The following is a 227926-nucleotide window of genomic DNA, read 5'->3' as shown; positions in this document are numbered from 1 at the left end:
CCACCACACAGTCCACCACCACCACCACTATTACCACCACCACACAGTCCACCACCACACAGTCCACCACCACCACCACCACACAGCCCACCACCACCACCACCACACAGTCCACCACCACCACCACCACCACCACACAGTCCATCACCACCACCACCACACAGTCCACCGCCACAACCACCACCACCACCACCACAACCACCACCACCACCACCACTCAGTCCACCACCACCACCACCACACAGTCCACCACCACAACCACCACCACCACCACCACCACCACACAGTCCACCACCACCACCACCACACAGTCCAGCACCACAACCACCACCACCACCACCACCACCACACAGTCCACCACCACAACCACCACCACCACCACCACCACCACACAGTCCACCACCACCACACAGTCCACCACCACCACCACAACACAGTCCACCACCACCACACAGTCCATCACCACCACAACCACCACCACCACCACCACAACCACCACCACCACCACACAGTCCACCACCACAACCACCACACAGTTCACCACCACCACACAGTCCACCACCACCACCACCACCACCACAACCACCACCACAACACAGTCCACTACCACCACCACCACCACCACCACCACTACCACCACCACCACCACCACCACAACCACCACCACCACCACAACCACCACCACAACACAGTCCACCACCACCACCACACAGTCCACCACCACCACCACACAGTCCACCACCACCACCTCCACCACCACCATACAGTCCATCACCACCACAACCACCACCACCACCACCACAACCACCACCACCACCACCACCACCACACAGTCCACCACCACCACCACCACACAGTCCACCACCACCACAACCACCACAACCACCACCACCACCACACAGTCCACCACCACCACCACCACACAGTCCACCACCACCACCACCACTACAACCACCACCACCACCACAACCACCACCACCACAACCACCACAACACAGTCCACCACCACCACCACCACCACACAGTCCATCACCACCACAACCACCACCACCACCACACAGTCCACCACACAGTCCACCACCACCACCACCACCACCACAACCACCACCACAACACAGTCTACCACCACCACCACCACCACACAGTCCACCACACAGTCCACCACCACCACCACCACAACCACCACCACAACACAGTCCACCACCACCATCACCACCACAACCACCACCACAACACAGTCCACCACCACCACCACCACAATTACCACCACCACACAGTCCACCACACAGTCCACCACCACCACCACCACCACACAGTCCACCACCACCACCACCACCACACAGTCCACCACCACCACCACACAGTCCACCACCACCACCACAACCACCACCACCACCACCACCACAACCACCACCACCACCACCACCATCACACAGTCCACCACCAACACCACACAGTCCACCACCACCACCACCACACAGTCCACCACCACCACCACCACACAGTCCACCACACAGTCCACCACCACCACCACCACCACCACCAACACCACCACCACCACACAGTCCACCACCACCACAACCACCACCACCACAACCACCACCACCACAACCACCACCACACAGTCCACCACCACCACCACCACAACCACCACCACCACTACCACCACCACACAGTCCACCACCACACAGTCTACCACACAGTCCACCACCACCACCACCAGCAACACCACCACCACCACACAGTCCACCACCACCACCACACAGTCCACCACCACCACCACCACAACCACCACCACACAGTCCACCACCACCACCACACAGTCCACCACCACCACCACCACCACCACCACCACCACCACCACCACCACAACCACCACCACACAGTCCACCACCACCACCATACTAAGACAAGACCTACCTTATACCCTGGGTCTCGTCTATCAACACGATCCTTCAGATAAACAAGACCAACGTATAAACTTCACCAGCCCACGTTAATCAGCTGGTCCGGACTAGGGTGTGGGAGGGGGGAGGGGATGCTGTCGCCCCCACCATCTATAGTGTCTCAAAGCTTCCACACCCCACAGTAGATTGTTTTTACCCAGCAGCAACCGTCAAGTACGTCAGACGGATGTGGCCACCGTACTACCAGTGCCGGCCCACCAAGTACGTCAGACGGATGTGGCCACCGTACCACCAGTGCCGGCCCACCAAGTACGTCAGACGGATGTGGCCACCGTACTAGCAGTGCCGGCCCACCAAGTACGTCAGACGGATGTGGCCACCGTACCACCAGTGCCGGCCCACCAAGTACGTCAGACGGATGTGGCCACCGTACTAGCAGTGCCGGCCCACCTACTCTTTGAGTCTGACGATTGTGTTATCAAATGGTCTGAGTCGGCTCACTCAACATCTTCTGGGGTTTAACGACAACCTCGTCCAACATGCGGCAGCTAACCCTGGCTCGACCATGGCTCGACTATAGCTCGACCATGGCTCGACTATAGCTCGACCATGGCTCGACTATAGCTCGACCATGGCTCGACTATAGCTCGACCATGGCTCGACCATGGCTCGACTATAGCTCGACCATGGCTAGACCATGGCTCGACCACTCGCATCTAACCCTGGCTCGACCATGGCTCGACCGCTCGCATCTAACTAACTCCGTCATGTGGGGCGTCTATCATATAGCCTTTAGCCTGTGCTGGTGGCTAGGTAAGGGAGATAACAGTGTCAAAATATTTAAAATCAACTCGGGTGTCGGATAGCATGTGGTTAACGGGAGATGAATCAACCATTTCTGTTAGATCGTCTTACAAGTTGTCTGCCCTGATAATAGCCTGTGCTGGACGATGAGGGCGGGGGGGGGGGGGGGGAGGGTGATGAAAGTTCACCAAGTGCAGGGAAGATAAAACCTAAACAGACGGAGGGTCACTTCGGGTCATTGAGGCGTGAAAAGAAACGCGGAACGTTTTTTTTTCTACTGTATGTCTGTAGGTCGCATCCAGATTTTAACGACCTGTCCTGGTACACACTACACTACAGCTATATATATATATATATATATATATATATATATATATATATATATATATATATATATATATATATATATATATATATATATATATATATATATTCAGAGAGAGAGAGAGAGAAATTTCGATAAATAGATTGTGTGTCTACATTTAAGGACCAGGCACATACCCAGATACTTAGATACCCAAATACTTAGATACTCAGATAGTTAGATACCCAGGCTTACCCCGGGGATAAAACTTGATGTCCCAAATAACGAGCTAGCCGGTCACGTGGTAATAATTATTCCAGTCGACGCCTGGCAGAACTATCAAAGGATCTGCGGGAGTCATCAGATCGCACTTCGCCGGTTTCGGCCGGTTAGCCGGTTAGCCGGTTCTAGAGTAGGTGTGATAGTGATGCCTCGTGAAATTAGGTCACACCTAGAAATTTCAAGATAGCCTAGAAATTGTGGAGATGGCCTAGAAATTGTGGAGATGGCCTAGAAATTGTGGAGATGGCCTAGAAATTGTGGAGATGGCCTAGAAATTGTGGAGATGGCCTAGAAATTGTGGAGATGGCCTAGAAATTGTGGAGATGGCCTAGAAATTGTGGAGATGGCCTAGAAATTGTGGAGGGCCTAGATAATTGGTGGATCATGGTGGAGTAGATAAAGATTTAGTGGATCATCTAGCTTATATTTAGTTGGGGTATCTTATATTTTGTTGGGGTATCTTATATTTTGTTGGGGTATCTTATATTTTGTTGGGGTATCTTATATTTTGTTGGGGTATCTTATATTTTGTTGGGGTATCTTATATTTTGTTGGGGTATCTTATATTTTGTTGGGTATCTTATATTTGGTTGGGGTATCTTATATTTTGTTGGGGTATCTTATATTTGGTTGGGGTATCTTATATTTTGTTGGGGTATCTTATATTTGGTTGGGGTATCTTATATTTTGTTGGGGTATCTTATATTTGGTTGGGGTATCTTATATTTTGGTGGGGTATGTTATATTTTGTTGGGGTATCTTATATTTGGTTGGGGTATCTTATATTTTGGTGGGGTATCTTATATTTTGGTGGGGTATGTTATATTTTGTTGGGGTATCTTATATGTTGGTGGGGTATCTTATATTTGTTTGGGGTATCTTATATGTTGGTGGGGTATCTTATATTTTGGTGGGGTATCTTATATGTTGGTGGGGTATCTTATATTTTGGTGGGGTATCTTATATTTTGTTGGGGTATGTTATATTTTGGTGGGACACGTTTACCCGGGATTTATATAGAGATACGACGGATATTTAAAATCTTAATTAGACAAATTAGCTTTAATAGCTCTCCCCTTATGAGTCCTGATAGCAGTATGACGTCACGTAGCTGCTACCGAATCCTCCCCCCCCACACCCCTCATTGAGTTACACAAGGCGGGGCGGGCAGGGTCTGCGCCAGGGGACGCTACCTTTATCTCAGTCCCTGGGACGTGAGTCCTTATCACGTGGTCCTGATGCGGTAACCAGATGGGGAGTTATCTATCAGCAGCGCCACCATCAGGCAGGCCACAACTGACCGCAGCACAAAGTAGGGCTAACATACCCTGCACGTGCAGTAGGGGGGGGGATATGTGAAATGTGACGTCAATGTTGACGTCGTGTTTTGAAAATACTCCGGCAGTGGAAGCTGTTTAGATAATTTCAAGAAGATGAAAGCGGAAGTGACGTAGGACGTCAGAGCAATGTAAAAAACAACTAGTTCTGGTGTAGGTACATATAGACATATAGGGTATAAGTTTAAAAGTACATGGTTGGTATACCTGCACACTGGGATGATACAAGTATTGACCTACATGACCCCAGTCAAAAATTTGATAGTTACGATACTTGCATTTAACTTTGCCCTACATTTTGTCTTTAATTTCAACAGAACTGGTTATCATCGGATGTCTTCAGTACGTCATTATCGCCTAACGTCTTCAGTACGTCATTATCGCCTAACGTCTTCAGTACGTCATTATCCGTCGTTTGGAAAACTTAGTAGTTTAATCTCGTACCAAGGGTGTGGTACTCGGCTATCTTATCGGTAGGTTCGTACTTGAAATAAATCTCGCTCAAGTCCCGCTCAAATCTCGCTCAAATCTCGCTCAAGTCTCGCTCAAATCTCGCTCAAATCTCGCTCAAGTCCCGCTCAAATCTCGCTCAAGTCTCGCTCAAATCTCGCTCAAGTCTCGCTCAAATCTCGCTCAAGTCCCACTCAAATCTCGCTCAAGTCCCACTTAAATCTCGCTCAAGTCCCGCTCAAATCTCGCTCAAGTCCCGCTCAAATCTCGCTCAAGTCTCGCTCAAATCTCGCTCAAGTCCCACTCAAATCTCGCTCAAGTCCCACTCAAATCTCGCTCAAGTCCCGCTCAAATCTCGCTTAAGTCCCGCTCACATCTCGCTCAAATCTCGCTCAAGTCCCGCTCAAATCTCGCTCAAGTCCCGCTCAAATCTCGCTTAAGTCCCGCTCACATCTCGCTCAAATCTCGCTCAAGTCTCGCTCAAATCTTGCTCAAGTCTCGCTCAAATCTCGCTCAAGTCCCACTCAAATCTCGCTCCAGTCCCGCTCAAATCTCGCTCAAGTCCCGCTCAAATCTCGCTCAAGTCCCGCTCAAATCTCGCTTAAGTCCCGCTCACATCTCGCTCAAATCTCGCTCAAGTCCCACTCAAATCTCGCTCAAGTCCCACGCAAATCTCGCTCAAGTCCCGCTCAAATCTCGCTCAAGTCTCGCTCAAATCTCGCTTAAGTCCCGCTCACATCTCGCTCAAATCTCGCTCAAGTCCCGCTCAAATCTCGCTCAAGTCCCGCTCAAATCTCGCTTAAGTCCCGCTCACATCTCGCTCAAATCTCGCTCAAGTCTCGCTCAAATCTTGCTCAAGTCTCGCTCAAATCTCGCTCAAGTCCCACTCAAATCACGCTCCAGTCCCGCTCAAATCTCGCTCAAGTCCCGCTCAAATCTCGCTCAAGTCCCGCTCAAATCTCGCTTAAGTCCCGCTCACATCTCGCTCAAATCTCGCTCAAGTCCCACTCAAATCTCGCTCAAGTCCCACTCAAATCTCGCTCAAGTCCCGCTCAAATCTCGCTCAAGTCCCGCTCAAATCTCGCTTAAGTCCCGCTCACATCTCGCTCAAATCTCGCTCAAGTCCCGCTCAAATCTCGCTCAAGTCCCGCTCAAATCTCGCTTAAGTCCCGCTCACATCTCGCTCAAATCTCGCTCAAGTCTCGCTCAAACCTTGCTCAAGTCTCGCTCAAATCTCGCTCAAGTCCCACTCAAATCTCGCTCCAGTCCCGCTCAAATCTCGCTCGAATCTCGCTCGACGTGTTAAAACGTTCTGCACGATTGCAGCCTTAGGAACAGCCCAAGACAACCATCTTTTATAAACTTGCTCTAAACATGTAGTCTTGTAGTGTATACCGTAGACAAGACAACCATCTTTTATAAACTTGCTCTAAACATAGTCTTGTAGTGTATACCGTAGACAAGACAACCATCTTTTATAAACTTGCTCTAAACATAGTCTTGTAGTGTATACCGTAGACAAGACAACCATCTTTTATAAACTTGCTCTAAACATAGTCTTGTAGTGTATACCGTAGACAAGACAACCATCTTTTATAAACTTGCTCTAAACATAGTCTTGTAGTGTATACCGTAGACAAGACAACCATCTTTTATAAACTTGCTCTAAACATAGTCTTGTAGTGTATACCGTAGACAAGACAACCATCTTTTATAAACTTGCTCTAAACATAGTCTTGTAGTGTATACCGTAGACAAGACAACCATCTTTTATAAACTTGCTCTAAACATAGTCTTGTAGTGTATACCGTAGACAAGACAACCATCTTTTATAAACTTGCTCTAAACATAGTCTTGTAGTGTATACCGTAGACAAGACAACCATCTTTTATAAACTTGCTCTAAACATAGTCTTGTAGTGTATACCGTAGACAAGACAACCATCTTTTATAAACTTGCTCTAAACATAGTCTTGTAGTGTATACCGTAGACAAGACAACCATCTTTTATAAACTTGCTCTAAACATAGTCTTGTAGTGTATACCGTAGACAAGACAACCATCTTTTATAAACTTGCTCTAAACATAGTCTTGTAGTGTATACCGTAGACAAGACAACCATCTTTTATAAACTTGCTCTAAACATAGTCTTGTAGTGTATACCGTAGACAAGACAACCATCTTTTATAAACTTGCTCTAAACATAGTCTTGTAGTGTATACCGTAGACAAGACAACCATCTTTTATAAACTTGCTCTAAACATAGTCTTGTAGTGTATACCGTAGACAAGACAACCATCTTTTATAAACTTGCTCTAAACATAGTCTTGTAGTGTATACCGTAGACAAGACAACCATCTTTTATAAACTTGCTCTAAACATAGTCTTGTAGTGTATACCGTAGACAAGACAACCATCTTTTATAAACTTGCTCTAAACATAGTCTTGTAGTGTATACCGTAGACAAGACAACCATCTTTTATAAACTTGCTCTAAACATAGTCTTGTAGTGTATACCGTAGACAAGACAACCATCTTTTATAAACTTGCTCTAAACATAGTCTTGTAGTGTATACCGTAGACAAGACAACCATCTTTTATAAACTTGCTCTAAACATAGTCTTGTAGTGTATACCGTAGACAAGACAACCATCTTTTATAAACTTGCTCTAAACATAGTCTTGTAGTGTATACCGTAGACAAGACAACCATCTTTTATAAACTTGCTCTAAACATAGTCTTGTAGTGTATACCGTAGACAAGACAACCATCTTTTATAAACTTGCTCTAAACATAGTCTTGTAGTGTATACCGTAGACAAGACAACCATCTTTTATAAACTTGCTCTAAACATAGTCTTGTAGTGTATACCGTAGACAAGACAACCATCTTTTATAAACTTGCTCTAAACATAGTCTTGTAGTGTATACCGTAGACAAGACAACCATCTTTTATAAACTTGCTCTAAACATAGTCTTGTAGTGTATACCGTAGACAAGACAACCATCTTTTATAAACTTGCTCTAAACATAGTCTTGTAGTGTATACCGTAGACAAGACAACCATCTTTTATAAACTTGCTCTAAACATAGTCTTGTAGTGTATACCGTAGACAAGACAACCATCTTTTATAAACTTGCTCTAAACATAGTCTTGTAGTGTATACCGTAGACAAGACAACCATCTTTTATAAACTTGCTCTAAACATAGTCTTGTAGTGTATACCGTAGACAAGACAACCATCTTTTATAAACTTGCTCTAAACATAGTCTTGTAGTGTATACCGTAGACAAGACAACCATCTTTTATAAACTTGCTCTAAACATAGTCTTGTAGTGTATACCGTAGACAAGACAACCATCTTTTGTAAACTTGCTCTAAACATAGTCTTGTAGTGTATACCGTAGACAAGACAACCATCTTTTATAAACTTGCTCTAAACATAGTCTTGTAGTGTATACCGTAGACAAGACAACCATCTTTTATAAACTTGCTCTAAACATAGTCTTGTAGTGTATACCGTAGACAAGACAACCATCTTTTATAAACTTGCTCTAAACATAGTCTTGTAGTGTATACCGTAGACAAGACAACCATCTTTTATAAACTTGCTCTAAACATAGTCTTGTAGTGTATACCGTAGACAAGACAACCATCTTTTAATAACTTGCTCTAAACATAGTCTTGTAGTGTATACCGTAGACAAGACAACCATCTTTTATAAACTTGCTCTAAACATAGTCTTGTAGTGTATACCGTAGACAAGACAACCATCTTTTATAAACTTGCTCTAAACATAGTCTTGTAGTGTATACCGTAGACAAGACAACCATCTTTTATAAACTTGCTCTAAACATAGTCTTGTAGTGTATACCGTAGACAAGACAACCATCTTTTATAAACTTGCTCTAAACATAGTCTTGTAGTGTATACCGTAGACAAGACAACCATCTTTTATAAACTTGCTCTAAACATAGTCTTGTAGTGTATACCGTAGACAAGACAACCATCTTTTATAAACTTGCTCTAAACATAGTCTTGTAGTGTATACCGTAGACAAGACAACCATCTTTTATAAACTTGCTCTAAACATAGTCTTGTAGTGTATACCGTAGACAAGACAACCATCTTTTATAAACTTGCTCTAAACATAGTCTTGTAGTGTATACCGTAGACAAGACAACCATCTTTTATAAACTTGCTCTAAACATAGTCTTGTAGTGTATACCGTAGACAAGACAACCATCTTTTATAAACTTGCTCTAAACATAGTCTTGTAGTGTATACCGTAGACAAGACAACCATCTTTTATAAACTTGCTCTAAACATAGTCTTGTAGTGTATACCGTAGACAAGACAACCATCTTTTATAAACTTGCTCTAAACATAGTCTTGTAGTGTATACCGTAGACAAGACAACCATCTTTTATAAACTTGCTCTAAACATAGTCTTGTAGTGTATAGGAAATGTAGCATACCCCAGCGGTAATAGGGTCCCATTTGGTCCATCAGTTGACGCCAATGTGTACCACTGTATCCACTGTATCCACTGTATCCACTGTATCCACTGTATCCACTGTATCCACTGTATCCACTGTATCCACTGTATCCACTGTATCCACTGTATCCACTGTATCCACTGTATCCACTGTATCCACTGTATCCACTGTATCCACTGTATCCACTGTATCAACTGTATCCACTGTATCAACTGTATCAATTGTATCCACTGTATCCACTGTATCCACTGTATCCACTGTATCCACTGTATCCACTGTATCCACTGTTGATATCATGTCGGCGTTGTTTACCTTGTACGTCGCGATAGCCAGGTTTAAATACTGGCAAACATACATGAGATGGTGACCCTTTAACCTTGACATGTGTGACCTGCTGACCTTTACATGCGTGAGATGACATGCGCGATGATATCCACGGACGTTAATACCGGCGGCCATCTTGTGACGTGGATAAAATGTTAAAGACGGTGATTGTGACGTCATGAATTTTTTAAAGAGGTGTGTCCTGATCACGTGATGCCCGTGTTTGTTCATAGTCAGCACAACAGTATACATTTTTCTCGATGTTTGGTGACCTTGACTTTGGTGACCGTGAGTTTGGTGACCTTGACTTTGGTGACCTTGAGTTGAGTCTGTTGAACCAATCTCACCGTGCGGTAGGTAGGGCCGATCCTGGGATAGCGGTAGGATCGAGCACAGATGTTTGTATGTGTGGGGTGAGGTGGGTTGTCTGGGTTGTCGTCGGTTGTCGTGGGTTGTCCTGGCGTGTTCTGGGTTGTCGTGAGTCGTGAGGCTAGATGTGTGTGAGCGAGGGTTATCGTGGGTTGTCTAGCTAAATATAACATCTTAAAAGTTCTAGTATAGAAAAAGTTATCGGCAAAAAAAAAAGTCCGCAAAAAGAGATGTACCCCCTTTATTACCAAATTGAAAACAATTATTTATTGTTTACCCCCTTTATTACCAAATTGAAAACAATTATTTATTGTTTACCCCCTTTATTACCAAATTGAAAACAATTATTTATTGTTTACCCCCTTTATTACCAAATTGAAAACAATTATTTATTGTTTACCCCCTTTATTACCAAATTGACAACAATTATTTATTGTTTACCCCCTTTATTACCAAATTGAAAACAATTATTTATTGTTTACCCCCTTTATTACCAAATTGAAAACAATTATTTATTGTTTACCCCCTTTATTACCAAATTGAAAACAATTATTTATTGTTTACCCCCTTTATTACCAAATTGAAAACAATTATTTATTGTTTACCCCCTTTATTACCAAATTGAAAACAATTATTTATTGTTTACCCCCTTTATTACCAAATTGAAAACAATTATTTATTGTTTACCCCCTTTATTACCAAATTGAAAACAATTATTTATTGTTTACCCCCTTTATTACCAAATTGACAACAATTATTTATTGTTTACCCCCTATATTACCAAATTGACAACAATTATTTATTGTTTACCCCCTTTATTACCAAATTGAAAACAATTATTTATTGTTTACCCCCTTTATTACCAAATTGAAAACAATTATTTATTGTTTACCCCCTTTATTACCAAATACCAACCTGTTACCTCGAGTGTTACTAAAAGCCCCCATAATCCACGTGAGACCCCCATGTGAACAGGGACCCCAATGTTACCGAAGACGTGACCCCACTACTCGGTGCCCTTCAATGGACTCCAACACTCCACGAGAGCTTAACGATACAGCCCTAATGACTCCACGCACGTGTACATTTCTCCCCGCACCCCAGGCCATTAAAATTTAATCGGGTACAAATGTTGTCCCCCACACCCCACCCTCACACACCCCACACCGAGTAACCATTAGCACCGATATCCAACCAGTGCGCACTCTCGCCCTGACATCTGGTACTTCAGTACACGGCAACAGGAGCCGAGCTAAGTGTAGTACACGGCAACAGGAGCTGAGCTAAGCTCAATGAGCTGAACCCATCACCAGAGCTATGGACGTGTGTTTACGTTCAATATGAAGGTGTAAACTTGTGGGCGGGGGGTGCGTGGGAGCAGGTGTTCAAACTGGCTTCCCCCCCCCTCACTCGGCCGTGAAAGTGTGAATGATAACGGTGGTTGAAATAGTTTATTTACAATCCCAGAGTAAATGGGTACAGGTTATACGGTTGGGAGTTAAGCGCACTTTACCAAAGTGTAGGGTTTCTTTCAGGCATCTCCCCGGGATGGGGTACTCCTCCCCACCCGCACCCCCGCAAAGTGCAAACATAGTCCGCCTCAACGTAAATAGAAAAAGTATTACATTTATGAAGCATAGATTATATATACTTAAGCTAGATCCACCCCAGGAAGTTTCAAGTACCCCCTCCCCTCCCCTCGGAAAAAAATGTCTGAAATAAACCCTACTTGGGTGCAACACTATGACTCCCCCCCCCCCCCCCTTCCGTAAATAAAAAAATCAATGGCCGTCTACCAGAAATAGCTGCCGTCCGTCCACTGCCTTCGTGCGCTATGTCGACGGCACGTGTTTGTGTGAGCGGTTGGTGTTGGGTTTAAAATGGTCGGAGCCTCATTACGATCTTCAATTAGTTGAAGTGGCCTGAAATTTTGACTGAGTATTTTTTAGAGTTTTCCAATTTCTCTTGCCAAAATTCATTACAAATTTCTTATGCTATACTTTCCAAGAATGTCCACTTATTGAAAATTCGATTTTAAACTTTTCCCCAGGGGTCGTTCACTCTTTGGCTGTCGGCAGTGGGACGTTGCCAGGGCCAGCCTGATACAGGTAGGATATAGCTCACCTTTACCAGGTGACGTCTGCTTCATCTGATGGCCTTAGGGGGGGGGGGAGGGAGGGGGTGATGTCAGTCGGTCAGACTTGATGGCCATACTAGGTAGGGCGTTAGTCAGACGGCCATCTTTATTGGGGCTCAGTAAGTTAGTCGAAAATTAAAAAGTTAAGTTTGTCCCCGGGAAGGGTCGCTACACCTCTGGGGGGGGGGGGGGGTGGCACCATTAAGTGCAGCACCGGGTGACACCCGACCTCGCTACGCCACTGCAATAGGTCAAAAGTCAAAGTTTAAAGATGGGATGACAGTCAGACAATGTATAGGAGGGGTAGGGTGGGGTACAACTGCGATAAACTTAACACAATTGTGACTAGAATATTCCATCCATCGTTTCAGAGTTGTCCAGCTTGGTAGTGGCGGACTTCATGTCTCCTTCATCACACTGGGTTGTCTACCCCGCCCACCTAGCGGCGTCAGATGACGCTGGCAGTGCGTCGGCGTCACGTCCCCTCGCAAGTCACACTCTAGCTGACTCAAGTCACACTTCGGCTGATTCCACACACGATTTATCTGACTCTGACGCACGACGCCACCAAGCGTCACTGACTCCCGGATTAACCGCAGAAGAAAGTCCAGAAGTCAAGATTGACGGACTGTCGTTAGCTGACTCATTAACAGACGCTGACTCATTAACAAAGCAATCAACTTTAGTGAGGAACAAGGTCCCTAACCATTCTAAACAAACGACACCCCGGAAGTCAAGTTTTCCAAGGAAGACGCGACAAGATGCGTGGTCAAGACACAGGCCAATGACGTCACACAGACGGCCGCGGAGACAGCAAGAAGAGTTTGTGACGTCATCCGATGCTGTGACCAGAAGTGCGGGGGCGGCGATGGTGGTGGCAGTTCGAGTCGTCTGCAGCAAGCACTACTACGGCAGAGAGTGAGTCGGTGTGGTGGATTCTATAGTCACATTTCACCCCCCCCCTCACATTTCACCCCCCTCACATTTCACCCCCTCACATTTCAACCCCTCACATTTCACCCCCTCACATTTCACCCCCTCACATTTCACCCCTTCACACTTCACCCCCTCACATTTCACCCCCTCACATTTCACCCTCTCACATTTCACCCCCTCACATTTCACCCCTTCACACTTCACCCCTTCACACTTCACCCCCTCACATTTCACCCCCTCACATTTCACCCCCTCACATTTCACCCCCTCACATTTCACCCCCTCACACTTCACCCCCTCACATTTCCTACACATAGGCAAAGATCTCACTTATACAGGTTAAAGATCCTACAAAGATCTCACTCGTATAAAGATCCAGCATTAACTCGTCAGATACAACACAAAGATCCTGCACAAGCTTGTCACAAATCTAACAAAAATCTAACAAAAATCTAACAAAAATCTAACAAAATATCTTTACCAACATCGTTTGTACACAAAGATCTCGACCAACAGCCACACCCCAACAATCAGCTTACAATCATTCTACAATTGTGTCCTTGACATTGACAATTATTGCCCACCCCCCCTCCATGTGCAGGTGCTCCAGACTGTGTCGAGACAGGGACGACCTCCACGGGCACTACAGGTGTGGCGCTCTGGGGGAGAGGCTGTGTTTACCTGGGTGGACGGGGGACGGCTGTACGGAAGGTGAGTACTTAATCTTCACACGTGCACACCGTGTGGCTGACCACACGTACACACTGTGTGGCTGACCACACGTGCACACCGTGTGGCTGACCACACGTTGACCACACGTACACAATGTGTGGCTGACCACACGTACACACGGTGTGGCTGACCTCACGTGCATACCGTGTGGCTGACCACACTGTGTACCAGCACCACGATGTAACACTCACGCCATGATATCACTTGCATACAACCAAACGGTTCTCCTGTTACACGTGGCTGGTGAGTACAATGTGGCCAGATTTTATTGTGTTTGTTTTTGTTTCCTCAGCTGTTTGTTCCCCGGGATGTCTTGAGCACGGGGGCACGTGCATCCGGCCCCACACATGCACGTGCAAACAGGGATGGTACGGTGAGCAGTGCAGCCAGTGTAGGACTCACCCCGGCTGTGTGCACGGCTCCTGTCGTCTGCCTGGGCAATGTCTATGTCACCCCGGCTGGACGGGGGCGCTGTGTGATGAGGGTGAGTACAGCTAGGGCGGGGACGTGATGGGGTGGGGTGGGGCGGAGGACGTGATGGGGGGGGACTGGGACGGGATGGGGTGGGGCTGGGACGGGATGGGGTGTGGTAGGGACGGGATGGGGTGGGGCGTGGGCTGGTTTAGTGGGGGAGGTGGCTTGTCGTTTATGATTTGGTTTAACATCATTTCTATACTTTATACGTCTTTACTTGGGGCATCTCTAATTGGTACGTCTATACTTTATACGTCTTTACTTGGGGCATCTCTAATTGGTACGTCTATACTTTATACGTCTTTACTTGGGGCATCTCTAATTGGTACGTCTATACTTTATACGTCTTTACTTGGGGCATCTCTAATTGGTACGTCTATACTTTATACGTCTTTACTTGGGGCATCTCTAATTGGTACGTCTAGACTTGGGGCATCTCTAATTGGTACGTCTAGACTTGGGGCATCTCTAATTGGTACGTCTAGACTTGGGGCATCTCTAATTGGTACGTCTATACTTTATACGTCTTTACTTGGGGCATCTCTAATTGGTACGTCTATACTTTATACGTCTTTACTTGGGGCATCTCTAATTGGTACGTCTAGACTTGGGGCATCTCTAATTGGTACGTCTAGACTTGGGGCATCTCTAATTGGTACGTCTAGACTTTGTACGTCTAGACTTGATACATCTCTAATTGACACAATAAGACACCAAGACTGATACAAAATGATGAAATCTTTTGTTTGTTATTGCTTGTCTAGACCGGAACTAGCCGGAAGTCTCCGGACGTGCCTCACTGCCAGTTCCCCATAGGATGTTTACTCAGTGAAAGTCTAAATGCACGTGCATTTACATTTAGACATTCGTTAAATGCACGCGCGCAATATAAGAGAGAATCTCGTCAAATAAACAATGAGAAGCCGCGGTCTGTTGAGGGGGAGGGGTGGGATGGGTGGGGCAGGGGTTTGAGGTGGGTGGATGGTGGGAAGGGGTGGGGGGGGGGATTCCAGTCTGGCTTCACATTCAAGTTGTAATCCCCCCCCCCCGCTCAAATTTCGGTCTGTGTCAAAATGTTGTAGCCTTGAGTGCATGTGCAGGTGATGTGTGAGTAAAAACCTGCGCGTGTGAGCATGTTTAAGTTGTAGTTGCCTGTCCTTGATAAGAGTCTGATGTTGTTACCACATTTGTCGTCCCTATCTCAGACAAATGGAATCTATTTTTGTCTCCTGAGAATCTATTTTAGTCTGTAAAAAAATTAAAGTTTCCCCTTCAAACCTGACGGTCTATGGGGCAAGTGAAGTAGAGTTCACTTGTTTCTGTGACCTCGGCATATGAAGAGATAGTGTGGTCAGCACTATGTCCAGCCGCCTTTACTTTCCCTAACGTGCGTTAGGTACCCATCAGAGTTGGGTGGACTCAGGGACGGTCTACTGGACGGTCCAGCTCTCTACCACTAGACTACTCCGCCCCTATTTTAGTCTGTAATAGAACAATTTCTCTCATCTATTTTTGTCACCAGAAGAACAATTTTGCCAGCACCACAACCCGTGCCAGAACGGAGGGACGTGTTACCATGACAACGACAACAACAACTACACGTGCGGCTGTCCCCTGGGTTACACCGGCTCACACTGCCAGTTCCAGCAATGTCAAGGTTACTTCTGTTCCAACCGTGGGACATGCCAGGTAATAGAACACAACACAGGACACATCACGAGAGGACCTAATTATGACCATCGTGTTCATATAATGACCAACTTTAAAGTGACTGTCTGAAACAGTTGGAGGTAGTGACTGTCTGAAACAGTTGGAGGTAGTGACTGTCTGAAACAGTTGGAGGTAGTGACTGAAACAGTTGGAGGTAGTGACTGTCTGAAACAGTTGGAGGTAGTGACTGTCTGAAACAGTTGGAGGTAGTGACTGTCTGAAACAGTTGGAGGTAGTGACTGTCTGAAACAGTTGGAGGTAGTGACTGTCTGAAACAGTTGGAGGTAGTGACTGTCTGAAACAGTTGGAGGTAGTGACTGTCTGAAACAGTTGGAGGTAGTGACTGTCTGAAACAGTTGGAGGTAGTGACTGTCTGAAACAGTTGGAGGTAGTGACTGACTGAAACAGTTGGAGGTAGTGACTGAAACAGTTGGAGGTAGTGACTGAAACAGTTGGAGGTAGTGACTGTCTGAAGCAGTTGGAGGTAGTGACTGTCTGAAACAGTTGGAGGTAGTGACTGTCTGAACTTAACCCAGTCTCTAACTCCAGCTGTTTCAGACAGTCACTAACCGGAGCTGTTTCTTAAAGGTTCAAACCTGATTTTTGTGCCTACTGTAAACTATCTAAAAACCGTCTAAACCGACCTTACTGTAAACTATCTAAAAACCATCTAAACTGACGTTACTGTAAACTATCTAAAAACCATCTTAGCCGACGTTACTGTAAACTATCTAAAAACCATCTAAACCGACGTTACTGTAAACTATCTAAAAAGGATATAAACTGACGTTACTGTAAACCATCCAAAGCGGTTGTTTACTTCCCCTTCCAGTTTTAGATTTCTCATTTTTTGGCCTGTGTTTGGATGAATTAGGGGTCAACATCTGTAACATTCTACAAGGTGAAGGTTATTCTTACGTTCAGTTGGTTGGTCGGCAAGCTTGAATCACCGACTTGGTTGACTTGATGACTTAGCGATACCATCGGGACATACATCTGTCTCCATATATTGGTAATCTCGTTAGCACTTACATCTGACTGCACACATTGGTAGTGACGTAATCACTCACGCGACAAGTTACGTCGTCTGTGTTGACCACGTGACCTGCTGCCTCAGTGACCCATCACGTATCCCCCCCCCCCTGACCTTGAGACCAATCCTCCTCTGGTTCTGTCCCCAGATATCTGCTGGTACCAGACGCTGCGTCTGCAGATATCCGTACACAGGAGCCAGGTGCCGGGAGCAGACGAGAGTTCCTGGGGTCACCGCCACTCAAGGTCAAGTACACAGCCAGTGCGCAGGTCCGGCGTGCGGACAACCGGAGGACCAATGTCAAGGTCATGAGTGCTACAACAGCGGGAAGTGCGTTGTGTCGCCCGAGACTAACAGACCTACATGCCAATGTCCTTCACCTTTCACAGGAGACCACTGTATCCAAGTCAAGGACAACCCATGTTCTAGTCAGCCGTGTCTCAACAACGGAAGCTGTCAGACCAACTCAACTTCCGGTCAGTTCGCCTGTAGCTGTGTCGCCGGGTTCTCTGGGAGGCTGTGTGAGCAGAAGGTGGCCAAGAGCACAGTGTGTCGCACAGCGGGGGTCAAGGTCAAGGCCCCTGTCGTGTGCCACAACGGCGGCACGTGCGAGCGCACCCAGAGGGGCGACACGTTCCGGTGCAGGTGCGGGGAAAAATTTACCGGGGAATTCTGCGAGGTCAGCCAGTCCGGCGCGTGTGACAATCACAGGTGCCTGAACGGTGGCACGTGTCACGTGGGCAGGGACAACTCACCCACATGCACGTGCGCCCCTGGGTTCGCTGGACTGCTGTGCCACAGACTACTGGCTGACCCCTGCGCACGTGTGTCGTGTCAGCATGGTGGCACGTGCGTGGCTCACGAAGAGAGGTTTGTGTGTGAGTGCAGAAGACCGTTCCACGGAGAGTTCTGCGAGCAGCTGACCATCAGCAGTTCCTCGCACGTGCACATCAAGATCACAGCCTCCGTGCGGTCGGCTGGACATCGGTGCTCACCCAGTGACCTCATTGTCTTGTACCTCCTGTTGTTGTTGCTGTGGTGTGTGAGATGATGTCGTCCTCTGGCTGAATCTCTCTTGAGAACATCGATACCAGATAATCCCAGCTCTAATTTATTGCAAATTCCTGTGACGATGGATACCGACTTGTGATTCAGTATCTTGAAATATTATCAGGTACTCTCAGGTACCCTACGCAACACCATACCACCGTTATTGTTAGACGACCTTCAGGACGGTTTACTTACGTACTGGCCAATGAGAATATGCCGAGGTCAAGGTCATTGGTCAACTCTACTTTACCTACCCTCTGAACTTTGTGACGGCACTCTAGCAGACGACCCGGCGGTTGTGAATTTAAAAAAAAAACATTTTTCGACAAAAGATTTCTTCGTTCTAATGGGTTTCTACACCAAGACACCAACTACAACATCCCCAACACCATCAATACCATCTACTACACCATCGTACCATCCACCCACCACACCTTCCACAACAACATCCACCACAACATCCACCACATTATCCACCACACCATCCACCACACCATCCAGTGTTGTGAAGCCATCCTGTCTTACGCACAACATATTTCATTTATTTTATGTTAACTTTGACTGACACATTTGATGTAGACATAATATGACATATAAATGTTAATGTTGATCGAATGAATGTCAACTTGACCTGGTAAATGTTGATTGAAGCATCAGATGTTGCCATGACATGACATGACATTTTTATTGTAGACTTGCATGACATACTTAATGTGATATGACATGATGTACCTAATGTCAACTGTAACATGATATAAACTATTTTCTATTTTGATTTTAATAATAAATGAAAAAGAAGCAGAGCTACTCTACTTGCTCTACTCAACTAAAGAATGTGAGAAGATACCTGCTGTATAATCTTGATTGTTGATAAGTTGATATGTCATTAAATGTATGCTAAGGGCTTGGTTTGTTTTATTTTCTTACAACGTAGTCCTAATTTGTCAGACTGGGACTTTCTTTGTGTAGACGGTACAGTTAAAGATGGCTAGTTGATTGTTTGTGTGAGCGTCAAAAGCCTTCAACCACACCACCACCACACCAACCCCACACCTTCCACCAGACCAACCCCACACCTTCTACCACACCAACCCCACACCTTCCACCACACAAACCCCACACCTTCCACCACACCAACCCCACACCTTCAATCACACCACCACCCACCACACCTTCCACCACACCAACCCCACACCATCCACCACACCAACCCCACGCCATCCACCACACCAACCGCACACATTCCACCACACCAACCCCACACATTCCACCACACCAACCCACACCTTCCACACACCAACCCCACGCCATCCACTACACCAACCCCACACCATCCACCACACCAAACCCACACAATCCACCACACCAACCCCACACCTTCCACCACACCAACCCCACACAATCCACCACACTAACCCCTCAACTTCCACCACAGCTCATTAAAGTTAGCTTACGCTAAGTTGACTGAGTGGAATCTGGGTCAAGGCCACAGAGAGTGCAGCACTCATCTAGTGCAGACAAGTTCTAGGAGACCTGCATTTCAGAGCCTTGACAGACAGACAGACAGACAGACAGACAGACAGACAGACAGACAGACAGACAGACAGACAGACAGACAGACAGACAGACAGACAGACAGACAGACAGACAGACAGACAGACAGACAGACAGACAGACAGACAGACAGACAGACAGACAGACAGACAGACAGACAGACAGACAGACAGACAGACAGACAGACAGACAGACAGACAGACAGACAGACAGACAGACAGACAGACAGACAGACAGACAGACAGACAGACAGACAGACAGACAGACAGACAGACAGACAGACAGACAGACAGACAGACAGACAGACAGACAGACAGACAGACAGACAGACAGACAGACAGACAGACAGACAGACAGACAGACAGACAGACAGACAGACAGACAGACAGACAGACAGACAGGCAGGCAGACAGACAGGCAGGCAGGCAGGCAGGCAGGCAGGCAGACAGACAGACAGGCAGGCAGACAGGCAGGCAGGCAGGCAGGCAGGCAGGCAGGAGGGCAGGCAGGCAGGCAGGCAGGAAGGCAGGCAGGCAGGCAGGAAGGCAGGCAGGCAGGCAGACAGACAGACAGACAGACAGACAGACAGACAGACAGACAGACAGACAGGCAGGCAGGCAGGCAGGCAGGCAGGCAGACAGACAGACAGGCAGGCAGGCAGGCAGGCAGGCAGGAAGGCAGGAAGGCAGGCAGGCAGGCAGGCAGGAAGGCAGGCAGGCAGAAAACCACATATAGATACACAATAGGTTGATACAGGGATTGTTTTCTAAGACGAGTAACCACCCCACCCCTACCCTACCCTCCCCTATACCCCACCCTCTAATTATCGCAGAATTTATCAGCAGCTTTCATAAGTTTTTCTTCAAACAAAGGAGAAATTCACGCGATAATTCTCACAATAGTTCACGCGATAATTCACGTAGACACCTTGTCTGTGGTGTGTCTCACATAGACACCTTGTCTGTGGTGTGTCTCACGAAGACACTTTGTCTGTGGTGTGTCTCACATAGACACCTTGTCTGTGGTGTGTCTCACATAGACACCTTGTCTGTGGTGTGTCTCACATAGACACCTTGTCTGTGGTGTGTCTCACGTAGACACCTTGTCTGTGGTGTGTCTCACGTAGACACCTTGTCTGTGGTGTGTCTCAAGTAGACACCTTGTCTGTGGTGTGTCTCACGTAGACACCTTGTCTGTGGTGTGTCTCACGTAGACACCTTGTCTGTGGTGTCTCACGTAGACACCTTGTCTGTGATGTGTCTCACGTAGACACCTTGTCTCTGGTGTGTCTTAGTCAGGTAGACACATTGTCTGTGATGTGTCTCACGTAGACACCTTGTCTGTGGTGTGTCTCAAGTAGACACCTTGTCTGTGGTGTGTCTCAAGTAGACACCTTGTCTGTGGTGTGTCTCACGTAGACACCTTGTCTGCGGTGTGTCTCAAGTAGACACCTTGTCTGTGATGTGTCTCACGTAGACACCTTGTCTCTGGTGTGTCTTAGTCAGGTAGACACATTGTCTGTGATGTGTCTCACGTAGACACCTTGTCTGTGGTGTGTCTCAAGTAGACACCTTGTCTGTGGTGTGTCTCACGTAGACACCTTGTCTGTGGTGTGTCTCAAGTAGACACCTTGTCTGTGGTGTGTCTCAAGTAGACACCTTGTCTGTGGTGTGTCTCAAGTAGACACCTTGTCTGTGGTGTGTCTCAATCACGTAGACACCTTGTCTGTGGTGTGTCTCAAGTAGACACCTTGTCTGTGGTGTCTCACGTAGACACCTTGTCTGTGGTGTGTCTCACATAGACACCTTGTCTGTGGTGTGTCTCACGTAGACAACTTTTCTGTGGTGTGTCTCACGTAGACACTTTGTGGTGTGTCTCGCGTAGACACCTTGTCTGTGGTGTGTCTCACGTAGACACCTTGTCTGTGGTGTGTCCTACTAAATCAAGTAGGTGCACCTCGTCACGTGTTACCCGATCAGGTGTTTGGATTACCTCCCCATTGTTTGATCTAATCTCCCATGTAAATAAATGTTTACGTATCTTGTTAACGAATAAACGAGGGTGCATCGGGTGAATTGGGTGGATTGGGTTTTAATTTATGAACTCGCGTTGGTGGATGGGGTCAAGACATCAATTAGGTCATGCACCGAAATTCCAGTATATACCTCAAGAGAAGACCAGACATCCCAGTATAGACCTCAAGAGATGACCAGACATCCCAGTATAGACCTCAAGAGATGACCAAACATCCCAGTATAGACCTCAAGAGATGACCAGACATCCCAGTAAAGACCTCAAGAGATGACCAGACATCCCAGTATAGACCTCAAGAGATGACCAGACATCCCAGTATAGACCTTAAGAGATGACCAGACAGACATCCCAGTATAGACCTCAAGAGATGACCAGACATCCCAGTATAGACCTCAAGAGATGACCAGACATCCCAGTATAGACCTCAAGAGATGACCAGACATCCCAGTATAGACCTCAAGAGATGACCAGACATCCCAGTATAGACCTCAAGAGATGACCAGACATCCCAGTATAGACCTCAAGAAAAGACCAGACAGACATCCCAGTATAGACCTCAAGAGATGGCCAGACATCCCAGTATAGACCTCAAGAGATGACCTGACAGAAATCCCAGTATAGACCTCAAGAGATGACCAGACATCCCAGTATAGACCTCAAGAGATGACCAGACATCCCAGTATAGACCTCAAGAGATGATCAGACAGACATCACAGTATAGACCTCAAGAGATGACCAGACATCCCAGTATAGACCTCAAGAGATGATCAGACAGACATCCCAGTATAGACCTCAAGAGATGACCAGACATCCCAGTATAGACCTCAAGAGATGACCAGACATCCCAGTATAGACCTCAAGAGATGACCAGACAGACATCCCAGTATAGACCTCAAGAGATGACCAGACATCCCAGTATAGACCTCAAGAGATGACCAGACATCCCAGTATAGACCTCAAGAGATGACCAGACAGACATCCCAGTATAGACCTCAAGAGATGACAAGACATCCCAGTATAGACCTCAAGAGATGACCAGACAGACATCCCAGTATAGACCTCAAGAGATGACCAGACATCCCAGTATAGACCTCAAGAGAAGACCAGACAGACATCCCAGTATAGACCTCAAGAAATGACCAGACAGACATCCCAGTATAGACCTTAAGAGATGACCAGACAGACATCACAGTATAGACCTCAAGAGATGACCAGACATCCCAGTATAGACCTCAAGAGATGACCAGACATCCCAGTATAGACCTCAAGAGATGACCAGACATCCCAGTATAGACCTCAAGAGATGACCAGACATCCCAGTATAGACCTCAAGAGATGACCAGACAGACATCCCAGTATAGACCTCAAGAGATGACCAGACAGACATCCCATTATAGACCTCAAGAGATGACCAGACATCACAGTATAGACCACAAGAGATGACCAGACATCCCAGTATAGACCTCAAGAGATGATCAGACAGACATCACAGTATAGACCTCAAGAGATGACCAGACATCCCAGTATAGACCTCAAGAGATGATCAGACAGACATCCCAGTATAGACCTCAAGAGATGATCAGAGAGACATCCCAGTATAGACCTCAAGAGATGACCAGACATCCCAGTATAGACCTCAAGAGATGACCAGACATCCCAGTATAGACCTCAAGAGATGATCAGACAGACATCCCAGTATAGACCTCAAGAGATGACCAGACATCCCAGTATAGACCTCAAGAGATGACCAGACATCCCAGTATAGACCTCAAGAGATGACCAGACATCCCAGTATAGACCTCAAGAGATGAGCAGACATCCCAGTATAGACCTTAAGAAATTACCAGACATCCCAGTATAGACCTCAAGAGATGACCAGACATCCCAGTATAGACCTCAAGAGATGACCAGACATCCCAGTATAGACCTCAAGAGATGACCAGACAGACATCCCAGTATAGACCTCAAGAGATGACCAGACATCCCAGTATAGACCTCAAGAGATGACCAGACAGACATCCCAGTATAGACCTCAAGAGATGACCAGACAGACATCCCAGTATAGACCTCAAGAGATGACCAGACATCACAGTATAGACCTCAAGAGATGACCAGACATCCCAGTATAGACCTCAAGAGATGACCAGACATCCCAGTATAGACCTCAAGAGATGACCAGACAGACATCCCAGTATAGACCTCAAGAGATGATCAGACAGACATCACAGTATAGACCTCAAGAGATGATCAGACATCCCAGTATAGACCTCAAGAGATGACCACACATCCCAGTATAGACCTCAAGAGATGACCAGACAGACATCCCAGTATAGACCTCGAGATGACCAGACATCCCAGTATAGACCTCAAGAGAAGACCAGACAGACATCCCAGTATAGACCTCAAGACATGACCAGACAGACATCCCAGTATAGACCTTAAGAGATGACCAGACAGACATCACAGTATAGACCTCAAGAGATGACCAGACATCCCAGTATAGACCTCAAGAGATGACCAGACATCCCAGTATAGACCTCAAGAGATGACCAGACATCCCAGTATAGACCTCAAGAGATGACCAGACATCCCAGTATAGACCTCAAGAGATGACCAGACAGACATCCCAGTATAGACCTCAAGAGATGACCAGACAGACATCCCAGTATAGACCTCAAGAGATGACCAGACATCACAGTATAGACCTGAAGAGATGACCAGACATCCCAGTATAGACCTCAAGAGATGACCAGACAGACATCCCAGTATAGACCTCAAGAGATGACCAGACATCTCAGTATAGACCTCAAGAGATGACCAGACAGACATCCCAGTATAGACCTCAAGAGATGACCAGACATCCCAGTATAGACCTCAAGAGATGACCAGACAGACATCCCAGTATAGACCTCAAGAGATGACCAGACATCCCAGTATAGACCTCAAGAGATGACCAGACATCCCAGTATAGACCTCAAGAGATGACCAGACATCCCAGTATAGACCTCAAGAGATGACCAGACATCCCAGTATAGACCTCAAGAGATGACCAGACATCCCAGTATAGACCTCAAGAGATGACCAGACAGACATCCCAGTATAGACCTCAAGAGATGATCAGACAGACATCCCAGTATAGACCTCAAGAGATGACCAGACATCCCAGTATAGACCTCAAGAGATGATCAGACAGACATCCCAGTATAGACCTCAAGAGATGACCAGACATCCCAGTATAGACCTCAAGAGATGACCAGACATCCCAGTATAGACCTCAAGAGATGACCAGACAAACATCCCAGTATAGACCTCAAGAGATGACCAGACATCCCAGTATAGACCTCAAGAGATGAATAGACAGAAATCCCAGTATAGACCTCAAGAGATGACCAGACATCCCAGTATAGACCTCAAGAGAAGACCAGACAGACATCCCAGTATAGACCTCAAGAAATGACCAGACAGACATCCCAGTATAGACCTTAAGAGATGACCAGACAGACATCACAGTATAGACCTCAAGAGATGACCAGACATCCCAGTATAGACCTCAAGAGATGACCAGACATCCCAGTATAGACCTCAAGAGATGACCAGACATCCCAGTATAGACCTCAAGAGATGACCAGACATCCCAGTATAGACCTCAAGAGATGATCAGACATCCCAGTATAGACCTCAAGAGATGATCAGACATCCCAGTATAGACCTCAAGAGATGATCAGACATCCCAGTATAGACCTCAAGAGATGACCAGACATCCCAGTATAGACCTCAAGAGATGACCAGACATCCCAGTATAGACCTCAAGAGATGACCAGACATCACAGTATAGACCTCAAGAGATGACCAGACATCCCAGTATAGACCTCAAGAGATGATCAGACAGACATCACAGTATAGACCTCAAGAGATGACCAGACATCCCAGTATAGACCTCAAGAGATGACCAGACATCCCAGTATAGACCTCAAGAGATAACCAGACATCCCAGTATAGACCTCAAGAGATGATCAGACATCCCAGTATAGACCTCAAGAGATGACCAGACAGACATCCCAGTATAGACCTCAAGAGATGATCAGACATCCCAGTATAGACCTCAAGAGATGATCAGACATCCCAGTATAGACCTCAAGAGATGATCAGACATCCCAGTATAGACCTCAAGAGATGATCAGACAGATATCCCAGTATAGACCTCAAGAGATGACCAGACATCCCAGTATAGACCTCAAGAGATGACCAGACAGACATCCCAGTATAGACCTCAAGAGATGACCAGACATCACAGTATAGACCTCAAGAGATGACCAGACATCCCAGTATAGACCTCAAGAGATGATCAGACAGACATCCCAGTATAGACCTCAAGAGATGATCAGACAGACATCCCAGTATAGACCTCAAGAGATGACCAGACATCCCAGTATAGACCTCAAGAGATGACCAGACATCCCAGTATAGACCTCAAGAGATGATCAGACAGACATCCCAGTATAGACCTCAAGAGATGACCAGACATCCCAGTATAGACCTCAAGAGATGACCAGACATCCCAGTATAGACCTCAAGAGATGACCAGACATCCCAGTATAGACCTCAAGAAATGACCAGACATCCCAGTATAGACCTCAAGAGATGACCAGACATCCCAGTATAGACCTCAAGAGATGAGCAGACATCCCAGTATAGACCTCAAGAGATGATCAGACAGACATCCCAGTATAGACCTCAAGAGATGACCAGACATCCCAGTATAGACCTCAAGAGATGACAGACATCCCAGTATAGACCTCAAGAGATGACCAGACATCCCAGTATAGACATCAAGAGATGACCAGACATCCCAGTATAGACCTCAAGAGATGACCAGACAGACATCCCAGTATAGACCTCAAGAGATGACCAGACATCCCAGTATAGACCTCAAGAGATGACCAGACAGACATCCTAGTATAGACCTCAAGAGATGACCAGACATCACAGTATAGACCTCAAGAGATGACCAGACATCACAGTATAGACCTCAAGAGATGACCAGACAGACATCCCAGTATAGACCTTAAGAGATGACCAGACATCCCAGTATAGACCTCAAGAGATGACCAGACAGACATCCCAGTATAGACCTCAAGAGATGACCAGACAGACATCCCAGTATAGACCTCAAGAGATGATCAGACAGACATCCCAGTATAGACCTCAAAAGATGACCAGACAGACATCCCAGTATAGACCTAAAGAGATGACCAGACATCCCAGTATAGACCTAAAGAGATGACCAGACATCCCAGTATTGACCTCAAGAGATGACCAGACATCCCAGTATAGACCTCAAGAGATGATCAGACAGACATCCCAGTATAGACCTCAAGAGATAACCAGACATCCCAGTATAGACCTAAAGAGATGACCAGACATCCCAGTATAGACCTCAAGAGATGACCAGACATCCCAGTATAAACCTTTAGAGATGACCAGACATCCCAGTATAGATCTAAATAGATAACCAGCATGTTTTGAAGGTTTGTTGCTGGCTTGTTCTCCCAAAATTTATTGCTTTTCATCTTTTAGCTTAACTCGGCAAATTCGAAAATATGTTTTCAAATGGCTTGAACACAACATATGATGGAAACTTGTAATCAAATTATCCGGCTCATGAGAAAAATATTTTGCTTCAGTAATTAGATTCAATACACGGAGCTGCTAGCTTTTAACATGACACATTTTTTTAAACATTTTTTTAAACAAAGCCAAACTGTTGGAGAATTGGTTGCTGTATACAGACGTTCGCTAACATTCTCAAAATACGTTGCTAGATCAATTACATCGACACTCCACCGTTCGTCCACCGCCTCACCCAACCACTCCACCGTTTCTCCACGAAATCACCCAACCACTCCACTAATATTTCTTCTTACCACGAAATCACACCATCAACTTCCCACCCCAACCACACCCACAAACTGAATCAAACCTGATTCTCTTCCACACAATAAACCGAAATATGCACCACCCACCACCCACCACGCACCATCCACGATCCACCACCACACATCACCACTTCAAGCCCACAACACCTCACCTCCCTCACCCACCTCACTAAGCTTACCTCATTATCACACCTCACTACCCTACCCCACCTCACTACCAGCTTACATCATTACCACACCTCACCACCCTACCCCACCTCACTACACTACCCCACCTCGCCACCCTCACAACACCCCCATTCCACAACATCATCACACCACCTCACCACCTCACCCACTCCTCTACCCCACCCTCAGCCAGCTGACAGGTGGTAAATCAGCGAGTAAATGAAATCCCTGCCCCCCATCTGTGATGGTTAGGTTTGCTTATCTGTGATACTTGAGCTAAATAAAGAGCTCTTGTGTTGATTAGGTCTGCGCCAGTGTTTGAATCAAATCAGAAATTAAATTATCACCTTTTTAGTTTTTACACGCACTTTTCTCGACGCTTAAGATAAGCCACCTGGCGTAAACTACGTGCTTGTAACAACCCTGTAACACCCCTGATACACCCCTGTAACACCCCTGATACACCCCCGATACACCCTGATACATCCTTGTAACACCCCTGATAGACCACTAAAACACCCCTGATACACGTATGGCAGCTACACCTCAGATGAGACTGATACATTAATACATGTCGACTGTAACAAACTTGATACAAGTAACAAGCTTGTAACAAATATGATACAAGTAACAAACTTGATACAAACTTGATACAAGTAACTCACAATCACCAACCAATGCAAGTCCCCCCCATCCCACCCCTCAAGTCAGTTGGTTGCCCCCCCCCCCCATCCCACTCCTCAAGTCAGATGGTTCATACATTTTTTAAAACAATACCATCTTCCATTACATGTGTTTAAGAAATGAACTTTTTTTTTTTAATTTCTTTTTTTTGTTGTGTTTTTCCTGTGATTTTTTTGTGACCTTATTTTTGTTTCCTTTTCCTAGCAAAAACCGACCTAATTTTAAAGTGATTTTTCCGCTTTTCTACGTCATGGTTTGTAGTTTCATAGATTTTCCACCCCCCCCCCCCCACACACTTGAAAGCGCTTGTACCCCCTCCCCTCCCCACATCTCTAACAAGATAAAAACTCCAAACCACAGGCTTACATCAGCTGACGTCATGTGGGTGATGGCTATCTCTGGCGTGTGGACCTGATGCAAGGTCACCTGACCTTCAACAAACAGCTGCTTGTTACCTCGTCAACCACTAACCTACATCTTCCAGAACATTCGCTAATCTACCCCCCCCCCCCCCCCCACTCACACCGATCAAATCAAACCGGATGTTTATTCCAAAGAACAGACTATATCACCTTGGTAAGGTCTTCGGCGTCTTCTGTTAGGTCTTCTGCAAGGTCTTACAGACCTATGGAGCTCACCTTGTCACGTTGTGTGTACAAACTAGGTCACGACGTTGGGAACAACAAGGTCACGTGATGCCCATGTTTTTGTCTGGCAGAGTCTGGAACCCAGGCCGAGAACACAACGAGTCTAAGAGCTAGCCGACCCGACCACACCCCACTTGTATTTGTTTTGGCCGGGGCCGTGTGTACGGCCGGGGACAACGGGCCATTTGTTCCCGGCCCTCGTGTTCCCGGCCCTCGTGTTTGCTGGTGTCGACCAATCAGATCCCGTCTAGCTGTGCGTGCTTGCGTCAGTGCATGTTGCCCCGCCAGCAATGCCAGATACTACACGATGATAGCGCCACAGGGGCCGCTCCATGAGCAGAGAATGGCCCACTCTAAGACGCTGGGTTGGGGGAAATCAAAACTTGCAAGCTTTAGGTCGGACAATGCTGGCATTTGTAACTCCTTTACAGGTTTGGTCCTTCATGGGGCCACTACGTTAAATCTTTTTTAAATGTACCAACTTGGGAACAGAACAGAACAAAACTAAACACAAAACGAACACAAACACAAAAGAAAACACAAACACAACACAAACACAAACACAAAAGAAAACACAAACACAATTTAAAAAAAACAACACAAACGCAGCACACAAACATAAACACAAAAGAAGTGAACAACTATAAAACCCCCAGCTTGTCCGCAAACGGAAAGATAGAATAATAATTTGTAAACAGTACGTTCAGTGTATAAAATAAAGAAGAGGCAGTATTTAAAATAGCCGTGTTGCCTACCATATTGCACTTTATCAATTCATGCTTTTTTCAGTACTTTAAATTTTTAAAATTTACAATAAGACTTTCATGACTAAAACGATTGCGCACCTAATGAGGTGAGCGGAAAAAAAGTCACAGGAAAAAAAAACACAGAAAAAAAGTCACAGTTTTTGCTAGGAAAAAAAGTCACAGAAAAAAAATCACAAAAATCTTTTTAGAAATATTTTTATTAATTTGTTAAGAATTGTAAAATTTTGTATGTTTATTGTTGTGGGTTGTATTTTTTTATAGCATAAGTTATTTATAGACGTTAAAAGAATTATGATTTATAACAATTGTAAGTAAAAATACTCTAATACGCGATAGAAAAGTTAACTATAAAAGAAATTTAGGCACATTTTGCCCTAAGGCTATTCTCTGGTCGGCCTCTCCTCCATAGGCATTGTCCGAACATATTTTGTGTTGTTGATGTTATGCGTCAATGACAGCCTTTGAACCTTGTCGGCTTTCTGTTTTGATCCTAAGTTTTGTTATGTAATGAGCGTGATAAATGTGGGCAGTAAAGGTGGTTGAACTAAACATAACTATTGTTGCCATGAGTTGAGGGCAGCAAGTCAGATGAACTTACCATTTCACGGTAATTTAATATTGGTATTTAAAAAAAAAACACAATGAAAAACGTGGACTTTGGAGCGTTCTATTTAATGCTACTAATCTTAAGTTTAAAATAATTACAATCTACATACTTCATAATAAATATTTTTAGATGAAATATAAAAATTCCTATGCGTATACAGCCTACACACATTACATTACATTTAATTAATCCTAAGTTAATTTGCACTCTCTAAATATTTAATACATAGAAGTATTAACAAATATCATGCAAATATATATTTGTGACTTTTTTCCTTTGACTTTTTTCCTGTGACTTTTTTTTCCTGTGACTTTTTTTCTGTGTTTTTTTTCCTGTGTTTTTTTTTCCTGTGACTTTTTCTGTGTTTTTTTTTTCCTGTGTTTTTTTTTTCCTGTGACTTTTTTTTCCTACAATCCCTAATGAACGTGATGACGCGTATATATCAGTGTGGAATAGTTGATTAAAAATTATAATTAGTAACCAGTACGTTTAGTGAATAAAATAAATAAAAGATAGCCTTTTATCAATCCATGCCAATTATAATATTCCAACAATAATGTCATCTTACAATAATGCCCTCTGCAGATTTGCATTCACATTTTACTAATTATATTATTCCAACAATAATTCCCTCTTAAAGATTTTGCATTAACATTTTCTTTTATTAGCTTTAGTTGAATTTAGTTTTAAATTTCCTCTCTTGGCAAAATTACAAAACAGTTTAATTAATTAGCTTTTTCGACCCTATTATTATTAAAATGTATCCACATTTTCTAGAAATCTAGACGAAAATAATATTTGACATTGATCCGTTTAAAATGTTTTAGCAATTTGCGTGTATTTAATATAGTCTTCACGTTATGCGAAAGAGTAAAAACTGTAGCAACTATAAGATAAATTTAAGTCGTTATATAAACAAACCTTACACGTGAAGTGTTTACTTTTTATGGCTCCAAAATCTATAGCGACGACTGACGGACTGACACACTACCAGCAGCGTTATATATATATATATATATATATATATATATATATATATATATATATATATATATATATATATATATACGGTAGATAGGAGCAGCTGTATGTGGGAGCAGTTGATGGGAGCAAAAGATAAGAACAGACTGACCAGGGCACTAGACAGAACAGACTCACCAGGACACTAGACAGAACAGACTGACCAGGGCACTAGACAGAACAGACTGACCAGGGCATTAGACAGAACAGACTGACCAGGGCACTAGACAGAACAGACTGACCAGGGCACTAGACAGAACAGACTGACAAAGTCACTAGACTGCCAACTATTTGAACTATTCCAGCAATGTCTGACGTACGAACCACAATATCGGTCTGTTGAACACGAACAAGCTGAACAAGTGTACACGCTGTAGGCCAGAGATTGAATCAAACAAATAATTCTCTGACGGCTAGAGCTCAGACTCTCATTTACCTGTTTCGCCGTGAAAACATTTCCCCTAAAAAAAACAAAACCAGAGCAGCATCAACAGACGTAATGAGTTTCAAGTGGAACAAGCAGTGACCTGTGACCTGTGACCTGTGGAACAAGCGGTGACCTATGACCTGTGGAACAAGCGGTGACCTGTGACCTGTGGAACAAGCGGTGACCTGTGACCTGTGAACGCGAAGATAGGCTGGAAGTTTCAGGGAAATTATAGGTGGCGCAACGCTCAATCTAAAGTCGGCATACAATAACCCTAGCAGCTAAACTCAGTTTTCTGTTTCCAAGAGCAAACATTATAGGTAAACGACAGAACAAGGATTTAACTCAGCTTGCTTACAACTAATCACAAATCAAATATAGTCCAATGGAAAGTTAATAGCAACAACAAAAACAAAGAAACAAAAAAAAATTATATATATATATATATATATATATATATATATATATATATATATATATACATACATACATATATATATATATATATATATATATATATATATATATATATATATATATATTTATTTATTTATTTATTTATACAAGAGTTAGAGTAAAAAAATTGGTGGCATACAGGGTTTTCTTTTCCTAAATGGAGAAATTCTAAGGGAACTAACTCATAAAATATTGGCTATTTAATTTTTTGGATTTACTTCCCCTTTATCTTGTACATGTTAGTAAAGTAACTACCAAATACCACGTAAAGTTCTTTTAGTTTTTTCATGTATGACATAGATCGTACGACCTCTAGCATGACATAGATCGTACGACCTCTAGCATGACATGTGTTATGTGATTTTATGCATTACTGAGCTGGATAGGCCTACATATTCCAGATAAGCTTCGAGGCGGACATTACCTGATATATAACAGGACAACAAATGTCTCTGACCACTTTCTAAATGTGACTGTAGACATGCGACTGAAGACAGGTGACTGCAGACATTGACTTGAGACAGATGACTTTAGACGGTTGACTATAGACAGGTAGCCGAGTAGACATGTATGCCCCTACTCCCACATTGAAATTCCGCCCCTGCGAACACCTACAAGTTAAACCAGCTGACAATTTAAAATCGCTGCATGCAAAAAATTAGCATCTGGCGAATTATTTGTAGTTTACGAAATGATATTTAAATGAACAAATTTATCCGATCTATGGAAAATGCAAACACTTTACAAGTGTTATAATCCCATTTCATAAGCAACTTGCTATTTTAACTTTTAAAATTAATAAATCATAATTACTTGAAGCAAAAATTTAAACAAGTATATAAAAACTTCACTGGCTACCCCCCCCCCCCCCCTAGAGTCTAACCAGTGCCAATGGACATTACGGAGTGGCGATGGTCGCTAGGATACAACGTGGACAGACCAATCAGGAATTGGATTTTGTTTGAGAGTTTCCAAGGGAGGTAAGAAAACTATTTAGTTTAGGAGTAAATAAATCAGAGTGTTGCCTCCCCTAATAGTTATAAATAGCATCAATGGCCGACTACATCCACACCACAGTCCAACACTCACTCCCACACTTACACACACACACACACACACACATCAACACGACCTACACAATCATAACACACCAGATAGTCCTACAAGACTGACACAATAACAACACAATCACATAGTCCTACACCGCCTACACGCTAATCAGATAATCACATAGTCCTACACCGCCTACACACTAATCTGATAATCACAGTCCTACACAGCCTACACGCTAATCATATAATCACATACTGCTGTACACGTTCTCAGAACTGCATTACATAAAGACGTCCTTACGACGTCCTAACGTCTTTTCACCACAACGTCTTTACTTGAAGTCCTAACGTCCATATTTCATGACCTTTAATCTTGACCCATCACAATACAAATAGACACCCCCCCCTCACATTACGAACTAGTCGACAACCCCCCCCCCCACTCACATTACTAACTAGTCGACAACCCCCCCCCCCCTCACATTACGAACTGGTAACAACCCCCCCCCCCCCCTCCTCACATTACGAACTGGTAGACAATCACCCCCCCCCCTACATTACGAACTAGTAGACAACCCCCCCTCACATTACGAACTAGTAGACAATCACCCCCCCCTACATTACGAACTAGTAGACAACCCCCCCCCTCACATTACGAACTAGTCGACAACCCCCCCCCCCTCCTCACATTAAGAACTAGTAGACAACCCCCCCCCCCCCTCACATTACGAACTAGTCGACAACCCCCCCCCCCCCCTCACATTACGAACTAGTAGACAACCCCCCCCCACCTCACATTACGAACTAGTAGACAACCCCCCCACCTCACATTACGAACTAGTAGACAACCCCCCCTCACATTACGAACTAGTAGACAATCACCCCCCCCTCCTCACATTACGAACTAGTAGACAACCCCCCCCCCCAACCTCACATTACGAACTAGTAGACAACCCCCCACCTCACATTACGAACTAGTAGACAACCCCCCCTCACATTACGAACTAGTAGACAATCACCCCCCCCCCCTCCTCACATTACGAACTGGTAGACAACCCCCCCCCCCTCACATTATGAACTAGTAGACAATTCCCCCCCTCACATTACGAACTAGTAGACAACCCCCCCCCTCCTCACATTACGAACTGGTAGACAACCACCCCCCCCCCCCCCATTACGAACTAGTAGACACCCCCACCCCACTCATATTACGAAATGTTTTTCCCTGCGCCGCTGTAAATGCCATTCTATTCGCTTTCTTTTCCACCGGTAAACACATGAATTATTGACATCCCTACCAAGGGAAGCAAGTCACATAATCAGGGGGGAGCACTGCACGTGAATATTTCAGCTTCCTTTCAAATGTCGACAGAAAAATATCTTCATTAATGTTAGGTTCAAGCTAACAGGCAGTCACACGAAATCTACACACGTAAGCTGACATATAACAGCCTATACCAACCATATCTAGCAACCAGCTAACAACTACCAGCAACCAGCAACCATCTACTTAATGACATGTAGTACACACTTGATGACATGTAGTAAACACTTGATGACATGTAGTACACACTTGATGACATGTAGTACACACTTGATGACATGTAGTACACACTTGATGACATGTAGTACACACTTGATGACATGTAGTACACACTTGATGACATGTAGTACACACTTGATGACATGTAGTACACACTTGATGACATGTAGTACACACTTGATGACATGTAGTACGTGCTAACTATTGGACTGTATGTCACAAACGACTGAAGCAGAAAATGACATATCACCAGCGTCACAGCCTTGTAATCGTGTAACTAAAATAATATTGTTTGATATCAAACAAGAGGTTTTAAAATCACCCAGATACACTTTAGGGTAGGCGTTGTGCGTTAGGGGAGTGTGGTCTGCTGAATCTCTCCCCTCACATATACACCCCAAATGATATCTTGCCCAAAGGCTGATGTGTCACATAATGTGATCTTGTCACTTACTTAATGTTATCCAATTAGAAATACATTTTCAGATTATATATATATATATATATATATATATATATATATATATATATATATATATATATATATATATATATATATATATACTCTTGTATAATTGTTAGAAAACTGCACTAGTTTATCCCATTCAAATGTTCCGCTTGAGTTTACCCCGGGCATCTATATAGGTCTGCAGGCCACTGTTTGAGTTTGATGTTTGTTTTTACGTGCACCAACCAAGGGGGATCACCCTCACCGTTAGTGTCACGTGGTGTTTGTCACGCGGTGTTTGTCACGTGGTGTGTCGTGCTGCAAACCAATCAACTCACGGAAGTGAAATTTGAAAAACCTTTTAGAACCGGAAATGAAAATAACGTGTGACACCAACACCCCCCACCCTCCTCTCTCTAAACAAACACCGAACTATCACGTGAGCGTGACTACCATAGCTACCATCATCCTCTACACCTAGAACCATCCCCCAACCCCGCTCCCCCCCTCTCCAGTTTTGTTTGAGCCTTGAGGTTTGCGGAAATTAGAAATGGTTAGAACCAGCTCACAGTGCGGAACTCTGTACGGTGGTCGATGATTGGGGCGAATGTTGATTCAATTAGTACAAAGGGAGGGGCGACATAGGAGGGGATAAATGATGGACACAACAATTCAAAGAATAAATGTTTGTTTTTGGGTGTGTTCATGGTATAATTGACAACTGACTTTCTGTACAACTGATCTTTTGTACAACTGACCTTCTGTACAACTGACCTCTACAACTGACCTCTACAACTGACCTCTACAACTGACCTTCTGTACAACTGACCTCTACAACTGACCTCTACAACTGACCTTCTGTACAACTGACCTCTACAACTGACCTTCTGTACAACTGACCTCTACAACTGACCTCTACAACTGACCTTCTGTACAACTGACCTCTACAACTGACCTTCTGTACAACTGACCTTCTGTACAACTGACCTTCTGTACAACTGACCTCTACAACTGACCTCTACAACTGACCTTCTGTACAACCGACCTCTACAACTGACCTCTACAACTGACCTTCTGTACAACTGACCTCTACAACTGACCTCCTGTACAACTGACCTCCTGTACAACTGACCTCTACAACTGACCTCCTGTACAACTGACCTTCTCTACAACTGCCCTTCTGTACAACTGACCTCTACAACTGACCTCCTGTACAACTGACCTTCTCTACAACTGCCCTTCTGTACAACTGACCTCTACAACTGACCTCTATAACTGACCTCCTGTACAACTGCCCTTCTGTACAACTGACCTCCTGTACAACTGACCTCTACAACTGACCTCTACAACTGACCTTCTGTACAACTGACCTCTACAACTGACCTCCTGTACAACTGACCTCTACACCTGACCTTCTGTACAACTGACCTCTACAACTGACCTCTACAACTGGCCTCTACAACTGACCTTCTGTACAACTGACCTCTACAACTGACCTCCTGTACAACTGACCTCTACAACTGCCCTTCTGTACAACTGACCTCTACAACTGACCTCTACAACTGGCCTCTACAACTGACCTTCTGTACAACTGACCTCTACAACTGACCTCTACAACTGGCCTCTACAACTGACCTTCTGTACAACTGACCTCTACAACTGACCTCCTGTACAACTGACCTTCTGTACAACTGACCTTCTGTACAACTGACCTCTACAACTGACCTTCTGTACAACTGACCTCTACAACTGACGTCCTGTACAACTGACCTCCTGTACAACTGACCTCTACAACTGACCTTCTGTACAACTGACCTCTACAACTGACCTTCTGTACAACTGACCTTTTGTAAAACTGACCTTCTGTACAACTGACCATGTGCAATTACTTCAGCGACCTCTCTCCGCCCATAAATGTTTTGCACGTCTAACTTGCTAATTTCCTACAACCTAACTAAAACAAATTGTGAGGCAATTCTCTTGCTCCTGCCCCCCCCCCCTCCCACCCTCACAGCTGAACATTGGTGTCTTCAAACTTGCCGGCTATTCTGATGAAAGACAAGCCAAATCAAATAAAAGCCAAATGAAAAAGATGAACAAAGCACGCAGGCCCTCGCGCGGGTGTTTGCGGACATGGGATGGTAAATCTAGAACTTGATTGTGGGGAGGACGTGTGGTTGTGTGGCTGTGTGGGTTGGTACCTGAGTGTGTGGGTGTAAACAACTCACACACAACTTCAGACGGGACTGCTCACGCGCGGCATCAGGTGCGCCGTGCACGTGCCGGCACGTGTTCAACTGATCACGTGAGCTGGACATACGAGAAGTTGAAACATGGCCAGTGGCCAGTGGCCAAAGTGAGGCCATGACAAGTGTGGACGGTTGTGTGGTGGCCAAAGTGTGGCCATGACAAGTGTAGACGGTTGTGTGGTGGCCAAAGTGTGACCATGACAAGTGTAGACGGTTGTGTGGTGGCCAAAGTGTGGCCATGACAAGTGTGGACGGTTGTGTGGTGGCCAAAGTGTGGAAATGACAAGTGTAGACGGTTGTGTGGTGGCCAAAGTGTGGCCATGACAAGTGTGGACGGTTGTGTGGTGGCCAAAGTGTGGCCATGACAAGTGTGGACGGTTGTGTGGTGGCCAAAGTGTGGCCATAACAAGTGTGGACGGTTGTGTGGTGGCCAAAGTGTGGCCATAACAAGTGTGGACGGTTGTGTGGTGGCCAAAGTGTGGCCATAACAAGTGTGGACGGTTGTGTGGTGGCCAAAGAACCAGCCAGCCACTTGCGGCATTCGATGGTACGTCACGATCAAGTCACGTGACGTGACAAACACACCTGACCCATACACGTAAAAGCAAGATGTGTCACATGTACAGGATGTCATACATTGTGTTGCTGTTGCACATACAACACCACGTGACACATACAACACCACGTGACACATACAACACCACGTGACATACAACACCACGTGATACAACACAATATAACAAACATGTTTGACCCCCCCCCCCCTCGACACCCAACTCCCGAAAAATCTCGTTGCGAGTCACGTGAACACAGTTGTATCCTCTGTCACAGTACAGCAAGTTCAATCTCCGGCCCTTCGCCATGCCGGCTCTTTCCTCTGCCGGCTTTTTCATCTGCCGGCTACCCCACGACGCGGGTTAAACACTAGGTACGCCCGGCTGAGCCCCGGTCGGACTAAGAATCCTACACTAAACAAATGCCCCGAAAGTTTCCGACTTGCGGAAACGATAACCGGATCTAGTTCCGGTTCAGCTGCTAGCTTTTAAAATAAATAGAAACTTGATTGCCATCCGGTCTCAGCCGGTATGGAGAAGACTAGCAGACATTAGAAGACTAGCCGACATAGCCTCAGTCAAATCAGGCTCCTATTAGAGCTGGCAGGCACCAATAACGTTCTACAGCCTTGTCAGCTAGCACACAACACACCTCAACACAATAGCACACCACATCACCACACCACATCGCCACACCACACCACTACACCACATCACCACACCACAACACCACACCACTACACCACATCTGCACATACCACCACATACCAACACATACCACCACATCACCACATCACACCACACCACTACACCACATCATCACACCACTACACCACATCACCACATCACCACACCACAACACCTCACCACTACACCACATCTGCACATACCACCACATACCACCACATACCACCACATACCACCACACCCACCACATACCACCACATACCACCACATACCACCACACCCACCACACCCACCACACCCACCACACCCACCACACCCACCACATACTACCACATACCACCACATACTACCACACCCACCACACCCACCACACCCACCACACCCACCACACCCACCACATACCACCACATACCACCACATACCACCACATACCACCACATACCACCACATACCACCACACTCACCACACCCACAAATACCACCACATACCACCACATACCACCACACCCACCACATACCACCACATACCACCACACCCACCACACCCACCACACCCACCACACCCACCACATACCACCACATACCACCACAACCACCACACTCACCACACCCACCACACCCACCACATACCACCACACTCACCACACCCACCACATACCACCACATACCACCACATACCACCACACCCACCACTAGCTGCAGCAACCACCACGTGACCCGTGGAGCGAGTGAAACAGATACTCTCAATGGTCTGCCTCCTGCTCATGCGCACTAAACCTCATTTTCAGCATCACGTGATGGGCGTGGCACGTGAAATATTAGAGGTCAAAGTTCATTACATCATTTTTAAAGCGATTTTCTGCAGTTTGAAATCATCCCCCCCCCCCCTCTCTCGCACACGAGCCGACTGGTTGTTTGACTCCATTATATCCACGATACAGAGCGGATATTGATCACAGAAACTTGATCAAATGTCTGCACTATTGATGAATAACATTTGGAACTTCCGGTTTCCTATATTCCTCGGCGAGAGTTGCTTCCCTTCTTTCTAAATTTGTCCGACGTTTCTTGTTTGTGTCATTGAAGTTTTTAGTTTTGTTTTGTATATAGATAATGGTGACGATGGTGACGATGATGATCGTGATGATGATGATGATTATGATTATGATTATGATTATGATTATGATTATGATTATGATTATGATTATGATTATGATTATGATTATGATTGTGATTATGATTGTGATTGTGATTGTGATCGTGATCGTGATCGTGATCGTGATCGTGATCGTGATCGTGATCGTGATCGTGATCGTGATCGTGATCGTGATCGTGATCGTGATCGTGATCGTGATCGTGATCGTGATCATGATGATGATCATGATTATGATTATGATTATGATTATGATTATGATTATGATTATGATTATGATTATGATTATGATTTTGATTAGGATTAGGATTAGGATTAGGATTAGGATTAGGATTAGGATTAGGATTAGGATTAGGATTAGGATGAGGATTAGAAATTGGAATATTAGAATTTTTAGGATTATTAAGATTATTAGGATTGTTAGGATTATTGGTGTTATTAGGATTATTATTAGGATTATTATTAGGATTATTATTAGGATTATTATTAGGATTATTAGGATTATTATTAGGATTATTATTAGGATTATTATCAGGATTATTATTAGGATTATTAGGATTATTATTAGGATTATTATTAGGATTATTATTAGGATTATTATTAGTATTATTATCAGGATTATTATTAGGATTATTATTAGGATTATTATTATTATTATTGTTATCATTAGGGTTATGGTTGTGATTATGATAATAATATAATTTTTAAACAAACAAATAAACAGCTGTTGTGTTTCTCCTATATGTTGTATTGTATACAGAGAGGCGATTCCATTTTTCCTGATACCGTTTGTTTGTTTCAATGAGTTGAGTTTTCCGTTTCCAGTTTCTTATGACGTAATGTTTGCCAGCTCCAACATACTGGACGTTACTTCAACTTTTTCAAATGTCCACGGACGTCCGACAGGATTGTCTTGTATATAGTTGTGTTCCTGGTTGTGGGGTTGTGTTGTGTTCCTGATTGTGGGGTTGTGTTGTGTTCCTGATTGTGGGGTTGTGTTGTGTTCCTGGTTATGGGGTTGTGTTGTGTTCCTGATTGTGGGGTTGTGTTGTGTTCCTGATTGTGGGGTTGTGTTGTGTTCCTGATTGTGGGGTTGTGTTGTGTTCCTGATTGTGGGGTTGTGTTGTGTTCCTGGTTATGGGGTTGTGTTGTGTTCCTGATTGTGGGGTTGTGTTGTGTTCCTGATTGTGGGGTTGTGTTGTGTTCCTGATTGTGGGGTTGTGTTGTGTTCCTGATTGTGGGGTTGTGTTGTGTTCCCGATCGTGGGGTTGTGTTGTGTTCCCGATCGTGGGGTTGTGTTGTGTTGCGAATTGTGGGGACAGGCAGCCTTTTCACTGCTTGGCTCTCAGTAGCTCACAGGGCTACCCCAAACGGGAAGGCCCACAGAGGCACACAAACAGACGAAAGCCCACACAGAAAGCCCACACAGGTTAGCCCACAGAGGTAAGCCCACACAGACCAGCCCACACAGGTAAGCCCACACAGAAAGCCCACACAGGTTAGCCCACACACTCAAGCCCACACAGAAAGCCCACACAGGTAAGCCCAAAAAGATAAGCACACACAGGTTAGCCCACACAGATAAGCCCACAGAGGTAAGCCCACACAGGCAAGCCCACAAGCCCTATCACCTCTAAATCTATATTTAGGGCGTCATGTGACACAGCGATACGTCATTAAATTACTTGCTGCTCTAATTTACCTGAACTTTGACCTGTCTAAAGGAACAGCCCGTTAGCTCCAACCACACGATTATAAGCTCCAACCACACCAACCACACCAACCACACCAACCACACCAACCACACCAACCACACCAACCACATAATCGTTAGCTCCCCAGAAACCTCATCCCCACCCACACCGCTCCTGGAGTCCCCTCCCACAATCTCACATCCCATAATTCCATTGAGAAGTTCCCCTCAGCTTTGCACATATTTCCTCAAGGAAAGAATAATGTTGTAAATCCAATCTTTCCTGCTCAGCGGAGTAATACAATATTTGCCTCAAATCCCAATAACACAATATTCGCTTTTACATCCAAATCAAATATTTTCTTTAACCAAAATAATAAAAAAAAATTTTTTTTGGCTCGTATTGAAACACAATCAGCGTAAAGAATGCTCTCTATCGTATCATGTTGCTGAGTTTTGGATATAACCAATAGGTTAAACCAAACATGACCTACACCAAACATGACCTACAGCAAACATGACCTACAGCAAACATGACCTACACCAAACATGACCTACAGCAAACATGACCTACAGCAAACATGACCTACAGCAAACATGACCTACACCAAACATGACCTACAGCAAACATGACCTACAGCAAACATGACCTACACCAAACATGACCTACACCAAAACATGACCTACACCAAACATGACCTACAGCAAACATGACCTACAGCAAACATGACCTACACCAAACATGACATACAGCAAACATGACCTACACCAAACATGATCTACACCAAACATGACCTACACCAAACATGACCTACACCAAACATGACCTACACCAAACATGACCTACACCAAACATGACCTACACCATGACCTACACCAAATATGACCTACAGCAAACAAGACCTACAGCAAACATGACCTACAGCAAACATGACCTACACCATGACCTACACCAAACATGACCTACACCAAACATGACCTACACCAAACATGACCTACACCAAACATGACCTACACCAAACATGACCTACAGCAAACATGACCTACAGCAAACATGACCTACAGCAAACATGACCTACAGCAAACATGACCTACACCAAACATGACCTACACCAAACATGACCTACACCAAACATGACCTACACCAAACATGACCTACACCAAACATGACCTACACCAAACATGACCTACACTAAACATGACCTACACTAAACATGACCTACACCAAACATGACCTACATTAACCATGACCTACATTAACCATGACCTACACTCAACATGTGCAACACCAAACATGACCTATCGTGTACACTAACCTGACCTATCACGTAAACTAACATGACCTATTGTGTACACCATATTTGCCCTATTTGTCATCAGCTTGTAACCCCTTGTGTACAAGACCAGCTGACGTACACACTAAAACAATTCCAACCAAACAGGAGCTTGTCACGTTCACAATTCCAATCAAAGAGGCGCTTGTCACGTTCACGTTTCTCCAATAAAACCCAAAGAGAACCCAATATATGACACAGCCAGAAGACAGTGTGCTGTGGTTACAATAGTAGATCTATTTCCCCGAGAACTTGATATGACCAGCTTGATTGTGTCTGATTCAATTTACCGTCGCCCCCTCACGCGGCCAGCAAGTGCCGCAGCTGATGATTTGTTTCGTTGTCATCTCATGTGCACACAATGTGTCAGGTTATTGCAAAAATAGGAATCAAATCTGATTGGTGACAAATGTTTTCGTGCGAACAGTAAACACGCATTTCTCTTGCTACATCTTGAACATGGCACTAGTGGTCAGATCACATAAAACATGGCACTAGTGGTCAGATCACATAAAATATGGCACAAGTGGTCAGATCACATGACACTAATGGTCAGGTCACACAAAACATGGCACTAGTGGTCAGATCACATAAAACATGGCACTAGTTTGTCTTGCTCAAGCACTTTGGAGTTTTGAGATTAGCCGGGTTCAGTCAAGTTAGGCTGTAAAGGGTCAATGCTGTCAGTGCTGTCAATGCTGTCAGTGCTGTCAGTGAACAGCAATCAGAAACAATTGCTGTGTTTCTGACCTGTCCTAATGACGTAAATAGCCTGAGGCTTGTCCGGCATCCAACAGATGTCAGATGACATTATCTCTGACTGACGAGTTGTGTCTGACAGATGTCATTTGACCAGTCGTCCAGCATGGTGTGCTTCAGTTCAAAACAAAAAAAATCTGGCCAGCCAGGGATAAACTGGCCAGTTTGTCCCCCACCCCCCTCCACCGATAGCTCATGTTTCAGTTGGACAAGTGTTCCTCTAATCGCTTTAGATGGCATCGTGACGCCTACATCGTGACGCCTACATCGTGACGCCCACACAAACATAGGTCGCTCGAGATGTGTCCTAAACAAACACACACTTGCAACTAATTATATCGTACACACCACTAGATCACCACACACGCCACACATGACAGTAAACTTACGCAACAACACATTACACACCGATATAATACACATCAACACGTTACACACGAATCAAGTACACACTTACCAATTACGTACCAACTTATCTGACCTCATGCATATAAACATAGACCAAGTTGGACTAAGGTAGACACACTACACACATGCTTTCACAATCATTTACACATCACACACTCACACACACCCTCACACAACACACACAGTTAGATATAACTTACTCTCAAACACCAACACACACACACACACTCACACACACACACACACCACACCCCCTCACACAACATACATCTTACTTATAACTCACACACCACACACACACACACACCCTCACACAACACACACCCTTAGATATAACTTACTCTCAAACACCAACACACACACACACCACACCCCCTCACACAACAGACATCTTACTTATAACTCTCACACCACACACCACACACCAAAAATCCCCACAAACCTCCCGTCTTGCCTAAAGCTCAAGAAACGAGATGTTGTTAGGGTTAGTATTTGTCTGCTGTCCTCACGTCTGTATGATGATGTTCTATTTGTCTGCCTTTCTCCTGTCCTCATGTTGGTATGATGATGTTCTATTTGTCTGCCTTTCTCCTGTCCTCACTTTGGTATGATGAAAATAAAAAGCCCACCCTCTTGTAAACGTTGGCATAAATAATGTGCTCAGCCGGGTCCGGCAAATATAATCTGTATGTATATTTGGATCATAGAGTGGAGCGGTGGCCCCACACACGCGCGGGAGGGGGAGGCTGGAAATGTACCAGCAGTGAAGCCGGCATGTGATTGGATAGCCGGTTCAGCAACGGGTGATAACTCTAGTCGAACTTCCGTTCACTCAAGCACTGGTTTGTTTACGTTCAGTTTGTTGTTTCTTGTTCATTTTTAAACTACAATTAAAAATAAACAAGTAAGTTTAGTGGATGTGATTTCTGTTGGATGATTTCTGTGGCAGGTAAATCTGGGTCACGCCTGATGTGTCGAGTCAGTGAAAAGTAAATTCTTGTTTCTGCTAGCCGTCTGGAAGTTATCGGATATTGCCGGGATATTAAAGGTAAACACAGCGAGGTTCCAGAGCAGATCTTTCAATCCATGTGGATTAGCAGCAGGACAGACAGACGAGAGAACAGACGACCTAACAGACGAGTGAACACACCTGAACTGACTCAGCTTGTGACGCAGGGCAGGGACATGCGCAATGTGGTCTTTCATCTGCTTCTCCACGCGGCACTGGCCTTAGCGTACACACACAACATCCCCATAGGTAAGTCGTTAGCTTACACACACAACATCCCCATAGGTAAGTCGTTAGCTTACACACACAACATTCCCATAGGTAAGTCGTTAGCTTACACACACAACATTCCCATAGGTAAGTCGTTAGCTTACACACACAACATCCCCATAGGTAAGTCGTTAGCTTACACACACAACATCACCATAGGTACGTTGTTGGCGTTAGCTTACACACACACATCCCCATAGGTAAGTCGTTAGCTTACACACACACATCCCCATAGGTAAGTCGCTCACCTGGCCATCTGGTCTGCCACCTGTACTGCCACCTACCTTGTCACTTGTCCTGCCACCTGATCTAGCACACCTGAGCACACCTGAGCACACCTGACACTTGAGATGTCATCTGTCATATTTTCAATTATTTTGATTACCAGATTCTCTTGTCTGATCTATTTATAACCATCCAAGTTTAGTTTTTAAAGATGTCGGATTAGTTTGAATCAGCTGTGTCGTATCGTACACAAGAGTGTTATTTACTTGCTGCAGTCGGAATACTAAAATTACATTTTAAATTGCAATATAAAACTCAAATGTATTGTACGAATATAAAATATAAATTTAGAATGCGAATGCAAACTTTGAAAAAATCGAATGCAGAATTGTTATATAACATTCAAATTAAAAATTTGAATTCAGAATTGAAATTTAAAACTCCGATGTAAACTGTAAAATTTGCATGCACAAGTAAAGATGTAAAGTTTTACTGTAAACTACAAATATAAAGGGTGAAATTTGAATATTTTTACATTGTTTTTGTCGCTTCCTGTCAGATGTTAAAGTTTTTAGATGTTTGAATTTGATCGCTCACAGTCCTACTGACTCAATTCCTACTGACTCAATTCCTACTGACTCAATTCCTACTGACTCAATTCCTACTGACTCAATTCCTACTGACTCAATTCCTACTGACTCAAGTCCTACTGACTCAAGTCCTACTGACTCACGTTCGAGTGACTTCTAACGCCGACTCAAACTGGTGCTGCGACTGACTCTGCTCTAGCTGGTCGGGGAACCCCTCCAGGTGCCCCACCACCCTGATGGTGCCCGGGGGCTTCCCCTGCAGGGCGCCCCGTGGCTGTAGCTTCAGCGACCCCTGCACCGTGACGTAGCCCTCGACCGTGGCCGACCCCTCGGGCTGGATGACGAGCCTGCCCTGGACCGTCATGCCCCCACTCACGAGCAGGGTGCCGTGCACCAGTAGCGGCCCCTGCACGGTCAGGGCGCCGTCGACCACGAGGAAGCCGTGCAGCGTCAGGGCGCCCTGGACTGTGGCCGTGCCGCCCTCCCGCACCACCAGGGAGCCGTCTGTTTTGATCAGGACGCCGCCCTGGACGGTCAAGTCGCCCTGGACCGTGACGGAGCCGTGTGGCTCCACCGTCAGGTGTTCTTGGATCAGACGGGTACCGTGGGGCCGCACGTCCAGTGAGTCTTGTGCGTAGACCTTCATCTTCTTCTGTGTAGGTGGAGTAGAGGAGATGTAAGTTAAGCTTGTCTCACGAGTTGAGTACTCCCTCCATAGGCCCAGAACATCTGAAATGTGAACATCAATCACAGGTTAACTGGGTTTTTTCTTGGTGGGTTTTTTTCTTGCTGGGTTTTTTTCTAGATGGGATTTTTTCTTGGTGGGTTTTTTCTTGGTGGGTTTTTTCTTGGTGGGTTTTTTCTTGGTTTTTTTCTAGATGGATTTTCTCTAGATGGGTTTTCTCTAGGTGGGTTTTCTCTAGGTGGGTTTTTTCTAGGTGGGTTTTTTCTTGGTGGGTTTTTTCTAGATGGGGGTTTTTAAGGTGGATTTTTAAAGGTGAGTTTATTCTAGGTGGGTTTTTTAAGAAGGATTCACTAAAGTTGAATTCACAAAATGAGTTTTTTCTAAAAGTTGGCGAAAATACACTGTGTCTCAGAAATATGACATTAAATATGCAAATGAAGAACTGCATTAAAGATGTCACAAAGTACTACATTAAAGATGTCACAAAGTACTACATTAAAGATGTCACAAAGTACTACATTAAAGATGTCACAAAGTACTATATTAAAGATGTCACAAAGTACTACATTAAAGATTTCACAGTAGTACTACATTAAAGATGTCACAAAGTACTACATTAAAGATGTCACAAAGTACTACATTAAAGATTTCACAGTAGTACTACATTAAAGATGTCACAAAGTACTACATTAAAGATGTCACAAAGTACTACATTAAAGATGTCACAAAGTACTACATTAAAGATGTCACAAAGTACTACATTAAAGATGTCACAAAGTACTACATTAAAGATGTCACAAAGTACTACATTAAAGATGTCACAAAGTACTACATTAAAGATGTCACAAAAGTACTACATTAAAGATGTCACAAAGTACTACATTAAAGATGTCACAAAGTACTACATTAAAGATGTCACAAAGTACTACATTAAAGATGTCACAAAGTACTACATTAAAGATGTCACAAAGTACTACATTAAAGATGTCACAAAGTACTACATTAAAGATGTCACAAAGTACTACATTAAAGATGTCACAAAGTACTACATTAAAGATGTCACAAAGTACTACATTAAAGATGTCACAAAGTACTACATTAAAGATGTCACAAAAGTACTACATTAAAGATGTCACAAAGTACTACATTAAAGATGTCACAACGTACTACATTAAAGATGTCACAAAGTACTACATTAAAGATGTCACAAAGTACTACATTAAAGATGTCACAAAGTACTACATTAAAGATGTCACAAAGTACTACATTAAAGATGTCACAAAGTACTACATTAAAGATTTCACAAAGTACTACATTAAAGATGTCGCAAAGTACTACATTAGAGATGTCACAAAAGTACTACATTAAAGATGTCACAAAGTACTACATTAAAGATGTCACAAAGTACTACATTAAAGATGTCACAAAGTACTACATTAAAGATGTCACAAAGTACTACATTAAAGATATCACAAAGTACTACATTAAAGATGTCACAAAGTACTACATTAAAGATGTCACAAAGTACTACATTAAAGATGTCACAAAGTACTACATTAAAGATGTCACAAAGTACTACATTAAAGATGTCACAAAGTACTACATTAAAGATGTCACAAAGTACTACATTAAAGATGTCACAAAGTACTACATTAAAGATGTCACAAAGTACTACATTAAAGATGTCACAAAAGTACTACATTAAAGATGTCACAAAGTACTACATTAAAGATGTCACAAAGTACTACATTAAAGATGTCACAAAGTACTACATTAAAGATGTCAATAACGCCTGAAGAACGTGGTTGACTTATCAGTGGCTTCGTTAGCTCAGTCTCCCGTCACGTGTGAAATATTTGGTTAATTTAGCCGGGGCCCGCAGCCTTAGTCTGGCCGTCAAATAATTGCTCCATGTAGCCGGGGGTGCTACAATTAGCTGGAGCCCTGGGACGGAAATGGGTGGACAGTGGGCAGTAAATGACCAACTGTGGTCAGGCATGTCGAAACATTCGGTACAGACAAGTTTAGTCAGGTCTTTAATGTGGGGGGGGGGGTATGTGTGGTGGGTGGTGCGGTGAGTGATGTGTGGTGTGTGGTGTGTGGTGGGTTATGTGTTGTGTGTGATGTGTGCTGTGTGCTGTCTGAGCTCTATGATGTGTGAATAGTGTGGTCTGTGTGATGAGTGAAACAGCATATGTGGCCAGTCAACCATTCATAAGTCGACACGTTCTTAAAACCGCACATTCTCCTAAAGTCTTGGAAAAAGATAAACGCTGATAAACCATTCGTTGATTACATGTCCTCATTAGTATTTGAATGATTTGTCATCAAGTTGCAGAAACCCTTTCGTCTGTTCAATGACTCAAAGAATTGACCCCTGTAACAACGACACAAAGAATTGACCCCTGTAACAACGACACAAAGAATTGACCCCTGTAACAATGACCCCAGGCAGTAATTAGGTCGACTCTGTGTTGCTCTTGTGTGATTACAACATTCTAAAGCAATCTTCAATTTCTACTGGATCAGCCGAGCCGTTTTTAGATTTCATTTGCAATATGAGCGAGACAAATGTAAGCTAAAACGGTGTAGAAGAAAACCTAACCTGTGTTGGAATAGAACGTATAAAAACTAGGCTAGTGTAGAACAAAACATGAGTCTTATCGCTGGGCTGAGTTTGTCGATTTTCTCGTTTGACTTTAAAAACGTTCTTGTCTCCTCTAGGTTTGAGAATAATCTTCCGGTCATAATGGAGATTAGTTTTCAATGCAAACCTTTTATGGTGCATCCTTTCACCTATTTTTAGACTGGGAATCTCCGTTGTTGTGTTGAGTGAATGATGAGGAATTGAACTAATCTTTCGCTGAGCCGTATTAGAAGGATCATGCAATAAATGGAGACATTTCTTAACATCTCTGGAACCCAAGGACGCCCCATCCGGAAAATGGCGCCTAGACTGGCAATATTCGATCATAGATCGATTGTTTTGCCGTGTAAAATTAATCACACGTAGATTAACATGGTGCTTTCGAGTACTTAGTCAGACGACCATGACGTCAAAGCCAGTCGAACCAGACGTCGAAGATAGAAGACATTGACGTCACACCCGGGTGACAATGACGTCCAACTAACAAAAGTCGCGGGTTTTGTAGCGCCAGAATCCAAACAAACGTCAATTTGATGCGGCAAATTGTTGTATTGTCTGACGGTATTTTCTTGATGATCAGCTGTCTATCAAATATCTCTCTGTCCAGATAATTGATAGAAGAATACCTTACTGTCATCACTTTTATACAGATGCCTTAACAATTTTGTATTATCCAAGACCCTTGAGATGAGCTTATGGCAAAACTTCTCGTCGACGTGTTCTTACAGCGGTTGTTGTCGGTTTCGTTGTTACAGTTGTTGATGTGGCAGTAAATGACCTGTTGTTGATGTGGCAGTAAATGACCTGTTGTTGATGTGGCAGTAAATGACCTGTTGTTGATGTGACAGTAAATGACCTGTTGTTGATGTGGTAGTGAGGCAGTCACGATTGTGTACTCTATGAGTCGAAACAATAGTCGTCTGCTTTATCAAGGGGAATACAGCAAATGTAAACACATTCGGTAATTCGTGTCACTTTCATTTAGGCTGGTAAATTGTCACATTTATTTAGGCTGGTAAATTGTCACATTTATTTAGGCTGGTAAATTGGGGTGATCACTTTTGGTCTACAAGCAGAGGTGGCTTAAGAGTGGGGAGCTGAGTGGGCAACAGCCAGGGCCCCCATAATTTTCTTTTACAAAGCTTATTCGCTTTCACTTAACTATGCAATGGTTTCATTTTACTATCAAAACAAATGTTTGAATGTTTGAATCACACGCCTATTTTTTAAGCATCAAACACGTGCACTCTCTAGTATAAATACCTGTTGTCTCATCAAACACGTGCACTCTCTAGTATAAATACCTGTTGTCAGCACCAGACCAGTGCTATCATTAAAGCCGATGGTTTCTAAAAATAGCAGAGTGTGTACCAGCGTTGGCTTATAAAATAGGTTGATTTCAGAGTTAAAGAAAACACAAAGAGCATACTAACTCTGACAAATGAGGTTAGGCTTATGACGATAAAATAGGTTGATGTCAGAGTTAAAGAAAACACAAAGAGCAAACTAATTCTGACGAATGAGGTTAGGCTTTCGATAAACCCCGCTTTGAAAATCAGACAGCGATTGAAAGATATAGGCATATTCATTACTTCGTCGGATCGTTTAGAGATGTGGTAAGCTAGGCCTTAGCAACATAAAAAATCACAATTGTTAGTCATAGGGTCTACACTCTCAATGGACGCCGGCGAGAAAGTATTCGAGAGGCCCATTAATTAATTTAAAAATCATGCACTGCACAATTACAATTAATATGGTTATAAAATCCTGTCTGGTTTTTTTTTCGGACTATACTAAAGATTGGATGTATTTGATGTTTTTAATATTTTCGGTAACTAAATAAAAATTAAAAAGAAAGCAAAAACATTTTTTATAGCGACATAAACAATGGCATCCTACTATTCGATAAGCTACCTAAATTTTATTGTACATGTTGTAAGCGAAAAAAAAAGAAAACTAGGTCATGGGGTTTAAATTTGCATTGTTATTTAAAAACTTTATCTGCAAAATTTTGTAAACAAATAGTTATCGACCACGTACTTCCATTACAGCCAATCAATATCTGTGTTACGAAAGTGAAACATCCGGTTATAATTTAGGTCTGATAAAAATAAATAGAAACGTAGCCTTAAACTCAACAAATTATTTTCAAGTTCTCTGGATTTCCAAATTTTATAGCATTGATTATAAAATATAAAATTTCTGAATTAATTTTTGGCTTAAGTTTTTATTTTTTTATTATTTTTACGGTCGCTTTGTTTGCTAAATCCAAAAAAGCACGTTTTTATTCCATGTCAACAACATGATGGAAGGATCCTCGTCAACTCGCTCGCCTCCATTACTTCTCGCTCACAAGCGTACGAGGCAGTACGCACCATATGGACTAGCAATCAATGACAAAATGCTTGACTGTCTTGCTCACTAGCTACCCTGCTCATAAGATATTTTACATTCTTTTATTTGCAGTGAGGTTTCGTATAGTCATATATTTAGATATCGGATAACTAGATTTAGTTATTTTGGATTAAATCTCCCTAAATCCATTTGGATGCCTGATTATTTTTTTTAGAATTTACCAAAATTCGATGTATTCTGCGCTATTTTGTTTGTGTTCATTTGGTGCGCAATCGTTTTCAGACATGCGATTCTATTGCATTAAAATGTTAAACCATTGAAATTAATAAAGATAATTTAATACAAGCTTTTATATATTAATTCACTAAAACGTAGAAAATACATAATTTCCCTAAATTATATAATTATGTCCTACAATAACTATAAGAAAAGGGTGGGTCATTATTATGTATTTAAAACCCATATTATAAAAGGTTTGTTTTTTTCAGTTTTATTTATAGCTTGTACAACCTACTTCATCAAACAAAAATAAAACTTGTTAAAATGAATCTCTTACAAACTTGTTGAAATGAATCTCTTACAAACTTGTTGAAATGAATCTCTTACAAACTTGTTGAAATGAATCTCTTACAAACTTGTTTAAATGAATCTCTTACAAACTTGTGGAAATGAATCTCTTACAAACTTGTTGAAATGAATCTCTTACAATCTTGTTGAAATGAATCTATTACAAACTTGTTGAAATGAATCTCTTACAAACTTGTTGAAATGAATCTCTTACAATCTTGTTGAAATGAATCTCTTACAATCTTGTTGAAATGAATCTATTACAAACTTGTTGAAATGAATCTCTTACAATCTTGTTGAAATGAATCTATTACAAACTTGTTGAAATGAATCTCTTACAATCTTGTTGAAACAAATCGCTTACAAACTTGTTGAAATGAATTTTTACAAAATTGTTGAAATGAAACTATTACAATCTCGTTGAGATGAATCTATTACAATCTTGTTGAGATGAATCTATTACAATCTTGTTGAAATAAATCGCTTACAATCTTGTTGAAATGAATCTATTACAATCTTGTTGAAATAAATCGCTTACAATCTTGTTGAAATGAATCTATTACAATCTTGTTGAAATAAATCGCTTACAATCTTGTTGAAATTAATCGCTTACAATCTTGTTGAAATGAATCTATTACAATCTTGTTGAAATAAATGGCTTACAATCTTGTTGAAATAAATCGCTTACAATCTTGTTGAAATGAATCTATTACAATCTTGTTGAAACAAATCGCTTACAATCTGGATGAAATAAATCTATTACCATCTTGTTGAAATAAATCTCTTACAATCTTTTTGAAATAAATCGCTTACAATTTTGTTGAAATAAATCTCTTACAATCTTGTTGAAATGAATCTATTACCATCTTGTTGAAATAAATCTCTTACAATCTTGTTGAAATAAATCGCTTACAATCTTGTTGAAATAAATCGCTTACACATCGCTTACACATCGCTTACAAATCGCTTACACAACTATCGAGCAAAAGATTATCCCGGCTCTGGACGCTAAGCTATTTTTATCTCTTATAGTCTGCTGCAGAATGTCCATGCGTCTGTTTATTGTTAGGGAAAGATGGGCCGTGCTGAATGACGCAGGCTAAACATGACGCAGGGTGAGCATGACGCTGGCTAAACATGACGCAGCGTGAGCGCGACGCAGGTTGAGCCTGACGCAGGGTGGACATGACGCGGCAATGATGACGAAAGATTTCTGTTGACTAGAGCCACGTCAAACACATAACTGGACAAACATCTTGGGACAAACATCTTGGGACAAACATCTTGGGACAAACATCTTGGGACAAACATCTTGGGACAAACATCTTGGGACAAACATCTTGGGACAAACATCTTGGGACAAACATCTTTGGGACAAACATCTTGGGACAAACATCTTGGGACAAACATCTTAAGACAAACAGCTTGGGACAAACAGCTTGGGACAAACATCTTGGGACAGCTTGGGACAAACATCTTTGGGACAAACAGCTTGGGACAAACATCTTGGGACAAACAGCTTGGGACAAACATCTTGGGACAAACATCTTGGGACAAACATCTTGGGACAAACATCTTAAGACAAACAGCTTGGGACAAACATCTTGGGACAAACAGATTGGGACAGCTTGGGACAAACATCTTTGGGACAAACAGCTTGGGACAAACATCTTGGGACAAACATCTTAGGACAAACAGCTTGGGACAAACATCTTGGGACAAACATCTTGGGACAAACATCTTGGGACAAACACCTTGGGACAAACACCTTGGGACAAACATCTTGGGACAAACATCTTGGGGCAAACATCTTGGGACAAACATCTTGGGACAAACATCTTGGGACAAACATCTTGGGACAAACATCTTGGGACAAACATCTTGGGACAAACATCTTGGGACAAACATCTTGGGACAAACATCTTGGGACAAACATCTTGGGACAAACATCTTGGGACAAACATCTTGGGACAAACATCTTGGGACAAACATCTTGGGACAAACATCTTGGGACAAACATCTTGGGACAAACATCTTGGGACAAACATCTTGGGACAAACATCTTGGGACAAACATCTTGGGACAAACAGCTTGGGACAGCTTGGGACAAACATCTTTGGGACAAACAGCTTGGGACAAACATCTTGGGACAAACATCTTGGGACAAACATCTTGGGACAAACATCTTGGGACAAACATCTTGGGACAAACATCTTGGGACAAACATCTTGGGACAAACATCTTGGGACAAACATCTTGGGACAAACAGCTTGGGACAGCTTGGGACAAACATCTTTGGGACAAACAGCTTGGGACAAACATCTTGGGACAAACATCTTGGGACAAACATCTTGGGACAAACAGCTTGGGACAAACATCTTGGGACAAACATCTTGGGACAAACATCTTGGGACAAACACCTTGGGACAAACATCTTGGGACAAACACCTTGGGACAAACATCTTGGGACAAACATCTTGGGACAAACAGCTTGGGACAAACATCTTGGGACAGCTGGGGACAAACATCTTGGGACAAACATCTTGGGACAAACATCTTGGGACAAACATCTTGGGACAAACATCTTGGGACAAACACCTTGGGACAAACATCTTGGGACAAACACCTTGGGACAAACATCTTGGGACAAAAATCTTGGGACAAACAGCTTGGGACAAACATCTTTGGGACAAACAGCTTGGGACAAACATCTTGGGACAAACATCTTGGGACAAACAGCTTGGGACAAACATCTTGGGACAAACAGCTGGGGACAAACATCTTGGGACAAACAACTTGGGACAAACATCTTGGGACAAACAACTTGGGAAAAACAGCTTGGGACAAACATCTTGGGACAAACAGCTTGGGACAAACATCTTGGGACAAACAACTTGGGACAGCTGGGGACAAACATCTTGGGACAAACATCTTGGGACAAACATCTTGGGACAAACATCTTGGGACAAACATCTTGGGACAAACAGCTTGGGACAAACAGCTTGGGACAAACATCTTGGGACAAACATCTTGGGACAAACAACTTGGGACAGCTTGGGACAAACAGCTTGGGACAAACAGCTTGGGACAAACAGCTTGGGACAAACATCTTGGGACAAACATCTTGGGACAGCTGGGGACAAACATCTTGGGACAAACATTTTGGGACAAACAACTTGGGACAAACAGCTTGGGACAAACAGCTTAAGACAAACAGCTTGGGACAAACATCTTGGGACAAACATCTTGGGACAAACATCTTGGGACAAACAGCTTGGGACAAACATCTTGGGACAAACATCTTGGGACAAACACCTTGGGACAAACATCTTGGGACAAACATCTTGGGACAAACATCTTGGGACAAACAGCTTGGGACAAACATCTTGGGACAGCTGGGGACAAACATCTTGGGACAAACATCTTGGGACAAACATCTTGGGACAAACATCTTGGGACAAACAGCTTGGGACAAACATCTTGGGACAAACATCTTGGGACAAACATCTTGGGACAAACATCTTGGGACAAACATCTTGGGACAAACATCTTGGGACAAACATCTTGGGACAAACATCTTGGGACAAACATCTTGGGACAAACATCTTGGGACAAACATCTTGGGACAAACATCTTGGGACAGCTGGGGACAAAGATCTTGGGACAAACATTTTGGGACAAACAACTTGGGACAAACAGCTTGGGACAAACATCTTTGGACAAACAGCTTGGGACAAACATCTTGGGGCAAACATCTTGGGACAAACATCTTGGGACAAACATCTTGGGACAAACATCTTGGGACAAACATCTTGGGACAAACATCTTGGGACAAACATCTTGGGACAAACATTTTTGGACAAACAACTTGGGACAAACAGCTTGGGACAAACATCTTGTGACAAACAGCTTGGGACAAACAGCTTGGGACAAACATCTTGGGACAAACATCTTGGGACAAACAGCTTGGGACAAACATCTTGGGACAAACATCTTGGGACAAACATCTTGGGACAAACATCCAACATTTACAGATTACTTACAAACGTATTGAATATCAAATTTTAAAATGCGAAATTTTGAATGGTATCTAAAATGCAAAGTTAAAACATGAACATTAATTTAGAAATTTGTATGTAAAAACTGTAGGTGAAGCTTGGAATACTATAGGTAAATGTAAAATTTTATTTAAACTGAGTATAAAATATAAGTAAACAAATAATAAAAGTAAAAACGTTGTTTAAGTCGTTTTCTGTCACTGTCATCGATTTGTCGTTGGTGTCGTTAGTGTCAGTCGGTGTAAACAGTCGTACTGAACCCGCCCCTGTTGAACCCGTCCCTGTTGAACCCGCCCCTGTCGGCCCCACCCCTACACATCCCTGCGAGACCTAACTTAGAATGGCTGCTTGGTAAACTCTGCTCCTGTTGGCCCGGAAATTCCATGAAATGACCTTGAACATTTAAGGTGGCTGGCGGTCGTCCATTAAGCTGACCTCGCGGCCTGACATTGAGTCGACCTTGAACTGTTAATGTGCCATCCACTATGACGGAGCCTTCTGCCTCTATGGTCATGTGACCTTGTACCGTGAGGGCGCCTCCAATGATCAGGATACCGCACACAGTGAGGGGCCCCATTACGCTCACCGTGCCGTCCACCATCAGGTAGCTGTGTAGCATCAGGCTACCCCGCACTGTCAGGCTACCCTCTACCGACAGGGTACCGAGGAGCGAGAGGGACCCTTGGATGGTCAGCTGGCCGTCTCGGCTGACCAGCATGGAGCCTTTTGGTTGGATCCAAATGTTGCCCCGAGCTAGGATTGGACCCAGAACCCGCACTGATCCATGCGACTCGACCGTCATTGTGTCTTGGATCACTTGGTAACTATGCTGAGGTAGGATCAGCGAATCTTGTGCGTAGACTTTCATTATCGAGTCTACGTGTCTGTAGGTGAAGCAGAGGATAGGTGCGCTTCTTTACGCTTGTCTCAACCGCTGAATAGTCGCCGTCTGAAGAATGTCTGGAATGTATACATTAGTGGCTCGTTAGCTGGGTGGGTTTATTTCAGGTGGGTTAATCATAGGTGGGTTTATTTAGGTGGGTTAATCTTAGGTGGGTTTATTTAGGTGGGTTAATCATAGGTTGGTTTACTGGGGGTGGATTAACTAGAGGTGGGTTTAATAAAGATAGATAAAATAAAATGCGCTTGCTAAATTGGATTTAGTGATTCTGAATTCACTCGCAATTGTTTTCTTTTAAGATGGCCAATGAACGTGTACAAAGTTGATTTGAGCAAGATTAGAACTTAAACGTCAAGGCGTCCATATAAGCAAACGATTTCACGTTACTGCTGTAGTGTGCTAGGAAAGTATTGTAGACTGTGATATTATAGACGCCAGATTTTCTACTGGGCTTAGCGATTTGAGACAAATGTAAGCTAAAATGTTGTAGAAGAAAACCTAACCTGTGTTGGAATAGAACGTATAAAAACTAGGCTAGTGTAGAACAAAACAAGAGTTTTTTATTGAGCTGAGTTTGTCGATTTTCTCGTTTGACTTTAAAAACGTTCTTGTCTCCTCTAGGTTTGAGAATAATCTTCCGGTCATAATGGAGATTAGTTTTCAATGCAAACCTTTTATGGTGCATCCTTTCACCTATTTTTAGACTGGGAATCTCCGTTGTTGTGTTGAGTGAATGATGAGGAATTGAACTAATCTTTCGCTGAGCCGTATTAGAAGGATCATGCAATAAATGGAGACATTTCTTAACATCTCTGGAACCCAAGGACGCCCCATCCGGAAAATGGCGCCTAGACTGGCAATATTCGATCATAGATCGATTGTTTTGCCGTGTAAAATTAATCACACGTAGATTAACATGGTTCTTGAGAGTACTTAATCAGGCGACCTTGACGTCAAAGCCAGTCGACCTTGACATCATAGCCAGACGACCTTGACGTCAAAGCTTAACGACCTTGACATCACAGCCAGACGACCTTGACATCACACCCAGAAGAGTGACAACAAAGATCTTGTAACGAGGAAATCCAAGCAAATGTCACTTTGGTACCTGCACATTGTTTTCTTGTCTGACCGTGTATAACATCTCTCTCTCTCTCTCTCTCTCTCTCTCTCTCTAGATAGATAGATCAATGTTAATCTCTCCTCACTTTTATACCTGTGTCTCAGCAATGTTTGCAGTCAGCAGAAAACAATGGACAAGTTTTTGTCTGATCTAAAGGTTGACTGGTTGCTGGTTTAGGTTGACTGGTTGCTGGTTTAGGTTGACTGGTTGCTGGTTTAGGTTTAAGTGGTGGTATTTGGGTGGGGAGTGATTATGTTGGTGGTGTAATGGGGCGGGGGAAAGTTACCTTGGTGTTTTCCTGTGGTAATCGTCACTGGGTACCTTCAGCTGGATGTCTGAATACGTCATAACAGATTTATCAACATTAGATCTATTGAGCATCCAAATGTTGGAACATTAAATCTATGGAGCATCCAAATTTTGGAACATTAAATCTATGGAGCATCCAAATTTTGGGACATTAAATCTATGGAGCATCCAAACCTTGCGACATTAGATCTATGGAGCATCCAAATTTTGGGACATTAAATCTATGGAGCATCCAAACCTTGCGACATTAGATCTATTGAGCATCCAAATGTTGGGACATTAGATCTTTGGAGCATTCAAACCTTGGGTCATTAGATCTATTGGATTATCTAACATCTCTACGTTAGAGCTATGTCGCCACCAAATATTGATAGATTTGAGCTATATAATAAGCACAATTGCTACATTCGAACTAAATATCCACCAAATGTAGCCATTTTTGTAGTTGATAATACTTCAGCGAACCCGAAAAATTTGTTGAAATGAATCTCTTACACAAATATCCAGAAAAGATTTACTGCGGCTCTGGGTGCTAAGCTATTTTATCTCCCATAGTCTGCTTAAGAATTTCCATGCGTCTGTTTATTGTTGTAGCGAAGCTGTTTGGAGCTGAATGACGCAGAGTCCGAATGACGCAGGATTTCTGGGGACTTAAAATGAAAAGCCACCACAACAAGCAGCTATCGTTCCCTAGAGAATGTGAACAAACAGATCAGAACATGATTCCAGAGTTCCAGTGGAGATGGCCAAGTACGAGTTCCAAGTGTTGCGACTTGCTTTTTTCCTCGTTAAAAACGGAAATAATTTTTAAAAACGGCGGACGAGTTGTTTTTTTTGTCGCGTCTCTGGCGATTCTGGTGTGTTATAAACTCTCATGTTGTTTATTGCTTAAGGTGTAGGGGAGATGAGGCCCGTCCCCGGGGAGGGGAGAGAAAATGAAAAGTTTGGACGAGATTTCAAAAGTGTCGCTAAAACAAGCACTCGACATGTTCTGGGCGGCTTAACGCTTGATGAAACACAGGACCACAAGTCTGTAGGACCACAAGTCTGTAGGACCACAGGACCACAAGTCTGTAGGACCACTAGTCTGTAGGACCACAAGTGTGTAGGACCACAGGAACACAAGTCTGTAGGACCACAAGTGTGTAGGACCACAGGACCACAAGTCTGTAGGACCACAAGTCTGTAGGACCACAAGTGTGTAGGACCACAAGTGTGTAGGACCACAAGTCTGTAGGACCACAAGTCTGTAGGTCCACAAGTCTGAAGGACCACAAGTCTGTAGGACCACCGGACCACAAGTCTGTAGAACCACAAGTCTGTAGGACCACAGGACCACAAGTCTGTAGGACCACAGGACCACAAGTCTGTAGGACCACAAGTGTGTAGGACCACAAGTCTGTAGGACAACAGGACCACAAATCTGTAGGACCACAAGTGTGTAGGACCACAGAACCACAAGTGTGTATGACCACAGGACCACAAGTCTGTAGGACCACAGGACCACAAGTCTGTAGGACCACAGGACCACAAGTCTGTAGGACCACAAGTCTGTAGGACCACAAGTCTGTAGGACCACAAGTCTGTAGGACCACAGGACCACAAGTCTGTAGGACCACAAGTCTGTAGGACCACAAGTCTGTAGGACCACAAGTCTGTAGGACCACAGGACCACAAGTCTGTAGGACCACAAGTCTGTAGGACCACAAGTCTGTAGGACCACAGGACCACAAGTCTGTAACACCAGAGAACCCGTACATCACATGACCATTAGACCACGTGACGTGTTCAACAGCTCATTGAAAGACCTGTCTGACCTTTGACCTCACAGAGATAAACTCGCCTACTGTAGCCATGAAATGACGTCATTTATACTCGTCTGTCTTTTTGTCGGCCGGTATGTCTGGCTGTATGTCTGTGATAGTATGACGCTTTATACATCACTCGGCGTGATACAAAATTTATCTGTGTCTATATCACGTGATACATATGTGTATCTGTGTCTACATCACATGGTACAAAAGTGGATCTGTGTCTACATCTCATGTTTGTATGGCCGTGAGTATGGCTGGTCAACTGATCAATCATCTACTCTAGATATGAAGTCAGCCGATAGCGAGTTGCCATAACACCACACCCCCACCCCTACCCACACCAATCCCCCACCCCTACCCACACACACACCCCTACCCAGTCCCCTACCCAGTCCCCTACCCACACCCCTACCCACACCCCTACCCACACCCCTACCCACACCCCTACCCACACCCCTACCCACACCCCTACCCACACCCCTACCCAGTCCCCTACCCACACCCCTACCCACACCCCTACCCACACCCCTACCCACACCCCTACCCACACCCCTACCCACACCCCTACCCACACCCCTACCCAGTCCCCTACCCACACCCCTACCCACACCCCTACCCACACCCCTACCCAGTCCCCTACCCACACCCCTACCCACACCCCTACCCACACCCCTACCCAGTCCCCTACCCACACCCCTACCCAGTCCCCTACCCACACCCCTACCCACACCCCTACCCACACCCCTACCCAGTCCCCTACCCACACCCCTACCCACACCCCTACCCAGTCCCCTACCCACACCCCTACCCCCACCCCTACCCACACCCCTACCCACACCCCTATCCACATCCTTACCCATACCCCTACCCACACCCCTACCCACGCCCCTACCCACGCCCCTACCCACAAACCTACCCACACCCCTACACATACCCCTACCCACACCCCTACCCTGTCCCCTACCCACACCCCTACCCACATTCTACCCACACCCCTACCCACACTTTCCTACCCACACCCCTACCCACACCCCTACCCACACCCCTACCCACACCTCTACCCACACCCCTACCCACACCCCTACCCACACCCACCCACTGATCGCTGCTGATAGAATGAGGCGAGATGTCCAGGATGTATTCCATCGTCTCTCATGGGGGTCGGTACATCATAGGAGTTGGTGCATCTGGGGGGTTGGTGCATCAGGGGGGTTGGTGCATCAGGGGATTGGTACATCAGGGGGGTCGGTGCATCATAGGGGTTGGTACATCAGGGGGGTTGGTGCATCAGGGGAGTTGGTACATCAGGGGGGTCGGTGCATTATCGGGGTTGGTGCATCATAGGGGTTGGTACATCAGGGGGGTTGGTACATCAGGGATTTGGTACATCATAGGGGTTGGTGCATCAGGGGGGTTGGTGCATCAGGGGGGTTGGTGCATTAGGGGGGTTGGTGCATTAGGGGGGTTGGTGCATCAGGGGGGTTGGTGTATCATAGGAGGCTGGTTCATCAGGGGGTTGGTGCATTAGGGGGGTTGGTACATTAGGGGGGTTGGTACATCATAGGGTTTGGTGCATCAGGTGGGTTGGTGCATCAGGGGGGTTGGCGCATTAGGGGGGTTGGTGCATCATCGGGGTCAGTGCATCAGCGGGTTGGTGCATCAGTGGGTCGGTGCATCAATGGGGTTGGTGCATCAGTGGGTCGGTGCATCAGTGGGGTTGGTGTATCATAAGGTCGGCGCATCAGGGGGTCGGTGCATCAGGGGGGGGGGTTGGTGCATCAGGGGGGTTGGTGCATCAGGGGGCTGGTACACTACAAATATGGGTAGCCTCTAGCAGTATAAAAGTGGGTAGCCTGTAGCAGTACAAATGTGGGTAGCCATTTATCTGAATATGTCATCAGATGGAAAACTTCTCGTGGTTTAACCAACCAATCACACGTCATGTAGCAAACAGACATTTTTGTTGCATCAGTTTTGTCATCAGTTTTTATCTGAAATATTTCAGACCTAATTGTCGGAAAATAATTAACAAGCTATTTCAAGAAACATTGCAGGGGAATGAAAATGAAATTTGATATGTTGACATTTCACTCGGGTCGATAATGTGTTCAACAAAACAGCTGGGTTGATTCATTCGCTGGTGGCTACTGTAGGTCTTCTGATGGTCCTATGGTCAAACTGTTAGGTCATCTGATGGTTCTATGGTCAAACTGTTAGGTCTTACCAATTATCTAAGACAATCAATTTTCCAATCATGTAACACAATCAACTTTACAATCATCTAACACAATCAACTTTACAATCATCCAACACAATCAACTTTACAATCATCAAACACAATCAACTTTACAATCATCAAACACAATCAACTTTACAATCATCAAACACAATCAACTTTACAATCATCAAACACAATCAACTTTACAATCCGTTTAATATTGATGACGTCGACAAACATTGAGAGGGAAAAAGGCCGTCGCATACTTCCCCGGATGTAGGCCATCACGTGGTTTGTGACACGTGATCAATCGTCTTGATATCGGCCATTAGAGATCGAGCGCTAAACAGCCATCAAATGTGGACGCGGCGTCAGACGGCTATCATCAAATGTGGACGCGGCGTCGGAGAGTCATCAGTGACGGATCTCGCACGGCCGCAGCCACCTAGGATCAGCCAATCAGAGCATCAGCTAACCCGTCACGTGTCACACTGTATCGGGTAGAGCCCATAAAGCACGAGCAGCTAATAATAGACGACCAATCGTTGCCCTAATGCCAGTAGAGCCTGATCTGCCATGCATATTGAGGAACCCAGCGATTAGTTTTTTCTGACGGTCCAGTTGTGCTGGTAGACACGCTGACCCACACTCAAGGTCGCTGCTGGCGCTGGGTAGGTTTAACCATCTCTAAAGAGTAGGTTTAATCCACTACCATCCCTAAAGAGTAGGTTTAATCCACTACCATCCCTAAAGAGTAGGTTTAATCCACTACCATCTCTAAAGAGTAGGTTTAATCCACTACCATCTCTAATGAGTAGGTTTAATCCACTACCATCTCTAAAGAGTAGGTTTAATCCACTACCATCTCTAATGAGTAGGTTTAATCCACTACCATCTCTAAAGAGTAGGTTTAATCCACTACAATCTCTAATGAGTAGGTTTAATCCACTACCATCTCTAAAGAGTAGGTTTAATCCACTACAATCTCTAAACAGTAGGTTTAATCCACTATCATCTCTAAAGAGTAGGTTTAATCCACTACCATCTCTAATGAGTAGGTTTAATCCACTACAATCTTTAAAGAGTAGGTTTAATCCACTACCATCTCTAATGAGTAGGTTTAATACACTACCATCTCTAAAGAGTAGGTTTAATCCACTACCATCTTTAAAGAGTAGGTTTAATCCACTACAATCTTTAAAGAGTAGGTTTAATCCACTACCATCTCTAATGAGTAGGTTTAATCCACTACAATCTCTAATGAGTAGGTTTAATCCACTACCATCTCTAAAGAGTAGGTTTAATCCACTACCATCTCTAAAGAGTAGGTTTAATCCACTACAATCTTTAAAGAGTAGGTTTAATCCACTACAATCTCTAATGAGTAGGTTTAATCCACTACCATCTCTAAAGAGTAGGTTTAATCCACTACCATCTCTAAAGAGTAGGTTTAATCCACTACCATCCCTAAAGAGTAGGTTTAATCCACTACCATCTCTAAAGATTAGGATTAAAACATCCTCTGTAAAACGTAGTTTTTAAAAATAAATCATTTGACAACTTGCTAAGCCTCTGTACAAGCACATTGCTTTAGTCGCCATCTTCATCACACACATTACCACACACCCTCACAACCACACACCCTCACATTTACACCACACCCTCACATTTACATTTCACCCCCCCCCCTTCCCAATTGAACACATGTCAATTAGTCCCACAGCAAATCATCTGACCAAATCAACGAGAATTGACATCAGATAATTCTCACAACTCGTGTCTAGCAAACCTCGATTTAGCTACATATTTTTTGTCGACTCTTTGACTAAAATGTTTTCTTGAGTGAAGATGTTGTGTTTTGTTTTCGTCTATAATAATGATAGGCGATTGTGATAGATGGACGATTATCTTAAGATACATCTCAAGTCAGTGTGACGGATGTAGCGTGTGTTGGATACAGAGACTGGCGCGTCTGGACACTTGACTGGGTTGGTTTTCAATGACATATGGTTACACGGACAGTATATGAGGCGGGGTAATAGATGTATGACGTATGTCACGTCTAGATGGCTGTATGACGTATGACACGTCTAGATGGCTGGCTGTAGATGCTTGCAGAAGTGAAGTAGGAAGGCCATAAAATACGAGAGTCTCACAAGAAGGGCTGCAATAAACCTCTCGAATCACGGGCACATAATCGGGATATAATCATGGCCTAATCATGGTATAATCATGCCCTAATCATGGAATAATCATGACCTCATCATGAAATAATCTTGGTCTAATTATAGTCTAGTCTCGTGACTGTAATGATTCCAGCTTGAAGTAACAATAAAGTAGTGCCTTACAGCCAACCGACTCATGAGATGCGATATTTGATGCGATAAAGCACGCACGTACATAGAAATATCTATCGATAGAAATGTGTTTATTACTTAAATTAACAGTAAGTATTGACCAGCAAATGTACAACATTTAGTGTGGGGGTTGGCTGGTCACCACTTGGTGTGGGGAGTTGGCTGGTCACTACTTGATGTGGGGGTTCACCACTTGGTGTGGGGGAGTTGGCTGGTCACCACTTGATGTGGGGGGTTGGCTGGTCACCAGTTGATGTGGGGGGTTGGCTGGTCACCACGTAGTGTGGGGGGTTGGCTGGTCACCACGTAGTGTGGGGGGTTGGCTGGTCACCACTTGGTGTGAGGAGTTGGCTGGTCACCACTTGGTCATGTGCGTGAGTCGCGTGCATGCACGTGCTTACAAACTCTCACTCAATGTGTTTATTGCTCTACGCGTGCATACATTAATGGAGGCTAGACAGGGGTCTAACTCTCTATCCCGGGGGTCTAACTCTCTATCCCGGGGGTCTAGCTCTGTAACCCCACCCGTAAGCTGTATCCCAGGCGCCAGTCACGAGGGTCCGACCGAGCAGAGTTAGAACCGCTGGACGGGTATCAGCGCCAACAACTTGTGAAATTAGCACCGTGCATGAACAAGTGGTGTATGATCAACCCTAACAGTAAACCTCCATCTAACCCTAACAGTAAACCTCCATCTAAACCTAACAGTAAACCTCCATCTAAAGCAAACCGTCTCTCTTCTCGCATAACTCGGCGAAATAAAGCGTCAAATGACGCCTCCACCCCACGCCCCCTCCTCTCAGAGCATTATGCCTCATAATTGTTCGCTGCTCCCTTCTTCCCCCCCCCCCCCCCCCCCCGACACCCAAGAGATAAAAAAATCTTGCCCAATAAATCCGATTCTTCTTGGCTAACCTTGGTAATGGCGGTCACAATCAGACAAACATCGGTTTAATTGAGTTGGTTGGTGTGAGGGACGTTGTGTTTAGGTTAATCATCTAGCTGGGATAATCATGACATCTAGCTGAGATAATCATGGCATCTAGCTAGGATATTCATGGCATCTAGGTGGGATAATCATGGCATCTAGCTGGGATAATCATGACATCTAGCTGAGATAATCATGGCATCTAGCTAGGATATTCATGGCATCTAGGTGGGATAATCATGGCATCTAGCTAGGATAATCATGGCATCTAGCTGGGATAATCATGGCATCTAGCTAGGATAATCATGGCATCTAGCTGGGATAATCATGACATCTAGCTGGGATAATCATGGCATCTAGCTGGGATAATCATGGCATCTAGCTGGGATAATCATGGCATCTAGTTTGGATAACCACTTCCGCCTAACAAACGTCACGTGGTACACTGGCTGACAAAGTCACGTGATGTGTAGCAGGGAATAAAGATCGATTATCGCCGTGTTGTTGCCAGTTATTTTTAGATCGATGTTTATTGATTTTAGATCGATCTTTATTGAGTTTACAACGATCTAAGCTGCAGATCTAGAGAGTGATGCCCCATTAAGCTGATGAGTCGATTAAAAACTTGACGTCAGATTTTAATCTGTAATGTTCAGCTGATTCAAGAATTCAGCCAAGAGAAAATCTTGTCATCTTGTCATAAATATTGATGTCATATTGTCATTCTATAAGTATTGATGTCATCTTGTCATTCTATAAGTATTGATGTTATATTGTCATTCTCTAAATATTGATGTCATATTGTCATTCTATAAGTATTGATGTCATCTTGTCATTCTATAAGTATTGATGTTATATTGTCATTCTCTAAATATTGATGTCATATTGTAATTCTATAAGTATTGATGTCATGTTATCATTCTTTAAGTATTGATGTCACATTATGTTATGAATGTCATGTTGTTAGATCTTGTCGTCCACGTGGTAAATGCGATTGAAAACATTTGGTTTTTGAAGTATTGAACTGTATCTATAGGTTTCAAGTTTTCAAATTCCTGGAATGTCCACGAGTGTAGCAGAAACTCTCTTTATATTGATTTACACTTCATGTCGCCCCTCCCCCCTTCATGTCGCCCCTCCCCCCTTCATGTCGCCCCTCCCCTACTATTTACCCTCCATTTATCTTGGTCTCCTGACCCAAGATTTTCCCACCATTTTTTTTCTTGATCTCTATTGGGACTGCCAACAAGACAGCTGACGATTGTTTTAGAAGGGGAACTTGTATAACCTTGACCCTTGACCTCGTACACAACCAGCAGAAGTCACATGGCCCCCACCGGTCTGTCACATGGCCCCCAGTGGTCTGTCACATGGCCCCCAGTGGTCTGTCACATGGCCCCCAGTGGTCTGTCACATGGCCCCCAGTGGTCTGTCACATGGCCCCCACCGGTCTGTCACATGGCCCCCACCGGTCTGTCACATGGCCCCCAGTTGTCTGTCACATGGCCCCCAGTGGTCTGTCACATGGCCCCCAGTGGTCTGTCACATGGCCCCCAGTGGTCTGTCACATGGCCCCCAGTGGTCTGTCACATGGCCCCCAGTGGTCTGTCACATGGCCCCCAGTGGTCTGTCACATGGCCCCCAGTGGTCTGTCACATGGCCCCCAGTGGTCTGTCACATGGCCCCCAGTGGTCTGTCACATGGCCCCCACCGGTCTGTCACATGGCCCCCAGTGGTCTGTCAATCGGCTATCTGTCACAATTTAACATTTCGTCACTTTTGTGAGTACCAGAAGATGGTCAAATAGTACCACGTGACTTTGACAAGTCTTGGCCTGGGTGAGTTCTTGAGCTCCAAAAACTTTTGTCCTCGTCTTTAGCTGACTTGGTGTGTGTCCTACATTCTCATGGGCAACTTGAACTGTTTGGCGTCTTCTTGTCTTCTTGTCTTAAAACAACCGGAGAAACCCCCACAATTACCCCACACGTTCTAACCCCCACAACTACCCCCACACATTCTAACCCTCACAACTACTCCCACAACTACCTCCCACATTCTAACCCTCACAACTACCCCCAAACATTCTAACCCCCACAAGTACCCCACAAATTCTAACCTCCACACGTACCCCACACATTCTAACCCCCACACGTTCTGATTTAAATACAGTGAAAAGCTTGAGAAAAATCGAATCATTAGCCAGATCAAAGTGAGTGAAGCATCGTCAAATCTTTCAAGGGACTTAATCCCGGCCAAGAAACGCCCCACCCTCAGTCGGCATGTTAAGGGGAGATCACTCCTTGTTGTCGTTTTTCCTGGCTATGATCCAGTTTAGGCCTGTAACGAATAATTTGAGTGGTGTGTTGAATAATTTATTCCTGCTAAAGGTCACTAGCTGCAAAAGTTGAAGCAGACTAGAAACTTCTGGGGGGGGGGGGGGGGGGGAAGAGTGGTCAACGTGTATTTTGTTAAGTAGATTGTACAGGGGTGGGGTTGGTCAAGATGTCCAGCTAATTTTTGCTGGTCATTTAGATTATGAACGTTGGTGATTAAAGAACTGCACACGAGTGAAGATTTGAAATCTGGTAATAACTGGGTCACGTCAATGTGGACACACGTGTAGACAAGTGGACACATCTGTAGACAAGTGGACACACCTGTAGACAAGTGGACACACATGTAGACAAGTGGACACACCTGTAGACAAGTGGACCCACCTGTAGACAAGTGGACACACCTGTAGACAAGTGGACACACCCGTAGACAAGTGGACACACCCGTAGACAAGTGGACACACCTGTAGACAAGTGGACACACCTGTAGACAAGTGGACACACCTGTAGACAAGTGGACACACCTGTAGACAAGTGGACGATGGAAAGACATTGACAGTCGACACTCTGAGCGTGGACACATGTAGACAGTGGACACAAGTAGACGGTGTACCATCCAGATTTTTTTGTATTCTACCGACGTCTCCAGCTGTTCTACAGTATTTTTAGCCGGCTGTTTTATGGAGCTTTCAAATATTCAATGTCCGACTGGATTATCCTAAAACTCTCGTGAGGGCAAGGCTTTAATGGCAATCAATAATTAAACGTTTATTATCAAAGGACGTGTTTTTATGGCCAAAGTTTTGTCTAAGATTATCTGCGGTACTGGTAGTTGGAGTAACGGTCCCACTCACGTGATCCAACATACCAGACGACATTTAGGAATCAGATTCTTTAGTATCGTCAACAAGTAAAATGGTAACACAGCGTCAAGTTCATTCTCCTATAACACAGCTGAGGTCTCAGAGTATGTGGGTCATTAAATGTCATGTGGGTCATTAAATGTCATGTGGGTCATTAAATGTCATGTGGGTCATTAAATGTCATGTGGGACATTAAATGTCATGTGGACCATTGAATGTCATGTGGGCCATTAAATGTCATGTGGGCCATTGAATGTCATGTGGGCCATTGAATGTCATGTGCGTCATTAAATGTCATGTGGACCATTGAATGTCATGTGGGCCATTAAATGTCATGTGGGCCATTGAATGTCATGTGGGCCATTGAATGTCATGTGCGTCATTAAATGTGATGTGCGTCATTAAATGTCATGTGGGCAATTGAATGTCATGTGTGCCATTAAATGTCATGGGGGCCATTAAATGTCATGGTATAAATGGAAGTCTGCGAGCCGAAGAGCAGCTTCTGAATGATTGGATGTCTGAGCCATTGAATACATCGTCGCCTGAAATGTCTGAGCCATTACAAAATGGAGCCAAGAAAGGTCTACGAGTCACTAGAATAAGGAGCTGCTGAGCCGATAATCCATGTTGTTGTTGTGGTTGTTGTCGTGGTTGTGGTCGTGGTTGTTGTCTTGGTTGTTGTCGTGGTTGTTGTCGTGGTTGTTGTGGTGGTTGTTGTGGTGGTTGTTGTCCTGGTTGTTGTCGTGTTTGTTGTGGTGGTTGTTGTGGTGGTTGTTGTGGTGGTTGTTGTGGTTGTTGTGGTCGTGGTTGTGGTCGTGGTTGTGGTCGTGGTTGTGGTCGTGGTTGTGGTCGTGGTTGTGGTCGTGGTTGTGGTTGTTGTCGTGGTTGTTGTCGTGGTTGTGGTCGTGGTTGCTGTGGCTGTAGACTGCTGCTGTAGTTCGATTCTCTTGTTATCTAGGCTGGCGATGTGACCCTAAGGTTGTCTCGTCCTTACATGTTGTTTGAGATGTCTACGTCCTCCCCCACCCCCACCCTGCAACTTTGTGAAGAGGAGTTCCATTTATTGCTCACACTAGCTTTTCATCGAACACATGCAACATTGTCTATGATTGTTAATGGTTGTGTGTCATTGTGAGAGGTTGTGAGGGGTTGTGAGGGGTTGTGAGGGGTTGTGAGTGGTTGTGAGGGGTTGTGAGGGGTTGTGAGGGGTTGTGAGTGTTACTAATTGTATCATCTGAGTTGTATTTTCCTTATGTTTTAAACTTAGTTGTCTCGAATTCAATCGTCTTTAGGCTTGTCGGAGGTACACGTCACATCAACGCGACACACCAACACGACACACCAACACGACACATCAACACGACACATCAATACGACACATCAACACGACACATCAACACGACACATCAACACGACACATCAACACGACACACCAACACGACATATCAACACGACACATCAACACGTCACAGCAACAAGACACATCAACACGAAACATCAACACGACACATCAACAAGACACATCAACACGAAACATCAACACGACACATCAACAAGACACATCAACACGAAACATCAACACGACACATCAACACGACACATCAACACGACACATCAACACGACACATCAACTTGAGGTTTTTAGAAAATCCTACCCCTACACATGACAAATCAACAAAAATTTTGTAACGCATGCGCAGACATGGGGCAGGCATGCAAGTGCTAGATACAGAGGGCGCCATCTTGGCAGTCTTACACAACGGCGTACAAGGCCCATTCAAGAGCCCATACTATTTATAGCTCTTCGGTAAAGCCCGATAACTTGTTAACATCTCGTGGATCAGCGTCTGGACGGGACGAGAATAAATAATGCAGATAAGTCACGTGCATCTTTCTCAATGGAAAAAGGGGTGGGTGGGGGGAATAAATGTAACTAGTTAAATGGCAGGAAGTTTTCCCACCATGTACAGAAAGTTGCCCCCCCCCATGTACAGAAAGTTGCCCCCCCCCATGTACATGAAGTTACCCCCCCTACCATGTACATGGTTACCCCCCCCCCCCCCCCAGTTATCCCCCCCCCATGCCTCCCAATCATTCCTCCCTGATACCCAGTTTCGTATCGTCCGTTTTCCCGTCCCTGAAGGTCCCATGTCTGTCGCCCCCACCCCCCTGCCTAACAGGCCAACCCCCCCCCCCCCCCCCCCGCCTCCCCACCCCCCACCCCCTCCCGGGACAGACCGACTGCTAGCCACATCAAAGCGAGAATTAGGACACAACAAGCCGGGAAACTGATCCATTTTAAACTCTCCTGGCACTCGGGGAAACTTTACGGTTCCAGAGAATGGGGAGGGGGAGGGCAGGGTATTAGGGGGTCGGGGGAATCGCGGTGTATCGGGAGCTTCAATTGTCCAAGTGAGCTGTTGTGGGTGGGGGAAACTTCTCAATGGACGGGAGCTAAGTTATAGGACAACACTCGAACTACTGAGCTAAGTTATAGGACAACACTCGAACTACTGAGCTAAGTTATAGGACAACACTCACTCGAACTACTGAGCTAAGTTATAGGACAACACTCGAACTACTGAGCTAAGTTATAGGACAACACTCACTGGAACTACTGAGCTAAGTTATAGGACAACACTCACTCGAACTACTGAGCTAAGTTATAGGACAACACTCGAACTACTGAGCTAAGTTATAGGACAATACTCGAACTACTGAGCTAAGTTATAGGACAACACTCACTCGAACTACTGAGCTAAGTTAAAGGACAACACTCACTGGAACTACTGAGCTAAGTTATAGGACAACACTCGAACTACTGAGCTAAGTTATAGGACAACACTCACTCGAACTACTGAGCTAAGTTATAGGACAACACTCGAACTACTGAGCTAAGTTAAAGGACAACACTCACTGGAACTACTGAGCTAAGTTATAGGACAACACTCACTCGAACTACTGAGCTAAGTTATAGGACAACACTCGAACTACTAAGCTAAGTTATAGGACAACACGCACTCGAACTACTGAGCTAAGTTATAGGACAACACTCACTCGAACTACTGAGCTAATGTATAGGACAACACTCACTCGAACTACTGCTCGAACTTAATTCACAGACACACTACTCACCATCACTCCCCCACACACTACTCACCATCACTCCCCACACACTACTCACCATCACTCCCCCACAATTTACCATCACACCACACACTCTGTTCACCATCACACCTCACCTACGAACCTATCTTGGTCCAACATGTACACAATGAAGGTCGCGCTAGAGAACCATCTCCACTTTTCTTGTCGCCCTTCATCATCTCGTTCGTGCCCAAGAGGGACAGAGGAGTTCATCTTGTTGCCCTTTAATCTGTGAACTCGACCTTGCTGTAAAGTCCGCAGTATATTTTTAGACCTTGCTGTAAAGCCCATCCAGGGTCCACTGAGCCCATCCTTACAAATACACGTTTATGATCTTGCTTTAAAGCCCATCTTCTTACAAATTCCCTGTATAATCTTGCTGTAAAGCCCATCTTCTTACGAATACACTGTATGATCTGGCTGGAAGAATTCCTTGGATCCTCATTCCCCATATGACCTTGATGTGAAGTTACCAGAATGTGAAACCGGAAACCGTTCTATTTTTAGCAGCACGAGAACCCCACCAGGACTAGATGGGCCACCAAGAACAGATCCCGCCATGGAAGTGTGACGCTAATGGAAGCAGACGTGTAATCTTCCTTTATTTCTGGAGGCTGTGACGTATGCAGAATCGGTGATCGTGCTTGTGACGTCATTTTATCCCGCCCCCACGTGACTTTGTGACGTAGTAATGAATTTATTTTATCCGGACACAGATCTCTCTAACGTTGAGATTGTTTCATTCATGATTGATGATGATTGCATTCCAGCAGGCTGACTTCATTTCTTCGGGTCGTTGCCCAGCGGTCATAACTGATCAATAGAGCAAATATCAGCAGACATCTGGATCTGTGGGGGGGGGGGGGGAAGGGGGGGTAGTCTGGATCTGTGTGGGGAGGGGGGTAGTCTGGTTCTGTGTGGGGAGGGGGGTAGTCTGGATCTGTGGGGTGGGGGGGGGGTGGGGGTAGTCTGGATCTGTGTGGGGGGTGGGGGTAGTCTGGATCTGTGTGGGGGGTGGGGGTAGTCTGGATCTGTGGGGGGTGGGTGTAGTTTGGATCTGTGGGGGGGGGGTTTAGTCTGGGCAGATATCTAGATCTGTGTGGGGGGAGGGGGGTAGTCTGGATCTGTGTGGGGGGTAGTCTGGATCTGTGGGGGGGTGCTCTGGATCTGTGTGGGGAGGATATCAGTAGTCTAGTTAGTCAGACAACATAAGCTGTGCTAGTCAGACAACATAAGATGTGCTAGTCAGACATTAGACAACATAAGGTGTGCTAGTCAGACATTAGACAACATAAGGTGTGCTAGTCAGACATTAGACAACATAAGGTGTGCTAGTCAGACATTAGACAACATAAGCTGTGCTAGTCAGACAACATAAGATGTGCTAGTCAGACAACATAAGATGTGCTAGTCAGACATTAGACAACATAAGATGTGCTAGTCAGACAACATAAGATGTGCTAGTCAGACAACATAAGATGTGCTAGTCAGACAGCAGACAACATAAGATGTGCTAGTCAGACATTAGACAACATAAGATGTGCTAGTCAGACAACATAAGATGTGCTAGTCAGACAACATAAGATGTGCTAGTCAGACAACATAAGATGTGCTAGTCAGACAGCAGACAACATAAGATGTGCTAGTCAGACAACATAAGATGTGCTAGTCAGACAACATAAGATGTGCTAGTCAGACAACATAAGCTGTGCTAGTCAGACAACATAAGATGTGCTAGTCAGACATTAGACAACATAAGATGTGCTAGTCAGACAACATAAGATGTGCTAGTCAGACAACATAAGATGTGCTAGTCAGACAGCAGACAACATAAGATGTGCTAGTCAGACAACATAAGATGTGCTAGTCAGACAGCAGACAACATAAGCTGTGCTAGTCAGACAACATAAGCTGTGCTAGTCAGACAGCAGACAACATAAGATGTGCTAGTCAGACAACATAAGCTGTGCTAGTCAGACAACATAAGATGTGCTAGTCAGACATTAGACAACATAAGATGTGCTAGTCAGACAACATAAGATGTGCTAGTCAGACAACATAAGATGTGCTAGTCAGACAGCAGACAACATAAGATGTGCTAGTCAGACAACATAAGATGTGCTAGTCAGACAGCAGACAACATAAGCTGTGCTAGTCAGACAACATAAGCTGTGCTAGTCAGACAGCAGACAACATAAGATGTGCTAGTCAGACAACATAAGATGTGCTAGTCAGACAACATAAGGTGTGCTAGTCAGACAACATAAGATGTGCTAGTCAGACAACATAAGATGTGCTAGTCAGACATTAGACAACATAAGATGTGCTAGTCAGACAACATAAGCTGTGCTAGTCAGACAGCAGACAACATAAGATGTGCTAGTCAGACAACATAAGATGTGCTAGTCAGACAACATAAGATGTGCTAGTCAGACAACATAAGCTGTGCTAGTCAGACAACATAAGATGTGCTAGTCAGACATTAGACAACATAAGATGTGCTAGTCAGACAACATAAGATGTGCTAGTCAGACAACATAAGATGTGCTAGTCAGACAGCAGACAACATAAGATGTGCTAGTCAGACAACATAAGATGTGCTAGTCAGACAGCAGACAACATAAGCTGTGCTAGTCAGACAACATAAGCTGTGCTAGTCAGACAGCAGACAACATAAGATGTGCTAGTCAGACAACATAAGATGTGCTAGTCAGACAACATAAGGTGTGCTAGTCAGACAACATAAGATGTGCTAGTCAGACAACATAAGATGTGCTAGTCAGACATTAGACAACATAAGATGTGCTAGTCAGACAACATAAGATGTGCTAGTCAGACAGCAGACAACATAAGCTGTGCTAGTCAGACAACATAAGCTGTGCTAGTCAGACAGCAGACAACATAAGATGTGCTAGTCAGACAACATAAGATGTGCTAGTCAGACAACATAAGGTGTGCTAGTCAGACAACATAAGATGTGCTAGTCAGACAACATAAGATGTGCTAGTCAGACATTAGACAACATAAGATGTGCTAGTCAGACAACATAAGCTGTGCTAGTCAGACAGCAGACAACATAAGATGTGCTAGTCAGACAACATAAGATGTGCTAGTCAGACAACATAAGATGTGCTAGTCAGACAACATAAGCTGTGCTAGTCAGACAACATAAGATGTGCTAGTCAGACATTAGACAACATAAGATGTGCTAGTCAGACAACATAAGATGTGCTAGTCAGACAACATAAGATGTGCTAGTCAGACAGCAGACAACATAAGATGTGCTAGTCAGACAACATAAGATGTGCTAGTCAGACAGCAGACAACATAAGCTGTGCTAGTCAGACAACATAAGCTGTGCTAGTCAGACAGCAGACAACATAAGATGTGCTAGTCAGACAACATAAGATGTGCTAGTCAGACAACATAAGGTGTGCTAGTCAGACAACATAAGATGTGCTAGTCAGACAACATAAGATGTGCTAGTCAGACATTAGACAACATAAGATGTGCTAGTCAGACAACATAAGATGTGCTAGTCAGACAACATAAGCTGTGCTAGTCAGACAACATAAGATGTGCTAGTCAGACATTAGACAACATAAGATGTGCTAGTCAGACAACATAAGATGTGCTAGTCAGACATTAGACAACATAAGATGTGCTAGTCAGACATTAGACAACATAAGATGTGCTAGTTAGACAACATAAGATGTGCTAGTTAGACAGCAGAGTAAAAACCTGGTTTTGAACTAATTTTCACGTGCATTGTCTCACACTTTGCTGAAATACACCAAAAACTTGGGCAATACAAAAACATGAAAGCTTGATTAACACACGTTCAAAGCGATATTATTCAATTAATTGATAAAAAAGATGAACACATTAATAAAAGAGATATAAAAATTACTAAAATGATGATGACAATATTTGAAAAAGAGCTAATAGGAAATTTATTTCCCTAGTGAGTCGCCGGCTTGTTGTAGACATATCCTTTCCAAGTTTTTCAAATCGATTCCAACGGCAACCAAATCCCAGTCACGACGTGTGTCCTTCAACAACCTTCATCTTCATCTCTCCTGCAACTGTCCTGCTGGTAACAAGGTTAACCACTGCACTAGGTTTAGGTAGGTTTGGGTAGGTTTAGGGTAGGTGTATGGTAGGTTTAGCGTAGGTTTAGCGTAGGTTTAGCGTAGGTTTAGCGCAAGTGGAACACGTTTATCAAATATTCATGCCACAGCAAACAGGTTTAAAAAAATCAATGGCAGAGATCTAATTCAATTTGACTCGCGTCGGTAATTATCGTGTTTTTAGACCGGTCGGGCCGGCACGCAAGTGCAGCAACTCTGTTCATGTATAGTTATCTAACGTGGGTTTCCTCCCCATTGATCTGATAATCAAGTTGATTGATGCTGAGACACAACACAAGAATCCGTCAAAACTTGGATCAAATCAAACTTTCAACCGGCAATTTTAACGGAGCAATCCTCCTATGTTATATGTGTGTTGTACTTACGTGTGTCTGTGTGCGTATGTTTGTGTGAGTGTGTGTGTGTGTAGATATAAGTCGTCTATGGTTGAGTTAGAGTTGTGTGTGTGTTGTCTGACGTACCAGCATTTGGTTTGTTTGTGTGTTGTCCATATGGTTAGGTGGTTACATTAGTTTGGGTCTGTATACTTGCGCTGTATTCCATACACACCAATGTCACACTAGAGACACTTGTCGTGTTCAATGGAGAAGACTGTGCCTAGATAGATGGTCCATGCCCAGATAGGTCGCCCATTGCCCCGATAGATAGTACATATGCCCAGATAAGTCGTCTATATGCCTAGATAGATGGTCCATATGCCCATATTGGTCGTCCATATGCCCATATTGGTCGTCCATATGCCCAGAAAGGTCGTCCTTGTGCCCATATAGGTGGTGCATATGCGCAGATTTCAATTTTTTTCACCTCTCGTACACCCCCACCCCCACTTACACACATTACTCCCGTTGACATGTGTTATTTCACATGTTTTACTTACTACCTCACCTCTTTCACACCCCATTTACATGATTTTTCTCCTTTAATTTACACTTTCTTTTCTGCATCCACTGCGCATGTCTAGACGTCATCTCCATCACGTCACATCTCGTCAAGTGCCCCGACAGATGTGTGGGTCCCTTTTTACCCTCGCTATGTAGGCTCGATGGCGAAATCACGGGGGGGGGGGGGGCAGGAGATCAGGGTCGCCAAGCTTACAGTTGTGTTGTGTGGGAGTGGGTGGGTGGGGGAGTATGTGGTGTGAAATGTGCGGTAGCTTCAGCCACAACCGCTGTTGGGGTGAGAGAAAATACCTAAGCTTGTGAGGGGTAGTTGGGTTGGATACGGAGGGGGGTGGGGCAGGGAGGAAACTAGTTTAACATCCAGTCACAAAGGTCACAAAGGTCACGATCGTTTTTAAAGTCATTTTTTCAACGCAACAGTGATGAACTGTGATGAGAAAAAACTAAGGGCAAATTCTGCTCATTAGACAAGTCTGGCTCTCAATAGATCATCTTAACATCGGGTGGTAGGTCACAGCTGGGTGGTAGGTCACAGCTGGGTGGTAGGTCACAGCTGGGTGGTAGGTCACAGCTGGGTGGTAGGTCACAGCTGGGTGGTAGGTCACAGCTGGGTGGTAGGTCACAGCTGGGTGGTAGGTCACAGCTGGGTGGTAGGTCACATCTGGGTGGTAGGTCACAGCTGGGTGGTAGGTCACAGCTGGGTGGTAGGTCACAGCTGGGTGGTAGGTCACAGCTGGGTGGTAGGTCCATATAGGTTACAGCTGGGTGGTAGGTCACAGCTGAGTGGTAGGTCACAGCTGGGTGGTAGGTCACAGCTGGGTGGTAGGTCACAGCTGGGTGGTAGGTCACAGCTGGGTGGTAGGTCCATATAGGTTACAGCTGGGTGGTAGGTCACAGCTGAGTGGTAGGTCACAGCTGGGTGGTAGGTCCATGTAGGTCACAGCTGGGTGGTAGGTCACAGCTGGGTGGTAGGTCCATGTAGGTCACAGCTGGGTGGTAGGTCACAGCTGGGTGGTAGGTCACAGCTGGGTGGTAGGTCACAGCTGGGTGGTAGGTCACAGCTGGGTGGTAGGTCACAGCTGGGTGGTAGGTCACAGCTGGGTGGTAGGTCACAGCTGGTGTTAGGTCACAGCTGGGTGGAAGGTCACAGCTGGGTGGAAGGTCACAGCTGGGTGGTAGGTCACAGCTGGGTGGTAGGTCACAGCTGGTGTTAGGTCACAGCTGGGTGGAAGGTCACAGCTGGGTGGTAGGTCACAGCTGGGTGGTAGGTCACAGCTGGGTGGTAGGTCCATATAGGTCACAGCTGGGTGGTAGGTCACAGCTGGGTAGTAGGTCACAGCTTGGTGGTAGGTCACAGCTGGGTGGTAGGTCACAGCTGGGTGGTAGGTCACAGCTGGGTGGTAGGGTCATGTAGGTCACAGCTGGGTGGTAGGTCACAGCTGGGTGGTAGGTCACAGCTGGTTGGTAGGTCACAGCTGGGTGGTAGGTCACAGCTGGGTGGTAGGTCACATCTGGGTGGTAGGTCACAGCTGGGTGGTAGGTCACAGCTGGGTGGTAGGTCACAGCTGGGTGGTAGGTCACAGCTGGGTGGTAGGTCACAGCTGGGTGGTAGGTCACAGCTGGGTGGTAGGTCACAGCTGGGTGGTAGGTCACAGCTGGGTGGTAGGTCACAGCTGGGTGGTAGGTCACAGCTGGGTGGTAGGTCCATATAGGTTACAGCTGGGTGGTAGGTCACAGCTGAGTGGTAGGTCACAGCTGGGTGGTAGGTCACAGCTGGGTGGTAGGTCACAGCTGGGTGGTAGGTCACAGCTGGGTGGTAGGTCACAGCTGGGTGGTAGGTCACAGCTGGGTGGTAGGTCACAGCTGGGTGGTAGGTCACAGCTGGGTGGTAGGTCACAGCTGGGTGGTAGGTCACAGCTGGGTGGTAGGTCACAGCTGGGTGGTAGGTCCATATAGGTCACAGCTGGGTGGTAGGTCACAGCTGGGTGGTAGGTCCATGTAGGTCACAGCTGGGTGGTAGGTCACAGCTGGGTGGTAGGTCACAGCTGGGTGGTAGGTCCATATAGGTCACAGCTGGGTGGTAGGTCACAGCTGGGTGGTAGGTCACAGCTGGGTGGTAGGTCACAGCTGGGTGGTAGGTCACAGCTGGGTGGTAGGTCACAGCTGGGTGGTAGGTCACAGCTGGGTGGTAGGTCACAGCTGGGTGGTAGGTCACAGCTGGGTGGTAGGTCACAGCTGGGTGGTAGGTCACAGCTGGGTGGTAGGTCACAGCTGGGTGGTAGGTCACAGCTGGGTTGTAGGTCCATGTCAATGTAGGTCACCTCCCCTTCCGATGTGCACCCATGTACTATACACCCTCTCCACAATGAACGCCCATGAAATATACACCCCACCCCATGCACACCCTTGACATATACACCACACCCTACATGCACTCCCGTGATATTTTACACCTTCACTCCCCCCGATTTAAGCCGATGATTTTTCCAGCATCAGATGCCCCCCGTCTCACCCCCCCCCCCCCCCCCCCCCCACCACCGTCTCCAGCGAGTTGTCCTAATTCTATTGTTGAGTCGCCAGACTGGCGTGCCCAGTGGACGGGCGAGAATCTCAGATCAAATGTTTCAAACGATTTACTCACAACTGGCCAGAGAATCTCAGGTAAAATGTTTCAAACGATTTACTCACAACTGGCCAGTGAAGTTTTGATTAGCTTTAAGTTACATTTCAACGTTCCACCGGAATCTTCCATTTCTCGACACTGAAAGGAAAGTTTTATGGTTGTGATGAAAGTTACATCATCCCAATGTTGTCACGTGTTTTCACTTGTAAGGGTTTAAAAAAAGGGTTGTGACCGGATCTATAGATATTTTGAGGGGCTAACAGGTTTCATAATGTTGAAACTTTAGTAAAGCATTGGTGGGTTGAATTATCTCCCATGCAAAGCCGTGTAGTACCTCGCTTACATCATTAAACGAATTCTAATGTACTGTAAAACATTCGAAATATTTGAAAGTCACTTTGTCTGGGTCTCCTATACATCATTTCACAGACTATTCATCCCCCCCCCCCCAGCAGTATACAATCGTATACTGAACCAACATAGTTCTTTTATTTATGTTTTGATTAAAATTCAACAAATATTTAATTGGATGTAGACAATTTGTTGATGTGTGCCGTCAATTTGTGATTTGTAATCATTTTTTCGCCGTTTTACATATCTCCATTATATCATATACGAAATATACGAGATATATTGTAATCGCGCTAAAATGTAAATCGAAATTAGGATAAGTTTTGACGTGTCTGTAAGCACGATACTTGAGTACCGTTTCAGTTGTTTACAAATTTCATATATAAGTACTGCAATATTTAATAATGCAAGTATTAGATCATGCTTGCAGTTTTCTATCAACTTTTGAGCGATATCCGGTATCCGGAACTGACACGTATCTACTTTCGGTCTCTCAAAAACTGATATAGCAAGATAGAAAATTTTTGGAGGAGATAACTTTCGCTTTATTTAGTTTGAAACTTGAAGAAAATATTTCAGTAAAACTGTAAAGCGCACTTTTAATCTGCTTTCTTAACTTAGCCTTACCCCCCTCCCCCTCCTATGTAGGCTAACTATAAGAATAACGTTGTGACAGTAGCTCGGGCTAACGGCAAAAAAAAGTTGTGCGAGTAGCACTGACAAGCTAGCCATGGGGATTTGATCTTCGTCGGGAAATCTATTTTTAAAATGTAAAGACCAGTTTAATTTGATTATGTCAGAAATCTTTTTAGCTAACTTGGTTTAGCTCGCTATTCAAAACGTCTTCTATTTAGTCTGTCTTTCATTGGAAATTCTCGATGAATAGTGTGTAATGTTGGCCAGCATTTTTCCCCCCATCTAATTGAAGAAAATTAGGTTTTTAAAATCTAATTCCCTATCTCGTCCAAACATTCTCCGCGATTCTCGCCAAGTTTTCCTTCAACTGACACAAAAACGTCCCTGCTTACATCAGAAACATCTTACATAAAAATGTAATTATCACAAAGTTTTTCTCATCAAAAATGGAATCCATTTTTTTTGGTGCCGTCTTTGTTTGCGTTGATTCGAAATGACAGTAGTTTGAAGACGTCGTTTCACTCACAGCAGGCCGTCAGAACCTGGCCGTCCAAACATGGCCGTCCAAACATGGCCGTCAAATAATTGTAGTGCCGGCTAGAAGCTGTGAAGCCTTGTAAAACAATGTCTCTACAATGTCCATACAATCTCCATACAATGTCCATACAATGTCTATGCAATGTCCATACAATGTCCATACAATGTCCAAGCGATGGTCTCCACGTTTATCACTCCCTTCCTCCCTAACTATAGCAGAGGTTAACAAAGCATGAAGTGTTTCCGTCTATTGAGCAGCTAGCCCCCCCCCCTCACCCTCCCACCCCCGCATGTTGGACTTGACGTCTGCAAGCCTAAGACTCCTTAACCTCGCCATTACCCCCCCCCCCCCCCCGCCACCCTCCCACCCCCGCATGTTGGACTTGACTTTTGCAAGCCTAAGACTCCTTAACCTCGCCATTACCCCCCCCCCTCACCCTCCCACCTTCGCATGTTGGGGGGGTCAGATTTGAGGGGGTCAAGTCTCATCCAGTGCCTAGTGGAGGGGGGTCAGATTTGAGGGGGTCAAGTCTCATCCAGTGCCTAGTGGAGGGGGGGTCAGATTTGAGGGGGTCAAGTCTCATCCAGTGCCTAGTGGAGGGGGGGGTCAGATTTGAGGGGGTCAAGTCTCATCCAGTGCCTAGTGGAGGGGGGGGGGTCAGATTTGAGGGGGTCAAGTCTCATCCAGTGCCTAGTGGATGGGGAGGGGGTCAGATGTGAGGGGTCAAGTCTCCTTCGGTGCTTAGGGGAAGGGGGTTTGTTCTAGCCGTGCTCCCCTCACAATTTCTGGCCGTCCTTTTTTTGTATTGAAAAGTTGAAACATCTGGGTGACATTAAAGCTGGACTCGTTGGACGGCCAGTTAAACTAGCCACGATGGACGGCCAGTTAAACTAGCCACGATGGATGGCCAGTTAAACTAGCCACGATGGACGGCCAGTTAAACTAGCCACGATGGACGGCCAGTTAAACTAGCCACGATGGACGGTCAGTTAAACTAGTCACGATGGACGGCCAGTTAAACTAGCCACGATGGACGGTCAGTTAAACTAGTCACGATGGACGGCCAGTTAAACTAGTCACGATGGACGGTCAGTTAAACTAGCCACGATGGACGGTCAGTTAAACTAGTCACGATGGACGGCCATTTTGGAACTTTCCCAAGCGTGAGTTATCCCGGGGGCTAAACTATCGGTAGATTTGTTGGGACAATTTCCGTGTTACACGGGGTACCTTTGTTGGTGATACACGCGATGGGTTAGTGTGATACAGGCGATGGGTTAGTGCATGATACAGGCAGTGGGTTAGTGTGATACAGGCAGTGGGTTAGTGTGATACAGGCTTTACGTTAGTTGCATGATACATGCAATACGTTAGTTGTATGATACATGCAATACGTTAGTTGTATGATACATGCAATACGTTAGTTGCATGATACATGCAATACGTTAGTTGTATGATACATGCAATACGTTAGTTGTATGATACATGCAATATCTTTGTTCTGTGATGCCATTTATGATGTGCTGACTAAAACAGGCGACAGTTTAGCAGGATGATATAGCGAACAATTTTTTGAACGTGATGTGTGTGTGTGTGTGTAAACTAGGCTAAGTGGATGGCATGATTGTCCCCTCTTTAAAGCGGATAATTTGATCATCTCCCCTTTTTCTGATCAAATCGTTCATCAAGTGTTTGTTTAGACATGGAACTGGCTAGTTTTATTTCGTGTTGTTAGGTCAAAACATGTGAATTATCTTATCAATGTTTCATTTGCCTGCACCTATTGCGTAAATAATTAACAAAGATTTCCATGCTGATTATTCTGCTAAATAAGTCAATGTATGCCATGTGACTACCTGAATTTGCGAGAAATGATGATTTGATTATGTGATTAAAGATTGTGTGGTCTGATCATCTAGCTTCTAGGTATGACACGATTAAAAATTATATATAGAAATTCTGACCTAATTTTTAGCCTGACCCATTCTATACAAAAGTCTAATCTCATTAAAGTCTAATCTCATTAAAGTCTAATTTCATTAAAGTCTAATCTAATTAAATTCTGAACTAATTTGTTCTCTGGTTGAGGCTTACTCAAATAACAGGTACAGTACCACAGAAAATGCACTCAAATATCACTTGCAGTGTTAATGGTCTACACCATGCTATAAACTCCACCAACAGTTCAATAATACAGTGGTCTGGTTGGTCATGAGTTAAAGAGCGCCAACCTGCACGGGAAGATTTGAATCATTTAGTTCGAGACACACTGTCTTGTTGACTCATTTAGTTCGAGACACACTGTCTTGTTGACTCATTTAGTTTGAGACACACTGTCTTGTTGACTCATTTAGTTTGAGACACACTGTCTTGTTGACTCATTTAGTTTGAGACACACTGTCTTGTTGACTCATTTAGTTTGAGACACACTGTCTTGTTGACTCATTTAGTTCGATACACACTGTCCTGTTGAATCAAAGTTGACCCATCAATAATAAATGCTGGCTCCAAAGTATCTCGTCATTGATCTCAGGTTAAATCTGGAAAGCTCGAGTCAACTCGGCTCGGTGCCATTTGTCAAACTTAGACAGCTCGGGCTCCAATACATCTGGATTGGGGGATAAACATTTTGGTTGGGTGGGGGAGCGAGTGGAGGGTCGCGTGTCTCTTCATCAGGTTCCCTCAAGACGGCAAGGTCATGAGGTCAAGGCAAGGTCAAATGTGTAAATGGGAAATGTCACTGTATCCAGCAAAAAAAAATCTCTAGAGTCTCACAACTAAAAAAAAACTTGATTGCCGACTGAACGCACTCAATGTTTTTGTATAAAACCCCAACTTAAATAGCACAAATTAATCATGTTGTTGTGACTAGATGTTGACATAGTTTTCACATTTTCAACAAATCCATTCGGAACAAGTGGTTCAAAATAGAACCCTATCTTTCAACCCAAGACTTATTCTTTAAGCTTTATTTTCCCTACTCAATGTTAGCGTCGGTTTTATTGTGTGTTATATGTCTTTTACAAAATAGTAAGGATTATCATCAACTGTAAAAATATCACATGCGTACGATGATGTAAATATACACTCACACTGTCTCACAAAGAAAGACTCACTATACCAGGGCCCACAACTCTGTCTCACTATACCAGGGCCCACAACTCTGTGTCACTATACCAGGGCCTACTGTCTCACTATACCAGGGCCCACAACTCTGTTTTACTATACCACGGCCCACAACTCTGTCTCACTATACCAGGGCCCACAACTCTGTCTCACTATACCAGGGCCCACAACTCTGTCACACTATACCAGGGCCCACAACTCTGTCTCACTATACCAGGGCCCACAACTCTGTCTTACTATACCAGGGCCAACAACTCTGTCTCACTATACCAGGGCCCACAACTCTGTCTTACCATATCAGGGCCCACAACTCTGTCTTACTATACCAGGGCCCACAACTCTGTCTTACTATACCAGGGCCAACAACTCTGTCTCACTATACCAGGGCCCACAACTCTGTCTTACCATATCAGGGCCCACAACTCTGTCTCACTATACCAGGGCCCACTGTCTCACTATACCAGGGCCCACAACTCTGTCTTACCATATCAGGGCCCACAACTCTGTCTTACTATACCAGGGCCCACTGTCTCACTATACCAGGGCCCACTGTCTCACTATACCAGGGCCCACTGTCTCACTATACCAGGGCCCACAACTCTGTCTTACTATACCAGGGCCCACTGTCTCACTATACCAGGGCCCACAACTCTGCCTTACTATACCAGGGCCAACAACTCTGTCTCACTATACCAGGACCCACAACTCTGTCTCACTATACCAGGGCCCACAACTCTGTCTCACTATACCAGGGCCCACAACTCTGTTTTACTATACCAGGGCCCACAACTCTGTCTTACCATATCAGGGCCCACAACTCTGTCTCACTATACCAGGGCCCACTGTCTACTATACCAGGGCCCACAACTCTGTCTTACTATACCAGGGCCCACAACTCTGTCTCACTATACCAGGGCCCACAACTCTGTCTCACTATACCATGGCCCACAACTCTGTCTCACTATACCAGGGCCCACAACTCTGTCTCACTATACCAGGGCCAACAACTCTGTCTCACTATACCAGGGCCCACAACTCTGTCTCACTATACCAGGGCCCACAACTCTGTCTCACTATACCAGGGCCCACAACTCTGTTTTACTATACCAGGGCCCACAACTCTGTCTTACCATATCAGGGCCCACAACTCTGTCTCACTATACCAGGGCCCACTGTCTACTATACCAGGGCCCACAACTCTGTCTTACTATACCAGGGCCCACAACTCTGTCTCACTATACCAGGGCCCACAACTCTGTCTCACTATACCAGGACCCACAACTCTGTCTCACTATACCAGGGCCCACAAATCTGTCTCACTATACCAGGGCCCACAACTCTGTCTCACTATACCAGGGCCCACAACTCTGTCTCACTATACCAGGGCCCACAACTCTGTCTCACTATACCAGGGCCCACTGTCTTACCATACCAGGTCCCACTGTCTCACTATACCAGGGACCACTGTCTCACTATACCAGGGCCCACTGTCTCACTATACCAGGGCCCACTGTCTCACTATACCAGGGCCCACTGTCTCACTATACCAGGGCCCACTGTCTCACTATACCAGGGCCCACAACTCTGTCTCACTATACCAGGGCCCACAACTCTGTCTCACTATACCAGGGCCCACTGTCTCACTATACCAGGGCCCACTGTCTCACTATACCAGGTCCCACTGTCTCACTATACCAGGGACCACTGTCTCACTATACCAGGGCCCACTATCTCACTATACCAGGGCCCACTACTCTGTCTCAATATACCAGGGCCCACTGTCTCACTATACCAGGGCCCACAACTCTGTCTCACTATACCAGGGCCCACTGTCTCACTATACCAGGGCCCACTACTCTGTCTCAATATACCAGGGCCCACTGTCTCACTATACCAGGGCCCACTGTCTCACTATACCAGGGCCCACTGTCTCACTATACCAGGGCCCACAACTCTGTCTCACTATACCAGGGCCCACTGTCTCACTATACCAGGGCCCACAACTCTGTCTCACTATACCAGGGCCCACTGTCTCACTATACCAGGGCCCACTACTCTGTCTCAATATACCAGGGCCCACTGTCTCACTATACCAGGGCCCACTGTCTCACTATACCAGGTCCCACAACTCTGTCTCACTATACCAGGGCCCACTGTCTCACTATACCAGGGCCCACAACTCTGTCTCGTTATACCAGGGCCCACAACTCTGTCTCACTATACCAGGGCCTACTGTCTCACTATACCAGGGCCCACAACTCTGTCTCACTATACCAGGGCCCACAACTCTGTCTCACTATACCAGGGCCCACTGTCTCACTATACCAGGGCCCACTGTCTCACTATACCAGGTCCCACTGTCTCACTATACCAGGGACCACTGTCTCACTATACCAGGGCCCACTGTCTCACTATACCAGGGCCCACTGTCTCACTATACCAGGGCCCACAACTCTGTCTCACTATACCAGGGCCCACTGTCTCACTATACCAGGGCCCACAACTCTGTCTCACTATACCAGGGCCCACTGTCTCACTATACCAGGGCCCACTGTCTCACTATACCAGGTCCCACAACTCTGTCTCACTATACCAGGGCCCACTGTCTCACTATACCAGGGCCCACAACTCTGTCTCGTTATACCAGGGCCCATTACTTAACTTCTGGATGTAGACGCTGGGTGGAGCATCGCGTCCGTCTATCTGTTGACCGTGGTCAGTTTTCCCGTCTGATGAGCAGTGTCGATCCGGAAATGGTTGGTTTAATGGTTGCTATGGGAGATCGAATGAAACAAAACAAAGCGATATAAATAAACGAGAAACTTGTGCATTGGATGGTGGCCAACAGAGTTACTGTTAGGCCAAGTGGCCTAGGACACTGATTTATTTCTTCCTTGAATGTTATATTTTTATATATATATATATATATATATATATATATATATATATATATATATATATATATATATATATATATATATATATATATATATATATATATATATATATATACATATATATTGTTACGACCCCCTTCTCTAATCCTTTCGAACTAGTCAGGGAATCGTAAACAAGAAGAAGAAAATAAAAATAGATAAAAGCCAACTTCAGTGATCTCTATTTATTTCCACCAATTACAACACTTAAAGTTAACCCGCCACCACATGGAACACAATAAGAAAAATACACAACTATCTACACCAACTAAAGTCCTTAATTCGACTGCCCTACTTGTCCCTAACTGTCAAGCCTAGGCTAGGTCTAATACATGTCGTGGCTTTCGACTAGCCCACAGAGACGACCCATGTCTGTCTCCTCTAAACCTAGCTATCCGAGTCCCGTCTCCGTGTCCGAGTGTGTGCCCCGAGTGTCTGCCTATCCTCCTAGTCTCCGATTTACCCTCCTAAAGTACTCGTCCCCCGTTCTTCACCGTGGGAACGATTTTAATTAGGGCCTGACCCTAGGTCAGATCCGTCCATGACGGTCCCTTCTGTTGGGGTGCCTGAGGACGCCCTAGATTTGATTTATTAAGGACTTAAGTAACCCTCTTTTCCATTGCCTATTGCAGTGTTTAAAACGAACATAGGCGCCATAACAATCTTGGCAAGGCCGCGGGACACCAAGTAGCACACTATCGGGGCGCCGGAGAACCAGAGGCGTAGCGACCCTTCCCGGCGCCCGGGGCGAACTTTCAATTTGGCGCCCCCCCCCCACCCGCTTATATATATATATATATATATATATATATATATATATATATATATATATATATATATATATATATATATATATATATATATATATATATATATATATATATATATATATATATATATGTGTGTGTGTGTGTATAATTATGTGTGTGTGATAGTGTGTTTATATATAAGCTTGTGTGTGGGTAAGAGTGTATTTGTGTGTGTAAGCGTGTGTGTAAGCGTGTTTGCTACAGTCCGGACAAGGTTTAATAATTACATTGTATGATTTTCATTCCTTAAAACTTTACGACAATTTAATTCCCATTAAGATGCGTTTAAGTTTTTTTGCGAAAGATTAGTAATGTCAGTAAAAAAAAATAAGCCTGATCTGTGTTAGAGGGTAGTTTGTAGCTAACGCTAATATGTTTAGACCAGCCTTTTATGTTCTAGTTTTGAACGATCTCTGTTGTGATATGGTACATAGTTGGATTCGAAGTTTGTTAGAGTAAGGACACACAAGTGACATACAAGAAGAAGTTATCAGAAATATTTATTGTTCACATTGGAATACGACATGGGTATTTCGTTGATTGGTTGATAGTATGACAAAACAAGCTAGAGAAAACAAACTGGAATCCAACGGATGTTAACAGCTCGTAGTCTTGGATTTCGCAGATTTGCCCTGCCTTCTCGCACACAGTTTCTTCCAGGCATCTTTTCGGGGGGGCGAAGCCCCCCGGAAAAATTTTTACGCCCCCCCGAACGAAATGAAATTTATATAATTTATATATAGAAAATATATACTTTTAACAGTGTCCGCCCCCCCCGAAGAAAGTTTACCGCCTCCCCCTCCCCCCGAAGATTTCAAGTGCCCCCCCCCCGGAGAAAAAAGTCTGGAAGAAACACTGATCAAAAGTATCTGATCTCTCACGTTGAAGTTGAGAGAATCGTAAGAATCTTACAAAGAACTAGTCGCGTTTTTTTTAACAAAACTGGCTATTGAAATTGTACATTACGCGTTAATACACTTGGTTTCTTTACTAAGTGTTAAGAGAGTTATCTACTCACCAATCCAGTACAAATACTTGCGATTTTTGTTAGCGAAAAAAGCGCCCCCCCCCCCCACCCCCACACACACTCATCACAACCATCTTGGACAAAGTTTGTAGAGCGGTTTTTAACGTAACTAACTTTTTTTTAAAAAATGTTACACAATTATACAATGCACAGTACAATTCGTTTCTTTCTGAGAGCTAAAGGTTGTTTACTCAGAATCCTGTGTAATTTTGCTATTTTATTTAGCCTAAAAGCGCCCCCCTGCACCATCTTGATAAAAGTCACTAACGTATTTTACAATTCAACAATCGTACAATACGTTTTAATACAATTGGTTTCTTTTAATAGTGGTAACGTTTATCGACTCAACAATCTAGTGTAACTTCTTCCGTTTTAAGTCTCGAAAAAGCGCCCCCCCCCCCCCCATCTAGGAAAAGCTTCAAAGCGGTTTTGCCGGTCACTGTTTCTTAAGAGCATATGTTTTACATTAAGAAATCAAGATAGAAAACAGTTAAATCAGTATGTAAATGCGTGTAGCCATTACATTTCTTAACTTAGACAGTTTATAATTCAAAACTGCAGCATAAAATCAGCTTTAAAAAAAATTTTCCACCCCTTTTGGCGCCCCCATAGGGTCGGCGCCCGGGGCGGCCGCCCCCCCCCCCCCCCCGCCCCCCCCCCTAGCTACGCCTCTGCGGAGAACGCGCCTGATTCAAAGTTAGTGACCAACTATAAAACCCTCAGCTTGTCCGCAAACCTAAAGATAGAAGTAAACATAGAGTTCATTGAGGAGCGGCTTATTGATTAAAAATAATAATTAATAATAAAACATATTTAGTAAACAGTACGTTCAGTGTTTAAAAAAATAAAAGGCAGTATTTTAAATATCTTTGTTATACTTACCACATTGCACTTTATCAATGCACGCTAATTATGTAATTATTTTTTCCCACCACCAAAAGACAGTAATAACAAATATTTTATCCCCAGTGTAATGTTTTTTAAAGGGAATTAATTGTGTTTTTCTAATTTAGTAATTAAGTAATAACAGACACAATAAAAAGTTTTGTAAAGAATTATATATTTTCTTTAATTTTGTTTAATGTACATATGGTCAATTAACAAAAATGTAATTTTTTAAAACACCTACAATATTTATTTTTTTGAGTCATTAATTTAGATAATGAGCACTTTAGATACATTACACTATGCCGATTAAGTCGAGTGGTTTCACTGTATTCCTTTGTTACTCCACGGGTCAGTCGCCCGTCCGTCCGCCCCCCCCCCCCCCCCCCCCCCCCCCCCAAATACAGAATAGAACTTTAATAAATTCTCTTGAAAAATGGTTGGATTATCCAACAAAGTATTACTGGGGCGTATAAAGAGGTCATGTTGTACAAAACGCTATAGGTACCGGGTTTGACGGCTTGGTTACATCATACGTAATGTAATACGTATGTCATGCATGTAAAGCATATCATCAACTATATCTAAAATAATTTTTTAAAAATATTATTTTAAAATCGATTTGTAGCGATTCAAACCTATTTTTACTAAACATCTTGATTTTTTTAATATCTAAGTATTATAAATTTGAAAATATAATATCTAAACATATACACGTAGTCTATTTATATCGACCAATAACGGAAATGAACAAAACTCTAGAGGCGGTGACAGGACAAATGATCTCAAGGACAAATGATCTCATGGACAAATGATCTCATGGACAAATGATCTCAAGGACAAATGATCTCACGGACAAAAGATACCAGGACAAACAATACCATGGACAAATGATCTCAGACAAAATATCTCAGACAGAGATCATTTGTCATGGAACTCCAGAGACCTCGCGAATAAAAATTAATTTTTATATGGAGTAAACTAATGTAATATTTGTCAGCATCTCTTGTGCTTGTGTTTTAGAAGTGATGAAATTTGAGAGGAGTTTTAATTCACAGTAGAAAGTAAACGTTAGTGAGGTCCATCTTGATATCTGTATATACTCGGCAAATGTTGTTTCAACGGACAAAAATTAAAAGTTGAAGTGAACGTATCCACCTTACTCTCGTATACCAGAAAATGGTGTAATTAGAGCACATATCCACCCTACACAGGAACGTCTAACTACGCGGGAATTTATTTCTCTGTGAGCGTGAAACTTTGAGCAGGCGAGAAAACTTAGGACTGTGGATGACGTAGACGATGAAGTTGACGGACGCGTTCAGCTGATAACAGAAATAAGTAAGTACCTTATAGACGGGCTCTATACGCCATCCCACCAATTGGTACATCTGTAAACACGTGACCGGAAGTATGAAAATTATGTAGAGCAAACTGACGCTGACCATCAACTTGACCGCTCGCATCTCCTTTCTGGTCTTCTTGCCCGCCGAGCAGTTGGTCATGTCTCTCTTGAAGACCAGCCGGACAATGGTCATGGAGGTGCATAGCACCACCACACACAGTGGTAGTGGCGTTACCAGGGTGAAACGGTAAATATAAAACAGAATCTTAAACCGGAATATTCCATCGGTGTTGACGCGGTCCATTTTGTCCTTGATAAAGACCAGGGCTACCAAAAATGTGTTGGCGTTGATCAGTGGCAGAGAGACGAGAGTCACCACATAGAGGAAGATCACAAACACCAAAAACTTGACACGAAGTGGCGTCACCAAATAGGACACTGTCAGGGGCAGACACACGGCGATGAACCTCTCTAACGACACCAACGCCACGATATGAAAACTTGTCAAAATCGAAAAATGGCTAACTATTTTGACGATAGGCCAGAACTGGATGAGGATAAAGTTGGCGACGGAGACAGTGACACTGATCTTGACGTGGTCGATGACTAGAAAGGCAAGAGAGCAAGCCGAGTAGAGGCCGTCAAAGAAACAGAGAGAAAACAACAAGATGTTGGTGGTGGTCCTCAGCCCATTACGAGAGACCACCACCATGGTGATGACGTTGCCTAGAGCACCCTGCACCGTCAGCACGTAGGTGACCAAGATTCGTATGGAGTTGGTGTGGATTCTCACTTGGGGTGAGTACTCCCACACGTTAAACACATCGCTGAATGTTTTGGCTACAGGTGTTGGTTGAACTGACCCAAGAACTTCTGTATTTAAATACTTGTCTTCAGGCATTGGTGCAGGCTTTTGATCTGGAATAACATGAGTATTTGAGTAATGAACGGCGTCACACTAGACTACCCGTTATCCTTGGATAACTGTGGGTTTAGGGGGTCATCCATGAACAAAAGCACGTTTGTTTGACAAATTATCTCTCCCCCCCCCCCCTACTCTTCCCACTGTCACTTTTCGTCACAAAATGCAAGACCCAACATTTAAAAAAACATCCACTTCAGCCTTTTGTCTTTTAAAAATACCGCCTCTGGGAGATCATGGGTCTAACAACACTATCCTTTCATATGCTGAGGTCACAGAAACAGGTGAACTCTACTTCGCCTGCCCCGTGTCCCGCCAAGTTCAGAAAGGCAATTTTATCATTCACATCTAAAAATAAGTCACACCTCAGCTATAGTCGACAGATAATTTAGCTTTATAATGCGTTAAACTTTTGAATGGAAGCCATGTTTGATGTGAAAATAAGTAAATAAAGTATTTAGAAAGAAACTGTGCATGCATGCCACATTTAAGATTAGACAAATAAATTAGACGGTAAAGTTAGTGTCTTTATTACCAAGTAACGATGACATAATTATTGTGTATTGTTTAAGGCATTAGATTTTAAATTCTATATTTTTACTCTAGAATCAAGGGCTTCTTTTTTTTACAAGCTTTTATTTAACTCACTTCCTCTGTCTGTCGCCAGTCGTCAGTCGTAAGTCGTCAGTCTAGATCGAAACGCTGGAGTGAAAATTCGGAAACTTCTACTTGACCGATACGGTTTACACTTGGCACGTGGGTCAAGACATTAAGACAATGCAATCTGAAACTAAATTTGACTTAATTGGATGCCTAATTAATTTTTTATTAATTAATTAAAATTTGGACCGAATCAATAGGCATGTCTATCCAACCACACCACACGCGTCATCACGTTCCATAGCTGCGCCATCAGGTTGAATAGCTGCGCCATCACGTTCAATAGACGCGCAATGGTTTTTAGTCATGTAACACTATTGTAAATAAAACATGTAAAGTACTGAAAAAAAATTCATAAAAAACGTTTTAATAACAAGCTGTTATGTACTAATGCACTAAAAAGTAGAAAATAAATTATAGACTACTATTTAAATAACTATAAAGAAAAGCGTGAGTCTCTTCTCAAATATTAGTAAATGTATAAAATAGGTACTAAAGTACTAAAGTGACCCACGCTTTTCTTTATAGTTATTTAAATAGTAGTCTATAATTTATTTTTATTTTTAGTGCATTAGTACATAAAAGCTTGTTATTAAAACGTTTTTTTATGAATTTTTTTTTATTGTGTATACGTATCCTGCGTCAAAACTTTGTTTCGTTTTATTTTTAAACATTCCTATTCATTCAAAGTTACGTCACTATAGTTCCATGTGAAAGGTTTTAATCTTTGTGAAAATTTATTATTTTTGAACATTTTTAATTAAAGGGGTTTTTCTACCAATGAATATATAATAAAAAATTACTTATCGTCTCACAGCTTTGCACAAAGTGCAGATGCTCTCATCTAGCAGAACAGAAAAATAAACAAAATAAAAAAAAATTAATCAAAAATAAATAAATATACAAACATTTTCACTTTTATTTGTATACTAGACTACCCGTTATCTAGTTAGATAACTGTGGGTTTCGGGGGTCATCCATAAGTGACATCACGTCTGCCAGCACTTTTTATCCCAAAATAACCAAAACCCACATTCAAAAAGAGTTTTTTTTTATATTTTAAAAACTCTATTAAACTCTACTTCGCCTGCCCAGTGCCCCGCCAAGTCTCAGACATGTTTGTATATAAAAAAAACGATTCCGGCCGAGCATGGCTCTGACCACATTATTACTTCATATGCTGAGAACATAGAAACAGGTGAACACTACTTCACCTGCCCTGTGCCCCGCGAGGTCCTGATAGTCAACCTTATCATTCACATATAGGCCTTAAGAAAAAATAATTGAAAACATTGTTGTAAAAATAAAATAAATCTCCTTACTATTACTAAAGTCATTGTTCTAAGCTTTTATAATTAATGTGGTTAATCTACCAATGAATATATCAATAAATTAATTAACGGCTTTAAATTAGTTTGTAATTAACAGTGTGTTTAAGAAAGAACAATATTTTCCAACCCAAAATCCTATTTTACAGCTCTACATATAATGCAGATTCTCCCCAATAACAAATCAGAAAAACTAAAAAAAAAATGATTTATCAAACGTCACTATTCAAAGTTAAGCCATTGTTCTAAAACTTTAAAATTAATGTGGTTAATCTACCTATGAATAAATCAATAAATTAATTAACGTCTTTAAATAAATTTGTGATTAACAGTCTGTCTGAAAACAAAAATTGTTTTCTACCTACATACTATTTTACAGCTCTCCACATAGAGTAGAACCATTTACAATAGTCAATCAGACAAATAAATATTCAAACATGCAAAAAAACTTGAGTTTTAGTAGTAAATAGATTGATTACATAAAAGCTTGCTATTAAACCCTTTTAATGCATTTTTATACGTCTTGTTTCGTGAGGGTTTTTTAAATTGTTGATACTAATTAATAATTAGGCTTCTAATAGAACATTTTCGAATGATGGTCTGTTAAATTTTTTAAATTAGTATTGACGTAAGGACAAGGTTATGTCTTGATAGGATGCAGAGTGTTTGTCTATCTGTGTTAAATGTAACGGATCCATCAAAGTCGACATTTTAGGCGAAGTTCTGATTAGTTTTAAGGTAGCGTCTCATTTTACCTGCCTTTTGTTCAATAATTACCCTTCACTTTCCAGAGCAGAAATGTAGGATAAGAAACTCAGAATTACCCTAGTTAGCTGAGAACTGACCAACACCTACTGTTTAAACTACTAGAAAGCCTAGCTGAATAAGAGTTTGTCTACACATAAATTTCACATAGGAAGCTTTTGGTTACACATACCACATGTCAAGTAGTATTAGCCTACACATATGCTACCTCCTGATAAACACAGCTCAAACCAAAGCTACATGCTGGAGCCTACATCAAAGCTACTTTTTAAATCTACGTCTAGCATTAAGGAACCGAGAAAATTTGGGGCTATGTGTAACGTAAGCAACAAAGTTGACGGATGCGTTTAACTGATAGCAGAAGACAATGACCATCTGGTGAAAGGGGTCAACTTTCATACGCAGTGTCCGGTACACCTGCAGGCACGTGACCGGAAGTACGAAAATTATGTATAGAATACAGACGTTAAGCATGAGATTGGCTGCTCGCTTCTCCTTGGCGTTCTTCTTGCCCGCCGAGCAGTTGGTCATGTTTCTCTTGAAGACCAGCCGGACAATGGTCATGGAGGTGCATAGAATAACCACACACAGTGGCAAGCTGGAAACGACTGAAAACATGTACATTGAGTAGAGAACTCTGAACCTGAAGACGCTCTCGAGGCGGGCTCGGTTCCTGGTTTCTTTAATAAAGACGAGAGCTGGCAAATAACTGCATAGGTGTGAGAAGGCCAGCTGAGCCAGGCAGTAGAGCACGATGACAGCCAGCACACACTTGACACGAAGAGGCGTCACCAGGCTGGAGGCCGTCAGGGGCAGACACACGGCGATGAACCTCTCAAACGACACCACTGCCACGACGTGAAAGCTGATGGAGACTGCCAGCTGGTTGACTGTGTTGACCACCGGCCAGAGCTCAAACAAGATGAGGCGACCTACGGACATGGCGACTCTGGTCCTCACGTGATCGATGACCAACGACACCAAGTTCGTCGCCGAGTAGAGGCCGTCAAAGAAACAGAGAGAAAACAACAAGATGTTGGTGGTGGTCCTCAGCCCATTACGAGAGACCACCACCATGGTGATGACGTTGCCTAGAGCACCCTGCACCGTCAGCACGTAGGTGACGAAGATCCGTATGGAGTTGGTGTGGATTCTCACTTGGGGTGAATACTCCCACACGTTAAACACATAGCTGAGTGTGTTGACCACAAACGTTGGTTCAACTGATCCCAATGCGGTATTAAAACTTTGATTTTCAGACATTTTTCAATATAGTTGATCTGGGAAAATAAGGAAAACCCAAGAATTAGGCGCCAGACATTCAAGAATTGTTATTGTAGATAACGGTAGTTTTAGCGAATATATTCGATCATAAAAATGTTTACTACCATTTGAGTACACAGCTAGCTCTAATATTTAAAAACCCAACTTATGTCAGGTTAGTTTTCTGGGCATTCGTTGCATTTTCTTTTAATGTTAACAGTTTCCAGTACTCGCCTTAATTTCTACAGACTCCAGCACATCTAAGCCGAGTTTTGTTGATGTATTTTCTCCAGTCCCTTTTAACGGTCATGTAGATGACACAGTTTATGGTGGCAGCGACTTGGTGTAAAGAGGTCACGAACAAGGACATGGTTGGCTCGATAAAGGGCACCGTCTTGTCATAGAAGAAATAATGAAACCTTAGACAGAAGTAGGGCAGGGTCAAGGTGACGAAAGTTAAACAGGCAGTGACCAGAACTTTGATGACCTTTAAGTTGTTGACAGTTTTAGAGACATGCGCACTGGACAGCGAGCTCTGCTGTTTTCTCCTTGAGGTGATGACAAGCTTGAGGCAGGTCATGAAGGTAAACAGACACACGATGCTAAACGGTATCAGTTGGAGCTGGATGAATTCGCCCAGCTCGTGGAAGCCGTAAGGGCTGCTGCTTCTGTTGTCCATGGTTGGCAGAATGAACTGGCCGTTGTTTAACATCCTTTCAGTCAAGTTAAAGTCAAACATGGACATCAGGATGACGTAGAACAAGGTCATCACGGCCAGGATGGTGAACATGGATGACGTCAGCAGACGTGAGATGTTCAGCGGCAGACAAATGACGACAAACCTGTCCACGGCTATGAGTGACGTCAGATGGAAACTGGCCGAGATGGTCACACGGTTCAAAAAGACGATGGTCTTCAGAATGGTCAAGCTGTCCGTCATCGTTAAATGACGACAGAGTTGAGCGAGGATCATTGTCGTGGTGTTGAGGATGTATGTACATGAGATGAAGAGGTCGATAAAAGACGAAAACAGAATCATGATATCCGCCTTGTCCTGGAGCCCCTGACAGGACACGACCACTATAGTCAGGACATTACCCAGAGTTCCCAGCACGCTAAAGAAAACCATGCAGCTGACAGCCATGTAGAAGTACACAACTTCACTCTCGTCCCTGGTGTCATCACACGTTAGTAAGAGAGAACCGGCTGCCGGTTCAAGTGTGGCTACTAGACCGGCTGTTGGTTTCATGTTGTCAAAGTCTGTAGCTAATCGATGTGTGGTTAGATCAGCTGCTGATCCAATGTTTGTCATATTGAGATTTTGACGTTGGCGCCCACCTAGTCTGAAAAACCATTTGCCATGACGTAAGCGATTTATAGATATTTCGGGCTGTTGAAAAAATAAAAGTCCCAATTTTTTTTACCTGTGAGTTCAGATCAACTGCCAGAGTTTTCGCCAGACCTAGACAGTGCTTTAACGGGTTTTACTAGATTTAATTGTTAACAACTAATTGAAAGGTAATTTCATGTTCTGTCGTAGCCCCGGGGAGGTAAATGGAAAGGGCAGAGTTATGTAATCTCTAGATGTGTTATAATAAGAAGAGGAAAGTGACAGGGCTAAATTATATATCAATATCTTCGATTTTCTGATTCAGGTTAGTTCGTCCATTTTAGCTAAATCGGTCTACATTTCTCTTTTTACTTGCAGTTATTGCTAATATTTTGATTATTTCAATTTGGATTTTTTCCTTCCGCATTGGTGTTGTTTAAGATTAATCATAAATGTGTCCACTTCCATTGTTAACTTCAGCTGTCATCGCTTTCTTCTCGGACCTTGTTAACTTAAATAGACTTCTGCTTACAATAACACGGAGGATGTTTGTCAAAATCATTATTTTATTATTTTCTGTCTCTTCAATTCATTCTGAACAACATGTTTTTTTATACTGATATAGCTAACAAATAAAAAAAATTAGTAGCAATTGACATAAAAACGCGAGATTGAATAGAGGGCTCACTATAGTTGTGTGCGCCATTTTTTTTTACTTATCAACGTAAGGTTATTTAGATGTCCTTTCAACTTCGGCTTTTACTCCTTAAATGAATAGTTAAATAATTTAAGTACATGGGTTTACTTTTTAGTAATGGGTTTATTTATTTTCTTTTCTTACCTGCAAACTGCAATAAAATATGTTTATTCCCATACAAATACCCCGGACAACAGACGAAACAGCCGGAGTGTTTTAACAGCAGCTGTCATCGTATCATATCAAAACTTGTATATTTAAAATGCTACTTCATTCAAACAAAAACAAACTACGCTAAATTCAAACGAGAAGATATTTTAGGACGTATGCCTCCCTAAACAAACCGTAGGATTTTCCTTTCACAATGTTAAAGTCTAGATGTGATTTGTATTGGTCTATCTTTCAAACACGACCAGTAAGTGATTTCTTTATCAGGCGTTTAAGGGGATATGCGCGAAAAAAAATCACAAAATTTCTTGTTTTTCGTCATGATGGGTTTCTTGCACTTTTGGGTACTTTGTCCATTTTTGTATAAAGAAAATAATAACTTTAAAGAGAAAAAAATATTTTATGTGTTTAAATTACGATTTTTATGACCCTATTAATTAAAAAATAATCAATTTTTCCCAATCTTACAAGCTCTCTATGAAAAGTTTTATATCCGTCATTATATTGTATTTGACATCATTGGAAAGCTGGATTTCTCATGTATCTAATAAACTTAATTTCCTACATCTCGGAAACACTCAAAGCTTACAATCGGCTTTGCAGTTTACACAGATATGGTACTTTCCTGACCTAGTTTTCGTTACTTTTGGCTGTTTTTCTCAGTTCGCATGTTTTTAACACTAAAAAGCCTACTACTTTTTTATTTATTAACCAATGCCAATCATTTTTTCAGAAGTTGTTCTTCGTGCAAAAATACAACTTTTGTCACGAGGGAATTGTGATTGCTTTCATAGAAAAAAAGTATTTGGTAATTAATATGCACATTTTGAAACTTTTGAATACTAAATAGAGTACGATTTTTTACACCTTGTAAAATTCTTACTAGTAATTATTTTAAAAAGTTATCGTGACAAAAGTTTTAATATATACTGAAATATAAGCAGTTTAAATTTGATTGCTATAGGTGCATAAATAAAAAAGCCTTAGTATTTTTAAAAGTACCGAAAAATTCAAAATGGCGGAGGTTTTTTGGGTTTCCATGACAACCAAAATTGTTTTCGACCTTTTTTTTTGCTGTTTAAAACTTACTTTTATGTGCCAAATATGATAAAAGTATTCAAAAGGCTTTAGATCTTAAACTGTAAAAAATAGAAAAAAACATAGCATATGTGTTGTTGTATTAAAGAGCAACACCTCAACTTTTTCTTAGATACTAACCCTAACCCTTATAGTACTGGGTAGGCCAAGACAGTATTTCTGCTGCTAACCCAAACCCTTATCGTAGTCCTGAGTAGCCAAGACAGTAATTCTGCTGCTAACCCGAACCCTTATCGTAGTCCTGAGTAGCCAAGACAGTAATTCTGCTGCTAACCCGAACCCTTATCGTAGTCCTGAGTAGCCAAGACAGTAATTCTGCTGCTAATCCTAACCCTTATAGTCCTGAGTAGCCAAGACAGTAATTCTGCTGCTAACCCGAACCCTTATCGTAGTCCTGAGTAGCCAAGACAGTAATTCTGCTGCTAATCCTAACCCTTATAATCCTGAGTAGCCAAGACAGTGTTTCTGCTGCTAATCCAAACCCTTATAGTCCTGGGTAGGTCAAGACAGTATTTCTGCTGCTAACCCATACCCTTATAGTCCTGGGTAGGTCAAGACAGTATTTCTGCTGCTAACCCAAACCCTTACCTTAGTCCTTATCAACCCAGACAAGGCCTTGTGCGTGAGCTGTCACAGCCCGCAGTGGTGCGACAATTGACTGAAATCAACCGTGATGACAGGAATGTGCAGCTAGCTAGCTGTGGTGTAGTGCATCATTCAGTTTTCATGTCTCAAATCAGAGGTAAATTAAAGAAACGATTAATATTTGCCCCAACGACACAGATCAAACGTGTCCATAATTTTCTCAGTAATTTCAACGGCCAGACAACAAGCGCGGTCGTTAAAACTGTTTTGACTCACCAAAGGAACATTTTTATAAGAGAAGAAAATGTTCCCTTTAACTGTTTTTTATTTTATTTTATTACATCTAAAGTACCAGTGTAACATTGAATGTAGTAATGGTGTTGGTACGGCAGTATCGGCTGTCGTTATTGCTGCGTCGTTTTTAATGTCTCACTTTGTTCATAAACTTCAAAGTAAATTTCTGTTGTCTAACAATTAACATAACTCTAAATTAGCTGCGTCATACTTCAGAGATTTCAATATTACTTTTATGACACCTCGAGCTGCCATTTATCTGTCTGACGTCACCAACTAGCTCGGTTGTCTACCCTGCCTTTGTTCTCGCCGGTTAAGGCCCCTTCTCCTGACAGGTCAACTACAGTCGGACTTTATGTGGACAGGTCAACTACAGTCGGCTTCCACGTAGGCCCCTACACAGGTCAACTACAGTCGGACTTTATGTGGACAGGTCAACTACAGTCGGCTTCCACGTAGGCCCCTACACAGGTCAACTACAGTCGGACTTTATGTGGACAGGTCAACTACAGTCGGCTTCCACGTAGGCCCCTACACAGGTCAACTACAGTCGGCCTTTATGTGGACAGGTCAACTACAGTCGGCCTTTATGTGGACAGGTCAACTACAGTCGGCCTTCACGTGGTTTGAAGTAGTTAACCGCTTTATAGAGTTCAGGGTAATGTGGTTGTTGTGTACTAATATGTCAGGTAATTCGTATATCTGGTTACAAAAAGATAGAACGTTAAGACGATGACAGACTAGTATAGACTGATGCAGTCTAATTGAATCTTGTCACTACCTTTCATAGCTTTAGATGGTTGCTGACCAGATCACGATAAAGGCCCGGATTCAGGAAATGTGTATACAATCATACTTAAAATAGTAAACAGATAAACAAATATATATGGTGACCATATCATTACATAAATGCACTTAAATAACCACTTTATACTAACGCTTAATACATAGACCATCTTTCATATTTAAACAATAATTAAACTCAAGCGACTGCGATTAAGTTACAGAATGGAACGTGGTGCGTTCAGATATGCATTAAGGAAAGTTCTGGACCTGAACGAAGGACATCGACAAAATATCCCACCAAACATTTGACCATCAATTTCTCCACGACCTACCATGATTTGTGGGTGAGCGGAAAAAAAAGTCACACACGAAAAACGTTAAAAAAATATTTTACAGAAATAAAGTCACAGAAAAAATGTCACACAAAAGTCACAAAGAAAAAACAATGTATCGAGAAAAAAATAATAACAGAAATAGTCATAGAATAAAGTCACCAAATTGTTCTAAAAATATTTAAATACTTGTAGAAAACTGTAAAAATTGTCGATGTTTATAAATATGGCTTTTGTTTTCAGTAACACATTTTTAATTTTAAAAGAATTATGGTTTTGATAATAATCTGAAATGTATCTTCTTAAACACAATAGTCTAAATATTTTGTTACATATTTATTTGAATAGCCGGTAGAAAAATGTATAACAAAATAAATGTAGGTACATTGTGTGTTTATCTCAGGGCCTTCTTCTATCGGCCTTGTCCATCCACGTTGTGTATTGTTCACGATTCGGTTAATTACAGCCTAGTAGCTTTGATCCTATGCTTTGATATGTAACGAGCGTGGTATATGTAAGCAGTAAATTAGTTAAACTGTTGTTGCCATGAGTTGGGGCAGCAAATCTCATAAACTAAGTCTTTGCCCAATTTAACGCTAATTCAACGTTTGTAATTGAAAAAAGCTCGGTGGAAAATATTCTATTCAGTTCTACTCAATTGTGTAACATATAAAAAATTTAAAATCCACATACATCAGACTAAATACTTTTTACGTATGTTAAAAATAAAACCATACGAAAACAGCCTACGCACATATATCAAAATGTTCACGTTGCATTTAATAAATCACAACACATATAAAAGTATTAACGAATCCCATTTGTGACTTTTTTCCTGTGACATATTTCCTGCTACATATTTTGCAATCAATATTTTTCTTCCATCGTACAAAACGTATAAGCAAATGTTTTCGCCCCCCCCCCCCCCCCAATCGACTGTACACTGTTATTTTTCTTCTCCCAATGTACACCTATGGAATTTTTACACCCTCTTCACGATGGACGCCTATCATAATCCCCCCCCCCTTTCCCGATTTTCCAGCATCAGATGACCCCCCTATTCGCTAGCATCAGATGAACCCCCCCACCGTCTCCAGCGAGTTGTCCTAATTCTATTGTTGAGTCGCCAGACTGGCGTGCCCAGTGGACGGGCGAGAATCTCATGTCACATGTTTCAAACGATTTACTCACAACTGACCAGAGAATCTCAGGTCAAACGTTTCAAACGATTTACTCACAACTGGCCAGAGAATCTCGGGTCACATGTTTCAAACGATTTACTCACAACTGGCCAGAGAATCTCTGGTCACATGTTTCAAACGATTTACTCACAACTGGCCAGAGAATCTCTGGTCACATGTTTCAAACGATTTACTCACAACTGGCCAGAGAATCTCTGGTCACATGTTTCAAACGATTTACTCACAACTGGCCAGAGAATCTCAGGTCACATGTTTCAAACGATTTACTCACAACTGGCCAGAGAATCTCTGATCACATGTTTCAAACGATTTACTCACAACTGGCCAGAGAATCTCAGGTCACATGTTTCAAACGATTTACTCACAACTGGCCAGAGAATCTCTGGTCACATGTTTCAAACGATTTACTCACAACTGGCCAGAGAATATCAGGTCTAATGTTTCAAACGATTTACTCACAACTGGCCAGAGAATCTCTGGTCACATGTTTCAAACGATTTACTCACAACTGGCCAGAGAATCTCTGGTCACATGTTTCAAACGATTTACTCACAACTGGCCAGAGAATCTCAGGTCTAATGTTTCAAACGATTTACTCACAACTGGCCAGAGAATCTCATTTCAAATGTTTTAAACGATTTACTCACAACTGGCCAGAGAATCTCAGGTCAAATGTTTCAATCGATTTACTCACAACTGGCCAGAGAATCTCATGTCAAATGTTTCAAACGATTTACTCACAACTGGCCAGAGAATCTCAGATCAAATGTTTCAAACGATTTACTCACAACTGGCCAGAGAATCTCAGGTCACATGTTTCAAACGATTTACTCACAACTGGCCAGAGAATCTCAGGTCAAATGTTTCAAACGATTTACTCACAACTGGCCAGAGAATCTCAGGTCACATGTTTCAAACGATTTACTCACAACTGGCCAGAGAATCTCAGGTCACATGTTTCAAACGATTTACTCACAACTGGCCAGAGAATCTCAGGTCACATGTTTCAAACGATTTACTCACAACTGGCCAGAGAATCTCAGGTCACATGTTTCAAACGATTTACTCACAACTGGCCAGAGAATCTCAGGTCACATGTTTCAAACGATTTACTCACAACTGGCCAGAGAATCTCAGGTCACATGTTTCAAACGATTTACTCACAACTGGCCAGAGAATCTCAGGTCACATGTTTCAAACGATTTACTCACAACTGGCCAGAGAATCTCAGGTCACATGTTTCAAACGATTTACTCACAACTAGCCAGAGAATCTCGGGTCAAATGTTTCAAACGATTTACTCACAACTGGCCAGTGAAGTTTTGATTAGCTTTAAGTTACATTTCAACGTTCCACCGGAATCTTCCATTTCTCGACACTGAAAGGAAAGTTTTATGGTTGTGATGGAAGTTACATCATCCCAATGTGGTCACGTGTTTTCAGTTGTAAGGGTTTAAAAATGGGTTGTGACCGGATCTATAGATATTTTGAGGGGCTAACAGGTTTCATAATGTGGAAACTTTAGTAAAACATTGATGGGTTGAATTCTCTCCCATGCAAAGCCGTGTAGTACCTCGCTTACATCATTAAACGAATTCTAATGTACTGTAATACATTTGAAATATGTGAATATCACTGTGAAGCAACACAATACTTAATTTAACTAATACTGAGATTTATTTAAATGAAATGCACAACTAAGCCACATCAGTATAAGAAACTATACTTCTAAATCACCTTCTTTCTGACAAAGTTTAGGTCAATATATGTAACTTAAACTTTCTCTAATTGACCATTGTTTCAGGACAAAGTATTTTTGTCCAAAACCATTTTACTGTGGTTACTGAGAAAGGTGGTCGTGATTCTGGGAACTTAACCGTGATACCAGTACATTTCAACGTGATATTGTTATATTTTGACGTGAAAGTGGTAGGCCTGTATGTTGACGTGGTATTGGTAAATGTTCACGTGGTACTGGTAATTTTGATGTGATATTGGTAACTTTCGATATAATACTGGTATATTTTGACGTGACACAGGTAAAAATTGATGTGGTTCTGGAAAATGTTGATGTGATTCTAGAATATGTTGATGTGGTAATTGAAACTTTGAAGAGAAATGGGTAGTGATGTATGGTAATTGTGTCAAGCTGGTCCGTGTGTTATTCAAATACAAAGTTTAAGTTTTTTGTCGTCAATACCTCATATCAATTTACCTGGTATTAGCTGGCCTAAATATTCGGTATCTAATAGACACCTCGGCAACTGATAATTAGCCGAAGGACAGCTTATAATTATCCAGCTACTAGGTGACTTACCGCTACATTTGTATCGATATAACCATTCAAACTCACGCAAACTCACACGCAAACTTAAAGCAACACACACTCACACACTAGTACACGCACCCCTGAATATACCCTCGAACTGTCTCACTATACCAGGGCCCACAACTCTGTCTCACTATACCAGGGCCCACAACTCTGTCTCTTTATACCAGGGCCCACAACTCTGTCTCACTATACCAGGGCCCACAACTCTGTCTCTTTATACCAGGGCCCACAACTCTGTCTCACTATACCAGGGCCCACAACGCTGTCTTACTATACCAGGGCCCACTGTCTCACTATACCAGGGCCCACAACTCTGTCTCACTATACCAGGGCCCACAACTCTGTCTCTTTATACCAGGGCCCACAACTCTGTCTCACTATACCAGGGCCCACAACGCTGTCTTACTATACCAGGGCCCACTGTCTCACTATACCAGGGCCCACAACTCTGTCTCACTATACCAGGGCCCACAACTCTGTCTCACTATACCAGGGCCCACAACTCTGTCTCACTATACCAGGGCCCACAACTCTGTCTTACTATACCAGGGCCCATTACTCAACTTCTGGATGTTGACGCTGGGTGGAGCATCGCGTCCGCCTCGCTGCTATCTGTTGACCGTTTTCAGTTTTCCCGTCTGACGAGCAGTGTCGATCCGGAAATGGTTGGTTTAATGGTTGCTATGGGAGAGCGAATGAAACAAAACAAAGCGACATAAATAAAGGAGAAACTTGTGCATTGGATGGTGGCCAACAGAGTTATTGTTAGGCCAAGTGGCCAAGGACACGGGTTTACTTCTAGCTTTGATGTTACATTTTATTCATCCAACAAATTATTGCATGTGAATTAGATTTGCCATTTTTAAGAGATTACAATGGCCATATTATTGTAGTCCTGGTACACCACACACCGCATGTGTGGCATTAGACTGTAACACATCTCAAGTATGGCATTAGACTGTAACACATCTCAAGTATGGCATTAGACTGTTACACACCGCAGGTATGGCATTAGACTGTTACACATCTCAAGTATGGCATTAGACTGTTACACACCGTAGGTATGGCATTAGACTATTACACATCTCAAGTATGGCATTAGACTATTACACACCGTAGGTATGGCATTAGACTATTACACATCTCAAGTATGGCATTAGACTATTACACATCTCAAGTATGGCATTAGACTGTTACACACCGCATGTGTGGCATTAGACTATTACACACCGTAGGTATGGCATTAGACTATTACACACCGTAGGTATGGCATTAGACTATTACACATCTCAAGTATGGCATTAGACTATTACACACCGCATGTGTGGCATTAGACTATTAGCGGTTTCTGTGCCGATCCCATTGATTTGACAACAAATTTATCAAAAACTCTTGATGTTACTTCAGTTGTCATTTTTACCTTGAACTTTTGTTTATATTTGTAAATTCTTGTGAAAGAGTTATTTGCTACTTCTTTAACAAGAACTGTTTCGTTGCTATAGTGAAAGTTTTATATCTTCGTCGGAATTTTATTTAACTTTTTTTCCAGCAACTTTTGAGGCAAATAGTTATAAAATACACATACCATTACATTAGTCAGTGGCGCTTTACCACTGATTATTTCTTGAAACTTTTCCTAGATTTCTTTATTAACCTAAAATATATGTATAAAAACAACTTACCCAATTGTCACCATCTGAAGTAACCCTGTTAAATCCTAATAAAATTTTACCCTAACCTAAACCTAAAAGCAATATTATCCTATTTTTATCTTGTCATTTGTTAATATTTATTATTGTTTTTATTATTGATCACTTCCAAACTAATGTTATTATATGTTAATCTGTGACCTGGTGTAATAATATGTTTATTCATCGTATACAAATACAAGTGAAATAGGTTGCTACATGAAAAAATACACCGTGCTGTTCATACATTATGGTCAAACACAGTACTGATACGTTACCATACACGTGATCGTCATTTATTTAGTGACCAAACATTAGAATTAAATGTTTTAATTTTAGTTTTAGCCTTTTGACCAATAACTATTTTATTCCATGCTAATTATAATATTCCAACAATAATGTCCTCTTACACGTCTACAGAATTTGCATTCACATTTTGCTAATTATATTATTCCAACAATAATTCCCTCTTGGAGAGTTGCATTCACATTTTTTTAGCGTGAGTTGAATTTATTTTTAAATTAACTCCCTTGGCAAAATTACAAAACAGTTTAATTAATAAGTTGTTTCTTTTACCCTATTATTATTAAAATGTATCAACTTTTTCTATGATTTTAAACGAAAATGATATTTGACATTGATCCGTTTAATTTGTTTTTAGCAATGTGCGTGTATTTAATATTTTCTTTACGTTATGCAAAAGAGTAAAAACAGTGGCAACTATAAAATGAATTTAAGTGGTTATATAAACAAACCCTACTCTATTATTTATAATAAGACTCTGCGATGCAAGTAAAAATCACGACATGTGATGTGATTACTTTTATGGTTCCAAAATCTATAGCGATGACGGAATGACGGAATGACTGACACACTACCACCAGCGTTATATTATAGATAACAAAATAAGCCAGAATTGCACATTATAGTTATATAATATCTACACTATCTACCAATATCTTTGTCTAAAGTATTTTATAAAAATATAACACACCTAAAATATGTACATCTGGCTAATTATTGGCATGCACCTACGAAAAGGGCTTGGCCGTATTGAAAAACTGTTAGCTTTACTAAAACCCCTCGCGAGGGCTAAAAAATGACCGAGAGTGAAATTCTCATTATATTAGCTATATAACGAAAAGAACTTTTGCCGAACGACCCTGAACAGTAGTATTTCCTTTTAAAATCATTGTAATTGATATGTAAAAACATAGGGTAATTTCAACACAGATTATAGTATACTTAACCTCTGTACCTTTGGCTAATTTTTTTGCATGGAACAACTGTTGGTCAGACTCTAAGCCCTCAGTGAGAGCTAAAAATCGACCGCGAGTAAAATTCTCCTTATATGGGCTACATTTTTAAAATTGCCCAACGATCCACCTAATATTTTGTGAGGTCATAGACTAACCCTGGAAGATAACAAGAAAACAACTTTATTCTCGTCGGAAAACAGCCCTCAGGGCCGTTTGTTATTTCCAGGTGCCGTATTTTCTTATATAAACAATTGTTTGCGAAAAAGTAAACAAAGACTACGCCATTTGGTCTATGTACAAGGAAGGTAGCTTTTTAAAGTAATACTTTTAAAATTAGTTTAATACTTTTTTCAACAAAATCAGAAAACCATAAAGTAAAGCATTTATTTACATAAGAATTAAATTAAGTTATGTATCGTAATTAAATTGTAAAAACTAAATGCAAAAGTTAATTTAATACAAATTGGAGTTATACTTTTAAGGAAGCTTTTGCAGTTCTAATCACCTTGCAAGTAATACGTTCGAGAATGTATCACATACGTTTTTCTTTCATGAAATTACTGTTTTAACTTATGCACTCTACATAAAAACCAGCACCAATTAATTCATCATTCATTTTCTCATTTTTTTTTAAAAACCTAAGCGTCTAGAACATTAGCTCCTAGATTAATGAACCCGTTTAGAACAATTTCTTTTTAAAACACATATCTTTTGTTTTGTCCACATCCAAATAGTAACCAACAGGAGATAATTATTCCCGGGGGTTATGGCGCTAGGGAAAGCACCTGGGGTAGTGTAATTGACGGGAGGGGGTAGTGTTCAACTCTGCTACATTTAACATTATATCCTCAAATGTTTATAAAGTTATTAAGTGTAGCAGTCACAATCCACGAATATTATACTTCAAAATGTGGAGTTTAAAAATATGCAGCTAAAAATGTAGTGGGAATAACGCATCGCTTTCTATAATCCGATACACTTCAATTACATGTTGGCTGTTTTTTTAATTTGATGAAACAACTAGTTGAAAATTTAAATGTTTTTAACCATAATGTTTAAACGAAACAGGCCTTTAGTCGTTGCTTCTTACTTTCGTCCACCGCTTTGTACTTTTAAACCTTTTTAGCTATTCAACGCCTTTTGTTTTGTTTTTTTGTTTTTTTTTATCGAAATGTTTTTTTCAGTTTATATGTGTGTGTCGTTAAAGAACGGGAAACTTAGAGGTTTAAAATTATGAGGCAATTAGTACCTTTAATGTGTAAAATACCGTGGTCACGCAGCTTATTTTCAACCCCATAATAAAACATTCTGAGTTTGTGTCACAAATACAAGTGCTCAGCCTGGGTTCGTTTTTGGTCACTTGAAATACAGTTAATGAGATGGCCATAGTTTTCCTGTTTGACTGAGGTCTAATTTCGCTATTGGGCCAAAACGTTTTCTATGAAATTACTTGCAAGAACCCGATCTAGTTGAGGTTTGATTAGCAGACAAGAAAACAATCCACACTATGCTTTCAATACAGTACATTGATACCTGTAGAGAAAATAAACAAAGCGATTCCGAAAACGTAAGCTACGTTTATTCTGCTTCTCCTTAATGTTTTCCCATGAAACCAATCTTAAAAACTGCCAATTCTTTCACAACTTTTTCTGTTGCGTTCATTTGACATGTTTTGCAACAAGTCTAATTAGCAAATTGTATTGCTTTTTAATTTTAAGTTTACTTTTCTATGGGATTAAGATTACAACAAAATATCTGCTCGATTTCTGGAGTGGGGAAACTTTAGGCTAGGGACATTTGTACCGGGATGTTTTGTGTAGGATAGGTATGACTCGCTTGGATAATACATGGGTTGTGTGATTAGCGTGTGAATACAAAATACAAGCAATATTTTATACAGGAATCATCACGGAAAAAATTAAATCATCTATTCCAACATACATTGTACGAAAAAAACTAAATAGTTTATCTATATTTAACAAATAACTGTATATATAGCGAGTGCACTCTACTCACCTACACAACATAATGGTGTAATTAGAGCACACATCCACCCTACACAGGAACGTCTAAGTACGCGGGAATTTATTTCTCTGTGAGCGTGAAACTTTGAGCAGTCGAGAAAACTTTGGGCTGTGGATGACGTAGACGATGAAGTTGACGGACGCATTCAGCTGATAACAGAAGACAATGACCACCTTATAGAAGGGTTCAACGCACCAGCCCAGCACTTGGTATATCTGCAGGCAAGTGACCGGAAGTAAGAAAATGACGTAGAGCACACTGACGCTGACCATCAACTTGACCGCTCGCATCTCCTTTCTGGTCTTCTTGCCCGCCGAACAGTTGGTCATGTCTCTCTTGAAGACCAGCCGGACAATGGTCATGGAGGTGCATAGCACCACCACACACAGCGGTAGTGGTGTTACCACGGCGAAACGGTAAATTACGAACAGCATCTTAAACTGGTATATGCCAACAGGGTTGCCGCGGTCCATTTTGTCCTTGATAAAGACCAGGGCTACCAAAAATGTGTTGGCGTTGATCAGTGGCAGAGAGACGAGAGTCACCACATAGAGCAGGAGCACAATCACTACACACTTGACACGAAGTGGCGTCACCAAATGGGACACTGTCAGGGGCAGACACACGGCGATGAACCTCTCTAACGACACCAACGCCACGATATGAAAACTTGTCAAAATAGCAAAATAGCTAACTATTTTGACGATAGGCACGAACTGAAAGAGGATAAAGTTGGCAACGTAAACAGCGATCCTGCTCCTGACGTGGTCGATGACTAAAATGGTAAGAGAGCAAGCCGAGTAGACGCCGTCAAAGAAACAGAGAGAAAACAACAAGATGTTGGTGGTGGTCCTCAGTCCATTACGAGAGACCACCACCATGGTGATGACGTTGCCTAGAGCACCCTGCACCGTCAGCACGTAGGTGACAAAGATCCGTATGGAGTTGGTGTGGATTCTCACTTGGGGTGAGTACTCCCACACGTTAAACATATCGTCAAATGCGTTTGTCAATGATGTCGGGTGAAATGACCCAAGCACAGTCGTATTGGTGTCCATGTTTCCAAGGGTAATTAAAAATCTCTTGATCTGTAATATAAGGAGTAGAGTAACATTAGGATTCAATATTGGTTACATTATTGCTGGTATAGTTTGAAATCGAGAAAATTCGGCCCTAGAATAAATTTAACAAACAAATTTATAAAATTCTAATATTCAAAATCACTGTGTGTTAAGTTAGTTTCCATAATTTCGTTGTATTTTCTTTTATTGTTGACGGTTGCAATACTCGCCTTAATTTCTACAGACTCCAGCACATCTAAGCCGAGTTTTGTTGATGTATTTTCTCCAGTCCCTCTTAACGGTCATGTAGATGACACAGTTTATGGTGGCGGCCACTTGGTGTAAAGAGGTCACGAACAAGGACATTATTGGCTCGATAAAGTTCACCGACCGGCTATAGAATATATAGTATAACCGTATGCATAAGAAGGGCAGGGCTAGAGTGACGAAAGTTAAACAGGCAGTGACCAGAACTTTGATGACCTTTAAGTTGTTGACAGTTTTAGAGACATGCGCACTGGACAGCGAGCTCTGCTGTTTTCTCCTGGAGGTGATCACAAGCTTGAGGCAGGTCATGAAGGTAAACAGACACACGATGCTAAACGGTATCAGTTGCAGCTGGATGAATTCGCTGAGATCGTGGAAGCCGTAAGGGCTGCTGCTTCTGTTGTCCATGGCTCGCAGAATGAACTGATCGTTGTTTAACATTCTTTCAGTCAAGTTAAAGTCAAACATGGACATCAGGATGACGTAGAACAAGGTCATCACGGCCAGGATGGTGAACCTGGATGACGTCAGCAGACGTGAGATGTTCAGCGGCAGACAAATGACGACAAACCTGTCCACGGCTATGAGTGACGTCAGATGGAAACTGGCCGAGATGGTCACACGGTTCAAAAAGACGATGGTCTTCAGAATGGTCAAGCTGTCCGTCATCGTTAAATGACGACAGAGTTGAGCGAGGATCATTGTCGTGGTGTTGAGGATGTATGTACATGAGATGAAGAGGTCGATAAAAGACGAAAACAGAATCATGATATCCGCCTTGTCCTGGAGCCCCTGACAGGACACGCCCACTATAGTCAGGACATTACCCAGAGTTCCCAGCACGCTAAAGAAAACCATGCAGCTGACACCTAGGTAAAAGGACACAGCTTCACTCCTGTCCCTGGTGTCATCACACGTGAGCAAAGGAGAACCGGCTGCCGGTTCAAGAGTGTCTATTAGACCGGCAGGCATGTCAAGTTTAGCTCTATTAGTGTTGCGGCTATTATTTGTGAAGTTTTGAGATATTAAAGCTGAGAACATCTTGTCTGAAAAATGTTCTGCCATGGCGTCACGCTGTCAAGGAAAGAAAAAAATCCAGGTGTAGTTGGTGCTACACGATCAGTACACGGTTTACTTTTAATGAACTAATTAACTTTGATTGCCAAATGTAACTTCACAAATATATATTTTCTTTTACTTGTACCTTTTTCTCATTTCAAAATGTAAAAATTTGCTTGGTTCGCCTTCCTGAAGAGTCAGACGAGATTGAGACGAGACGTTGTTATTTGTACTTTGTTGTTCACATAGTGTGCATTGACCGCTCTGTTTACAAATTGGCACATAGTGTCATCTTGTGACCAGCGTCCGCTACCTGTACGGCCTAATATATGTGTATGGCGCCTTCTTAGAGCTCACAAAATACGCATTTGAAAGTCTTATCGAATCATTTGACATTTGTTATAATTTGTTTTAAAACATGACTAGTTACAACATTTTCTGTTCGAGTCGCCAAGTTGCCAAACATTACTTAACTTGTTTACTGTGTGATGATTCACACTTCAATAAATTGTGTCACAAACAAAGGATATATCTTGCTGGTTTTCTTACTAGGCGAGTTGTTGAATTTTAATACTCTGTCATGCAAACCGTTTGTAACATTGGTGGCAGAAATAAAATTTTAAGAAATCAAAACTAAGCAAACAATGTGTGGTCTGTAAGCGATGACAATTAAAGAAATCGCTTAACTAACTGATGTTAAAACTGAGTGTATGTTTCTGAAGAACGCTTTTGTTGCTTGTTCCAAAAAAGAAAAACATGTTTATGATCCACGTTTAATAATGTATTTAAATAAGAATACAGTTAAGCTTATGTTCTATGTAATCAATTTTAAAACAAGACGTAGAAAATACTTTTTGTTTAGAAGTTGTGGGTTTCCTAAAGTTGGAGGCCTTGGTCTGCTGCCCGCTTTGCCTCACTGCCCCCCCCCCCCCACACACACATAGCCCCATTTTTCTTTCTAATTTGCCACTGGTTATAAGAGACATGATGGAGACACAATCATTGTATGTGCACATAATTTTTAGTGATTTTTTTAACATGAACGCTTTAATACTGACCTTAGTATTCTGCAATAGAAACAGGGCTCGACAAGTTTACAGATAACTTTAAAAAGTTTGGGGCCAGCTTTTGTTAAATCGGGTATGTAGTGGAGGACTTATAAGTAGTGATGTTTCCTAGCAGCGGCAACCACGGATATTCTTAATGGTGGTGGATACATGTAGCTCATTATAAGCTACATTGTGTGGGGAACATCAAACGTATGGCCAACGATTGGCCTTGCCCTAACTATCAAGATGATCAATATTTATTTCTGGTATCTGATGTTTAATAGCTCACACGACAGACTACCAGTAAACATAAATTGAATATGAACTTTTTCGAAGAAAAGAAGTTACAATCAGTTGAAACTGTTTGTGATAATTTTATCGTCGTGTAATCTTCAGAAGTGGAGCAGTTAACTACATTAATGTGTTTTTTAATAGAGCAATATCTGAGGATGAGTCGTCCACACCATTAAAAAAGGTTTTAAAATAGACGGTCGTTATTGTCAGGTTATTTTCAATTGTTTCCCACCGCTATACGCATCAGTCGCAATCTTCTGTCCCGCTGTTATCGTAACACTAAACTAGATACGTCTAACTTACTAGATTAGAATTTAACGTTTTACATCATCTTAAATTAAACTAATTGCTCCCCCGCAGGCTGACGTCACCTAACAGTTGGTGGTGCCGTCAACATCAGTCTCTCTTTTTGCCATTAACGGCCCATTTTAATGGACAAACTACTAAAGGGTTATCTGGCCATTGTTTGCTACAATTAGCAAGGATGAATATTTTAAAATATTTCATCCAGTTGTTTTAGAGCTACGGTTTATGCTAACAGTTGGGCTACAGAGTAGTTGAGGTGATTCGCATCTGAGTCCTGGGACAGGCAAGTCTTGACACAAAGACACACCTAGGTTTATACAGACACGCCTATACCTCCCTGGACACACAGACTTACCTAGACACACGGACCTACCTAGACACACAGACTTACCTAGACACACGGACCTACCTAGACACACAGACTTACCTAGACACACAGACTTACCTAGACACACAGACTTACCTAGACACACAGACTTACCTAGACACACAGACTTACCTAGACACACGGACCTACCTAGACACACAGACTTACCTAGACACACGGACCTACCTAGACACACAGACTTACCTAGACACACGGACCTACCTAGACACACAGACTTACCTAGACACACGGACCTACCTAGACACACAGACTTACCTAGACACACGGACCTACCTAGACACACAGACTTACCTAGACACACAGACTTACCTAGACACACAGACTTACCTAGACACACAGACTTACCTAGACACACAGACCTACCTAGACAACTAGAGTTACCTTGACGCACATTTAATGCATTTTTGCATTAATAAGTTAATCATCTTATCAAGAGTTAAGAATTTCAATCACTTAATTACCTGTGTGTTTGTATTTTTTAAAAAGTATAATCTAATGACTTATCGTTCTCGCTAGAATGTGATACAATAAAGAACATCAGCACAATATACAATAATAAAATGTCAGTGGTTTTATCATTTGATGCTGTGGTCTGGTGTGGGATGTTTCTTTATAGTTATTCTAATAGTTGACTATTATAGTATATTTGAAGAAAAGCATTTATTTTATTTTTTAGTGCATTATTACATACAACCTTGTAATTAAAACGTTTTATGCATTTTTATTGTCTTTCTATCTGTCGTTCTCATTCTCCATGGGTTGAAATGGGCGAGTAAAATTTCAACCACTTCTAACCTACCAACTTCTCTTAAACTGAGGCACGTGGGTCAAGACCCGATGACATTGCAATCTGACATAAAAATCATTCGAATTCTTTAAATGCTTAAATTAATTTTTAAATCATTAATTAAAGTTCCCAATTTGAGGACAATTTACTGCGCTGTTTTACACTTATTGTTGTGTTCAGTCAGTGGGTAAAGTTTTTAGTCGTGCGACTCTATTGTTCTAAAAATTATAAAGTAGTAAAACAATGCATGTAAAACTGTTCAATAACAAGTTTTTATGTAAAAATATATAAAGTTCAATTCTGTATGTTTGTTTGTAAAATGTTTGTAAAATGTTTGTAATCGAGGATTTCAAAGGAATATAAGAAAAACGATACTTTGATACTTCCACGGAGTCAAGTGTTAGATTATTATAGTGTTCATGGTCTAAATTTATGAGTTAAAAATTACTATTGAAAGTGTTTCAAAACAATTTTCATTTAATATACTTAGAATAATAATTTTCAATTATGAACATTACATACAATTTTTTAAAAAGTGTATCACCGTCTATAAAATTTCTAAAATTGTGTCTGAAATGTATTTGCATTTTGTCCTTTAGTTCTCAGAACGTCCCTTGATTTGGAAAACACAGTTAATCAGGGGGGGGGGGAGGAAAAGTATTTACTTTTTATTACTTTGTTTTGGTGTTAGGAAAAAACATTACATAATTAGCGGGGATTCATTAAGTGCAATGTTGTAGGTATTTTTAATACTGCCTTTTATTTATTCAATACACTGAACTTACTGTTTGCTAATTATTTTTTTTTAAATCAATAACAGTTAATAAGCCAGGTCCTACATGTCCTATGTGTTTATTTCTTTCCGTTTACGGATAAGCTTGGAGTATTATAATTGTTCCTTAAATTGAAACAGGCGCGTCCGCCGGCGCCCCACCAGGGTTCAATTTGGCGCCCTGGGCTATCCTGTGAGCGCTATGGTGCATAATTTCGCTTTAAACAGTGCGATAGAGTATGGATAAGAAAGGTTACTATAGTCTTTAAGTGAATCGAATCCGGGAGTCCTCAGGCGCCCAGACCGGGTGCTATTTGGGGCCCTGGACATTCCCGTGTTCGATTTGGCGCCTATGTTCATTTAAGTGAGTGCAAAAGACTATAAATAAGTTGGGGTGTTATAGTCGTTTATTAAGCTAAAACAGGCGATTCCGCAGGCGCCCCAGCATGGTACGATTTGGGTTTGCGTTAGTGGTTGGGTTTGCGTTTTGATTTGGTTCGTTTTCGTTCTTTCTTTTTCGTTTTCGTTTTCGTTTGTGTTTTTTCTTTGTGTTTGTGTTTGTATTTGTGTTAGTTGGTTTTGTGTTTTCGTTTGTGTTTGTGGTTGGGTTTGGGTTTGTGTTATCGTTTGTATTAGTGTTTGCGTTTATGTTATGTTTCCTTTCTTTAGTTTTGTTTTGGTTTTGGTTGGTTGTGGTAAGGGTGGGCAATGCCTGGTATATTCCGATTATTAAACACACATGTCATGTTTCTTTACAGATAGGTTTCAGAAAGCTCTTTTATAGACACTTGCACCAAACAAAAAAAGAATATATACAATTTTAATATAGCCGTTCCGGGTTGTGTTGTGTTTGTGTTTGTGTTGTGTTTGTGTTCGTGTTGTGTTGTGTTTTTGTTTGTGTTGTGTTTTGTTTGTGTGATGTTTGTGTTGTGTTTGTTTGTGTTATGTTCGCGGTTCTTTTTTTTTGTGTTTTGGTTTTGGTTAGTTGTGGTTAGGGTGGGCAATGCCGGGTATATGCTGATTACAACAACACACATGTCAAGGTCTTAACTGATAGGTTTTTCACAGAGGCCAGAGCAGGGCCTGACCGGGACGGCTAGTACACTCTAAAGGAGAAAGTAAAAGTGTTCTTAAAATATGTCTTAATGCACCACCATTTAAATAACTATAAAGAAGAGTGTAGGTAGCCTCAGATTTTAGTAAAGGTATTCAATACATAACAAAGTGACCCATGCTTTTCTTTATAATTATTTAAATAGTCGTGCATTATTATAATGATATATACATAATATATTTAATAAAGAATTTTTTTTTCTTCTCCTTTTTAGCGCATTATTATTGTTGTGTGCTTTTATCTGTTGTGTTAGTCCATCTTAACTGAAATCGGCGAGCAAAATTTTAACCTCTATGTCGACCACTTCTTGCCGACCGATTTCTTTCAAACTTGACAAGTGTTTATTATCAACTCTGAATGGATGATTTTTGTACTCACGCGGCTTTGACGTTTGGCTAAACCACTGTCGTTTTGGCCAGATAGTTACGTACACTTGAGCAAAACTATAGAATAACAGCAAAAGTTATTTCTTTATTAAATTGTATCCTAACCTAATCTAATATATTGCTAAGAAACAAAGATTTATATGAAATATTTAAAGCTTAAAATCCCTCAGTAAACAAAACACATTTTTGTTGTGTTTTTGTTCTTGTTTTAACTAAATAAATTTAGATCTTATTTTTATTCAATCTACTTTTCAGCAACATAGAGGAGTTTCAAAGTAATCTTAGTTCTAGATTCTAGTTTCTCTGAAATGAAATAATTATATTCCCGAATTAGAAGATCTTTCAAGCGTATCCTGTTAAAAATAGATAGTGTTGGAACCTAATAAAAATTTTGAAGAGAAAATTCGTGAAAGCTTTTGTCGAAAGAAAATTTAGCTTTATATTCCAAACTTTTCGGTAGACTTCTTCTTCTTCATTCTTAAATTTTAGTGTTGGGAGGGATCGAGCCTTATCTGCCAGAGGGTTTGAACTCTAGACTTTTTTCGAATTTATCAGCCATGAGCTTTGCCGACTCGACCATGCTTCCATCACAATTAAGGATTACGTGTCAACTGGTTATGCGCCATTAAGGCCATTGACTCCGATTTCAGCCTGCTTTTCTTGTCCAACCAAGAACAAACTACAAGGCAGCAGTTGTTTGATTTTGGAGTTGTCTCTCCTAGAAGAGTGGCTGTCCACAGCTAACGAGTCTCATCTGCCCGAGGGTTCGAACTCGAGACTTTTCGGTTTAGCAACCATGAGCTTTACCGACTCGACCACGCTGGTAGACAACACGGTTTACATACCGTTGAAGCCATGTTATTAAAATATAGTATCCATCCTCAAGTTGTATAATTAAAAGTGTGTTTCTACAAATGAATATATCATTAATTTAAATGTATAAATAAATTTGTGTATAACAAATTTTGATTAAAAGAACATTTTTTTCGTAAATAAGAATTTCAAATTCTACACATAGTGCAGATGTCTGGTCAAGAGGAACCGACAACAAATAAATATGCAAACATGTAAACAATAGTGCGTTTATCAGAACACAGATTGATTGTTCAGAAACATACGTCGGCCACAGGTATTAATTAAAATGTATCTTTTAAATTTTAGTTTTATATAATACAAATTCTATTTTACATTTAAAAAATTAAACTGTTTATCAGGCTGTACTGTTAAGAAATTATCTTTTACTGATATTGTAATGTATGAAGTGAATTTTTTGATGACATGTGACGATCGTCAAATAAACGGGGATACGGATATGGATAAAGATAGGGATATGGTTAAGGTTACAGATAAACATACGAGTACGTATTGGAGTACGGTTAGGATTAGTCTTAGCGTTTGGGTTAGGACTAAGTGTTATAGCGGGTTACCCCCCCCCCTGAATTGGGACTGGCCGTAATTTGAAATGGAGGCATCCCCGCCCCACCTAGCAATGTGCAGGCTAGGGGTAGTACCGGTCGCCTGGTCTTTGACCTTAGCCTGACCCAACTAACCTGGGATCCAAATTTGGGGAAACATGTAATGAGATACACTATTGTATTTGAGGTTTACTAAGGGCATGGACCCCAGGCTAAGTGGTGAGGGCCAGAGACATAGGAGAGTTAAACGTTAGCCTTGCTAGGATGTAGTCGTATTTTGTGTTGTAAGGTGTGGTAGGGCTGGCCGCTACAGCTAGCCGATTTCTACTTTAGACGAGAGCAAAAGTATTAATCATCCATTATATTAAAATTAATGAGCTGAGATTATCTTTTTGTTTATTTTAAATGATCAAGTAAGCTACTGTAAGTGTGTTTAGTTCACCATACTACTGTATAATCTCCTATTGCAGTCATCAACGACATCAAACCATAGTACCAACTATACGGATGACTTCATAACACTAGGCATAAATCCAAGGCTAGACCAGGGTTAAGGGATAGAGATAAGGTTATGGATAGGAATAGAGTGAAGTTTAGGTAAAAGGCCGTGACTTAAAATAGGGATAGGATTTAGGGAAAGAGTTGTACTTAAAGTTGTTCGAAATGGCACAACCTGATTTCTCAAGTGTTTTGTTTCTCTTAATTGTATTCGCTGAAATGCCAGGAAAGTAACAAAGTACGATTAATCCTAATATATATAAGCCCATGTGCGTTCTTTTCTCTCTATCTGTCTCTCTATCTGTCCGAAACATATTTTCAGATCCTATGATATCAGTATCTTCAGCGATATATACAGAACTTGATACGGACTTTTGTTGAAAATATGTTGAATATATTAAATGTTGAACCTAAAACTTGTTTACAGACGGAAAATAAAAATAAAGGCATATTCGAATGTAGAAACAGATTTTTAATTATGCAGCCGAAAAGTGTTTATTGTTGTAACCAGAACGCAAAAAAAAACAATGACGTCACATGTCACCATGTTTATACTACGGAAAGTACACAAAACTAATGGCGTCGTCTTCCAATTTTAGAATATACTAGACTACCCGTTATCTAGTTAGATAACTGTGGGTTTCGGGGGTCATCCATAAATGACATCACGTCTGTCAGCACTTATCATCCCAAAATAACCAGACCCCACATTCAAAAAGACGTTTTTTATATTTTAAAAACTTTACTAAACTCTACTTCACCTGCCCAGTGTCCCGACAAGTCTCAGAAATGTTTGATTTTAAAAAAAAACGCTTCCCGGCCGAGCATGGCTCTGACACTCTATCCCTTCATATGCTGAGAACATAGAAACAGGTGAACTCTACTTCACCTGCCCAGTGCCCCGCGAAGTCCTGATAGTCAACCTTATCATTCACATGTAGGCCTTAGGAAAAATAATTGAAAACATTGTTGTAAAAATAAAAAATAAATCGTTTTACTATTATTAAAGTCATTGTTCTAAACTTTTATAATTAATGTGGTTAATCTACCTATAAATATATCAATAAATTAAGTAATGGCTTTAAATTAGTTTGTAATTAACAGTGTGTTTAAGAAGGAACAATATTTACCACCCAAAATCATATTTTACAGCTCTACACATAATGCAGATTCTCCCAAATAACAAATTAGAAAAACAAACAAACAAATGAGTTATCAAACATCACTATTCAGTCAAAGTTAAGCCATTGTTCTAAAACTATTGTGGTTAATCTACCTATGAATAAATCATTAAATTAATTAACGTCTTTAAATAAATTTGTGATTAACAGGAACAATATTTACCACCCAAAATCCTGTTGTATATAGATAGATAGATAGAAATAAACTATTTCATTCAAATTTGATTTAGATCTATAGACCTGTCAAGCTGTACGCCATGAAATGTATAGGCCTACAATTTCCTCAGCCAAAAGTAATACAAATTTCTTTACAAAATCAACGTAAATATCACTGAACAGCCGGGATTTAAACAGTGTGTGAATTTAATATGGTGTTGTGTTGACTAATATTGTATATAATTTGGTTTTTCTAATAGGTATTGGTAGCCTATGTTATTTTAAATGTGTCGGATTTTTAGTTATTTAGTTATTTCTTTGCTTTGTCACTAATGCCGTTCAACGTGTAGTAAAGTACATTGCGTTTTGACCAATAAGTATTTTATGAATTATTTTTTTCCAAATAACAGTAAAAATATATGCCTATAATTCACGTGTTACGGATATCGACGGCTAGTGTGAGAAAAAAAGCTCGTTATTAATTGCTCACCTCCTTATTATACTGAATAATAGGTTATATAGAAATTCAATTTTGGTTTATTTAAGTTCATTTCAGTTTAGGATAGTTGAATTTATGTTTGTTTCCTTTTCATCGATGGTTTGTTTTGTATAGTTTCTTAGTTAAGTTTAAGTAAGATTTTAATACACTTAAATCAGTTGTAATGATCAATGCTAGATTAGAGGTGAGATAGATTTGTGTGAAGCTATTTCTGACCTGCTATTAAGGATAAAAGATACTGATGTTTAAGAAAAAGAAAATCAGTGTTTCAAGTTATTGTTGTTTTCTAAAAAAGTAAATTTTGATATCGAGCATCATCTGTGGGCATAAACTAAAAAAAGATACTTTATCATTGTATGGTGAACCAAAACAATCCACGATAGGCCTGGCCACATAGCTTTGATTTATAGTAAAAAATACCTTTAAATAAAATTGTTATATGGTCGCTACACCCCGGAAAAGGCCGGCAACGTACAGCTATCTTCAAATAAAAGCTAAATAACATTTTTTTTTAACTGATTTAATTTACAACTAGAATACCCGTCATCCGTTGGATAACTGTGGGTTTCGGGGGTCATCCATCAAAAAACATCACGTCTGTCACTCAGAGGCATAGCGACCCTTCCCGGCGCCCCGGGGACAAACTTTTCGATTTTAACCCCCCCCCCCCCCCAAGATTTCGATTTTCAACCCCCCCCCCCTCAAACTTTTGATGTGCACCCCCCCCCACTCAAACTTTCGATTTGAACCCCCCTCAACCTTTCAATTTATTTTTCCAAACCATTTTGGCACCCCAACATATGTCCCCCCCGCCCCCCTTCCCCTCCCCCCGCCTCCCCTTCCCCCCCCCGCCCCCCGCCTCCCCTCCCGCCTCCCCCCCCCCCTCCTTGCTACGCTACTGCAGTGTCACTTATCGTCACAAAAAACAGACCCCACATTCAAAAATATGTTTCTTATCTTTTAAAAACACCGAAAACACCGATTTCGGACTATCCCTTCATATACTGACGTCACATGTGACCTACTCAACTCTACTTCACCTGCCCAGTGTCCCGCCAAGTCTCAGACAACATGTTTTTATCGTTTAAAAAACGATTCCAGCCGAGCATGTCTCTGACCACACTATCCTTTCATATGCTTAGGACAAAGAAACAGATGAACTCTACTTCACCTGCCCTGTATCCTGCCAAGTTCAGATAGGCAACTTTATCATTCACATCTAGAAAAAAAAATTGAAAAAAAAATATCATTGACATAGTGGTCTAGAACCTGTGCCACCCGCATGAGAGCGGATTACGCTACCAACTTAGCTATTTACTTATGACGTCACAAGTGAATTTTTATACTATATTTAAGTCTCCTTTTGCAACTTGATTTACGCGCATAGATCTAGATCTAAGCCTAGTAGTAGTAACTTTCAAATTAAATTTTATCTTAAATTAGCCAAACAAAGATTTATATAAAATAAAGAAGGTCTGAAATTATCTAGATCTAGATAGAATTATCTAGATCTAGATTAGATTCTACGACTCGTTTGCTTAAGTCTTAAGTTTAGTTTTTCTTGCTAGATCTAGAATCTAGATCTAGATCTAATCATTAGGCCCGGTTCGAGCATTTCAAAATTTACATATTCCAAACAAAGATTTATATAAAATAATAAAGGTCCAAAATAGTTTAGTATATAGAAAAACATTATTATCTAAAACTAGAAAGAAAAGTATCTATATTTTAGATCTACGACTGAGCTATATTTAGAATTTACGTTTATAATTTAGCAAAATTACCGGCATCTAAGCCGCGTATGAATCTTAAGCTACACCAATAGGCCCGGGAGCGAGCATTTCAAAATTACCATATTCCAAACAAAGATTTATACAAAATAATAAAGGTCTAAAATAGTTTAGTATATAGAAACTCATCTATCTATCTATATACTACTAAAAGTCAAGTTTGTTTACATGTTTGAATATTTATTTGTTTTTTTGTTTGTTTTTTTGTTTGTTTGTTTATTTGGCTGATTGACTATCTCGCATGGTTGCACTCATCGTGGAGAGCTGTAAAATAGTATGTAGGTAGAGAATAATTTTTTAATGCTGACAGACTGTTAATCACAAATTTATTTAAAGACGTTAATTAATTTATTGATTTATTCATACGTAGAGTAACCCATTTTTTTTTAAATGTTAAAACTTTGACTAAACTTTGTGGGAATAGTGACGTCACAGGTTTTTGTTTACTCTTTAGTACAATAAAATGGCGGCGTCTATCGAAGAAAATTGTGTTCCCATTCAAAAGTTTAACGCGTTCTAAATCTAATTTTCTGTCGGTCATAACTTTAACAATACGTCCGTTTGCTGTATTTAATACGTTCCAACACTTATATCAATTTTCAACTGTCTTTTTTCATTTAGTTTTACAATACATTTCTCTAGATCTAAAGATCAGCTGTCGAAGGAAAGTTATGAATCTAGCCTAGATCTAGATCTAGCCTAGATCTAGGTCACTAGACTCAATGTAAATTCTAGATCTAGACTTAATGTAAATTCTACATCTAGAATCTATTTCGGGCCTTAATTATTTTATATAAATCTTTGTTTAGCTTCAATGATCATCTAATTCGAGAATACATGGGATTTTTTTGTTATCTAGGTTCTATATCTAGATATAGTAGGATTACTCACTAACTTGGAGGCGTGGTCGGCTGCTAACAACAATATGGCGTACGGACCGGACGCATGTCTTCCGACCATTTTTAGGCCATGTTTACCACGAGCAAAATGGCGGGTGTTCACATTATTTAAACATGGTATATGTGGCCAGGGCTAGATATGCCAGAAAAGCATTTTAAAACTTGCTTTGGAGAATGAAGGCTAAATTCGTGATTAACAGTCTGTCTGCATTAAAAAATTATTCTCTACCTACATACTATTTTACAGCTCTCCAGATAGAGTCGAACATATCACAATTCTCGATCGGACAAACAAACAAAAAAATAAATATTCAAACATGTAAACAAACTTGACTTTTAGTAGTATTAGATAGATAGATTAAAACAATACTAACAGCAATAAGTTAACTTACAGATAAGTAAGAATCTATTCGCAATTACAAGACCGGAGTCACAATTTAATCAACAAAAAGACACAGACTAACCCTCCTTTAAACAGTAAGACATTATTTTAATCGAATTACGTGTATGCAAAAAAAAAACAAAAGCAAGTATAGTGGTAGAATGTTCAAAAACACTTTACAATGTAGGGAAGGCTAGGGATCTAATTGTATGACTGGGCCAGTAAATTAATTTGCTCTCAATTGTACTCAATAAACTTGCTTGAACTCGATTAGTCTCTTTCTATATGAATAAGTCTAGCGCTAAATAAATTAGTCTAATTGTGTAGGGTTGTTTTCTTTTGGAATGGTTTAGTTTTAAAAAGCCTGGAAAACTTTGGACTGTGGATGACGTAGACGATGAAGTTGACGGACGCGTTCAGCTGATAACAGAACACAGTGACCAACTTATAGAAGGGCTGAGTACAACTGCACAGCACTTGGTATACCTGGAGAAAAGTGACAGGAAGTAAGAAAATGACATACAGCACACAGACGTTAAGCATGAGCTTCACCGCTCGCATCTCCTTGCTGGTTTTCTTGTCCATCGAGCAGTTGGTCATGTCTCTCTTGAAGACCAGCCGGACAATGGTCATGGAGGTGCAGAGCACCACCACACACAGTGGTAGTGGCGTTACCAGGGTGAAACGGTAAATCAGGAATAAAAACCTAAAATGGAAAAACTCATCAATTTTATTGCGAGTTATTTTCTGGTTGATAAAGACGAGAGCAACCAAGTAGTCTTTCTCGCTGGTGCGATTGATTGAGACGAGAGTCATCACATTAAGCAGGAGCACAATCACTACACACTTGACACGAAGTGGCGTCACCAAATGGGACACTGTCAGGGGCAGACACACGGCGATGAACCTCTCGAAAGAGACAAACGCCACAATGTGGCAGCCCGTTAAAATGGCAAACTGGCTTATTACGTTTAAGATGGGTGAAAATTGTAAGAGTAGAAACCAATAGACAGAGACAGCGATCCTGCTCTTGACGTGTTCGATGACTAGAAAGGCAAGAGAGCAAGCCGAGTAGAGGCCGTCAAAGAAACAGAGAGAAAACAACAAGATGTTGGTGGTGGTCCTCAGCCCATTACGAGAGACCACCACCATGGTGATGACGTTGCCTAGAGCACCCTGCACCGTCAGCACGTAGGTGACGAAGATCCGTATGGAGTTGGTGTGGATTCTCACTTGGGGTGAGTACTCCCACACGTTAAACACATCGCTGAATGTATTGGCTACAGATGTTGCATGAAATAACCTAAGGACTGTCGTGTTGAAGTCCATGTTTCCTGGTGTTATTAAAACTCTCTTGATCTGGAATATAAAGATTATCCTATAATCATGGATCAGTATTAGGTAAAGTAGAATGTTCACATTTCAGAAAAACTATAACATATAAATTATCTTAGAATATTAACAAAGAAAATATTATCAAAACAGAAAACATCTGTTATATTTAAAAGCACAAATTTTGTTAAACTACTTCAGTTCCCCTTTTACGCAATTAACCTCTCTCAATACTAGCATTACATTCAAGCACATCTAAGCCGTGTTTTGTTGATGTATTTTCTCCAGTCCCTTTTAACGGTCATGTAGATGACACAGTTTATGGTGGCGGCCACTTGGTGTAAAGAGGTCACGAACAAGGACATTATTGGCTCGATAAAGTTCACCGACCGGCTATAGAATATATAGTATAACCGTATGCATAAGAAGGGCAGGGCTAGAGTGACGAAAGTTAAACAGGCAGTGACCAGAACTTTGATGACCTTTAAGTTGTTGACAGTTTTAGAGACATGCGCACTGGACAGCGAGCTCTGCTGTTTTCTCCTGGAGGTGATCACAAGCTTGAGGCAGGTCATGAAGGTAAACAGACACACGATGCTAAACGGTATCAGTTGCAGCTGGATGAATTCGCTGAGATCGTGGAAGCCGTAAGGGCTGCTGCTTCTGTTGTCCATGGCTCGCAGAATGAACTGATCGTTGTTTAACATTCTTTCAGTCAAGTTAAAGTCAAACATGGACATCAGGATGACGTAGAACAAGGTCATCACGGCCAGGATGGTGAACCTGGATGACGTCAGCAGACGTGAGATGTTCAGCGGCAGACAAATGACGACAAACCTGTCCACGGCTATGAGTGACGTCAGATGGAAACTGGCCGAGATGGTCACACGGTTCAAAAAGACGATGGTCTTCAGAATGGTCAAGCTGTCCGTCATCGTTAAATGACGACAGAGTTGAGCGAGGATCATTGTCGTGGTGTTGAGGATGTATGTACATGAGATGAAGAGGTCGATAAAAGACGAAAACAGAATCATGATATCCGCCTTGTCCTGGAGCCCCTGACAGGACACGCCCACTATAGTCAGGACATTACCCAGAGTTCCCAGCACGCTAAAGAAAACCATGCAGCTGACAGCCATGTAGAAGTACACAACTTCACTCTCGTCCCTGGTGTCATCACACGTTAGTAAGAGAGAACCGGCTGCCGGTTCAAGTGTGGCTACTAGACCGGCTGTTGGTTTAATGTTGTCAAAGTCTGTGGCTAGATCGGTTTCCATTTTATGTGTGCCTAGACCGGTAGTCAGTTCAAGATGTGGAAGACCAACACCAGTGTGACATTTTGTCTAGATTTCATGCTGGAAGTGTTATTAAAAATCCACCTTTCCTTTTGAACGATCTGATTTCACTCACTGGTACAGCAGTAATAAGATCTGTTATGAGGGTTCTCGCCACTGTAATGTCCCTGCTGTTAACGAAAGAGAAACATCCCACTTGTAATTTCATGTTTCTGTTACAAAGTCTCAAAACATTTTTCTCTGAATGGTCAACAATTTTTGGTCAACTCATATCTCATGATTTGAGGACACTTTTCATTTTTAGCTTAAAGTTACTTACTGTATACCTTTTTCTTGTCATTTTTCATCCGTTAAACCATAGTCTGCATCTATGTTCATGACCGTTCAATTCCATATAGAAAAGGTCACAATGTAACAACCTCTAAACTTCTGTAACAGTGTAAATGAAAAGTAAACGATGATAGATTATGTTCTTCAATGTCTAAGCCACAAGCGATACCAACTGATGTTCAACAGTGTCTGATGAAGAAGCAATAATAACTGATGTTATTCTTTGTGAGAGGAAAATTGAGGACAGCTGTTGTTAGAGCATGTTTGAGCAGAAACTGATAAAAACTGACGCTGGTATTAATGGTATTTTGACTAAAATGTGCAGGTAACCAAATTGTGAGGGCTCGAGCTGTTTGTTAGCACCTGTCCTTTTTAGGGTTCATCCATTTATGACGGAGGGTGGAGTAGGGAGGTCCGAAGCGTGTTGACTTGTGAGGGTGCGGAGTCAGGCCTATGTGGACGTCCAGACGTCGAAGTGCTTATATTTTAAAACAAACATAACATTCGTATCATGTGTGTAACATGCAAATTTAAGACGACAGTGTTCGTGTTCTAAAAATAACCGATCCTAACGTGTAATTAAAGCACAGGATTTATACCTACACTGGGGTCATCCATATCATAAACGACGTCATGATTTTTATTAACTTAGAAATTAATGATTATATTTAAAAAATCACAAATCAATTCAAAGACGTTAATTTATTAATTGATCTATTCATTGATAGATACACCACTTAATTTGTGATTAGCAGTCTGTTCATAAAAGAAAATTGTTCTCTACCTAAATACTATTTTACAGCTATACACATAGTGCAGATTCTCTCCTGTAACCAAACAGACAAACAAAAAAACAAACAAAAAATTAAATATTCAAACATCTAAAAAAACTTGAGTTTTAGTAGTACACTAGACTACCCGTTATCTAGTTAAATAACTGTGGGTTTTGGGGGGGGGGTCATCCATAAATGACATAACGTCTCTCACTTATCATCACAAAATAACCAGACCCCACATTTAAAAAGACGTAAATTGAAAAAAAATTGACTTTGCCATGATGTGTCTAGAACCCGTGTCACCCGTATGGAAGCCAATTACACTATCACCTTACCTATCTAGGCTCGCGAGGTTATGACTATTTTTGTGCATCATATTAAAAGCTTTGAGACTGTTTAAGAAACTTGATTTACGCGAATGGGCCCTAGATTTAGTATCTTTCAAAATAAATGTTTATCTTAAATTAACCAATTCCATAGCTAAACAAACAAAGATGTATATAAAATAATGAAGGTCTCAAATAGTTTAGTATAGAAACTCATTATTATGTAGATATAGATAGAGTTATCTAGATTCTACGACTGGTTTGGTTATCCCGAGTTTTTGCCTTAACTTTAGACTCTAGAACCGAGATAGATAAATCACTTGTATTCTTGAATTATATGATACGTGAAGCTAAAAAGCAAAGATTTATATAAAATATTTAAGGACTAAAATAGTTTAATAAAAAAACGCAATAATTTATTCTGATTTTAAATGGATTTTATTATTTACCAATTAATTTTTGTTTGACCTAGATTCTATATCTATAAATAACTTCCTTCGACATCTTATCTTTAGTTTAGATTCTAGATCCAGAGAAACTTAATGTATACTTAAATGAAAAGGACTGTTAAAAATTGATATTAGTGTTGGAAAGTAATACAAATAGCAAACGGACGTATCGTTAAAGCTATACCGACAGAAAATTAGCTTTAGAAGGCGTTAAACTTTGGAATAGGCATTAAAATCTTCGATGGAAGCCGCCATTATTGTTGTAAAAAGTAAATAAATCATGTGACGTCACTTTTCATTATAAGTTAAGTCATTGTTCTGAACTTTTATAATTAATGTGGTTAATCTACCAATGAATAAATCAATACAATTAACTAACGTCTTTAAATTAATTTGTGATTAACAGTATGTCTAAAAACAAAAATTGTTCTCTACCTTACTTCGTATTGTGCAGCTCTACATATTATTATAGATCTAGTGCAGATTCCCTCCTGTAACCAAACGGAGGAAAAAAAACGAAAAAAAACAACAAATAAATATTCACTCGTACTTTTTAGCTTGAACTAAAACTATTGCTATATAATAAAAGTTGAAAATTTTAGAATTTTTTGAAATATGACCACGATAGGTAATATGCATTTATTTTTATAAATATCTACAAAATTAAAACTTAACAAGAATGTTATGGTTGTAGTTCCAGCTATAGATAATACTATTTAGATAGAGATATATTTAAATTTCAAATACCTTGGTTATTGCGTTGATAAATTGTGAATAAAAGAAAAACAAATATATATAATTTTAAAATATGTTGCATATTTTAGTTTTAGGTATACAGTTTTTCAAATTACAAACAGATTTTTCTAACAATTTTAACAGTGCTGACAAGTTAAAAATATTTTTAAATTTCGTTTTACATTAAAATGGTATTGTTGTATTTCCGGCTCTACGTATAGATGTTATGATCCTAAATTCTTCGTTTGAAGTAGCCTACATAGGCTAATGCTTGAAAAAAATTGTTTACAAAAAAAGAAACAAATATTTTATAAAATATGTGTAAAAAAATTTTTCGAAATATTTTGCTTTATACTTACGCCTACAATTATATTCTACATTACATCTAAGCAATAGTAATTACTACGGTAAAAGTTTGACACCTGTAGGCTAGGTAGTTTTATTTTTTTAAAAGCGATTTTGTTTTTGTTTTTCTCTCCTATTCTGATACCGCCCCCTTAAATGTTGTTTGTATCTAGGGTCTCCACCTCTATTTTAAATGAGTTATACATAACGGTGACCATATCCCTCTTCAACGTGGTTCTATCTAGAAATCTCCATCTGAAAATGGTATTCTATCTAAAGAGCTCTCCCTCTGTCGTCAACGTGGTTTGTACTAAGTGTCTTTATCTTTGTCGTCAATGTGGTTTCCCCCTTGGTAAAAAGACAGGGCAGATTCCTAGGTCTCTACTATAAAACACATTGACTTCATACTTAAACGTAAGCACCTGCCAGTCCATAAGATTTACTGAGTTTATCAGCTTAGATACTGACTAAATACTGGCCAATCGCTTGACTACATAGTCCCCAGCTCACCTTAGTCCCCAGTTTACCTTAGTTCCCAGTTTACATTAGTCCCCAGTTTACCTTAGTCCCCAGTTTACCTTAGTCCCCAGTTTACCTTAGTCCCCTGTTTACCTTTATTCACTGTTGACCTGAGCCACCTGTGGTGTACTGTAGGTTGTCTGTAAAACGTGGGCTACTGTAGATGTGAATGAAGCATCAATGTGACCCTAAGATAACTATTGATTGTATTTATCTGAAACAGTCTTGTCCCCCAGTAGGGGAGATAAAAATGGTTTCAGATAAATTAAACTCATTAAATCTTATGTGATCGTATAAAACGGTGTTCCTGAACAGCCAACACCATTGAGCCCCCACCCTTCCCATAAAATTATAAAACTATGAGAAGATAAGAATTACCATAACACTAAAAAATGCACATTAAATGTCTTTGTGAATTATTCTCGTAGTGACGCTATTTTCATTCTGACCAAGACATGTTTCTTTGTCTAAACAATGAGAAGGCTCTAAGCTCGCTCAAAGCTAATGTCTGTTGTAGACAAACTCTGAGCGTCACCGGCCAGCAGTTTGTGGTGCTGGCAGCCTTTGTTTCACTCTTAACGGCCCAATCAAATGGACAAGTAACTACAGCCATAGTCAGCCATAATGGCTTGGATTACAAGCAACGAAATATTTGAAATGTTTTTCACGCGATTATGGAGGTTAGGGTTAGATTTTATGGGATAGGGTTAGGGTTAGATTTTATGGAATTTGCTTCATGTGACAAAAATATCACGTGATACAATTTCCTGTGGTCTTTTCTACACACTAACTCAAACTGTCGCATACACTAATACATCCTCACACACATATGTCTCACACACTTCCATCCTCACACACATCTATCCTCACACACATCCATCCTCACACACATCCATCCTCATACACATCAATCCTCACACAAATTCATTGTCACATAGCCACTTGTTTAACTCCTTATTTAACCATATGTGGGTTGTTTAAGAAACACAAAACTAGCCAGCGACTACCATTTAACATGGTGTTGTGTTGACTAATAATGTATACAATTTGGTTTCAATTTTTCTAATAGTTATTGATAGCCTATATTATTTTAAATGTGTCGGGTTTTAGCTATTTAGTTATTTCTTTGCTTTGTCACTAATAACGTGCAACGTGTAGTAATGTTTCCAAATAAGTATAACAGTAAAAATATATGCATTTAAATTTACGTGCTAGTCCTAATATATTATAAAAGCCCATGTCCGCACTTCTCTCTCTCTCTCTCTCTCTCTCTCTATCTATCTATCGATCTCTATCTATCTATCGATCTCTATCTATCTATCTATCTATCTATCTATCTATCCCTCTGTCCGCATGTTCCAAATCTAAGAGATCAGTATCTTCAGCGATATATGGAGAACTTAAAGATACGGACTTTTTTTGAAAATAATATGGTGGCTGTTTTAAATTTATAAACTACATTTTATTTTAAGAAAGAAAATAAAAATATAGCAATATTCGAATGCAGAAACACATTTTTAATTATGCTACCAGAAAAGTGCTTATGGTTTTGACAAGAACGCAATAAACAATGACGTCACATGCAACATTTTTTAACTACAGAAAGAACACAACACTAATGGCGTCATCATCCAATTTTATAATATGAATAAATCAACTATTTCACTCAAATTTTATTTAGATATAGATTCTATAATCTACTTATCGAGACGTACGCTATAAAATGCATACAATTCTCTAGATCAAACTAAAACAAATTACTTTAAAAAACATCATATTGGCCATTGAACAGCCGGGTTTTTAACGGAAACATTTAAGTCTCTTAATCAGTGTGTGCATTTAATATGGTGGTTTGTTGAATAATAATGTATATAATTTGGTTTTAATTTTTCTAATAGATATTGGTACCCTATTTTATTTTAAATGGGTCGGATGTTTAGATATTTAGTTATTTATTAGCTTTGTCACTAATATTATTCAACGTGTAGTAAAACACATTACGTTTTGAGCAATAACTATTTTATAAAATATTTTTCTCAAACATGTAGGCCTATAGCATTAAAAATATATGGGCCTATAATTCACGTGCAACAGGTACCGACGACTAGTACTGAAAAGAGAAACTTAAAAACTTAGCTAGCCGTTTCGGCTAGGCTTTGTTCCAGCTCTGAGTAGCCTTGTCAAGTTTGAAATGTAAACGTAAACTTTGACGATAGTTTTCAGATAAACAACTAATTAGTACAACCAGTTTTTAAAAAGCAACATAAATGACACTAAAATAAAATTTAAAGCGATAACTATGTTTTACCCTGGTCCTAAACATGATCGAACAAAAAATAAATCAGCCGTATTCTAAATTTCAAAAGATATTCTCTAATCAAAGTTGAAACAAACTAAAATACTTTCATGCGTATACCCTTTATAACACCTAAGCTTAAAATATTTGTTTTTGTCATTGAAACATAATATTGAACGATATAAGAGCTAACTCTTGAAATAAAATGTCATCCCTTAATATAATCCAAAGTTGAAATTAAAGCCTATTGCTAAACATATTTATTTTAAAGCTGTGAGCACAAGTATTCTCATTTGCTACACACCTGCTACATTATAGCTATTGTCCAGCTGGTCAAGTTAGATTTTTTTGGTATTGTCAAGCTAGTCTATTTAGATGGTTGCTATTGTCTTGCTGGTTTTGTTAGATGGTTGGTATTGGCCTGCAGAGTTCTGCCACAGGTAGATAGACGGTACAATGTACACAAGTGTGCAACGCCTTGAAATACCTTATTTAGTTTCTAGAAATTAATGTCAGGCGGATGTTATTCTTGAATAGTTTAAAGCCCTCGATAAACAAGTGGAGGCTAATGTGTTGGGTGAGGTCCTTTTTCTAGTTGGGTGGCAAAGTTAAATCTCATGTCGCATTAGGAAGACGACCTCACACCTACATGGCTGTGTTCAGGTCATGTCGGTATGTGCCTATATATTATGATGTGCAAATGCAAGGATGTGTAAATTTGATGTGCAGCTGTCGTTATATGCAAATGTCGTGATGTGATATAGTTTAATCAAAAGCTATGTAAGATGTTTCTTCTTCTGGCATTTGAGGCCGCGTGAAAATCTAGGGCTGTGGATGACATAGACGAAGAAGTTGACGGAGGCGTTCAGTTGATAACAGAACACAATGATCATCTGGTTGATGGGGCGTGCCCGCCTGAGCAACGCGTTATACACCTGCATACACGTGACCGGAAACAACAAAATGACGTGCAACACACAGACGATGAGCATGAGCTTGACCGCTCGCATCTCCTTGCTGGTTTTCTTGCCCGCCGAGCAGTTGGTCATGTCTCTCTTGAAGACCAGCCGGACAATGGTCATGGAGGTGCAAAGCACCACCACACACAGCGGTAGTGGCGTTACCAGGGTGAAACGGTAAATATAAAACAGCATCTGAAACCGGAATACTCCATCCATGTTAATGTGAGATATTTTGTTTTTGATAAAGACTAGAGCAACCAAGTAGTTTTTGGTGCTGGTGCCATAGAAGGAGACGATAGTCACCACATAGAGCAGGAGCACAATTAATACACACTTGACACGAAGTGGCGTCACCAAATGGGACACTGTCAGGGGCAGACACACGGCGATGAACCTCTCTAACGACACCAACGCCACGATATGAAAACTAGTCAAAATGGCGAACTGGCTAACTTTGTTGATGGCAGGCCAGAACTCGATCAGGATGGGTCGAACAAGGGAGAAAACGACAGTCTCGCTGTAATGGTCAATGACCTGAGAGATGAGGCAGCAAGCCGAGTAGAGGCCGTCAAAGAAACAGAGAGAAAACAACAAGATGTTGGTGGTGGTCCTCAGCCCATTACGAGAGACCACCACCATGGTGATGACGTTGCCTAGAGCACCCTGCACCGTCAGCACGTAGGTGACGAAGATCCGTATGGAGTTGGTGTGGATTCTCACTTGGGGTGAGCGCTCCCAAGCTGTGAGCATAACTTCGAGAAAGTTCGCTACAGCTCTTGACTCTATCGCTGTGGTGTTAAAGTTCGTATCCCCAGACATTCTAGAGCCTCTTGATCTGGAATGGAAGAAGTAGCCAGTGATTAGACGAAAATATTGTTCAAGTTAAAAGCACATTTTTTTAAGTCCTCGAAAATTTTTAACAATAACTTGAATGGAGCTGTAATATTTAAAATGTCACAATTTGTTACACTGCAAGGCTGGACCATCATATAACTCTCTACTACTGTTGACCTTTACCTATACGTTTGTTAATTTCTACAGACTCCAGCACATCTAAGCCGAGTTTTGTTGATGTATTTTCTCCAGTCCCTTTTAACGGTCATGTAGATGACACAGTTTATGGTGGCGGCCACTTGGTGTAAAGAGGTCACGAACAAGGACATGGTTGGCTCGATAAAGGGCACCGTCTTGTCATAGAAGAAATAATGAAACTTGAGACAGAAGTAGGGTAGGGTCAAGGTGACGAAAGTTAAACAGGCAGCGATCAGGACTTTGATAATCTTCAAGTTTTTGACAGTTTTAGAGACATGCGCACTGGACAGCGAGCTCTGCTGTTTTCTCCTGGAGGTGATGACAAGCTTGAGGCAGGTCATGAAGGTAAACAGACACACGATGCTAAACGGTATCAGTTGCAGCTGGATGAATTCGCTGAGATCGTGGAAGCCGTAAGGGGTGCTGCTTCTGTTGTCCATGGCTCGCAGAATAAACTGATCGTTGTTTAACATTCTTTCAGTCAAGTTAAAGTCAAACATGGACATCAGGATGACGTAGAACAAGGTCATCACGGCCAGGATGGTGAACCTGGATGACGTCAGCAGACTTGAGATGTTCAGCGGCAGACAAATGACGACAAACCTGTCCACGGCTATGAGTGACGTCAGATGGAAACTGGCCGAGATGGTCACACGGTTCAAAAAGACGATGGTCTTCAGAATGGTCAAGCTGTCCGTCATCGTTAAATGACGACAGAGTTGAGCGAGGATCATTGTCGTGGTGTTGAGGATGTATGTACATGAGATGAAGAGGTCGATAAAAGACGAAAACAGAATCATGATATCCGCCTTGTCCTGGAGCCCCTGACAGGACACGCCCACTATAGTCAGGACATTACCCAGAGTTCCCAGCACGCTAAAGAAAACCATGCAGCTGACAGCCATGTAGAAGTACACATCTTCACTCCTGTCCCTGGTGTTATCACACGTTAGTAAAGGAGAACCGGCTGCCGGTTCAAGTGTGGCTACTAGACCCGCTGTTGGTTTAATGTTGTCAAAGTCTGTAGCTAGTCGATGTGTGGTTAGATCAGCTGCTGATCCAATGTTTGTCATATTGAGAATGTGACTCTGGCGCCCACCTAGTCTGAAAAACCACTAGCCCTGACGTCACTGTTTCAGCGACGCTTTCAGCTGTTGAAGAAATAAAAACCGCGATTTGTTTACCTGTAAGTTTAGATCACTTATCAGAGCTGCGGTTATTTCGTCTCTCACTCGAAGAGAGAGAGAGAGAGAGAGAGAGAGAGAGAGAGAGAGAGAGAGAGAGAGAGAGAGAGAGAGAGACAGAGAGAGAGAGAGAGAGAAGGTTATCAGTTGTGTGTGTTTGTGTAAACACGATAACTTGAGTACCGTTACAGCTAGGTTGATGAAATTTCATATATAAGTATTATATCAAAATCGTAGATCCGTATTAACTGTTGAGCGATTTCCGATAACCGAAAGTGGAACTTTTTCTACTTTGATTTTTCAAAAGCCTATAACTTGAGTACTGTTTAATATAGATATATGACATTTCACATGTAAGTAAAAGATCTAATTCTCTGTCTTGTGTCAAATTTTGAGTAATTTCCGTTCACCGGAAGTAGTAATTTTCGCTATTTCCGATTTCTCATTAAACGCATGTGAATTTATAAAGTACTAATATTCCGCACACTTATACAGATATTGTTTGGCGTTCATTTGGTGCGCAATTCTTTTTTCTACTAGATTTTATTCTATTTTAAAAGTTTAAGTAATTAAAAACTGATTAAAAATCGTGTCTATAGCCCGAGTTGCCATCCCCCTTAGTGTTATACAAGAATACTCGAGAAAGTTTAGGGGAGATACTACTGCTTTATTTTTTCACGGTCATTGTAAGGCATAAAAAAGCCTAACACTGACGTCAGCGGGAAAAAAACGTATAAGTGTTACATACAGAGGCGCAGCTGGGGGGGGGGTGGCCGCCTTGGGCGTCAACCCTAGGGTGGCGCCAAAAGGGGTAGATAAAAAATTAAAGCTCATTTTAAGCTGCAGTTTTGAATTATAAACTATCAAAGTAAAGAAATTTAACGGCTACAAGCTTTTGCATACTGCTTTAACTGTTTACTACCTTGATTGTGTACATGTAAAACATATACCTTTAAAAAATGGCACCGCCAAAAAATGCTTTCACAGCTATTCCTAGAAGGGAGGCGGTTAGGGGGAGGGGCATTTTCTCCAGTTAAATCGGAAAAAATGGCAATGAATTATTGTTTTCGCATATCAAAATTGCAAGAATTTACACTAGATTTGTGAGTACATATCGCTTAGAAAAAAAAAACAATTGTACTATAACGTATTTTGAGATTGATTAGCATAAAAAAACAGTGTTAGTGACGTTTAAAACGCGCTCTACCACCTTTGTCGAAGATGGTGGGAAGGGACTGGGGGGGGGGGCACTTTTTCGCCAATAAAAATCACAACGATTTGTACTGGATCGGTGAGTAGATAACCCTTTTAACAGTGAGAAAAGAAACCATTGGCATTAAAACGCATGGTGTAACAGTAAAATAAAAAAGGGCGGGGGGGGGGGGGGCTTTTTCGCCAAGGTAAAATGGAAGAATTTACACTGGAACGGTGAGTAGATAAAATTTTAACACTTAAAATATAAACCAATTTTATAAACGCGTAATGTACGATTTCACTACCTAGTTTTGTTAAGAAATGACGCGACTAGTTATTTGGACGATTCTTACGATTCTCTCAACTTCAACGTGAGAGATCAGGTACTTTTACTTGATTGCGTTACATCTAGCTTGGTTCTCTGTATTAAAGAGAAATAAATATCACGGATTCTTGTATCAGTAAAAATAGCATACGGTCTCATACGGTCTCATACGGTCTCATACTAACGGAGCGGATGGCTGGAAGGCGATACCTTTTACCCAAATGTTAAGAGAGAAAAAAGTTGGTATCTTGTACCGAATAGATCATTTTTCGATTGCTTGTTTCTCTAACAAGTCCTAATTTGCATACAGTTAAGGCCACTAGACCTAATAAACGATGACAACACGACGACTGATACTGTATTGTTACTTTGCTCAACCTGATAATTTAAAACTTTAATCAAGAATAAGCGAAATCTTTCTACCGATACGACCGAAAGTAGACCAAACGCTCCTTATACAAACTACAATCTATAGCAGTGTTTCTATCCTTTTTGTAGGTACCGAACCCTACCAGTTTTATATGCGCCTTCACCGAACCCTACCAGTTTTATATGCGCCTTCACCGAACCCTACCAGTATTATATGTGCCTTCACCGAACCCTACCAGTTTTATATGCGCATTCACCGAACCCTACCAGTTTTATATGCGCCTTCAACGAAACCTTCTTAAAAGTTTTATCGTCCAGACTGACGATATCCGACCGTGAATCATAAGAGTCGGGTGTGTGTCTTGAACTCCACCAAAAGAGTGGGGTGTGTGTCTTGACCTCCATCGAAAGAGTGGGGTGTGTGTCTTGAACTCCACCAAAAGAGTGGGGTGTGTGTCTTGACCTCCATCGAAAGAGTGGGGTGTGTGTCTTGACCTGCATCGAAAGAGTGGGGTGTGTGTCTTGACCTCCATCGAAAGAGTGGGGTGTGTGTCTTGACCTCCATCGAAAGAGTGGGGACTTAACACCAGCACCTGCTTAATGATGTTATTTACTGTCTTTCTGATATTGTGCCCTAACCACCACTTTTCCATGCTCTTATTTCATTCTCCACTGTCAGTAACCTAGCTCCGAGTAAAAGAGACTTCATATTTAGCTATAGATCCTGAATGAATTTTTTTGACAATGCATTTGAATTACACATTGGCTTAGAATATTAAAACGCATTTTATCGGCGCTGATTCTAATATGAAGGGCATGGCGGTGCCACTATCATTATACTGGTTATTACTGCTTCTTCAACCAATACAAATTGTTCTGCATTTGTTATTGACTATGTGCGAAAGGGCAGCGTACATCTGCGAAATCCAAGACTTCGAGCTGATATGTCCATGGGAATCCAGTTTGTTTCCTCTAGCTTGTTTCATTATACAATCAACCACTCAACAAAATACCCATGTCGTATTTCAATGTATACAATAAATGTTTCTGATAAGTTGCTAATGTATGTCTATTGTATGACCTCATTCTAACAAACTTATAATCCATCTATGTACCTTATCATAACAGAGACTGTTCCACAGATAAAAAATAAAATAAAAATGCCCTAAACGAATCAGCTCCTGCAATAAGATTCCCTCTAAACTTAGATGAGGTTCAATTTTTTCTGACATTACTAATCAATTCTAAAAGGATAACGCATCTTAAAGGGAATTTAATTCACGTGAAGTAAAGTTTTAGGGAACGAAAATCATACATCCTAATTATTAAATCTTTTCCGGACTGTCGCATACACACATCCATATATATATATACTAGCCGTCCCGGCCAGGCTCTGCTCTGGCTTATGTTTAAAACCTGTCTGTTAAAGACCATTACCTGTGTGTTTAGTAATCATCATAAATCCGGCATTTCTCATCCAAACCACAACCAACCAAAACCAAAACAACAAAACGCAAACATAACGCTAACACAATTACAAATACAAACGAAAACAAAAACCTAACAACAAACCCAACCACAACCACAAACAACAATACAAACACAAAGAAAAAACAAACAAGAAAGCAAACGAAAACAAATACCTAACAACAAACCCAACCACAACCACAAACACCAATACCAACACAAAGAAAAACACAAACGAAAAAGCAAACGAAAACAAACCAAATCCAAACGCAAACCAACCACAAACACAAATACAAACCCAAAGAAAAAAACACAAACAAAAACGAAAAAAGAAAGAACAAAAACGAAACAAATCAAAACGCAACCACTAACGCAAACCCAACCTAAACACAAAGAAAACACTAACGCGAACATAAACGCAAAGTGCTCACAGTCTAGCCCGGGGCGGAATCGCCTGTTTCAGCTTAATGAACGACTATAGTACCCCAACTTATTCATAGTCTTCTGCACTCACTTAAACGAACCCGCCCGTTTCAATTTAATGAACAATTATAATTTTCCAAGCTTATCCGTAAAATACCTACAACATTTGCGCTTGATCAATCCCCGCTTATTATGTAATTATTTTTTTCCCAACACCAAAACAAAGTAATAAAAAGTAAATTCTTTTCCACTAATGCAATGTTTTTTATAAAGGGAAGTAATAGTGTTTTTTTTTAATTTATCAAAGGGAAGTAAGTGCTAAAGGACTAAATAAAGACATAATTAGAATTTTTGTAAAAGATGATATTTTTTAAAACTTGTGTTTAATGAACTTGTTGACAATTATCACTTTCAGTTTGAAAAATGAAAATTATTTCCCAACACTTTCAATATTAATTTTTTAACTCATAAATTTAGACCATAAGGACTTTAATAACCTAACACTTAAATCCATGGAAGTATCCGCGACAAACATTTTACACTTTACATATTACAAGTTACATACAGAATTGAGCTTTATATATATATTTTATATATATATATATATATATATATATATATAAATGGGGGGGGGGGGCGCCAAGCTAAAACTTCGCCCCGGGCGCCGGGTAGGAACGCCGCTACTCTTTAACTTTCGTTAAAAAAATGAATAAAAATAAATAGTTATTATTCTCGAATTGGAAGATTTGTCAAAAATATCCTATATTTGGTAAGAAAACAAATAACAAATAAGTGAATGGTGTTTAGAAAAAGAAAGGGGAAATTAAGTTTATATTTAGACACAGTCTAAATAGGTGAGATTGAGCGATCAATCTTAAATATTTTCAACCCCGTAAGGTTATATTTCCGGCAAATTAGTATTCTTTCCTTGTGCCTTTAGGGCACAATAAACTTGCAGAAATACCGAGACCTACATTTACAAATAAAGACAACACACCCTTCAAACTTGGACCAAATCATGGAGCGTATGACAGGACTGGGTTGTGTTCATGTATGATGTTAAATGCTGACACGTCACTAGCTGATGTCATGTGTTGTGTATCGATGTCATGTGTTGTGTATCGATGTCATGTGTTGTGTATCCATGTCATGTGTTGTGTATCGATGTCATGTGTTGTGTATCGATGGCATGTGTTGGCACGTGTACACGTATGGTGAGTCATATTTTGGTTGTCGTGGTGTTAGGTACACAGCTACATCTGAACATTTCTCTTGATACTAACCCGACATTTGCCTTCGTCATCAGCAAGTTCAGACGGATGTCTAGTACTGACCCGACATTTGCCTTCGTCATCAGCAAGTTCAGACGGATGTCTAGTACTGACCCGACATTTGCCTTCGTCATCAGCAAGTTCAGACGGATGTCTAGTACTGACCCGACATTTGCCTTCGTCATCAGCAAGTTCAGACGGATGTCTAGTACTGACCCGACATTTGCCTTCGTCATCAGCAAGTTCAGACGGATGTCTAGTACTGACCCGACATTTGCCTTCGTCATCAGCAAGTTCAGACGGATGTCTAGTACTGACCCAAACACTGACTTTAGTTCTCATCCACTCCAGACAGGGGTTTTATTAACCCAAACCCCTACCTTAATCTTGATCACTTCTAGACAAAAACTGCTGGTACTAACCCAAACCCCTACCTTAATCTTGATCACTTCTAGACAAAAACTGCTGGTACTAACCCAAACCCTTACCTTAATCTTGATCACTTCTAGACAAAAACTGCTGGTACTAACCCAAACCCTTACCTTAATCTTGATCACCTGTAGACATATAAACTGCTGGTACTAACCCAAACCCTTACCTTAATCTTGATCACCTGTAGACAAAAACGGCTGGTACCAACCCAAACCCTTACCTTGGTCAGGCTCGGACAGGGACCCATCAGATGCAGGGCGACATCAAATGGAAATCAACCGTGATGGGATAGTGCGCTGTTAGCAATGATGTCACACATTAGTTGGGTTTGATGTGGCACATCTCATGTGGTTTTTTAAAGATATGATCGGTCGTTGCCCCAACCACAGATAAAACGTGTCAATAATTTTCTCGGGTATTTCAACTTTAACGACTTGACATCTGTTTTGACTCACCAAAGGAACATTATTATAAGAGAAGAAAATGTTCCCCTGAACTGTTTTTGTATTTTGTTTTATCAGATCTAAAGTACCGGTGTAACATAAAATGTAGTAATGGTGTTGGTACGGTAGTATCGGCTGTCGTTATTGCTGCGTCGTTTTTAATGTCTCACTTTGTTCATAAACTTCAAAGTAAATTTCTGTTGTCTAACAATTAACATAGCTCTAAATTAGCTGCGTCATACTTCAGAGATTTCAATATTACTTTTACGACACCTCGAGCTGCCATTTATCTGTCTGACGTCACCAACTAGCTCGGTTGTCTACCCTGCCTTTGTTCTCGCCGGTTAAGGCCCCTTCTCCTGAGAGGTCAACTACAGTCGGCCTTCACGACCTAGGCCCTCAGGATGTGTGTTGATGTTGTTAAATGCTAGAGTTTAGATTAACGTCGTCTGTGTCAAAGATCAGCCAATGTGTTCAATTTTCGCCACTTGAAACGAATGTAAAACACCATAACAATAGTGTGCTTTGAAATGCATAAAAAAAAAGAATAAAGCAAACTTGCGTTCTTTAATAAAATGTGTGGTCTTTCATGAGCCTTTGCATATTTTAGTCACAAGAACTTTTATTAAGAAAGGAAGATTTCTTTTTTTTTGTATTTTGAGTTCATTTTAAAGTTTATTATTACAGTTTTAAAATTTTATTTCGCCAAAATTGAATTTCTTTTGACTTCCGATTTTATTAAGGCTATAGATAGTCAAACAAATAAATACTCTCTGCCTGACCATTCCAGTTGACTTCATGAGAAGTTGAGGTCAGTTTTTAAAAACATTTGAATTGATAAAACAATTCTAAACGTCTTTTCAACGGCTTATATTCGATACAAAAAAAATATAAAAATTAGTATAATCGACGAGTTCCAAAGCGGCTATAATTTTTATAATGTAACTATCATTAATCGCTTGCCATATTTTTAAAAAGATTTGTTCACAAATTGACCATGATTGCATAGACTTTTAGACTTTTCTAGACTATTGGTCTTGATAGGGACTGAAGCTACAAGACTGTAAACCTCTTCTTTAAGGTCTAGACGAAATACTGAAAACTTGACGAAACAGAGCACCATAAGCGGACGTAATGAAATCATCAGACCGTCTTTAGCTAATGTAGAAATGTCGTTGGGTTCAAACAAAATTAGGCGCTGAAAATTGGACTAGTGCTGTGCTCTGTTAGGCCAGAGCGTCGGCAATTAGTCAAAAATATTCTTAGTGGTCTCCATATAGCTGTCATCTTCTATAGCGTCGCTACCATTATCTTATTTCTATGTCGTGGCTACCATCATCTGATTTGTATGTCGTCGCTACCATCATCTAATTCCTAATTCTAATCATACCATCATCAAATCTCTAATTCGTCTCTAACATTATCAAATTTGATTTCCTAAGAAAAAAAAATAATAACCAATTAATTTCTTAAAATCGTATAATTTTCTCATCAGTTTCAATTAATTAACAACAGTTTATTCTTTACACATAATAAGAATGTTTCTTTTAGACTTCAAATAAATATGTATGAGTTTTTAATGTTTACTAGACGACACAGTTTCCCTTTGGAAAATGGTCTCTCGGCTGTAAAAACAATACAAATAAATACCTTAATACGCCCATCCCAGCCCTTTAGTTCTCTTTGCCCCCCCCCCCCCCCAACACACCCCTCTAGTTCACTTTGCCCCTTCTGCCTTTCTTCACACACCCCAAACATCTGCCCTTTTTCCTCGGGTCATTCATAAAAATGTAGGACGTCCCCGGGTGAGTGTGTGTGTGTGGGGGGGGGGGGGGGGTAGATAATAAAGCAATCACGTTTAGTGTTAATTCAAGACATGAAATCAAAAATGTTCATATCAAAATTAAAAAACCAATTAAATTCAATTCAACAAAACATCATGCCAAAACTGTTTTATTGCCATTTTTATATTTGAATATGTCGCTTAGTTGTATTATTATCTTTGAACTAAATTTTGGCTTATACATGTTTGGTAAAAAATATTTGTTTTACATCTAAGTACACTTTTTAAAGTTGTACCCATATTTTCTGATCTGGCGTTACCAACAAATAAATAAATTTTCAAACTCGTAAGCATTGGTCAATTTTAGTAATATAATCATGGTGTTGATGCTCGCCTCTATATAGGTTTATCACGTGATGCGGCAAAATGCTAAGTCACCAAATCAAGTCAGCGACCTGACGGGACATGTGTGGCTAATCAAGTGGACACTCTCATAATTTATTCATGTTGTCCCGCCCCCCCCCCCCCCGGGGAGGCGCTCACGTGACTTGAAACAATAGACAGTATTTTCACTGGCCGCTCATGCAAGTCTAAGACCTAAGGGGGGGGGGGGGCGCTTAATTAATTAGTTCTAGAAATAATAGTTCTACCCTAATGTATAACCAGTGACTAGATGTAACCGTTTGGAACAATTACTTGTGAAAAGTTTTTTGTTGACAACATCTGTTCGAGGCTAATTTTTAACTCAATTTTGACCCACTTTCTAGATACACGTGTCTCCACACAAAAAAACAACAACGCTATGTTATTAACTTTTAACCTAATCCGATAATTAATCAATCATTTAAATCAACGGAAAAGGATTTCTATTAAACCACCAGATGGGACTAAGTGAGTTGGATTCTTTTCAACAAGGGGCAGACAACTGTTTGCTACAGATCGTGTTTTTAGGCAAGTGTTTTTAATGATTGTGGTCTCGGCTTAATTAAATTTTAACTAATTAAAATATTAAAACGTTGTACTCATTGTTTTTAAAACTTACCGTATCGGCCTACTCTTGTTTCTTTACATTATCTAAATAGTAGAGAATAAAACAAGAATAAAACGTTTGTAATAACAAACTTTTGAAAGCACCGGGGAAACAAAATTATAGATTTTTATATTCTCGTATAGTGAGTATAGAGGAAGTATTGTAAGCGTGCACAAAAATCACATGAAATTTTGACAATTTTCATCGTTTTACACCTCAGCGCTTCATCATATACGGAGTATCGGGGACTTATTTTAATCGGGCAAAAATTAAAAAAACTGGACTTTGCAATTCTGTCCGTGTGGATGTCAGTGTGTACCGTTACAGCTAGGTTGATGAAATCTAATATATAAGTATTACATCAAATCTTTACTTTTATGTCAGCTGTTCAGCGATTTCCTGTTACCGGAAGTGGAAATTATTCTACTTTTAATTTTTCAAAAGCCTATAACTCAGTTTGTTAGAATAAATAAATTCCATACTTTTGAAAAAGAACTAATTCTCTGTTTTCTGACAAATTTTTAGTCATTTCCGGTGATGGGAAGTATAACTTTACAACATTTCTGATTTTTCAAGAAAAGCATATGAATTCATTTTTAACTTGATTCCTCTGTCTTTCTTTTTTTAAAATACTAATCTTCCTAACTATTATGTACGAAATTCTATTCTGTTTTAAATAATCAAGCATTTGAAATTTGAATTTTTTTTTGAACTCCTATATAGGCCTACCAATTACACTGGGGTTGCCATACCCATTAGTGTTTTCTAAAAAATATTCGAGAAAGTTAAGGGGAGATCACTCCCACTTTATTTAAAATAGTGGTCGTTCATGGAAATATGTGCACATTATAACGAAGAATAGGTTTACTATAGAAAGAAAGTCTGTTTTATTTCATTGTCTACAGTGTGTTTTAAAAACTTATTAGAATCTATTATAATATGTGTGCTCTTGTTGTTCCAAAAACTTAAAGCGACAACAGAAAAGATTTATTTTCAAAGCATAAACTGAAATGATTAAAGCAACAATTTCTTTAAACTAAGCCTACTGAAACAACTATTGAAACAATTTTCATGTTTTGGTGTGAATGATGCCCCTAACGCCCGGGGCGTCTTTTAAATATTTATCTGGCCAATCTCATCACTCCCCACTTTCAAGCGCCCATACAGACATAAATATTAAACAAAAGGCTCATATCCCCAGGCTTTTGTTTTCAACTACAAGAACATCCGAATATTTTCCTCAGTCGCTACATGAGAGCTACCGGGTGTAGCCGTAAAAAATGCGAGAAGTAGCCAGTAAATCCCATCACCATTCTAGCGAAAAATGAGATTTTAGCACCGCTAGCTGGAGATCATATCTCAGTCACCTCCACAAGACTAAACAAACAGCGGTGGCTATCGGGGGTGGTCGGCCATAGCAGGGTGACAATACCGCACTTCTGTCCCTTGACACCGGTTACGTCCCCTGCGACTTCCGGCTCGCTTAGTGAACCCAGATCTACTCGAGTTACTTGTGGTGCTTCGTCTGCACTACTGTCTTTCATTCGCTCGATCCCCTCTCCTTTCTGTCCGTCCGTCCGTCCGTCCGTCCGTCCGTCCGTCCGTCGGTCTGTCTGTCTGTCTGTCTGTCTGTCTGTCTGTCTGTCTGTCTGTCTGTCTGTCTGTCTGTCTGTCTGTCTGTCTGTCTGTCTGTCTGTCTGTCTGTCTGTCTGTCTGTCTGTCTGTCTGTCTGTCTGTCTGTCTGTCTGTCTGTCTGTCTGTCTGTCTGTCTGTCTGTCTGTCTGTCTGTCTGTCTGTCTGTCTGTCTGTCTGTCTGTCTGTCTGTCTGTCTGTCTGTCTGTCTGTCTGTCTGTCTGTCTGTCTGTCTGTCTGTCTGTCTGTCTGTCTGTCTGTCTGTCTGTCTGTCTGTCTGTCTGTCTGTCTGTCTGTCTGTCTGTCTGTCTGTCTGTCTGTCTGTCTGTCTGTCTGTCTGTCTGCCTGCCTGTGAATCTGTCTGTGTGTCTGTGTGTCTGTGTGTCTGTGTGTCTGTCTGTCTATCTGTTTGTCTGTCTGTTTGTCTGTTTGTCTGTCTGTCTGTCTGCGCTGAGATTAACTGAAATCATCATCAACCGTCCTTGACGCCTCTGAAAAGACAAGAAATAAATCCAGGCTACTGTGTCTAGGTCTCAGCCGCCATTGAGGAGTGCCTGACACTTTGACCTGCATGACGTGTAGACTGACACGTCCAACAGAAGAGCTGATAGAGAAAATAATCAATGGAGTTATCTGTGTCTTGGGTGGTAAGGTTCTCTCTCTCTCTCTCTCTCTCTCTCTATCTCTCTCTCTCTCTCCCTCTCCCTCTCTGTATAAATGAAATTATATCTGTATGTATCTGTCCTTTCTGCATACACTTCCATTGCGGCACGGTGGCAGACGACGTTCGATGATTGAACCTAACTAGGACAGGGCGCCCCTGCTATGGTGTTACCAGTGGCGCCCCTGCTATGGTGTTACCAGTGGCGCCCCTGCTATGGTGTTACCAGTGGCGCCCCTGCTATGGTGTTACCAGTGGCGCCCCCCCCTATGGTGTTACCAGTGGCGCCCCCCCTATGGTGTTACCAGTGGCGCCCCCGCTATGGTGTTACCAGTGGCGCCCCCCCCTATGGTGTAACCAGTGGCGCCCCTGCTATGGTGTTACTAGTGGCTCCCGACAGCGCACCAAGAAGAAGCTGACACATCGGGCGGCTGTCGAGGTGTGTTCTACCTCACTATTACGATATGATGCGTCATGGCGGTAGTATGGACAAAAAACTATGATTCATTAAAGAAATGTCTAAAAATATTACTTCAGCCTTTCTCCCGATATTGCAGCAACGCGCGGGATGGGTACGCAAGTTATCGTTTATTTAGGCTCCACACACCTCCAGAAAACATGTTTTAATTAATAAACTTCACGAAAACTAAGTTTCATCACACTGTGCACAACAGTATCCACCAAACACCACAACATCCACCATACACCACACTGTGCACAACAGTATCCACCAAACACCACAACATCCACCCATACACCACACTGTAAACAACAGTATCCACCAAAACACCACAACATCCACCATACACCACACTGTACACAACAGCATCCACCAAACACCACAACATCCACCATACACCACACTGTACACAACAGCATCCACCAAACACCACAACATCCACCATACACCACACTGTACACAACAGCATCCACCAAACACCACAACATCCACCCATACACCACACTGTAAGTTACAAATACCACCACCTCCACCACACCACACTGATTCTGTACACGATCTTATTGTACACTGATATTAAATAAACCAAACTAACTACACCATGATCTGTACACCTTATTTTGTAGACCAAGATTTGTACACCAAGATTTGTACACCAAGATTTGTACACCTTATTTTGTACACCAAGATTTGTACACCAAGATTTGTACACCAAGACCAAGTACAGCCAACTAAGACTGGAATTTGTTCTATCCTTACCTAACTGTTTTGAAGGGTTGACCACCTCTATTTGTAGCGTTGCATAATATAGTAGCCTGTTGGTTAATTGATTGACTAATTGCTTATTGATTTTAATAAGGTTCATCCCCCCCTCCCCCGGCTAGGGGCCATGCCTATAGGGTACACTCATAAACGGAACACATCAAATTTTCATCAGATCGCTCAACCGGGTAGGAAAATTCTAGAAATTTCATCTCCGCTGCTAAATGTGCTGGGGAAATATCTGGGTGGTGGGGAGAGTATCTGGGTGGTGGGGGAGGAGTATCTGGGTGGTGGGGGAATATCTGGGTGGTTGGGGAATATCTGGGTGGTGGGGGAATATCTGGGTGGTGGGGGAATATCTGGGTGGTGGGGGAATATCTGGGTGGTGGGGGAATATCTGGGTGGTGGGGGAATATCTGGGTGGTGGGGGAATATCTGGGTGGTGGGGGAATATCTGGGTGGTGGGGGAATATCTGGGTGGTGGGGGAATATCTGGGTGGTGGGGGAATATCTGGGTGGTGGGGGAATATCTGGGTGGTGGGGGAATATCTGGGTGGTGGGGGAATATCTGGGTGGTGGGGGAATATCTGGGTGGTGGGGGATAATCTGGGTGGTGGGGAGGGGGAATATCTGGGTGGTGGGGGAGGAGTATCTGGGTGGTGGGGGAATATCTGGGTGGTTGGGGAATATCTGGGTGGTGGGGAGGGGGAATATCTGGGTGGTGGTGGAGGGGGAATAGGTCCTGGCGAGACTGTAATTATCCTGTCATATAGTGACCTATAGACCGAAACAGATACAGTGTGACATATATATATATAATGTGACGTCTAGAGGTGTTTAGTGTGACGTCTAGAGGTGTTTAGTGTGACGTCTAGAGGTGTTTAGCGTGACGTCTAGAGGTGTTATGTGTGACGTCTAGACATACATAATGACACACAGACAGTTACAGACTGACAACCTGCACTATATCCAGCTACAAACAAAGAGATTCAGTGACATCCCGCCAACGGGTTGCCGGGCTGCACGGGTTGATAAAAAACTGCTTGTGTGGAGCTCTGATTTACAGCTTCTTTCACTGGTTTTATTTTCCTGCAATGCGAAATTTTTTGGCGCTTTTTTCATAATTAAATTGTATTGATCCTATCTTCATCCCTAGTAGAGTTTAATCATTACCTACGTTAACATCCATCCCCTCCCCCAACACACACACTTTTCAAATCTTCCTCTAATCAAGGAATACCCCAAGCATTTTCAGTTCATTTTCTAATTAATTAATTCCTACCTGTCTTTTATCGTGCCCTTCTCGTCCCTGCATCTACCTCCCTCGCCCCTGCCCGTCCCTTCCCCCACCCCCTCCCCATGGGTTTCCACCATACCACCATGTTGAGAGTTTCTATGGATCTCTCTAAAAATCTAGTAACACGAAATGTCATTTATTACACGAAATTTGTTACACATAGCTCCTTATTTCCCAGGTATTATCGTAGACTCATCAGAGAGTGACGTCATCAAAATGCTGGAGCAGGTGATCCACCTGTACAACACCAGAGACCCGCTCAGTGCCAGACTACACCTGCAGGCGTCTTGGTTCAAGACAAGCATGGACAACAACTGTGATCTAATTAAAGCAAGTAGGTGCACACAGTTAGACCACTTGTACACATTACCGTTTAACCTAGTACCGGTACAATCAACGATTGTGATTGTATCAATCAACCTAGTACAAGCAAAGATTGTGATTGTATTAGACTGGTACAAGCAAAGATTGTGATTGTATCAATCAACCTGGTTCTAGTGCCCACATCCACCAGGTGTGCTGATGTATATGGTGCTCGACTCTACCAACATCAGAGTTCTGTTGAGTTCAATGTACCGTGACCATGTATTGGCAGAACTAATCAATGATCACAAGACCGAATCAATAGAAACAGAAAAGACAATTGCGTTCTTTCATTTATTTCTTACCATTGTTCGATTTACAATACATTTATAAAATAAATAGTAAAAAGTATATGAAAATAGGAACTTTATTATTTTAAATATGTTTGCAATAAATATGCGCCAATGCAGGCATCTTCAAAATGGTTTAACGTACACGCTTCTCTTTATAGTTTAACTTATGTGCTTTTCCCGTCCAGCCTTTGGTTTCTAACCCTGTGTTTTGTGTGGGTCAGTGTTTCTTTCAGACATTTTTCTCCGGGGATGCACTTGAAATTTTCGGGGAGGGGGTGAGGGGCGGACAACAATTTCCGAGGGGGGGGGGGGAACTGTCAAAAGTATATATTTTCTATATAAATTCCATTTCGTCCTTGGGGGGGGGGGATGCCTGGAAGAAACTCTGGTGAGGGTTTCTTTCAGTGTTTGTTGTGCTTTATGGCGCCATTTGTTTTAGATTATGTCCATGTCATGGATCAATTCGCGCATGAGCTGACTCAGCCCTTTTATTTCCCAACAGTATGCAAACGTCTAGACCAGGGCGTGGTCCTGCTGCTGGGGTCGTCGACGTCCCGCACCTACAACATCATCCAGTCGTACAGCCACGCCCTGCAGGTCCCCTACATCGTGTACTCACAGACCATCAACAACGAGAACGATGGCTACGATTACGACATCAGCCTCAGTCCAGGCTACGTCAACGCCGTAGCTGACGTCATCAAGTTTTTCAACTGGCATAAAGTCTACTACGTCTTTGATTCAGATGACGGTATGTGGCATGGGCTTGACATCATGACTTATCTGCATGACATCATGACTTATCTGCATAACATCACGACTTATCTGCATGACATATCTACATGACATCTACATGACAGACACACTTCAGTGCAGGTAGCCGAATAATTTAAATTGTGGGTAGCTCCATATCTTGTGGTGTGGGTAGGGCAAGCTTGAGGTGTGGGTAGGGCAAGCGTATGGTGTGTGTAGGCGACTAATAAAGAACTCCAATTGGCGTTGATTTTCACACGATATTCTGAACTGGAAAAAAACTAAAGCCATTCATCCATTCATCCAATCATCCAATTATCCATTCATCCACCCGATCCAGTATGGGAACGAGGTCACCGACTGTTGGATAATCTCCCCACTTTTGTCACTACTTGTTGGATTACCCCGGGAAAACAGAGCCACATTTTTAGACGCTGACGATCAGGCTGACACGGAGACCTTTTTTTTTATCGATCCCAGGTTCGATAATTGAATTCCGATGACACGAAACAGATGTAAATAAAAACTAGCATCCTAAAATCTATAAATAAATAAAAACGAAATAACAAATTATCGGTCCCTGCTCTTGAAAACATTACTCCGAAACATTTTTGAACAGATTGAAAACCCGAAATAGCTATTTTTATGCAGTGAATTTAAACAGTAGAATTCGCCTAAAGTGTTGAACGTGGCAAAGATTGAAAAAAATGTTGGAAGTCTTAAGTCAGTTTGCTGTTAAAATAGTTGTTTTTAATCAGTTTACAAATAATTTCAATCTTCATAGATTCACTTGGCAACAAGTGTTAAAGTTTTTACATCATGCATGTCTCCGTGTTAGCCAAATATATATGTTGTCCCAGGTATATTATCTTGTCTCTCTTGTTACCCTAACGTCATGTTATCTCATGTCACCCTGTTGTCATGTTCTCCCATGTTGCCCTAATGTCATCCCATGTTACACTAATGTCATGTCATCCCATGTTACACTAATGTCATTTTGTCCCATGTTACCCTAATGTCATGTTGTCCCATGTTACCCTAATGTCATGTTGTCCCATTTTACCCTAATGTCATCCCATGTTACCCTAATGTCATGTTGTCCCATGTTACCCTAATGTCATGTTGTCCCATGTTACCCTTATGTCATGTTGTATGATGTTAACCTAATGTCATCCCATGTTACCCTAATGTCATCCCATGTTACCCTAATGTCATGTTGTCCCATGTTAGCCTAATGTCATGTTGTCTGATGTTACCCTAATGTCATGTTGTCCCAAGTTACCCTAATGTCATGTTGTCCCATGTTACCCTAATGTCATGTTGTCCCATGTTACCCTAATGTCATGTTGTCCCAAGTTACCTTAATGTCATGTTGCCCCATGTTACCCTAATGTCATGTTGCCCCCAGCCCTATGGGAGCTACAACGCCTCCACGACTCCTTCAGACGACCAGAGAAGGGAATCGTGATCGACGCCAGACGTGTACGGAACCTGACGTCTGCCCACGACTTCCTCCGGCAACTGGACCGGTTCTCCAGCCCGGCTAGCACCAAGAGGATCGTGCTCAACCTCTCGACCCGGGAGGCGTTTCAGGCCATCCTCAACCAGGTAAACTGGGCCATCTTAAACCAGGTAAACTGGGCCATCCTTAAACAGGTAAACTGGGCCATCCTAAACCAGGTAAACTGGGCCATCCTTATCAGGTAAACTGGGCCACCATTAACAAGGTAAACTGGGCCACCCTTAACCAGGTAAACTGGGCCATCCTTAACCAGGTAAACTGGGCCATCCTTATCAGGTAAACTGGGCCATCCTTAACCAGGTAAACTGGGCCATCCTAAACCAGGTAAACTGGGCCATCCTTAACCAGGTAAACTGGGCCATCCTTATCAGGTAAACTGGGCCATCCTTAACCAGGTAAACTGGGCCATCCTAAACCAGGTAAACTGGGCCATTCCCAACCAGGTAAATTGGGCCATTCCCAACCAGGTAAACTGGGCCATCCTTATCAGGTAAACTGGGCCACCATTAACAAGGTAAACTGGGCCATCCTTAACCAGGTAAACTGGGCCAATCTGAACCTATTTATTTAATGTCTGAGTCTTGACGTGAAGCCAGCTGGTGTTAGGGGTAAGATTGAACAAAGGTCAATTAAACGAAAGTATTTTCCAATAAGCACTGCTTTGCCACATATAAGTGCCGGCACACTATGTCCTCTATTGACCACATTTCGACCTCTGACCCTAACTTATCAGCGGACTAAAGCTAGACCCGTCCATGGACTCCTGGCAGACGACTATAAACTTGACGTGCAGACTATTGGAATCTGGGCGAGACTACGAGCCCAAATTAGCGGGAGAATGGAGGTTTTGGATTCAACAAAATTTGTGGCGGCTCATGTCCAAAGTCAACTCCCTCGCAAGCTGGGGTTATGGGCTGTCGTTAGATGGGAGGTGACTGACATGGTCTGATTGGTCTGGCTGGAGACATAACCAGGGCAAAGTAGATGACCACACGACTGTACTGACTGACCACACGACTGTACTGACCACACGACTGTACTGACTGACCACACGACTGTACTGACTGACCACACGACTGTACTGACCACACGACTGTACTGACTGACCACACGACTGTACTGACTGACCACACGACTGTACTGACCACACGACTGTACTGACTGACCACACGACTGTACTGACTGACCACACGACTGTACTGACTGACCACACGACTGTACTGACTGACCACACGACTGTACTGACCACACGACTGTACTGACTGACCACACGACTGTACTGACTGACCACACGACTGTACTGACTGACCACACGACTGTACTGACTGACCACACGACTGTACTGACTGACCACACGACTGTACTGACTGACCACACGACTGTACTGACTGACCACACGACTGTACTGACTGACCACACGACTTTACTGACCACACCACTGTACTGACCACACGACTGTACTGACTGACCACACGACTGTACTGACCACACAACTGTACTGACCACACGACTGTACTGACTGACCACACGACTGTACTGACCACACGACTGTACTGACCACACGACTGTACTGACTGACCACACGACTGTACTGACCACACAACTGTACTGACTGACCACACGACTGTACTGACTGACCACACGACTGTACTGACCACACGACTGTACTGACCACACGACTGTACTGACTGACCACACGACTGTACTGACTGACCACACGACTGTACTGACTGACCACACGACTGTACTGACTGACCACACGACTGTACTGACTGACCACACGACTGTACTGACCACACGACTGTACTGACTGACCACACGACTGTACTGACCACACGACTGTACTGACTGACCACACGACTGTACTGACTGACCACACGACTGTACTGACTGACCACACGACTGTACTGACTGACCACACGACTGTACTGACTGACCACACGACTGTACTGACCACACGACTGTACTGACCACACGACTGTACTGGCTGACCACATGACTGTACTGACTGACCACACAACTGTACTGACTGACCACACGACTGTACTGACTGACCACACAACTGTACTGACCACACGACTGTACTGACCACACGACTGTACTGACCACACGACTGTACTGACTGACCACACGACTGTACTGACTGACCACACGACTGTACTGACCACACGACTGTACTGACCACACGACTGTACTGGCTGACCACATGACTGTACTGACTGACCACACAACTGTACTGACTGACCACACGACTGTACTGACTGACCACACGACTGTACTGACCACACGACTGTACTGACTGACCACACGACTCTAATGACTACACGACTGTACTGACTGACCACACGACTGTACTGACTGACCACACGACTGTACTGACCACACAACTGTACTGACCACACGACTGTACTGACCACACGACTGTACTGACTGACCACACGACTGTACTGACTGACCACACAACTGTACTGACTGACCACACGACTGTACTGACCACACGACTGCACTGACTGACCACACAACTGTACTGACTGACCACACAACTGTACTGACTGACCACACGACTGTACTGACTGACCACACGACTGTACTGACCACACGACTGTACTGACCACACGACTGTACTGACCACACGACTGTACTGACCACACGACTGTACTGACAAAACGACTGTAGTGACCACACGACTGTACTGACTGACCACACGACTGTACTGACTGACCACACGACTGTACTGACTGACCACACGACTGTACTGACCACACGACTGTACTGACTGACCACACGACTGTACTGACTGACCACACGACTGTACTGACTGACCACACGACTGTACTGACCACACGACTGTACTGACTGACCACACGACTGTACTGACCACACGACTGTACTGACTGACCACACGACTGTACTGACCACACGACTGTACTGATTGACCACACGACTGTACTGACTGACCACACGACTGTACTGACCACACGACTGTACTGACTGACCACACGACTGTACTGACTGACCACACGACTGTACTGACCACACGACTGTAGTGACCACACGACTGTACTGACCACTCGACTGTACTGACCACACGACTGTACTGACTGACCACACGACTGTACTGACTGACCACACAACTGTACTGACTGACCACACGACTGTACTGACCACACGACTGTAGTGACCACACGACTGTACTGACCACTCGACTGTACTGACCACTCGACTGTACTGACCACACGACTGTACTGACTGACCACACGACTGTACTGACTGACCACACGACTGTACTGACTGACCACACGACTGTACTGACCACACGACTGTACTGACCACACGACTGTACTGACTGACCACACGACTGTACTGACTGACCACACGACTGTACTGACTGACCACACGACTGTACTGACCACACGACTGTACTGACCACACGACTGTACTGACTGACCACACGACTGTACTGACTGACCACACGACTGTACTGACTGACCACACGACTGTACTGACCACTCGACTGTACTGACCACACGACTGTACTGACTGACCACACAACTGTACTGACTGACCACAAGACTGTACTGACTGACCACACGACTGTACTGACCACACGACTGTACTGACCACACGACTGTACTGACCACACGACTGTACTGACTGACCACACGACTGTACTGACTGACCACACAACTGTACTGACTGACCACACGACTGTACTGACCACACGACTGTACTGACTGACCACACGACTGTACTGCCTGACCACACGACTGTACTGACCACACGACTGTACTGACTGACCAAACAACTGTACTGACTGATCACACGACTGTACTGACTGACCACACGACTGTACTGACTGACCAAACAACTGTACTGACTGATCACACGACTGTACTGACTGACCACACGACTGTACTGACTGACCACACGACTGTACTGACTGACCACACGACTGTACTGACTGATCACACAACTGTACTGACTGACCACACGACTGTACTGACTGACCACACGACTGTACTGACTGACCACACGACTGTACTGACTGACCACACGACTGTAGTGACTGACCACACGACTGTACTGACTGACCACACGACTGTACTTACCACACGACTGTACTGACCACACGACTGTACTGACCACACGACTGTACTGACCACACGACTGTACCGACCACACGACTGTACTGACTGACCACACGACTGTACTGACCACACAACTGTACTGACCACACGACTGTACTGACTGACCACACGACTGTACTGCCTGATCACACAACTGTACTGACTGACCACACGACTGTACTGACCACACGACTGTACTGACTAACCACACGACTGTACTGACTGACCACACGACTGTACTGACCACACGACTTTACTGACTGACCACACGACTGTACTGACTGACCACACGACTGTACTGACCACACGACTGTACTGCCTGATCACACAACTGTACTGACTGACCACACGACTGTACTGACTGACCACACGACTGTACTGACTGACCACACGACTGTACTGACTGACCACACGACTGTACTGACCACACGACTGTACTGACCACACGACTGTACTGCCTGATCACACAACTGTACTGACTGACCACACGACTGTACTGACTGACCACACAACTGTACTGACTGACCACAAGACTGTAGTGACCACACGACTGTACTGACCACACGACTGTACTGACTGACCACACGACTGTACTGACTGACCACACGACTGTACTGACTGACCACACGACTGTACTGACTGACCACACGACTGTACTGACTGACCACAAGCAATTGCCTGCTGAAATAGAGATGGGAGACATTAAGTTGTCTGACCGCAGCCAAGTTAAATCCTAGTACAAGACTGACCGCTCTGATCCATCATGTCTTGTGGGGAGCTATGGGGTGTATGGGAGGGGTGGGGAGGATGGGTTGTGGGGTAATCGATGCACAAAACAAGTCAAACTTTTATTTTTAAAACTTCGTTTCTTTTTGTTTTATCTAATGTTACACACCAACCCTCATTTGACCAACCCTCCCATGTTATCCATCAACCGTCTTCTCCACCAACCCTTTCATATTATCAACCAACTCTCCCATATTATCCACCAACACTCTCATATTATCCACCAATCCTCTCATGTTATCCACCAACCCTCCCATCTTATATTTTGTATATTTTTGCCCCCCAGATCGTGGACGTCGGGATGAACCGTGAGAACTACCACTACCTGTTGTCTGGGCCAGTAAGTAGACACACCTCCACACCACACCACACCACACCTCCACACCACACCTCCACATCTCCACACCACACCACACCTCCACACCTCCACACCACACAACACCACACCTCCACACCAACCACAACTCCACATCATACCTCCACACCATACCACACCACACCTTCACACCATACCACACCCCCACACCACACCCCACCGCAACACCATACCACACCTCCACACCACACCTCCGCACCACGCCTTCACACCACACCACACCTCCACACCACACCACACCCCCACACCACACCCCACCGCAACACCATACCACACCTCCACACCACACCTCCGCACCACGCCTTCACACCACACCACACCTCCACACCACACCACACCTCCACATCTCCACACCACACATCCACACCCCACCACACGACACCTCCACGTCACACACCACCACACCTCCACACAACACCACATCTCATCACACCTCCACACCACCATACCACACCTCCACATCACTTCTTCACGCCATACCACACCTCCACACCATACCTCCACACTGCACACTATCCCACCTCCACACCACACTTCCACACCACACCAGTACTCCACACCACAGCTCCACATCACACCACACCACACCACACCTCCACACCACACCTCCACATCATACCTTCACACCACACCTCCACACCACACCTAACCTCCACACCACACCTAACCTCCACACCACACCTCCAAACCTCCACACCTCCACACCACATCACACTTAACCTCCACACCACACTTGTACTCCACACCACACCACACCACACTTGTACTCCACACCACACCTCCACATCATACCTTCACACCACACCTCCAAACCACACCTAACCTCCACACCACACCTAACCTCCACACCTCCATACCTCCACACCACACCTCCATACCTCCACACCACACCTCCATACCTCCACACCACACATGTACTCCACACCACACCTCCACACCACACCTCCATACCTCCACACCACACCTCCACACCACACATGTACTCCACACCACACCTCCACATCCTATCACACCTCCACACCACACCACACCCCCACACCACCCCACAACACCTACACACCACACCACACCTCCACACCACATCCTCACGCACGACATTCCCACACAACATACCCCTACCAATCACCCCACATACCCCAACATCACACCTACAGCCAAAGCAACACTAAACACACAAATAAAACACAATTTAATGTGAACTTGGCTCATCTCATTCGATGATCGCGTCTAGCTTGTTATCTCCCCTTCTGGTTTTGAATATAGTAATCTATTGATTTGATTGGTAGCATTTCATCGTATTATCCCCCCTTAGTGTCTAACACACTAGGCCTCTGTGCCTAACACACTAGACCTCTGTGTCTAACACACTAGACCTCTGTGTCTAACACACTAGACCTCTGTGTCTAACACACTAGACCTCTGTGTCTAACACACTAGACCTCTGTGTCTAACACACTAGACCTCTGTGTCTAACACTCTAGACCTCTGTGTCTAACACACCAGACTTTTGTGTCCGGATCCTCCGTCCCACGAGCAGTCACTGATGTGACGTGTGACGTCACACAAAACCGATGCGTCTTGCTGCGGTGAATGTAAGAACGTTGGATAAAGTTGGCTTGCTCTCGTCTGCCCATTGTAAATGTGCAGCCGACAGTTTGGAGTTGAACGATTGGACGCTCTCGTTCAAATCTTTTGATGTTGCCTCAAACGTCAGAAGGACCCTCAGTCGATGACAAAGACGATGCGCACAAGAACGAAGCGCACAAAGACGGTATTGATTTGTTGGCCATCAGTAGCACAATGGATTGGTTGTGATGTTTTCAGACACTGAAAGATCACACGGTGAAGCGTTTTGTGGGTGGCTAGGCAATGACCTATTCCAGACCTGACGTTACAATAAATTAATTAACAATTTTCTTAATTAAGCTCAGCAACTTAACGACGGCTTTTAGAATCTTCGATAAAATATGCGACCTGACCCCAGAAGTATCCGACTTATCCTACTTATCCGACTTTTCCGAGACAAGATATTTTGACCTCTGAACTAATAAGTCATTCAGCGGGTCAAGGTCGTGTGTCATTGTGAAACACAACACGCTAGACATACACAGGCATGCACATGGTGTAAACTCAGTGTGTACCTCCCTATAACCCCCCCCCCCCCACCCCCCTCTCCCCAAGAATCCTCTAACCGTGATCTCCTGACAGATGAGAAAATCTCGTTCTGTGGAGCTAAACACGAAAACGCGAGAAAATGAAATCATTGTATGGACATAAAAACAAACGGCGTTTAATTTCTGCTAATTTGATGACGTAACAGTGTGTATGCAATCAAACAAAAAGCAGAATAAATGTTCTAACCCCACATTTTAAAAAGTTCCAATTTATAACGTGACATCACGACAATCTTATGAATGTACCAAGTTTTTAAACCCGTGTGTTCGTGTAGAATGTTGCCCTCCATTCCTCCCTGTAAAATCTCCTGTAAGTGGTTTATAAAGATAGTTTTGTTAAAACAATCTAATTGCTGTTCTACAAAATGTTGAATAATCAAACCGCTTGCGGGCATAGGGGAAACTAGTCATGATAGAGTTTGGCGTGACATTTAATACAAGATCAAAACATCAAAACTGCTGGCGAGTTTGTTCTTGTAAATGGTTACTGACTGGTTACTGACTGGTTACTAACTGGTTACTGACTGGTTACTAACTGGTTACTGACTGGTTACTGACTGGTTACTAACTGGTTACTGACTGGTTACTGACTGGTTACTAACTGGTTACTGACTGGTTACTGACTGGTTACATAAATTCCCGTTTGTAAGTTACCGTGTACAAGGTTATCACAATTAAAAAAAACTGAAAGTAACGATTCAAGGCAGATAATACAAACAGCATAATGTTACGATTCAAGGGAGATAATACAAACAGCTGAATGCAAAAATGTATGGGAGAGAATCCGAATAGCTAAATTTAAGAGAGATTATCCAAATATCAAAATGTAACAATTTAAGAGGGATAATCCAAATAGCTGATAGAAACAATTTAAAGAGGGCATTGAAATAATTGGAGAAAAACAATCCAAAAAGTTGAATGAGAAAATTAATTGATTTTGTTCAAGCTAAAAGCTTTACTTGAAATCATTTTTTTATATTAAACAAAGACACTCACTGAAGACACGTCCCTGTCTAAGGTCCTTGTGTCTTGAAGATGTCTCGTCATTTGTAAACACATGTCTCGTGTGTCTTGTGTGTCTTGAGCCTAGATTTTCCCTCATGTGGTTTGAAGACATGTCTTATACCTGTCATTAAAGACAGAATGACATTTTCCGTCGGTCGGCTGACCTGTCTTAGATGTTTCTGGAACCGTGTGTAGGGGCGGTGGGGGGAGGGGGGGGGGGATAGAGCCGACTCAGCTCTCGCTTTAAGCTCAGGTTTAGCTTCGATATTTCAACCTGCGTGCTCCACCCACAGCCCACCCCTACCCCACCTCCTCATAATACGGATCTGTCAGGGAGTAATCTCGATTTAATGAGGTTTTCATTTTGTTGTGACGTGTGACGTCAGAGATTTGACTCTTTATTCCCATTTCTCTAATTCTAAAATAATTATCTCAAATGTATGTTTCATAACTCGTGCTTTGAAAATGCCAGATTGGTTCGAAAAGATTTAAAAATACAATCGTTGGATAAGCACTAGAAGCCGTCAAACCATCAAATCATCACCTCGTTTAAAAAGATATTCATTCTAAATAAGTAACTCACCTCCACCCACTTCATCCCTACATCCACATACTTCACTCACACCATCACCCACACCAACATCCACAACACCATCTACATCAGCACCAACGCCAAACCCAACACCATCACTCACACCATCACCCACAACACCATCCACAACACCATCCACATCAGCACCAACACCAAACCCAACACCATCACTCACACTATCACCCACACCATCACCCACACCACCATCCACAACACCATCCACATCAGTACCAACACCAAACCCTACATAATCACACAAGTCACTATAAACCCCACACACCCAGACTAGTGCAACTATTAACCCTTACCTTCCCGATCCTAGTGTCACTATTAACCCCCACTAGTGCAAGTATTAACCCCCTAATTCCTGATCCTAGTGCGTCTATTAACCACCAAATTCCTGATTCTTTATTAACCCTTACATACCCTGGCTAGTGCCACTATTAACCCCCCACCCCACCGATAAAGTAACTTTCACGATAACCAAATCAATAACTAGTCCTTCAGTGACTGACCTCGACGGTCAGTAAAGAGTTAAAGTGGGACACCGGAAGTCTAACCGAGCCCACCCCCCGCCACAAGGATGATAAATGTGTAAAGATCATCTGTCAACGAGCTCCCGAGATGGATCCGATGGCGCTCAGGAAAATCGAAGCGGTGGATGGCACCAAATCTTTGTTGATCCAGCTGGGAGCTAACCACTTGACCACCCCGCGTCCCTCATCACCGCCCTCTCCCGGCAACAAGGGGACGTTACCCAATACTCGGGCAGGATAACTCGGCGTGGCTCAGAGTTTTATAACAGACATTTTATTCTGATTGCCTCGATAAGACGGCCTTATAACCAACATCCGACTAGATCGATAATTTGTCTTTAACTAGAGATATCATACCTCAAGGTCAGTTGATCTATACTGAAGGTCAGCTGATATACACTCAAGGTCAGCCGAGCTACACTCAAGGTCAGCCGATCTACACTCAAGGTCAGCCGATCTACACTCAAGGTCAGCTGATCTACACTCAAGGTCAGCTAATCTATACTCAAGGTCAGTTGATCTATACTGAAGGTCAGTTGATCTACACTCAAGGACAGCTGATCTACACTCAAGATCGCTAGGATAGCAAGTTTTATCGACTGATTCGCAAGTTTAAAAAATGCTGTTATACATCTGACCATTAGCAAGGCAATAATAACATATCTACCCATTACGAAGGCAATATCAACATATCTGCCCATGAGAAAGACGATGGGAAAAACTACCATTCAAACTTGAAGGCATTTATGCCACAAAATGGGAGAGACAGTTGCTGGTTAGAAGGGCAACAATGGTGGTTGGTGGCAACGGTTGGGGTGGGGTCATGGTGGCAACGGTTGGGGTGGGGTCATGGTGGCAACGGTTGGGGTGGGGTCATGGTGGTAACGGTTGGGGTGGGGTCATGGTGGTAACGGTTGGGGTGGGGTCATGGTAGCCACGGTGTTTTATTTGTTTACACCCGCACCCCTCCCCCCCTCTAAATGTATCTAATCCCCGCCTAAATCAACACGTGATCTCCCCTGTACGTTTGTGACGTGCATAATTAATACAATCATTTCCATCATTTGCAAGTCTAAAGTAATTGCTAATGTCGTTCCTCTGTATGCTAATAGATTTGTCTCTAGCGTTGTCTCTTCTGGTAATTAATTCCCTCCCCCTCACCTCAAAACACCATGTCTCTTCTACAAATCCAATCACGCACCACACACAGACACCCCACACACCCCTACCCCAACCACCCCCCACACACCTACCAATCCACCCCTACCCCCACCCCCACCCTCCACATAAACCCTACACACCCCTACCCACCCACCCCTACACCCACCCTCCACACACACCCACACAAACGCACAAACGCACACCACACACCCCACACACATGTTGCCGAAATGAAATATACAAAACGACCCGGGGTCTTTCAGGTGCATTCATGAGTAAGTCTTATGGGGGGGGGGGGGGGTTGTCTATTGGACCCATCCCTACCCCAGACATCACAAACTAGTCAGCCAGACGTCTTACTCTGTTGACGTCACACACAAGTCGGCCAGACGACCCAACATTTCAATAAAAATCTTTCTGAAGTTAGAAGTGGGCAGCAAACCTAATTTGTGTTCTCAGAAGTTTTCCAGGTTGCTTCTCCAGGTCGAGAAAAAAAGAAGAGCCCAAAAATAGAATCGTTTGCCTTGGATGTGGAGACAAATTTATTTACGTGAGTTACTGCCCTCGTTGTTTTCAAAATATAGCGAGGAACAATTTTAGAATCGGGTTTACCCAAAGTTTAAATAAAGACCAAGAAATGTCCGTCGTGATGGTTTTCCCCAAACTTAAAGTAGGTTAAACAAATATCCTCGTTGGGTAAACAATCGACTGTATCCAATTTTAAAATAACCTTCATTACTAAACAAATTTTGACATTAAAAGAAAGTTATCACGATTGAAATTTTAGAACAAAGTTATAGAACTTTAGGAGAAAGTTTCCAGTATAAAGTAATACTCTACATCAAATATTTTCACGTATTATGATGGTGCGGTAAGTGGAGGAAGTTGGTGGTCGCTGGGGGTCGTCCATAAATGACGTCACACTCGTAGGGGGGAGGGGGTGTCCGTAATTTTGTGACGGTGTGTGATGAGGGGGGGGGGGGTTCAGATGGCGCGACGTCACACTTTTGCACTATAAAAAGCAATGTTAGAAAACTAATTTTAGACGTTATTTCGCGTTTTAGAAAACTGTTTTAATAGATTGCAATAAGAATTGATTAAAATACTCTATGAAGACAGAGTTCAGACATGATTTAAGAAAAATATCGATGTTTTAAAAAAAATCAGCTGCAATTTTGAGGGGGGGGGGTTGTAGGCTGAGGTGTGACGTCTATTGGGGGGGTCTGGCTTTTTGTGACGACGTGTGACGGAGGGGAGGGGGGGGGGTAAAGAGCGTCAAAAAAAGCGTGACGTCATGTATGGATGACCCCCTGGTTGTAAATCTCCCAAACTGGACGCTAGAACAAAATAAACACGATTTGTTTTAGAAAGAGGAAAATGGCGCCACCAACAGTCTAGCTCAGTCTGACCTGAACACATCAAATTTGTCTTCCTGTGATCGGTGGGTTAAAGGTCACAGGTGACGGATAACTGTCACAGGTAGAGGTGACGGATAACTGTCACAGGTAGAGGTGACGGATAACTGTCACAGGTAGGCCTAATTGTCACAGCTGATTTTATGCATAATTGTCATAGGTAGATGGCAGAGAGAGAGGGTTACAATATTTTTATTTTACTTTTTTTTATACTATGTCAGTTATTGTTGGAAATTTTTTGATAACATCTACCTCGTCTAGCAAACTTAAGCTTTACATCTGGGTCATGTCTTATTATCATAGCTGGCCAGGTGACCAGAAAAAAGCGCAAACAGAAAAAAGCGCAAACGGAAAAAAAACGCAAACAGAAAAAAACGCACACAGAAAAAAACGCAAACAGAAAAAAGCGCAAACGGAAAAAATACACAAACAGAAAAAAGGCACACAGAAAAAAAGCGCAAACAGAAAAAAGCGCAAAAGGAAAAAAGCGCTGTATGCGCTTATTTCTGTTTGCGCTTTTTTCTGTGTGCGCTTTTTTCCGTTGCGCTTTTTGTTTTGCTCTTTTTTTCCGTTGCGCTTTTTTTCTGGGAACCAGCTGGCCAACAAAAGATTAACTCTTCTAATGGCCAAGGCTCGCTATTAAGTATCTAAACACCTCGGATGGCCCTCGGCAAGTCAGGGAAAGCGCGAGCACCCTGGCAATATTATTGTAATGAATACCTTTAGAAGCCAGGGGAGGTAACCGCCAATCTTGTATTGAAATGACTCCATTAGGCAGATAGGCATTAAAAGGTTATTCCATCATTTGTTTATCTCCCCTGCTAGTCGAGCGATCTTTCCCCCTGACGTCAGCTTGTCCTAGATTTCTGCCCAGCGACGACACGGCTAGTTGGGATGTCAATCTTGCGGTGTGTCAAGTGTGTAGTTGGGATGTCAATCTTGCGGTGTGTCAAGTGTGTAGTTGGGATGTCAATCTTGCGGTGTGTCAAGTGTGTAGTTGGGATGTCAATCTTGCGGTGTGTCAAGTGTGTATTGGGATGTCAATCTTGCGGTGTGTCAAGTGTGTAGTTGGGATGTCGATCTTGCGGTGTGTCAAGTGTGTATTGGGATGTCAATCTTGCGGTGTGTCAAGTGTGTATTGGGATGTCAATCTTGCGGTGTGTCAAGTGTGTAGTTGGGATGTCATTCTTGCGGTGTGTCAAGTGTGTATTGGGATGTCAATCTTGCGGTGTGTCAAGTGTGTATTGGGATGTCAATCTTGCGGTGTGTCAAGTGTGTAGTTGGGATGTCAATCTTGCGGTGTGTCAAGTGTGTAGTTGGGATGTCATTCTTGCGGTGTGTCAAGTGTGTATTGGGATGTCAATCTTGCGGTGTGTCAAGTGTGTAGTTGGGATGTCAATCTTGCGGTGTGTCAAGTGTGTAGTTGGGATGTCAATCTTGCGGTGTGTCAAGTGTGTATTGGGATGTCAATCTTGCGGTGTGTCAAGTGTGTAGTTGGGATGTCAATCTTGCGGTGTGTCAAGTGTGTAGTTGGGATGTCAATCTTGCGGTGTGTGATGATGCAGTTCGTACAGAGGACCTAACTGACCTATTTGAATTTGGCGGGAATTGATTGACCCATGCTCTGCGACCCATTCACTCCCCACTACCCGCCCCCACCCACCCCACACCCACACCCACACCCACCCCAAACCCACACCACACCCTCAGACGAACAGGTCACATGTCCTCAGCTGCGCCAATCAAATGACGTCAGAGCTGGGAACGCGTGACTAGAATTAAAATGTCATTTGTTGATTGGTCAGCAGAAATTTAAAATGTCAACATGTAGATCACGTGTTTGGTGACGTCATGCTTTGTTTCAGTACATCGACTCCATACTTTGTTTCAGTACATCGACTCCATACTTTGTTTCAGTACATCGACTCCATGCTTTGTTTCAGTACATCGACTCCATACTTTGTTTCAGTACAACGACTCCATACTTTGTTTCAGTACATCGACTCCATACTTTGTTTCAGTAGACTCCATACTTTGTTTCAGTACATCGACTCCATACTTTGTTTCAGTACATCGACTCCATACTTTGTTTCAGTACATCGACTCCATGCTTTATTTCAGTACATCGACTCCATGCTTTGTTTCAGTACATCGACTCCATGCTTTGTTTCAGTACATCGACTCCATACTTTGTTTCAGTACATCGACTCCATGCTTTGTTTCAGTACATCGACTCCATGCTTTGTTTCAGTACATCGACTCCATGCTTTGTTTCAGTACATCGACTCCATACTTTGTTTCAGTACATCGACTCCATACTTTGTTTCAGTACATCGACTCCATACTTTGTTTCAGTACATCGACTCCATGCTTTGTTTCAGTACATCGACTCCATACTTTGTTTCAGTACATCGACTCCATACTTTGTTTCAGTACATTGACTCCATACTTTGTTTCAGTACATCGACTCCATGCTTTGTTTCAGTACATCGACTCCATGCTTTGTTTCAGTACATCGACTCCATACTTTGTTTCAGTACATCGACTCCATGCTTTGTTTCAGTAGACTCCATACTTTGTTTCAGTACATCGACTCCATGCTTTGTTTCAGTACATCGACTCCATACTTTGTTTCAGTACATCGACTCCATGCTTTGTTTCAGTAGACTCCATACTTTGTTTCAGTACATCGACTCCATACTTTGTTTCAGTAGACTCCATACTTTGTTTCAGTACATCGACTCCATGCTTTGTTTCAGTACATCGACTCCATACTTTGTTTCAGTACATCGACTCCATACTTTGTTTCAGTACATCGACTCCATACTTTGTTTCAGTACATCGACTCCATACTTTGTTTCAGTACATCGACTCCATACTTTGTTTCAGTACATCGACTCCATACTTTGTTTCAGTACATCGACTCCATACTTTGTTTCAGTACATCGACTCCATACTTTGTTTCAGTACATCGACTCCATACTTTGTTTCAGTACATCGACTCCATACTTTGTTTCAGTACATCGACTCCATACTTTGTTTCAGTACATCGACTCCATACTTTGTTTCAGTACATCGACTCATTGCTTTGTTTCACGTAGACTCCATGCTTTGTTTCAGTAGACTCCATGCTTTGTTTCAGTACATCGACTCCATACTTTGTTTCAGTACATCGACTCCATACTTTGTTTCAGTACATCGACTCCTTGAACTTGCACTCGTTCCTGTATGGAGGCGTCAACGTCACCGGCTTCCGGCTCCCGATTGATCCGGCACAGCCCTCGCCAGTCTCCGTACGTCACGTGTGTATTTGTCATGTTCAAATCTTGTCCAAAACTTAACGCTAACCTTGTTTTTCTCCCGTTTAAATAATGTCTGACCTCTGACCCACCTGCCCTCATCACGTGATGTTGTAGATTGCCTGTCCTCATCACGTGATGTTGTAGATTGTCTGTCCTCATCACGTGATGTTGTAGATTGCCTGTCCTCATCACGTGATGTTGTAGATTGCCTGTCCTCATCACGTGATGTTGTAGATTACCTGCCCTCATCACGTGATGTTGTAGATTGCCTGTCCTCATCACGTGATGTTGTAGATTGCCTGTCTCCTGCCCCCATCACGTGATGGTGTAGATTACCTGTACTCATCACGTGATGTTGTAGATTGCCTGTCCTCATCACGTGATGTTGTAGATTACCTGTCCTCATCACGTGATGTTGTAGATTACCTGTACTCATCACGTGATGTTGTAGATTGCCTGTCCTCATCACGTGATGTTGTAGATTGCCTGCCCTCATCACGTGATGTTGTAGGTTGCCTGCCCTCATCACGTGATGTTGTAGATTGCCTGCCCTCATCACGTGATGTTGTAGATTGCCTGCCCTCATCACGTGATGTTGTAGATTGCCTGTCCCCTGTCCTCATCACGTGATGTTGTAGATTGCCTGCCCTCATCACGTGATGTTGTAGATTGCCTGCCCTCATCACGTGATGTTGTAGATTGCCTGTCCCCTGTCCTCATCACGTGATGTTGTAGATTGCCTGCCCTCATCACGTGATGTTGTAGATTGCCTGTCCTCATCACGTGATGTTGTAGATTGCCTGTCCCCTGCCCTCATCACGTGATGTTGTAGATTGCCTGTCCCCTGCCCTCATCACGTGATGTTGTAGATTGCCTGTCCCCATCACGTGATGTTGTAGATTGCCTGTCCCCATCACGTGATGTTGTAGATTGCCTGCCCCCATCACGTGATGTTGTAGATTGCCTGTCCTCATCACGTGATGTTGTAGATTGCCTGCCCTCATCACGTGATGTTGTAGATTGCCTGGGATTGGTTTCAGATAGACGCAGCCCTGGCAGGTGACAGTTATCGTCTGGTGGTCCAAGCTCTCAAGGACCTGCTCCAGTCTAGCAGGTACTGACTGGGTGACTGGATGACTGGATGACTGGATGACTGGGTGACTGGGTGACTGGATGACTGGATGACTGGATGACTGGATGACTGGATGACTGGATGACTGGATGACTGGATGACTGGATGACTGGATGACTGGGTGACTGACTGGATGACTGGATGACTGCATGACTGGATGACTGAATGACTGGATGACTAGTTGACTGGGTGACTGACTGGATGACTGGGTGACTGGGTAACTTTGTTGACTGGATGACTGGGTGACTGGGTGACTGACTGGATGACTGGGTGACTGGATGACTGCATGACTGGATGACTGGATGACTGGGTGACTGGATGACTGGATGACTGCATGATTGGATGACTGGATGATTGGATGACTTGTTGACTGACTGGATGACTGGGTGACTTGGTGATTGGGTGACTCACTGGATGACTGCATGACTGGATGACTGGATGACTGCATGACTGGATGACTGGATGACTTGGTGACTGGATGACTGGGTGACTGGGTGACTGGGTGACTGACTGGATGACTGGGTGACTGGATGACTGCTTGACTGGATGACTGGATGACTGGGTGACTGGGTGACTGACTGGATGACTGGGTGACTGGGTGACTGGATGACTGGGTGACTGGGTGACTGGGTGACTGACTGGATGACTGGGTGACTGGATGACTGGATAACTGCATGACTGGATGACTGGATGACTGGATGACTGGGTGACTGGATGACTGCATGACTGGGTGACTGGGTGACTGGATGACTGGATTACTGAATGATTGGATGACTGGATGATTGGATGACTTTTTGACTGACTGGATGACTGGGTGACTTGGTGACTGGGTGACTGACTGGATGACTGCATGACTGGATGACTGGATGACTGCATGACTGGATGACTGGATGACTGGATGACTGGGTGACTTGGTGACTGGGTGACTGACTCGATGACTGCATGACTGGATGACTGGATGACTGGATGACTGGATGACTGGGTGACTGGGTGACTGGATGACTGGATGACTGGATGACTGCATGATTGGATGACTGGATGATTAGATGACTTGTTAACTGACTGGATGACTGGGTGACTTGGTGACTGGGTGACTGACTAGGCGACTGAATCAGTGGTTGACTGGGTGACTGACTGGGTGACTGACAAGCAGAACGACTTACCGTGCTACATGAATGTCCCAAACTTGTTAGGGTAGAACAGATAGATTCTCACCTATGGATCTTTGTCTTGGAGGGGGGTCATGACAGGGTGGACAAGATAGGGGGATCTGTTTTATCGGCAATGTCGTTTGGGTGGGGCAGTAGATGGGGCCTCAGGTGGGGGAAGTTTATTGTCCTCTGTATGAACAAATAAACACGCACACACATAAACATAAACACACACATGCACACACAAATACACCATCATCTGCTCACTGTAGCATTATGAAATGCACAGCCGTTACGTCACCGAACAGCCGTTACGTCATGTTTCAGACTGACAGAGCTGTACAACAACAGGACGAGAGGAGCCCAGTGCTGGCGACAGCCGGCTGTACCCTGGCTGTACGGTCGTGAGATTAGGGACGCTATCCTAAAGGTAAGGTGGGGGGGGGGTCAGGGACGCTATCCTAAAGGTAAGGGGGGGGGGAGGGGTCAGGTAAACAGCCGGCTGTACCCTGGCTGTACGGTCGTGAGATTAGGGATGCTATCCTAAAGGTAAGGAGGGGGGGGGGGGGTCAGGGACGCTATCCTAAAGGTAAGGGGGGGGGAGGGGTCAGGTAAACAGCCGGCTGTACCCTGGCTGTACGGTCGTGAGATTAGGGACGCTATCCTAAAGGTAAGGGGGGGGGGGTCAGGGAAACAGCCGGCTATAAGGAGGGAGGATCAGGGACGTTATCCTAAAAGTAAGGGGGGGGGGAGACGTTATCCTACAAATACTGTAAGGTTGGGGGTGATCATGACGCTATCCTTAATGTATGGTGGACTTAGGTTACGGTAATAATGGTGAGATGGTGAAAAAAAATGTACTTGGAGCTAACAAAAAGTTGAACTCGAGCTAAACCTAACACCAGACACAAGTAAAGGGCATCACTGGACCTGTCAGGCTGAGCAAGAAAGGTCTGAGGGTGGACACACGACTGGACCTCATGCACCTGCAATACAGGACGCCCCTCAGGAAGGTGGGGGAGTGGGCACAGAAGGACGGCGTGCTCACCAACATGACAAGGCCAAGGCCACTGCTCACCCTGGACTCCAACAGGACTAGGATAGTCACCACTATACTGGTGAGTGGGTCACCACTTTACTGGTGAGTGGGTCACCACTATACTGGTGAGTGGGTCACCACTATACTGGTGAGTGTGTCACCACTATACTGGTGAGTGTGTCACCACTATACTGGTGAGTGTGTCACCACTATACTAGTGAGTGGGTCACCACTATACTGGGGAGTGGGTCACCACTATACTGGTGAGTATGTCACCACTATACTAGTGAGTGTGTCACCACTATACTTGTGAGTGTGTCACCACTATACTGGTGAGTGTGTCACCACTATACTAGTGAGTGGGTCACCACTATACTTGTGAGTGTGTCACCACTATACTGGTGAGTGTGTCACCACTATACTAGTGAGTGTGTCACCACTATACTGGGGAGTGGGTCACTACTATACTGGTGAGTGTGTCACCACTATACTAGTGAATGTGTCACCATTATACTTGTGAGTGTGTCACCACTATACTGGTGAGTGTGTCACCACTATACTAGTGAGTGGGTCACCACTATACTTGTGAGTGTGTCACCACTATACTGGTGAGTGTGTCACCACTATACTAGTGAGTGGGTCACCACTATACTGGGGAGTGGGTCACCACTATACTGGTGAGTGTGTCACCACTATACTAGTGAGTGTGTCACCACTATACTTGTGAGTGTGTCACCACTATACTTGTGAGTGTGTCACCACTATACTGGTGAGTGTGTCACCACTATACTAGTGAGTGTGTCACCACTATACTTGTGAGTGTGTCACCACTATACTGGTGAGTGTGTCACCACTATACTAGTGAGTGGGTCACCACTATACTGGGGAGTGGATCACCACTATACTGGTGAGTGTGTCACCACTATACTAGTGAGTGTGTCACCACTATACTTGTGAGTGTGTCACCACTATACTGGTAAGTGTGTCACCACTATACTAGTGAGTGGGTCACCACTATACTGGTGACTGGGTTACCACTATACTGGTGAGTGTGTCACCACTATACTGGTGAGTGTGTCACCACTATACTAGTGAGTGGGTCACCACTATACTGGTGACTGGGTTACCACTATACTGGTGAGTGGGTCACGACTATACTGGTGAGTGGGTCACCACTCCACTATACTGGTGAGTGTTACAACTGTATTGATGTGTCACCACTGTATTAATGAGTATAAACATTGACCTTATGAACAGCGTGTCACCACTAATGCTGTGAGTTGATGTGTGTCACCATTTCCCAGGAAAACCCATTTTTTATGGAGACCTGCCCAGGGGGTGGCATCCCATGTCACCGAGATGTCAAGTACGAGGGTTACTGCGTGGACTTGCTGGAGGTCAGTGACATTTGTTAGATGACATGTGCTGGATGACATGTGTTGGATGACATGTGTTGGGTGACATTTGTTAGATGACATGTGCTGGATGACATGTGTTGGATGACATGTGTTGGGTGACATTTGTTAGATGACATGTGCAGGATGACATGTGTTGGATGACATGTGTTGGGTGACATTTGTTAGATGACATGTGCTGGATGACATGTGTTGGATGACATGTGTTAGGTGACATTTGTTAGATGACATGTGCTGGATGACATGTGCTGTATGACATGTGTTTGTTGACATGTGTTTGATGACACGTGTTTGATGACATGTGTTGGATGACATGTGTTGGATGACATGTGTTGGATGACATGTGTTGGATGACATGTGTTGGATGACATGTGTTGGATGACATGTGTTGGATGACATGTGTTTGATGGCATGTGTTTGATGACATGTGTTTGATGACATGTGTTGGATGACATGTGCTGGATGACATGTGTTGGATGACATGTGTTTGATGACATGTGTTGGATGACATGTGTTGGATGACATGTGTTTGATGGCATGTGTTTGATGACATGTGTTTGATGACATGTGTTGGATGACATGTGCTGGATGACATGTGTTGGATGACATGTGTTTGATGACATGTGTTGGATGACATGTGTTGGATGACATGTGTTGGATGACATGTGTTGGATGACATGTGTTGGATGACATGTGTTGGATGACATGTGTTGGATGACATGTGTTGGATGACATGTGTTGGATGACATGTGTTGGATGACATTTGTTTGATGACATGTGTTGGATGACATTTGTTTGATGACATTTGTTGGATGACATATGTTGGATGACATGTGTTGGACGTGTTCTATAAAAAGTTCCGGTCACGTGCTGACCTGACCCCTGACTTTGTGTTTCAGAGAATCTCGCGCCACCTGAACTTTGAGTACACCTTCAAGCTGGTGGAGGACAAGAACTACGGCACTCGGCTACCAGATGGCTCCTGGAACGGCATGATTGGTGAACTTCTGAATGGGGTCAGTTCTTGGTTGGGTTGGGGGGGGGGGGGTCAGTTCTTGGTTGGGTTGGGAGGGGGGGGGGGTGGCGGTGTGGGGGGGTCAGTTCTTGGTTGTGTTGGGGGGGGGGGGTCAGTTCTTGGTTGTGTTGGGGGGGTCAGTTCTTGGTTGGGTTGGGTGGGGGGGGGGGTCAGTTCATGGTTGTGTTGGGGGGTCAGTTCTTGGCTGGGTTGGGTGGGGGGGGTCAGTTCTTGGATTGGGTTGGGGGGGCAGTTCTTGGTTCTGTTGGGGGGGTCAGTTCTTGGCTGTCTTGGGTGGGGGGGGGGGGCAAATGTGAGACAGGGTGGGGGGTCAGTTCTTGGTTGTGTTGGGTGGGGGGTCAAATGTGAGACAAGGGAGGACGGGGTCAGTTTCGGCCCTGGGTAGTCACATTTTGTATTTTCGCTAAAATCACAAGCAACGGTTCTTAGTTCCCCCCAGCCCCACCCCAAAACTAAGCTACCTACCCTGCCACCTCTCCCCAGAAAGCGGACATCGCTATAGCCGCACTGACCATCACAGAGGTCCGCGAGAGGTTTGTTGACTTTTCCAAGCCGTTCATGAACCTCGGCACCTCTATCATGATCAAAAAACCGGACAAGGAAAAGGGCGGCGTCTTTTCTTTCAAGGTAATCAACTGCTGTCTCCATGGTAACCATCCAGTGTCAACCGTCTGTCTCCATGGTAACCATCCAATGTTAACTGTATCCATGGTAAACATCCAGTGTCAACTCTCTGTCTCCATGGTAACCATCCAGTGTCAACTGTCTGTCTCCATGGTAACTATCCAACAACTGTCCATTCTGACCATCCAATGTCAACTCCATGTCTGTCCCTATTCTAATCATCGAATATATTTTCCAGAATCCACTTTCTGACGGTGTTTGGGTGTCCATTATCTGCGGTTTTGTCGGGGTCAGCCTGGTGTTGTTCTTTGTTGGGAGGTTCAGCCCGTACGAGTGGGACCCCTCACAGCATGCTAGGGGCGGGGAGCTCAGCAACAAGCCGGCCTTCAACTTGGTCAACACTCTCTGGTTCAGTCTCGGCGCGTTGATGCAGCAAGGGTCAGACATCTACCCCAGGTTAGTGTGACGTCAGACATCTACCCCAGGTTAGTGTGACGTCAGACATCTACCCCAGGTTAGTGTGACGTCAGACATCTACCCCAGGTTAGTGTGACGTCAGACATTTATATATATATATATATATATATATATATATATATATATATATATATATATATATATATATATATATATATATATATATATATATATATATATATATATATATATATATATACATATCTGCTGACATGTATAGGTGTGTATGTGTTGCAGGTCAATATCAGGGCGGATCGTTGGGTCGGCCTGGTGGTTCTTTACCCTCATCATCATCTCCTCCTACACGGCCAACCTGGCAGCTTTCCTGACCATCGAGAGGATGGAGATCCCCATCAACTCGGCCGACGACCTGGCCAGGCAGACGGAGATCAGGTACGGGATCATCGCCAACGGATCGACGGAGGAGTTTTTCAAGGTAATCTCAATCAGATGTCGCTAATCTCCTCAATCAAGATGGCGCTGATCTTCTATACAATTCGACGCTAATCTTTTCTCAGCGCGTCATTTGTTAATTCGTCGAGTCGGCGACGTTTCTTTTAAACGCCCCTTAAAAGTCCGACCCTCCAATGTTGAAGGCCGCTAACCCCCCCCCCCCCCCCACCCCGAACTCTATGTTGCAGGTCATTTAACTCCGCCCCACCCCCCACCCCCCCACATGTTAGAGTTCACTAACCCCCCCCCCCCCCCCCCCCATCCCCCCATGTTGCAGGTTTCCAACGTGACCGTGTACAACAAGATGTGGAGCTTCATGCGAGACGCCGAGCCCTCGGTCTTTGTCAACACCACGCTAGGTGGGGTCAGCCGGGTCAGGGAGTCAAAGGTCAGTAGTGGACAGTCACGCTAGTTCCACCATGACTATTTCATGTATGTGACGTAACGAATGTCCAGTTACTATGACGTGATAAAAACACACGTGACAATGACGTAATCGATGTCACGTGACCCCAGGGCAAGTACGCCTTCCTGCTGGACTCGACCTTCAACGAATACCACAACCAGCGCAAGCCCTGCAACACCATGAAGGTAGGCAGGGACCTAGACGTCAAGGGATACGGGATCGCGACCCCCAGGGGATCAGACCTCAGGTTCGGTGTTTATCTGCTTGCTTGTATCAAGATCGTCGCCATACCACACACATAAAACACATCTAGACACATACAGACACATAGACACAGACACACGTAAAGAACACATACATACCACTAGAAAAGTTATATAGACATTATATAGCCATAAAACCACACATATGTGGACCACATACATACTATATAACAATCATAGACACATAAACATATAGAAAAATTGGTACATCAAGACATAGAAAAAAATCGTCATGCTTGTACAGGTCTCACCTGTACATGTCTCACCTGTATGTCTCACCTTTACCTGTCTCACCTATACATGTCTCACCTATACATGTCTCACCTATACATGTATCACCTTTATATGTATCACCTGTATATGTCTCACCTCTACCTGTCTCACCTGTACATGTCTCACCTGTATGTCTCACCTGTGTCCACAGGGCGGACATCAACATCGTGGTCCTCCAACTGAACGAGATTGGTGAACTCCTCAAGCTCTACCAGAAGTGGTGGTACGACAAGGGGCAGTGTGCGGCAGAGTCCGGCAAGGTGGGTACGACAAGGGTCAGTGTGCGGCAGAGTCCGGCAAGGTGGGTACGACACGGGTCACCGGCAAGGTGGGTACGACAAGGGTCAGTGTGCGGCAGAGTCCGGCAAGGTGGGTATGACACTGGTCACAGGCCGGCAAGGTGGGTACGACACGGGTCACCGGCAAGGTGGGTACGACACGGGTCACAAGCCGGCAAGGTGGGTACGACACGGGTCACCGGCAAGATGGGTACGACAATCGCTGCCAGTAGGAAACACGTCCGTCATTCCTGCCATGTTTTTGAACAAGTGTTTATTTCAGATGTTTTCATTTTTATTTTCTCGTATACGAAGTATATAGGAAGTATTGTAATCGTGCAAATAAAAATCGAGATTTTTACAAATCTCGACGTTTTACACCTCACTGACACGGAAAAACATAATTTTGCAATCTTGTCCTTATGTCTGTGTGTGTGTGTGTGTGCGTGTGTGTCTGTCTGTGTGTAAACACGATAACTTGAGTACCGTTACAGCTAGGTTGATGAAATTTCATATATAAGTATTTTATCAAAATCGTAGATATGTTTCAACTTTTGAGCGATTTCTGATAACCGGAAGTGGTACTTTTTTTACTTTGAATTTTTCAAAAGCCTATAACTTGAGTACTATTTCAGATAGATAAATGAAATTTCACATGTAAGTAAAAGATCTATTTCTCTACCTTCTGTCTAATTTTGAACGGAAGTACTAATTTACGCTATTTCCGATTTCTCAAAAAAACTCACGTAAATTTATAAAGTACTAATAATATCCCGCACTATTATGCACATTTTATTAGGCGTTCACTTAGTGTGCAATTCTTTTTTTTTTACGAGATTCCATTCTATTATAAAAAGTTTAGGTAATTAAAAATGGATTACAAATATTGTCTATGTCCTGAGTTGCCATCCCTCGTAGTTTTATATTAGAATATCCGAGAAAGTTTAGGGGAGATCACTCCCGGTTTATTTTGTTATGTTTGTATGTATGTGTGTGTGTGCATTTGTGTATGTGAACACGATAACTTGAGTACCGTTACAGCTAGGTTGATTAAATTGTCATATATAAGTATTATATCACATTTGTAGTTCTGTAGTTTTCAGCAATTGCCGGTAACCGGAAGTGGAACTTATTCTACTTTCAATTTTTCAAAAGCCTATAAATTGAGTACTGTTTCAGATAGATAAATGGAAATTTCACATATATGTATAAGATCTAATTTTCCGCCTTCTTTCAAATTTTCAGTAATTTTCGTTGACCTAAAGTAGTAGTTTACGCTAATTCCGATTTCACAAAAAACAAAAATGAATTTATACAGTACTAATAATATTCCGCACTATTATACACATATTGTTTGCTATTCACGTGGTTCACAATTTATTTTTCTATTTTAAAAAGTTTAAGTAATTAAAAATTGATTAAAAATCATGTCTATTTCCCGAGTTGCCATCCCAGTAAAAATATTCGAGAAAGTTTAGGGGAGATCACTCCCGCTTTATTTTTATTCGTCATTTTCAACAGCAAATATTCAACTTTTCAACAGCAAATATTCAACTTTTCAACAGCAAATATTCAACTTTTCAACAGCTTGTTTCAGTTTTTGATTATCCTACATGTTTATGTTTGACGATTTCTTTACTTGTAAATCAGAATCCAAAGTTTGTGTCAGTATCAAAGTCAGTGTATACACACACACACACACACACATACACACTCACACACTTTTACAAACTCTCACGTACCTTTCACGTCGCTTTTAAAATCAATCAATTTTATTATTTATTCTAGATTTCCAAACAATATTGAGGAGACAGGGGCATTAATCTCTCCGTTGTTTACTTTTCTTGGGTTCATTCCCCTTGTTTTCTAAAGCGTCTCAAGATTTCCTAAAGAAACCAGATCAGCCTCAACATAGAGAATTGTCATCACACGGACATGGCATTTGTTGACATAGTGGCTAGATTAAATTCACATGGCATTTGATGACATAGTGGCTAGACTAAATTCACATGGCATTTGTTGACATAGTGGCTAGACTAAATTCACATGACATTTGTTGACATAGTGGCTAGACTAAATTCACATGGCATTTGTTGACATAGTGGCTAGATTAAATTCACATGGCATTTGATGACATAGTGGCTAGACTAAATTCAAATGGCATTTGATGACATAGTGGCTAGACTAAATTCACATGGCATTTGTTGACATAGTGGCTAGACTAAATTCACATGGCATTTGATGACATAGTGGCTAGACTAAATTCACATGGCATTTGTTGACATAGTGGCTAGACTAAATTCACATGGCATTTGTTGACATAGTGGCTAGACTAAATTCACATGGTATTTGTTGACATAGTGGCTAGACTAAATTCACATGGCATTTGATGACATAGTGGCTAGACTAAATTCACATGGCATTTGATGACATAGTGGCTAGACTAAATTCACATGGCATTTGATGACATAGTGGCTAGACTAAATTCACATGGCATTTGTTGACATAGTGGCTAGACTAAATTCACATGGCATTTGTTGACATAGTGGCTAGACTAAATTCACATGGCATTTGATGACATAGTTGCTAGACTAAATTCACATGGCATTTGATGACATAGTGGCTAGACTAAATTCACATGGCATTTGTTGACATAGTGGCTAGACTAAATTCACATGGCATTTGATGACATAGTTGCTAGACTAAATTCACATGGCATTTGATGACATAGTTGCTAGACTAAATTCACATGGCATTTGATGACATAGTGGCTAGACTAAATTCACATGGCATTTGATGACATAGAGGCTAGATTAAATTCAAATGGCATTCGATCGACTTTAGGATGACGTGAGATGGCATTTTAATGCCATAAGCATGACATTTGAATGACACACACATGACATCTTACCAGAGTTTCTTTCAGGCATCTCTTCGGAGGGGCTTTGCCCCCCCCCCCCCCTCCCTTTCCCCGAACGAAATGGAATTTATTTGGAAAATATATACTATTAACAGTGTCCGCCGCCGCCCCCCCCCCCCCCCGAAAACTGCAAGTGCCCCCCCCCCCGCCCGTAGAAAAAAGTCTGAAAGAAACACTGCATCTGACAGAATGACTTTTGAAACTTCTCTGTAGGAAAGTACCCCCCGCCCCCCCCCCCCATCTAACTGACAACTAACTTTTGAAATTTCTATGTAGGAGAGTACCCCCCTTCCCCCCCCCCCCCATCCCCCCCCCCCCATCTAACTGCCAGAATGACTTTTGAAACTTCTCTGTAGGAGAGTACCACCAGCGCCCTCTCTCTGAGCAACGTTTCCGGTATCTTCCACATCCTGATTGGTGGCCTCGTTCTCGCCATGCTGACCGCATTCTTCGACTTTCTCATCAAACAGAGGCTCAGGAGGAAGAAAAATATCAAAGTAAGTAGCATGGGTAGAGGACTAACAAAGTCCATGGGTAGAGGACTAACAAAGTCCATGGGTAGAGGACTAACAAAGTCCATGGATAGAGGACTAACAAAGTACATGGGTAGAGGACTAACAAAGTCCATGGATAGAGGACTAACAAAGTACATGGGTAGAGGACTAACAAAGTCCATGGGTAGAGGACTAACAAAGTCCATGGGTAGAGGACTAACAAAGTCCATGGGTAGAGGACTAAGTCCATGGGTAGAGGACTAAGTCCAGGGATATGTAGACCATTTTCGGTTCGTCAACATTGGTTTTATTAATCCCACAAAGTTTAGTTCAAGTCAACATTGGTTTTATTAATCCCAGAAAATTTAGTTCAAGTCAACATTGGTTTTATTAATCCCACAAAGTTTAGTTCAAGTCAACGTTGGTTTTATTAATCCCAGAAAATTTAGTTCAAGTCAACATTGGTTTTATTAATCCCACAAAATTTAGTTCAAGTCAACATTGATTTTATTAATCCCACAAAATTTAGTTCAAGTCAACATTGGTTTTATTAATCCCACAAAGTTTAGTTCAAGTCAACATTGGTTTTATTAATCCCAGAAAATTTAGTTCAAGTCAACATTGGTTTTATTATTCCCACAAAATTTAGTTCAAGTCAACATTGGTTTTATTAATCCCACAAAATTTAGTTCGAGTCAACATTGGTTTTATTAATCCCACAAAGTTGAGTTCAAGTCAACATTGGTTTTATTAATCCCACAAAGTTTAGTTCAAGTCAACATTGGTTTTATTAATCCCACAAAGTTGAGTTCAAGTCAACATTGCTTTTATTAATCCCACAAAGTTTAGTTCAAGTCAACATTGGTTTTATTAATCCCAGAAAGTTGATTTCAAGTCAACATTGGTTTTATTAATTCCACAAAATTTAGTTCGAGTCAACATTGGTTTTATTAATCCCACAAAGTTGAAGTAGTTTGTGGAGCTGATGTAGGTATTTGAGTTTAACTCTAAGCTGATGTAGCTGTTTGAGCTTATCAGTTCAAGGTCTGAGTTAACGTTGAGAGCTAAACAGTTCAAATTTGAGCTTACGTTGAGAGCTAAACAGTTCAAATTTGAGCTAACGTTGGGAGCTTAACACTACGAGTATTAGCTAATGACACATCGAGTCATAGATGAGAAGCTCCATGAAAAATCAATTAAATACTCATTTAATTAAAACTGTAATTAATCCCCAGCATCAAATCTGCCATTATCAGGTGATATTAAAGTTTCATTAATGTTTAATTAATTATGTATTCAACTTTCGCCACGGGGGCCGCTTTTTAATTACAGTAAACCATTTAATGACCCTGCTTAATCAAGCGCAGAACGCCATGAATCTGATACAATCATTCTCTCTCTCTCTCTCCCCCTCTCTCTCTCTCTCTCTCTCTCTCTCTCGATCTCAACACAGTGTCTGGTGATCAAAGGGTGCAATCGCTTATTGCTGACATGTGACATATTCATGTCATCTACATCTGACATGTGTCATCTTAATGTCATCTACATCTGACATCTTCCTGTCAACTGTAATGTGGTAATGAGATGTCACCTGTATCTAATATGTGACATCTTCATGTCTTCTATATCTGGCATGTTTCATCTTCATGTCATCTATATCTGGCATGTTTCATCTTCATGTCATCTATATCTGGCATGTTTCATCTTCATGGCATCTATACCTGACATGTGACATCTTCATGTCAACTGTATTTGTCGTGTGACATCTTTATGTCATCTACATCTGACATGTTTCATCTTCATGTCATCTATATCTGGCATGTTTCATCTTCATGGCATCTATACCTGACATGTGACATCTTCATGTCAACTGTATTTGTCGTGTGACATCTTTATGTCATCTATATCTGACATGTGTCTTCCTGTCATCTATATCTAACATGTGTCATCTTCATGTCATCTATATCTGACATTTGCCATCTTCATGTCATTTACATCTGACATGTGACATCTTCATGTCATCTAAATATAACATGTCATGAAAAAGCGCAAACAGAAAAAGCACAAACAGAAAAAAGCGCACACAGAAAAAAGCGCAAACAGAAAAAAGCGCAAACGGAAAAAAGCGCAAACAGAAAAAAGCACAAACGGAAAAAGGCGCAAACAGAAAAAAGCGCACACAGAAAAAAGCGCAAACTGAAAAAAGCGCAAACGGAAAAAAGCTTTTTTACGTGTGCGCTTTTTTCCGTTGCGCTGTTTGTTTTGCGCTTTTTTCCGTTGCGTTTTTTTCCGTTGCGCTTCTTTCTGGGAACCAAAACTTGAATCGTCTGCAGGTGGTACTGACATGTAAAACTTGAATCGTCTCTAGGTGGTACTCAAGACTTCCGCCAGCCATCTTGACATCGATGATCTGACACAGCGTCACTACCATCGTCCACGTCACCGACGAATGTCTGACGAAAATGGCGATGTGAGTAGCGACTGATTTCCAGTCCATCAGCTGTAGAGTATGAAGGGGGGGGGGCTTGCTATTCTCACAATTCTTACTTAGTTCATCAGCTGTAGAGTATAAGGGGGGGGGGGGCTTGCTATTCTCACAATTCTTACTTAGTTCATCAGCTGTAGAGTATGAGGGGGGGGGGGGCTTGCTATTCTGACAACTCTTACTTAGTTCATCAGCAGTAGAGTATGAGGGGGGGGGCTTGCTATTCTGACAACTCTTACTTAGTTTATCAGCCGTAGAGTATGGGAGGGGGTGGGATTTGCTATTCTCACAATTCTTACTTAGTTCATCAGCCGTAGAGTATGGGAGGGGGTGGGGCTTGCTATTCTCACAATTCTTACTTAGTTCATCACTCAGCCGTAGAGTATGAGAGGGGGTGGGGCTTGCTATTCTCACAATTCTTACTTAGTTCATCAGCTGTAGAGTATGAGGGGGTTGCTATTCTCACAATTTTTCTGCTATCCGCAGTGCCGCTACGCTTCATTGGACACGGCCATTCCGCACGAACTGTCGCAGGAACTAGACCAGCATAAATGCAGACACCGTGATGAAATCTTGTGACGACAGTGTGACGAAATCTTGTGACGACAGTGTGACGAAATCTTGTGACGACAGTGTGACGAAATCTTGTGACGACAGTGTGACGAAATCTTGTGACGACAGTGTGACGAAATCTTGTGACGACAGTGTGACGAAATCTTGTGACGACAGTGTGACAGAATCTTGTGTCTTAAGTGCACGCCGGGTCATCTAAAAATAGCCCTATATACATCGACTATGTGTGTTGCTTACCTCCACAGTAGCGTTCATTTGTTGCTCACAAGTTGAATGATGGTGAAATGAAGTGGTTCACAAGTTGAATGATGGCTGCATTAAGTGGTTTACAATTTGAATGATGGTGAAATGAAGTGGTTCACAAGTTGAATGTCGGTGAAATGAAGTGGTTCACAAGTTGAATGATGGCTGTATTAAGTGGTTCACAAGTTGAATGATTGTGAAATGAAGTGGGTTAAAGCCTAACAGTTTGTTTACTAACATTTATAAATAGCATTCCAAATATTATAACGGGATTTTATATTTGAAGTACCCACTTGATTTATCTGTGAAAGGTCAGCTTAAATGTTCGTGCACTAGGGAATGTCAGCTTTAATGTTAGTGCACTAGAGAATGTCAGCTTTAATGTCAGTGCACCAGAGAATGTCAGCTTAAATGTTAGTGCACTAGAGAATGTCAGCTTTAGTGCACCAGGAAAAACATGAGATGTCACCATCAAAAACCACTGTCAGTATTGAGTGCATCAGCTAACTGTTCGATGATCTGAAAGCGACACCTCAGTAACATTCGATCTCCTTCAAACATGATTGGAAAACAACAAACTCAACATTTTATAATTGCCCTTATCATGATGTCATGATGTCATGACATCATGATGTCATGATGTTTAAAATTTCTACTTGCTGGGACATGTATGTAATCTAAATGATGTTTAAATGTGTATATGTTGGGCTGTACACTGTAACTCATTGTTTTCATTCTTTTAAATATCCACGTGTATAACCTGTCATGTCATTCAACATTCATGTCATTCAACATTCATGTCATTCATATCAACCTACATATCAACTCCCATATTCCATTTCAAACTTCGTATCAACCTACATATCAACCTACATATCAAATTCCATATCAACCCCCATATCAAACTTCGTATCAACCTACATATCAACATCCATGCACAACCTACATGACAATCCACACAACTGTTATGCAATGAATAATTTAACTAACATTTCTTGCCGTAATTGATATTCATATGTCAAGCGAATTCAGTATGAAACATGTTTTACTTTAATATAAAAATTATTTTTTGTAACTACTTCCCTCAGCAAAATGTAAAAACCAGTATATGTATTTGAGATATTGTTGTGATATAAACGACCAATAAATATATTTATTATCCAAGACTTGTCTGTGTGTCAGTCATGTGAACATAAAAAAACTTATCACGTGACTGTGTTTATCAAGTGACGTTTTAGTTCACCATTTACATGGATTTGATCTCCGTACCCTGTGTATATGCCTGCCCCAGGGGCGTAGCGAGGGGAGGGGGGGTGGGGGTGCGGACCGCACCGGGTGACACCATTTAGGGGGGTGACACCAAGGCAAAAAATAGCAAAATATATAGAGAAAAACTCGAGGGGGGGGTGCAAATCGAAAGTTTGAGGGGGGTAGGGGTGCAAATCGAAAACTTGAGGGGGGGGGGTGCAAATCGAAAGTTTGAGGGGGGGGGGTTGCAAATCGAAAATTTGAAACTTTGTCCCTGGGAAGGGTCTCTATGCCTCTGGGGGGGGTGACACCATTAAGTGCCGCACCTGGTGACACCCGACCTCGCTACGCCACTGTGCCTGCCTTCTATATCTGTCTGCCTTCTATATCTGTCTGCCTTCTATATCTGCCTGCCTTCTATATCTGTATGCCTTCTATATCTGTCTGCCTTCTATATCTGTCTGCCTTCTATATCTGTCTGCCATCTATATCTGTCTGACTTCTATATCTGTCTGCCTTGTGTATCTGCCTGCCTTCTATATCTGCCTGCCTTCTATATCTGCCTGCCTTCTATATCTGTCTGCCTTCTATATCTGTCTGCCATCTATATCTGTCTGCCTTCTATATCTGTATGCCTTCTATATCTGTCTGCCTTCTATATCTGTCTGCCTTCTATATATGTCTGCCTTCTATATCTGCCTGCCTTCTATATCTGTCTGCCTTCTATATCTGTCTGCCTTCTATATCTGTATGCCTTCTATATATGTATGCCTTCTATATATGTATGCCCTGTGTATCTGTGTACCTTGTAAATACATTTAAAAAAGTATTTTGTTTCGGTGCTAGGCGGGCAAAGTCTAACTCGTGAATTTTTTAATTGACCCGGATGTTCGTGGAGGGGATGGGGTGGGGGTGGGGACGCGAATGATACGTCTGTCTAATCAAACTTTAATGAGGACAGATGTCTTGTAGACGCAAGAAATCGTCAAATGTAGGCTGTGTTATGTGTCGAAATTTCTGTGACCAATTGAATAGTGTTTGATCAAGTTTGGTTTTCACACACACACACACACACACACACACATAGATATATATATATATATATATATATATATATATATATATATATATATATATATATATATATATATATATATATATATATATGTGTGTGTGTGTGTGTGTGTGAGAGTATGTATATCCCATTGTACTGTAAGTAAAACGAGCTACCCCAGCTCCCCACACACTCACCACTGTCGGCCACCTAACACCACTCTTCTCTCGTGTCCTTAAGGAAAACCGGGGGGTGGGGGAGGAAGCCAGTGAGGGTGGGGGACACAAGCCAGCAAGGAATTATGGGTACACGGGTGAGGGCGTGCCAGCAAAGAAAAAAATCAATGCCTGTCACAAACAGTTAAGCGTTACCCCCTCGCCAATGGGAAATAATATTTGGGCCGTCTAACACTGTCACTGGCACGCGGGGGGGGGGGGGGGGGGGGAGTCAGCTTGTACTTCTCTTTTTGCTCTGGTGTAATCCACCTCCACCTCCACTCCTCCACCTCCACCTCCACACCTCCATTCCTCCATTCCTACCCCAGGGAACACCTCCCCTTCTCCCCCCAAATTTTATCCTCTAAAAGAAAATGGTCAGACATGAATAAAACCAGAATTGTTCGACTATTTGTTGAGTCCACCACTTCCCCCCCCCCCCTCATCAAATCTTATGGCTGTAGTTCTCGTGTGCCCCCCCCCCCTCCCTGTCTGTTAACCTTTGACCCGAGGAGCATTAGCTTAGCTACACTAGTGCTGGAACTAACAAAATCAAATTTGCATCAGATCAAGTCATGACCCCCCCCCCAAACACACACCCTCCCCCACCCACCACCACCCCCAGCCCACATCCTAGTATATAAAAACAAAATGTAAATATTTCGAGTGAAATCAATGTTTTTTTCACACTACTAGTCTTCAACTCACGAGTTGGGAGGGTGTTGGACTGGTGTAGGGAGGTTGTGTTGATCTAGGGAGGGTGTGTTGATCTAGAGAGGGTGTGTTGGACTGGTCTAGGGAGGGTGTGTTGGACTGGTCTAGGGAGGGTGTGTTGGACTGGTCTAGGGAGGTTGTGTTGGTCTGGTCTAGGGAGGGTGTGTTGATCTAGGGTAGGTGTGTTGGACTGGTCTAGGGAGGGTGTGTTGATCTAGGGAGGGTGTGTTGGACTGGTCTAGGGAGGGTGTGTTGATCTAGGGAGGGTGTGTTGATCTAGGGAGGGTGTGTTGGACTGGTCTAGGGAGGGTGTGTTGGTCTGGTCTAGGGAGGGTGTGTTGGTCTGGTCTAGGGAAAATGTGTTGATCTAGGGAGGGTGTGTTGATCTAGGGTAGGTGTGTTGGACTGGTCTAGGGAGGATGTGTTGGACTGGTCTAGGGAGGGTGTGTTGATCTAGGGAGGGTGTGTTGGACTGGTCTAGAGAGGGTGTGTTGGACTGGTCTAGGGAGGGTGTGTTGATCTAGGGAGGGTGTGTTGGACTGGTCTAGGGAGGGTGTGTTGGACTGGTCTAGGGAGGGTGTGTTGATCTAGGGAGGGTGTGTTGATCTAGGGAGGGTGTGTTGGACTGGTCTAGGGAGGATGTGTTGGACTGGTCTAGGGAGGGTGTGTTGATCTAGGGAGGGTGTGTTGGACTGGTGTAGGGAGGTTGTGTTGGACTGGTCTAGGGAGGGTGTGTTGATCTAGGGAGGATGTGTTGGACTGGTCTAGGGAGGGTGTGTTGGACTGGTCTAGGGAGGGTGTGTTGATCTAGGGAGGGTGTGTTGGACTGATCTAGGGAGGGTGTGTTGGACTGGTCTAGGGAGGGTGTGTTGGACTGGTCTAGGGAGGGTGTGTTGGACTGGTCTAGGGAGGGTGTGTTGGACTGGTCTAGGGGGAGGGTGTGTTGGACTGGTCTAGGGAGGGTGTGTTGGACTGGTCTAGGGAGGATGTGTTGGACTGGTCTAGGGAGGGTGTGTTGATCTAGGGAGGGTGTGTTGATCTAGGGAGGGTGTGTTGGACTGGTCTAGGGAGGGTGTGTTGGACTGGTCTAGGGAGGGTGTGTTGGACTGGTGTATGGAGGGTGTGTTGGACTGGTCTAGGGAGGGTGTGTTGGACTGGTCTAGGGAGGGTGTGTTGATCTAGGGAGGGTGTGTTGGACTGGTGTAGGGAGGTTGTGTTGGACTGGTCTAGGGAGGTTGTGTTGGACTGGTCTAGGGAGGGTGTGTTGATCTAGGGAGGTTGTGTTGGACTGGTCTAGGGAGGGTGTGTTGATCTAGGGAGGTTGTGTTGGACTGGTCTAGGGGGGGTGTGTTGGACTGGTCTAGGGAGGGTGTGTTGGACTCGTCTAGGGAGGATGTGTTGGACTGGTCTAGGGAGGGTGTGTTGATCTAGGGAGGGTGTGTTGGACTGGTCTAGGGAGGGTGTGTTGGACTGGTCTAGGGAGGGTGTGTTGATCTAGGGAGGGTGTGTTGATCTAGGGAGGGTGTGTTGATCTAGGGAGGGTGTGTTGGACTGGTCTAGGGAGGGTGTGTTGGACTAGTCTAGGGAGGGTGTGTTGGACTGGTCTAGGGAGGGTGTGTTGGACTGGTCTAGGGAGGGTGTGTTGGACTGGTCTAGGGAGGGTGTGTTGATCTAGGGAGGGTGTGTTGATCTAGGGAGGGTGTGTTGGACTGGTCTAGGGAGGGTGTGTTGGACTGGTCTAGGGAGGGTGTGTTGGACTGGTGTATGGAGGGTGTGTTGGACTGGTCTAGGGAGGGTGTGTTGGACTGGTCTAGGGAGGGTGTGTTGATCTAGGGAGGGTGTGTTGGACTGGTGTAGGGAGGTTGTGTTGGACTGGTCTAGGGAGGTTGTGTTGGACTGGTCTAGGGAGGGTGTGTTGATCTAGGGAGGTTGTGTTGGACTGGTCTAGGGAGGATGTGTTGGACTGGTCTAGGGAGGGTGTGTTGATCTAGGGAGGGTGTGTTGGACTGGTCTAGGGAGGGTGTGTTGGACTGGTCTAGGGAGGGTGTGTTGGACTGGTCTAGGGAGGGTGTGTTGGACTGGTCTAGGGAGGGTGTGTTGGACTGGTCTAGGGAGGGTGTGTTGGACTGGTCTAGGGAGGGTGTGTTGATCTAGGGAGGGTGTGTTGGACTGGTCTAGGGAGGGTGTGTTGGACTGGTCTAGGGAGGGTGTGTTGGACTGGTCTAGGGAGGGTGTGTTGGACTGGTCTAGGGAGGGTGTGTTGGACTGGTCTAGGGAGGGTGTGTTGGACTGGTCTAGGGAGGGTGTGTTGGACTCGTCTAGGGAGGATGTGTTGGACTGGTCTAGGGAGGATGTGTTGGACTGGTCTAGGGAGGGTGTGTTGATCTAGGGAGGGTGTGTTGATCTAGGGAGGGTGTGTTGGACTGGTCTAGGGAGGGTGTGTTGGACTGGTCTAGGGAGGGTGTGTTGGACTGGTCTAGGGAGGGTGTGTTGATCTAGGGAGGGTGTGTTGGACTGGTCTAGGGAGGGTGTGTTGGACTGGTCTAGGGAGGGTGTGTTGATCTAGGGAGGGTGTGTTGATCTAGGGAGGGTGTGTTGGACTGGTCTAGGGAGGATGTGTTGGACTGGTCTAGGGAGGGTGTGTTGATCTAGGGAGGGTGTGTTGGACTGGTGTAGGGAGGTTGTGTTGGACTGGTCTAGGGAGGGTGTGTTGATCTAGGGAGGATGTGTTGGACTGGTCTAGGGAGGGTGTGTTGATCTAGGGAGGGTGTGTTGGACTGGTCTAGGGAGGTTGTGTTGGACTGGTCTAGGGAGGTTGTGTTGGACTGGTCTAGGGAGGGTGTGTTGATCTAGGGAGGTTGTGTTGGACTGGTCTAGGGGGGGTGTGTTGGACTGGTCTAGGGAGGGTGTGTTGGACTGGTCTAGGGGGGGTGTGTTGGACTGGTCTAGGGAGGGTGTGTTGGACTGGTCTAGGGAGGGTGTGTTGGACTGGTCTAGGGAGGGTGTGTTGGACTGGTCTAGGGGGGGTGTGTTGATCTAGGGAGGGTGTGTTGGACTGGTCTAGGGGGGGGGGGGTGTTGGACTGGTCTAGGGAGGGTGTGTTGGACTGGTCTAGGGAGGGTGTGTTGGACTGGTCTAGGGGGGGGGGGGTGTTGGACTGGTCTAGGGAGGGTGTGTTGGACTGGTCTAGGGGGGGGGGTGTTGGACTGGTCTAGGGAGGGTGTGTTGGACTGGTCTAGGGAGGGTGTGTTGGACTGGTCTAGGAATATCAACACACATCAGATGAACACATGTTATATCAACACACTTCAGATGAACACATTTGATATCACAACACATCTGATGTCAATAGCACATATATTAACACACATGTAATCCCGATCCTATCAAATGTAGGGGCACACCATATCCCACGACTAAAGCAAACGCCTCTAACCTTAAAACCTTAGCTACCCACGACTAAAGCAAACGCCTCTAGCCTTAAAACCTTAGCTACCCACGACTAAAGCAAACGCCTCTAGCCTTAAAACCTTAGCTACCCACGACTAAAGCAAACGCCTCTAACCTTAAAACCTTAGCTACCGTCTCATTTCTTTCCAGTGGCGGAACTAGAAAAATTGGGCCACCCCGCAAAAAACATTTTTGGGCCCCCCATATATGTATATATATATATATATATATATATATATATATATATATATATATATATATATATATATATATATATATATATATATATATATATATATATATATATATATAAGGTGCCAGTGGCGAAACTAATATATATATATATATTAATCGTGTATTTATTTTAGACGTTTGCCTTGTTTTCCAGAACAATGGTTATTAAGCGTAAACAATGTCGGCACTTTTATTTCTTGGATCTTAGTTGTTGGAGCGCTAGATTGTCAACACTACCGCCGAGACGAGCCAGCTTAGTTGTTGAGGTGCTATCTATTCGCTTCTTGTAAGGCTAAGAGTGGGATGGGAGGTTTGAGAAAGGAACTTAAAAGGGCCAACAAAGCGCTTTTATCCATCAGTACCGAATGTGGGATGGTCTCAAAAAGCCGTCTTAATATCTAGCGGCCTCTCGCGCAATGGACGTTTTTTCTAAAGAATTTTGCCGACAACAACGTGTGTTTGATTGTAGGAAAAAGAATATACAAGAGCGTGGGATGGTGTCAATAGAATAAAGATAATCCAACCGCAGCTACAGTATTCTTTTTTCAAAACAACCATCAGGTCAAAAATGCAAGAACATTAATTTGTTTTAACTATTAAAAAAGAGTATGGGCGGCTGTGGGCCCCCTAAACGGCGTGGGCCCCCCCGCATTGCGGGGTCTGGCGGCACTGTAGTTCCGCCCCTGTTTCTTTCCTTATTTGTTTGGGTTGTATGTTTATTTTTGCTGGTGGTTTGGGCTGTTTTTTTTTTTTTTTTCAGTTTGAGAGCAGCGTTAATTAATTCTAAGAAAAAACAATGCAGGCTTACCCAAAACATTTACAGCAGCAGTCGTTTTTAATAGCTTTAATTTGGAGCAATATGAGAGAACAAAATGTAAGTAAAGTACACTACGCTCCTAGCTTCTGTGTTGTAAATGACTTAGTCCGCATTGAGAATATATTCTAGAGCAAAACTTGAGTGAATAAACGGGTGAAGAGAATAATCTTTGGGCAATGATCTTTGGGCAATGATCTTTGGGCAATGATCTTTGGGCAATGATCTTTGGGCAATGATCTTTGGGCAATGATCTTTGGGCAATGATCTTTGGGCAATGATCTTGGGCAATGATCTTTGGGCAATGATCAAACAACTGTCGTCAGAACTTGACAAATCCAGAAAGAAATGTTGAGTGAAAGAAATGTTGAGTGAAAGAAATGTTGAGTGAAACAAATGTTGAATGAAAGAAATGTTGAGTGAAAGAAATGTTGAGTGAAGAAATGTTGAGTGAAAGAAATGTTGAGTGAAAGAAATGTTGAGTGAAAGAAATGTTGATTGAAAGAAATGTTGAGTGAAACAAATGTTGAGTGAAACAAATGTTGAGTGAAACAAATGTTGAGTGAAACAAATGTTGAGTGAAACAAATGTTGAGTGAAAGAAATGTTGAGTGAAAGAAATGTTGAGTGAAAGAAATGTTGAGTGAAAGAAATGTTGAGTGAAAGAAATGTTGATTGAAAGAAATGTTGAGTGAAACAAATGTTGAGTGAAAGAAATGTTGAGTGAAACAAATGTTGAGTGAAACAAATGTTGAGTGAAATAAATGTTGAGTGAAACAAATGTTGAGTGAAAGAAATGTTGAGTGAAAGAAATGTTGAGTGAAACAAATGTTGAGTGAAACAAATGTTGAGTGAAACAAATGTTGAGTGAAATAATTGTTGAGTGAAACAAATGTTGAGTGAAACAAATGTTGAGTGAAGCAAATGTTGAGTGAAAGAAATGTTGAGTGAAAGAAATGTTGAGTGAAAGAAATGTTGAGTGAAACAAATGTTGAGTGAAAGAAATGTTGAGTGAAAGAAATGTTGAGTGAAAGAAATGTTGAGTGAAAGAAATGTTGAGTGAAAGAAATGTTGAGTGAAACAAATGTTGAGTGAAACAAATGTTGAGTGAAACAAATGTTGAGTGAAAGAAATGTTGAGTGAAACAAATGTTGAGTGAAACAAATGTTGAGTGAAAGAACTTCTCGAATTTCCCCGCAAAGATTCCGTCAGGTTAGAGCGGCACCAAACGCCCCCCCCCCCCCTCCACAAAAACTGAAGCACCCTAGCGAGCCAACCAATATTTGTCCTAACACGCGAACAGCCCCTCCCCGGGCCACTGCTCTATGTAAGCCCTGATGGAGGGGATTTGGGGGTAAACACAAACTCTCGTCAGCCAGCGATCATCAATTCTATTTTCTTCATTCGTTTTTTGACCCTCAGACAAACAACATTTTATTCCCAACCCAAATATTTTAATAGATTATTGCACACCCGCCTACATCGGCTTGTGCTCATCATTGGAAGAAGTTAGAACCAAATTTTAACTTGCCTCAATTTGTAACCGTCAATCTCAAATCGGAACGCAGTACTGAGAGTATTTTCCTACGTTTGTAAAACTCTAGCCGTCCCGGCCAGGCCCTGCACTAGCCTCTGTGAAAAACTTATCTGTAAAGGACCATGACGTGTGTTTATTATTCAGCATATATGCTATCCGGCATTGCACTGGTTTAGTAAATATATATTACTATCCGAATTTACTCAATCCACAACCTACCAAAACCAAAACACACAAAAAACGCAAACAAAACACAAACACAAACGCAAACCCAAAGAAATAGGCCTACAAACACAAAAAGGAAAGGAAACGCAAATACAAACATGAACGCAAACACAAACAAACAAGCATCAAGGAAATTGTTTCATAAAAAACGTTCTTATAACAAGCTTTTATGTAATAATGCACTAAAAAGTAAAAAATAAATAATACTAAGTAAGTGAGAAGTGCCTGCGATTTCGCTCGGCCGTTTCGATTTAGTCATACTGATGACAGACTGACGACAGAGGAACTGAGTTAAGTAAAAGCTTGTAAAAAGCAAATGCAAACACTAACACAAAAAAAGAAAAAGAATCACAAACGCCAATGTTAACGCAAACACAAACCGAACAACAAACACAAAGAAAACAAGCAAAAAGCAAACACAAACGCAAATACAAACGAAAATACAAACGCAAACACAAGCACAAAGAAAAATACAAATAGAAACACAAACGAAAACATAAATGCAAAAAATAACTCAAAATAATGCAAAAGTAAACGCGAACATAAACAAAAACTTAAATGCAAACATAAACATATAGTGCTTACAGTCTAGTACGGGGTCGCTAAATCGCACCCGGCCGGCGGGACCGCCTGATTCAACTAATAGCACCCTGTCGGGGCACCGGAGGACGCCCGGATTCGATTCAGTTAAAGACTATAGTAAACTTACTTATCCATAGTCTATCGCACTGTTTAAAGAAATTATGCACAATAGCGCTGACAGGATAGTCCAGAACTCATGATTCTAAGATAGTGTGCACTAAATTTGTTCAAATTTCTCAAGTAGTAAGAAAGTTATGACGTTCTAAAAATTAGTTTTTTCCAACACCCTAAAAAGTGCCATGTTTGAGAGGTTATATCTGTAAAAGTATATGTCACAAACACAATCTTTTGAACTCAACACAAACACACATACAGAGAGAACAGATTCAATTTTTTTCGAACCTCAAAAGCAAGTACATCATCTATCTATATATATAATTCTCTTCTGGGATCAGTTAGAAAACAAGCTGCAAGCGCGCCTTTGCAGTCCCCTCTCTTCCTCTCTATCACTATCACTACCACCCCCACCCCACCCCCACATGATCTGGTGAGCGGTGTTCACTCTGTTTACATTTTACAATCACAGAGACGGGTTTGGTGACGGCTATTAGGGACAGATAATTTAGTTTGAAACGATTTTAAACTTAGAGGAGGTAACTAAGAGGAGGCTGCTTTCACGTGGGGGGGGGGGGGGGGTAGTGTCGGTAGCAAATATTTTCAATGGCAGCATTGGTACTGTCGAATTCACAAATTATAAATTACTGAAAAGTAGAAAAAACAACTAAATAGCGGCGTATTATACGCAGCGGGTCGGCTCGTATATATATAATTCTCTTCTGGGAGCCGTTAGAAAACAAGCTGCAAGCGCGCCTTACAGTCCCCTCTCTTCCTCTCTATCGCTACCACCCCACCCCCTCACATGGTCTGGTGAGCTGTGGTTCACGCTGTTTACATTTTACAATTATAGAGACGGGTTTGGTGACGGCTATTAGGGGCAGATAATTTAGTTTGAAACGATTTTAAACTTAGAGGAATTAACTAAGAGGAGGCTGCTTTCACGTTGGGGGGGGGGGGGGGGGGGGGGGTTAGTGTTTTTAAGCAAATATTTTCAGTGGCAGCATTGGTACTGTCGAATTCACAAATTATAAATTACTGAAAAGTAGAAAAAAAACAACTAAATAGCGGCGTATGATACGCAGCGGGTCGGCTCGTTTAAATTAATTGCATTGAAATTGGATTTTCTCACTTCTTGAAAAAATTGAAAAGGTAAGTAAAAAACACAAATTTTGTACATTTTCAAAACATCACCAAAAAATGTCTGATGAAAGAACATACTTGATAAGTATATCAAAATGTAAAGGGACAACGCTTCTTTGAATTTAAGTTACATGTATGCCTATAACAAGTACGTTTGAAACACACGTTTGATCAGAAAAGTGCAGGGGTTCACAATCTGTCGAAAATGTGTCTTTTTTTTTTTAAATTTACAAAAATAAATTCTGACACCTACAGTACATCTGAGTACATAGAAATAAAGGATGATCATAGCTCTTAACACAAAAATACAAACAGAATTTGAAACTTGAGATGAAATCACGACGTCCGGACCTCGCTTGCTTCACCCCTACCCACCCCCACCCCATACTCAGCATTCACACAATCTATAAACATTGTTAAGATACAAATCACTGAACCAGAACCCTCACATACCCCCCCCCCCCCCAATTCAATGCTTTTGTCCCCATGACCCATCCTCTCACTCGACTTTGAAGTTTTCACTAGCACATAGGCCTACTTACTATTTATTTCCACCCTGTATAAACATTGTATATAAATGTTGTTAAAATGGTCTAAACAGAAAATCTATTTAATTTTTACAAGCTTTTATTTAACTCACTTCCTCTGTCTGTCGTATGTCTAGATCGAAACGCCCGAGCGAAAATTTGGACACTTCTGACAGATACGGTTCGTAATTGGTACGTGGGTCAAGACATGAAGACAATGCATTATGACATTAAATTTGACTTAATTGGATGCCTAATTAATTTTTTATGAATTAATTAAAATTTGGACCGAATTAGTAGGCAGTTCTATCCACACGCGTCATCACGGCCGTGTTGGGCGAGGAGCGAGGGGGGGGGGGGGGGGGGGGGGCTCTACGTCAAAAGCGCGTCATCGCGTTCAATAGGCGCGCGATGATTGTTAGTCGGGTCAGCAGTCTAGTTCTTTACCACTAGACTACGCCATCCCATAATATTTTACTGAAACTTTAGCTATAAACTTGACAATGGTTTTTAGTCATGTAACTATTGTAAATAAAACAGGTAAAGAACTGGAAAAAAAATTCATAAAAACCGTTTTAATAACAAGCTTTTATGTAATAATGCACTAAAAAGTAGAAAATAAATTATACACTACTATTTAAATTACTATAAAGAAAAGCGTGGGTCACTTTAGTATCTATTGGATACCTTTACTAATGTTTAGGAAGAGACCCACGCTTTTCTTTATAAACTTTATAAAACTTTAAAAGTATTCAAATAAAAAAAATAAAAAAATAAAAACATACAGAATTGAACTTTATATATTAGAGACACAGATTTTTTAAAATATGAAAACACATTTTAGTTTTACATCTATGAGATATAATGTGTGTCAGGGCTGTGTGAAGTTGATTAGTCTAAGCATTAAATTAAGGAAAATTAAGGACCAAAGTTGATTGGTCTAAGCATTAAGTTAAGGAAAATTAAGGACCAAAGTTACCAGGGCCATTTTAACGGTGCCGTGTAGACTAGTGGATCCTTACGTCCAAAACTGATCCACATTTTCCAGGACCAAATTCTGTACACTTGTCTAGCTTTGGCCTCGAAGTAACAATTTCTGTGAACACTGCAATTGTTTAAAAAAAACTGTATCTCACCCAGTCCCAGCCATTGTGTGGCTACCACCCCATCCCCAGCCATTGTGTGGCTACCACCCCATCCAATACCATTGTGTGGCTACCACCCCATCCCCTACCATTGTGTGGCTACCACCCCATCCCCTACCATTGTGTGGCTACCACCCCATCCCCTACCATTGTGTGGCTACCACCCCATCCCCTACCATTGTGTGGCTACCACCCCATCCCCTACCATTGTGTGGCTACCACCCCATCCCCTACCATTGTGTGGCTACCACCCCATCCCCTACCATTGTGTGGCTACCACCCCATCCACTACCATTGTGTGGCTACCACCCCATCCCATACCATTGTGTGGCTACCCCCAACAATCAGATCAAGTAACGGTCACTAAACGGAACTTAACATAGGCTGGAACCAGAAATAGAATATCACAACAAGGAAACGGCGCCATGTTGAACCCGGAAGTGGAGTGAGCAGACGATAAGAGCTGTGGTGCGACGTATCGGTGTTGGTAGCGGTGTGTTCATTGATGACCTTCACATGTGACCTTGCTGGGTGACCTTCCGTGAAACTACGATATGTAATTAGTTGAATAAAAGGTGGTTCGTCCATAGGTGGTTCGTCCAGAGGTGGTTAGTCTATAGGTGGTTCGTCTACAGGTGGTTAGTCTACAGGTGGTTCGTCCATAGGTGGTTAGTCTACAGGTGGTTCGTCTACAGGTGGTTAGTCTACAGGTGGTTCGTCCATAGGTGGTTAGCCTACAGGTGGTTAGTCTACAGGTGGTTAGTCTACAGGTGGTTAGCCTACAGGTGGTTCGTCTACAGGTGGTTAGCCTACAGGTGGTTCGTCCATAGGTGGTTAGTCTACAGGTGGTTCGTCTACAGGTGGTTAGTCTACAGGTGGTTCGTCCATAGGTGGTTAGCCTACAGGTGGTTCGTCTACAGGTGGTTAGTCTACAGGTGGTTAGTCTACAGGTGGTTCGTCCATAGGTGGTTAGTCAACAGGTGGTTAGTCTACAGGTGGTTAGTCTACAGGTGGTTAGTCTACAGGTGGTTCGTCTACAGGTGGTTCGTCTACAGGTGGTTAGTCTACAGGTGGTTAGTCTACAGGTGGTTAGTCTACAGGTGGTTCGTCTACAGGTGGTTAGTCTACAGGTGGTTCGTCTACAGGTGGTTAGTCTACAGGTGGTTAGTCAACAGGTGGTTAGTCTTCAGGTGGTTAGTCTACAGGTGGTTAGTCTACAGGTGGTTCGTCCAGAGGTGGTTAGCCTACAGGTGGCTAGTCTACAGGTGGTTAGTCTACAGGTGGTTAGTCTACAGGTGGTTCGTCCATAGGTGGTTAGTCTTCAGGTGGTTAGTCTACAGGTGGTTAGTCTACAGGTGGTTCGTCCAGAGGTGGTTAGTCTACAGGTGGTTAGTCTACAGGTGGTTAGTCTACAGGTGGTTCGTCCATAGGTGGTTAGCCTACAGGTGGTTCGTCTACAGGTGGTTAGTCTACAGGTGGTTAGTCTACAGGTGGTTCGTCCATAGGTGGTTAGTCAACAGGTGGTTAGTCTACAGGTGGTTAGTCTACAGGTGGTTAGCCTACAGGTGGTTCGTCTACAGGTGGTTAGTCTACAGGTGGTTCGTCCATAGGTGGTTAGTCTACAGGTGGTTCGTCTACAGGTGGTTAGTCTACAGGTGGTTCGTCCATAGGTGGTTAGCCTACAGGTGGTTCGTCTACAGGTGGTAAGTCTACAGGTGGTTAGTCTACAGGTGGTTTGTCCATAGGTGGTTAGTCAACAGGTGGTTAGTCTACAGGTGGTTAGTCTACAGGTGGTTAGTCTACAGGTGGTTCGTCTACAGGTGGTTCGTCTACAGGTGGTTCGTCTACAGGTGGTTAGTCTACAGGTGGTTAGTCTACAGGTGGTTCGTCTACAGGTGGTTAGTCTACAGGTGGTTAGTCAACAGGTGGTTAGTCTTCAGGTGGTTAGTCTACAAGTGGTTAGTCTACAGGTGGTTCGTCCAGAGGTGGTTAGCCTACAGGTGGCTAGTCTACAGGTGGTTAGTCTACAGGTGGTTAGTCTACAGGTGGTTCGTCCAGAGGTGGTTAGTCTACAGGTGGTTAGTCTTCAGGTGGTTAGTCTACAGGTGGTTAGTCTACAGGTGGTTCGTCCAGAGGTGGTTAGCCTACAGGTGGTTAGTCTTCAGGTGGTTAGTCTACAGGTGGTTAGTCTACAGGTGGTTCGTCCAGAGGTGGTTAGCCTACAGGTGGTTAGTCTACAGGTGGTTAGTCTACAGGTGGTAATGTAACGGACACCTATCTACCAGCCAGATAGAAGGTGAACGTCCCTGGATTCTTTTTTTGGGGTTATATGCAAATGACTTACAGCCTAAATGAATGAACACTAACTCAAAAACACACTAGGGTTCGATTTCGATGTCTAGGGAAAACTAGTGATACTATTGAAGTTAACAACTCATCCAATCTGCATACAACCTTTAATAAGCGAACACAGTTGTGGCAGAACACTAGGTTAAACGAGATAAAATATTTAATTTAGAAAATAACAAAACCCAACTTACAAAGCGTAAGAAAAAATACTATCACAGATTCTAACACTGTATAAAAATAGCCACAGGTCACATAACACTGCTATAGCATCAAGAAATCACTTGGCGACAAGTAATATAATATTAGAACACTTTAACAACTTAGGAATGCATAGCACACTCAGGACTTAAGCTCTCTCACGTTCAAATGGTCAGAATCTATTGCCAGACAAAATAGACGGCATGGTCAGGATGGACTGCTTGATCAAGGTGGACTGCCTGATCAAGGTCTACTGCCATCTGTGAGAGAATAATGGGATCTACGCCACCTTGGGCGAGCGTGATCCAGGGATCTAGCGATCCAGGCCACACGGGCCAACCTGAGGGTACTGAGGGTACTGAGATCTAGCGATCCAGGTCACTGCGTAACAGTGACACCCTACTCGGCTCCGAACCGAGGAATCTAAGCCACTAAACTACTAGACACCATATACTATACTCAGCTTCTCACCGAGTAATCGAACCTCGGCCGCCGCCGTGGCGCGCCGAGATCCTAGCCACTGAGCTATGGGGTGGTTAGCTGATCTGAATTAATCAATCAGATCTTGATGGAAAATTTCCACGTCTTAGACACTCTTAAAAAGACAGTGGAAAAAACCCGGTAGTTGCACCATCAATCCATAAATGGTACTAACACAATGTCAAAATAAAACATTACTGGACCTAAGTAGGTCACATCCCCTCCCTTTTTGGAAGTGACAGATAGGTTCCACCAAAAACATACATAAGGAACCAATCTGGCAATGAAATAAAAAAATGTTTTACAAATGTAGCCAATCAAAACCTTAATACCAGATGAAAATATCCCTGAACATAAAAGGGAAGTAACTCAAACTTTTACAATTCGTGAAAGGGGAGTAACCCTTCAAAAACTAATTATACATCAAAATCCCTCAGAATAGGGGTATTACAATATTTCCATGTGGATATTAAAAGTGGTAAACCCGCCAGGGTAAGACCTTTATTTCAATGACTAGCTACAATATCAACTGAGTCATGTGAGACATAATATCATAAAAGATTACATATAATCAAAAACCACCTTTAATTAAGGTTCACCTACAAATAAACAAAATATGCAACATGATTGTCATTTTGAAAAAATTCAAAACTCATACCACTCACATTCATGTGAGTCTCACCTAAACAAAACTTGTGTATGGTCCTTATGAACCACAAAACATGTCACAAGATCAATGTGTGTAATAAGATTTTACATCCTTGACAAACAATCAGCCACAACATTATCACTACCCTTAATGTGTGAAATTTCCAGATTAAAATTTTGGAAATATAAACACCATCTCAATATTCTTTGATTCTTCTGTCCTAACTTAGAGGTAAATTTCAGGGGATCATGGTCAGAAAACACTCTGACTGGATTGGTTGAAGAAGAGACATAGACTTCAAAATGTTGTAAGGACAAAACCAAAGCTAAAGCTTCTTTTTCAATAGTAGAGTAATTCTTTTGGTTCTCATTTAACTTCCTGGAAAAAAAAGCAATGGGATGGTCAATCCCCATGTTGTCTTCTTGAAATAGGACTGAACCAATGGCTAAGTTGCTAGCATCAATGGCAAGTTTAAAGGGCTTGCTGAAATCTGGGGCAGCCATAACAGGAGCATTAGATAAAAATGACTTAATGGTTAAAAAAGCTTCATGACATTTATTTGACCATTCAAACTCAACACCCTTTTTCAATAATGCAGTAAGAGGTTCAGCAACAGCTGAAAAGTTTTGACAGAACCGCCTATAGTAACCAGCCATCCCAAGGAACTTTTTGATTTCTTTACAATTTTTGGGTGGAGGCAACCTTACAATAGCATCTACTTTAGCCTCAATGGGCCGAACTTGGTTCGTTCCCACTTGATAACCCAAATAGGTAATTGAACCTTTACAGAAATCACTTTTATGCAGGTTTACAGTAAAATTAACTTCAGACAATTTTCTAAAAAGGTTAGTCAACTGAACAATATGTTCTTCAAAAGTATTAGAAAATACAACTATATCATCTATGTATGCCTCACATTGGTCTATGTCAGCAATGACAGAGTTAATGACCCGCTGGAAAGTTTGACCAGCATTTCGCATACCAAAGGGCATACGTTTGTATCTATAAAAACCATTAGGGGTTACAAAAGCAGATATTTCTTTTGCACGGTCAGATAATGGGATTTGCCAGTATCCTGAAAGTAAATCAATTTTGGAAATTATCTTAGCTTGACCAACTTTATCAATAACGTCTTCTATTCGAGGTAAAGGATAGGAATCAGCTTTGGTGAGCGCATTTACCTTCCTAAAGTCGGTCACAAACCTGAAAGATCCACCGTCTTTCGGGACTAAGAGACATGGGGAACTCCAAGTGCTGAAACTGGGTTCACTGATATCATTCTTGAGCATATAATCAATTTCATCTTTTATCAAAGCAGCTTTTTCCGGATTAACTCTATAGGGGTGTTGTTTGATGGGTTTTGCGTCACCTACGTCTACATCATGAGGTGGTACCTTCGCTTCTTTGGGGACATCCCCAAAAATAGAGGGAAATGTCTCAAATAATTGAGACAATTTATGGCTTTCCTCTGTGGACAAATGCATAAGGTGGTCATTTAGATGATCTAAAAAGGAAGAATTTACCAATTTTGGGGGTTTCAATTTATCATGTATCACATCATCAGAAACATTTGAACATACAGGTAAAGTAATTTTAGCTGTGGAATGAAAATTGTTACAATTATCATAATACTTTTTCAGTGAGTTAACATGATACACTGTCTGTTTCTTTCTTCTGTCAGGCGTATTGACAACATAGTTCAAATCACTTAATTTTGAATGCACAGTAAAGGGTCCACAATATCTTAAGGATAACGCATTGTTCAGATTAGGCACTAGCACAAGAACTTTCTCGCCTGGATTGAATGTTCGTTTACGAGAACTCTTATCATACAGTCCTTTCATTCTCACTTGGGCCTTTCTTAAGTTCTTGTGAGCCATTTCGCACACGGCTTTCAGTCGAACGTGAAAATCGTCAAAGTTTTCCACTGGATGATCACTGGTACCTGTCCAACGCTCGTGGATCAGCTTCAGGGGACCACGGACAGAATGTCCAAACACAAGCTGAAAAGGAGAGTAACCTAAAGCTTCCTGGACACAGTCCCTCGCGGCGAAAATAATCCCTGGAACAGTCTCATCCCATTGGGTGTTACTTTTAGCGAATGTTCTTAGCATGGATTTTAGGGTCTGGTGGAACCTCTCAAGTACGCCTTGAGACTGAGGGTGGTAGGCTGAGCTGGTGATGTGGGTAACGCCTAGCTTGGCTAGCGCTTCCTGAAAATGGTGACTGGTGAAGTTGCTGCCTTGATCTGTTTGAACGATTCTAGGTAATCCAAAGGTAGTGAAGAACCGGGTCATGGCCCTGACTACAGTCTTTGCCTTAATGTTCCGTAAGGGGAACGCCTCGGGAAAACGGGTACTTGATTACATAAAGGTAAGTAGGTACTCGTTGCCCGCCTTGGTTTTAGGCAAGGGACCTACACAGTCCATGACGATTTTAGAAAAGGGTTCTTCTAATACAGGAATCGGACTCAAAGGGGCCTTAGGAATTTTCTGGTTTGGCTTTCCGGCCAACTGACAGTTCGTGCAACTTTTGCAGTAACGCGACACATCATTTCTCATTTTGGGCCAAAAGAACAGTTCTTTGATCTTCGCCACTGTTTTAGTGACTCCTGGGTGCGCTGACATTGGATGGTCATGTGCCAGCTTAAGTATTTCATGCCGATAAGGTGGAGGGACCCACAGCTGGTTTTTACCCAACCATGGTTCGGCTGGTGAGGCATCCACTGGTACAGAGCGACGAAAGAAGAGGCCGTTCTCGGAGAAATATTCTCCATCGTCAGATGAGAGAGATTTTTCGACCATTGCTTTGAGTTCCGCGTCGACTTGTTGAGCTTTAATGATGTCTTCCTGAGATATCCTCAGGGGTAAGCCCAGGCTTGTGTTCTCTGGAAGCATAGACTCCAGTTTGGGAGTCGAATTTCTTGACGATGATGGTAGGTGTGGTTCAGACGTTGTGTCAGCCAATTGTTTGGTCTGGCTTCTTATCACCACACATGCAGGATACAGTTCATTATCATTATCTGGGACTGTTGACAAAGGGTTTGGAACCGTACAGGGGTATACTTTGCTTCCCGCAAGGTCATTCCCTAGAAGTAGGTGTACTCCTGGGACAGGAATACTATCTATCACACCTAAAATGACTTCGCCTTCGACGAGATGATGTTTCAGGGAAAACTTGTGTAGAGGGACTACAGTAGATTTTGTCCCCACTCCCTGGATAATGGAAACATTTCCTGTGTTCGTCTCAGGTGTAATGTCCATTGAACTTTTCAGAAGAAGTGACTGTGACGCTCCTGTGTCTCTTAGGACGGTGATATTCCGCTGAGACAACGGATCACCTGGTTTGCTAATGACAGCCTCTGTAATGAAAGATGAAAAATCAACTTTTCTCGATCCCTCGAGATCGGTAGACTCGGAAGAAACTGGATGGTGGCGTGAACAATCAAAATGTGACTGCACATAATGTGTGGAGACTTGACTGCCTTCTTGCGGACACTTAGGGTTAGCGTCCCTTGGAATTCTAGAGTTCATATTTGAACCGGTTGCTTGAGGGGATAGAGCATAGTGCGCAGAAGTACGCACCACCTCTCTGTTAAATTGAAGACGTCTGTAACAGTCCTTAACATGGTGACCAGGTCTTTTGCAGAACTGGCATACTGCTCGACGATTGAGAGTTGATCTTGGTTTCTCTCTGGACTGTGATGCCTTCAAGTGTTGGCCAACAGGAGGATTGCTGCCAAAAAGGGGAAGCACGGGATTGAGGTGGTTTCCTGACACTGGTGGTTTCTTATGCACCAACATATATGTGTCAGCCGACTCAGCAGCCTTCTGGATGTCAATTATCTTGTTATCCAGTATGTGTAGTCGTATGTCTTCAGGCAGGGACTTTAGGAATTCTTCCCTTAAGATAAGTGACCTGAGCTTCTCAAACTCAGAAACTTCCTCAGAGTGTAGCCACCTTGAGAAAATTTTCTCTTTTTCAAAGAGAAATTCCACATATGATTGAGTGGGTAATTTGCGGAGTGCTCGGAATTTCATCCGATAGGCCTCGGGCGTCAGTTCGTAGGCCTTCAAAATGGCAGTCTTGACCAAACTATAGTTATTTTGAACGTCGTGAGAGAGTGCCTGGTATGTTTTTGCAGCTTTCCCTGTAAGGACCGTGCTCAATAAAGCAGTAATGGAAGTTTCGGGCCATTCACATGTCTTCGCTAAACTCTCAAATGAGTTAAAAAAAACAACCAAATCTGTTTCATCAAATTTAGGAACTAACTTCCCAAATTTGGCAATCACTTGCCCCACCGACAACTTTTTTGGATCTACCAGAGAAGTGACATCACTAACTTGACCAAACTCTAATTCCAACCTCCTCTTATCTAAAGCAATTTTAGCCTCTAACTCCTGTTTCTCTAAAGCAATTCTAGCTTCTAATTCTACCTTCTCTAGAGGTTTCTCCTCGCGGAGTATCACCCCAGCCAACAAACTTTCATCAAATACACCTTCATTAATAAAATGAACAACAATTTTATCTCTCAACACCTCTGATTTCTGCGTAACAGAATAATCCAATTTCAATTCCTTAACAACACTAATCAAAACTTTTCTACTCAACTTCTCTACCTCCTCAACAGTGGGATTAGCCAAAAAAGATTCCATAACACTAACTTCAAAATCACAACAAGCCTAGATTCTCTAAATTAACACGGAGCGTTGGGCCGTGTACTTGACCTCTTATCGTGACACGTCTGGCTTTTGACCTAGATACCTCTAGCCTTGCGCGCGTTGTAATACCACGGCGCCACTGGATAGAAAAACAACTAAATCAAACTAAACTTAGTGTTTAACTGATATAACCAACAACTGGAACGACAGATTAAATCTCGGCGAGACCCCACTTTGTAACGGACACCTATCTACCAGCCAGATTGAAGGTGAACGTCCCCGGATTCTTTTTTTGGGGTTATATGCAAATGACTTACAGCCTAAATGAATGAACACTAACTCAACAACACACTAGGGCTCGATTTCGATGTCTAGGGAAAACTAGTGATACTATTGAAGTTAACAACTCATCCAATCTGCATACAACCTTTAATAAGCGAACACAGTTGTGGCAGAACACTAGGTTAAACGAGATAAAATATTTAATTTAGAAAATAACAAAACCCAACTTACAAAGCGTAAGAAAAAATACTATCACAGATTCTAACACTGTATAAAAATAGCCACAGGTCACATAACACTGCTATAGCATCAAGAAATCACTTGGCGACAAGTAATATAATATTAGAACACTTTAACAACTTAGGAATGCATAGCACACTCAGGACTTAAGCTCTCTCACGTTCAAATGGTCAGAATCTATTGCCAGACAAAATAGACGGCATGGTCAGGATGGACTGCTTGATCAAGGTGGACTGCCTGATCAAGGTCTACTGCCATCTGTGAGAGAATAATGGGATCTACGCCACCTTGGGCGAGCGTGATCCAGGGATCTAGCGATCCAGGCCACACGGGCCAACCTGAGGGTACTGAGGGTACTGAGATCTAGCGATCCAGGTCACTGCGTAACAGTGACACCCTACTCGGCTCCGAACCGAGGAATCTAAGCCACTAAACCACTAGACACCATAGACTATACTCAGCTTCGCACCGAGTAATCGAACCTCGGCCGCCGCCGTGGCGCGCCGAGATCCTAGCCACTGAGCTATGGGGTGGTTAGCTGATCTGAATTAATCAATCAGATCTTGATGGAAAATTTCCACGTCTTAGACACTCTTAAAAAGACAGTGGAAAAAACCCGGTAGTTGCACCATCAATCCATAAATGGTACTAACACAATGTCAAAATAAAACATTACTGGACCTAAGTAGGTCACAGTAAGTCTACAGAATGTTCGTCCAGAGGTGGTTAGCCTACAGGTGGTTAGTCTACAGGTGGTTAGTCTACAGGTGGTTCGTCCAGAGGTGGTTAGCCTACAGGTGGTTAGCCTACAGGTGGCTAGTCTACAGGTGGTTAGTCTACAGGTGGTTAGTCTACAGGTGGTTCGTCCAGAGGTGGTTAGTCAACAGGTGGTTAGTCTTCAGGTGGTTAGTCTACAGGTGGTTAGTCTACAGGTGGTTAGTCTACAGGTGGTTAGTCTACAGGTGGTTAGTCTACAGGTGGTTCGTCTACAGGTGGTTAGTCTACAGGTGGTTAGTCTACAGGTGGTTAGTCTACAGGTGGTTCGTCCAGAGGTGGTTAGCCTACAGGTGGTTAGTCTACAGGTGGTTAGTCTACAGGTGGTTAGTCTACAGGTGGTTAGTCTACAGGTTGTTCGTCCAGAGGTGGTTCGTCTACAGGTGGTTAGTCTACAGGTGGTTAGTCTACAGGTGGTTAGTCTACAGGTGGTTAGTCTACAGGTGGTTAGCCTACAGGTGGTTAGTCTACAGGTGGTTAGTCTACAGGTGGTTCGTCTACAGGTGGTTAGTCTACAGGTGGTTAGTCTACAGGTGGTTAGTCTACAGGTTGTTCGTCCAGAGGTGGTTAGTCAACAGGTGGTTAGTCTACAGGTGGTAAGTCTACAGGTGGTTCGTCCAGAGGTGGTTAGCCTACAGGTGGTTAGTCTACAGGTGGTTAGTCTACAGGTGGTTAGTCTGGGTATGAGGCGATGACAGCTTATGTTGATACTTGAGTGTGTCCGTGTACCATGTTAGGTCTAAGAAAGGAAACTGAAATAAGCTTCTGATTCAAACATTAAAAAACTAATAATTTCTTTTAAAGTATAATAAAGTCAAGTTTAAAAAGTCAAGTTTAATAAAGGCAAGTTGACTTAATTAGCGTCTGACTACCAGGACCTATAGTCAACACTTTCATAACCTACCCGGACCTAGAGGGCCAAGTTACATGACCTACCCGGACCTAGAGGGCCAAGTTACATGACCTACCGGACCTAGAGGGCCAAGTTACATGACCTACCCGGACCTAGAGCCACGTTACATGAACCTCTCTTTGAGCAATAGAAGACACAGACATTATTGTAAGGCTTGTGGGGAGGGTCGGGTAAGATGGGGTGGGGGGGGGGGTTCTATTGTACTTCACACCCTCGTGTGACTAGTGTAGGACGTCTAAGCAATTTGCCTCCCTTTATCTCCAGCAGTGGCTATCTGATCTCCTAGCACGGGATACCATTTGTTTTGTTATTGCGTCGTTAGGTATAATTACTAAAGGGAAGTAATCACCAAGGAAAACACCGAGGCGAGGCGGGGGAGAGAACTTGAAGGATAATTATTTTTCCGTTTCAGTGAGCGGCCCGGAAGTTGCTGGTAACGCGGTGGACGCCGGGATGGGGTGGGGGACGTGAAACATTGGACGCCGGGACGGTGGATAAGTGGAGAGATCAGATCGAGGCTGGGGGTGGGGGTGGGGGGGGGGGGGGAGGGAGCTAAGTCTGCGGTCAGACAAGGGACACAACTTGGGCCCTAAATGATGGGCTCGTGATGGTCATGTGACCAGGAACAGATTCGATGTTTGATTGAGTGATTGTAGCTAATGAGTTACCCAAGATTGGAGTTACCCAAGATTGGAGTTACTAAAGATTGATATTCTGAATGACCAATGAAACGTATTTAACATTTTGAACTCAGAAGGCGAGGTAAGCTGTGAGCTAAGGAAAATAAGAGCTGTGAGCTAAGGCAAAGAGGGCAGCACCAGCTTTGAGCTAAGGTAGAGAGTGCTTTAAGAACTAAAGCCTAACGTTTTCCAAACAACAGGCCTAAAAACCTGCCATGAATTATTCACATCGCCGTTCATAAATCGATCGAAATCTAGCCAGGTTTTTCCCCCTCTGATTAATTTATAAATAATTTTTAATTTTTTGTACATTTATGAATAGGGTAATCATCATTTCTGTCTTTGTTAATTTACCAATTATTTATTTAAATGAAGTAATTACTTCGTCCGTGTGATTAGATAAGCCATTCTATTTGCAACCAGGAACACACACAATTCTGGGGGTAAAAACAGAGCCGTTCACACAACACGCTGGTTGGTGTTGGGTTGTTAAAAGTAAAGTGGGCATCTCACAGATCTCATTCAACCCCCCCCCCACACACACACACACATCAGCCACCGTCCCCACCACACCAAACCCCTCCCCCCATACACACATCAGCCACCGTCTCCACCACACCAAACCCCTCACACACCTACCCCACACACACACACACATCTGCCACCGTCCACACCACAGCAAACTCCACACACACACATCAGCCACCGTCCCCACCACACCAACCCCACCACACCAAACCCCTCCCCTCAACGTTACCACACCTACCTACACCCCTTTCGTTCTTGAACAAAATGTATAACATCCCCACCTCTCTCACATAGACCCACACCTACCCACACACCTACCCCACACACACATACCCTACACACACCTACCCCACACATACCTACCCCACACATACCTACCCTACACATACCTACCCCACACATACCTACCCCACACACACCTACCCCACACACCTACCCTACACACATTTACCCCACACACACCTACCCCACACACACCTACCCCACACACACCTATTCCACACACACCTACCCCACACACACCTACCCTACACACACCTACCATATACACACCTACCCCACACACACCTACCCCACACACACCTACCCTACACATACCTACCCCACACACACCTACCCTACACACACCTACCATATACACACCTACCCCACACACACCTACCCCACACACACCTACCCCACACACACCTACCCCACACACACCTACCCCACACACAGCTACCCCACACACACCTACCCCACACACACCTACCCCACACACACCTACCCTACACATACCTACCCCACACACACCTACCCTACACATACCTACCCCACACACACCTACCCCACACACACCTACCCCACACACACCTACCCCACACACACCTACCCTACACACATTTACCCCACACACACCTACCCCACACACACCTACCCCACACACACCTACCCTACACACATTTACCCCACACACACCTACCCTACACACACCTACCCCACACACCTACCCCACACACACATACCCTACACACACCTACCCTACACACACCTATCCCACACATACCTACCCCACACATACCTACCCTACACATACCTACCCTACACACACCTATCCCACACACACCTACCCCACACACACCTACCCCACACACCTACCCTACACACATTTACCCCAAACACACCTACCCTACACACACCTACCACACACACACCTACCCCACACACACCTACCCTACACACATTTACCCCAAACACACCTACCCCACACACACCTACCCCACACACACCTACCCTACACACATTTACCCATCACACACCTACCCCACACTCACCTACCCCACACACACCTACCCTACACACACCTATCCCACACACACCTACCCTACACACATTTACCCCACACACACCTACCCCACACACACCTACCCCACACACACCTACCCCACACACACACACACCTACCCTACACACACCTACCCTACACACACCTACCCTACACACACCTACCCCACACACACCTACCCTACACACCTACCCTACACACACCTACCCCACACACACCTACCCCACACACCTACCCTACACACACCTATCCCACACACACCTACCCCACACATACCTACCCCACACACACCTACCCCCCACACACACACCTACCCTACACACACCTACCCTACACACACCTACCCTCACACACACCTACCCCACACACAGCTTCCCCACACACACCTACCCTACACACACCTACCCCCACACACACCTACCCCACACACACCTACCCTACACACACCTACCCCACACACACCTACCCCACACACCAGTGGCGTAGCCAGGATCGTCTCAAGGGGGGGTTCCAATTTTTACCCGGGGACAAACTTTTGATTTGCACCCCCCCCCCCCGTCAAACTTTTTCGGTTTGCACTCCCCTTTCAAACTTTCGATTTGCACCCCCCCCCCTTATACTTTTTATATATACCGAGGGGTCTAAGGGGGGTTATGACCCCCCCTACCCCCTGCCTACGCCACTGCCACACACACCTACCATATACACACCACGCATAAGCATTAGTTTTGGTTGGTATTTGCTTGATCTAGACCTAGGATATTGTATAGTAGCATTAGTGTTGGTTGGTATCTGGAGCACCTAGACCTAGCATGGATCTAACTCGCGTCATTTCAACTGAAGCATGCATCTGTCACGTATGTCATGTCTCACTGCCCCGCACGTGCCGCCGATGTAGGACAAACGAGAATCTCGGAATGTTGTGAGAGTTCTTGAAACTATAAATGTTGGGGAAGATCTAGATTTGTGCAGGCATTGGTTGACATTCCGATCGCATCAAGGTATGCATACAGGGGCTCAAATAATCGGAGGCTATCATTTGTCTTCCAAATACAATTACTGCAGCCGAGGTCGTGTCGCACGCATGAATGAATCTTAGATTGGCAGTGGGCCGTGGGGTGGGGGGGGGGGGGGGACACAGATTGATTTTAGGGGAAGATGCGCAGGCTGGATGCGCGCAGAAATTGTGGACGAAACGCTGGTTGATGACGTGGAAGCAATCGCAAGTCGCCGCGTGGAATGGATGCTGGATTAAGTGGATAAGATTGTCCAATGTTAACGGGCGTAAATTTCAAATGGAGGAATCTCCACGGGATGATTTATTTGACGGAAGACGAGGGGCAAAAATGTTCAATGAAATAGAGGGCGTCTTTTTTTTCTAGAACATTCAAATGAATATGCCTGAACCTTGCCTCTGTGTCTTCAAAGTTGAGAAGGAGCCTAATCTATGCGGCACCATTGCTTGTAAAATTTCAGCGGGAACAAAAGTGGTTTTGTCTACCTGAATCAGCCATGAGATTTGTACTAGGCTATTGCTGTCTAGCTAATATGTTGGTTAACCTAAGCCTCAACTGCATGCGCAAGTTTACACTTCCGTAAACTGTTTTGTCTTTTTGTTGCCTACTTTTCCTCCTCAGCTATAAATCCCTCCGTCCCTCTATAATTCCCTCCGTCCTTCTAGAATCTTTGCTCTATTCCCCGTAAAATACCCCCCACCCCCCCCACCCCACCCCCCACCCCCGCTCCACTATAGCAAGCCCACACTATAACAAGCCCACACTATAACAAGCCCACACTATAACAAGCCTGCACTATAGCAAGCCCACACAATAACAAGCTCACACTATAACAAGCCCACAATATAACAAGCCCACACTATAACAAGCCCACACTATAACAAGCCCACACTATAACAAGCCCACAGTATAGCAAGCCCACACGATAGCAAGCTTACACGATAACAAGCCTGCACTATAGCAAGGCCACACTATAACAAGCTCACACTATAACAAGCTCACACTATAACAAGCCCACACTATAACAAGCCCACACTATAACAAGCCCACACTATAACAAGCCCACACTATAAAAAGCCCACACTATAACAAGCCCACACTATAACAAGCCCACACTATAACAAGCCCACACTATAACAAGCCCACACTATAACAAGCCCACACTATAACAAGCCCACACTATAACAAGCCCACACTATAACAAGCCCACACTATAACAAGCCCACACTATAACAAGCCCACACTATAACAAGCCCACACTATAACAAGCCCACACTATAACAAGCTCACACTATAACAAGCTCACACTATAACAAGCCCACACTATAACAAGCCCACACTATAACAAGCCCACACTATAACAAGCCCACACTATAACAAGCCCACACTATAACAAGTCCACACTATAACAAGCCCACACTATAACTAGCCCACACTATAACAAGCTCACACTATAACAAGACCACACTATAACAAGCCCACACTATAACAAGCCCACACTACAGAAAGCCCACACTATAGAAAGCCCACACTATACCAAGCCCACACTATAACAAGCCCACACTATAACAAGCCCACACTATAACAAGCTCACAGTATAACAAGCCCACACTATAACAAGTCCACACTATAACAAGCCCACACTACAGAAAGCCCACACTATAGAAAGCCCACACTATAGAAAGCCCACACTATAACAAGCTCACACTATAACAAGCCCACACTATAACAAGTCCACACTATAACAAGCCCACACTATAACAAGCCCACACTATAACAAGCCCACACTATAACAAGCTCACACTATAACAAGCCCACACTATAACAAGCCCACACTATAACAAGTCCACACTATAACAAGCCCACACTATAACAAACCCACACTATAACAAGCCCACACTATAACAAGCCCACACTATAACAAGCCCACACTATAACAAGCCCACACTATAACAAGCCCACACTATAACAAGCCCACACTATAACAAGCTCACACTATAACAAGCCCACACTATAACAAGCCCACACTATAACAAGCCCACACTATAACAAGCTCACACTACAGAAAGCCCACACTATAGAAAGCCCACACTATACCAAGCCCACACTATAACAAGCCCACACTATAACAAGCTCACACTATAACAAGCCCACACTATAACAAGCCCACACTATAACAAGCCCACACTATAACAAGCCCACAGCCTAACAAGCCCACAGGCTAAAAAGCCCACAGCCTATAAAGCCTAGATATCCATGACTCTGAAACTGTGCCACTACATACGAGTAACCCACGCCGCGAGAGACGTGTTGAATATCGGATGTATCGCGGTATTTGGTATGTCAAAACTGACTGCTGACGTTGTCATGGCAACAACTTCAGGCTGGTGCAGGGAATTTTTTAAAAATCATTTTTGATTGGGAGAAAAAAAAACTCGCAAAGCAAAATGTTTGTGGCGTTTGTAAGTAAGGTACAGGGGAGCTATACAATGGAGGTGGGTGGGTGAGATCAGACACAGTAAGGGGGTGGGGAGCTTAAGGTCAGAGCTAGTGGGGGAACGTTGTAGCTTTATGGTCTGCAACAGTTTAGCCTGACATGTCAGCTCATGGGCTCTGTTCGGATCTCTTAGGGTTTATTGGGGTCTGTTGGGTTTTGTGGGGGTCTGGTGGGGTCTGTTGGGGTCTGGTGGGGTCTGTTGGGTTTTGTGGGGGTCTGGTGGGGTCTGTTGGGGTCTGGTGGGGTCTGGTGGGGTCTGTTGGGGTCTGGTGGGGTCTGGTGGGGTCTGTTGGGGTCTGGTGGGGTCTGGTGGGGTCTGGTGGGGTCTGGTGGGGTCTGTTGGGGTCTGGTGGGGTCTGTTGGGGTCTGGTGGGGTCTGGTGGGGTCTGTTGGGGTCTGGTGGGGTCTGGTGGGGTCTGGTGGGGTCTGGTGGGGTCTGGTGGGGTCTGGTGGGGTCTGGTGGGGTCTGGTGGGGTCTGGTGGGGTCTGGTGGGGTCTGGTGGGGTCTGTTGGGGTCTGGTGGGGTCTGGTGGGGTCTGGTGGGGTCTGGTGGGGTCTGGTGGGGTCTGGTGGGGTCTGGTGGGGTCTGGTGGGGTCTGGTGGGGTCTGTTGGGGTCTGGTGGGGTTTATTGGGTCTGGTGGGGTCTGGTGGGGTCTGGTGGGGTCTGGTGGGGTCTGGTGGGGTCTGGTGGGGTCTGTTGGGGTCTGGTGGGGTTTATTGGGTCTGGTGGGGTCTGGTGGGGTCTGGTGGGGTCTGGTGGGGTCTGGTGGGGTCTGGTGGGGTCTGGTGGGGTCTGTTGGGGTCTGGTGGGGTTTATTGGGTCTGGTGGGGTCTGGTGGGGTCTGGTGGGGTCTGGTGGGGTCTGGTGGGGTCTGGTGGGGTCTGGTGGGGTCTGGTGGGGTCTGGTGGGGTCTGGTGGGGTCTGTTGGGGTCTGGTGGGGTCTGGTGGGGTCTGTTGGGGTCTGGTGGGGTCTGGTGGGGTCTGGTGGGGTCTGGTGGGGTCTGTTGGGGTCTGGTGGGGTCTGTTGGGGTCTGGTGGGGTCTGGTGGGGTCTGTTGGGGTCTGGTGGGGTCTGGTGGGGTCTGGTGGGGTCTGGTGGGGTCTGGTGGGGTCTGGTGGGGTCTGGTGGGGTCTGGTGGGGTCTGGTGGGGTCTGGTGGGGTCTGGTGGGGTCTGGTGGGGTTTATTGGGTCTGGTGGGGTCTGGTGGGGTCTGGTGGGGTCTGGTGGGGTCTGGTGGGTTCTGGTGGGGTCTGGTGGGGTTTATTGGGTCTGGTGGGGTCTGGTGGGGTTTATTGGGTCTGGTGGGGTCTGGTGGGGTTTATTGGGTCTGGTGGGGTCTGGTGGGGTCTGGTGGGTTCTGGTGGGGTCTGGTGGGGTTTATTGGGTCTGGTGGGGTCTGGTGGGGTCTGGTGGGTTCTGGTGGGGTCTGGTGGGGTCTGGTGGGGTTTATTGGGTCTGGTGGGGTCTGGTGGGGTTTATTGGGTCTGGTGGGGTCTGGTGGGGTCTGGTGGGGTCTGGTGGGGTTTATTGGGTCTGGTGGGGTCTGGTGGGGTCTGGTGGGGTCTGGTGGGGTCTGGTGGGGTTTATTGGGTCTGGTGGGGTCTGGTGGGGTCTGGTGGGTTCTGGTGGGGTCTGGTGGGGTCTGGTGGGGTCTGGTGGGGTTTATTGGGTCTGGTGGGGTCTGGTGGGGTCTGGTGGGTTCTGGTGGTGTCTGGTGGGGTTTATTGGGTCTGGTGGGGTCTGATGGGGTCTGGTGGGTTCTGGTGGGGTCTGGTGGGGTCTGGTCTGGTGGGGTCTGGTGGGGTCTGGTGGGGTTTATTGGGTCTGGTGGGGTCTGGTGGGGTCTGGTCTGGTGGGGTCTGGTGGGGTCTGGTGGGGTCTGGTGGGGTCTGGTGGGGTCTGGTCTGGTGGGGTCTGGTGGGGTCTGGTGGGGTCTGGTGGGGTCTGGTGGGGTCTGGTGGGGTCTGGTCTGGTGGGGTCTGGTGGGGTCTGGTGGGGTCTGGTGGGGTCTGGTGGGGTCTGGTGGGGTCTGGTGGGGTCTGGTGGGGTCTGGTGGGGTCTGGTGGGGTCTGGTGGGGTCTGGTGGGGTCTGGTGGGGTCTGGTCTGGTGGGGTCTGGTGGGGTCTGGTGGGGTCTGGTGGGGTCTGGTGGGGTCTGGTGGGGTCTGGTGTGGTCTGGTGGGGTCTGGTGGGGTCTGGTCTGGTGGGGTCTGGTGGGGTCTGGTGGGGTCTGGTGGGGTCTGGTGGGGTCTGGTGGGGTCTGGTGGGGTCTGGTGGGGTCTGGTGGGGTCTGGTGGGGTCTGGTGGGGTCTGGTGGGGTCTGGTGGGGTCTGGTGGGGTCTGGTGGGGTTTATTGGGTCTGGTGGGGTCTGATGGGGTCTGGTGGGTTCTGGTGGGGTCTGGTGGGGTCTGGTCTGGTGGGGTCTGGTGGGGTCTGGTGGGGTCTGGTGGGGTCTGGTGTGGTCTGGTGGGGTCTGGTGGGGTCTGGTGGGGTCTGGTCTGGTGGGGTCTGTTGGGGTCTGGTGGGGTCTGGTGGGGTCTGTTGGGATCTGGTGGGGTCTGGTGGGGTCTGGTGGGGTCTGGTGGGGTCTGGTGGGGTCTGGTTGGGTTTATTGCGTCTGGTGGGGTCTGGTGGGGTCTGGTGGGGTCTGGTGGGGTCTGGTGGGGTCTGGTGGGGTCTGGTGGGGTCTGGTGGGGTCTGGTTTGGTTTATTGGGTCTGGTGGGGTCTGGTGGGGTCTGGTGGGGTCTGGTGGGGTCTGGTCTGGTGGGGTCTGGTCTGGTGGGGTCTGGTCTGGTGGGGTCTGGTCTGGTGGGGTCTGGTTGGGGTCTGGTGTGGTCTGGTGGGGTCTGGTGTGGTCTGGTGGGGTCTGGTCTGGTGGGGTCTGGTGGGGTCTGGTGGGGTCTGGTGGGGTCTGGTGGGGTCTGGTGGGGTTTATTGGGTCTGGTGGGGTCTGGTGGGGTCTGGTGGGGTCTGGTGGGGTCTGGTGGGGTCTGGTGGGTTCTGGTGGGGTTTATTGGGTCTGGTGGGGTCTGGTGGGGTCTGGTGGGGTCTGGTGGGGTCTGTTGGGGTCTGGTGGGGTCTGGTGGGTTCTGGTGGGGTCTGGTGGGGTCTGGTGGGGTCTGGTGGGGTCTGGTGGGGTTTATTGGGTCTGGTGGGGTCTGGTGGGGTCTGGTGGGGTCTGGTGGGGTCTGGTGGGGTCTGGTGGGGTTTATTGGGTCTGGTGGGGTCTGGTGGGGTCTGGTGGGGTCTGGTGGGGTCTGGTGGGGTCTGGTGGGGTCTGGTGGGGTCTGGTGGGGTCTGGTGGGGTCTGGTGGGGTCTGGTGGGGTCTGTTGGGGTCTGGTGGGGTCTGGTGGGTTCTGGTGGGGTCTGGTGGGGTCTGGTGGGGTCTGGTGGGGTCTGGTGGGGTTTATTGGGTCTGGTGGGGTCTGGTGGGGTCTGGTGGGGTCTGGTGGGGTCTGGTGGGGTCTGGTGGGGTCTGGTGGGTTCTGGTGGGGTCTGGTGGGGTCTGGTGGGGTCTGGTGGGGTCTGGTGGGGTCTGGTGGGGTCTGGTGGGGTCTGGTGGGGTCTGGTCTGGTGGGGTCTGGTGGGGTCTGGTGGGGTCTGGTGGGGTCTGGTGGGGTCTGGTGGGGTCTGGTGGGGTCTGGTCTGGTGGGGTCTGGTGGGGTCTGGTGTGGTCTGGTGGGGTCTGGTGGGGTCTGGTCTGGTGGGGTCTGGTGGGGTCTGGTGGGGTCTGGTGGGGTCTGGTGGGGTCTGGTGGGGTCTGGTGGGGTCTGTTGGGGTCTGGTGGGGTCTGGTGGGGTCTGTTGGGGTCTGGTGGGGTCTGGTGGGGTCTGGTCTGGTGGGGTCTGGCGGGGTCTGGTGTGGTCTGGTGGGGTCTGTTGGGGTCTGGTGGGGTCTGGTGGGGTCTGGTGGGGTCTGTTGGTGTCTTCGATGGTCTGTCCTTCTGGGCAATTAAATTGAGCCCCGACAATTTATTCCAGGTTTAGTATTGGCCTGCTCTCAGTTCATTTGAAAGGGAAATGTAGCTCTTGTTTGTGTGTGTGTGGAGGGGGAGGGGGTGCTGTTGTATCTTGGTAGAACGATAATTAAAATAATAATTAATAATAATTAGGACACTTTCGCCTGAAGTAGCAGGAAAGGGTACTAAAATAAAGTTTCTAGTCTTTTAATTGAATGATTATGTGTTGTTGGCAATGCATATTTTGAAGTGAATATTAACTAGCCTAGGAGATTGAAGGATGGGGGGGAGGAAATTGGGGGCAGGGTAAGGTAGCAGGCACTGTGTTGCCATTTGGCTAGATTAGGGCCCCTTTCTTGGCGAAACTCGCAGACATCCCTTGTGCAAATTGAATTCTCGTGGTGTGAGCGTTCCCTCAGGAGGACATTAATCGGGGACACGATAGTGCCAGACTAGGGGAGGGGGTGGGGGGGGGAGGGGGGTGGGGAGAGAGGAATGTGGGAGAAAACAGAGCTAAGGAGGATAAGGGGATCAAAGGATAGATGTGGGATAAAAAGTCATGAGGGTGGGGCTAAATGTGGACTGGGGTGGGGCTAAATGTGGACTGGGGTGGAGTTAAATGTGGTCTGGGGTGGAGTTAAATGTGGACGGGGTGGAGCTAAATGTGGACGGGGTGGAGCTAAATGTGGACGGGGGTGAAGCTAAATGTGGACTGGGGTGGAGTTATATGTGGACTGGGGTGGAGCTAAATGTGGACTGGGGTGGGGCTAAATGTGGACTGGGGTGGAGTTAAATGTGGACTGGGGTGGAGTTAAATGTGGACTGGGGTGGAGTTAAATGTGGACTGGGGTGGAGTTAAATGTGGACTGGGGTGGAGTTAAATGTGGACTGGGGTGGAGTTAAATGTGGACTGGGGTGGAGTTAAATGTCGACTGGGGTGGAGTTAAATGTGGACTGGGGTGGAGTTAAATGTGGAATAGGGTGGAGTTAAATGTGGACTGGGGTGGAGTTAAATGTGGACTGGGGTGGAGTTAAATGTGGACTGGGGTGGAGTTAAATGTGGAATGGGGTGGAGTTAAATGTGGACTGGGGTGGAGTTAAATGTGGACTGGGGTGGAGTTAAATGTGGACTGGGGTGGGGCTAAATGTGGACGGGGTGGAGCTAAATGTGGACGGGGTGGAGCTAAATGAGGGCTGTGAAAAAGGCAGGGTGACAAATTCTAAAGCAGTTGAGCAACCAACACCAACCATGGCCAACTCCAACTATGGCCAACACCAACTATGGCCAACTCCAACCATGGCCAACACAAACCATGGCCAACACCAACCATGGCCAACTCCAACCATGGCCAACACCAACCATGGCCAACACCAACCATGGCCAACACAAACTATGGCCAACACCAACCATGGCCAACTCCAACCATGGCCAACACAAACTATGGCCAACACCAACTATGGCCAACACCAACTATGGCCAACACCAACCATGGCCAACACCAACTATGGCCAACACCAACCATGGCCAACACCAACCATGGCCAACACAAACTATGGCCAACACCAACTATGGCCAACACCAACCATGGCCAACACCAACTATGGCCAACACCAACCATGGCCAACTCCAATGGCCAAGAGAGCAGCAAATATTCGATAATTGTCAGACTTGATAAACGCAAACGTTATTCAATCAGGCTACACGTCATCGATTGTTTATGGCCATGTGTGCAAGAATTTCTGTATCACAGAATTTGAACAGACAGTTTAGACAGACATTTACTGTAGACACACCATTTTAGACAGACATCAATTCTCTGTTTGGTCATTATGTTTTTTCAAAAATTGACAACCAAATACTGACATTAAGTGTTGTTTCAAACATTGACATTCAAAAATTGACATCCAAAAATTGACATCCAAAAATTGACATCCAAAAATTGACATCCAAACATTGACATTCAAAAATTGACATCCAAAAATTGACATCCAAAAATTGACATCCAAAAATGGACATTCAAAAATTGACATCCAATACTCACATTAACTTATTGACGTTTAAAAAAAATTGATTCAGTGACTGAAAACTCTTAACATTTATGTAACGTTTTTATGCTGTAGTTAAAAAAGTTTGTGCTGAGGTCAACTAATTCTTCGGTCAATAAATGCTGGGGTGCGTGCTGCAATTTTGCGGTGTGATCAATTAATTATGTTGTGTGGTCGTCTAATTATGTTATTATATTGCAATAATAAAATTACAAATTTGGTCAGCTAATTACCTTTAGTGGTCAGTTAATCAGTTAATTATGTGTGGTCAACTAATTGTGTGTTGATCTCACTCCGTAATGTGGTCAAGTAAAACGTGTTTGATGTCGTCGGGTTCTGTTTGCCTAGGACATACGGTACTGCAGCATAAGACAACACAAGACAATAGATTTCAACATACTGATAAGGATAAATAATGCAATAAACGTTTTATATATAAAGATAAATAATACAAAAGTTACGATACACAATAAAACCCAATACATTCGTTATGTGAACACACTCTACCTGTCATTTGAGCACACAACACACACGACACACCCAACACACCTAACAAACAAAACACAACACACCCACAACACACCCACAACACACCCACAACACACCCACAACACACCCACAACACACCCACAACACACCCACAACACACCCACAACACACACAACTTACACAATCAAAGAAGGTGTGTCAAGACCTAACAGACGTGTACCACAGTCTATTGCTTCATTTGGTCCTCTTGTTTACGTCTATGGTTGGGACTGTGAGGTGAATAACATTGTGAATGTTTGAATTACAGTGTTAATGATTGAATTACAGTGTGAATGATTGAATTACAGTGTTAATGATTGAATTATAACTTGAATTAATGTGTTGATAATTCCATTGTTTGAGATTGTGAATGATTGTTTGAGATTGTGAATGATTGTTTGGTCTAATTAAATCTGATGCATGGCTGGAACGGTGAGAGGGTGGGGCAGGGAGGAGAGGTGATTTTTGTGGAGTATTATCTGGTGGAGTGTGGGCTAATGGTGGAGTGTGGGCTTATGGTGGAGTGTGGGCTAATGGTGGAGTGTGGGCTAATGGTGGAGTGTGGGCTTATGGTGGAGTGTGGGCTAATGGTGGAGTGTGGACTAATGGTGGAGTGTGGGATAATGGTGGAGTGTGGGCTAATGGTGGAGTGTGGGCTAATGGTGGAGTGTGGGCTAATGGTGGAGTGTGGGCTAATGGTGGAGTGTGGGCTAATGGTGGAGTGTGGGCTTATGGTGGAGTGTGGGCTAATGGTGGAGTGTGGGCTAATGGTGGAGTGTGGGCTAATGGTGGAGTGTGGGCTAATGATGTATCATCCGGGGTGTCTGGTTTAAAGACCAACTTGGTCTGAGACCCTAGACGAACATCGTCTGCGTTGTCGTCTGCTCACCCCGAGTGCAACCCGAACTGCTCGTGACGTCATGTGACGTCGTGTGAAGTCGAGACCCGCGCTGCGTCATTTCCGGCCGAGCTCCTAATCCAGGATCAGAGCTAAGATGGCGACAGGAGAGGGAACAGAATAAATTTGCCAATAAGAAAAGGGGCGAGGGATTAGGAACGAGCTGAATCAATGATCACGTGATAACCGTATTCTCTCGTCACACCGGCAGCGATACCCTCCTCGTACAGGCTGGTTGGGAAAGTGTGGTTCAAGCTTTTAAACGGCGTGATCCAAATTATGACACAACGTGATTAAATCTGTCACACAACGTGGTCCCACCTACAGTGTAGGCGTGTAAACCAAACACCGAGATTTACGTTGATATGGAAACAAAACTTGACCATCCCGAAGAGGAAGACCACCAGTCACCACCTACCTGACCAGCAGATGTCCTACAGCTACACACTACACACCCAACGTGTCGAACACGGCTAGCGGTGACTGGACCAGCACGGGGTGTTGGCCTAATAGAGATTTGATAGGAGTGATACGATTGGCTGGAATTTTATGTTGAGAGTAGTGGAAACATTCAACACATTCAACACATTCAACACATTCAACACATTCAACACATTCAACACATTCAACACATTCAACACATTCAACACATTCAACACATTCAACACATTCAACACATTCAACACATTCAACACATTCAACACATTGGGTGTAAACATGGCTGTGTCCTTACAGGAGCCAAGACTTGTTCTCCAATTGACGCAGTCTAAATATAGACTCAACATTAACAAAATAGTGATCACACATTGACAAAATAGTGATCACACATAGACTAATATTGACACAATATAGACTAAACATAGACAAAATATTGATCTAACTGCGACCAAAGAACAGAAAAGCCCGAGCCCCCAAAACCCTAGTAAAAAACTGAGCAGTTCCGGCCAGGCCCTGCCCTGGCCAGCATAAATCATATTATTGAGACAGTAATTGCAGTTTATGGCAAGGCCGGGAAATTTCTCTTTTAGTTACGTCGCTTAACTTCTCCTACCCCGCTATTTTCTGGGCGGCTCTGTTTCCAGCGGAGTCTGGGCGGTGGGTGGGGTAAGGGGGGAGAACGTTTAGGGTCGTGTTTTAGACCGGCGAGTAGGGGTCGCCATAATGACTGTAGGGGTCGTGTTTTACATTAGGGTGCAGGGGTCGTGTTTAAGACTTTGTTCTAGTTAGATGGGGATGATCTCAGCCACTATAAAGAGGAGCGGATGTTGGGTCCGACCTTGACCCTTTAAGAACTAATATCCAAGTTAATCTCTCGCTTTGACCTCTGTGAATCCATTTCACATCCCATCCTCACCCACCCCACCAGCTCCCTAAAATAGAACTAGATGATACAAGCCATGACCCATGAAGCTACACTAGCAGTATAAATCACTCGCCGCCGAGATGTGGCCAGACTTTTCCAAATAGCCAAATCAAATCGGTTTTAGTTTGTTTGGCTGCTGGGCCATCACGTCTTTGGTTCCAACGCTAAAAATTCTTTTTTTGGGGGGGGGGGGGGGGGGGGGGGGATTTTTTTTGCCGATTTACTTCTGACTTGTGCTGGGTCCCAAAGTTAAACTACGGCGATGTCTAGCTTAAAAGTCCCAACTAAAATATGGATCCCAGAAAGAAGCGCAAAGGAAAAATATGCAACGGAAAAATGCATAAAGAGAAATGTGCGCACACAGAAAAACACGCAAATAAAAAAATTACACACAGATCGCTCACCAATGAGGATTAAGGCAATGTGTGTGTGTGTATGTGTGTGTGTGTGTGTGTGCGTGCAGGTTTGAGTTTGCACGTGCGTATGTGTATACATAGACAGATATATTTCATTTCAACGTCTGCATATTTTTATAAAATAATAAAAGCGGCTTCAATTAAGACATCAGCTTGTAATGCAATTCTTAGAGAAAAAAAAATGTTCGTTTTGCTAGAGTCACCCATCTCCAAGAACCTCTGTGATGTTGATCAAGGAACAGTGCCGGATTTACGTACACGTTTAACAAACTCTTCCTTAGTGCCCATATCTTCTTAGACCCCCCTCCCCCTCCCCCCCCCCCCCCCACATATTTTTAAAACTGCGGAGAAAGAGAGTTTTTGTGTGCGTGAGTGTGTGTGTGTGAGAGAGAGAGTGAGAGAGAGAAATAGAGAGAGAGAGATGGGTGGACTAACGGACGCACGGACAGTCAGACAGGTGGGTGGGTCGGTCGGTCCGTTATTCGGTCGTTTGGTCGATGGTCGGTGTAGTTGTGCAAACCACATTTAGTCAAATCATCTGTGTCTACACAGCCCGGGTTGACAAACTGCCTGTGGACAACCCTTCAGTGGACAACCCTTCGCTGTTGTCAAACTACGTGTAGGCCAAACATCGATGGTCGAAACACCTTTGGGTAAAAGCATCTTTGTGTGTATGGTCGGAAGATATTAACAATTTATGTGTCTATGTATTTTAAAAAGAGCGGTGGCGTTTTTTTTTTGTTTTTTTTTTAAATTAAAATATTTTGAAATGAGAATATAATATAGATGTTACGTCCGTTACAAGTAGCGTCCCCTGATTTTTGTGTATAGTTGTAGCCCTTGGTTGAGTGTGTTTACATGGAGTGAGAGGTGTTCACGTGAGGTGTGTCAGGTGACGGGTGTCAGAGCGTGTGTTAGGGTGTGTAGCGGTTAGTTGGTGTGTGAGTTTTTGAAGAGGACGTGGAATGTGTTAAGTATATCGTGATTTGTGTCGTAAACCTTTTGTTATTTTATTGTAGTATTATACACACACACACACTTATATATATATATATATATATATATATATATATATATATATATATATATATATATATATATATATGGTAATATATCGTTTTAGGTACGTAAAATCGGCCGCGACTAGTAGTGTGAAAACCAGGTGACTCCTTACATTTTTAATAATTATTTCACATTTTGAGGAGGATTTATGTTTTGAAAAATACAAAAATGTTTCCTTGTTTCATTTATGTACCTGTTTTTAAACAATTGAATTAAAAACTTTTCAGTAATAAATGAAGACTAGCGATGTTTCCAACAGATGCAACCATGCTCATTTACTATAGCAGCCATCTTGTTAAAGTTTTATTTTTATAGACTTATAGCGCGAGATTCAGGCGGAAGTCACTCTATTTTACAAATGGCTGCTGTTTATATAGTAAATCTTGCTTGCAGACACAGCTGTTTAAAGTTAATTTCTGGCCTATATTGATATATTTAGCCATTGATTTAGGTTTATTATTCATTTATCTATAATATTTGACACAAACATATTACAATATACTTCTTTTAAAGCCTTGACAATGAGGTAACGTTTTCGTACATTAATAGCCGCGGGCGATTTTACGTACCCAAAACGATATATATATATATATATATATATATATATATATATATATATATATATATATATATATATATATATATATATAAACTTCTTAGTATTATTTACTAATCTCATTGGTGTTATCTAGACTGTTCTATCATACACTACACGTTGTATTGTCGTTGAATACCCCTATAATGAAGAACCCAACAATATATGTCTATGTATACACACATACACAGACAAACCAAAACAAGCAAGCATAAACACACACACACACACACACATTGTCACACTCATATCATAATTGCAGTGAGATCTGTGTCATTTTCTGTGATCGCATTTTTCTATATGTGCATTTTTCTATTTGCGCATTTATCTATATGTGCATTTTTCTATTTGCGCATTTATCTATTTGTGCATTTTTCTATTTGTGCATTTTTCCCTTTCGCATCTTTCTGGTCACCCTAAAGTATGCTGTGTGTCATATTATGTTGTTACAAACTAAAATATTGAAGCGAACGGAATGTTTGTTACAAGTATGTTGTGTGTCATATTATGTTGTTACAAACTAAAATATTAAAGCGAACGGAATGTTTGTTACAGGTATGTTGTGTGTCGTATTATGTTGTTAGAAACTAAAATATTGAAGCGAACGGAATGTTTGTTACAAGTATGTTGTGTGTCATATTATGTTGTTACAAACTAAAATATTGAAGCGAACGGAATGTTTGTTACAAGTATGTTGTGTGTCATATTATGTTGTTACAAACTAAAATATTAAAGCGAACGGAATGTTTGTTACAAGTATGTTGTGTGTCATATTATGTTGTTACAAACTAAAATATTGAAGCGAACGGAATGTTTGTTACAAGTATGTTGTGTGTCATATTATGTTGTTACAAACTAAAATATTGAAGCGAACGGAATGTTTGTTACAAGTATGTTGTGTGTCATATTATGTTGTTACAAACTAAAATATTAAAGCGAACGGAATGTTTGTTACAAGTATGTTGTGTGTCATATTATGTTGTTACAAACTAAAATATTGAAGCGAACAATGTTTGTTACAAGTATGTTGTGTGTCATATTATGTTGTTACAAACTAAAATATTAAAGCGAATGGAATGTTTGTTACAAGTATGTTGTGTGTCATATTATGTTGTTACAAACTAAAATATTGAAGCGAACGGAATGTTTGTTACAAGTATGTTGTGTGTCATATTATGTTGTTACAAACTAAAATATTGAAGCGAACGGAATGTTTGTTACAAGTATGTTGTGTGTCATATTATGTTGTTACAAACTAAAATATTGAAGCGAACGGAATGTTTGTTACAAGTATGCTGTGTGTCATATTATGTTGTTACAAACTAAAATATTGAAGCGAACGGAATGTTTGTTACAAGTATGTTGTGTGTCATATTATGTTGTTAGAAACTAAAATATTGAAGCGAACGGAATGTTTGTTACAAGTATGTTGTGTGTCATATTATGTTGTTACAAACTAAAATATTGAAGCGAACGGAATGTCAGGAAGTAAAAGGCCTTGATAAGAAAGTTAATTAGATTTTTAATTAGCCATTGTCATTAAACTAATGATCTAACCTAGTTCACCACCAGCAACAAAATCATTAACTGACCTAAAGTTGACCAGTTGTTGCTTTGAGATGGCTGTCAATTACAAGGGAAAAGTGGTTAAAGATTATAATTAATCACCAATCGTCTGATGTTAATTAGCCTAAAGTTTAACCACACATCCTGTTCTACACAGCAGCCTAAAAGTTAGCCACCTGTTAGCCAGAGATAGCCAGTCCAATGTCGAGCACGTGATGTATGACGCCATCAAGAGCTGCCTAACCGTTGGCTTCTGCGCGGACCTCAAGACGAACATTAACACAGCGCTTACAACTATCAGCACTATTGGGCTTGTAAGTTGTTAAAGTAGCTTACCAAGTTCTCGCTCCGGTAGTTGCCAGCTGGCGTTTTTTTGTTTTTTCAAACCAAATGTGAATATTTTTTATTTATTTTTTTTTTAAGTTATGAAATCTACTTTCGTTTTTGGAATAAAAAAAACTCCGACAATAAGTTGTTTTAAGTAAATTAAGTTTAAAATAACACACACACACAACTATATTATATTTTATATAGATCTAGAATACAACCTGTATAATAATAATACATCTAATTACTAAATTACTAAATAGGCTATTTACTTTAAGACAGGTAGACTAGAAATCTAGTAGAATATGTTCAATATCAATTTATATATAGAATCTAGATTATTCTAGATCTAGCGAAGTTTAGTGTAGTCTTGTTGTAGAACTTAAGAACTAAATCTAGAGTGTAGGCAACTGTAGTAATTTAGATCTAGAATCTAGTACTGTGTGACGTCATTTTAGGGGGTGGGGGTCTGGCTTTTTGTGACGATGTGTAGGGGGAGGGGGGAGGTAAAAATCGTCAAAAAAAAAAATGCGTGATGTCATTTATAGATGACCCCCATGGACCGGAGAAGATCCACACAGAAACAGTTGAAGGAAAGGGGCCTAACATTCAAACAGGTAGAGGTACCAACATGATTTTAGAGATTATGTAGATATACATATATATATAGGGGGAGGGATAGAGAGAGAGAGAGGGTTCATCTGTAAATTGCATCACACATTTTATGATGATTTTTACCTCCATCTCATAAAAGAAGAATGTATGATAGCTGGGTAATCCTAATTTATATAATCAGATTATTGTGGTAAATAAAAGTCAACATATCTAGCCTAACAAAATGCCATGAATTTAAAATATATATTATGACTTAGAGAAAGTTTGGTGAAATGGAAATATCTGCAAATTTGATTTATTGATGATGTGTAACTTGTTTATATTATTCCTTTGGAGCTGATATTAATAAAAAGTTAATGAAATTATAGAGTTTTATCCAATTGATGTTTCTAAAGCCTTGCATGAACTTAATTTAAATATATTTAACTGCCCAGGCAAAGAACCCAATGAATTTTCCAGAATTGGCTTGTCGTTTGATCGATGGTAACAAAGAGAATCAACCAGGATCTTCGCTGATAAGAAAATCTGAAGACATACCTTATTCTTCTATATCTAAATGTGATTTGTCTAATGAAAATATTTATTCAGTGACAATTGCTAAAGATATTTTACCATTATTTCAAACATCATCTTCTGAAATGTTGTTTTCTATCTCTAAACCTTCCACAATTTCTTCAAGTTTCAAGAGATATTTTAACATCATTGCCTACTTCCCACAGTTCTTATGTTCAAAATTTGCAATTTTCTGAGAAACAAAGTAATAATAAATTTGTACCCAGTGTTTTAGTTTCAGCTCCATTAAAATTTAATAAACCAATCAATTTCAAAATTAAATGTTTCTTATCCCATATGAAAGTAGTCTGTTTT

At 43.0% G+C, this 227926-nt stretch overlaps 4 protein-coding genes across 4 annotated transcripts in view; 2 read left to right on the top strand and 2 right to left on the bottom strand.

Annotated features, from left to right (window-relative positions):
• The window catches only part of LOC131937076 (protein jagged-1b), a 30967-nt gene extending 11721 nt beyond the window's left edge, over nt 1-19246 (top strand). Inside the window, exons 2-7 of the mRNA XM_059294272.1 lie at nt 12326-12383; nt 12784-13330; nt 13950-14059; nt 14373-14564; nt 16077-16243; nt 17446-19246. Of these exons, the coding sequence (XP_059150255.1) occupies nt 12326-12383; nt 12784-13330; nt 13950-14059; nt 14373-14564; nt 16077-16243; nt 17446-18348 (1977 nt within the window). The 3' untranslated portion in view covers nt 18349-19246. The remainder of the gene's footprint in view (nt 1-12325; nt 12384-12783; nt 13331-13949; nt 14060-14372; nt 14565-16076; nt 16244-17445) is intronic.
• A 26113-nt stretch (nt 19247-45359) lies between these two features.
• Nucleotides 45360-183904, top strand: LOC131937049 (glutamate receptor 2). The gene is made up of 20 exons (XM_059294236.1): nt 45360-45785; nt 150601-150756; nt 151581-151829; nt 153240-153439; nt 158553-158606; nt 168720-168818; nt 169868-169941; nt 171438-171540; nt 172016-172228; nt 173454-173546; nt 174464-174580; nt 175084-175227; nt 175463-175680; nt 175939-176137; nt 176432-176542; nt 176671-176807; nt 177248-177356; nt 180651-180791; nt 183157-183258; nt 183760-183904. The coding sequence occupies exons 1-20, from the start codon at nt 45614-45616 to the stop codon at nt 183850-183852; spliced, it is 2784 nt and encodes a 927-aa protein (XP_059150219.1). The 5' UTR covers nt 45360-45613; the 3' UTR covers nt 183853-183904.
• Nucleotides 46500-50048, bottom strand: LOC131937069 (uncharacterized). The gene is made up of 2 exons (XM_059294258.1): nt 49912-50048; nt 46500-47350 (listed from the first exon to the last, which is right to left on the bottom strand). The coding sequence occupies exon 2, from the start codon at nt 47265-47267 to the stop codon at nt 46761-46763; it is 507 nt and encodes a 168-aa protein (XP_059150241.1). The 5' UTR covers nt 47268-47350; nt 49912-50048; the 3' UTR covers nt 46500-46760.
• On the bottom strand, nt 57051-58465 carry LOC131937058 (uncharacterized). Its single transcript, XM_059294247.1, has 2 exons — nt 58338-58465; nt 57051-57893 (listed from the first exon to the last, which is right to left on the bottom strand). Exon 2 carries the CDS (start codon nt 57799-57801, stop codon nt 57166-57168), a length of 636 nt encoding a protein of 211 aa, XP_059150230.1. The 5' UTR covers nt 57802-57893; nt 58338-58465; the 3' UTR covers nt 57051-57165.
• Nucleotides 183905-227926: the final 44022 nt, after the last annotated feature.

This window comes from Physella acuta, unplaced genomic scaffold, assembly GCF_028476545.2.
Source record: "Physella acuta isolate Inbredline_101_S28 unplaced genomic scaffold, ASM2847654v3 ptg000017l, whole genome shotgun sequence".
Classification (NCBI taxonomy): Eukaryota; Metazoa; Mollusca; class Gastropoda; family Physidae; genus Physella; species Physella acuta.
The sequence above is the reverse complement of the archived record's forward strand: the minus strand, read 5'-3'. Positions and strand labels throughout refer to the sequence as shown.

Bases quoted from the DNA above. Each gene is read 5' to 3' on its own strand.
- LOC131937049 (XM_059294236.1), top strand. From the start codon at position 45,614: ATGTGGATTAGCAGCAGGACAGACAGACGAGAGAACAGACGACCTAAC. The intron at 175,228-175,462 runs GTAATCAACTGC...TATATTTTCCAG, and splicing joins GCGGCGTCTTTTCTTTCAAG to AATCCACTTTCTGACGGTGT. The intron at 176,138-176,431 runs GTAATCTCAATC...CCCATGTTGCAG, and splicing joins CGACGGAGGAGTTTTTCAAG to GTTTCCAACGTGACCGTGTA.
- LOC131937069 (XM_059294258.1), bottom strand. From the start codon at position 47,267: ATGAAGGTCTACGCACAAGACTCACTGGACGTGCGGCCCCACGGTACC.
- LOC131937058 (XM_059294247.1), bottom strand. From the start codon at position 57,801: ATGAAAGTCTACGCACAAGATTCGCTGATCCTACCTCAGCATAGTTAC.